Source organism: Protomyctophum bolini, assembly GCF_963924005.1.
Source record: "Protomyctophum bolini genome assembly, chromosome: 1".
NCBI lineage: Eukaryota > Metazoa > Chordata > Actinopteri > Myctophiformes > Myctophidae > Protomyctophum > Protomyctophum bolini.
The window spans coordinates 49,333,182-49,538,181 of NC_137862.1; the positions used below are offsets into that span (position 1 = coordinate 49,333,182).

The 205,000-nt window shown below is 42.2% G+C and overlaps 16 protein-coding genes across 21 annotated transcripts in view; 13 read left to right on the forward strand and 3 right to left on the reverse strand.

Annotated features, from left to right (window-relative positions):
* Nucleotides 1–8,862: 8,862 nt before the first annotated feature.
* Nucleotides 8,863–23,269, forward strand: chrnb4 (cholinergic receptor, nicotinic, beta 4 (neuronal)). Its single transcript, XM_080765815.1, has 6 exons — nt 8,863–8,910; nt 12,676–12,821; nt 15,094–15,138; nt 15,563–15,672; nt 16,269–17,373; nt 22,948–23,269. Exons 1-6 carry the CDS (start codon nt 8,904–8,906, stop codon nt 23,110–23,112), a joined length of 1,578 nt encoding a protein of 525 aa, XP_080621941.1. The 5' UTR covers nt 8,863–8,903; the 3' UTR covers nt 23,113–23,269.
* Nucleotides 23,270–28,554: 5,285 nt separating this feature from the next.
* On the forward strand, nt 28,555–38,680 carry chrna3 (cholinergic receptor, nicotinic, alpha 3; the record flags this gene model as incomplete). Its single annotated transcript, XM_080771181.1, has 6 exons — nt 28,555–28,618; nt 29,570–29,712; nt 33,738–33,782; nt 36,292–36,401; nt 36,767–37,997; nt 38,543–38,680. 6 exons carry the CDS (start codon nt 28,555–28,557, stop codon nt 38,678–38,680), a joined length of 1,731 nt encoding a protein of 576 aa, XP_080627307.1.
* Nucleotides 38,681–52,026: 13,346 nt separating this feature from the next.
* chrna5 (cholinergic receptor, nicotinic, alpha 5) lies at nt 52,027–63,502 on the forward strand. Its single transcript, XM_080772517.1, has 8 exons — nt 52,027–52,145; nt 52,940–53,090; nt 57,705–57,856; nt 58,249–58,293; nt 59,711–59,820; nt 61,214–61,391; nt 61,577–62,302; nt 63,182–63,502. Exons 2-8 carry the CDS (start codon nt 53,003–53,005, stop codon nt 63,335–63,337), a joined length of 1,455 nt encoding a protein of 484 aa, XP_080628643.1. The 5' UTR covers nt 52,027–52,145; nt 52,940–53,002; the 3' UTR covers nt 63,338–63,502.
* Nucleotides 63,503–65,917: 2,415 nt separating this feature from the next.
* Nucleotides 65,918–67,780, reverse strand: LOC308320637 (dolichyl-diphosphooligosaccharide--protein glycosyltransferase subunit 2-like; the record flags this gene model as incomplete). The annotated part of the gene is made up of 1 exon (XM_080771200.1): nt 65,918–67,780. One exon carries the CDS (start codon nt 67,778–67,780, stop codon nt 65,918–65,920), a length of 1,863 nt encoding a protein of 620 aa, XP_080627326.1.
* A 129-nt stretch (nt 67,781–67,909) lies between these two features.
* Nucleotides 67,910–78,283, forward strand: LOC308320640 (UDP-glucuronosyltransferase 2C1-like; the record flags this gene model as incomplete). Its single annotated transcript, XM_080771210.1, has 7 exons — nt 67,910–67,930; nt 68,736–68,992; nt 69,086–69,120; nt 70,056–71,551; nt 73,946–74,077; nt 75,282–75,384; nt 78,117–78,283. 7 exons carry the CDS (start codon nt 67,910–67,912, stop codon nt 78,281–78,283), a joined length of 2,211 nt encoding a protein of 736 aa, XP_080627336.1.
* LOC308336298 (uncharacterized protein) lies at nt 77,962–103,258 on the forward strand. 2 transcript variants are annotated; one of them, XM_080793634.1, is made up of 15 exons: nt 77,963–78,367; nt 81,912–82,109; nt 83,174–83,420; nt 84,019–84,155; nt 85,181–85,439; nt 86,324–86,464; nt 88,201–88,224; nt 88,693–88,734; nt 89,930–89,973; nt 90,551–90,635; nt 91,313–91,456; nt 91,576–91,674; nt 92,071–92,154; nt 93,120–93,240; nt 102,932–103,258. In XM_080793634.1, exons 1-15 carry the CDS (start codon nt 78,309–78,311, stop codon nt 102,976–102,978), a joined length of 1,731 nt encoding a protein of 576 aa, XP_080649760.1. In that variant the 5' UTR covers nt 77,963–78,308; the 3' UTR covers nt 102,979–103,258. The 2 variants fall into 2 exon arrangements, with proteins under 2 accessions (XP_080649761.1, XP_080649760.1); XM_080793635.1 differs by lacking the exon at nt 88,201–88,224 and having other exon boundaries at nt 77,962–78,367.
* On the reverse strand, nt 94,849–106,613 carry LOC308334477 (uncharacterized protein). 2 transcript variants are annotated; one of them, XM_080791258.1, is made up of 3 exons: nt 106,456–106,613; nt 100,160–102,572; nt 94,849–97,199 (listed from the first exon to the last, which is right to left on the reverse strand). In XM_080791258.1, the coding sequence occupies exons 2-3, from the start codon at nt 100,253–100,255 to the stop codon at nt 96,438–96,440; spliced, it is 858 nt and encodes a 285-aa protein (XP_080647384.1). In that variant the 5' UTR covers nt 100,256–102,572; nt 106,456–106,613; the 3' UTR covers nt 94,849–96,437. The 2 variants fall into 2 exon arrangements, with proteins under 2 accessions (XP_080647384.1, XP_080647383.1); XM_080791257.1 differs by having other exon boundaries at nt 94,849–102,572; nt 106,456–106,610.
* Nucleotides 106,614–108,248: 1,635 nt separating this feature from the next.
* Nucleotides 108,249–109,190, forward strand: LOC308320647 (myeloid-associated differentiation marker-like protein 2; the record flags this gene model as incomplete). The annotated part of the gene is made up of 1 exon (XM_080771226.1): nt 108,249–109,190. One exon carries the CDS (start codon nt 108,249–108,251, stop codon nt 109,188–109,190), a length of 942 nt encoding a protein of 313 aa, XP_080627352.1.
* A 3,442-nt stretch (nt 109,191–112,632) lies between these two features.
* Nucleotides 112,633–120,181, forward strand: LOC308336772 (rho GTPase-activating protein 11A-like). Its single transcript, XM_080794318.1, has 8 exons — nt 112,633–112,696; nt 112,965–113,071; nt 117,924–117,991; nt 118,101–118,197; nt 118,444–118,703; nt 118,846–118,997; nt 119,496–119,747; nt 120,142–120,181. Exons 4-7 carry the CDS (start codon nt 118,123–118,125, stop codon nt 119,702–119,704), a joined length of 696 nt encoding a protein of 231 aa, XP_080650444.1. The 5' UTR covers nt 112,633–112,696; nt 112,965–113,071; nt 117,924–117,991; nt 118,101–118,122; the 3' UTR covers nt 119,705–119,747; nt 120,142–120,181.
* Nucleotides 120,182–124,941: 4,760 nt separating this feature from the next.
* katnb1 (katanin p80 (WD repeat containing) subunit B 1) lies at nt 124,942–143,807 on the forward strand. Of its 2 annotated transcripts, none has more exons than XM_080792404.1 (20): nt 124,942–125,045; nt 126,070–126,169; nt 126,285–126,415; nt 128,663–128,780; nt 129,306–129,406; nt 132,990–133,031; nt 133,930–134,013; nt 134,868–134,983; nt 135,070–135,141; nt 135,636–135,786; nt 136,543–136,730; nt 137,115–137,263; nt 138,185–138,235; nt 138,386–138,450; nt 139,171–139,413; nt 139,877–140,020; nt 140,735–140,811; nt 140,913–140,987; nt 142,299–142,415; nt 142,862–143,807. In XM_080792404.1, exons 2-20 carry the CDS (start codon nt 126,115–126,117, stop codon nt 142,995–142,997), a joined length of 2,115 nt encoding a protein of 704 aa, XP_080648530.1. In that variant the 5' UTR covers nt 124,942–125,045; nt 126,070–126,114; the 3' UTR covers nt 142,998–143,807. The 2 variants fall into 2 exon arrangements, with proteins under 2 accessions (XP_080648530.1, XP_080648531.1); XM_080792405.1 differs by having other exon boundaries at nt 137,118–137,263.
* A 1,055-nt stretch (nt 143,808–144,862) lies between these two features.
* Nucleotides 144,863–146,425, forward strand: LOC308320652 (uncharacterized protein; the record flags this gene model as incomplete). Its single annotated transcript, XM_080771244.1, has 1 exon — nt 144,863–146,425. One exon carries the CDS (start codon nt 144,863–144,865, stop codon nt 146,423–146,425), a length of 1,563 nt encoding a protein of 520 aa, XP_080627370.1.
* Nucleotides 146,426–147,452: 1,027 nt separating this feature from the next.
* Nucleotides 147,453–153,431, forward strand: cog8 (component of oligomeric golgi complex 8). Its single transcript, XM_080792593.1, has 5 exons — nt 147,453–147,982; nt 149,263–149,470; nt 149,929–150,762; nt 151,253–151,421; nt 151,922–153,431. Exons 1-5 carry the CDS (start codon nt 147,648–147,650, stop codon nt 152,299–152,301), a joined length of 1,926 nt encoding a protein of 641 aa, XP_080648719.1. The 5' UTR covers nt 147,453–147,647; the 3' UTR covers nt 152,302–153,431.
* Nucleotides 153,432–153,565: 134 nt separating this feature from the next.
* Nucleotides 153,566–159,250, reverse strand: nob1 (NIN1 (RPN12) binding protein 1 homolog). The gene is made up of 9 exons (XM_080793941.1): nt 159,172–159,250; nt 157,479–157,611; nt 156,973–157,106; nt 156,358–156,426; nt 156,049–156,189; nt 155,421–155,720; nt 155,162–155,259; nt 154,613–154,757; nt 153,566–154,229 (listed from the first exon to the last, which is right to left on the reverse strand). The coding sequence occupies exons 1-9, from the start codon at nt 159,238–159,240 to the stop codon at nt 153,960–153,962; spliced, it is 1,359 nt and encodes a 452-aa protein (XP_080650067.1). The 5' UTR covers nt 159,241–159,250; the 3' UTR covers nt 153,566–153,959.
* A 656-nt stretch (nt 159,251–159,906) lies between these two features.
* wdr59 (WD repeat domain 59) lies at nt 159,907–180,364 on the forward strand (the record flags this gene model as incomplete). Of its 3 annotated transcripts, XM_080791635.1 has the most annotated exons (27): nt 159,907–159,963; nt 161,272–161,321; nt 162,181–162,316; nt 162,563–162,648; nt 163,168–163,248; nt 163,391–163,428; nt 163,570–163,658; nt 164,281–164,397; nt 164,707–164,784; nt 164,899–165,055; nt 165,316–165,395; nt 165,515–165,632; nt 165,916–166,046; nt 166,492–166,656; nt 167,234–167,329; nt 168,279–168,383; nt 169,046–169,167; nt 170,073–170,226; nt 171,016–171,072; nt 171,611–171,732; nt 173,960–174,041; nt 174,395–174,507; nt 176,092–176,242; nt 176,752–176,821; nt 177,636–177,765; nt 178,270–178,412; nt 179,516–180,364. In XM_080791635.1, the coding sequence occupies exons 1-27, from the start codon at nt 159,910–159,912 to the stop codon at nt 179,749–179,751; spliced, it is 2,961 nt and encodes a 986-aa protein (XP_080647761.1). In that variant the 5' UTR covers nt 159,907–159,909. The 3 variants fall into 3 exon arrangements, with proteins under 3 accessions (XP_080647761.1, XP_080647762.1, XP_080647763.1); XM_080791636.1 differs by lacking the exon at nt 171,016–171,072; XM_080791637.1 differs by lacking the exons at nt 170,073–170,226; nt 171,016–171,072; nt 171,611–171,732; ... (5 more) ...; nt 178,270–178,412; nt 179,516–180,364 and having other exon boundaries at nt 169,046–169,171.
* Nucleotides 180,365–186,380: 6,016 nt separating this feature from the next.
* LOC308309417 (MOB kinase activator 3B) lies at nt 186,381–199,971 on the forward strand. Its single transcript, XM_080755249.1, has 4 exons — nt 186,381–186,521; nt 188,151–189,018; nt 193,861–194,063; nt 197,877–199,971. The coding sequence occupies exons 2-4, from the start codon at nt 188,601–188,603 to the stop codon at nt 197,904–197,906; spliced, it is 651 nt and encodes a 216-aa protein (XP_080611375.1). The 5' UTR covers nt 186,381–186,521; nt 188,151–188,600; the 3' UTR covers nt 197,907–199,971.
* A 3,539-nt stretch (nt 199,972–203,510) lies between these two features.
* The window catches only part of epb41l4a (erythrocyte membrane protein band 4.1 like 4A), a 40,969-nt gene continuing 39,479 nt past the window's right edge, over nt 203,511–205,000 (forward strand). Inside the window, exon 1 of the mRNA XM_080792301.1 lies at nt 203,511–204,530. Coding sequence (XP_080648427.1) covers nt 204,252–204,530 — 279 coding nt within the window. The 5' untranslated portion in view covers nt 203,511–204,251. The remainder of the gene's footprint in view (nt 204,531–205,000) is intronic.

A 205,000-nucleotide genomic window follows, 5' to 3' on the forward strand; every position in this document is an offset into this window, starting at 1 on the left:
GTTGGATTCTGTGAGTTTGACAAAGTCAAAAAACATGCACACTATAGTCACTACACAAAACAGAACACTGTCATTGTTGGCAACCTCTATGTCCATTACCATATTTCTTTACCCTGATTAAGCCAATGCTTTTGAAATATTGTTCTTCAATAACCTTTAAAATACATTTATAATTTTTCATTGGACCTATTATGCTGCTGCTCTTTCATTCCTCTAGAGGAGAGAATGTAACCCCTTTGGTTGTCAAAATGTTGCTTGTGTATTTGGCTGCAGACCCTCATCTGAAAGGATGTTGTGCCACAGATCCCCAGAAGAGAAGATTTGTGCAAACAGAAATGGGTTAAAGTGGTTCAACTGAAGTGACGCTATTAATGTTGCTGGGGAGTGGGGACCCCTTGGAAACCCTTCAAGGACCCCTGGGGATCCCCGGACCCCACTTTGAGATCCATTACTCTAACAGCATATATACGTCATAAACAATCTGACTGGTGTTATTGACGTACATCCACATACATGTCACCTATACCTGTGTGCAATATTACCTCTCAACATTTGGAGTAGTACATATATTGAAAGCACAGTGGGTAGAAATTGAGGGAAAATAATCAAACAGAAAACCCCCTAAAATAAATTAAAAAAAAAAAAAACAGGGAAATAAAAATAAATGACTATAAATTGTTACGGGAAATGAAATCAAAGGGAAAAGGGAGATAATCCTGTATCCTGTCACAGCCAATCAGCCATGCAGGTGGCACTCTGGAACAGACTCTTAACAGACGGGGCCTAGCTGTCTCGGCATTGAAAGACAGAGTTTAGAGGCGAGTGTCACACATGCGGGGCCATGTATATGACAAACTGACGACGGGCGCACTGACAGTGATGAGGTGTGTGCGGCACACTGAAGACAGGTGATTTCTCTGTATGCCAGGGAGGGATGCCTGATAGAAGAGAGATGGCTAATCAAAGAATTGCTGCTGCTTCAGTACCATGTTGCACCACTGCAGACCTGCCTGACTGTGAGGGGGGTATATATCAAGCGGGCAGTTCATTACCTGGAGTGCTGCTTGGCTCTCCCGTAGCAGAAAGTCTCAACCTCATGTGAAGATATCGATTTTTCCTACCGTCCACTAGTGGCTTCTAGGAGGGCGACCATCTCATTGCTCCACATGTAATGTTTCAGTGTGTTGCCATAATCTATGGATACGTGCTTGCATGTGCATCATATGTGTGCCTGCCTGCCTGCATGGCTGTGTATCCGCGCGCGTGTGTGTGTGTGTCTGTTTCTGTGTGTGTGTGTGTGTGTGTGTGTGTGTGTGTGTGTGTGTGTGTGTGTGTGTGTGTGTGTGTGTGTGTGTGTGTGTGTGTGTGCGCGTGTGTGTGCGCGTGCGTGAGTGTGTGTTTTGAATTCTGCCCCCAGTCTCAGTGCCTGAACCTTATAGCCTCCAACAAGCGATAGTATCATTAGTCTGTGCTAATGCTCCATTACGCACTAATTAAGCAGCGCCAACCCCCAACTGGTAGTGGTATGTAATGGAATTACAATATAAAAAGCTGTTGTATATGCAGGGGACGTGACACAAACTGCAGTAGTTCATGCAGAGGGAGTGAAAATGATTGAATGGTCAGACCCTGGGGGACACCTAGGTCCAAACCTATAACCTCCTGCCTGTGCTCTGCTGTGCCATTCCTCACAGCCCAGGGAGAGACTACTGTGCGGCACTGCCTCACAATGGGCTCTATGCACACACAACTTTGGCCCCTTCTTTCTATACACAGGTGTTACCACTGATACTAATGAAGGCTCTGTTCCATTCTGGTCAAACAGAGTCAGGGTGCTGCTATTGTGCACTGTCACTAAAAACTCTGCTACACCATTGGGTCTCAAAGTGTCCTTGAATGTGTTCCAAATGGCCACTTACGGCCCGAGTCTGTTACTCTGAGAGTGTAGGCCTACATACAAATTGAACCAAATGGACCCGTAAGGCTGGGTTCCCATGAGGTGGTTCCCATAGTTTCATTTGAATGGCCCGGCACCATATTTGAACGGGAAGACTCACTCCCAATCTTCCGCAAGTTCCGCCAGCGTCTGACAAACCCACCTATTCAGAGTCCATCTTAGCCCATAGCACTTGCCGTAGCATTTTCCCTAGCCTCAGCGACCAGTTACAGGTGTATGCAAAGGCTATAAACCTATTAGTTTAACATTTTATGTAGACATATTTCTATAGTGTAAATACGCATAGTTTCATTATATAGATATTTCACTATATGTTCTTAGTTTACGTATGATCCATGATGTCTATTTTGATGTATTTGATGTATTACCATGTTTTTGTTCTTGCATAAATCGCTCTGTGTTAAGAGCGCCTGCCAGATGCCTAAATTGTAATTGTAAATTGAAACATAAAGTTGTTTCCCGTTCAAATCTACTGCAGAGCCAATCAAATGAAGACTATAGGACACTGAAAACTATGCTACTTCCTGGAAACCTTGGACTACAGTTATATAGAGACGATTGATATATAATCCTTTGTGCATTAAGCAATCTTCTGTATCAAAGGAAAGTGTTCCAGTGGCTTACATAGATTCCATCACGTACATTCTGGCATTGAATAAGACAATCATAAATGTCTCAGTGTGTAAATTAATATTGCCCACCACTGACGTTTTTTATAGATACTCCCAACCTTGGAAAGTAGTTTACGTAAAGTAATCAATCAACACAAGGCTTGTTTTTTGCAACAGGGAATTTAAATCTAAATATACGATATTCTTTATATTTCACTGGTTTTTCAAGATCCAAAATGTGTGTGTGTGTGTGTGGGGGGGCAGACAGGGCAGACAGGGCATTCTTGCGCCTGTCTGTGTGTCCAATTATACAGGCCTACTGTACGTGTCGTGTGCAATGTATGTGAGTGTAATTAGAAAAAAAAAACAGAACGATCCTCCGTGTTAACACAGCTGTGAAATTGATCCCATTTGTCACTGCCCAGGGTTTCTTTCATTTTTTTTTTTTACATAGGCACTATTTACTGACATGCATCCCCACAATCATGGCTGACTGGAATCAATTATTTCTGCCCCAGATGAGATCTTAATGTGCTTGGAAAGGTGTGCCTAAAAGCCTCTTAGACTATGGGGTCGATTGATGCAAGGACACGAGAGAGTCAAATGATGTCTATCTGTAAATCTCTTGGGGAGATTTACTTGGGTAAAAAAGGACAGGCAGGCAACAAAACAAAATACAAAACTACTCAAGAGAAAACAAAGAAAGAGATCATAGATAGATAGCTATCCTCAGCTGCATAAACGGCACATTTTGGATTTAAAGAGAAGTGACAAGTGAGTCATTCAATTCCTGCACCTTATTGGTTACAAGACATGCTGAAAACATTTCAGAAAAAAAGAAGAAAAAGGTATAGTGCATTAATAAACCTTCGCATCGTGGCTAAGAGCCTCGTCCTTTTCAACACTATTAGGCTGCCGGCCGTGGTCAGCACCTCATCAACACAGATGTGCTCTCCCTCCTTTGTGTTGGCGCTTTGTGTGGCGCTTGGCCAATAAGGGACCACCTATAGCAATGACAAATGTCCAAACATAAATTGATGTACGATGACAAGAGTGCCCCTCATTTCACACAGGTGTGATTTCTCATGTAAGGACAGCCCACCCTCACACTGTTCCCCCATTTTGCAAGCTCTTACCACTTGAAAACTACTTTTTATTTTCAACTTTCTTTCTTTCGTTGTTTTTGTTCTTTATATTATTGCAAAAGTGTCTTGTGTGTATGATAGATTATGATATCAAATTGAGTATGTACACAGCTGCCTTCTACTGTATGTAAGTCTGTGAGTCTGTCTGAGTCTGTTGTTTATGTTTGTGAGAAAACCTCAAAATAAATGATAAAAAAAAAGCAGCCGCAGGAGTGCTACTGTATACCGTACCCCCTCACGTACTCACCTAGGAGAATGAATATTGATGAAAAAGGAACCTGTCACGTTATTCATATAAATAATAAGGTGACTGAGGTAGGGGAATAAAATAAATAGACCTATTTTTCTTGCGCTCCTCAACCCACACCCCCCAGTCAAAGCAACTACCTGCGGCTATGTAAGAGTAAGCTATATGTATGCGTATCACAATTGGGAATATATACATTGTTTTGTATAATGCTGCTACCGGCTGTGTACTGTATGTGACACCCTTGAATGTAAAAAGAACATTCAGAGATAGGACAGAGAGAATTTCAGTCTGGGCTTTGTCTTTAATTGGAGACAATTATAATAAAGCATAATACACATCTTAATTCGCATTGATAGTTTGTGTCTCGAGTGCCTGAAAGTTGTATGCAGTATGTGATCATCATGAAAGAACACTGCCAGGCATATAGCTCTTCCTGTGTACGTTTTAAATCAGGCATACCTGGATAGAGCCTCTCTGTCACAATGGCTATTGGCTACACAAACGGACAGGTTTTTAGACATTTTCAGGTTTTCCACATAATTGTCTCAATACTACTACTCGATCATCTTGAAGCGATGATTGTATTGATGGTTGTATTTTGTCTCCCTGCTCTTCTATTGAGACATTTAGGTCATTAGATGTCTCCTGTGTCTAGGTGAGACATTTGAAACAATCTTGTTTCTGGTTGGACTGCACAAACTCTGACCGAGTGGTCAAGATTCAATTTATCCCCTGAGCAAGCAAGCAGGCAGGCCCTATTAGCTCAATGGTAAACAATGTTATTGCACTTGCGCATGGAGACCCGGGTTCCAATCCAGGGTAGAAGACAGGAATGTTATGGAATGTTTATGTTACAATGTTGTGACGAAAATGTGGCACCTATAGACAACATTAAAAGGTAGCCGCAGTTCACTGACCAGTTCTTAAACATCTTTCATCTTACTATGTCTAGTCACAGAAAAACGCTCATTGTCTGGTTTCCTCCATACACTGGGGATTGTAGGCAAATTAATATTCGTTTCATCAGACCTTATTGTCTGATAGTCGTTCAGGTGCCTTTTGGTTCACCTTTTTAGTGAGGAATGGCTTCTGCCTGGCAACTCTACCATGAAGGCTTGATTAGTGTTGCACTGATGGTTGTCCTTCTGAAAGGTTATCCCATCTCTACAAAGGTACTCTGGGTCTTATTCATCTCTACAAAGGTACTCTGGGTCTTATTCAAGTGAGCATTGGGTTCTTGGTTACCTTCATCCCCGATTAAGGTCTATTCATAGTCTGAATTTTCGGTGGTGAGGTGAGGTGAGCTGAAATAACGTTGAGCGGTGGTGAGTAAAAACAGAGAGAAGGGCTGGAGCGGTGGCGGTGGTTTGCTCTTCACCGCGGCTCGTGACGTCATGTTGTAGTTCGGTGGTCACCTAACCACCGAAAACCCAGACTATGTATGAGCCTTTACTGTCTAGCTGGGTGGCCAGGTCTATAAGAAGACTATTGTTCCAAACTTCTTCCATTTGAGAATGATGGAAGGCAAAAGGGCCTTATTCTGTGTGGAGTTTGCATGTTCTCCCCGTGTCCCCCTGGTCAGCCGGGGCGCCTGATGGAGGGGAATAACGTGGTCCTTCCACGTGCTACGCCCTACAGGGGAAACCCCCCCCCCCCCCCTGTCAGGTGATAAGAAGCGGCCTGTTCACATCTCATGCCGGCTTGCGTTTGAGATGCATCTGACACACGCAGATGTGTGACCGGGGCTTTAGGCATAGGCGGACTGAGGGCTGGGTGTTATTACTATCAATTTCATGATTACTTCAAACTTTTGCCTCTACTGCCATCCATCCATCCATCCATCCATCCATCCATCCATCAATAAACATAATTGTATATACTGAACACCTAAACCTGCTGAAAAGACACAGAATAGAGTGGATACTGTAGTTCAGACATGTGACAATAACTTGGACTGAGTGACAGACTGAGTGACAGCTATAATTAGGGATGGAATCGTTGGCTCTAAACCAAACACCCAAACGAATCCCCTTGCTCTGCACTGCAGTAAGAAATCATATTGCTGAGATAGAATATTTCACCAATTGCATTTTGTAATATAACGAAGAAGGGACGCGGAGTCATGGAGCCATTTGCGGAATTAACTGGCTCATGGCTCTTTCCTGAGACATTCTTCACAACTCATGATTGTAAAAGTTTTATTGCAGCAGATGTGTGATCAGACAAGAGAAATGTTCTCTCCCTGCTCTTTTATTGACACACCTATAGACCCAGGGGGGCAGTCAGACAGATATTTTGTGAAGCCACTAAGGAAATGAAAGTTCATATAATGGCCTGTTGTGGCGCTGTCATTGGGCTCAAAAAAAACCCATAGCCCCATAGAAGTCCATGTATTTGGGCCCAACTTCACCTAGACTGTATTACCTTAATAAACATGGTCATGAATACTTTTTGCTTCCAGTCACTAGTTTAAAGTCTCATTTCTAATGTCATAATATTCTTTTTGGAAAATTATGGTTCCATTTATAAAAAAAATGACCATAAAGTCGCGCATGTTCTGAGGGGCGTAGCTACCGTTACAGTCTATGAACGGGATCCCCCACCCACTCAAGTCAAAATAAAAACCAACGAAGAAGAAGGGGGGGAGTCCCGCCTCGTTGTCTGGGCCAGCCAATGGGCCAGCTGGGCCCAAACGGATCTAGAAAGATGGCGACTTCCAGTGCAAGGACTGACAGGCTTCATTCTACGTTCATGTTAGACCCGCGGAACGCTTTGTCCATATTTTTTACAGTCTATGCTATAGACACAGGATCTGACACATTTGACAGGGCATCTTTTAGTTTTTAGTTGATTTAGTTGACTCTAATAGGGTGTTAAGTACTTTCTCCACCACTGGTTCTGTGTAAAAAAAAAAAAAGAAAGAAAGAAAGAAAGAAAAAGAAGCAATGCTGGCAGTAATGCCAGCTCTTTGTTATCTCGTTGCTGTTGGATCTCAGTATAAAAGTGGCTAATGAGTACAAAGTCTGTGAGTCTGTATCTTTCTCAAGGAACATTTCCATAGGAAATGTGTCAGTGCTGCCAGTGAGGGATTGAAACGGGGCCCATTCAGTTACGGCACGGTGACTCTAATCACCCAGAACCTCCTCCTGACTCTTACTGATAGAGTGAAGACTTGTGGGCAAAACGGAGGCTGGTGAGGTTAAAGCTGCAATCCAGAACTATTGTTTAATGAATACAACATATACTGCTAACTTACTGCTTATCATTTAAAAAAAAAATCACACCCATGTGAAGTGACTGGGGCGCTCTTATCATTATACATCATCCCGGGCCAATCAGAATTTGCGTCCTCACCTTCATCATCAATGTTTGTGTTACGCACTGCAGTTTGTGTTTACACAAACACTCAAAAGTGTCTATTCATTGTCAATGGCATTTAATGTTTGTGTTAGGACAAAATGTGTTCATACATGAGGCATAATAATGATGGTTTAAGCAGTAGTGGTGACATCTATGTGTGCATGTGTACATCTGCGGTGCTGAGATTGCACTTCCATGAGATGGACTATAGTCTTCACCCCACTAAATCGCACTGCTGTCTGTGTCTGCACAATAATTCACCGCCACTCACACAGTCATCTATATATCCGTTTTGTTGGACTGGAGGACCAGAAAATGCCACTATAGGGCGGCACAGCTATACTGTACATGTTTATGTGAACTCAGGTGTTATGGTGTTTTGCTGATGTGTGGTGTTTGCTATGCATTGCAGGGTTAGATTTATAAGCTCATGTTGGTATAGACAACCATGCACTTTAATTCAACCTATAATGTACAAAATATTTTCAGGAATTGTCAATAAATTAAAAAGAAATGCATAATACTGAAAATAGCCGAGAGAGAGAGAGAGAGAGAGAGAGAGAGAGAGAGTGTGTGTGTGTGTGTTCGTTCTGATGGGGGTCCACAACCATTATTACAATTAAGGACTCTCTCTCTCTCTCTCTCTCTCTCTCTCCCCCCCCCCCCCCCCCCCCCCCCCCCAGCGGAAGCAGGTGCTACACATGCTAGTTGCTGTGAAAACAATGTGGTAGCTGGTAGTGATTAGGTCATTAGCCCAGGGCCAAATTAGCCGTTGGACCAGTGGGGCCATGGCCCAGGGGCCCTTGGCTCTCAGGGTCCCTTAGGGGAAATTGGACCGCTCTGTACTGGGTTTGAGGCCCTGGAAAGGGCTCCTGGAGACCTTCATTGGCCATTGATTTTGTTAAATTTAGGTTAAAAAAATGATAAAAACATGAATATTCCACGTTCATGGGTGCTAGAAAATGCCCAGAAAATGTATTGCCTATTGCCTGCATTAGCCTATTTATGTACAACGTACTTCTGAGATACTTTTTGGTGAAATGGTGATGAGTCTGATGTCTGATAGCCTACAGTAAGAGTCTAGACGTTGAAGTAGACTTTACCTATTGTCAACTCAAGTTGTAAAACTTTTATTTGGCATTATTCTAGTGCGCATTTCGCATTAAATCATTAACCATTGCAACCATTACATTACGGCCCATGACATTGATGAGTTGACTCCCATCTCGTATCGTTTTCTTCATTTGGAATAAATCGGAATCAATCTACCGCAGAGATTGACAAACAGCGTCCCCTGGAGTCACCGTATGCGATAGGTCACCAATTACATTGTAACAGTGTATAATGTTGATTGAATCGGGAGAGACGCTCCACGGTAGAATGTGTTTCGGAGTCTCAGCCCCGGTGGTAATTAACTGCGCGCGTATGTGGCTCACTGTCGGACCCGATCTGTGCTCCTCTGCTCCAGAAGAGCGCACATTTTTATTCTTTTGAGTGTTTACCAGTGAAAACTAATTTGGACCAAATGTGCCGAAAAAATGAGTCGGAGTCTTCCCATCCTCGCTTACTTTATCACTTTCATGCACTGTAAGTATATTAATAATATTATTTCTGAATGTTGTGTAGTGTATAGCTTATATACAGCATCTTTTTATAAATGATTTGCAAGACCACATGCAGTTATTTCGGTGCATGTCTTGTTGACTAATAATTATATAAGTCACACTTGAATCTTCAGGCAGTCAGTCTAATGTTTTTCATCGTGGTGAAAGTTAGCCTATAGCCTGTATGTAGAATAAGGTTCAAAGACGCTTATAAGGTATACTGCTGTGCTGTTTTAGATAACAATAATAACATCACGCTTTAATGTCGGTGGAACTAGTAGCTCTGTAGCTTATTCAGTTAGATCCATGGTTAACTTAAAGTTCAAATGAGGTAATCCGATTTTTGTACAGACGATTCAGTGAATTCATGCAGTCTTGTTGCCATACGTATAGCAAGCATCGCTGTTATACATGTAGGCCTACTCAAAGTAGAATACCCCCCAGGCAGGGAATGATCCTAATATAGGCTACTGCACGAGGGAAAGTTGGATATGTTACCCACCATGTATCATGACATGAACAGTTCTACTGAGTCTGCAAAAAAGGTTTTCCAAGGGAAATCACATCATCAGTTACTGTAGGAATAAAAGATTGCACCTTGTGGTAGGCCTATATGTATTAGGCCCAATGCCATGGGCATGGTACCTAATATTCTGTAAACTAATTTTATAAGCACTATTAACAAGTATAAATCAAAGTAATTATTGCATTTAAACACACTATAATTCAAGGCTGACATGGCACTTCTTGTGATCTGGGATTTTATTTCTACACTCAGATGACTGCATGCTAGAAAATGAGAAAAGGAAGAAAATAATTAAAGCTCTGTCTTCACACTAACATTTGGGTTTCACACACACACACACACACACACACACACACACACACACACACACACACACACACACACACACACACACAGGAGAAACGGAATAAACATTATTGTAACATCACAGGTTTTTACAGGTGTAAAGAGAGGAGTGAAATTTGTACACACTTTATGCATCCTTGGGCACATATAGTACCGTACTTTGCTTGCGTGTGTCTGTCTGTATGCACTAAAGTACAGCACCAATTCTAGACACATGCACAGACTGAGCAGTGGACTGTCACAGCAGACAGATGATCAGTCAGTAGATACAGTATAGTTGGAGTGGCTTTGGGAGTAGAGTGGGGTCGAGTGATACGACTTCAAATCAATATCACGATTAATGAACGATTAAAAACAAGTGAATCTCGACACGTTATGAGCTTGCGGACCAGCTATACTTCCACTATTTCCCCCATGACACCATTGTACGACAAAGTATAATACAGGGTGGTTACACAGACTAATTTGTTAATTAATAAATCCATTCGATTTTTTTGTCGATTCGTTGAAATGAATAAAAAATAGAACCCTGAGGTTATTAGTTGTCGGTTTCAATATATTTTCGGCTAATTGGCCAGCTCTAGTTTGGGGTGAGGCAGAGCATGTCTCCCAGGGCTTTAACAACATGTCATCTGTTGAAGGCATAGCCTTGGAGGTCCCATTGTGTCACATGGACTGGAGCAGGGGTGGGCAACTTTGACGATGGAGAGGGCCACTATATTTTCCACACTCACTCCAGAGGGCCACATTGCATATTAGCCTAGTAATGTCATAGCACTGCGACACGTTTTGAGCTTGTAGATCAGCTATTTTTTGCTAACCCTAACCCTGAATACGTTTTTTTTAATTGGAATCCTGAAAAGTAACATTTGTATTTAATTTCAAATGCAATTTAGTTATAGTTATGTTAACTTTATGAACTAAATACCGAATACATTGGACATAATTTTTTTTTTAATACTAGTCATCAAGCTACATATATAAACTTACCGGTAAGTAATTAAAGCAGGTCATGTTTGCATGTTTGGAATTGTAACAGCTGAAATCAATAATATATCAGTATTCTGATATAAACCTGCGGACCGCATTAAGTGATGGTATGGGGGCCGCATGTGGCCCCCGGGCCGCCAGTTGCCCATGCATGTATGGACTGGAGCATCAGCCAAATGGCTTAGAGATTTACAAAAATATTATAATATATTATAATATCAATCATATTAAGCCTATATGAAGCCATCCAGAGTCCTGGTGAGTCATAAAACCTGTCTTATACAAGAGCCAGCAACCTGAGCATGATACTAGTTTGACAGAGAGTGGGTTGTTGTAGAGAGTGTCAGATCATAAGGTTAAATCAGGTGAGTGTGACGAATAGCCCAGGTTTGGTAATAACCACACATATTAAGTTCACTGAATGTTGAGCTCACTATAGCTCTCTCTCTCTCTTGCATTCTCCCATCAATATGTGCCCCACCTCTTTGGAGTGATTTTCTCGACTATACACTCAGCGAGGTGACTGTGACACTGTGACTGAGTCTGCAGTGTCAGGGCATCAGTTATTTCCTGGGAAGAGGTATAGTGCAACCTCTATCCATCCTGCTTTGAATGGGTAGTGTTCACCATCGCTTTTAATCAGCCTTCTCTTCACTCTGACCACGGGCACCATTTATCAACAAGGGGCGTGGGCGGACTTCATGCGCTGGGACTCACTCAGGGCTTGTTTTCATCTCAGAGAAACAACTGGTAATGTGGCTGCATAGGCAGCGGTGCAGGCAACAGAAGATTCATTAACATGCTGTGTGGAATTATTACCCTCAACCCCGTCTGAAGTTAATTATTCATTGAAATGTAGCTCAGAGGTCCTCGTAACATTTGCGTCTACCTCAATGTTGACGACGTAGCAGCCCCAGGGCCCCTGGTTGGTTCCTTGGAGGACTGGGTAACTACATGATGCTGTGTGTATACACGGTGAGACCTTCAGGTAAAGGTCCTACAGGGAGAGTACTGTATAGGACAGTGTTGTCGTTTGTTCAGTTCATACAGTATGTGCTATAAAGTATGACACATAAGCAGCAAGCACAGGGCCAGATGGCGGTTTACTGCATCAACAACAGGTCCCTGTGCAGGGCCATAAAACATGCTCCATGAAACCACATCAAAATAGACGAGGGGAAATCGCAGTGGCACAGGGAAATGGGAACAAGTGGCATAAGCTGCAAATCCCATTTTATCACTTTGATGCAAATTGCACAATGGGACGTTGGCATCTGTTTCATGTGCTGTATCTTGTCCATGGATAACATGGTTAATACCCGAACCAAGTGTATGTTATCATCATAGGTCAGACTGCCCTTTGTTGCATGTCACATTTGCTTGCTTTAAGTTAACCATGTGAAAATAATAATAACTTAAAATAGGAACAAGAAGTAGAAAAAAAGAAAAAAAATGCTTGTCCACTGTTTGACAAGCAATAGTTTGACCTCCTACGTTTTGAGTTCAAAATGTTGCTAAATAATCAATTAAATGAATGCTTAATTATTATTATGGTAGTTGGGGGTTAGGCGTCTTGCGCAAAGGACACTTCAAACACTCATGTTTGACACATTGCTGGCCAGGCCTGGAATCGAACATCAAATACTCTCCCTGGCTGTGACGGCTTGAATTCATGGAGGATTTGTGTGCCTTAACAGACCTTAAATAGAATATGATTGAATCTACAATCACATGTATGATGAGGAGTGGTGTGTCCAGGTGAAGTAGCTTTGCAAACTTATCTACATTTACAACCATTTGCGTTTTAAAGTTTATTATTTTTTATTGTCAACCCTAAAATAGGGAGTCGGGACACACGGTTATAATAATCCTTCCTTCCACCACCAGGTACCAGCTGTGCAGATTCGGAGGAACGTCTCATGAACTGGCTGCTGGGAAAGGATCGCTACAACAAGCTGATTCGCCCAGCCATCAACAGGACAGAGAGGGTCACTGTCAAACTCCAGGTGTCTCTGGCACAGCTCATTAGTGTGGTGAGCTATATAGTACTGACTGTATATACCCAATGCCACAATACTAAGCCAGACGTGATACTGGAGTGTGTGTGCGTGTGTGTGCATGTGTGCGTGTGTGCATGTGTGCGTGTGTGCGTGCGTGCGTCCTCCAAAAGACCCACAATAAGAAAGAGAAGGGGAAAAATAAATACATGGTCAAAGAAAGAGACAAAGGGCTCCATTTTCATCACCACTAAACCCCTTATCCCTAAACTTCTTTGCCTTTTTTTTTGTTTTACTATTTTGCAAAACATTTCTGAATAGTTGAAATGGCCAGTCTACAAGCTCACAACGTGTCAATGTAGATTGGCTAGTTGAACTATTCAAAAATGTTTTTCAAAATAGTAATAAAGGCCAAGAAGTTTAGGGATAAGGGGTTTAGCGGTGGACGAAAATGGAGCCCAAAGAGTGAGGATCCCCTCTGAGACTTGAGAAGCCGGTTAATTCCATAGCTTTAGCTGCTGCTATGTCAGGGCCCTGGATGGATGGATGGACGGCTAAAGTAAAGGACAGGTCTGTCGGGCTGTGATCTCTGCCTCTGATTGAAACTTCAGCACATTGGATTAAAAGGGGCCGTAAACCTGCTGTTGCCGCCGACAGGCTGGCAGTGCATCGGGAGGCAGTCTTTAGATTTACTGTCGGGAGTCATCCCCATGCTGCCTGCAGTACAATCCAACTAAAGGCTCATTCACAACCTCCATTTATGAGCTCCTACTGTCGTCCTCGCGGTAATTGGCATTTGGTATCATGTTATTATTGAACCTCTATGTCATGTAGCCGTATAATGAGAATGCCATCAGCAAACAACAAGTAGGATATTGTTTTTGTTTATTTTATGAATAGAGCTGGACGTGTTCAAGGCAGCGAAAGAAAAGTGAGGCATTAAAATATAATAAAAAAATAATGTCCTACAGTAGTCACAATGAGTATTGTTTATTGCATAATTAATATGATTTTAGGATATTGATTTTTGTTTAGTTTTTTCTTTTCTTTTTACTAGCATAAGTTATCCTTGATGTTCAGGTTCGGCTTGTTTTCCGCATGCTTCCTTCTTAAACTATAGGCAACTAACAATCTTCAAAACCCTAGAAAATGTAAATGAGAAATTGCAGACTTGTGTGATGTCTGCAAACAATCCACAATCACTAGAACGAGCTGACAGGGAATCAGCACAGCGCCTTTGATGGCAAGAATCACAGACTTCACCTTCTCCCTTTTAAAAAGATATCTGTCATAATATTTGAACTTGAATACTGTACTCAAGTACCGTATACTTTACTTGATTATTACCTTTAATGACTTTTTCTCCACTAATTTAAAAGGCAAATATTGTACTTTTCACTCCACTACATTATGTAAAGTGTAATTCATTTCCAAGTCCATCCATCTTCAATCGGCACATGTGACTTATTCATTGGAATGCCTTCTAAGGGCAGCATTCAATTTCATTGGTTCTCGTACCCGCCTTCAATCGCTTATCCATCTGCTGAACCACAAAATAGTTTTAATAGTCAGTTCAATAGTCTAGTCACACAGTCAAGTGTCACTTATTTTTAGTCACTCTACTTTTTCTAAGTATTTATTAGTATTTGGGTGCACAAATGGAGACAGGTGAATTCCATATAAATGCATTAATTTGAAATATTTCAGTGAAAATACTGACCAGAATTTTAAAACTTGTAACCAACGCCTCCACCTACTACACAAGCTCAACTCCTTTAGAGTGAGCAAACATACTGTATCATGGAAACAGTCTATAAGAACCTGATAGAGGTAATCTTGACTTTTAATTAACATGGCAATGTGGTTTGGCAATCTTAATGTGAAAGGAAGAAGCAAGCTGCAGCGAATAGTGAACATAGCCTCAACAATCATTGGGAAGAGACAGAAACAATTAAGTTGTATCTACAAGGAAGAAAGCTGTCAAGATAGCAAATGACCCCTCTCATCCACTCTGCAGGGAGTTTGAACTACTTCCCTGGTAGACGGTACAAAGTACCAAAAGCTAACTGTAACATCTTAAGAAATTCCTTAATTCCTAATGCCATTAAGGCACTAAATGTCTCGCTAGATTTGTTTTTAATGTATTTGCCACTGTTGTCCTGCATTTTTGCCATGAAGATAATTGTGTAAGTGTTGTTGCTGTTGTTGTTGCTGTTTGTTGTTACTGTTGTTTGAGACCGAAGACAAATGTACACATTGTGGACAATAAATTAAACTAACTAACTAGCATTACTGTTTCTGTTCCCAGAATGAAAGGGAGCAGATTATGACCACCAATGTCTGGCTCACTCAGGTAAGACTTGAAATATCTCAAGGTCTGTCAAGATTAATCACCAATTACATTTCTCACACCTTCTTCCATCTCTTGTTAAATGTCCCCCTGAACTTGAATTATACCATGTCCATGCTTTCTCTCTCTGTGGAACAAACCACTTCCATAATTGTGGGCTGAACATCCTTCATTGGAGTGAAGCAAATGTGATCATGAAGCATGTGATTGTTAGTGAGACCGCTCTGCGACACTGTGTAAAACCTTATACTTATACTATACCGAAAATAGCAGATCTACAAGCTCTTAGAGAGCTCTTAACTCGTTGTGAGCTTGTACTGTAGATCTGCTATTTCCCGGCAAGCGACACTGTTGTTGTGTGTATGAGGGACTATACATTACGCATAATGGTCATAAGTGAGAACTCAGACAATCTCTGTCTCTACAGCATTGGGTGGATTACAGACTTTCATGGGACCCATCAAAATATGAAGGCATCGACAAACTACGGATTCCTTCCAGACATATCTGGCTGCCTGATATTGTTCTGTACAACAAGTAAGGAAATAGAATACTACTAATATTGAACTTTCTAGGAATGTGTCCACCCCTAATCTATATACCTCTCTCCCAGAAACCAGAATTAAGATTATAATTTGTGATGCTGTTGATAGACAACTGAGAGCTTCTCCATAGACAATAACTTTTACTTTTTATTATTATGATTTTAAGATGTCTGAATTATTATTTATTCTCTAAGTTTTGTTTCCAGTTGTGAACCAGAAATGACTTCTCTCACAATCACTGTTAGCATCTTTCACAAGTCATTTTTGTGGTTTCGTGGTTCGCAAACCGCTTCTTACATCTGACAAAAATGCACGCACGCACGCACACACAGTCACACACAGTCACACACACACTCTGTGGTGAGTCTGTGATGTTTTATTGCTTTGTTGGAGCATTTTTCATCTTCACAACCATCGATTGGACTTCTCAAATGATACAAATAACCAAGGAGTGGGAGTCCATCAATTCAGGGCTGCTTTCATTTTAAGTGTGTCAGCTCCTTGGCTTTGGTACTGTACATGTACAGTAGGTTTTGTTTGTGAACGACTTCAAGGCCTCTTTCCCCCACTTATCCCTCTGCCCCACAGTGCTGACGGCACCTACGAGGTCACGGTCTTCACCAACGCCATCGTTCAGTTCAACGGCAGCATCTTCTGGCTCCCGCCGGCCATCTACAAGAGTGCGTGCAAAATCGAAGTCAAGCACTTCCCCTTCGACCAGCAGAACTGCACGCTCAAGTTCCGCTCGTGGACCTACGACCACACGGAGATCGACCTGGTGCTCAAGTCCTCGGTGGCCAGCATGGACGACTTCACGCCCAGCGGAGAGTGGGACATCCTGGCGCTGCCGGGCAGGCGGACGGTCAGCCCCCTGGACCCCACCTACGTGGACCTCACCTATGACTTCATCATCAAGAGGAAGCCCCTGTTCTACACCATCAACCTCATCATCCCCTGCGTGCTGATCACCTCCCTGGCCATCCTGGTCTTCTACCTGCCCTCGGACTGCGGCGAGAAGATGACCCTGTGCATCTCCGTGCTGCTGGCCCTCACCGTGTTCCTGCTGCTCATCTCCAAGATCGTCCCTCCCACGTCCCTCGACGTGCCGCTCATCGGCAAGTACCTGATGTTCACCATGGTGCTGGTGACCTTCTCCATCATCACCAGCGTGTGCGTGCTCAACGTGCACCACCGCTCCCCGAGCACGCACACCATGCCCGCCTGGGTGAAGCTGGTGTTCCTGGTCAAGCTGCCCGCGCTGCTCTTCATGCGGCGCCCTCAGAACACCTCGGCCCGCCAGAGGCTGCGTCGGCAGCGCTGCCTGCGCGCCAGGCGGGCCATCCTGGGCCTGGGAGGGGGCGGGGGCTGCTACCCGGGCTGCGGCGGCGGCCCCTCCAAATCGCCTTCCTCCACCGCCCTGCTCTTTTCGGACACGACGACGACGTTCTCCACCCTGGGACACTTTTACAACAAGAGCGCCGCATGCACGCCTCCGCCGGGCTACGGCGGCCACGGGAGCAGGAAGGGGGACGTGCGCTCCACGGAGTACCTCCCCTGCAACAGCGGCTTTCTTTCTAGCCAGGACCTGCGGCAGAGGAGCACCTGCTCGGACTGGCCCGCCGACGTCCAGGAGGCGGTGGACGGAGTGCGATATGTGGCCGATCACATGATGGGAGACGACGACGATCAGAGTGTATGTATATATATATATATATATAATGTCTACTATAAATCTGTCTACGGCAGCAATTCGCAGCCTGAAATGATACGTTAAAAGGTATTCTATTATGATACACTTGAGTCAAAAAGTCCTTTTGCGCATCTACTTTAATGGAGCAAGTCTGGAGCAAGGCAGTCAACATGAGGGGCAAAAAAAAGGAATCCCCTTTTGTGTCTTAAGTGAATTACTTTTTCACCCATTTCATTATGATACACTTAAAACACTATGACAGCACAGCACAGATAGGGCTAGGTTTTATCTAAAGATTGCAGAGCACTTTATAGCAATTCCTCTTCTCAATGAATGTTGTGGCTCACAACATGAAAGAAGATCCACACACTCTAGCTCAATCAAAGGAACCCATCTTCAACCTATCTTCATATAATTGGTTCTCTCCCCCATCGATGTTGTCATTGGCAGGCAGGTAGTCCACAAATGAGACACAGAGTGAGTAGACAGAGATTGTGCCAATCTAGATCTATCTTATAATGAGCATTAGTGAGGCCAATTATATGAAGATAAGTTTGAAATTGGGTGAAGTCCTCCTTTACGTGTCATTTATTGGCACATCCACAATTAAGTGATTCTCATTTTCAGACTTCAAGTCTGCACTTAATCACACGGGAGCTACAGTGTGTGCTGTGTGGACCTTCTTTAATCATTTCATAACTATCTTATGTTTGTCCAGTACCTGCTTTAACCACTGAATCCATATATACTTCCTAATACGCCTGGGTGTCCCCCAGCGGTCTATACTTGTCCCCCTACTTTCCCCCCCTGGCTGTACACCAGATCTCTTTGCTGATAACATCAGTGTGGCAACACATTATGAGTTTGTAATCCAATCGTCTGTAATCCACGTAACTCGAGAACCGTTCGCCCCACCGACTTCAAATTCGACACACAGGGAGTGCGGCGCCTGTTGTCGGTCGGACTCACAGTTGTCCAGAACCGCCACAAAAGGCCTCTGTCCAGGCTCTGGTCCTGATCACCCCTATATCTCCATGAATGGAGCTGGCCTGTTCTGACATCCTTCTGACATCTGATATAGACTCATAGACGCATAGACATATTTGGGCTTGCCTGACAAAAATAACTCCATAAATGGGCATAAAACCCCATAATAACTGGGTGGGGCATTCATTTACAACTTGCATCGTTCCAAGTAGACCAGTACCCAACGGGCACCGCTCTAGTTATGCCAACGCCCAGAATAGGGTTTGTGTGTGACATTTATACGGTTACAGCCATTCACACATGGCAGCTGACACAGGGTTAATATCCTGGCTGAAGCGTGGAGGTCGTTGAACTCCTTCACCTTACATGACCATTTTATTTACGGGGATTATACATTTCACACCAGCGTCATCCCAGTCCACAAGTAGTCTATGTGTTTGTCCTTTAGGCTACAATCAGCCCTAACACTGTACAGCTGCGGCCACAGTGAATTTATGTGTAGCTGAAGTCAGTTGATGTAGGACAGTGCTGACCTGCCTCTGTTTGGTAAACAGGAGCAGGGAGTGTTGGTGTCGGGGTGGACCAACACTCAACGCAGGCCTTGACCCCCTCTGAAGCAGGACGGAAAACACTTAACCTGCCCGGACAGTGGTTGTGTGACCCAACAAATTAACAAAAGGAATTTGGTAATCAATCACTTCCTTGGCCAAATCAATGCAATTTGGAAGTGACCAGGCTTGAGAAATGACCCCTCCTTTACAGAACTGCCAAGGACAGCATGGAGGAGGGGGTTAAAAAGGGTCAATAGCTTTTTCGGTGAATGTTTGAGTAATCTTATAGTCTGGTCCTCCCTGGAATGTAACCTATTTAACCGTGCAGCCATTTTTCAACAAACCATATTCTGTTGTAGCCCAAGAATTAACTTACAGAGAATGTAGACCCTACTGCTTGAGCAATTTTGTTTTAATGCAATAACGGAGATGGAGATGTACATGAGTTGCAAACCAATGCAGTCGAAAGTCAATTGTATTGCACAGCACAGCAGCGTAGGGCTGTAAATATAGACGGAGCAGGCGGTGTGGACTGTGGGTGCCCTGGGGCCCATTGGGTGGGTGGGGGCCCATGGGGTCCAAAATCTGGAGGTCAACATTGACAAGCTGAGTGCATCTGCAAGCCAAGCAAGCAGCCATCGTGCCTTTCGGACATAAAAGCGGCAGTAAAGACAAGAACACGAGGATAAGGTATACCAAAGCTCCCGAAATTAGATTCCTTTTCTTGTCACCAGCAGCGACCCCTTAGCAGCAATGCAGCAGTAGGGCTGGCATCAGCATCTCTGCCCGCAGTGGGGAGACAACAAAAAGATGTCGCAGGTAGCATTAAGGCTGTACATTATTACAACGTTAGTCCTAACTAAGTTTGTATTCATTATCATGGTGGACGCATTGATTATATGTTACGCAAAAATGCACCACCCCCATGAAACAGACTTCCAATCACATGCCCAGAAGTGCTTTGGTAGTAAATGTAAATGTATGTTTTCTCCATGCCAATAAAGCTCTGTTGAATTGAATTGGGAGGGGGTTGTGGGGGGTGGGGGGCATTCTTGCCCAAGAGGTGTGACTGGTATAGAGCGTCGCAGTTCCTCCCCCTTTCAGAACGACGAGTGGCCCGGGAAATGATTCTCCATTAATTTTCTCCATAGGCTTTTCAAAACGTATTTATTTAAAGACCTTTTAAGCGTCGTACGAAGCCAACTCTTGTCGTGACAAATCATGACAACACACACAATATTTTGGACCAAACAAATAATTACAAAGAAGAAAAACAACAAAAAAAGTGTGTTTGTTGTCATGATTGGTCACGACAAGAGTTGGCTTTGTCCGCGGCGTAAATGTCTTTAAATAAATACTTTCTGAAAAGTCTATGTGGAAAATGAACAGGGATTTATTTTCCAGGTCTCTCGAGGGGGCGGGACTGCGACGCTCTATAGGAAGCAGCCACAGCAGGGGGCCTTGCTTATTTAAGTTGGTACAATTCGGACCTACATACCCGTAGATTTGCTGATTCCAGGCTGGTAAACAACCGTACTCGCCCGTAAAATTTACTGGATTTACATGGCCTCTACATTTAGTATATCTGCCCGTTTATCCTTGTTTTCTGCGCAGTGCTGTATGTCCAGCTTTGAGGGTTTGTGTGAATACAAACATTGTCCTAGTACAAACATTGTATGCCATTGACAATGAATGGCCAGTTTTGAGTGTTTGTGCAAACACAAACATTGTGTAAAAACAAGCATTGAAGACAAAAGTGAGGACGCAAATTGTGATTGGCCGGAATGAGATGATGTACTATTATGATAATCACACGGGTATGATTTTGAGTATATACAGGTTTAATGTTTGTCTTTAGTTCAATGAAGGGACATTTTATGTCATAATGTGCCTCATTGCGTCACCATCACATCACCTAATCAACATGAGTTAGACTTTAATATATTAGCGCCCTCACTTGACAGTTATCTCATTAGTTGACTTATTGATTTGATTGACTGTCTGTTTACATTGCTGTGTCAGAGCGCTGTCCATGGTGCTGATAGATAGTTTTCCTTTGTGTGTGTGTGTGTGTGTGTGTGTGTGTGTGTGTGTGTGTGTGTGCATGTGCGTGTGCATGTGTGCGTGTGCGTGTGTGAGTGTGTGTTCATGCGTGCATTCGAGGATCAAGGTGTCTTTATTGTTGCATCTTGTGTAAGGAGCGAATCTTAGCCAATCAGGATGGAATATGAAAAATCACACCAGTCTTATCATCTTACAACATCAATTACAACATAATGTTTGTTTAAGCAACGGGGGCTAGTCCTCAACACAAACATTACATTTCTCTTCATTGTTTATGGCGTTTCCTTAAACAAGCATCGTTGATAGCTGTATATAGGAGGGGCTAGCGCCCCTCAAAGATCTGACAGATCCGTCTTGATCACATAGAGATACAGTAATGATGTCTGTATAGTATAGGAGAGATATGAAAAGAAAAGAAAAACTGTTTTGCAAATATTGGCCTGCTGGTGGTGCTATAACGCAGAGGTTCTGCTCTGGCCTCCAGGGAGTTTGCGTGCAAAGTTTCACACCATTCAGTCCAGTTTACACTAGTATACCTGTAGATAAGCACATGAATCGACCTGTTATAGCGCCACCTTGAGGCAGATTTGAAAAATGTAGGATGGCATTTCTTATTCGGCCTAGTGGGAGGAATGTGCGTTCCAAGTTTCACAGACGCCTGCGTTCATGATTTGAGTCATTGTGTTTAAAAAATGGGCCACTCCTGCTAACTTTGGATTGGAAATCAATCTTATATTAGGCAATCAGGATGTAATGTGAAAAATCGGACAGATCCTTCTTGATCACATGACTATATAGAAAAAATGTGTACCGATTTGTGTGATGTTTGGACTATATCCGTAAATCTGTACGTATGTCACACTTTTTTTTATTTCAATAGAGAAAAAAACGAGTCCACTACTCTATTTGGCATAGAGCAGCGCAAAAGTCGATCACTCTCTGCTGATTTCTGATCGTCTGCACCTTTGTTAAATTGGCGTACACACACACACACACACACACACACACACACACACACACACTCCTCCTCTCTCTCTCTCTCTCTCTCTCTCTCTCTCTGTCGCTCTAATTAATTGGTCTCATGTCACGCAGCTGCGTCTAGATTCTCCCGGTGGATCCTGCCGGGAGCTGCCTATGCCATAGAAAGCATATAGGTGGACTCCAGTATACTGAACAGGTGGCCCTAGCTCCTTCCACTGCCACAGTCCTACTTTAACTGCCAGGCAGTGGGAGGCCTCCCTACCTATAAAGGCTAAGCCCCTCCCACTGGAACACACCACCCTGAATTGATTCCACAATTACACCAGTAACTTCTTCATGTCCAGGGACAAGTTGACAACACATATTATTCATCACATATTATTATGCATCACTTCAATTCAACCAATTATCCACATCATATAATATAAGATAATTCTTATTCTCTATATATACACAAAACACTGTTGGCATGTCCCCTACCCAAACCCACAGTTGGTAGGTGCTCCCTACAATGGAGCTACCAATCAGTCATCAATCATTATAAATACACAGTCCAAAATAATATAATTCTCTGCAACATACACAATAAATAATAATTCTAACTTTAACCCATTTGTGTCTCAACCTTCCTGTTAAATTACGGGGAAGAAATAACCAGAACTTAATACAGGTTCCTCATCAGTGGCAGGGTGAACTGCCACACTGTATTTTCACTATTTTAGAAAGAATATATATATTTTATAAATATGCGGTTAAATCGATTAGTTGTATTAATATAACTGTTGCACCCTTAAACCTGAACTGATATGAACTGTACTGTGTATATAAATGAGTTCATTAAACCTGAACTGATATGAACTGTACTGTGTATATAAATGTGTTCATTAAACCTGAACTGATATGAACTGCACTGTGTGTGTGTGTGTGTGTGTGTGTGTGTGTGTGCGTGTGTGCGTGCGTGCGTGCGTGCGTGCGTGCATTTGTACATTTGCAGGTGATTGAGGACTGGAAGTATGTGGCCATGGTGGTGGACAGGATGTTCCTGTGGATCTTTGTGATCGTGTGTGTGACGGGAACGCTGGGCCTCTTCCTGCAGCCGCTGTTCCAGAGTTCCCTTGTCCCCATCCAACAGCCCAGCTCAGAAACACCTCACATCTGACCTGTTCTGACCTGTTCCATACAGTCACATTATCAACCACCCAACAGCCCAGCTCAGAAACACCTCGCATCTGACCTGTTCTGACCTGTTCTGACCTGTTCCATACAGTCACATTATCAACCACCCAACAGCCCAGCTCAGAAACACCTCGCATCTGACCTGTTCCACATACAGTCACATTATCAACCACCCAACAGCCCAGCTCAGAAACACCTCGCATCTGACCTGTTCCACATACAGTCACATTATCAACCACCCAACAGCCCAGCTCAGAAACACCTCGCATCTGACCTGTTCTGACCTGTTCCATACAGTCACATTATCAACCACCCAACAGCCCAGCTCAGAAACACCTCGCATCTGACCTGTTCCACATACAGTCACATTATCAACCATCCAACAGCCCAGCTCAGAAACACCCCTCCCTAAGGTGTCAGACAAGTTGTCGGGCAAGCTAATACAAATCATATTTATTTTCATTCTGCGGCTGTGCAACTTTGCAAGCACCTGTCCGCCGCTCCCGTCCGCAACAAAAAAAAATAAGTCCCATTAGTCCTGCAATTTTATCGTTTCGTATCGCTAAACCAGCAATATTTCCATTGTGGACTGATCACAGTCACAGATAGAGCAACAAGGGGTTTAGAAGCGAAAGAGTCCGTTGTGGAGAAAAGTCCACACATGCACTTCTCACATGAGTGATTATAGCCTACTAATGATTGACAGGTGCTGCCACTTTGGGAGCGTGGCTGAGGATGTCTGTTGGAGAGAGCGTGAGACAGACTCCACGGTGCTTGTACAGTCCAGCGCAGTAGGGAAATTATACATTCTCATCAGACATTCATATTTTGCTAAAGTGTAGGCTATTATAGGCTATAGCTATAAGCTCATGCGGGATTCGCTGGGGCCCGCTGGTTTTATCTGTCGTGAGTGACTGTGTAAAAAATCGTCCATCGATCATCTTGGGGGCCCGGGCCCCCAAGAGGCCCGGGCACCTATATGGCCCTATCTTGCGCCATACCTTACCCCTTATCCCTACATTTTAAAATGTTTTTCAAGATAGGGCCCCTAGTATCTGATCTGTTCCATACATTCACATTATCCCCTTCCAACAACCCATGCAGCTCACAAACACCTGATCTGCAACCAGCCGGACTGGAGAGGACTAATTCTCCCAAAAGCAGATTAGCAATTCAAATGTTTGGTATAGTATCTGGCAGACTTGCATAAAACATTAGTTGTAGATGTATTTTCGGATTTGTTATGCCGGTTGGAATGAATTGTCATACTGGGGCATTATAGATGGTGTGAGGTAAATGGACTTGCATTTATATAGTGCTGTTATTAAATGTCTTCTTTACAATGTGCGTTACAATCACACATTCACATAACAACGGCAGAAGAAATCATGCCATGTACCACCCTGCTTGTCGGGATGGTACCTACAATGCATTGTGAGCTTGAAGATCAGCTACTGTATATTTGCTGAAGAGATTTGGTGTAAAGCACCAAAACATATCGTACTAAGTATAGACCCCTGGGGTACACCGGTCAAAAGAAGTAGGGTTTAAGTGTTTGAAAGTAACTCAGAAAGGACTCACAACTGTTTGGCTGTTCAGGTCTACTATCTAGATACAAATCAATGGAATAAAAAAATAATCCTATAGTTATTAGATGCTTTTGGAAAACCGAGCACAAAGTCTTGGAACCCAGTGACCAATCCTGTACAATATAGGCCTTATTAGCCTACATTACATGTCTCTGCAGCTCCTGAAGTTGTGAGGAAGTGAAGTGTAACATCTGCATATGGGACTTCAGTTGGCATCGGCGTGCTGAATAGCTCTCAGCAGCAAAGTTCGGAAACTTATCTTTGGTCCATTATTTCTCCACTTTAATGATATCAATTGGTATTGTATATTATAATCGTAATCGGTGATTAGTCACCTTTACAACAAAGTATAGCTTGTAAGGATCGGGCGTTCATGGGATGAGCTGCACCTCTAAACGTGTGTGTAGCGCTTCCAAAACAATTGCCAAACGGCAATTGTTGTGACTAATCAACTATTCAAATGGTATAAAATACAGTACCGATTGGGATTAGTAAATTATGGACCAAAGTTAAATTTTTTGCAACTTTTGTTGCTTCGTTTTTTCCCTTCCACTGAGATGAAGAGAGGCACATATCTGGACTTCATCTGTCTGTGTCTAAACTAAAGTATTGTATCCATTTGTAACGTGGAGGCATATTTATACTCTGTCATGACAAAGTATGAATCACCCTGCGGCGCACAGCAAGTCGGTTGCACCGACATGAAGGTCATTTGTATCTTGATAATTGCCACTGTCCGGCGGAAACCTTGTATGTCCAAAACCATTGCTTTTCATTGGTTCAATATTTATAAAATCCACAGACACACCAAAACAATTTAACTATGAACTTAAAAACATTGCTTTTGTGTGACACTGTAGCATGACAGTGTAGGTGTAGGGCATTAATTCACAAAGAAAAACATACATTGACATAAACGAGATACAAGGTTTCTGCCCGACAGTAACGTGATGTTATGACTCCTCCTTTGTAGTCCCAGCCAGTATAGTATCACCATGTGGTTGAAATGTGATAGTGGTATTATTACCAAAAATGTGTAAATGTATGAAATCGCCAATCTGTGTCATCTTCTGCTCGAGTAAAATGTATTAACGCTCCAATAAAAGTCTTAAAAGCCGTGGGGACTTGCCAAAAGTCATTTGTAAATCTATAATGTTCATGTTGATAATAATGTGTCTCCAAGTCAATACGATGTGCTAATTGGAGTGTTTAATCATATGGCTAGGACAGATATTCAGCTGAAAGTGTGATTGAGTGACCAAGCAGAAAGTATCTTGTGAATTTTACAGGGCATGCAGTAAACTGTTCCTAATCGAAAAGGTTGCTTTGCATATTATTTAGTTGCAGTAAATGTGCAGTGTTATAGGCAACCACAAGTTTTGAAAATAGCCCACAGCAAAAATATCCACTTTCAACAACAGCAATATGGCAGAATAGTGCGAGAATATTTCAACACATACTTGTAGACAGTGGTTGTCAAACTTTTTCATGTCAATGGCCCCCACATTATGTATTTGGCTGCAGACCCCCATCTGAAAATATGTTGTGCCAGGGACACCCATACAAGATCTGTGCATGTTAAAATGTTTCCCCCAAAAGATCTTTTGAAAACTAGCAGATCTACAAGCGCACAACGCGTCAAGATGTGATGTGTTGTGAGCTTGTATGTAGATTGTTGCTTGTTATTTCCAAATAGCCGCAATGCATGGCTAAAGAGGTTAAACCTGGGGGGGTCCCGGACCCTACTTTGAGAACCACTGTGTAGTAGGCTATACTGCTTTATTTGTTCAGTATTGTTGACAATATTCTGAGGGGGAAAAGGCACTTGATTCAAGAACAATTTCTGGTAAATGTATTTGCACTGAAAAATGTATTTGCGGTCGAAACACAGCCGCAAGCCATACAACAGCTTGTAGTCCAAAGTGTTGTATCAAACCATGTGACTTCCATTGGAAATGCATGGGGCGGCCATGACACTTACATCTTGCTTACGTCTAGCATGCATCAATGTTGTATGCTAGATCGAAAGGTGTGAGTGAGGCCTTGCATCAGTCAATAAATCTCATGCATCAGCTATACATCAATATGTTGTGCACGTGTGAGTGAGTCAGGCCTAAGAGTCCAGAATTCAAAATGTATTCTACAAATGTATTGGCGTCAAAATGTAGCCTAGTTAAAGTACCAAAAGTAAGTAAGTATACTCATTATGCAGAATGTCTCATTTCAAGTTGTATACAATATTAAAAATCTTTTGAAAATAACGGATCTCACAATGCGCGTTGCATCGTGACACATTGCGAGCTTGTAGATCTGCTATTTTCAAATGGCCAATGTAGGCCTATATAGGCTGAAGAAGTGGTAGTACTGTTTATTTTTGTAATAATCAAAATATGCAAAGTAACTACCGGTAATAACTATGACGTTTTCAAATAAATGTACTGGAGTAAAAGTACAACATTTGCCTCTGAGATGTACTGAATAAGTAAGTACTGGAAATTGGAAATACTTAAGTAAAGTAAAAAGAAATACATACAAAAAAATTACTTAAGTAAGTGTACTTTGCTACTTAGTACATAGGCTATGATAGTTTCATATATAGTGCCATCTACTGGTGATATAGTATCTGTACAGTATGCACGTATAGCGTTCACAGACGCACGGACCCTTCAGTCAATTCAGGCAGTCGGAGGAGGCGCACGTACATGTGCACGCACACGCAAACACAGACTTCAGTGGACCGTCACATACTGCTCAATAAACAGTGCTGAGTTAGCTCGTTATATACAGATTCTGCAGACTGTTGCTTATTTTGTGAGAGCTTGATTTCAATCCAGAGATAGCCTATCAGCATGATCATCCATAGCGATGCCAGGATTTGTTTTATCTCATATAAAGTCTCCAGACGTACAAAAGCTCTAATAGCTTAAACATCGATTTCTCAGACAGTGTCGCAGCCTATAGTTGAGAAAGTTACCCCACACTGCACCCCACGTGCCAATGCAATTCAGCAAAGCTCGGGGAATTAACATCGAGAACTAGGATTGTATTTAGCAATTAGCACAGTCCTCATTATAGAAATGCATACAAAATTTATCAAATTGAACCAATCGATTGAATTCGATTTTTTCTTCTTCTCCACAGTCTGATAGAAAGAATGAAAGAGTGTCGAAAAGTATATGCACAAAAACGTGCTAATCTGATTTATGAGGAAAGGAAAGCATATAAATATTCAGCTGAATAGAATTGTGTTGCATTAAGTAATTAAGCACGTTCATTCAAGACAATTAGGCAGGCTGCCTATTGCCGGAGCTGTCCATGGTGCTGACTTTGAAAAATGTGGCGGTATCTCTGCTTTCTCAGTATTTCTTGTTAAACGAAGGATCAATACTTGCACCAAGCCAGTATAATAGCTAGGCTGACATTGTACAAATGGAACCAAATGGACCCGCAGGTTCCATTTGTACAATGTCAGAGTAAGAATTCTGCAGTCTAGCCTCGAACTCGGCTATTAGGCTATTATCCACCCTATTAACTTATTTGAAATGTTCAAACACTGTCCCACACACATGTGATGGATTGATGGTCATGTTTTTTTGTACATGGAGTTAGCACCCTCCCTCCCTCTCTAGCTCACGGACTCCCCCGCACACAATGTGCGTCTCTCTCTCTCTCTCTCTCTCTCTCTCTCTCTCTCTCTCTCTCTCCAGTCCTCCCCCAGCAGATGTGAACTGTCCCCATCACTTTCTCCTCGTCTGTTTGTGCTGCTTTACGCGACGCTACTGTAACTGTATAGCCCAGCGGATTAATTTTGAATTTGTCATTTGGATTCTTTAGCCATGACGAAAGATCCATTTGTCTTCGTTTTCATCACCTGTTCCTTTCTTCTCTTTCTTCTGTCGGGTGAGTATAGAGTAGAGCCTTTGTAGTTTACCCGGAGATCTTGATACTTGTTGCGTTACATGTGTCTGCTGCTATTGCTGCATGCTCAATATGGTATCCTTGTGCACGTTGAATTAATAATACAATACTTCTATAATTCTAACAGCTGAAGAGATTGTTTGTTACCTTTATGAGACAGTGAGTGGACTATTAAAATGAGTATGTTTCCATAGTATCCCATCTTATCAGCTATATCACGGTTTAATCGATGACATTTCGCAGCTGTCTCATGTGTGCGTTATCTATGAACGCCCTGCACGTCACTGTGGCCTTTGATTTAAATCCATTAATGTCCCATTCACATCTCCTATTTATGTAATATGCTCCTGTGATTGCTTCCTAGAGTCATGAGTGAATCTGACCTTCAAAGGAAATCCAAACCATGTATACATAACCAATATTTGAGGAGAAAACCAATGTGTTATTGAAATAGACACTTAATGCATTATATAGCCTCTGCCTAAGACAATGCTATAGGAATGAGTCATTGTGAGTGAGTCATTGTATCATTAATGTTTCTGCTGAAACAACTGCAATTTCCCTCTCTGGATAAATAATATATCTATATATCAGTGGAGAATCACTCAGTCAGTCAATCAATCAATCAATCAATCAATCAATCAATCAATCAATCAATCAATCAAATACATGAATCAATCGGGCGGCATTGGCTCAGGGCTAGAGTGGCCGGTAGAACAGCCAGATGGATGGCAAACGTGAGGTTCCCAGTTCAATCCGGGGCTCCCCCGAAGTTAGTGTCGAAGTGTCCTTTATCAGTATACATTTGTTTTGCATCCATTATCATTACTAAACAATCAGTCAGTCAGTCAGTATTGGGGCAAACATTGCAGTGGTAGAGTTAGAGTACATCCTCGTCCTTGACCCTGTTTTTGGCCCACTGCTCCGGTTCAGGTGGTACCGGCGGCTCGGAGGCAGAACACAAGCTGTTCTCTGTGATATTCTCCAGCTACAACCAGTACATACGGCCCGTGGAGAACGTATCAGATCCGGTGATTGTACAGTTCGAGGTGTCCATGTCACAACTGGTCAAAGTGGTAAGTATAGTGACTCATGTATATACAGTACTGTATGTGGCCGTATGTCCCCTCACTCTCTCTCTCTCTCTCTCTCACTCTCTGCTGTGATTGGTGTCTTCTGTGACATGCATCACTTCCACTGTTCCACTGCTCCAGTGCACTGTATATGCATCACGCATCATTGTTGCTGTTGGGTGGAAACCATGGCTATGTCCAAAACTGTTACTCCCAAATAGCAGATCTATACATGTTCAAGACGCCTTGAGCTTGTAGATCTGCAATTTTTGCTATACTTTTGTGTGACACTGCATGCAGCATGCAGACAAAGACAGTATGGCGTTAATTTAAGAAACATAGAAAGCTAAAGTATGGCGATAAGAGCTTTCTGCCCGACGTCAACAATGTCCTGTACAGTTCTAACTCCACCACAGTGGAACATATTTATTGATATTTCATGTCCTCAGCTGGTAAGACAAGGCATTGCATGAATAAAGCATTGAATGGGGAGGCCCTATATGCATTGCTGCGTGTGAACATGCCATTGATTCATTGTGATTAATGTCCGCAAGGAAGGAATACACATGGATGTACAGTACATGGAGCACAGAGTTGCTCAAAACCGTAACCTTCCCCTTATGATATTTAGTTTAGTGACACAACTAACACAGTTTGTGTTTGCTTGAGATTTTTTCCCCCAATTTCCATACGGCTAAGAGAAGAAGAACAATAGGAACCTTGATAAATGCTTTTATGATCATCAATGAGATAAAATAGTGAAAAGAATGCCACTCGTCTGAAAGTAGACGACTTGGGTGGGAAGTGCACGGGAACATCAACTACGAATTAAATCTTTAAAATGTTCCTCATTTTGCTGGGGACCCCCTTGAATCCCACCAAGGACCCCTGGGGGTTTCCCGGACCCCACTTTGACAAGCAATTCTCAAGCCAAAAATGAAGGTACTGTATACAGGAGATGGATGAGTGGTTGTCAGGGCCAATTGAGATGCCTTGGATTGTCCCAGCCCTGGAACAAAGGCCCACTTCCAAAATGTCAGCCAGGGGGGAAACTGATGAGTGATGGCCTGTCACTGTGTGTTTTTACGAGGAATTGTTGGTACTCTTTAAGATCCAATATAGTGCCAATGCAGAGTGGCTCCCAGTTTTCTAAACCTGAGCCATAATCTATGGAAACCGGAGGACATAAAAGGGCAGTGTGACATGCAATTGGTCATAAAAAAAAGATGGGAAATTTCAGCTCCATACTCTTTAATCTTTCGTACTACTATACTATTCCGTACTGTTGCCCACTCCTGTTTGGAAAAACATGTTATATAGAGCAGCGGTTCCCAATCTTTTTCAGTTTGAGATACAAAACAGTACGCCCTATTAAAAAAATAATGGTCCATGAATGGACCAGCGCTACATCCCTACCTGCTTTCTTTGTACGATTTAAGGCTGTTTCTATTATTATGAAGAAAACAAGATGTTAAGAAGGGGGGGAGTGGAAAGGGGGCAGGGAATGGCTGTGAGCCAGGCCTATAGGGGATATTGCAGTGTGCTGCTGGCTCCCCAACGTGTTTGTAAGTGGCATGTTTAGACATTACATTCCTTAAACATGAGGTCACATGTTCAATGCAGCGCAGCAGTCATATCTTGTCCATCCATGCTTTTCAAAAGTGCCCTCAAAAGGGGCAAAATGAAGGGCCTGTTCAAGGGCCACCATTCCTGACTGCCCCCTGCATTCTTCTGACCCTTTTGGTAATGTGTAGTTGTGTACATGAGTGTGTCCCAGGGCTGCAGTGTGTAAAATACAGCAAAGGAAGTGATAGGAATGGTGTATATGCACACAGAATAACTCTTCCTACTTCAGGGCCGCTTACCTACTTCCTTCACAGGTGTTACTGATTATACTAATTAAAGGCTCTGTAGGTGAGAAGGTACCTCTTGTCTTCACATACTGTACTCTACAGGTTGTGTATTCAGATTTTCAGAACATAATATTTAGCGAGGAGTCATAAGGAGAGATTAATAACAACTATTAAATATGATGTTGTTTTTTGCTGCTCTTCCGCTCAGTGTAATAGTCGAATAAAATGTCAGAACAACATTAAAGTGGTGTAACTGTATTCTGCTCAAGGAAGAGCAGATACGAATTTACTGCTATTATTATAATTACGTGAAATCTTATTTCCTCTTCAGTTCAGTGCACTGTTTCACCGCCGCTGGCACAAAACATTAAGAATGAGTGCAGCGATACATTTCTAGAAAAGAAAAGAAAAGAAAAGAAAAGAAAAGAAAAGAAAAGAAAAGAAAAGAAAAGAAAAGAAAAGAAAAGATTTTAAAGGGGGGAAGAACCCTGTCTGGGCATCACTGCTTCCTTGGACGTTGGTGAAGATGCCACTGACAGATGTTTGGCCCGGGATGCCAGCCAGGCTCTGTCCCAATGCGAGATCACTGCAGTCCTCTAGCTGTCCTCCTCCAGTGATTGCGACACTTGCCTTGTGAGCACTGTTGTTCTTTTTGGCCTCATGCCACAACATTGTTATGTCTTCTGCAATGCGTTGCCCTGAACCAATACGCCACTACAGTGCACATATATATTTACAACACAAGCCAATTTCTCCCTCTCCACATTTGTCATTTTTGAGCGGTGCCTAACCATAGCAATGTGTGTGTGTGTGTGTGTGTGTGTGTGTGTGTGTGTGTGTGTGTGTGTGTGTGTGTGTGTGTGTATAGTATGTAAAAGATTCCGGCTCGCCCCCCTGGGCGTGTTGCTGGGGTGTTGCGGGGACCCCCCGGGGGCCCCCACACGCACAGTTGCACCGCTCACTTCACACAAGTGTGATTGTGTTTGATATTCTACTACCAGACCGCCAAAAATTATAGATTTAGAGACTATAGGGATCCCTCAACTACTGTACTACCTTCGATTTCACAATCTGTGAAGTTACATTAGTCTTGGATTTGTACTGTATAGGGTATTACAGTATATAAATGGCTTAATTCTGGGAGTTTTTTCCGAACCAATTAGGGGTCAAAATGGAAGAGGATACATGCACAGTCTGTAATTCCACACAGATTCCTCCGCCACGCCATGATTTATGGTGAAAACATGTAGGGCTCTGCCGCTATACGTGTCTTTTCACATACATACAAAAATCACCCGTACAGAGAAGCACAGAACAATGTTTACGTATTCTGTGTGGATCATATTGCATAGACTTTCATACCTATACGGCCCCCACATACGCCCAGGTCCACATGAATGGCTCTGGGTCATGAGATTGGTTCAATCACGGTCCAAGTAGCCCAGAGCAGGCCTATATCCTCCTCACAACCCTTCCCCTCGCACCCAGCTCAATAGAGCGTCGCAGTCCCGCCTCCTACCAGGGCCCAGGAAATGATTCTCCGTTCATTTTCCTCATAGACATTTCAAAAAGTATTTATTTAAAGACGTTTACACCGCGGACAAAGCCAACTCTTGTCGTGACAAATCATGACAACAAACACAATCTTTTGGGCAGAACAAATAATTAGAAAGAGGAAAAAAACGGCAGGTTACAGCACTTTTTTGTTGTTTTTCTTCTTTGTAATTATTTTTTTGGTCCAAAATATTGTGTTTGTTGTCATGAGTTGTCACGACTCCAGTTGGCTTTGTCCGCGGCGTAACCGGGAAAAATGCATTGGGAATCATTTCCTGGGCCTGGCGTCGTCATGAAAGGGGGTGGGACTGCGACGCTCTATTACGGGGTTGTGTCAAAGTTGAGACTGACTGACTGACTGACGGCTGTAATCCAGTGTGTGAGTCCCCATGGCCCACTTGGTTCCAGCTCTTATATGGCCAGGAGGGCTCAGGTGTTCACTGAATGCTATTCTCCAGGAACAGTACAGTTTCAATACAACTACAACTTCACGTAAATAATAGTATGGCTGAGATGAGCCCCTGCTCTCAAAATGTATTAATTTATTATACTTAAGCTCATGCTCTATTTCTTTAAAATCCCATTTTACTTTATCGGATCAATTCTTATTTGTTTTTGCAGGATGAAGTCAACCAGATCATGGAGACAAATCTGTGGCTGAGACATGTGAGTTCTCCATCGCCGTAGCCTGTCTGTTTACTTTAAATGGACCTTGAGCAAGGTCACCAACTACTGGCACCTCTGTCATATATGACAGTACTGTAGGTAGGCCAACAATTTATTTACAGGTCTAGATTGAATCACTGATTCACTTCAATTTCTGAAGAAGGAGCTTTCAAAAGGATTGATCACCCTTGCCCCAGTCAGCAAAGAGTTTTTATGAAGATGCACACACTACTATACACTGTAAATGGTAAATGGTGCATTTATATAGCGCCTTTATCCAAGGCGCTTTACATAGATTGTGCATTACGTTCACCCATTCATACACCGATGGCAGCGGAAACCATGCAAGGCACCAACTAGCACATCAGGAGCAATTAGGGGTTCAGTGTCTTGCTCAAGGACACTTCGACAGTAATTACTCTGGGGGAGCCCGGGTTCGAACTGGCAACCTTGCGGTTCCCATCCAGGCACTCTACCCCTGAGCCACCGCCGCCCCCTGTATAATGTATATTGAATTGTTAACTTTTTAAAGATAAATATATATGTATACTTTATCTAAGTGCGTATGACTGTATATGAGTAGAATAGAGGATGTGCATGTAGGCTACTTCAATGAAGAGTACTTGAGCAGTACTATGAACAGTACTTTCTAGTTAGCTCTGTATATAGCACATACAGTACTGTACATCTCTTTTCCTTCTAATTACTACATTTACAACCTTGCACTTTGTAAGTGTCTGCTAATGCCTTAACTGTAAACTTACACAGGAAACGTACAGCAAACGTTTTATTACACCGAGCTCATCTTGCCAAATAAATCTTCTGAATGAACACGTGGAAATAACAAAACAAAATATCCGTTTAAAACAATTAAAACCGGGGAAATCGTCTGTGTCATTTTTGTTTTTTTTGCCATGGCTATTCAAAAATGGCAGATCTACAAGCTCATAGCATGTCACTTATGCCACGCTGCAAGCTTGTCTTCTGAAAGTGTGATTTAGAAGGCATTTTGTAGAATCGGCCTCAAGCTTCATTGGGTTAAACATCCATGAGAACATCATCAGATCTGTGATCCAAAGTGTCAAACGTCGCCCCAGAGGTCCAGGTTGGCCTTGAATGATGTCCGTTTGTATTTTAGAACCATATTACACAGCTTGGTGGTTTTGTTACTGTACGTGCCGGCTGATCCCACATACTGTAGTGGCAATACAGTGCATGGTGCATGATGCCTGGTGCATGATGGCACAATGAGGGAAATGATGCAGTACAGTACAGGTCCTCCCTCTGGTACAACAACCACTGAGCAAATTCTCATATCTGCGCTGGGTTTAGCATTATGTCTATGCTTGTGCTCACCAGCTGTTTATAAAACCATAATAAGACCTGCGTGAGGCCGATTCTGCAAATGCCTTCTTATAAAATCAGTAGTTCTCACACTTTTTTTCCTGCCAAGGACGGCCCCACCAAAATGATATTTGGCTGCCGACCCCCAGCTGAAACTGTTTTGTGTGTAAAAAGTTTTATTTATTTATTTTTGAATCTGAAATAGCAGACGTACACAAGCTTGCTGCACACTGTGAGCTTGTATATCTGCTATTTTTGAGAAGCACTGTTCTAAATCCTAAGAGTTTTCTGCCTGGGGAAAAAAAAAGCTATACAGTATATAGCTAAAATCTAAAATGACACAGATGCTTGCCCAGTTTTAATATCGGAACATTTAATGGCCGAGCATGGAGATCTGCAGATGGCAATGGTAAATGGTGCATTTATATAGCGCTTTTATACAAAGCACTTTACATAGATAGTGCATTACATTCACCCATTCACACACACACACACACTTTCATACACTGATGGCAGAGGAAACTATGCAAGGCACCAACCTGCATATCGTGAGCAATTTGGGGTTCAGAGTCTTACTCAAGGACACTAATTCGACACTAACTCTGGGGAGGGCGGGATCGAACTGCATGGGAACATCGCGGTTTCTATCCGGCCACTCTACCAGCCACTCTACCGCTGAACCACCGCCGCCCCCCTGTTGGTCAGTGTGGGTTCAAACCACTTAGTGTAGGTCATAATAGAGCAGCATGGCCTCTAGGACTTTTAGACGTGTTCATTCATAAATGTATAATGTGAGCTTTTGATATATAGATAAAACAGTTGCATGAGTCATGACAGGTTAAGATAAATAATTATCATTACCAATAAAATATGTATCATTAACACACTCTCAGAATAGTTAAGATCAGTGCAGTGAGCCAGTCAGGGCATATCACTCAAAATTATCTCCATCTAATACAATACATGTTGTAGATACCAAGTCACAAACTTGATTGTTGAACATGTTAATTAAGTTATATTAAAATAATGATGATGGCTTTATTTATGACCAGAATGCAACATAACTAATATACCGCTAAAACGGAATGCTATATACTCTCATTGGTCATTGCAGGGTTTGCACAATGTTGACGCCTGACGGTAAAACTTTCTTTCTCTCTTACAGATTTGGAATGACTACAAGCTCAGGTGGGATCCCAAGCATTTTGGCGGTGTAGAATTTATCCGTGTGCCGTCGAGCAGGATTTGGAAGCCAGATATTGTTCTTTACAACAAGTGAGTTCTAGAGGGAACTCATTTCCTGTCACGATTACTTTATTGATTGCTACGGTTTCATAAATCATATTATGCACACAGTGTGCACAGAGTATATCATACCACATTGTATACATGGGCTTATTTTAGATTGGGTTGTGCTGTTCTTTAATGGCGTGTAAAAGAGCAGACTGCAATGATGCTGCAGGCCATAATATGTCTGGTTAATGGCCCTGTGACACACTAGTCAATATTGTCTAAAGCCTTCCAATGTAAACTTCATTGACTCATCTGTTTCGCCACCAACTTCTACTGTGTCTCTGTCTGCCACTCTATCTATTTTCCTCCGGCCGTGTCTCCATCTGCCTCTCTTTCTCATTCCACAGTGCAGTCGGAGACTTCCAGGTGGACGACAAAACGAAGGCTCTACTTCGCTACAACGGCGACGTCACCTGGATCCCTCCCGCCATATTCAAAAGCTCCTGCAAGATCGACGTCACCTACTTCCCCTTCGACTACCAAAACTGCACCATGAAGTTCGGCTCCTGGACCTACGACAAGGCCAAGATCGACCTCGTGCTCATCGGCTCGAGCATCAACCTCCGGGACTTCTGGGAGAGCGGCGAGTGGGTGATCATCAACGCCCCGGGATACAAGCACGACATCAAGTACAACTGCTGCGAGGAGATCTACACGGACATCACCTACTCCCTGTACATCCGCCGCCTCCCCCTCTTCTACACCATCAACATGATCATCCCCTGCCTCCTCATCTCCTTCCTCACCGTGCTGGTGTTCTACCTGCCCTCCGACTGCGGCGAGAAGATCACCCTGTGCATCTCCGTCCTGCTCTCCCTGACCGTCTTCCTGCTCGTCATCACGGAGACCATCCCGTCGACCTCGCTGGTCATCCCGCTGATCGGAGAGTACCTCCTCTTCACCATGATCTTTGTCACCCTCTCCATCGTCATCACCATCTTTGTGCTGAACGTGCACTATCGCACGCCGAAGACGCACACCATGCCGTGCTGGGTGCGCAGCGTCTTCCTGGGGCTGCTGCCCAAGGTGATGTTCATGACCAGGCCAGAGAGGGAACCGGAGAAGGAGAACGCAGCGTCCGGGTCTGATCGGCTGCTGCCGCCCAGACCCTGTGCCGTCCACTCCTCCTCTGGTACTTTACCGCAGAAGCACAAGCCTCAGGGCCTCGCCGCCTGCAGTGCAGTGTCCAGCCTGGCCCATCGCCAGCGGCTCGAGCTCAGCACGGAGCTCTCGAACCTCAACAATCTGAGCGGGGGGGACCCCCAAAACACTCTGGCCCCCGGGACCCTGTGCAGGGAGGGCCACTGCACCTGCTGCTGGCACCAGAAGTCTACGAAGCTACCGTCGGACTCTGGGGGAGGGAGCTGTGGGCTGATGGGCAGCCTCGGGGTCCTTAGCCGAGGCGGGGCTGCCGGGGTCGCGGGACACGGAGGAGCTGAAGGAAGCCCGTGCTCCAGCTCTGAGTCTCTGGATGTAGGACTCCTGTCCCTGTCGCATCTCTCCCCGGAGATCAGGGACGCCATTGAGAGTGTCAGATACATCGCTGAGAACATGAGGCTACAGAATGAAGCCAAGGAGGTGAGTCTATTCTATAGCCATTTACCATATTCTAACATGGTGGCCATTGGAGGGAGGTTGAACAGGGAAGGAATCTTAAATATGTTAGCGAGACATGAAAACCTGGAGATTGGACGATAATTATTTGGGTCATTTTGATCTTGTCCTTTGTGCAGGGGAACCACATGAGACGTTTTCCAGGCTCTGGGTATGGGTATGACACCAGATGAAATGGACAAATAAAACATACAATAACGTCTTAGCTTACAATGTTTGTTATGATGGTTGGTGCTACAGTATCTGTTTTATTCCTGTATAATTATTTTTTATATTGATTATGTAACGTTTTCTAGTTTTGTGTATTTATATTATTGTCTTGGATCCCAGGAAGACTATAGCTGTTGTTTAGGCGTCAGTTAATGGGGGTTCCGTACCGTATGAATAAACTATAGAGCAATAGTACAGTCTGCGTTTTGCAGCCTATACAAAACCTCAGCGGGCACCTGCTGTACATCAGACAATGTCAATGTTTACAAGGCAAATGAAAATGTATTTTCACTCCCCAGGTTCAAGACGACTGGAAGTACGTTGCTATGGTGATCGATAGGATCTTCCTGTGGGTTTTCATCCTGGTGTGTATCCTCGGAACAGCTGGACTCTTCCTGCAGCCTCTGTTACTCTTTGACGACATACTAAGTTACTAAGAGACTGAGTCCAGACTGTTGAAGTACACGATAACACATCAAAATCCTTGCCATTGGGCAGAAACCATGTATCTCCATATTTCAACTTTATATGTTGTTCTTTTTGTACATTAATGCCCTACTTTGTGTTACTAAAGTGTCAAGTAGCAAAAATAGCAGATCTACAAGCTCACAATGGGTCGCAATGTAATGCACTTAGAGCTGGTAGAACAGATTTAATTTGCTGTTATTTCTTTACGTGAAAGTTAAAGTGGCTACATCTGTGGTTTTGATAAATGTTTAACCAATGAAAAGTAGGCCTATTAACAAGAGCTAAATAATAACTATGGGCCTCAAATGGCCAACCTATATGCATTGGAACTCCCTTTTTTCCCATTTCCTGAAAAGTAGCCTAACTGTTATGGACATACATGGTTTCCACCCGACAGCGATCCCTGTTGCCTCTGGACAGTATCTATACATTTTGATGGACTGTATATTTTCAAACGTTTCCATGTCAAGAACCCCCGAATCGATGCGTATTTGGCCGTGGACCCTAATCAGATTTTGTGCCCCATAAAGATCTTTTTTAGGTAGCTTTGTGTGTCCGTGGGTGGCTGGCTGGGTGGGTCTGTCCGAGCACGGAAATAGAGTTTGGTGGGTTTTCACAACCAAGTTGTTGCGCAGTCTAACACACACACACACACACACACACACACACACACACTAACTGTAAATATGATGATTTCGGGTGTGACAGTACAGTACAGTAGAGAGACCCTCTGGGGACCACCACACGGTATAACTCAAGTCATTTCTCAACCGTTTTGGACGTGGGGCGGCTCGCCGGAACCGGCCCGGCCCCCATAAAAGGAACACTTGGGTTCATGCAATCTGAGTACCAATTGGCAAAACATAGGAAAAACAGCGCCCTCTAGTCACAGTCTGGCTTGAGAGACTATGGGTTCATGTGGTTAAGCTGCTCAAGTATCTTCTGTAAACTACAGGATTAATTATGTTTGCCTTGAGGAAAGTCTGATTGGAGTAAGAAAATGTGAACTGTAATTCCAATCCAGGTAAAGGCCTATATGCAAATAAAGAAAAATTACACTGATGCAATGGAGCCAGTTTCTACTATAGGCTACTGTATACAGTATCCAGTCAGTGAAAGCCAGTAATTATTGTATTCATTAAAGCAACATTTTGTGATGTAAACACAACAGCATTGGTTACATGTTATTGAATATAATTTGTAAATATATGTACATGAATGGTTCAACATAAAAGTGAAATTACATTTAATATGTAAAATACAATGATTGATGACTTCATTGGAGTAAATGTTAATTTTGTCCATTATCAATAAAATGTTTAAGACTTTTAAGACTTAAATTTAAGTCTTTGAAGACTTAAATTGGAAGGGTTTAATGACACAGTCCAGTTCCAGTCTTAGAGCGAGGTCCAGCAGGTTGCCACGCTTTGCTCTCAAGCTTGTTTCTTACAATAAATAGACATAAATAGACATAAACCTGTGATTTGTCTTTTCTTTTCTTTAAACCCATTTAGACCTGACGCCGATTCTAAAAACACAAGTGGTGGGAAAAAGTACTAAATTGTTTTACCTAAGTAAAAGTATAAATAGTTCAGTTCAGTTTATTTTGGTCATAGAATGAACATTGAATGCATTGATTTCATTTGATCATCATCATTTTGCAAAAAGAGAGAGAGAGAGAGAGAGAGAGAGAGAGAGAGAGTGAGTATGTGGGTGTGTTCCAGTCCCTGCCCTTCATTCCCTCTGCACATCCCTACCTTTTCTCTCTCTACCCTTTCTCTCTCGAAGGCAATGGATTGGACTTGCTTTTATGGGTGTCGCAAAGCTGGTTGTTAAAAAAAGCCTGCCCGCACATCACTACCGCACACATCTGCACTTGCAATATGAACACGTTTTATGAATTCATTAAGACGCTTCAGCTCAGGATATACTCATGTGATATTACAGATGACCTGTACAACATACAGAATCTGAGATCACAAACCCCCAAAACAGAGTATGAGATAAAGACATTACACGAACAACATAACAACTTTCAATGTATGCCATATACCACGTAGATATTACACCTGTGCTCGCTGCCTTACACTGCAGGCTACCAATAGACTCCAGAATAGTTTTTTTAAATTGTATTAATTACTTATAAATCCCTCTTTGGGCTGGGTCCATTATATTTAACAGAGTTACTCCACCCTAAGGTTTACACACGACAACTTAGGTCTTCAGATAAAGGCCTTCTTATCATCCCTGCTACCAAGAGGAGAACAAAAGGTGATGGAGCCTTCTCATCGATAGCACCTACACTCTGGAACGAGTTACCTCTCGATTTAAAAAATGCAAGAGTCAGTCGACACTTTTAAAAAGCTGCTAAAAACACACTTGTATCAACCTGCTCCCTATATAAAACTGGACTGAGTGCAAACACTCATTGTCAGTTCATAAGTGTGTTGTCGTGGATGTCACCTGCTCGTGCATACCTGCGCCTGTTTAGACTATCTTCCTGATTCCTGCCTGCAACTCCTGTGTGAGATTTGACTCTTTCTTCATTAAATACTTTGCGATGAGCCCTTGTTTGTTGTGACTTTGCATTTGGGTTCAACTCACACTGTCTGCATGCCATCCATGACAGTATTTCTTTGGAACTATACATAATGTTACTTATGTTAAATTCTGATGATTCAATAAAGTAAAATAAATATGAAAAGCAGTTAATTAAAACACATTTAACTATTAAAGTTGTACTATAGTTGCATCTGTGGTGGACTATACTTTACAGATGCCATGCAAGCAATACTCCATAGTGTTTAAAGGGTGACACCATGTGGCCACTTTGTGATACCACATGTGAAAATCTCCCAAACAAGTGTGTGTGTGTGTGTGTGTGTGTGTGCGTGTGTGTGTGTGTGTGTGTGTGTGTGTGTGTGTGTGTGTGTGTGTGTGTGTGTGTGTGTGTTGTGTGTTGTGTGTGTGTTGTGTGTGCTGTGTGTGTTGTGTACTGTACTGTACTGTACTGTACTGTACTGTACTGTACTGTACTGTACTGTACTGTACTGTACTGTACTGTACTGTACTGTACTGCCCATGGACACGCCTGAAGTCCAGTACTGATTTTGCTTTTAATTTCTTTCTTGATCATTTTCTTCCTGTGGTAAACAAACATGCCCCCCTTAAGAAGGTCCGAATTAAGACCAGGTCAAATCCCTGGTAAAACTGGCCATTATCAATGGCATTTAATGTTCGTTAGGACAATGTTTGTGTTTATACACGCACCCTCAAAGCTGGACATATAGGAGGGGCTAGCGCCCCTCAAAATTAAAATGAGTTGTCCGGCCCGGAACTCTCCTTTAAGGGTAAGAGAGACAGTCCATTTGGACCCCTGCATGGTGGCGGTCGATCCCCTGGGCCCTGACCAGAGAAAACGGTGATCTATATGAATTCCTACTTCCTCAGTGTTTCACCGTTATTGAAGAGGGGGAGGCTGGAGCAAAGCAGCGGGAGGATATACCGTAGACATGATTAAAGAAAGCCGCTGTGGGCTCTGTGTATTACACCGTTAATACTTCCTCGTTGGCTGTCGGAGCTCGCCTCAGCTTATTGGATAACGATCACTACAGAAGGGGCGGTGATGAAGGACCTCATTAGAGCGGTCTCTGGTCTTCGTCTCCCCAGTGCAGGCGGCCTCCAGGCCAATAATAAAAAATACAATATCCTGCCCATCTCACTACATGTGTACACTGTGGCCATGGTGGAAAAAGTACTCAACTGTTTTACTTAAGTTAAAGTATCAATCAACACTGCAGAATACTCCGTTACAAGTAAAAGTCCGGAATTAAAATGTACTAAAAGTACAAAAGTATTGGCATCAATTGTACTCATTATGCAGGACAAATTTTCAAATGTATAAAAATCTTTTGAAAATGTTCAAAATATACAAAGTAACTATAGTAACTAAAGTTTTCAAAGAAATGTAGTGGAGTAAAAGCACAATATTTGCCTCTGAGATGTAGTGGAGTAAGAGGTAAAAGTACTGGAAATTAGAAATAGTTAGACCTGGAGGCGTGGTCAATGCTCTTTGGCCACTCAGAATAGCCAAAGAGCATTGATCACGCCTCCAGGTCTTTAGTTTACTCAAGTTAGGGAATAAGACCTGGTACTTAAGACACGCAAAATACTAGGTCTTCATCAGGCAAATCAGTCTTCATTGCCTGATGAAGACCTAGTGGGTAGAAATGTTGAATGTTTTGCCTTTAATAAAGTGAGTCTCTTGGAGCTCTAGAAACAAGTGTGCGGATGTTTGCTTTGATGCCTCGAGTCGACATCCAGCACCTATAGCCTAAATACAGGCAAGAGATGTGCACACAATCTTCTCTGTGAACTTGTAGAAACATAATTGGCACCTTAGCAGTTACAGTAAAACCACCTCAGGTGAAACCACACCAGCTACACAAGGGAAGGTAATCTAAAAACAAAAATCTAAAATGACACCGATGCTTTCCCGGTTTGAATGAGTTAACACTGAGGATTTTACGGTGTAGATAGAATGGTGTGTATAGAGAGTAAAACAAATGGTATATGGATTATGAATTTGAGGTCCATGACAGCCTGGCTCCAGCCCCTGAATCGCTAGCCACGCCTATTAAAAAAGATGTTCTCCTGGCGAAGTGAAACTAAATGAAAATTCTGGCTCAGTGTCAGGCTATAGGTCCATGACCAAAATGCATAGCAAACCGGGGGTCCTTGAAATTAAAAAGGTTGAGAATCACTGAACAGACTAATCACTGAACTATTCACTGAACCAACTAATCACTGAACCAGTGTCCAGGCCCAACTTCTTAGAGCTAGTGTCGTGACATGCAGGCACTCCGTGTGCAATATCTTCAAATAGCTCAGAATAAAGATGCAAAGCTCACACTGCAGTGTCTGTTGTCAGTGCAGACAGAGTACAAACCACAAAGAGAATGTATATATACTAGAATTTCGTGCGCGCTTCGCGCGCACTCATCCCAGAGCTACTTCGCCACGCACTATGGGAAGAAATAAATGGCGGGAGTTGACTCCACATGTAGTAACGGATGGGTTATTGGAAATGTACCATTGTTTTGTCCTGAATATTTCCACAGCCTAATTACTAAAGGATTGTGACTGGGACAGACATACAGTCTGACATACAATAGGCTACACGTGTGCACAGAGAATAAACAATGACCTATATGGCCAGATTTCTTAAATTAACATAGTTGGATTTTAACAGAAAGACAATGCCATAAATCAGTCAAAGTAAGTGACAGACTCAACAGTAGCACACAGCATGCAAGGCAGCGATGCATGCGTGCCAACATGTTTGTCCAGCTGAGATTTAGTGTCTCCATCTCTCTGTGGAAGAGGTTGCACATGACCTGTACGGCCACACTGAGGTGCTCCAACACAAACACAGACACAAAACAACACCACGCTGTTTGTCCAGTTGACCCAAATCAACACCAATACCTAGCCTGTTTGTCCAAAACACACTATCTGCTCGCCACGTTTCTACTTCGCCACAACCTAATGTTAGTAACAAATGTAGGGGAGAGCCGCCAAGGTTGTAACGCTTCACGGTTGTAACATGGACGTTATCTCTTGATTGGTCAACGCCACCATGACGCCATCGCGTCAGTATGTGTACAGCAAGGAAGTTTGAAGTGTTTACCTTCAAAATGCGTATAATTTTACACCTGGAGTATATGTGTGCTACAATTTTTGTCTTTGGTGTTGGTGAATAAAAATCCACATGGATGTGTTCATGCTTATGTTCTTCATTAGTTTGCATCGTGTTTAGACGGAATTCACATTCATTCTGGTCTGTAAGCAACTGCAAAGAAAACTTGCAAAAGCGGGTCATTTGTAACATGTGTTACAAATGGTCCGCTTCCATTCAATGCCATTATATGTAATATTTACATATTTGACATATTGGCCAATATTATATGTTCTAAAATTGTATTGTATTGTGTAGTGTATTCTAAAAGTAGTTTAGGGTTGTATAACATTGTACAACTCAATCAATCAAACGTTTGTTTAATCAATGTATTGCCCCATTGAAAAAAAAGAAAAGCCCAAACTGGTACACCCGATACTATTTAATATTTCCCTTATGTTTGATACATTTTCTTATCACATCCATGGTATGAAAACAATGCTAAGGAGTTGCTTCAATGAAATATAATTGCTTTAAGCTGAAAACGGGTTATTAGTTATTATGTGTAGTGTAGTGTAGTCAACATGTTAAGGCTCGCTATAATGACGCCCAGCTGTTATGTAATCACGCATCTATAAATTCTAAGCGTGTGAGCCGGGAGTGTGTGTGTGTGTGTGTGTGTGTGTGTGTATATACATTCCGTCGGTAATTCCCTGTAGGCTTCACGTGAATAATGTTGTGTGCGCGCGTGCGGAGAAATAGTTATTTAATGAATCGCATGTTGGTGTGTGTGTGTGTGTGTGTGGGGGGGGCCTTACAGGCGTGCATGTGCGTGTGTGTGCGCGTGCAGGCGTATGTATACATTAGGGCTGTCACGATTCGCCTAGTCCACGATTCAATTCAATTTTCGATTTGCAGCTCACGATTCGATTCGATGTTGGATTCGCTATCACGATTCGCCTAGTCCACGATTCAATTCAATTTTCGATTTGAAGCTCACGATTTGCTTCGATGTTCGATTAAATTTTTTCAATCTATTTTTTTAAAACCTTCTTTTTCAGCATTGAGGGCTATATTCATTATAATTTAGGCCAATATCTTGGTTTGTAAAGAAAAACACTTGTTTCCCAATAAGTCACATTTATTTTCTATAAATAACAAATCAGAATGAGAATAATAAAAGGTTTAACAACTTTGGGTTTTATGCCCTAACATTTTTTAAATGTTTCTTGAAGATGAGATGACTTGTAACATTCTTGTTAAGCTCTAAGTAAGTAAAAGAAAAAAAAAAAAAAAAGTCAAATAGTATATAGACCCATCTGTTGTTAGTTCAAGTATTAAATACTAATTTAAGTGTTCAATTTCACTTATACACTACCTGGTTATAAATAGCTGCAGTAGGCTACACCATTTTATGCAGTATTTTATACTATTTCTATTTAGTGTACATTTAGTGGATGTGGCTTACATCCGGTCTAAAGCCCACCCACTGTATGCGCTGATTTCCATACACAATCCGTATCCTCCCCTCACCGGATGTTGAATTAACAGTACTAACGGCCATATATTTGACGATCTTTTAGACAAAACGATTTTAACGGGCAACGTTTCACATGTATTATTAGTTTGATACATTTTAGGAGTGAAAACATGTGTGACCTGCATGGCATTTTGTAACGTGGTTCTGCTGTTCTGCAACTCTCATTAAATATTGAAAGCCAGCGTTTTCCACCACTGATAGTGGTCGCATGTCTGCAGCTATGCAGACCGCAACTCCGTGCGTTAATTGTTTTGCACGGGGCGAATTAGCTGAGAGCTTTTCTCTATAAGAATATAGTTGGCTGTGTTGTTGTCTTTGTACCATCGTCGTTGGACAGATCGATTTCTTTGTGATGTCTGCTCGTTTTCTTTTCCACACTTATTTCCGTGTATCATCGTCGTCGCTGTCTACAACAGCACTGGCCATGGTGAAACGCAACAGCCGTCTCGTTCTCTCACTTGTCAACTCCTCTCTGTGTGTGTGTGTGTGTGTGTGTGTGTGACTGACTGTGTGTGTGTGTGGCACTGCTCCGATACAGCTGGATTTTCGTCTCTTTTTTTTCTCCATGCATTCGCATGGGCGGAATGGCCCGGCCGCTCGCGGAAGTAAATTGGCTGTGTGGCGAAAATAGGCAAAGTGATCGGTGTAAGGGTGATATGTTGGCACAATCCGATTAATGTCAAAGAACAATGTTGATGTAACTAAGGGAATCGTCGAGTCATATTTTTTGTAAATAAAGAGATTTAGATGGAATAAGCGAAATAGCGATCGTATAATCTCTCCTGTTCCTTCTGTCTGTCATCAATGTCCTGCGCGAGGGTCGCCTGCAGACCCAGCTCCCAGCGAGTGCTGCTGCTGCAAGCAGTGAGTGTAGAGTAGGCGTGGCGCAGCATTAGAAGGGCGCAGCAAATACGACATTGAGGGGTAGAAACCATCCCGGGCGCGTGGTTCATGTAACATGTGTGTCACTGTGAAAGACTGGCCCCATTAAGTGAACGTAGTTGGCAACAGAGCTGGTGACGTAAGAGGCAGGGTGTTGCCAGGTTTGCGAATTGTAAGCGAGTTGTAGTGTATGTAAGTAGCGTGGTTTAAAGGGCTTGTTTGTGGGCTGGTTGGGCTTGTTTCTGACCGTGTTGGGGCAGCAGTGATTCCGTGTTCCGTGTAGGAATGTTTCATAAAAGTAATATTTAATAGAGTAAATAAGACACTTGAACGGCTAAAAAATAGCCTATGTCAGTTCGGGGAGCGTTCCGAATTTATTTTGCATATAGAGATGTGTGGTGAAAGTGTGGTTCGGTCGGAGATAGAGCAGAAAGAATGAGTATGGGTACACCTTTTCACTTGTATAGTAGATTCTCCCCATTCCCCATTGGTTTTACTCTCTACACACCAATCTATCTACATTGTAAAATCCTTTTTTTTTGGTGAACTGTCATGTCGGTTCATTGTCATTGTTAATGTAAAATGAAAGTAAAAGTGTCCTGTAAGTCCATATGGGCTGGGCTTCCTTGGAAGCATGACACAAAGACAATATCAATCATCAAAATCAATCATATATGCCTGTCTGTCATGGATCAGAGTTGCTGAGAGGTTACCTTGCAATTTAACAGGTACCTTTGGGAAAATCTGCCAAAGTAAACAACCAAACTGTCTGTAGCCTACTCACAAATACATTCTTGTTTAACACTTGCATATGAAGGACTCCCAAAATGTATATGTATTTGTCCACAGACCCCCATCTGACCCCCAGAAGAGTAGATTATAGTAGTAGTAAATCACATTTTGTTTAAAGCGTGTTGCAAAGCTCGCAGAAGTATAAAATAGGGTTAAAGTGGTTAAACTGATTTTGAGGCTATATTGACTCTTTTTTTCTGGGACCCCCTGAAACCCCTTCAAGGACCCCTGGGAGTACCCAGACCTCACTTTGAGAACCACTGTGTTAATGTAAACAGCCACATTGTCTGCACTCACAAATAATATAATGGCATGGCTCCCTTCTGGATCCCAGGTTCATGTAACCAGTCTGTGAGGCTATGACTTATCTACGATGTATCAGTCTATATTTGGGCAAAGTTTCAGCCTGATCCAAACTGCTATTCACTTCCATTATAAGATTTAAAAACTCACAGACTCACACACAGACCCTCTCACGGCCAGCTCGGCCCCTACAGGAGCCAGGTAGTAAAAATGTAATTAGCAACAACCCTGACGTTAATTAACTTAACACCTTAATGTGTTGTCATGTTTAGTTGTGTGTACTTTTCACTTTAAGTGAATGCTGGCAGACACACACACAGACAGACAGATAGCACTATAGTAGCTTCCCGTCACATCAGATGAGATAAGATAGCCGCAAGGCTAATTAATTGAATTAAAGCCCACGCAGAACTCATACCAGGGATGACCAGACCAGAACACGTATACACAGTCAAATCCTCAATGTTAATTGAAGCCAAATGGACATTATAGCCTATACAAACCAACCAAGTAAACGTGAGGATTGTAGAAATGTCAAACGGTCATTTCAGTGTCCATTATAATCCATCACAATTCACAAAATCCACATGGCAAGACATGCCGGGCGGCCCGGGCCCCCAACCAGTTCCTTGTAGCCTACATAATACAGGCTCTGCAATCCTTAGATTCACTTGACCGATCCAGTGGAATCCGAAGTCCAAATCTGTTCTCTAGTAGTAGTAGTAGTGAACAAGGGGACCCCATATCTTTTTAAAATTTCTCTTTGTTTTTCCTTTAAGAGAGTAGGCTAGATAATCTTTTCCGAAGATAAGCCTAAGAGATTGCTATTTTACTGTAAACATAAACAATATATAATATCATGGCCTTTGAGGATTGGAAGTCTAAGGTTGTGGTTTTCACATTCTCACATTTTATTCCATTGACATTACACGACTTTAGCAGCATTTCAGAGTAGGGTTTGAATGATTATGGATTGTGATGGTAGGATTATAGTGAACAAAATAATCATGGTTACACAATTATTATGATTATTACGTACGTAAGTAAGTAAGTAAGTAGGTAGTAAGTAAGTAACTTAAAGTAAGTAAGTACATTACATTTTTCTCACAGAGAAAACTCACAAAGTGCTTTGCATGCAGAGAATAAAAACAAGCTAAAATAATAATGTTTTTTAATATAGTTACTGCCTTTCAAAACACTAATAATTCTGTAGTCAAAAATACAGTAGCAATTTTATACCCCTTTTATAAAAATTAAGAAAAGGTATATTTATTTGGGGGAAATAGACGTCCCTGCACAGGTGCACACGCACAAGTATGTTGAGCTTCTATGGTTCATGAGTTGTGATGATTTAAACCGTGGTTAATAGTACTGTTAATACTACAGTAGTCCCATCCCTATATTTCAGAGTCACGCAGAAGAAGGCATATTGTATGGCTGCTAATGGGGCTCTAAAACAAATTATATAGAGATGATGTTACAAATTGTGATAGTTTCCCTGTAACTTTGTTTAGGCCATGGAACAATAATTCAGTCAGCTCTTCAAATTGCATTTCATGCGATGACTAACACAGCAGCACCACAGTCGACGTTGTCACTTATTTAGATCTATCTATATTTTTAGCAGTGCAGCAGTCTTATACTCTCCTCCTTGTTAGACAGAAACCAGTATTTATCAGAAGCAATTTATTAAGACATTTCATACACGTCTACAGTACTGCAGGGTTGAAAGTCATTGTCCTTGTTCTCCTGTGTAAGTACTATATGGATAACTGGCAGTAGCCTATAACTTGGGTTTTTAACGTATTGAACAATTTAACAGAATTGACTGCATTTATCTTCTCCCGGTTAAAAGTACTGTAGGCCTAACTTACCAAAATTGTCCATAGGCCAAAACACAGGTAACATCATTAGCCACTGAGGTTATTATGGAAAGTTGGAAACATGTCTACAATATATTCAGTGTTTCTGTACATGATATAGGCTTAGGCTACAAGTTGGTAACAGGTTAGAGCTGTTTTAGCTGAGTGACACTACAACAAATTGTTGATGGTGCTGTCCAAGGCTAATGCATTAAACTAAATTGTATCCAAATTATTAAATTGAAGGTTTTTCTAATTATAGCGTAGATTTAGCTCATTCCAAAAAAAAGACCAATAAAGGACAAAACAAACGTGGTTAACATTATTATGTTCACTCACTTTTAACAGGGTGTCCAAATTCATGCAACGACTGGTAAGTAATTTATTTGATTATCTGAATGTCTGTTCACAGGTTGAGAAAAAGTCTGTAGGCGTACTGTGTATGTGTCATTTCACGTAGGAGGTGGCAAAACTGTTACCACCTAAAAATAGATGATCGTGTAGAACCACTAGTTTTCAAAATTCCAAGCAAACGTTTTTCCTTGGCCTCTATAGGGAGTGTGCATACAAAGTTGTACACAGATCCGTGCAGTTAGAGGTAAAAACACTTATCAGCCGGTTATAGCGCCACAATGAGACTGAGTTGAAAATATTCAAGTGGCATTTCTTCCTCTGCCTAGTGGGAACGTGCGTGCAAAATGTCACTGAAATCACACAATTATGATTTGCGGCATTTTGTTTGAAACTGAGCACTCCTGCAAACTTTGGAAGCCAATTATTAGCCAATCAGGATGGAGTCTGAAAAATCTGAAAGACCGGTTTCGTTGAATGGCTCTAGAGAGGCTCTAGAGAGAATTTGTGAAGTTTGGACAAAATCTGCTGTCCAAAAATGTGTAAATGTAAACACTAGGGGGTGCCAATTCCCACCCCCTGCATGGGGCTACTGTCATTTTATCAATCATGCAGTATTGCAGTAGGCTTATGCTGAAACAGGTCAATGATGAGAATGCATATTTGTAACATTACATTGTTTATGTTTCAGTCAACCGGTCAATGATGAGAAATGCAGACAGAGAAGACGGCAGGCCAGAGAGGTGTGTGTGTGTGTGTGTGTGTGTGTGTGTGTGTGGTTTTTGATGGGTGCTAGTCCCTCCAACGCCAGGCTGTGTGTGTGTGCCGCCTGTGACGTCATGTGTGTGATCATGCATGTCTCCGTTGCTGTGACCAATGACTTCAATTCATCATCATGCATGATTGTCATGATAAAAGGCGAATATAACATTACTATTACTGTATATAAGAGGGCAACTGAATGGATTGTGCAGAATTCCACTGATTGTGGTATGGATTTACAGCGCACGCACACACGCACACGCACACACACACACACACACACACACACACACACACACACACACACACACACAGGCAAACAGATATACCTGCAGGCAAACAGATATCCAGCCGACTTCCCACTACTGCACACATGAACTGCCTGTTCAGCTGACACACATGTCAAGTGTCAAGTTTGAGGTCAACCGGGCACATGCAGGCGCCAGAGTTATGCCCGGGGCAGACGCACTGTACGTAGACAGACAGTAATTAATGTACAGTACAGAAACACATCTTATAGTGAGCAAATAAAATACAAACAAATAAATATGTTATTTGCACTATTCCCCAAAAACATTCATATCGAACAAATTAAAAGCAATGACATACAAGTACAGAACAAATGAAATGATTAATAACAAAAGCAAGTACGGTATGTAGAAGTACATAAAATAAATCCTTCCCGTGCATTTGGCTATAGCAGCAATAGGCTAATTGGGAGGTCCAAGCCAAGGATGCTGTCACCATGGAGACATACAGCACACACATGCACGCACGCACGCACGCACGCACGCACGCACACACACACGCACGCAACAAGCACAACAGTGTTGCCCTCAGGTTTGAACAACGGAGAATAATATTTAGACGGATGGTATAGGACTGCTCCATTCACAGGAGGCAGGCAGCAGAGCAGGGCTGTTCCAAGGCTGAGAGAGAGGCTGCGAATCGATGCTTGCAGCAGCCTCCCTGGGGGGAACGCCCCCTGTCACTGATTACTGATCACACTCCTCTGGGACTGGGAGAGCTGTGGGGGTGTGTGTTGGGGGAGGGGGGTGGTGGTGGTGGTGGTGGTGGGAGGGGGGTCTTTCAGAAGTAGGAGGAGGGGACATGCAGCCTGCTGCCCATTCTGAAGGCGGCGGGGGACAGAGATCGACATCTGTGTGAGGCGTGGAGGAGAGGAGACCTGCGTATAGAATGGAGGACTATAGCCGGGCTGTACCAGCCACCCAGGATCGTGTGTGAACGGCAGCCACACAGAGGAGGTATTTATGTCCACAATATGCTACAGTACGTGCATGTTTATATGTACAATAATGTGCCATGTATGCATTCTTTCATTATAATAATGTTGCATAGCAAAGGTCTATATGGTGAAAATATGTGCTAGTGCTACAGGTATTTTGTCTTTATGACTTTGTCACTCAATAGTCGTATGGAGAATAATTTGACCGCACAGCATGTCTGCAAAGTCTATCTATGGGTTAACTATATTGGTGCTGTTTTGAGGATTGCTCGACCACTTTCTGATATATATTTGTCCATTATCGAGATATATTGGCCCATTCATGATTGTTATTGAATTCTGAGGTCTCTCAAAACATACTGCATCTAAATGACATGAAACTCCTTCAAAAATGCTATTCTCGTGTTGTTGTTGTTAGATTGAGGCTAGATTGAATAATAATAAAATGCTATTTTGATGTGGGTGGTCCAACTCTGATTTCATAATTTAGGTCAATGTTTGAGGTTTTGAGTGACTGAAATCCTAACAAAGTGAGAGTGACAAAGGACCCACATGTTCAAAAGCCTGGACTGCTCCTAAATAACCATACATTGCCGATAACAGGAGTTACCAATCTTTTGGAAAGATGCCCTGATTTATTTGTATTTGTTTACATACATTTATTCTATATTAGGCTAATGTTAACATTATCATAAAAACATAGTGTTTTGCAAATTATTTGGGGGCTCACTTATACAACATCCTCACGGGGCCACATGTTGGGAATCAATCGCTGCCCTCTAATTACAAAATTGCATGTCCATTGTTGTGCAGGCTCCATGTCTGTGATGCCTGAGCGACGACCAGCTGTGTACATCTGCTGCCATCTCTGATACCATGCTGGGAGCGGGAGGGTCTTCCTGCTCTCTGGTCCCATTGTTGCTGCTGCTGCTGCTGCTATGCTGCCACCTGTTCCACTCACTGCGTAAGTTATATATCCCAGTGGTTCTCATTCTGTGCTGCCTGTCTCTCCCCACATGGCTATTCCTGGGGGGGTTGGGTCCCCAGATGATTTGCTTAATGTGCAACATTGTTTTCTCACTCAACAGTAAGCAAAACAACATACTGTACAGTATATGTGTATTACAGCTGGGTATATCTGCACATTTCTAAATGACAATTTAAGGTACCTTTTTAATACATCTAAAATGAAGAGTAAGACTATTACTGCGTCAAAAGTAATCGACAAACGAGACTATAAAAGCAGGTCATTTTTCCACACTAGTCGAACCCAGTCAAACTAAATGTAATGCCTCAACTCCTACAATTCCAAGTGCTTGTAAGTGTGTGGGGGGGGTCCCCACTCCTAGTTCAAATTATGATTATTTTGGGGGTCCCGGCCTGAAAAGGTTGAGAACCAACCACTGCCCTGTCAAAAGACACCACTTCACCTCAGTGGTGAGTTGTATATTTGTAACACAAGAGAGCGTACAAACATACATTTGAACACTATATTTAACACTGGAGGATGTTACACAGCACTCTCAGTGATTGTGTTGATGTACTCCAGAGAGGATTGATGTGAGGGAAAGAGCATGGGAGGACTATCAATATTGCCAGTCGACTATCAATATTATCAATCACTGACATTTGGAACCTAGCTGGAGCCCCTGGATAGCAGTCTTTAATGTCTTTCAGGCCAAGGACCCCACATTAGCCGAGACTGAGATGAAGCAGGGACCCCCCACTTATGGTTTTCTCTCGTTCTCTCTCCCATGCAACTTGAAGATGCTTGGAACCATTAAGAGATATAAATATAAATGTTAAATGCTGTAAAAAACATTTACAGCAGTCGGCCTGTAATCATGACACCAGTGTACTGTACATCCCAGTAATACATAAAAGGGGCCAGCGTGAGTGAGCAGGAGTCATTATTCTCATTATTATTAGGACACAACAGAACGCACTGCATGGCCTAGGGCATGGTTATGTAACTAGACTGACCCAGTGCATGTCAGCGCTCATTACGCACTGACAAAAAGCTTTATTAATGACTGTGGAACTTCCATTCTTGCCAATAAATCTCTGCTAACTAGATTAATTGGCCATTACAGTAGATGAATGTTTCAGCCGTTACAATGGAGTATAGCGTTTGTTGGAGAGCCTGCAGTCTCTTTAACCAGTTATTGTAAGCCCTATTAAAAAAAAATGAAACAAAAAATAAAAACAATAATGCAGTACATCTACAGGGTCTGAGCATGCAGAGCTGCTATTTTTAAAGTAAATAAATACATGAGTAAATATTTTGCTTACAATGACATGCCAAAAATTGGGACGGCAGACTGAAAGTGGTTAATTAATAGAAGAAGAATAACAGAGTACTTGAGCCTTTGTAATATTATAGTTTTTTGTCTTCTTTTAAGTGAGTGGCATACTCAAAAAATGCCTGTCTGAAACTCTGAAAATCAATTAGACGTTTCAATGGCCCGTGCAGTGATGTAAATGTCCCAAGGACATTTTATGAGTCCCACTTCAACGACGTTAGGAGTCATATTTTGCTTTTTTTTTTTTTTTACAAATTGCAGCATTTAACTCTCATTTCATTTTATATGGTTATAATGTGGTTATATTCATGTAGAAAACAGAAGAAGACAGTACAGTAGTACTGTAGTGTGCATCCCGTGGATGCAGAGATCGTTGTTTTAAAACTGCGTTTTGGGATGCAAAATGCACCCTATTTTAATCTCTGCCCGTGTTTGAGTTCACCTACTTTTTGGGGGCCCATCATCCCTATACAATACCCTTATGGCCGCCCCACAAAACCACAACCATTTATAAATGTATGCTCAGTCTGAACATTTGTTTGTTTATTATTCTGCTGCTTAATTTAGAACAATAAATACCTTACTGAATACCAAATAATGAATTTGACAAGCTGGACTGTTAGAATGTGATTATTAGCCTAGCCGAGGAGAAAAGAAAATAGAAGTAGGATTGTAGCCTTAAAATAAGCTTATCAGCACAGATAATTCTTGACAACCGAATCTCGGGCCGAATCGACACCGGGAACCATGCACTCCCTCAAGTCCTCCGTGCACGCCGGGTTTGAAGTTGGACAGTTCTCAATATGTGTGATCTACAGACACACAGGCACAAACACGCATTCATCAGATACTGTATATGGCGATTTTGACTTTTGAGGTCATAATGTTTGTGTTATGACTTTGTAGATTGGCTATTTCTGCTATTTTTGAAAGGTACGGATCACAGGTCACACTTCAGGGGGGAAACAAAACAGTGGTTCTCAAACTATTTGCTCCATCAAGTTCCCTTAACCACTTGGACACCAGCGTCCCTATTCTGGGGGAACATTCGTCAAAAACAGCCGATTTTGAAGCTCACAACGTGTCGCAACGCGGTAGCCTACGTTGTGAGTTAAGGGTGTAAGACGGTCTGCATCTAGTAAAAATGGAACCGAGTTGCACTGCACTTGGTGCACTCTTTTCCCCATCCATCTTCAAGCGCTTATCCGTAGTCGGGTCGTGGGGGCAACAGCTCCACCTCGGTTCCCCCCTTTCAGAAATGTTGCTTTCAGCGGCCCCCCAATGTTCTCTGAACAGCGCCTGGGAGATTGTAGCACCCCCATTGAAAAACGTTAACCTTTAGCATTAAAGAGCCACACAGCAAAACCTTGCAGTACGGTATTCTGCTTTCTAGGAAAGGCAGAATGTTGCTGAGAGCAGGAGAGAATCTGTGGAGATGATGAATCTTCTAATCATAGCGGTATTGACCGCAGGGGGCTAGAGCATGGTCCATATCGATCTGCCTGGGGTGACACCGTGGTATCAGCGGTCGTTGCCTCTGTCATCCCCTTTTAGGTGGATTTACAACCACATTCCGCAAATCATAAAATAAGCTCATAACCATCCTGGAGAGTGACTTAAAGACGGGGGATATAAGAAATGGTGTCACAGTCACATTTAACAATGCGATCAATATTTCTCATTTCCCCAAGTCTGCATATGAAGTGCGCCTCAGCAAAAGAAGAATGCAAGCTGCCTGCACTGGTTTACTGTAGTGTACTGTACACATTGCAGTACTGTGTCGGTTACAGTATAAGTTCTTCACTCTGCATTTAAGACCTATAGTAGTCAACTCAACAGTTGTGTGCTATGTCGTTTGTTATGTGCTGTATTGAGAATGACGGTTTTATTCACGAGTCAAGAACAGTACCGTAGAAGGGTTAGAAGTATTATTGAAATTAATAAGAATGGACTAGGGGAAGTTACCTATAGGTTCCGGGAGGGTTGCCGAGTGACCCTATAGTCTTTGGCCAGGAGGTCATTTGTAAAGTCGGCACGGCCGTGAACCTGAGAAATTCAATCAACCTTAATTTATTTTCTCATTGGATACGTCGATGTACATTGACGATTGGACCCTAATTTTAATTAGACAAATGAAATGAAAATGTTGTAAAAAGTGAAATGAATCAGACAATGAGAACGCGGCCATCAACATTGGTTAAAACAATTCCTAGTGGAAACAATTTCATTGAAAGCATTAGGCCTCCTTATTGTCCTCCCTGGCTATATATAGGGTCACAGCGAGTCAAACCTTTCTGCATCATAAGTGGTGCAGCAATGAATGACTTCACAGCAGACTTCAAAAATGAGATCCTCGTTGCAATAGCACAATGTGCTATTTAAAATGCATTATGCCCTTTACCAAAGTAACATGGTTATATGTGATAATAGTCTTGAATATCTACAGGATCCACATGGGATTAATGTTGCTGGCCTGTGATGTGATGTCAGTCATCTATGTCATGATGACCTGCATTTGTTATGTATAAGTCCACATTTGGGCAAGGTTTCAGCCTGATTAGAGCCCCATTGACTTCCATTATGTTTAAAAATATATATATAAAAATATATACACCAAACCAATCGTTTGCATACAAGCAGTGTGCCAAAGAAATGTGGTGTTGATCAGTCCAGCGGAGATGGCCTCATAGACAGTAATGGCTGGGTACTGAAAATAGTCACATTACATCAATTCCTGCCAGCGACAGACAGTGATTGCATGCATGATTACACTCAAGACTCAAGTCATATTTAATCTTCTTTCTGAGAAGACAGATATGACTCAATTACTGAGCAAATTAGACCAAAATTGAAAAGATGCCAGTACCATTCCATTGTACTGTACAAACAAGGAGTTTCACTGACAGAGCATTCAGACTATCTCTCCAGTTCTTATATTATTTTGTTTTGCCTTTATTTATTTATTTTTTATGGAGCGACAGACAGTAGCCTGACAGGAAATGGGGAGAGATGGGGGATGACATGCAGTAAAGGCCGTCGGGATCTGGAGTCGAACCCGCGGCACACTGCCAGACTGGATTACCAGCCAAGCTGCCTGGAGCGCTGAGCCACATCCCAGGCCTGATTTATACTTTTAAAGTATAGATTATTGTTGTCATATTGGATGGCTCGGCCGGGCCAAGCTACCGGCCCGGGCCGCTAAGCTCGTGCTGCTCCAAATTTGACAGAATCTAAATTTCTCTATATTTAACGCCAGTCTTTCCACACCTCTACAGGGATTCCCAAACTGTCATCCTATGCAAAGTCAGAAGACAAGCTGTTCAAGTACCTATTCAAAAACTACCAGAAATGGGTCCGGCCAGTAGAATACCTCAACGGGACAATCCAGGTGAAATTTGGGCTCGCCATCTCCCAGCTAGTCGATGTGGTAAGTTTGAAAGGAGTATTTGTGTGACATACACAAATGTAAATTTGTGAACTTAAAGTAATGTTCTATATTATTCAGAGCACACATGCACGACAGATTGCATGATTAATGGTTGTATGGTGACTAGTCTCCTACTTTAAAAACGGAACCCTCAATTGCTTCAGTAGAGGTTTTATTGGTACAAAACTATCTATACTGGACATATGTTTCTGTGCAGACTTAGACTAGTTAGTGTAACAGTAAAATAACTAACACAGTAAAGTTAACTCACATTTGTAACTATGGGTTAATTATTTTTTCAAGTGCATTAATGTGAAGAGTGAAGACACCTAAAAGCATACTTTGAATTAAGGTTACACTAAACTTATTAAACGTATTTCTTTATATACTAGGATGAGAAAAAGCAGCTCATGACAACCAACGTGTGGATGAAACAGGCAAGTACAACTCTTGCAAAAAATTGTACATCATCATCCATCCACACATGTGTACATTACTGCTGACACTGACAGTCAAATTACAGAGAACAAAATGACTGTTAAGACTGTTTAGGAAAAGCCTGTCAATGATGTTTCAAGGTCAGCTAACCAGTGATTGGTTATTTCCACAATTTAAAAAAATCACACTCATGTGAAGTGAGGGACGCTCACCTCAAATTTGGTGCACACAAACACACAAAGCTGGGCATAGGAGGGACTATAGCGCCCCTCAAAAAGTATAAGAGTCATCAAATATGGCAGTAATTATCTAAGTAATGTGTCGTATCTGCTCTGTGCACCTTTTGTTTACAAAGCCTTGAAAGCCAAATGTTCAGTGCCAAAAACACAACTAAATCGTTAATCACAATTACTTGTAAAGCAGTTCATGATCGCTACTGACAGCCTTACTCGCAACCCTGCCCACCGCCCCACGCATCTACATCCACCTGTTGTTGCATAACTCCCCCTGTCATTTTTATTAATGGCCTTGGATGCCTGCTGTTCTGTGCGGGTGGTGCAGCCAAGAGAATTACCACTCCACACCGTGTTCTGCCGGTCAGGTCAGGCACTCCCTTCAACAGTGATAAATGACAATAGGCCTTAATGCAAATGAGGAGAGGGAAGGGCAGTGGATGCCATGGTTACGGCTGTCAGGGATTGGCTTGCTAGGGTGTTGTTGGGACAAGGTTGGTGGAGAAGTGGTTTTCAAAGCAGGGTCCGGGGACCCCCTAAGGTCCTCGAGGGGCAAAGCAAAATGTGTTCATGTACAGCAGTGGTTAATATTATACAGTATAGGCATTAAAACGTTACGAAAGATTTTGAATATTTCTTAAACATTAATATAATACTATAGAAGTAAAATGAGAATAGTATCAATTATTCCCTTTCCTGCTTTGGGGTTTGTGCTAATCCTTGCTGAACAAGGTAATATGTTGGGGCAGGCTTATCACTGCGTAGAATAGATATTAGTCTGGAACTTCGGTGTGGAAGATTTATTTCCAAGGGGCGGCTGCAAAGAGATTCCAACGTCACTTTGAATAGTGGGCTCTGATTGGTCACCCATATGGGCATATGGGGTGAGCGGAATGTAATTCAAACTGAAGAGTGCCAGACCAATCTCGCCAGAGATTATTATAAAAATAATATGTGGCAGATTAGTCTGGTTTCCAGGCTAGATTGGCATGAGGCATATATACATTGAATTGGTGGTGAATTGACCATTTTTGGTGTTTAGTACCAGAATTTATGGAACATGAACCAGACACGTACTGTACAGAGGTGAATAGTCCAGTCTTTTTCTTTTTTTTTTTTACCTGCATTACACTTCTATTTCATTTTTTATCTTTTTGTGTACTCTTTGCTCTCCACTGTCTAGGAATGGGTTGACAAGAAGCTGAGGTGGTCCCCAGATGACTACCTGGGCATCACTTCTATCCGAGTCCCCTCGGACACTATCTGGATCCCTGACATCGTGCTGTACGATAAGTATGTTACATGAGCTGATAATGATGAGAAAACCAACACATATGTACAGTAAAGCATGATATTCATGATGCAATATCATCATATCATATCCGAGTCACCGGATAGGAAGGACGAGTGAACAACAAAGAAACCTCAATAAATATGATCACAGCATTAGACTCTAAGGATTAGAGGACCCATACCAGCATCAGTGGGTCAATGCACAGCTTCGCCTATATAATAACTTGCATTAACAGATGTTAACCCATTCTGACCTGAGATCAGATTCATACGAGGTTTCCACTGGACACACAATGGTCTGATTAACCCATTCTGACCTGAGATCAGATTCTAAAAATGTCAGTCGTTCTTCGATTTTTCAAAAAATAGCAGACCTACAAGCTCGTAGCGCGCCACTCGGTGGTGCGCTATGAGCTTGTAGATCTGCTATTTTTAAATAGCTAAAGCATAACATGATGCCAACACCAAAACGGGTTCCCGTTCAGAATGGGTTAAAGGGTTTCTTTTCAAATATCCAAACAATCAGTCAATGTTGGCTAAATATAATTGCAGTTAATTAATGGTCATGTTAATAAATACATCTTTTCTCTATAGTGACTTGTTCATTTTCCATATCGGTCCACACAAACCACTGAGTGCTTTGGCAAATGGCCGGCAGTAATGTCAAGTACACCACGATTTGAAGACAGTATGGTCCATAAGAGCACAGTTGCGCACAAGACACACACAGACACATGCAGAAGTTTGCTTGAGTTCTAAACACAATTATGCCAAAAGTATGGATTCAAGATGATGCCACATGTAATTGAAAAAAAAAAAAACTAAAAACAATTACATGTGGCTGTCTAATAACAGCATGGTTAGGATATCACACCATGCAATCTTTTATCTTACAGTATGTATCTATATGATATGCCCAGATATGACTCCAAATCTGGCCCCGATTGGCCCAGCAGTTTGAGAGATCAGCGCCGCCATATATAAATTAATTTGGGGGTTCTTGGTATATGAAAAAGTTTGACCACTGTCTTAAAGCAAGTAACTCCTTCAGTTAAAGTTAATTGCCTTGCGATTCCCCTGGTTTGCGGAAGTAATTTCTCTATGGAGAATAACATGGGCTCATCTTACAATCGTTTCATATAAGCGTTTGTCCAAAAATAAACAAGCTGTCTCAGCGTTATTGTCAGGGAGGTGTCTCTGTATCGTTTGCAACAGTCAGTCACTCACTCATATATGATACAGTCTGCTTCTAGCGAAAATGTAACTAATTCAGTAGCAGTAACATTAGCGTTTTCTCTCAGTCAGTTGATTCTTAATATCCATATGAGTGAAACGCCGGAGTCCTAAATGGGTTATACTGTATATATATATCTTCTTTTTTCTTCTCATATAGTTCTGATGGCCATTTTGAGGGTACTGTCACCAAGGCTGTGGTGAGATATGACGGTACCATATCATGGAAACCACCGGCCAATTTCAAGTCAGCCTGCACCATTGATGTCACCTTCTTCCCATTTGACCTCCAGAACTGCTCAATGAAGTTTGGCTCCTGGACCTACGATGGCTCACAGGTTCTGTTAATTATTTTTGTAATAACTTTATATATATTTTTTAGATTAGACCGATTGAGACTATTCGAGATAGTTGAGACATTTTCCTGATAGTTCATGAACAAAGAATAGTAATTCATAATCTGTCAAAAACCACAATACATAATGGTCTTCTGGTGGATGACGTTCTGTTCTCTGCGCGACAGGTGGACATCCTCTTGGAAGACTTCCACGTGGACAGGAGGGACTATTTCGACAGCGGCGAATGGGAGATCATGAAGGCCACGGGCAGCCGTGGCGTGAGGACGGACGAGAGCTCCTTCTATCCCACCATCACCTATTCCTTCATCATCCGCAGGCTGCCCCTCTTCTACACCCTGTTCCTCATCATCCCGTGCATTGGCCTGTCCTTCCTCACCATCCTAGTCTTCTATTTGCCCTCCAACGGCGGCGAGAAGATCTCGCTGTGCACCTCCGTGCTGGTGTCGCTCACCGTCTTCCTCCTGGTCATCGAGGAGATCATACCCTCGTCGTCCAAGGTCATCCCGCTCATCGGGGAGTACCTGGTCTTCACCATGATCTTCGTCACCCTCTCCATCGTCATCACGGTCTTTGCGATCAACATCCACCACCGCTCCTCTGCCACGCACCACGACATGGCCCCGTGGGTGAGGAGGATCTTCCTGCACCTGCTGCCCAAGCTGCTGTGCATGCGCAGCCACGTGGACCGCTACAGGTACGCCACCCGCGAAGCTGCTGAGGTGGGCAAAGGGGGAACGACGGGGGTCTTCGTGAGATCGGGTGGCGGTGCTAAAAGCTTACCGCCGGAATCCACCCCGCCGCCTCCCTCCACTCGGCACAACCTACAGGCAGCACTGGACTCTATTCGCTACATCACTATGCATGTGGTCAAGGAGAACGAGGTCAGAGAGGTAAGGATCGTGGACTTCATGTTGGCCTGCATCCAGTGCTTGATATGCCAGTATGCAATATTTCTATTATATTTGTCCTGCTGTCATCAATGCAAGGGGAATTGTTTAATTTCAATCCCCAGTTGATTCGTTTTTTGTGCGTGTGTGTCAGATGCTATGGAATGAACATCCCCACTGGGCTACCTATGGAGTCTTGCTGTCCAAATATGGACTTCCACACGGCTCCAGACTGGCCTCTAACATAATGTTGCATTCTCCCTCTACACAGCATGGTTAGGCCACCCGGCCTGGCGGATATATATGCGCTACACTGAACACCCCTTTCTAGTTCATAACTAAAAACAAATGCTCAAATGTTTTGAAATGTTTTGAGGTGCAGTTTTTTATATCAATCCTGGGAAAAAGCTCAACACAAATTATTACATTAGTATTTTTGAGGGGTGCTAGCCACTCCAATTATGTGACTTCGTGTGTGTGTGTGTGTGTGTGTGTGTGTGTGTGTGTGTGTGTGTGTGTGTGTGTGTGTGTGACACTGCTCAACAGTGCCATCCAGCTGTATTGGCGTGATACTTCTGTGCACTCGCGAACAGACACACACACACGCGCGCGCGCCAGGGTGGAGTACAGTACAGTACAGTCGAGTGTCCACCAGAAATGTATTTATATAGTCAATAAGACAATAAAGTTAATAGGCCTACAGTTAAATAAATATAAATATTAATGCTGTTAGGAAACTGCAGCATCCGTTTTGGAACGATCTTTCCATGTTGTTTTCTGAACTGAACTCTTGACAACGGGTCTTACAGAGAATTACTTTATAACCATTGATTGAATTCTCTGCACCGAGACCGATTGTGTTCTTTTGTTTTCTTTTCACAGGTGGTGCAAGACTGGAAGTTTGTGGCCCGGGTTCTGGATCGAGTGTTCCTGTGGGCCTTCCTTCTCGTTTCAATCCTGGGCTCTGCGCTGCTGTTCATTCCTGTCATCTACAAGTGGGCCAGCATCATTGTCCCCGTTCATTTTCGGGGGACTTAAGCCCAAACCACACCAACGGGTTGGGTGGGGACACAAACCACACCAATGCAACTCATTGATGGTTGACCTTAAAAACTGATTTGTCCCGACCCGACTCATCGTTACGAAAAGGAATATGAAGACGGGAGGAGAGGAACAGTTGAACTCATTATGCTGAAACATATTTTCCGGCCCTCGAAATAAATAATTGATAATTTCCTATGCATTTTTATTCACATAACACAAAATAATAAATGTCATGACATTCATATCGCTCAGATTCTCTTGTTATTACTGTATTGTGTATTGTTACCCATTCCCGATAATAATGATATATTAAGGGGTGGATAAACATGTTTGCTGTGTCACAATATGTTGGAAAGATACCAGGCACTCAGGCAGGTGGGATGCCAATTTCAGACAATCAGGAGAGATTAGCCATTGATCAAGTTCAGTTGTATATACTGTAGTGTTCCAGTCCTGTCTGCTACTTCTTCATGTCATCTGTCAGCTGGTATAAATGCACGACTTGCACGTACGTGTATGCTTGGTATCAATGCCGGGGTATAACTAGATTTTGATGGTGACGTAATACAGATAAGTTTCAGATTACATACATGTATACACATACAGATTGTGGCAGCAATCAGGCCAACACCCTGTGGAAAAAGATATACTACAAAGACGCTGGCGATGGATTGGCCACACCCTTCGCAAGCCTGCCTCTCTAGTTATCACAAGATACGCCCTGTTCTGGAACCCACAGGGGAAAAGGAAAAGGGGCAGACCGAGAAACACCTGGCGGCGTGACCTAGACACATATGTGAAGAGATCATCTGGCCATAGGGTGCAGCTGGAGAGAATGGCCCAGGACCAAGATGCCTGGAGAGCTCATGTTCGTGGCCTATATGCCCAAGGTTGGGCGATAGGCGTAAGTAAGTGAGTAATACATACAGACATTACCTTTAATTCACCAGACACTGAAACATATCCTAATTAAGTCACCATCGACAGCCAGTTATAACCCGAAATTTAAACATATCTTAATTATACGTCGCCATCAACATCAGTATATACTGTATACCTACCAAGCATATAAAAAAGCCAGCTGACTACAGTATAGTACTTTCAACTTACAAACATGTATACATAGTATACACGTTACCCGTTACCCAACCAATATTGAAACATATCATAATTACGTCACCATTGACAGCCAGTTATAACCCGACTTTAGTATTGAGATTTGAAAGTTCGTAGCGATAGACGGATAGACAGTACGTGCGCGCTCTGCTTGCGCACTAGTATTTATTTATTTATGGCCTACCTGCGTGCAACGTGCAAGTAGGCACTCAGAGTGCAATTCTAGTTTATCCTGTATCCTGTGTGAGTTCTCTCTCCTGATTGGAAAATGGATTCTCTGCTTACTAAAACAGCTGGAGAGACGCCTGTTACTGAACAAACACTAAATCAATGATTACTGTAACCAGGGCTGGATTAGCACCTCTGAGGGCCCCTGGGCACTGAAGCTCGAAGGGCCCCCCTGCACATGCACGTGCAAATCTTTGTGTGCGCGCACGCAAAATCTTGGGGTTTAGGGGCATTTTGGGGGCGTTTTTATGCCGTTATAATTGGCCTATTCATGGTCGCCTACCCCACCCCAGAGTGACAGTCAGGCAGTAACAAGCACATTATTTTTATTTGACCCACTTAGTAAGCAAATGGGTGCGAGAATCTGACAGTGCCAGTGTATAAGTATTTCAGTGTTACCTTTTTTTTTCAGCTGCATTCTCGCCAACAATAAAAAAAAATAGACACAATTTTTTTTTATTCAGATTAGTGGGGGAAATATATGTGGGCCCCAAGGGCCACGTGCCCATATGGTAGATCCGGCCCTGTATTTAACAAGTCTTTGGCACTGTCTTTTAAAGCAATCTGAGAAACCCATTGGCAAAGAAAAGAAAAATGTTTTCCTTTCAATTTGCCTCTGGGGACTCGTTGTAATGGGAGTTGCCGGCAGATTTATCACTTTATCGCTTTATCACTATGAAGTGGCTGCAACGCAAACCAGCCTGTAGTCATGCCCCGGTTGTTTGCAACGCCTCCGTACACGGCCCCCAAAGAGGGGTCTAAAAAGCCCCGTAACTCTGAAACTACGGGCGCTGTAGATGATAGAGGATGAAATTTGTGATTTTTCACCCACTGACGATCAACATATTACCGTTTCTGGTGAAAGATAAACATTGTGAGCTAATGCTAACATTACCCGTTTCTTCTAATATCCCTCCGTTAGGCCGGTAGACCGGAGGTAAATAACTAAAATGTCGTCAAATCCATTGGCAGGGTTTAACTATATCAGACCACGAGGTGGAGGTCAAAGAGTTTAAATGTGGTAAAAAAAAAAAAAGTGATTTCTTTATGGATGTTTTTGGGTAGAAATTTTGATTTATTGAAGAGGTGAGGTTTGAAACCACACCGTGGGACTCTGTTTTTACTTTCGAGTTTTGCAAGAGTGATTGATTCAACAAATGGGTTCATTCAGATCAGAGAATGAGGTTTAGTGTTTTAGCAAAACTGTAGATTAATTTACTGCTAGTAGTCCTATTGCTTGACTGCTTTCTGGAAAAGCACACGGTTCCCGGCAATACAGGTTAGACTGCCTATAATGGCTAGACCCAGGAGGGTCTGGAACATGTTGAGGTACATCCAATACATGTACATTAGGCCCAGCATGGCTGAATGTAATATATGGAACAGAACAGAGCTCGGAGAGAAGCTGAAGTTGGAAACGTTGACCCCGAGTTTAAACCACAGAACGAGCAGCAGTAGAAATGGAGAGAGGGTGAGAGCAGTGAAGGTGTCGGACATCATCCTAGGAGCCTTCTTCTCCGGCTCCCTGAACAGATGTCGGATTTCTGGTTTGGGCATGTAAAGGGTCTTTGGCTGCGTGGTGGTAGGGGCCTCCTCTCTGGGAAACTTCAGATCAACATCTGCCACATTCCACAAAATGGGATTCTCCAGGGTCGTGTCCCCAACAATGAGATGGAGAGAGTAGGTGCCAGACTCCAAACCAGCTATGTCCAGCTCAAGTTTGTAAAGTTTCTTACTGTCTGGCACAGCCACAAACACAACCTCTTGGTCGGTTTTCGGATTATGCAACATCACAAAGGTCTGGTGAGGCATGAGCTTGACTCCTGCGTTAACATCAGTCAGCTGGAAGGTCATGGCAAACTTTTGGCAGCTGTCCGCTTTCACAGAGATCTTGGCTTTATTAGGATAGTCCACCTTGGTAGTCTTTGTACCAATGCTCCGGTCCTTATCCACCACAGAAAGATCAACATTGTTAATGGCCACCTTGGTGGACACCTTTACTTTCAGCTCAACGCGATTGGCAACCATCCTGTCATCTCCAGTCACAGCGACAGTGAGCTGGTAGTATCCACTGGCCGGTTGGCTCGACATGAAGTTCATTTCAAAAGCACCATCTCTGAGGGTGAAAGGTGTTTGGCTGATTATGACACTCTTGGAGGCCACGGCATGAGCGGATTCCGCCTGCACATTGGCTGAGGCCAGGGGCTGAGAACGGACATTGGTAACAAGGAGCTGCAATGTTGGTTGGCTGTGGGAGACTGCAGCCAGGCCCTGCACAGTGACAATAACTGGAACATGGAAGCGGTTGTTAGAGAGGACGGCGGCAGCACTCGCCACACTGAAAGCCTCGGCCAGAGAGTCCCAGGACTTCTTCCTAAAGATCGAGTTGACCAGCCGGACAACCTGGTCTTCCTTTAGAGGGGGCTCTATATCCACATGGTCTGACAGTGAATAAGCACCCGTCACAAACAGGGCGGTTGCCTCCAGTCCCTCTTCAAACTGGAGGTAGACGCCACCCAGGTCGTCCAAACGAGCCGTCAGATCCTCGACCCCCTTCAGTATTCCTCCAAGCTCTGCATCCTGCTGTGAGAGGCGGGCTGCTGTTTGCAGGGCTATTATTCTGTCCATTACATTGTCCTCGTTGAGGCAGCCTGCCAAGGCACCAACTGCTTCCTGAGAGGCCAGAGGAAGTCCCAGGGAGCTGAGCGCACTCACAGCGCGGTGGATCCGAGTCACTGTCGAGTCACCGCTAACTGCTGCCAAGAGGATGTCGTGGCTGTCATCGGACACGGGGATCTCACATCCCGACAGGGCTCGACTGGCCTCGGCAGTGAAGAAGAGAGAATCGAGACTCAACGGGTCGAGCTGGGATTTAAGGAACTGGCATGCCTCACTTTGATTAGGAACAGAGACTCCGAGTTTGGTTAGACCAACAATAGAGTAGTACGCTGATTCTAGGTCTGTGAAAGGTTGACTCAGTAGGTTTTGCAGTCTCCCCACGTCAGACAGTGACAGATAATGAGCTGGTGAGAGAGCCTTGGCTCCAACTGTCAGGGTGAGAAGACATAAGCCTAAAACTCTATAAAGCACCATTGCTGTATTGTAGACACAAGCTGGGTCATCAGGAACAACACCAGACTGCTACTGAAGGCCGCTTTTAAGCTGAGCGACACACTGACGCCCGCATCATCACTATGACGTCACTGTGATACCAGCTACAGAATGCCCAAATGTGGCAGCTGGGCAATTAACCAAACCAATAGAACCAATAACCAACGTATAATTGAATAATCGAGAAGAAAGGTTTATTTTTGAGGGGTGCTAGCCCCTCCTATATACAGCTTTTGTCCCCACACGCCTCATATTTGCCATTGAGAAATTAGGTCATATGTGCCTCAAATATGACGTACATTTGTGGCAACACAAACATTAAATGCCATCGACAATGAAGGGAAGATTTACATCATTATGTAAATTTGAGTAAAAGTATAGACATCAAATTGTACCAAAAGTAAAAAGTACTCATTATGCTGCTGCAGAATGTTTCTGTAAAATCTACAATCTACAATTTTCAAATAAATGTAGTTGGAGTAAAAGTAGCCTACAATAGCTCTGAGATGTAGTGGAGTAGAAGTATTTTATACTCAAGTAAAGTACAAATACCACCAAATTATAATTAAGTACAGTACTTAAGTAAATGTACTTTGTTACTTTTCAACACTGCATTTCAGGTGGGGTACAATATAGAATATATGAAATGAATGCAAGAGCATATCTTCAGCAGCAGTGTCCAATGTGCAAAATAAGTAGAAGGCATACACATAATACATACAGTAAGCTGCTCAGCCCATGACCTAAAGGACCTGTCCCATCTGGTGTAAACATCAGTGGTTCTCAAAGAGGGGTCCGGGGACCCCCAGGGGTAGCCTGGCTAATAAGCCAGACCGTATCAGCCGTTGGCAAAAAGAAAGTTGCCTGGCTGAATGGACAAGACAATGGGAAACTGGAGCACTGCTCCTGGCCATGTTCCTGTTGCCATTGTCATTAGAATGCCAGAGTGAAAGCCCCACAGGATCTGACAACGCTGCCACCACGTGGAAGCTCACAACTCCATGACCTGGAGAGTCCTGTGACAGAGTCTACTACTCCTTACTGCGATTGGTCTTTGCATCCATCATTCTTCTTCAGCTCATCCCCCCCTCACTCTGCAGTCGACACTCGGAACTGCTCTCTTAGCCTGGTTAACCACTCCCCCTTGTCCCCTTGTCAATCCATGCTCACAGAATGGAATGGAATGTTTCCAAGGTGGAGTGGTTAAACAGGCTACTGCTGTTGCACTCTTTCGCCGTCTATATTTTGTATAGGCTGAAACTTTGGTCTGTGCCTCACTGCCTCCAGAATTAACCAAGCACATCTTGTTACAGACTATATAGGTAAGTGGGGTACACAGCAGAGGCTTAAACTGTTGTTATTAATATTACTACCGTATAGTGATCATAGTGATCTGATCATTTATTTTTTCGTATAAACTTTTTGGGGTCCCTGTGACATCATGTGTGTCAATACATGATCTTATGCAAGACTCAAAGCTTGAAATTGTCAGTGCAACCACAGAACAAGGCTGTTTTCAGTGAGTTTGTACATTAATGAACAAGACATATTTTAGTGATTGGTTTTAGGGAAAGAAAGTCTGTTTGCAGTGGGCGTATGCAAAACAACATGTCACATACAATAATTTGGTTCTCTTCTGTGTAAATTGCAGAACACAACAGGGAGTCAGGGACACATCTGTAGTTGTCAAGTTAGGACATGCTTCACTCCGCCCTCGCTGAAGGCAGGGCCAGAGTTAATGTTTTAGCCCTTTCTTTCTATTCTGTCTGTGGGTATGTGCCTGGTTAGTCTGTGCATTATTAACCATATTAACTTAAACTACTACACTGATCAGCATTGCCCACTTTATATTTTGGCCTACAAGTCTGGAACACTAATAGGCCATATTGTTCCCATATATGCCATGCCCATTATTGCCCACATTACAATACATTACACTACTCCTGTACAGTTTGTCAAAAGCACAAGTTATATTTGTGTTTCTTTTTTTGTCTTTTTTTTAATCTAATGATTTTTGTGGAAACAATGTTCTCGAACAAAACATGTCAACATGTCAAACATGACTTTGTTTCCTAACAGAGCTATTTTCTTGATTTATCTGAACCCCCAATACAGAAATTCCATTGAAATATGCAGTGGGCACTCATGGCAGGACTAACTTCTGGATTGACCAACATGCTACTACATGCAGCTTGTAAGAGGAAATTGTTTTTTCCATTTGCTCCCATCATATTGTTTTTTACCTTCACGCACCCAGTTGCCTATGGTGGGAAAGTCCTGGTTTTTCCGCATGATGGCAGCCACTGGGTGAACATGAAGGTGCTTGTTAAGGAGTTGCATTCAAGGGGCCACAGTGTGACAGTATTGCGAGCGTCAGACAGCTGGTACATCAGCGAGACCTCTCCCTTCTACAATTCAATCACCGTGGATGCCGCTGGGGGTGCCGACGAGGATTTATTTCGTTCCTTCATCTCCAAAGTTATCCATATAAACAGAGGGGCTAGGCCAGCGTGGACGCGATTTGCTTTGGACATGGAGTTAAAGGAAACGTTTTCGGAAATGCACAGGAAAGTCTGTGAGATGGTGGTGAAAATGTTAGAGAGTAAGGAGTTTGTGCAGTCTCTTAGAGACGTTAAATACGACGTCGTTTTGACCGACCCTGTCAATGGGGGAGGAGTGATCCTGGCACACTTCTTAAAATTGCCACTAGTGTTCAACGCTAGATGGACTGTTCATGGTGAAGCCCATTTTGCGATCGCCCCATCCCCACTTTCATATGTTCCATTTCCAGTTTCAGAATTAACAGATAACATGACTTTTTTAGAACGAGTAAAAAATGTCTTTGTTTATGCTATGAGAATGTATTTATACAAACAGGTAGTGGGGGCCCATTATTCTACATTATGTGGCCGCTACTTTGGTCCCGATGTAGACTACTTTTCCCTGTTTCAAGCAGCAGACTTGTGGCTGATGAGAGTTGACTTTGTGTTTGAGTTCCCTCGCCCCACCATGCCTAATGTTGTCTATATAGGTGGGTTCCAGTGTAAACCTGCTAAACCACTTCCTCAAGACATGGAGGACTTTGTCCAGAGTTCTGGGGAACATGGAGTCATCATCATGTCTTTGGGGACTCTAGTTGAAGAACTTCCCCATGACTTAGCAGATGAGATAGCTGCAGCTTTTGCCCAGCTACCTCAGAAAGTAATCTGGAGGTATAAAGGTGACAGGCCAGCTACTCTGGGCAACAACACTTTATTGGTTGACTGGATGCCACAGAATGACCTGTTAGGACATGCAAAGACCAAAGTGTTTATATCACATGGGGGAACAAATGGTATTTATGAAGCTATATATCATGGCACTCCAATTGTAGGCGTTCCGATTGTGTTTGACCAAGCAGACAACCTCTCCAGGATGAAAGCAAAGGGCGTGGCAAAGGTTGTGGATGTTTCCATGTTAGATCAGAACCTTTTTGTGAATATCCTGCAGGAGGTTCTCCATGAGCCTTCCTACAGTACGAACATGCAGAGACTCTCCAGGCTGCACAGAGACACACCAATGAAGCCGCTGGACAGCGCCCTCTTCTGGATAGAGTTTGTTATAAGACACAAAGGAGCTGCTCACCTCCGCACAGACTCGCACAAAATGCCCTGGTACTCTTACCACTCTGTTGATGTCATGTTGTTTTTACTAACAGTGGCACTTCTTAATGTGATTATATTTGCTGTTTTTATCAAGTGTGTATGTTTCAGGGTATGTTATAGAAGAAAGATTAAGTCGGACTAAATGTGGGATGTTTCAAGGCTGCAAGTGGCCATAGATTGTTGTGTAGAGCCCTAGCATTTGTACTTCTTTGAAGATATTTGATTTGATTTGATATATTCAAGATACAGTTCAAAAAGAGCAGTACAGAATTTTCAGGATTGCACAAAAAGTTAATTCCTTTGTGGTGCAAATAAATAAATACAGCATATGGTATAGGAAGAACATGCGTTGACTAAAATCACAATAATGGATATTACAACGACACCATCATAGATCACTAAACAAAACAATAAATACATAATAAATAGATAAATACAGCACTATTCTAGCTTGCCCATCAGCCAGTTTTTCAACATATTTAAAAAAATGTTCAAGGACTGGGCAAATTTAATTTCCCTTGGGATTTTGTTCCAGTCCTCCACCCCCATATATTTAAATGAGCTTCTGCCTACCTTATTTCTTAGGTTTGGTAGTTTAAGATCAGCTACACTCGCCCTTGTATTCAAGCTATGGGACTCGTTGACATGCAGGAAGTAACCTTTAAAATATGCCATTATGTGAGTGTGACTGTCTAAAACCCGACTGTAAGTTATATAAAATGTCAAACTGATTTCCATAGTTTGAAATCTGTTCGTGGATAACTCTTTAAAATATTTTGCTAAGAATGCTTGAAATAGATACTGGCCGGTAATTACTTACATCATCCCTCCTGTCTTTTTTATGTAGGGCAGTAACTGTGGCCTTTCTATATTCATGAGGCACCTTTGCTTGGGAGATTGAAAGATTTATAATGTGTGTTACATATGAAGCTATCACCTCAGCTCCATCCCGCAAAAAGGTGGCAGGGACAGCATCTAGGCCTGTTGCTTTGGCAGCATCTAATCCTGCACTTGCTGTTGTAACTTATTTTCCCTGCTGGCAACAGTTAATCCATCCGTCACTCTGACCATTTAGTGCGAGGCATTGATCAGTCTACTGCTCAGACTGAAGACATTTTGTGAGAGAGAAGCATGAGGCAGGCGGGGCACTGTCTGCACCAGGCACCCAGAACTGGTGGGGAGAAAGCTGACACTCTGGGAGACAACCCAAGTTAAACAACTGCATTGCATTTCAAATTAAATAATTTTATATTTTACTCGAAATGTCGAATTTTGAGGTTAAGGTTTTCTTTTCATCTCAGCTTAAAGCTGACATAGTCACATCACAGCTTTTTAATTCAAGCGTAGCCGTTAGTTCATTGCGGCACGGAGGGCAGATGGTTTATATGCGTGAAAACTTCTCCCACCTCCCCGGCCTCCTCCCTGTAGTTCTTAGTCCAGGGGTTATGGGATATTATTGTATTGTTTGAATCATGTGTGTGTTTCATTGTGTTGAATCATGTGTTGATGTGTCATTACTGTGTATTGGTCATGGATTATTGTATCTTTGGCTCTGCTCTGGGGGGTTGTTGATATCAGAGCTGTGTCTTGGTGCACAGATAATCGGAGATATCAAATGTGATATCAGACCCGTGTCTCGGTATGCAGATCATCTGATATCACATGAGCAGAGCCACACCGCCATACTAACATGCAATAGCGTTGCAATAAATGGTCTATGGTCAATCTGAGCTGAAGTGTCTCAATGAATTGTTGTAATGTGTTTTCAACTAAACTTCACTCCTCTCAAATAAGCTGCATTCCATCATTCCTTACTGGGTCTGTAGAGTGTCAAGTTGGCCTGTTATAAGTTTGTAAACAAAAGAACATGTTCTGTGCAGTGAGAGAGAGAAAGAATAGGCCTACATAGAGATATCCTTTGCCACCATGCTAGTCGTGATCCAAAACAGCCACCCTGTCACAACAACTCACAACAAACCTCAACAACCACAACACAACACATAACCTACAGTCCTACCCTACAGTCTTCAATTGAACATTTACATTTGGAATTGATGGCTGTTAGCCTGTTATAAAGCCCATGACCTCTAGCTCGAACCAAAAGGAAATAGCAACTTCACTCATAGGATTATTGAGTCATCAAGAGCCATATACACACAGCCATATACTGCTCCCTGTTACGACTCACACACCTACAACGGCAGATACAACAAAACACAACATGCAAACTGTAGATTCACATCAGCATTCAATTCCAGAACCAGAAACAGTTACTGAACATGTTTCATTGCCACCTAGTCATCATGGGTCCCAAAATAGTACAACAGCACTAGAATACGCACAGCATACAACACAAGCAGCAGCAAAGAAGCAAAAAATAAAAATAAAAAATAAAGTTCCAACCTTGAGCCGTCTTCTACTTCAGCAGTTGTGATGTCAGGGTCAAACAGTGGAACCCATGGATAGAGGCTGCTGTCTCTCTAGTTCATGATGATCCCTCCAGCGGCAGCTCCAGACAGCCATCTCCATCCTCCATACACCTGGCTGGCTGGCCAGTACTTTCCTCCCTGTATCAATGGCACTGACCAGCCTCATTCTCCTGGCTGCCATCTTCTCACTCTGCCTTGGATGTTTAGTACTGCACATAGCATTCTGGAGTAGTGCAGTGGTCAGGGATTTAGGGCAGGCCCTAGGCCTAGGGCCCAGTATTCACAGCATGTCACAGGAGAACGGACTCAGGGCTGAGAAGAAGCTGAGCTTGGGGTTTTTGGGATCATCTCCTGGACCTGTGGAGAATGTTGAGACACCATAAGCTTAGAGTAAGGTAGAAAGAAAGAAAGTGAGCCGACTAAGAGCCACATACTGTAACCACCAGGGGTGCTCAAAACAAACAAAAGGTAGATAGAGTGCAGTTAGACCACAATTCCCCTAAAAATATATATAATTTATATATTAAAAAAAAGCCAATTGAATTAAGTTGACTTGATTGATTGATATCAAAATGGGCCTGTTAGCTCAAACCCACAATGCAATACTTTTGTTGTCAAGAGTGTTTTGCACAAGTAGTAGCATTACAAAGTTATCTACAAGAAAACCTAGCCCTACAAGTCAGAACCCAATGGTACTGAAGTTTCTGACATTTTTTAGACCCGCGGTTCGGCACGAATCGATTGGGCTGACCCAGGGGGTTCCGAGAGGGGCTAAAGAAAACCCTAAATAGGTAGCATTTCCCATTCCAAGTGTGTTTGCCAAACACACTTGGAATGGGAAATGCAACCTATTTGCATATAAGCCAAACACTGTTTGGCTTATATGCAACACCATCGCCGCTATTCCAAAGCCCACAATAAGGTAGGCTACATTTAAAAACTATTTTCAGCAAATAGTTGCTTGAGCCCCTATATATACAGGTTTAATGTTTGTTTTTAGTTCAATGTTTGTTTTAAAAACACCATTGACAATGAAGGGAAAATGTACGTCATCTTGTCCTGTCCCTAACACAAAACATTAAATCCCATTAACAATAAAGATAATTTAATGTTTGTTTTGACACCGTTTGTTTTGCTGGAGAAGCTTCCCAAAACTCCGGTAATATGCTCGAACTTACGTTCGGGTTACGTCAAGTCACTGGAAACAACCAGCAGACGAATGTCGGGGTCACCAATGTAGGAATTAGCAAGTAAGACGAATTGCTACTTCTATCTTTAAGTCAGAATGTGCAGAACGGCGGCACGTCTGTTTATTTCACACTCTTCAATCATACTAGTGACAACACACACACCCCCACGGAGGAGGCCCCACCTCCTTGTTTACCCCGAAACCCCCGCCCACTCTCTTAGGGTGAATTATGTCCCTATAAAGTCACTACAGCATCGCCTAATCATATAGCATCATGGCTAACAGGGCTTGGGCACTACCCCTTCTCTATATCCTTTGATAAAGGCATATTAAAAACATGACTTGTACACACAATAAAAATATAAACTTCACGGAATATATACCACTTCGAATTATAACAATCGGGGTTATCGGGCCATTGCGCTGGCAGATGGATGCTGTCTTGGGGAACATGGTTACTCAATACCGCCCTCATCTGGCAGAGTCATGTTAATAGAGTAGGCCTACTCTGGCAAACAAGTACTGTCCCTAAAAATAAAATCATGATTCTGTAATTCTGTGTTTTGAATGATGATGTTTGCATTATCATTAAATAAATCTTAAAAAACAGAAGACCACCCATAGGCTACACTACAGCATGCAAATGAAACACCCTGCCAAGAACAGAGGTGCACTGCACACCACATATGAATGAAAGGACCTATAACATAAAATTTGTGGGTGTTTTTTGAGCTCTCCTGTGTATTTTCTATACAATTATGCAAATATGCAATTTTGAACAATCAGGATTTGTCTTCATATATGGGATTTTATGGAAACAGCTCAACTGATAATTTGGTCGTATTTGTGATGTCACCCTACTTTGTATACTTCCTCCCTCTCTTCAGTTCCAAATTTGCATTTCCACTTTGTTTACAATGTCCGCAAATATTGATTCTCCAAGCTGGCATGGAATGGGAACAAGCCATGGGTTTATCTAGAATTGATTTGCATAATGATTCGGGGGGGGGGGGGTAGTAGAACTATAGTATTATACATTACTGAACAGACAAATGTATGACCGTATAAACCAGATAAAGTGGGTGAAAAGCTATGTCATTCTGCCCAATGAATTTGGATTTACGGTTAATGACTTCAGGGAAAGAAACATGTCCTCATTCTTTGGGAATGGCTGCTTAACGCTAGAACCACTGCTGGCGTGGGCTCATCATACGGATTTATTTTTCATATCAGACCTGTCAAGGAATAGAACAAATAAAAGAAAAATATATGTTTTAATGTGTCAAAAGAAAAGAAAAAGAAAAACATGTAATGTGTGTCAAAACAGAAAAGTACAAAACAATGCAATATGGAACAAAAGCTGTACACTGCACACATCTGTCAGGTTTGTCATGTTGCTGTTTGTGCTATATTTATGAGTGTTTGGGGGTCTTGTGAGGAGGCGAAGCAGAATGCACAATCTGTGTGTCTTTGTTGGCAAGAAGACCTCAGTGACTTCATTGCGTGGGAGCCAATAATCTCAAGTGGGAGAAGAGAAGAAACGGCACAGCAGGGAAAACTTTTATTTGAGCCATGAAGCGATGCGAGCTATATCTATAATAAAACTTTGTGTGTATATCACTCTGTCTGCAAGTGTGTCCAGGGGTCACCAACAGATATACAGTATAACAGAAACATGTTGCAAAATGTAAAATAATTCAAATACAACCCCAAACACTTTAGTTCATATTCAATTCTGACTCGACACAACCACTTACAATGAATGTAGATGCCCAAAAGACTTAAACATAATGTCACATGACCACGACCAAAGGTCAAGCAATGTAGATAACTTGTTCAATAAAAGTTGTTATACTTTATAATCATCTGGACCTAATTTTATTATATTTCATTCAAGTCCCTTTGCCAGAGAGGGAGAGAGAGAGCTAATAACTCCTCCTACACCAGCTGCTCTGCATTGCGTTGTACGGTAATGGGAGCATTCCTTATTCATAAACTACTCATCATGGTCCAAACAGTAACTGAATACACCCAGCTTATTAGCAGCCTTCACCCTCTTCTTTGCTCAGGCCGACCAGCATCACACCTGCACAGCTGCATACAGTATATGCTTGCATGGAGCCACTGCTTTTTGGTTTTTAACACAACATACTGTTTTGATATCGTTGATACGTTGCATTCTCTACAGTATGGGAAGTTTTGATCCAAACTCCATATATTGATAGTAAACAAATTTAACAAGCAGACACATACTTACACAGGCACATATTTCCACCGTAGGGTGTGACTGTTTTCCAACAGTGAGGATGCCATGCCAGGAACAGGAGGATGGGCTGGCCTCCACCCAGCCACACACTGCTGCATGTTGTTGAGTGAGGGTTAGAATCATAATATGCTTAACACCAGTTTATAGAGACCATAACTTGCACATCCTGAGATAAGTTTCTGTCCACAAAGCAGTAATACTTCCAAGGTCATGCAGGACCGGCCATTTCCTCCATCTCAGTGGGTCGAGCATGTCACTATAACTCTACTGTTTGCACTTACTGAACAGGTGCTTCTTATGCCAACATGATTTGTTTTATTGTTTAAGCTGAGAAAAATGTTGAATGGAAACTCCCTCCTCACACCATATGGCATCTTGGTTGGTACGGGCAATGTGAATGCCCAAGTGATCATCAATAAATACATTTAACATAATCTGTCCCTCCCCTCTCTGTCTCGCCTAACACGCGTGTACGTAGTGAGGAAATTATTTTTCTCCCCTTTTTGTAATCGGAGATCTGTCAACCCCCCTGGGACAGTCATGGGATCCCTGAGGTCTCCTGCTGATGATCACACAACACTGACAACAGAGAGAGGGAGGAGGGCTAAATAGGCAGGCAGGTTCTCAATCGTTTCCTCAATGAAAAACACATGTGAGAGAGAGAGAGAGAGAGAGAGAGAGAGGGAGGGAGGGGAGTGAGTGCTTTAGGACTACATGGTGCAGTGAGAGGTAGAGATAGAGACAAAGAAGGAAGAAGAAAAAGTGGGACCATTTATGTTCTCACTGTCAGAAGAAAGGAAGCAGGACATCCTTCTTGTTTGTAGAGAATATACAACCAAGAGTGACAGCAAAGAGCTCTCCCACAAAAAGGAGTCCCTTGATTCCCCTTTGATAGAAGGAGAAGAAGTGGGTCAGTGGAGCGTGGTGGAGTCAGTCAGCCCCAAACACATAATCTGACCCCTGTCAGTCTACTGAGAGAGCCATGGCCAACTCCATTACGAGGAGAAGTTCCACCAAGCAGGGCTTGGAGGACCTCATCAGGTGAGTTGTAACACAATGAGCTGCTTCATGCTCTGAGTCTGAACCTAATAGCCACGTTGTACAAGTTAAAGTTCACTTTGTGTTTCCAATTTAATACTATAAGAGCAAATTTGAATTTGTAAGTGCTTTTCATCAAACAGAAAAGTTCCAAAGTACCTCAGTCACCACATCTTCACCAGGACATATGAAATCATTGAATAACTAATATTGAGAAGTTTGTATTGTTTGTCAAGAGAAACTATGTACAGTAAAAGAAAATGTTGCAGTTGATGCCAGTAAACAAAATTTATGTTTATGCAAAAGACAGATATATCATTAGGATATAGCTGGAAATGTTTGGTGTGAGTAGAAGTGCCATTGTGGGGTAAATGGGCACCTTGTGTGTTTCATATTCATGTTCTGAATTAGACTTGTTGAATCAGAATAAAAAAATGCTGAATACGCTGCGCAATTTCTAACTTCTAAATGAAGTCTGACATAGTTTCACGCAAGGTGTTTTCATTAGCACTTTGTTATAATAAATTGTATTGGACATAGCCTGTCGGATCATATGCTAAATAATAATTCCTTACAATAAATGTTTGGTCTTGGCTTCTAAAAGTTATTAATATATTTTATTAACAAAGATATTATTAATTTATCATGTTAACAATTTCAACCTTCTGCAATAAGATGCTGTCTGTACAGTCGAATCAAAACATATGGCAACAAAAAATATGTGACTGTTGTTCTGGAACTATAAGCATTTTTTAATTTGTTGTGAAGTCAAAGAAGTCGTCCGCAGTTTAGTGTCATATGGTGCGTGCGTCAGGGGAGATTCTTTAGTGCTGCATTTCTGTATGACATCACTGAGAATGACATCGAGGTCTGGCTACTGGCTTCAATGGCATTTTTTAGTGTTGAAACTTCCCTAATGGTAATGACATCATCTCCTACCCCTGCTGTCGACGCACACACACACACACACACACACACACACACACACACACTTCCCGCGTTTTACTGTGTGCTGAAACAGTGGAAAGTGTGATGAAACGCCACACTTTTTGGGCCCTGACCTGGGCAGCCCTCAGGATCGGCAAGCTCACATTTCAGCCAACCCAATATCTCATCCCAGGTGATCTCATCTCATACAAAGAAGTACTTTAGTATGGAGTACACGATTCAGAATTATTATTGTCAGGTATGTCTGCACAATGTGCACATGAGGATTGATTTTCGTTTCCTTCTGTTTGGCTGTTGCATTGCACTGAACATTATTGATGTTTTGGTAATGTCGCATGACAAGACCTATGCATGGGGTAGGGCCTTGCTTTCATTAAGAGGAGAAATGCAGTGGAGTACTGTAGATGGTTCTCATATACCAATATACCGTACTGTATATAAATTCTGAATTTGGTCAAACTGTGAATGCAGGCAGCATGACATCAGCAGGACAGCTGTTAGTTCCAAAGTGAACATGCCAAAAAGAAAAGGAGGGTGGGAAACAAATGCACATTTGTGCAGATGTGAAACAAAGACGTCTATAGAACCATGTGCTTCTCTGCATGGAGACGCATGGGAACAGTATGGCTCCAATGTGGATCTGGGACTTCAGGTGGTGTGAGGTCAATCATCTCTAGGCTTTCTCTATGTCTATGATGTATGGATTTGGGCCAGTCTTCAGCTAAGAGCGCCTTTGACCGATCCGTCCAGCTGTTTGCGAGACTAGAAAAACACACGAGCAGACATTTTTAAAATTGCCAAAAAGACCGCAATGATAAACAAATGTCAACATACAGTCAAGTGTTTTCAAGGATCGTGTTCAGCCGATCTGACCTCCTGTTGAGGACAGTCTAACTTTATACTTTAAGTAATATTGACTTTATTCAGCGTGAGGCCTTAATTCCCCCGTCATTGCTCTGCCTCTGAAAGAGGCCATGTTTTGTTGAAGTTTCTCTACTTACACAGAGTAATTAATCTCTTAAGGGATATGACACCTCAGAAACTGCTCTTGGACCAGAATAATTGTTTTTCTTTTCTCCATCATGTTCTCATGCTTTGCTCACTTGTATTATCTGAACATGATGATAAAACAGTGCATACTGAAACGGTCTAGTCACAGCGTTGGTGATAAAACAGTGCATACTGAAACGGTCCAGTCACAGTGTTGGTGATAAAACAGTGCATAATGAAACGGTCCAGTCACAGTGTTGGTGATAAAACAGTGCATACTGAAATGGTCCAGTCACAGCGTTGGTGATAAAACAGTGCATACTGAAACGGTCCAGTCACAGCGTTGGTGATAAAACAGTGCATACTGAAACGGTCCAGTCACAGTGTTGGTGATAAAACGGTGTATAGTGAAACGGTCCAGTCACAGCGTTGGTGATAAAACAGTGCATAGTGAAACGGTCCAGTCACAGCGTTGGTGATAAAACAGTGTATAGTAGAACAGTCCAGTCACAGTGTTGGTGAGCACGATGAAGAATTTTAGGTTACATGCCGCCATTTCGACATTCCCCCATTCCGACATACCGCCATTTTGACATACCCCCATTCCGACATACCACCATATCGTTTCTACCAATTCAGGAATTGTTTACTAATGAATTACATTGTTTCGGTACTTTGGTGTTTAAACTTTTAGCATTCCTACTTTCTCTAGTGTAAACTCTAAAACGACTATCCTCTCTCAATTCAATGCAATATTTAAAGATGAAGTAAAACTGAAATGCACTAAATCGCGGCGAGTTGGTAAACTGGCGAGTTCTCCGTCCGGATACCCTGTATGACCAGCGTCTCTTACATGCAGTAAGTTGCAGGAAAGGTTTCATTTGTATTGCAAACTAAACTTTCCTTACAGAAAACACAAGATCTGAATTGAATTGTGAGTAGGAGGCCAAAGCAGGACGCTCCCCATTCCTCCCCTGGCCCTGCAGGCCGCACCCCTCTCTCCAGAATCCCCTTTTCCTTTGCCCTTGTTGACATTTTCTCTAAACAGACTTTCAAATTCAATCCTAAAAACAGAGTAATGAGAGCTGTGTAGTTTTCCTTTCTGGGGGTTGGAGTGGGGGTGGTTTGGGGGGGGGTTACTGTTTTTTTTTTTCTTTTCTTTTTTGAGTTTCTCTTGTCTTGTTTAAAAAAAATCATGATTCTGTAATTCATTGTTGTAAATGATGATGTCTGCATTATCAATAAATACATCTTTAAAATCTTTAGCATTTTCCCCAAGGACTATTTTTTTGGGGGTTCAAAATGCATTAAAACACAATGGCACCATAGCTTTCTCTCCCAACCAGTGTTCCCTTGGGAATAAAATTCCTCTAATCTGGTGTACAGGTGATGACATGCACATTACATGCATAATAGAATTACAAATTCTTTCTTTCTTTATAATGGGAGAATTGGCACTCAAAGCCTAAACTGGTGACCACCAGGTGGCGCTGAAAGATTTTAAATGACCCCTATGAAATTCTCAGGACTGAAATCAGTCCCCAGGACTGAGAACTTTAAGCCCTGCCTGGTCCTGTTCTCATTCTCTCTGTGCCCTTCATCCACACAGGGTGACGGCCCAGCGCAGTCAGGAGGATGCTGAGGAGCTGGCAAAGGAGCAAAGGAGACGAGCCAGGGAGAAACAGACAGGACAGGGTCCTACGAGGGGTCCCATGATGCCCACAACCCTCACGCAACATAATGGCCTCCCGTCGCAGGAAGCCACGACCCTCACACAACACAATAGCCTCCTGTCGCAGGAAGCCACGTAAGTTTAAGCAATAACTGTGTGTGTGTGTGTGTGTGTGTGTGTGTGTGTGTGTGTGTGTGTGTGCGCGCGTGCGTGTTTGTGCGCGTGCACGATGGTTGTTTTTTAAACCAAACCCGCGATACATAAATAACCACATGTGAGAGAAACTTGGGCTACATACTTGGAATCAGAATCATAACTACTTTATTGCAAAACCAATGTTTCAGTATAATTAACCATAGCCCTAATTATTTCCAGCATGAGGCTGCTAGGTTGACTGTTAAAAGCCTCGCAATGATGTCATTCTATATACACCAGTTGACTTGTTCTGTTCAAAATAAATGCAGGGAGACGTTCCCGATGTGATGTCACCGCTGATGATCAGAAATGTTTGATTCCGCCTGTCTACAGGCTACAGTATTAATTAATAAAATGTCTGTAAGACTTACTTAGGGTATGAAACTGGTGATTACAATACAGAACAGATACTATACTGAGATTATCATCAGATTGAACTTTGGTTTTGTTTGGTTTTGCTTGGCAATGTCCTGGTGCGTCCCATTGACAAATGTCCCTGCTGGTCCACACAGACAGTCATGACGGTACTAATTGGACTAAACCCCATATGGTTGACCGGAGTCCCTCAAGGCTCTATACTGGTGAATTTTCAGTTTTCTGTTATTGTCCATCTGCTATTTTCTGTGCTGGGGTTTAAGTGGTTAAGTTCATGCAAAGACAATCTTATCGGACCCCTCCCACATTCTGCATTCTGAATATCAGCTCCTTCGGCGGTCGGCGGCCAATTACATATAATTTTTGTTGTCCTTGACATGAAATATTGACAACAACTGTTTTTCAGAAAGTTGTCATGATTTAGAAGATTTCTTTTTTAATTTCGACGTCAGGCCTAATGCAGCTGCAGGGTCAATAGGTCCTACTCAGACAGGGGTCAAAGGTCCCACTCAAACGGATATACAGACGGACGGATGGACGGACACACATAGCTGTTCATAGGAGACGGTGTGCCACCACTCAAGAAGTAAGTAGTAAAACAAAGTGCCCGTGCCCTCTGTTTCCTCCAGGTGTGACACAGAGTTGAAGGCCAGCCAACAGCCGGCTGCCGTGGAGGAAGATGAGGGCTTCAGCGACTGGACACGTAATAACCAGCGCCCCCTGGAGGAGCAGGAGGACTGGAGGACTGAAAAGGCCACGCCCCCGGCACCCAAACAAGATTCCAGGCCGTCGGAGGAGGAGGAGGAGGAGAAGGAAGCTGTGGGAGAAGGAAGCGACCTCTCCTGTGAAGCTTCAAGAACACACCAGGACGAAAAGGTCATCCAACAATAAATCCTCAGTGTTAAAACTGCAGTTCAGTATTAGAAGTTTAATTGGAACCAGCTGGTCTCCTGAATGAGAGACCACATTTCTACCACTGAGCTAATACAGAACGACATCAGTAGGTGTCCTACTCGACTCAAGGATCTAAATCTGTCAATGGAACAGTAGGGAGACCAATGGCTTCGTTGTGGGTCGCGATGTGCCTTTTCAAACATGGATAGTTATGTTTGGGAGATTTACATCAAGCACTAAGATTAAAGACTAAATGTTTTTTCAAAATAATCTATGTTCCACATCCATGGTTCTCAATGTGGAGTCTGGGGACTCCCTTGAGGGGTTCCAGGCCATCCTCGTATACAGCTTAAAAATCACTTCAACCCTTTACATCGACTCTTTGAAAATAGACCGTCTACAAGCTCACAACGCATCGCAATGCGACACATTGTGAGCTTTAACAACTCAAATATATATTGGGGGCTCTGGCACTAAATGTTTTGCAATGGGGGGGCTTCCATTGCAAAATACATTTTTGGGTTGTTGACTTGAAAAAGTTTGAAAACCACTACTTTAATATTTTGGCTTCTTCTTCCAGATATGCGTCAATAAAAAGGAAGTGAAGATGTCGTACAGCTCCACAGTATTCATGCCACAGGATGCCAGGCCCTGGCACACCAATGGCCACACAGCAGACAGAACCTCCTACCAGAACCTTCTAACAATAAAACCATGGTAAGAACACATGCAGCTTAACCACATGAACCCTATAGCATCTATATTCTGGGGCATTTCACAATATCCAAACATTCTGAGAAATAGGCAAACAGTCAACAAACATGAACGTGTCATCAAAAGATGTATTGTGGGCTTGTAGGGCTATTTTTGGTGTTCCAAACTCCAGAAAAAGAATTGCCTGCAGAGAATTTCTTGACAGAAAGTAGCTCATAACATGTCTACGGTGGATTTTTATGAAACAAAAGCTCGGCAGATTGAAAGCGGATAATTCAAGTTTGGCCTAGAGCTGCAATGTTGGTGAGTTTAACCTTGTTTAATACAAGCAGAAATTGGATGAATGGGGAGTCAATGGAGGGTATTGCAACTCTAGATTCATCCCATTATTTAAAAAAATCTAGAGTTGCAATTTGCGGCTAATTCTAACCTAGTTTCACACATTTGGTTCATGCTCTCGTCCCGAGATAACTAATACGTCCAGAGAGAACTAATAAATTAATTAGCCGTAGAAGGAAGCACAGTTGCTGGCAGAATTTTAATCCGTGGCCTCTCTGTTAGAGCAGGGGTTTCCAGACATTTTTAACTCAAATGTTGATTGGTTCTTTTCTCTAAAGGCTCATACATAGTCTGGATTTACGGTGGTGGGGTGACCACCGAACTACAACATGACGCCACGAGCCGCGGTGAAGAGCAAACCACTGCCACCGTTCCAGCCCTTCTCTCTGTTTTTACTCACCACCAGAGCGGTGGTCACCTCACCACCGAAAATCCAGACTATGAATAGGCCTTAAATCTTGCACATTTCTGAAAACTTTGGATGTTTTCTTTTAAATGTGTTACATTTTTGGGAAGGTTTTAAAGGTTTTTGTAGGAAAACAAAAAACACTATTTACTTGCAACCCATAAAAACAGGTTTGCCACGTAAAATGGCTTGTGGAGCTATATGTTGGGGAAAACCAGGAAAGGTCCTGGGTTGAAGCCTATTGGCAATTTTCAATTACAATATCTCCCTCTCGCTGCTTCAGTGGGCTGGCTGAACAAAAAGTGCAGGGCTATGGAGTGGAGGCAGAAGCTTTGACAGAAAGAGAGAGACTGGACGAGGGCCGACGGTGTCACATGGCCAAGCGGGAGCAGGCTCTGGAGGAGCAGGCTCTGGAGGAGCTGGGGTGCCGAGTGGAAAAGGAGGAGGAGGAGGAGCAGGGAACGGGAGACCTAAACCACAGACAGGAGGAGAGATGCAGTGTCAATAAGCTGGAGGAGGAGCACAATCCCATCCCAGAGAAGGTGGGCGACAGGTTTAATATAAAAACACTCCTGCTGCTACTACGACTACCATCTATAATATATCTTCTATACTACAACTCCTGTTCCTTACTATAACGATTGCGTAATTTGTGTAAGTGGTAGACTGTTACTCCTTTCATAGCTCTGGTCCATAGCTCTAATGCGTTGCATTTAGAGCTATGTTACGCTCAACTTCCACCGCTCGCATGAATGCAGACCAGCCTCTCCTCTTTAGCGTAAATAAAAAGAACATTTTTGCTACTCACCAAAACAAAGGCGGGTTGTGTCATTAGAAAGCCTACTTTCCTTAGTGGACGCACTCTGAGCCCCCCACCACACGTATAAACTGTAACTTTTTGGCCAGAAAGGGATTTTTTTTCACCAGAGGAAAAATATTCTCTATGAGGCAATTATCTGGGCAATATCGGTAGAAGGCACAGTGGAGTAACTAAAAGTATAATTTTTTCGGTAGAAACAAAATAACCCTTTTGGCCGAAAAGTACGTGTGGTGGGGGGCTAAGAGTGCGTCCACTAAGGTAAGTAGGCTTTCTAATGACACGACCCGCCTTTGTTTTGGTGAGTAGCAAAAACGCTCTTTTTATTTACGCTAAAGAGGAGAGGCTGGTCTGCATTCATGCAAGTTGAGAGTAACATAGCTCTAAATGAAACGCATTAGAGCTATATGGACCAGAGCTACTCCTTTCATGACAAATTGTTATATACCGCTATAACTGTAGCCAGTTGGATATTAGATTCCATGTGTACACACTCGGAGGTAAATGAACTCTGGCGTGTTTTAGAGCCAGTTGTATCCATGTAGTGTCTGGGGTACTGCTGTAGTTTTGAACACTGAATCTATTAGTGATGTTCCACTCTACCCATAGGAGGACAGAGAGAGGGTGAACCCGGAGCGGAGGGGGACGCAGGGGGTGAATCAGGAGAAACGCTCAGCAACACTCTGCACTACTAGCAATGAAGAGGAGCAATCGATAAACCCTTTTAGTCCCATGAGTCCAACATTTAAGGTAATCTTAGTTAGAAATAAATAAATAAATCCAAGGATCTTTTATACATGATGTACCTAAGAGTTCTTTACACACATGCTGTGTGTGTGTGTGTGTGTGTGTGTGTGTGTGTGTGTGTGTGTGTGTGTGTGTGACCGTGACCGTTAACCTGGTCGATGCCAAATTTTGCACACACACTCCCTGGATGCCAACGATGAACATCTGCCCCAAAAAATGTAATATTACTCCTCCAGATTTTTCCATCCTAACATTGGCTTTCGAAGTTTGCAGGATTGGCCCGTTTTGAACAAAAAGCCTCAAATCATGAAAGCAGCATGCAATTTATATATCCCACCCTTTTCACATTGGCCTATATTATAGCACTACCAACAGGTGAATTTTTGCAAAACACATTTTTGGAACCAAATGCCTCAAATCATCCAATTGCCATCAAAGGCGTAAGAACAAATAAATAAATAATAATAATAATAGCTCAGATTTATATAGCGCTTTTCTGAATACCCAAAGCGCTTTACAGGGAACACTAAGAACAGACTTTATTAAGAGAAAAAAGACAAAATAAAACATAACAGATACAGGGTTAAAAAGATAAAAGGATAAACGAGATGTCAACTGGGGAAAGCTATTTTGAAGAGGTGGGTTTTGAGTGAGGTTTTGAAAGAGGGGAGAGAGGGGGCAGCTCTGAGGTGGTTGGGGAGTTCATTCCAGAGTTTGGGGGCCGAAACGTAGAAGGCCCTGTCACCCCAGGTGCGGTACTTGGCCTTGCGGACCTTCAGGAGGTTGGCTTCACTGGACCTGAGGGAACGGGGGGGTGGCACCCTTTTCACATTGGCCTATTATAGCACCACAACCTGACCTGGCCTGGTGGAGACCTGTGGGGAACTTTTTCTAGTTATATTATGAGATTGTGTTCTTGTGTTCAAAGTTTAAAAAAAGTCATGGGATCCTCTGAGAAACATGAATGTGTCAGCAAGCAAGCTTCACAGCAATCTGCCTGTTATATTTTGAGATTGTAGTGTGTGGAAGTGGAACATTTGGCCTATAGGTGGTGCTAGATGAGAGGCCATGGGGTCAACTCAATACTATTGGTATAGGATTCATCCTGCCGGCGTGGAGCATGACAATCCATTACAGCACATCTCACTCATCTTTCTAAACTATAAATATAATAAAACAATTACAATTTAGGAATAATAGCAGACGCTCAGAATCCAGAGTGATCGATGAGCGATGAGTGATATTTAATGTAAGCAAGGTAAACACAAGGTAATGCATCAAATGCATAGAGACTGTGTAGAATCTCAAAACCTATGTAAACTATACAAAATATAGGATGCCGGCCGGGTCAACAAACCAACAGAAGTATACAAATGTCAGTGGGCTGAAATCAGTAGAGTATATCTCCGCCAAAACTATGCAAATGTTATTTCAACCTGACCTTTGACCAGTTTGACTCAAAGGTGAATCATGTCTTTTTTGGCCAGTATACATTCCCACAAAGTAGCATGAAAGTCCACCCATCCAGGGTTTTGACCTTTACATTGATTGCCAGCCTCTACTCCTGTTCATTCTCACCATTAAGTTTAATGAAAATCTGACCAACTGCTTTTTTTGGTTTTGCCTAAAGCTAAACAAACAAAAATGGTATGTTGGTGCAGGTAAATTACAACAATGTAGTTCTGTCAGTCATGTTCAGATGTCTTGTCTCTTTCATGCTCCACATGCCACCCCGCTAGAAACTTCTCATTCAGTTCTATCCAGTAAGTTGCACGCATGTGTCATCAGTTATGCTCCTGTGCTGCGCTTGTACTGTGTTATATACTGTATGAGTGTTATGTGAGTTATGAGCTGGCAACTTACTTTGAGTTGCCAAACTGTCTGCAGGAGTCGTCCATTGCAAACAATGTGGTGTTGTGGATTATAGTGGTGTTTTGTTATACAGCCAACAAACGCTCTAATCCAGACAAGCCAGCTTTTGCTGTGCATGATGCCATTGTGCCAATAGTGTCTGCATTGCTTAAGTGAGAAGGCCAAACCATTTTCGGCTCTACACGCCAGGTATTGCCTGTGCTACATTGGTACTGTGCTAATCCAGGTTATAACCTGTGTCGCATGCATTTTCTTCTCTCTTTGCGATTTTAATGAAGCAGAAATGTCTGAGAATAATCTGTTACAAAAGACATTCTTTAGTTCATGTATTTAATGTTCTGCCTTCCTGTGTTATGCAGAATGAGATGGAGGCCAGAGTCACAGCTGAGAGCACATGCACGGTGAGTGTACACTGTTAATGTAATGTGTACTAATGGAAGGGTCCTTTTAGTTCTAGTACAGTAATAGTCTCTGAGTTACAAATGGATAAATGAGAGAAATTAGCTGCATAGCATTTTATGCACACATTGCACATGAAAACGACCTGCAGTCCTGTATAGAGAGTATGCACATGCATGATTTTCCCATCAGGACACGCCCCCCTCATCTAGACCTAGTGGCAAAACATTGAGCAGCATGGAGTGTTGGAGTTTGGAAGCACTCGTTGGAAATCACTCAACCGTCCTGCGTAGTGCGTACCACCTGTTTCTAAATGTGACACAATGCAGGAGTCAGCGAAATGTTGCGTTATTGAAAACGAGCACTTCCAAACTCTGACACCACTGAAAAATAATCAAATGCAGGGCATTTCTTGACAGAAAGTTCCTCATAACGTTTCTATGGTGGATTTTTATGAAACAAAAACTTTGCAGATAGAGCATAATTCAAGCTTTTCGTACAGCTGCAATGTTGGTGAGTTTAACACTGTTTAATGCAATCAGACAGGACTTTTCTGTTTGGATGAATGGGCTGTCAAGGCCAGAAAGTAGTTTTTTGCCGCTCAGTGGGCGTTCCCGCATAACTTCCAGGTGCGAGGATGTCACGTACATACCCTCTATTCTGTACAGTCAGTGAAATATTCATTGAGGTATGCTCTATAAATTCTGCAACAACATACTGTGGTCTGATTTCATATTCCTGAATTCAATTCACATTTCAACCTTTTAATCAGTGAGAGCTCCTGCCTCCTGGAACTATAGATACAGTAAATATATATATTTTGTTGGTCCCTGGTGCATTAAACTTTAAAATCCACAGAGGCACAAACTAGCAGGTGACACAATTACCACTAGATGGAGTTGTTTTACAGTTTTGAATAATGCATAGTGTTTCAAGGTTGGCGCTTTACTGTTTTGTGTCATTAACCACCACCAAAACTATACTTCTTGAGCAGTGTCCCCCAGGGATCTGTACTTGGCCCGTCCATTTTCCCTCTACACCAAATATCTTTTTACCAAAGGTTCACATATTATGCCATATGCCAGAATGTACGTGTTCATGTCATTAATCGAATGGCTCCCTAGTCTAGACCAGTGATTCTCAATAAAAAAAAGGACCCCAGTTTTAATTGTATATCCAATCTTGGTTCATATTTAGATCACTGAGAGAACAGAGTGTCTGAGTCGCTCTCTGAAGAACGGGTGAGGCCAATGTTTTATTTTTTACTTTGATGTCCATTGTCCACTGATAATATTTGCTCTTGTGCAGTGGCAAAGCAATGCTTGAATAACTTCTTGTTACTATTGTCTAGATAATGAATGAGTGAACAGTGAGACTTCTGCAGTGGCTTAATGTTCCATTTAAGTTGAACCTTGAACCTTATTATATTCATTTATTTAATGTATTTCATTATCTGCTCAAACCCCAAAATAGATAAGAGTATAACTTAGGGCTTCATTTTACTTCTAGTGATTTTTACTAGTTGACTAGTTGGACTACCTATTATGTAATAGTCTTTTCTTTTTTCTTTTCTTTTTTAATAATAGTTGTACATTTATAAACTGTGTACATTGGTGACTATAACTATAATCTAGCTGATCTTGAGGCCTACAAAAACTTCTTATCAACTATAGTCAACTAGTACCAATTAAGAAGGTACAGGTAGGCTAGTCGATTTACTAGTCGACTAGTTGAAAAGTCAACTAGTTGCTTAAAGCCCTACTATATAACTAGTCATATTCCTTGACCAACAACAATTGTATCCCGTTCTTTGTAAAGCACCGACGGTGTGAAGAAGACACCAACCCCTTTGACTGTTGCCAAGATTGACAACAGGCTGGAGCAGTACACGCATGCTGTCAAGGTAAGTACTGTACCACAACCTCTGGAGACAAATGCAAGATGAGGTTTAATAACCGCGTGGATCCCATGTGGATGTCGGAACTGCATGTGGCCAGTCGGTCATCTATCATGGCTCGGCAAGGTTTCAGCCTCATCTGACCGCCAATATGAAATTCAAGTTCAATATCGTCACCTTCTTAAACTAATGGCCAAAGTCATTTTTTGAGGGAAATATTTTTTTGGGCTGGATTTTCGGTGGTGAGGTGAGCACTGGAGCTGAAATAACGTTGAGCGGTGGCGAGTAAAAACTGAGAGAAGGACTGGGGCGGTCGTTTGCTCTTCACCGCGGCTCGTGACGTCATGTTGTAGTTCGGTGGTCACCTCACCACCTCTCCAGACTATGAATGAGCCTTTAGTCGGCTCCTCATGTCAGTGGCCACCTCTGGTAAAATCGCCCAAGTGGCTTATCTCAAGAGTGCACTTAGGCAACATGGGCAATATTCTTGGCCTAAGTCACATGGTTTTGTGACTTAGGCAAATATATATATATTTTTTTTATTAATATTAATACTTTAATAGTCATAAATTGGTATAAAGTTTTTGGTGAAAGAAATATCATTTATATCCTATAATATTATTATGATAGCCTGTCATCTTGTAATACTTTTCCTACCAATACTGTGTCTCTTTCTTGTACAGGTCTCTTCTGAGGATGCCACTGCGGCCAGGCAGCTGTTGACGGACCTCCCCGTTCCTACGGAGCCTGTAGCCTCCAAAAAGCACCTTTTTGAGGCTGGTGACGCCTGGAACCAACACTCCATGAAAGTCCCTCTGGCATTAAAGGTTAGGTTAACAACATCTAGCTGTGCTGTCATTCAGCACAGCTGAATGACAGCACACTACTAGCCAGATGTTTTGACACACTGATGACGTAACAATTCTTTGCCTCGTATTTGTCTCAGGACGCAGAAGGTATCAATGTAGGTGTGGCTGAGCTCATCAACCAATGGGTGAAAGGGGGCTCGGATGGCACCAGAAGCAGTTCTCCCTCCAAACCAGCTGTGAGTTATTGATATTATGGTATTTCTTTAAGTGAGGCGTTACTGTACTTGTTAACAGTATCTTCATCTAGGGGGAATAAAAAGCATAACCAGGTGCTCACAGGAGATATAAAAAGGTAACGATCAGAGTGAAATGGAGGAAAAGCCTTTATTTAATAATAGGCAATATTACCAACATGTTTCGACCTCGGAAGGTGTTCATCAGGCCAAAAAAAAAGGATATTCATCTGATTGACAGATGAAATAGTACTCAATAAGCTTTGTTATCAGACCTTTTCGGGTATCGGGTTTGGAGCTCCATCCTTACTGACAAACCATTCACCGCATGTCGTAGTATAATGTAGTCTGATTTCACTAGGTTGACGGTGATTGCTAATTGTGTTGTCATGGTTGCAGGAAATAAAACCAGGTGATGTGCTGTGCAAGAAAAATCTATGGGAGAACCTTGGTGATGCAGTCTGCTCTGGAAGAGCAGGGAAGGTATGCAATATGCATTATCTAATTAATAACAAGTAATGGTAAAATAAACTAGGATATTTAACAATTCACTTGATGAAATTTGATATAGAAAGTCACCGTCTTTTTGGAACTGCCATAGAATACAAATGTATATGTTTAAGTTTAAAGAATACTGTATGATCTCCCTTCTCCTCACAAGTGTGTCTTACCTCTTGTCTTGAGGTATGGATTCTGTGTTTATTTTACATACTGTAGATTTTTGTGCCACTTGAAATAATCCCTGTTTGAATGTGCAGCAGGTACAGTATAGTTGCAGCTTGACACATGAATAGTGAAATATATTTAGCTTCATGTAATGCTGTTGTTGGGCAGGACAAGTAGTAATGTCTCTACTGGTTGACAAGGAGTAGTGCCTCAAACTGCTATTTATCTTCCCATGCCTTATTTTGCTCTCCAAAGCAGGAGAAGGAAGTTTCTCACTGCACCCATTAAATCCTGAGGCCAATTCAACAAATGCCTTCTAAATCAGTAGTTCTCAACTTCTCAACACTTTATATGTAAAAAAAAATGCAGATGTACATGCTCACAGCGTGGCACAAAGTGACATGCTGTGAACTTGTATAGATTCTTTCAGAGTGAACGTTTTAACTCATATCTTTGCTTCTGGGAGGGGTCCCTGGAACAACATATTTTCAGATGGGGGTCGGCGGCCAACAATTGCATATCATTTTGGGGGTTCTTGACATGAAAACAAATTAGCACCATGCACTTCACTGCCTCCCTCCAAGTTTCATAAAGGTCCACCTTGATTCTGTCTTTACGATTGATTTTGATACTGCAGCCAGGGTAATATACATTAAGGTCAGATGCATGCAAACTCAAAAGACTTTTAGCGAATGTTGTCTGTAATTTGGGGAACGTACTTCTGGTACTATACTGTACATATGGTTAATTGTTAAAATAATATATAACATTCCTATTTTTAGGGGAGCTCCTCTGGAAAACAATACAAATTTCTGGTGACCGGCCATGGAAAATATGAAAAGGTTGCTGCTGCTGCTGCTGCTGATAATGGCTACAATGAATGCAGTCAATATAATCAGCCTGGTAAGAAACCTCTCAAACATACAGTGTTAGTCGGTATGAAATGTCCCGTTTACTAGCTGCTTGCTATTGGTAAGTCTGAATTATGGTTTACTTATATTCATACATTTATTAAATACTTAATATATTACATTTTCCATGACTTAATTGGGTAGATAAAGCTACAATACTGTTGTAGCTTTATCTACCCATGCTAGCAAAGTTTTTGAGGTGCAAATGGCCAATTGATTTAAGGCGCATATATACCACAGTGCGTACTCTGATCGATTCCCGGGCAGGGTGTACCTTTGTTGCATGTGACTCGTGAGATATCCCTGTTTCCCGTCTTTCTAACCTGCAAACAGACATTGAGTGAATTCAAATATTTTGCTGACTATAACCTCTCTTAGTGTTGCTTAATGCTGGGGGTTCCTGGTGGCTCAGATAGTGTGTGAGGCTGACTATAACCTCTCTTATTGTTGCTAAATGCTGGGGCTCAGATAGTGTGTGAGGACCTAATCCAATAATTCTATATGGAGAAATAAGGGACGGCCATCTCAGGGGCCAAGATTTACAGGGAAGGTAGGGAGTGTTGACATCCATAGGTTATATATAAATGCAACCAGATCTAATCGATCAGAACACAATGTTCCATACCGTGGAATATCAGTCTTGGGAGATGTTTGGAGAATGAAGACATGTGACACTGTTGCTTTGGGACCTAAAGCAACAGTGTCACATGTCTTCATGTATGACCTAAAGTTTAGGTCATACATGGGCAACTGGTGGCCCGGGAGCCACATGCGGCCCCCACCTTCACTTAATGTGGCCCTCAAGTTAATATCACAGTATTGATATGATTTCAGCTGTTACAATTCCAAACATGCAAACATGACCCGCTTTTAATTAATTCAGTTAGCTTAATGAGTAGTATTAGAATGTTATTGTACATAACTGTAATTAAAGGCATTTGAAAGGCATTTTGAAAAGTTAAAAAACCAGGATAAAAATAAATAAAGCTGATCTACAAGCTCAAAACTCGTCGCAATGCATTTTGAGCTTGTAAATCGGCTATTTTTGCTATATTTGACAATTTGACAGTTATATGCAATGTGACCCTCTGGAGTGACTGTGGAAATACAGTCATCAAAGTTGCTCACCCCTGCTTTAGGAGAAGGAGTACACTGTATATTCTGTCTGAAACTGACTGATGGATGTCTGACATGAGCATATATTGTTCAGTAGCGTTAAGGCTCACACATACTCGTTATCACCTAAAAATCACACCCGTGTGAAGTGATGGGCGCTAATATATTAGAGTCTTATCGCATGTTGATTAGGTGATGTGAAGTCGATGTAAAACAAATGGTGCCAACACAAACATTAAACGCCATTAACAATAAAGGGACAATATGACGTAAATGACACATTATGACGTAAAATGTCCCTTCATTGTCAATGGTGTTTACAACACAAACTTTGAACTAAAGACAAACCGGAGTATGCATCCCGCTTTAATTATTTTCAGGCCTTGAGTTGTGAGTGACTGATATGACAGGTCTTGAGCAAGTGATTATGGTAGCTAGATTAAATAAAGAAAATCATACATAAATAATGACAAGTGAGACATGAGGCTTTCCGTTCAACTTTATGCAATCGTAACAATCACACAATGGTCACATGTATTTTTTTTTTAAACCCAAACACGGATGCAATAATTCCTTATAAGTCATTATTGGTGTCTGGTTACAATGACCACTCTAAACATCATCTCAGAAATAAACAAACAAGTATAAAAAAAACTGCATGTTGTAGCAGTACAATAAACCTTATAAGCCATGAAATAATGGAGACCACTTACTAAATTACATTCTTCTCTTCACTTTTCAAACAATCTCACCATTCAGGGGGTCATTCTGAGCCTTCTTTTATCATTCAGTTCTTCGGCCATACGATTATCAAAACTATTCCATTCCAGGGTGGGAAATATCTACCAGTAACTGTTGTAATGAGTGAACTTATAATGACAAATCTACTGATCATTAGTTACACTCTATCAGCCACTTTGAATAGTATCGACTATCCAACCATTATTGGTACAGTTTGAGTTTAGGTCCTCTTTTATTCCAGAGATCTAGTCAGAAAGTTGGTCTGGTCAATAAGGAAATAAAATGGCTGGTTCCTTTTTGAGAGCAAACTTTCCCTCCCTGGACCAGATTCCACATAACTCCACATAACTCCCATACCATATCGCTCTGTTCTTGCACTCACCATCACCATCTTCTGTCCCCTCTACATTTCTGCACATTGACCTCTGTCCTTCTGCCCTTATTCCAGGAATGTAAAAGCCCTATTTATCACACAGAGATTACAACAAAAGGTTACCCTTCCAGCAGTTGGCACTAAAAGCAAGCATCTTTTTAGAAAAAATAGAAAAAAATAAATGTAGCCTGACAAATGAAGTGATTTCACATTGAAATTAATATCTACATGCATTCAGACAAAACGATTTACAAGAAAGAAAGATCAACCCAAATATTGTGAAGATTCATGCTCTAGACTAGAGTCTAGCTTGTCTCTTGAGTAAAATTATAAATATATATTCTATGAAAAAATATTTCTATGAAAATATATTTAGTAAAGAAATAAATGAATTGTTTGTTACCATTGATTTTATTTACTATAGTAAGTGTATATGGAATAAAATGTGCTTGCCATTTTCCAACAAAAAATATATAATGCAGTATCAGTAAAAAGTTGAATGAGTTACAGTACTAAAATGAACGAGTAGCTCAATCACTCATTATTTTCAGATGACATAATCTAGCTTTATGTCTGACTGTTCTACATAGCCTACTGTGCTTAAGGTTTTTTTTCTGAATATGAATGCTGTACCTTTATTAATCGCACATGTTAATACATTTCTATTACATGCCTCTGTGTTGGTGTGATTCTTACTTTGATTCTGGTGTTGTACATATTTTGCTAATATTAAATTGAGCTATTCCATACAGACACCTGCACTATCATTATGCTTTCTTAGTGAGACCAGATTCTCAGCCTCAGTCTCTTTTACTCTCTAAAAATGTCTCTTCTATTCCTCACAGAGATCTGTGGAGACACATATTTCGCATTGCAATTCTTACAGGAGAAAAATCAATCACATATTACCAGTAAATACTCAAGACATGCATATAGCGTCCTAGCGACGTCAAAACAAGTCAAGCTTCTGGCATCTTCAATGCACCAAATCCCTTTGCCTTTCTGTTAAAGTCCTTCCGTTCGTCCTCCTGGGATTTGCGATTCAGCAGCCCTCTTTCAAACACGGAGGCTATTTTAGTCAGGGGCTTCTCTGCCGCCTCTTTCAGCTTCCTTGCATCAAAGCGGGGGCTGTACAGCAGAATTGGAAGCCGATTCACAAAGGATGGGACCTCCACCTGGGTGTCTTTCGATGCCTTCTTTTGGTCTGGATCCTTTTTGTCACCTTTGATCTGCTGCATAATCTTATCCTTGGTGGAGAACATCTGAAAGAGCATGGCGTCCCACATCTTCATCGCTATGGGGTTGGCCTTTTGATCGTGCACCTCCAGGCCAGCAGCAGACTGAGCTTCTGGCGCCACATCATTAACAGCTTGCACCATGGTTCCACCGGAATCTGCCTGAGGTTGGCTCTCTTGTCCTGGAAACATCGGCTCGTCTGGCTCCACCACACAGTGTTTTTTGAGTCGTGTCCATCCGCTAAGCCTGGCCTTGAGGCCTTTCGGTTTCTGCGCCGCTTTGGATTCGGAGGCCGCGACGTTCTTGTCAGCAGTTGAAGATGCAGGTGATGTCACTGACTTCATAGAGGTCGTGTCTGGAGGGGCTTCCGTCAGGGCAGCTGTAGATTTGGTCTTCAGAACGTCCTTCACTTTTAGTCCACTTTTTGGCTGAGATGGCAGTGACATTCCTCTGTTTGTAGATGGATCTTTGACTGAGACCGAGGCCTGCGGCAAAGAGGCAGGAGTGGTAGAATCAGTCACAGCGGCTTTGGTTATGGACGCTTGCATGTCAGTATTTGTTGCTGGGTTTGCTGGGGTTACAGGTTCTAATGCTGGCTCAGTAAGGCTCTGAGCGTTAATATGTGTGTTAGACTGGGCAGGATCAGGGGAAGGCTTTACGGAGTCTTTAGTTTCTATTATTGGTGTCATAGAAGTTTTACTTTCAATAGCAGGTAGGTCAGTCTGCATAGGAGAAGTCTGCATTTTTACAGCTTTGGATTCTACAATCTGTGAGGAAGGTTTTCCTTCCATGAGGAGGGGTGATGCTGGGGAAGGTATAATCTGTTTCTGGGCGTGATGTACATCTAAAGCAAGACTATTAGTTGGGATTGTAGTGGTTTTAGTTAAGGATGCTTTCATGCTGGCATCTGTTTTTTGACAAGAAATGCCCTTTGCAGTTGGCACTGGAAGAGGTTGGACAGTAGCGGCTGGCATATTAGTTGGAAGAGATTGGGGGGGCGAGTTAACGAGATCTCTGTTTTTTATAGCAACTGTAGGGGGTTTAGTCTCCGTTACAGGATAGTTACGAGCCATAGGCTCCGGAGACCGTAGGAAAGGGGAGTCTCTCCTCCTAGGTACAGGTATAAAATAGTGTTTTTGTGTGGTAGTAGGACTTGCCAGGGCTCTGGCTTGCCCAGGAGGACCTAGTTTTTGTGTAGTAGTAGGACTTGCCAGGGCTCTGGCTTGTCCAGGAGGACCTAAATCGCTCCTGGGGTTATTCAGAGTAGGATGTGTAAGGGGCTGTGTGTTTGCAGCTTGTACATTAAATATTAACGAGTCTTTTGTCTCCATTACAGAGTGAGTGACGTGTCTCATGTCGACATGAGGGTTTGCCAATCCATTGGCAGAGGTATGATCATTGGCTGCGGATGTAGTGATTTGGCTTGGCAATGAAGTGGGTTGTGTCTGGATACTACAAGTGGTAGCTGGAACATAACCCGGGGCAGGGGAAGTTATTTTGTCAACCACAGGCTTCACAAAGTGCTTAGCTTCTAATGGATGCTTTAGTGAAGGTCTAATGTCTACAGCAGACTGGGAAAAACAGAACTGCTCGTTTATGGTGGTTGTACATGACACTTTAGGCTCGGGTGTTCTACAACTGTTGTGCCCGACAAGTGGGCCGATGAGTGGTTTCGCCTCTGTTCTGCAGTTTGACATGGGTCTCGTTGGACTGGTACAGCTACCAGGGGCAAACGTTGCAGCTGAACTTTGTGGTGTTACATACCTCATGGTAGGGCTCGACGGGATGATAGGTTTACCGAGCGGAATCGTTTCAATGGCAGTTTTGCTGCTCATTCCTGTTTGTGTGTTAAATACTACAGTGGATGCAGTTTCTACAACAGCCTTGTTGATGAGGTGCAGCGTGTCAGTGGGTGCAATAGTGTGAAGCTGGTTGCTGCTTAAACTGCCTTTGTTAGGCTGCGGTTTTTCACTGTTCAATTTAAGTTTCTCTGCACTTCCTGGCTGTCCAGGTGAGATGGTCTCTATGGCAGAGTTCTCTGTACTTGCCATTCCTATGGCGGTTTCGTCTGACAGTTTGGGTTGACTGCCGAGCATGTTCAGCAGAGGTGTGTTTTCATTTGACGGATTGGATCCTAGTTCAACAGTCGGTTTGCTGTAAATGTTTTCTGATATAATGGGTGTACTGGGAGGAGTTTTAATTGGCAACCGACCTGCATTTCCTGTGGCATGATGTTCTTGTTGTTCATTTTTAAGCACCCCCTGGCTATCTACTTTGGTTTCATTCACCGTGTTACTGAGGGGCCTAGTTGTCATGTTTGCTTGACCGGACTGTAAAGGCACTTTCAATGGTATAGTTTCAGCAGTAGGCTTCGCGGATATGGTTCCTATTATTTGCGTACGTGGCTGAATTTCTCCACTGTCTGTTTTGGGCTTGAGTACCTCCATCTCTAAAGGAAATTTGACGTCTGTAATATTGGGCAATTGGGTTACCGTAAAAGGTTGACTGAGGAGTGCAGGGGACTGTATGCAAGGCATGTCTGGTGAGATATAATTTACAGCCAATGCATTGGACATGCTCGGCGTCTGAGATGGCCTGGTGAGAAAATCTGGTCCAGGCAAGTATTTGCTGGGGATTTTATTTTCTGTTGGAGACTGTATGTGAGTTATAGTCTTTAAGGCTGGTTTTCTTTGTTGCGCAAAGTCTGTCTTTTGCTTTATTGTGAATGCAGCACCCACATCGGTAGGGGAATGCTGAGCTATAAGGATGGATCTCACCATGGAGTTGCTTGGTGGATTAAAACATACATCTGAGAACTGGGGTTCAGCATGTGCGTTGCCTACACTAGAAGACGTGCAGAGCAAACCGCTCTCGTTGTTTGTCTCACTGGGTAGAGCACTAGCAACCTCTACTGCCTTGCTGTTTAGTGCATCCTCTAGACCTGCAGTCTTGGGGTGCTGTTGGAACAATCGGTTCAGGATATCAATGGTTGCCTTCTCTGAGAGTGAGGGATATATTGGTTTTATGGGTGGCTGTTCTACTGCAGGGTTTGGGAGGTGTTTAGGCTCATTAAATGGTGTGGCATCACACTGAACATGTAGGACGTTGTCTGCTGGATTAAGCTCACTGGGAGTTTCATAACCTCGTAGGCCTACAGGGGGAATTGGTTGGTGAGTTGAATCAACTGGTAAGGGTTGTGGTGGGGCATTTATAGTGTTGAAATGATTATGTTGAACAGTTTGAGGGCTAATAATTTTGGATGATTTCTCCACATTGACAGTATTCTGTATTCTTACATCTATTGCCTTTGCACTACTCTGGATATCTAACGTCCCTGGGAGAGTTGGAGAGTTTGGCAGACTAGTGCTATCATTCAGGCAAGAGGGAGTTATATTTGATGATTCTGCTATCTGATATGGTGCCGCACCTTGTGTGTGTACCTCACCTGCTTTACGTATTGGTATTGGAGCCTCTGAATATGAGGCTTTTGGTGCGGATACATCGCCTGTGGGTTGTTGCATAGTTTTCTGTGCCAAACCATGAGCAAGTTCAGGTTTTACTATGTCCACTATTATAGGCATATTATTCATTTGTATTCCATTACAGGGTGCTTCAGATGCGGCCCCTTCCGACTTCATCTTCAAACACTCAGCAGTCTCTTCCTTTGGAGATTCAGAGTCTCTTGTGACTAAAATTTCCGTGGTGGAATCCTCCACTGAAGACGTTTCAGATTGGTGTCCATTAAGGGGTTTGGATGTCGTCACTTGAGCGTTTGAGACAGAATATCCATCTAGCGCAACATCAGACTGCACATTGGTTGAAGTCTGTTCATTAGCCTTGGAGCCTGCAGGACTGTAACAATTTGACATAGTCCTAATCCCACCGTAGGCAACATACTCGGCAGGTGTTAGTCCATAATATGACCGCACTTTTTGTTTTGAGCCCCCTAATGACAGCTGAGATCCCAGTAGTGATGTTAAAGATTGCCGTGCCCCAAGCATAGGAGAGCATGGTGGGTGACTCGGTGCTAAACTAACCGGTATAGTAGGGGGATTGGAACCCATGTTTTGCATCGTAGGGGGAATTAATGGAGTCATTTGTGAATGTACAGCTCCCTCAAGCATAGGAGAGCATGGTGGGTGACTCGGTGCTAAAGTAATCGGTATGGAAGGGGGATAGGAACCCATGTTTTGCATCGTAGGGGGCATTAATGGAGTAATTTGTGAATGTACAGCTCTATCAAGCATAGGAGAGCATGGTGGGTGACTCTGTGCTAAAATAACTGGTATGGAAGGGAGATTGGAACCCATGTTTTGCATCGTTGGGGGCATTAATGGAGTCACTTGTGAATCTACAGCTCCCTCTGAAACTGAGATGGCCTGCTGTGTGGCTTCTGTTTGTGCAATTTTTACACTAACGATTCCTGAACTTGTTCTGTTTCTTTCGTTGTAATGACTTGTTCGGTCCTGGGAAACCTTGTTGAGGATCACGTCATTGAATCCAGTCTGTTTCAGTTCTGGCACTACAGTGGGAGGCTTACTCATACTGGCAGTATGCATTGGTGAATTGTACGATTCCTTGTTTACAGCAGCAGGCTGCAGATTCTGGGTTGAAGTGAAAGCAGGACTCGCAGCAAATAAGAGTGGGTTTGGTTTTGATATTTCAATGAATGGTGTGGACGCCCGGGAGGGCGTCCAGGAGGGTGTCTTAGGTCTCCCCGAAGGGGTCTTTGACACGGGGACCTTATGTGGGGAAAAGGTTTCAGATTTCAACATAGTTACAGCATTCTTTTCTCTGTGAATGGTAGATAATGATATTCCCTGGTATGACACATTCAGTCCTGTTAAGTCCTGAATGGAAGGGGGTCTGGAGAGCTCATAAAACGTGGCTTTGGATGTGTAGATCTTTGTCTGAGGGGAATCAAACCTTTTCTCTTGGACTGCATGGACCAGTGATATGTCTGACCTGACCATCGCAGGGGCCATCTGGCTGGCGAGGGAACCGCCATCATTGGTATGCAAGCTGGTCAACGACATTTGGCTCCTGGCCTTGTCCTTAATGTCAGAGTATGTCTGCCTCTGGCTGGTAATAACGGGTTGTCTTTGAGGTACTGAAGTCGATAGCAGGACGGGAACCGGCGGAAGGTTGGCGGCGACTCGAGGAAGTGCCAGGCTTGCGCCACCACTGGTAGATGAGGAAAGAGCCATGCCTGAACCTCCATTGGGGGCAGCTGGAGACAGCTTCAGGCTGTGAGTTGATATTTTAGGGCTGGACTGTGGCACAGGTTGTGGGACCAGAGGCGCGTTGAGTACGACAGACCCACAATAAGGTGTTGTGGCTGAATACAATGGAGATGGACGCAACACCGCGGGCGGTGGCATCATCAATGGCATTGCCTCGTCGAATAAAAACGAGGAGCACTCGTAGAGCGGAGCCACCTGCTCTTCGTATATATTGTTGGGCAGTGTGTAAGACTGCAGGGGGAAGCTTCCGGTCTGGCTGAGGGGGCTGCGCCGGAGGTGAAGGAAGGGAGACGACCGGTGGCTGTAGCAGGGCGCAAATGGGAGACCGGAGTCTGAAGCATCGTCACCCACATAGATTGTTTCAGGTGTCATGGATCGCGGAGTGGACTGATCGCTGTGCTCAAGGTCTGTGCTCGCTTCGTTAACGGGGGACAAGCAGGAGCGAAAGGGGATCGGCGTCTGAATGGGGCCTTTTTTCTTAGATCTCTTCTTCTTGAGCTTCTGTAGCCTGGCATTGTCTTTACCCGGTTTGGGCAGTAATGGAGGAGGGTATTGCTCAGGATTGTCATCCTCCAAGCCATTAACGTAGCCCACTTCCATCAGCATCTCGAGACCCTGAAAGAAACGGAGAGAGAAATCTCATTAGTGTACTCCTGTTCATGTTTAACCGATAAGATCTGATGAAACCCGAGTGGGGCACACATACAGTAATTAAAATAATATTTAATTTATTTTATATTTTTCCTACATTTGTGTTTGATATCGTACATTGCAAGATTTTTCTCCAATAGTTGAAAACCTCTTTTAAATACGGTCACTGGCAATCTATCTTGTGTGTGTGTGTGTGTGTGTGTGTGTGTGTGTGTGTGTGTGTGTGTGTGGGGGGGGGGGGTTATGTTATGTATAATGTTTACTTTCTGTATGGGTCATTTAAATTCTATGAAAATATTGACATGAGCTCTTTTGCTTTACAGCAGGACGGTTCCATGAAGATATTGTGAACGACACATTGGATCCTTGAAAAACTTGGATAACGGCAGGATATCTTAATTGCTTCACAACATTTACTGGCTAAGTGTATAGACTGGTTGTGTAGACTATAGTTATTTTCTCTATATGCAAATACTGTTAATATTCATAATCATTGCAGAATAACTCAACACATAGCGTAGAAGACTGTATGTACTATTCTGTGTAAATGTTGGACCAAAAACTGTTAATTTTCTAATTTCTTGTCTCCTTTTACTATGTTATTTTGTTGTATCATCTCCTTTTACTATAATAAAAGTTAATGAAAGGGATGTGTTTGATAATTTCATAGTACAATGGTTACAAATACAGTTGCCAGTTTGTGTATGCTTAGACTGTGTTCACTAAACCTCACAGCTTAATGCCTATATCCTTTATTTAACTGACAGACACTAATGGCTCTGGGAAACCTAACCATGTGCCAGCTTTAGAAAGGCTCTCATGGCTGTGTAATATGGGCTCATTAGCAGGTTTCAAAACCTTGATCCATGGTGAGGCCTTAAAGATGTCGTATACAGTAGCTTTGTGAAACGCCACAGCCCAAAATAGAAAACTAGGCTAGACAAGTTGTTGTTTTTCTCTTTAGTTCTTTTTTCTGAATTGGATATGGAAATAAACCTTATAATTTTTATTTGACTGCATGTATGAAGGGCATGTGAAGTGAGATTATGTCAAAGCTCATTTTAGTCATGCAAAATAATGTAATAATTAATCTACATTGAAAATGTTTTGTACAATTGAAATCGTTTCCATTAGTGCACTGCAGTGGGTGACGGACACATTTCTATGGGTTCATTATTATTTTTTGTTTCCTACATTTTGTTTTTTAATTATTTCAAAATATTTTCAAATAACATTGCCCAAAAAGTTACATTATTCATGACTTTTCAGTAATTTCATGAATAAATCAAAGAAATCAAAGAAATTCCATAAATTATTAACAACAAAATGTTTAAGAAGTAGTGAAAATATATACCCAGTGAGACAAATATCTCATTTGGGCAGGCTAAAATGTTTTGGGAACCCACTGATCCAGTGTGTGTGCATGTTCACATCACCATATGAGATTAATTGTTTTCCTTCTCTTAAACTTTCTCTTCATGTGTATTCTCTCTTTCTCTCTGTGGAGAGACGCTATAGTGCGACAATGTCTAATTTTAGACTAAGAGAAAAAGGATCATGACACCAAACACCTGCTTGTTGCAGTTAAGACCTGCCCAGTCTGGGCAGTCAATCAACCTCGCTCTGTGCTGGATGCGATAAAAATAAGTGTCGCCCGAGTCAGGGCAAAAGGGTTGCTATATTGCATTTACACCAGGCACGACAAGTGACATTTGCGTTTGAGTGTGACAGCAGCAACTGTGTTGTCTCCACCAGGCCTGGCGTGGGGAGAGCATGTTTTGCACTCCGTGTCTGTGTGTGAGTGTGTACAGCAAATCTCCGGCACCGCTAACCCGGTTGATGCCAAATTTTGCACACACACTCCCTGGATGCCAACATGAACCTCTGCCCCAAATTTTCCAGAACGGCCTGTTATAGCGCCACCAGGAGGCCGACTTTTGTAAAACACATTTTTTTATATTACTCCTCCAGATTCTGTCCAAAAATCCCACAAATCGTTGCACAGTATCTCTATAGTCATGTGTTCAAGACTGATCTGTCCGATATTTCATATTCCATCCTAATTGGCTAGCATTGGCTTTAAAGATTTGCAGGATTGGCCCGTTTTTTACAAAAAGCCTCAAATCATGAACACAGCGTGCAAGTTACGTGAAATATTTCACAGACTTTCCTGTATACTAGGCTGAGGAATATATCCCACCATTTTCATATTGGCCTGTTATAGCGCCACCAACAGGTGGATTTTTGCAAAACACATTTTTGGAACAAAATACCTCAAATCATCCAATTGCCATCCAAGGCGTAAAGGCCTATTTATAGTCTGGATTTTCGGTGGTGAGCTGACCACCGCAAAATAATGTTGAGCGGTGGTGAGTAAAAACAGAGAGGAGGGCTGGAGCGGTGGCGGTGGTTTGCTCTTCACCGCGGCTCGTGACGTCATGTTGTAGTTCGTTGGTCACCTCACCACCGAAAATCCAGACTATGTATGAGCCTTAATAAGAAATGTCACCCTTTTCACATTGGCCTATTGTAGCACCACCAGGAGGCCACAACCTGACCTGCCCTGGTGGAGACCTGTGACCTGAGGGGCACTTTATCTATAGTTATTCTTCCCTTCATAAAGTTATTCTTTACTTCAGCTGCTAGTGACTTTGAGATGCACTTTAGATGTGAGCTGTACAAGGGGAGCAGCTTATAGATGGCTGTCAAAAAGAAAGTCTTGCCTTCAATAACAAAATGACCCATCACAAATTATCTTGCACTTTATATTGTGCCCATGCAGATCTCTCAGAAGGAGAAGATTGTAGACCAGGCCACCAGGGTCCCAAAAAGGAACAGGAGCACATGTTTGATGATATTCATCAGGTGCAACGACTAACATTTCGATGCAAAGCTATTCTTCAGTCCAAAACGGAGGTCTTTGTCGTAACACTCAAGGACAATGGAGATCATTAAACAGCACTTTTACGACTACAGAGACTAAAGACAGCCAGCCTCGACATATGAGAGGTCACCCTTTTAAGGCACCAAGGTATCTGGGCCACTTCCACCGGAGCAGCTCAAAAGAGGAAAGGGTAAGATTAGCGTTGCAATAAAGATGTGTCAATGACCTCAGCTAATTCTAGCTATAGTTGATCAACATGGAGAACAAGCTGTTAATTCACCAATAAGTTGATTCACTCAAACACATTATAAAGTCATGTGGCACATGACTCTCATGTGAATGTAGAAGTCTACCCTATTTCCCCCATGAAATATAAAGCCATGGGTCTAGTCTAGTTGGTTCACATTAATACAAACATATAACATATTGATATTGTTACATGGGTAACGTAAATAAACTGAATAATCAATATGCTGCTATACTGTACAAGGGCTCATAATATAATCCTCTAGTGTAGCCTATATACAGGATCTTTTCATTCATCCATAAATCCATCCATCCATCTGAAGATCTGACAAGATCTGACATCACCCCAGAGTCTCAGGGGATTGTTGACGTCAACCAACTCTGTTTTCACATTCTCAGCCAAATACTCTACTAGTCGCAAATAACTACAGACATTCACCAAAGGAGGGTTGTTGAAAATGCGATTCCTTCATAAATGCATCCGTCATTGCTAAATATTGTGCAGAAATGCCCCTTGCAGCTGTAATGCACTGTCCACATGCATGCACACTGAAATGGATCATGCTTTAAAGATGTCAGATCATGCTTTTCCTATGTAACATTCCTCTGCACATTTTGCAGAGCACTCATCATCAGCGCCATGCCAATGGATCCAGAACAAACAGGCCAGCCGGCACAGCCGTGCCCAAAACAGACAGTGAGTTTGATTGTGTTTACCTTTGTTGTGACAGAGTGGTGTATGATGGAGGGAGGGGAAGCTGCTTGCTGCTTGTTAATCCCAGCTCAGAGACAGTATGTCACAGGGGCCGTCTCATCCTGAAGTGAACCAGCTGAGCCTGCCTTGGGGAGCGGGCACCGCGGTGTCCATGACCACTCCAAAAATAAAAACCCCTGCTGCCTTCTCTTCATGTTTCCACTGCGACAGCGCTCTGGAACTATATGACAGGTTCACACATAAAGGGAGTTTCCAGGTCACCTGAGAGACCGCGAGAGAGAAAGAGAGAGAGATCTACTTCCTCTATACCTTGTTGTTGCAACCTCTACACTAGGAAGCTATAATATTTGAAGTTTGCTTTCATGCATTTATCCCCAAAAAAAAGCCACTGCATGAATACTGTACTGTTACAGTTGCAGCTAGTAGTCTTCCTCCATCACTTTACCCTGCATTATTGCTATACAAAGGTACAGCCTTTGCAGAAATCACCCTTACCTTTAACCCAACTTAACCCAACCTATCCTGCTGCAATAGATGGAGATGACTACGGCATTGACTACGACATGACTACGGCAGTTGAATCAAATTATTATAGGGCGAAACTGTACTGTCAACTAGATACCTGACTGTTCCATGAATGTATCTTTTGATGCTCATTGCTCGAGAAAAGATGATTTAAATTTTTACATTTGCTGACATTTCATCAAAGTGTGTTGCAGCTATAAGGCATTACAAGTATGCATGAGATGTAACATAAATACATTTGGGCTTTAGCTGTATACTGTATTTAAAAAAAGATATACTTCATAGCCATGTTTCACAATAGACAATAAGTAAGCCTTGTCGAGCAATGAGGCCCGAGCCATGAGGCCCATTGGGCAGGAGCCTATCTCCTGTTTCTGTAGCGTGAGGCAGCTTTGATGCACAAGTACGCCCCCTGGACATGACGCTAGTATGTCGCAGGGACTTACCAATCCAACCCTTGATGCTGACTCAGTGCCAAGCAGTGAGGCATTGGGTCTCATTTTTAAAGTCTTTGGTATGACCCGATAGACAGGTAAACAGGCCCAGAAATATTATTAAAGAATTATGGTTTGGATTTTAAAATGTATTTTCACAAATATTTGTAACTATATTCAAGGCACTCAACATAGTCATACAAATTATGTTCTCAACAATTTATCTTTAGGCTATTTTGCAATATATGGGATCTATGTCTTGTCACCAGCTCAGTGGCCTTGTAGAGTGTCCGCCCTGAGTCTGGGAAGTCGGGGTTCGATCCCCGGCCAGGTCATACCAAAGACTGTATAAATGGGACCCAGCATCAAGGGTTGGATTGGGGGTAAGTCCCTGCGACATACTAGCGTCATGTCATGCCTTTGTGTCGAAGTGTCCTTGAGCATGACACCCCCAAATGATCCAGATTATCAGGTTGATGCATTAGTAGCTTAAATGGTTGCCTTCACCATCAGTGTGTGAATGTGAATGTGATTGTGAATGTGTGAATGTATAAGCTCATTGCAAAGAACTTTCAATAAAGGCGCTATAGAAATGCTAGAACATTTACATTTACAAATTTACATTTACAGATGAGAGATACAGTAGGCCGGGCTATGCTCCCTGACAAGATAATACGCTCATGGCCAGTGCCTCTAACCTCTTAGATAATGTCCGTTCAATGTCTGAATATCATGCAAAGCATAAAGGGCAGTAAGAGAGCATATAAATTCAGAAGCCACCTGGGGAAGCTACATAACAACGGCAAGGAGCACACACTCTCTCACCTTCAAAGAAGATGGACACTATTAAGCAGACTCTGTCTGAGGCAGAGTGTACTCCATCCACTCTGATATCTCCCCGAGGGATCCTGCACATTCTTGAGATCGTCTTCGGTACTATTGCGTTCTCCGTGAGTGCCTACACAGGTTCAATCAGCAGCTACTGGGTCTCCACCTACAGCTACTGGATCTACTCCAAGTTCACCTGGATCTTCTGTCCCTTCGTGACCCTCATCATCACCATCATTGAACTGGTCAAACTCGACATCCCTCTCAATATGTTTTGCATGGACTGGCCAGACTTCGCCACTGGCGTGGCTATGAGCTCCACCCTCATGACCTTGTCCGTCGCCATCATGTACGCCAACTTCTACCCTTGCGCCACGTGCATCAAAGCCTGGGTGGTGACCCTATTCGCTTTCCTGTGTGGTGTGGCCTATCTTGTCGAGGTGCTGTGGGATAGAATCTGCAAAAAGAAAAAGGGGAACTATCTGGCTGTTTTGCCTGGATTCTGGAAGGTTTTGGAAGCCTTTGTAAGCTGCATAATTTTCATGTCACTACCACTCACTGCATATTTCGATAACGGATGGCTAATCATGTGCGTTATTGCATACATTCTTCCTTTCCCCTTCATCCTGCTGATCATTGTTGTTAACCTCCTGAAGAAGCTGAAGAAGTGCTTACCCTTTAACCTGGACCGTGCTGTGTTCATATTTCTGATCGTCTGTGTAGTTCTATATGTTTTTGCAGCTATTGTGTTGTCTATTTATACCTTCAGGGGCCATCCTCGATATGAGTGTCGACGAGGCTATAACTGGGTGGACACTCCAAGAGACAACTTGTACTGTATCTATCACTTTCGGTTGGTGGTTGCAATATTCACTTATATTAACCTTATTCTGTTTACAGTGGATCTTGTTTTTACCCTGGTTGGAATATGTGGCTTCAAACGCGGATAACACCTGTACATTTTTGTTTTAACACCCTTTATGTCTGTGTGTTGTTCGAAAATATTGAACCAATGGAATGTAGTAAAAAAAGCTATGGACAAAACCTCTTAACAACATTGGACCCTCAAACTGTCTGCTGCTAAAGCAATGAACTCCACCACCATCTCATGCAAGTAATAATTGACAATATATAAACTCAACACCAACTTTGATGAGGCAGTATTGCTGGCATGCTGTTACAATCGTGATGTGTTCATAAGACATTCAAACACAGGGTGACTTTATTTCATTTATTTTCCTAATTTTACTTCCATTGTTTTCTATAACCGTTTTGTTTTAGTTTTTTAACAATTACTTACTTAATGAATTACTACAGCAGTAACCAATACTGTATAAATTTCTTTCAAAATAAGAATAAACTATATTTTCATCCTTCCATGTCAGTAAAATGAGCCTTGAGCAAACTTTCTTTGGACATTGGAAGCAAGTGTGAGAGCAAAGGTCCACAAAAATTACAATTCTTATTTACACAATTTAGGGTTTATCATTATAATTTAGCAAACTGACAGTCACGTGGTTAGCGCGTTTCCCAGGGCTTATTGGGTTAGTTTAGATGCAAAGTATGACACACAGAGGCACAGTGTTTGTCAGTTTGTCAGGGTTAAACTCTGGAAGTTGAGTTCAATCCTTTTCTGTGAGAAAGCTTTTGGGAAACTGAGAGCTGATCATAAATATTTCTAGACTAAGCTCAAAGTCAAATGTCTGTCTTTGGTCATTTTGAAAGCAGGGGATAAAAATGAAGACATTGGAATGGAACTGTTTAAAGTGCATTACAGATTTCCACTGAATCAAGATTAGCCCTGCTAAAGGGGAATGTTTTGACAGGTCTGTGGTCTCAGCAACCGTTTAGTCATTTTAAGTAAGCAGTTATGTTATTTTTCATCTATCAATCAGAGCCAGACTCACTGAAAAGAAAAATAGTACATTACCAGCTAGTCTTTCTAATGTTGTCTGTATGCAATGTCAGTTTTGAGGCCAGTCACAATTTAATAATAATCCTGTATTCTTGTCCAAGTTTACCATTAGCATTCACTTTCACTTGATGATTGTGATAGAATAATGTACCATATAAATAAGATACCCAGTAGTGTCCCCTGGTGGTGGATGTAGTGAATAACTACATTCGGTAGTCAAATTTACTTGCATGAAATAAAATGTAATATAATGTGAGTCTGTGACACGTCACACATCCCATGTGTACAGGTTCTTTGGTCAAGTTAGCATGTACTTTTATGCTCACAATAAAGGCACATAATCTGGCTTTTGTAAAATATAATGTGTGTATTTAAATGCACATTGAAGAGTTGAATGAATATAACTTAACATTTCTATCTATTATATTACATTTGCCTATACATTTACATTATTACGTTATATTATATTTGCCTATTATAGTGGCACCCTCATTTGATTTGGAGCCCTGATTACCCTAGGTTGAAATGAAAGCCTGGGTATCGAGGCTAGTCCCAGGTTGAATGCTTCTGTTGCTTTCAGTGTAATGTACCAACCTCACACAGACATTCCTTGTATACAGTATGTTCATAGCTGCTGCCAATTAAAACAATTGTGATTCACAATGCAGGACTGGATTTTCCTCATCTGTATCATTGTGTGGACCAACAATTTGTTCACAATCTATCTCTTCCTTTGCTAAACCATCTCACCTGAATTCCTTAAATCAAAATGACAATGAGTGAATGCTTTTTCCTTCAATATTTACTTCAGGTGTCAAAGACGTAGTGTACAGTACACTGTTGTAGCTGACACTGACATCAATCCTGAACTTCACAGTTCAGCTTCAAAGTTTCATTTGAAATTGTATTTGTAACATCTATATAGTCTAATGATTAGACTATATGGAATGTTACAAATGAAATTTCAAATGAAGTGGATTAGACTCTAATCCACTAGTCTACTATTTCACTATCATGGGAATACGGTTACAGTTGTTTTGTACAAACCTCAAGCCTGTGTTTTTCATAGCTTAGTTATATTTAAACTAAAAGAAGAAAATATAGACATGAAGCTTGATATATCAAATAAAATATATTATTTATTATTATAAAATCAAACTTAAATATAACATATAGGATGAAGCACGTTTGATGTATAACACAATATGAAACATACTTCTCAACAATCTCTTTAAAATACAAATACAAAATAACAAAAAATTAAACCTTTAATGTAAGAAAAATAAGCACTATTATTTACAACTGTTACAGATTATTAAACAAAAGAGAAATAATACTCAGTGTAGCATACTATCATTTCAAAGTAACAACTATTTACAAGAATAACTATGTATACACAGAGAGAGAGAGAGAGAGAGAGAGAGAGAGAGAGAGAGAGAGATGGGGGGGGGGGGAGTGATGGGTGGGATAGATTGAGGTGGGAGGAGTGTGTCGTCCTGCTGGGATGGATCAGGGACCTGTGTGAGAAAAAGAAGTGAAACTTTAGGTCATTTACTTGATACATTTAATTGCAGGAAATTGCTCCTGCATTGTTGTTGTTGTTTATAATTGTTTCTTATAGACTTTTTTTTTATGTCTTGCAGTTTAACCACATGAACCCTAATGCCCCTATTCTTTCTGGGATGAACATTCAGCACAAATAGCAGATCTACAAGCTCACAATGAGTCTCGATTAGTGATGAGAGATTAATCGGTAAACACATCGGTATCGGCCGATTTTAGTTGTTTTTAGATTAATCTGCATCGGTTCGATTAATCAATCAGCCACGATTAATTAATCGGTCTGATTAATCGGCCTGTCTTTACAGATAAACAAGCCCAAAGTAACAGCTTGAACAGATCTACAAGCTCACAATATTTAATATAAAGGTATTTAAGTTAAATCTGACTTCCCTAAGCCTGCAGTGCAGATACCCTGTTACATGCATTTTTCAGAATGGACAATATTGTTATAATTTTTGAATACAGAATGAGATCATATCGACATCGGTAATCGGCCATAACAGCAATTAATTATATTGGATATCGATATCGGCCAAAATGTCTCATCGGAACATCCCTTGTCTCGATGCAAGGCGCTGTGAGCTTGTAGATTGGCTTTTTTGGTAAAGAAATGTAGTGTAGGGCGAAAAAGGAGGACCTAGTATGGAGGCCTGGGGCACCTTGGTCGTCTAAGTATAAATGGTTTGTTGAATGGGAGCGTAGCCTAGTTTAGCTCAACTCTTGGATGATCAAGCATCAGATCCTCTTAATAGTAAAGAACTTCTTCATACTGTAGATGGATGGATGGTCTAACTAAACTAAACTAAACAATGTATTATGATGTATTTATTAAGTGGCTAAATTCTCTATTAGTAAAGATGTACTGGTATTTACTTACTTGGCACACGTTGGCAGTCAACCTTCATCCTTGCCTTGGTCCAGGTATCTTGGTGCTGATGGAGGCAGAAGATTGTCTCTGCACATGGAGAAGAAACACATGTTAGTGAAAATCAACATACATATCTTGCTAATTATAACCAAATGTACATAGTAAGTTACATCTTGCCATGTAGTTACTAATTAGTAACATAATGCATATTACGTATTACAACAATGTAAGTCACAAAATGATCTCAACATTAATTTTATAACTAAAACTCAACATTTGAGTTGTATCCTTGCAGATATAATACATAATTATAATGGATTAAGTATCAATTGTATGTTTTATATGAGACCATGTTGCCATGTCATTATCTTCACTCAGAACCGGTAACCAACTCACCTTCCTATGGACCACCCTGGGGGCATCGATGAGGATGGTGCTCATCCTCCTGGGGGGGCTGTCAGCTTCGACCTCCTGTGTGAGAAAAGGTAGTGATTTGTAATGTTAGTGGATGTTAGTGGTGGCAAATGTACATGCATAACAAATCACTGGTTATTGGTTAATCACTTCAATTCAACTGTTCCACTGTTTCATGTCTCTGCTTGCAGTTTAACCACTGACATGAGCCCTAGTGTTTGGGGCAGAAAATAGCAGTTCTACATGCTCACAACATGCTGTGTTGTGAACTTGTAGATCTGTTCTTTTTAGCAAAGAGATTTAGTGCAGAGGGAAATTAGGAGCGGCCAAGTATAGACCCCTAACTCCTTGTATACTATGTAGTAAAGTTGTACTCACTCTTAGGCGTTTGGCTGGTGGTGGCACTGGCATTTCACCGTGGTTTTCCTCCTGGTCTTCATTTGAGTCCTTGGGTGGTGGTTTCCTCTTGTTTCCCTTGCTCTGAGATTGTAGTTTCTTCTGGAGGAAGGCTTGCATGGTCCTGCAAAAAGTGTGAGATGGGAATAAGGAGAGTAAGCATTAACTCAGACAATAAACAAAGTCACATAAATAGAGCACAGGGAGAACAATGTGGTGCCTCAAAGAAACTAAGATTCAAGGTAAACAATGAACCTAGCATGTCTAAACAACATACTATCTAAACATTTGTGGTCAAGCAAAACGAATCAATTAAAGTAACAAAACCATTAAAACCAGTGACCAAGATGTATCTATACATACTTGAACTGAGCAGATCCAGTTCCTCGCTTCTTTTTGGCCACGGTGACCCTCTTCCTGGGGGTGACCTGCCTTGGTGGAGGACACACAGGGGAGTCAGTTTCCGTGTCAGAATCGTCAGTCAAACACGGAAACCAACTCACCTGTGGCTCTTTGGGTGCTTCTCCCTGTGAAGCCTTCACTAGCACCCCTTTCAGTATCACCCTGGAATTCTTGGGGTCATCGATGCATTTCCAGGTCCAGTTGTCTAGGTCCAGGTCCTGTGTGAGGAAATGTAGACAATTGTAACTTCAGCAAATTTCCTTCAATAAATCTAAATTCATGAAATTGAAGTAGTTAGTAGTGAAGTAATTCGTATTAATAATAGTGTTTTTTGTAACGTTTCTTCCTACAGACAAACTCATGGAAGCTTTCTTTATCAAATAATCTTTAAAAAATAGCCGATCTACAAGCTCACAATGCATCGCATCGGTTATTTTCTAATAGACACAGTAAAACAATAGGGCTTATAAGTGGTTAATGCATGTTTTGAATAATAATCTACAGAGTAGTAAGTTTGAAGTTTTCAAAAAATTGTAGTGGAGTTGCCTGAGAGATGTAGTGGAGTGTATAGTATAAACTATAAAGTATTGAATTGACATATTCAAGGAAAGTAAACATAAAAATTGTACTTAAATAAATAAATCAACTTAGTTACTTTAGTTTCCACCACTGGTAGTAAGGAAGGATGTACTTACTCGAAAGAGCTCAGTCCTAACCCTCTTCAGAACCACCCCCACCCTGCGGTTGTTGGGGTCCTGGATCAAGGTAGAAGTCAAGGTGAAGTTGTCATCTGTAGAATCCTGTGGGAGAAAATGTAGAGATTAGTAAATTAAGCAAATTTCCTTCATTCATTGAACTGCAGGAACTAGAACGGCATTTCATTTTTTTTAACAATTGATTTGAAAATGAATTTCAGAAATGAAACATATCCAGGAGCCACTGCTCCTTCACGTGTAAAAGGTAGTACAAATGCCTCTGGTCGTCTCCCTATAGCCTGGCTAATAAGCCAGACTAATATCGCACAACTCGCCGGCAGGCAATTTCTTTTTGCCGACGGCTGATTCGGTCTGGCTTATTAGCCAGGCTAGTCTCCCTAGGGTGACCAGAGGCCTTGGAATGCCTTGGGAACTCCCAGGATGAAGTGGGAAGTGTTGTCCAGGAATGGGAAGTCTGGAACGCTCTGCTGGAACTGTTGACCCCTCAATCCGACTCCAGATAGGCAGTTGAGGATGGATGAACAATTATACAGTTAGTTATTTACATAAAAAATCCTCAGCGTTCAATTGTAACAGTTTACATCAACTGTTCATCTATAAATGTCTCTGTAAGTGTGTATGAACGTTTGTAATCCACGTAACTCAAGAAATGTTCGCCCCACCGACTTTTGACACCTGTTTGGTGTCAAAAATTTGACACGTGCACGCCCGGGCCTTGAGTCGGTGGGATACATACACCGTTGTTCAGAACCAGCACAAAAGTCTATGTCCGGTCTCTGGATAGGGCCACTGCCCACAGTGCCCAGGCTATGAATGGACAGGGCCCAAATTAGCCAATTGATCACACCTGATCACCCCTAGATCTCCATATATGGAGCTGGCCTGTTCTGACATCACAATGTTGTTAACCGATGTAAAAGCTCACACATTGTGAGCATGCATGTAGATCTGCTATTTTCTAAAAACTATTGAAACATTTTGAACAATTTGGAATATTATACATTTCAAGTTCAACAACACAAATCTTGTATGGGGGTACTTCCTTGGCACAATATATGTTCAGATCATAACCAAACCCAAACCTGGGGTAGTTGGCATTAAAAAGTTTTGGAACCATAAGAACCACTGATTTAAACAGTGAAACAGCCATATGGATTAACTGTAACCGTTTACATTTAGCCTCAGGTGCATAATATTTGAACCAGTGCAGTTGGCTAAATTTGCACAATATCAGAGTTATGCTGAACACTATCTGACAACAACCGTTTGAAAGAGGCAGTAGCCAGTAGGCCTGGCTATAGGTATAAAATTGAACTTCTTACAATTTGCAGACGGTCATATAATATGACCGTCAACAAATATGTCGACAAATATGACTCATATTTGTCCACAACGAGTGAAAGCGAAGAGTAAATATCAAACCTTGTCAACGAATGAGCGTGATTATGAATCCGAACCACTCCGAACCGCTCTAGGGATAGACCGTTGCCGTTTCGTGTAGCATTAGCCCCGGAACCTCACCCACCGCGACGTTCCATCCGAAACGTAGCCTCGGTCCCAGCTGGCTTACTTATCTGCGAAGGAACGAAACGGGGCTCGGTGGGATCCATAATAACACCACGCGTCAACGACATTTAGAGCAGAGCAGAGCAAACAAACAAGGCTATTTACTGCTAACGTTTCAAATTAACTATAGCGTTTTTGGCACGTCAAACAAACCTGCCTGTAAACAATTCCGTCACTAAATAACATTATTACGATCGTTGACCGTTGACAGTGCATACTATTGTATTAATAAACACGTCTACATACCGTCTCCATCTTCTTCATAACGTTCGTTTGGTAGAACTTGAAGTAACTGTCCGCTTGTGTTGGGTCCTCTCAATAAACGTCCAGTTGACAGTTGTTGGCAAAAACTTGGCAGTGTGTGAGTGAAAGCGAATGAAGAGATGAGCATTTTGAAAAAATAATCCGACGTCATCTGATACACCTGTTATCTGGTTGGCTGATTTCGCGACAGCACGGCCCTCTGTGATTGGCCATTCAGTCAAATCAGCAGTAAACGGCCCCGCCCATTGTCGTGAGCCGGCGTATGACAACGTGTTTGTTGATGTGCACGTGTACAGTACACCGTGTGCACTAACTAACTGATTTTTAGCAAAACCTCTCACATCAACTGGACAACTCTTTGGAGCAGACGCAGAGCAGAGGAGCAGAGAAGTTTATTTGATCACAGTTACAAAACAGCTTATTTGTTAACACATTAATAATAATAACTATTATATAGGACCTGTATACTATACTTACAGTTATGTGTATGAGTATTTTGGACCGTGGTGTTGTAGCTGAGCATCAGCTCAATACTTATGGTATTATAACGCCTGATTGCCGCAAAACAAAGGGAAGGAAGATGTCAACATGGACTTGGAGCAAGGTGAGTGTACAAACCTAGAACGCATTATTTGGAATGTTTCATTTTGTTCCTCGTAGAGGAGATCTTGAAAAAACAAGAAGGTGGCCGCACACACCGGTATTCCACACACCAATAGCCAGAATGCCAATATTTATTAGGACAGTAAGACGGAAATGAATCCAACGTTTCGACGGTTAATCATCCTGATGAAGGCTTAACCATCGAAACGACGGTACAACGTTTCTTTATACACAGTATTTCATTTAAGCCTTCATCAGGAAATCATCCCTGATGAAGTTTAACCGTCGAAACGTTGTCAACGTTTCGACGGTTAATCATCCCTGATGAAGGCTTAACCATCGAAACGACGGTACAACGTTTCTTTGTACACAGTATTTCATTTAAGCCTTCACGTTTAACCGTTGAAACGTTGTCAACGTTTCGAGCCTTCATCAGGGATGATTCCCTAAATATTGGCACTCTGGCTATTGGTGTGTGCGGCCACCTTCTTGTTTTTTTCAAAATCTCCTCTACAGTTTTCTGTGTGCCGGCACCGCCACAAGGACTTTGGTGTGCGTAGGCCTATAGCTTCTTTGTACACAGTATTTAATTTTGTTCCTCAACCATCCCTTTAGTAATGCGGGAGTTGGCGAAAAGTTCTGGGAACTTAGATGAATTGTGTCAGACCTGGGTCTCTGAATTTATCATCTGCCATATGATATGTGCACAGTGCATTACCATGGTAATGCACTGTGCACATATCATATGTGCACAGTGCAATTCATATTGAATTGAATGAATGAATCCATTCATTCAATTCATCCTTGGATCACCGCATTGGATCTAATCTTTTGCAAATCTTTGGGGTTTTTAGCAGCCAGGGTTAATTTGTTAGCCATGTAATTTTACTCGCTAATTGATGAAAAATTACCACAAGATTGTCCATTTGTTTTGTGAAATCTTAAATGTTGCTTTACTATACTTTTCCTCCCTCAGGTGAAGGTTTTCGGAGCACCGCTGAAGAGCCTACAGTGTCATCATACTGACCACGGGGATGTGCCACGGTGAGTGTCCAAGTGGAAAACCAGCAAAATGTCAGTTAAATATTACTGTTCAAATGGTGTTTATTTTTAATTGTTTTGCTAATTTCATTTCATGTGTCTGCTTTCTCAGGTTTCTGGTGGATGCATGCACCATGCTGCTGGAGCACACTGGCATTGAGGGCCTGTTCAGAATAACAGGTTCCATTACTAGACAAAAAGCACTCAGGGTGAGTAATGGCTCTAGTTGACTTTGCTGTCATTGCTTAAGCCTAATAGGCAAACAGAAATTAATTTGTATTCATATGTAGGGTACCATTGTTTAATGCTAAAAACACAATTAAATCATTAATCACAATTATTTATATAATTATGACAATTAACCAACAATAAGATGTCATGATTGTGAGAGCCCATACTGACAGCGCCTGAAGTATAAATGAAGTCTAAACACAACTTTTGCATTGTTTCTTCAGGTCCAGCTGGATGCGGGCAAGGAAGAGTGTCTGTCCACAGCAAATCCCCATATTGTGGCCGGCCTGGTGAAGCAGTTCTTCAGAGAGCTGCCCGAACCCATCTTGCCCACCAGGCTGCACGATGCCTTTCTGAAGGCCCAGGAGCTGACCAGTGAGGCGGACAGAACCGCCGCCACACTGCTGCTGTCTTGCAAACTGCCTGACAGAAACATCAGCGTGCTGCGCTACCTTTTTGACTTCCTCCACCGTGTGTCCAAGAGGTAAGTGTGTTCACCAGCTTTTTCAACCAACTTCCAGATTTATGCTCATGTGTTTTCTACTATGTGATCAATGCACCGCCAAATACAAGGATTCCGATTGTAATTGTACTGTGATTGTGATTGCTGTTTGTTTCTACCCTAGGAGTGCAGAGAACAAGATGGACAGCAATAACCTGTCGGTGGTCTTGACCCCTAACCTCCTTCCATCTGGAGCGGGAACTGAGAACTTGGAAACCAACCTCAAGCTGCAGAGAGCAGTCATTCAGTGCTTCATAGAGAATGCTCAGGACTTCGGTAAGACACAGTTCATTTCTAATTTATGACAGTTAACCACTTAACCCATTCTGGGTGGGAACCCCTTTTGGTGTTAGCATTATGTTGTGCTTTAGCTATTGAAAAATAGCAGATCTACAAGCTCATAGCGCGCCACCGAGTGGCGCACTACGAGCTTGTAGGTCTGCTATTTTTGAAAACTGTCAGGATTTAGAATCTGATCTCAGGTCAAAACATCACCTGTTATTTGTTTAGAATAAACTAATTGCCTCCACCAGGGGGAGAGATTAGACTTTTAGTCATCAGGCAGGGGCTCTGTACTGGACTGGAACGAATATGTTTACCCACAAAAACACATTTTCATTCTATAGAAAGAGAAGCATTTGGTAAAGTAAAGTTATAGTGCATATTTGAATTTTTTACATGATACATCCCTAACACATTTGATTACTAACAGTTAGTACTTAGTTTGATAATATGTGCTGATCAACTAATCAATAACCTCCTTTGTGCTCTTAGGTGTGTTACCACAGTGCCTCTTGGAGAACGTTCCAGTCATGTTTGGCGGTGAGACCAGCGATCCACTGCCTCCTCAAGACAGAGAGGAGAACACCCTACGACAGAGAGCAAATAAGAAACTTCAAAGATTTGCAACTTGGATTCACCGTTGCAAATCATTCAGATTCAAGAAGCGCACAGGTTGCTATGTGCTTCCTGAATACGACTAAGACTTCAGCCAGGCTTTCCTGGGTAAGGGAAGCGAGTCCAAGAGTGAGTATCCATACTCAAGAACTAAATCGTCTTTGATAGAATTAGAAGAGTGGTTCTCAAACCTTTCTTGTCAAGGATCCTTGATGAATATGTATTTGGCCACGGACATCCATCTGTGCTGTTCAAATGTTTAAAAGATATTCAAAATGTTTCACCTTTTCCAGATTTCTTTTGGAAATGGGAAATCTACATTGTGACGCGTTGTTGTATTGCGACCTTGTAGATTTGGATATTATCAATAGCCAATGTATTAGTGGTTGAACAGATTTTTATGCTATATTAACAAATTTGTTATCCCCGGACCCCACTTTTAGAACTACTGAATTAGATGTTCAACATAATGCTGAAAATGATCCTAGGCTGACGGTACTTACTGTCACAATCATCTCTGTAGGCTCAAAGTACTTCAGTACATCTGAAGAGAACCTGCTGACACCCTGCGGACCTCATGGATCGGTGAGACATCCGGTGGAGCCCAGGAGTTCAGCGAGGGATCCTTGGCAGACTCCCCCATGCCGTAGCTACTACTACACCTCTGAGCCTGCCATCATAGTATCTACTCTGTTGGGGGAAAGATGTGCTGTGCCTCCAACGCACCGAGTCTGGAGATTGAGGCACACCTAGAACGGTCCCACTCTGCTGAGGATCAAGACGGCCTTGACAGAACCTGGCGTGACCTGCGAGCTGTCACACAGGACCACCATGGCCACTGTTTGAGAAACATATCGAACCCTCTGAGAACATCTTAATGCCACAGCCAGAGACTCGAGTTCAGCGAACTCAGTCAGTAGACACATAGACGTCCACTGTCCCTACACTGACTGCACTGACTCAAAATTGATTAGAAATGGACTGATTTCACATGACGATAGGAATTTGATGGATGCGTGCAACATCTAACCATTGTGGGCACCTCAATGTTAAATTGCCATTTTTTTTGCAAAATGTAAAAATATAAAGAATTAGGAAAATAATATGTGAAGTAATGTAAATTATATGATGATCTGAACAGACTTGAACATTTAAGGCCTAAAAATACACTTGCAACAAATTGCTACAAAACCTGTGATCAGCCAGTCATTAGGGGCATAGTTGAAGGATACATTTAGGTCTGCTAATGATGTACCATGCATGTTCAAATCCTATATACTGTACTTTACGTATTACTTCAGACCATTTTCCAAAGGCTTTATTTTTTACATTTAGAAAAAATAAATAGCTGATTTAACATTGAGGTGCCCACAATGGTTAGATGTTGCACGCATCCATCAAATTCCTATCGTCATGTGAAATCAGTCCATTTCTAATCAGTTTTGAGTCAGTGCAGTCAGTGTAGGGACAGTGGACGTCTATGTGTCTACTGACTGAGTTCGCTGAACTCGAGTCTCTGGCTGTGGCATTAAGATGTTCTCAGGTGGTGGATTTAACAGCTTTGGACAAAACTTCTTAACAACATTGGACCCTCAAACTGTCTGCTAAAGCAATGAACTCAACACCAACTTTGATGAGGCAGTATTGCTGGCATGCTCTGTTACAATCGTGACGTGTTTATAAGACAATCAAACACAGGGTGACTTTAATTCATTTATTTTCCGAATTTTACTTTCATTGTTTTCTATAACCGTTTAGTTTTAGTTTTTTAACAATTACTTGATGAAATTATAATTCCTCAATAACAATTAGGATACATCTTTCAAGAGCTTCAAAAATAATATACAGCCGTAACCAACACTGTACAATAACAATAATGTACCATATAAATAAGATACCCAGTAGTTTCCCCTGGTGGTGGATGTAGTGAATAACTACATTCGGTAGTCAAATTTACTTGCATGAAATAAAATGTAATATAATGTGAGTCTGTGACACATGATCACATCCCATGTGTACAGGTTATTTGGGGTACTTTGGTCAAGTTAGCATGTACTTTTATGCTCACAATAAAGGCACATAATCTGTGGCTTTTGTAAAATATAATACTGTGTTTATTTAAATGTACATTGAAGAGTTGAATGAATATAACTTAACATTTGTATATATTATATTACATTTGCCTATACATTTATTTTATGTTATATTATATTATTTGCCTATTATTATAGTGGCACCCTCATTTGGAGCCCTGATGGTTCCAGGTTGAATGCTTCTGTTGCTTTCAGTGTAATGTACCAACCTCACAGACATTCCTTGTATACAGTATGTTCATAGCTGCTGCCAATTAAAACAATTGTGATTCACAATGCAGGACTGGATTTTCCTCATCTGTATCATTGTGTGGACCAACAGTTTGTTCACAATTTATCTCTTCCTTTGCTAAACCATCTCACCTGAATTCCTTAAATCAAAATGACAATGAGTGAATCCTTTTGCCTTCAGTCTCCTTCTTTAGAATATAGTAACTAATTTATATTCTTAAACAGGCCAGATTTGAGACTATATTATAGTTGAATAGTCCAAATATGAATACAGTGGACAGTAACAAAGTTGATGTATTGTAAATAATGTACAGTTGTCTTCGAGCAACTTTCCAATGCCTTTGAACGTTGCAGTTATTAATCCTCAATTAAAAAAATATTCGCAAGGGCTGTAATATTTTAATTAATTTAGTTTATGCCTCATGTAAAGCACTCAATTGGCCTTTGTGTATTAAATACTAGAACTACTAGGGAGTAAAGAGCATTGTATTGTACATGGCAGATTGTAACATTAACTAGAGGCCATTTGACTACCAATCTACAGTACTACAATGGATGACAAAATGTATATTCAAATGGCAGTTGAAATACTGGGCACACTGATAGCTAATGCAAATTTCCACATACTGTACACTCATTTGGTTCGCATATAATATTATGCCTCTATATACAATAAGTCACAGTAACAAAAAGCCTAATTCATGTTGTATGGCAGTGTCACTCGCCAAAAATATCATGACAATTTGTTTTAGTTGAAGATCGGATGTTGTCATCCCCCTTTCAGTCCTGACAGCCTGTAGGGGGTTACAGAACTCATTTCAGTCTTCGTCGTGTCGTGTCATTGCTTTTGCTTTTCAATCATTGGAGAAGAAGTGTTTACCAGGGTGAAATCCAACGACCAGGTCTGGCTTGGCTGCCGCCTCGTTCTCAACTAGCTCCTCCCAGAACTGATGGTAGAGACCCTTGTAGGCACTGATGTAGACGTTGTGTTTGGGCCCAGACTCCTGAAGTGGAGGCCTCATGATGGGGCCTTGCACAATTTCTGGTCCTATCATAACCACCACCAGACCCTTGTGTCCAGGGAACATATGGTTCAGTTCATCGTAGTCCGTCAAATTGGCTCCGAAAGTCTCACTCTGGCCTGCTCCCACGAGGTGAATTGTCAGGGGTCCGGAGTAAGGGTCGAGGCCAAACAGTCTCATCCCTGCAAAGCAGGTAGGATTAATAAAGACCCCGCGTGCGGCCACCCCACCCCAACATGCACAATTTACAATTTTTTGACATTTAGCAGACGCTCGATCTTAATCCAGAGCGATTTACAAGAACAAAAAGCATGGCAATACATCACATACATAAAAAGTAGTTATCATGAAACATGCGTAAACTACGAACGTAACAGTGGAATATCTATATAATGAAACTATACATATAAACTATACATACTATACTATTCATATATACTATAAAGTGCTATGACTATACATAAAATGCAATTCTAGTGCTGTCTACGTAACCTGCATGGACTACTGTACACAATAGGATAAACTACACGATGAACATGTACAGTAGTAGACTTAGAGTAATATACTCTAAGGTAGTAGAGTGGAAATGGCTCCATATACCTATCCTCTAGCGCCTAGTGCCACCATCAGGCCAAAATACAAATTTCACCCAAGATAAAATACAACAGTCCTGAAAATCCACCTTTCAGCCCAAGGGAGAGGAAATGATCATCATCAAACATATACAGTGAGGGGAAAAGGCTGCCCCCCCCCCCAACCTTTTCCCCTCACTGTATATGTGTATGATTCAGATTTTACGGGGGCCAGTTTCGAATTGCAGCCGTCCGTAGGTGCCCTTTGAGAGCGGTTTTGAAGGAGTCAAGGGATTCGCATGTCTTAATAACTGTTGGTAGGGCATTCCACATTTTGGTGGCATAGGAGTGAAAATAATTAATCCTTTGTGCTGAATCTGGGTTGTACATGGTTTGTTGCACTCCCTTTGGTTTAGACTCAGAGTTTAGAGTTTTTTAACATTAAGGACGTATTTAGACAGGTACATGGGTATCTTGGTGGTGTATCGAGTCTTGTGGACCAGACCCATTGCAAGATGCTGTACTCTGTCCTCGACCCTAAGCTCGAGGGGGGTGAGCCTGACAAACTGGTCAGGCTCCTACTTGGCCTCACCCGACCAAGTAGGAGCCTATGACCAGTTTGTTTTGGGAGGTCCTGGAGCCTTGTTTTAAGGGCCTTTGAGGTGCTGTGGTACCAGGAGGTGCATGCATAGTCGAAGAAACCTTGTAGGCCTACGAGGGCTCCTGTTAGGGTCTTCAAGGTGTTTTTGTTGACCAGTGAAGAGATCCTGTAAACTTAAAGGAATCTTGTTCTGTGATTTATTTTTTTGATTACGTTGGTGGCCATTTTTGGCATTTTATCACTGGAAAGATTAGACAGTATCCAGGATGGAACCTATGTAGGTAATTTCATCTTTAATGTATCTTAAATTCCCATTGACAATATGTGGACGAGCACATTGGCTATTATTTTCAGTCAGTCAGTTTGTGTGTGTGTGTGTGTGTGTGTGTGTGTGTGAGAGACAGTGTGTGTGTGTGTGTGTGTGTGTGTGTGTGTGTGTGTGTGCGCGCGCGCGTGTGTGTGTGCGTGTGACTGTGTGCGTGCGTGCGCGCGCGTGTATGTTGCTAGGTTCCACTGGTGTTACCCATAGAGTATTGTTACCAAGTAAACGCTTCACAACCACAGACACAAGTGGCAACAAGATTTCACCTTCAAAATAAAAGTGACATAAGCGCTCTAAAAAAACCACATTAGCGATATAAATTACGAAATATATATTATTATTATATAATTTAAACTCAATTTAAAGGATACATGATTTAGTTTACGGGCAAAAATTTATACCGGCGGTAATAAATGCAATGAAGTTTTGAACAAGATCTTAATGTTAAGTGCGTGACCGGGAAGTTATTGTGTGTGTGTGTGGTGCACGTTGACATTCAGACACAGCGGTGTTGTTGTGACTGACAGCAATAATCTGTGTTTAGTGTTTACTGTTCCACACACACATAAATGCATCAACAATGCAGGTACGGATCAACGTTATTATTACTTTACGTTTTCTTCCCTCCGACAAGCATTAATCCTGTTAAATATATAGTCTCTATTTAACTATTTTATTTACGGTATTTAAAATAGATGTCGTCAATGTTTGCTACGTTCCAGCTAACATTCAGGCCATTTGATCAGATTTAGCCTCTCAGACTCCCAAAGTGACCAAATATTTTGTTGTCGTTGAATAAGATTTTGTCCAATGCTGTATTGATGTTGCATGGTACCATGGGGAGAGATAACAGGGCAAACGTTGATCAAAATAACTATTCTACATTCTCTAATAACAATTATTGTGTAGACTTCTTGTAAATTAACTTAGAAATGCAGATATTTAACAACAATTAATGTAACTCTTGATGGTGTAAAATGCCACATGGACCTGTAAGGCACGGGTCCATTTGGTTTCATTTTACACACTCAAGAGTTAAAGATCTTTAAGGTTCATTTGGTTACCAACTCTCCATCATATTACTGGGGACCACCTGAACCCCATCAAGGACAACTGGTGGACGTGGTGGTCCCCCGGTCCAAAGCCACTGCCCTAATTAGCTCTGCATGGTCCATAGCTCTAATGCGTTATGCCCGCCCCTAATGTGATTCATTCTTAAACAGCTGTCAACAATAATGGCAGCTGATCAGTACCCAGCCTGCTGGGACCTTACTGCTCGATTATTTAGTGTAATAATAATAATGTTATTTCTCTGATATCACAAGCCACTCATTCCAAACATAATACATAGCTAGATTGTCTTTCATGCAGTAAAATTGTTTTTGCTAAATATGTTTGTTAAATTTGTTAAAGGGACACTTTACCCTTTTTGCTTGTGATGGGTTTCACAAGCAGGTGAAGTTTATTGAGTTAATTAGGTCCCAGAGTATCTAATGGGAAATGTGGTTGTTTGTTGCTCTCAGTCATGTGTAAGACTTGATTTAGCATGGATTATTAATGCTCATAGTCTCCTGCTGCCTCATGGATGATGATCAATGATTGTCCCATAGATGCTATAGTGAAAAAGGAATAGCAGCCTCCAAAGTGTCCCCATCATGGCTGCAGTTGCTTCTTCTTCTTCCACCACAACCAAAATGTCCTGGCGATTACGTAAGTTATCATCCATCCATGAACTATTCCACTTCCAGTATGGGTGTGCAGTTGTGCACTATAGAGACTCTGAGATATAAATATGTTTATTGTTTTGTTTTGATATTTTTTGCAGAAGAGTTTGTGGCTCATTCCAGCAATGTGTCCTGTCTGGTCCTGGGGAAAAGCTCAGGCCGCCTGCTGGCTACTGGTGGAGAGGATGGAAAAGTCAACATCTTCTCTGTCAGCAAACCCAACTGTGTCATGGTCAGTGCTGTTTTGTCGACTAAAATTAAGACGAAATGTGTTCGTCGACTGGCTTTTTTCACTGACAAACTAAATTAAAACTGAATGAAAACTAAGCCATGATGACTGAAACTAAGACTAAATGTATTGACAATTTCGTCAACAGATAAAAACTAGACTAAAAGGTTAGGAAGGGACTAGTGGACAAGTGGTCATTTTACACTTACATTTTACACATAGCATGCTGAAAATGGCAATCAACTAGCAAATGTAAAAACAGTCATTAGGACGGCATCAAGGCCTGCCAAAATACATTTTAGTCGACTAAAATGTTATGATATTTAGTCGATTAAAACTAGACATTTCAGGTGACTAAAATGTGACTAAGACTAATCAAGAGACTATGACTAAAACTAAAATCAACATTTGCTGCCAAAAACAACACTGGTTATGGTATGCATGGTTCAATTGGTATTGCATTTTATGTATTACATTTATTTTCACCCAGGCACTATGCTTTATTTTACCCAGGCACTAAAAACAAACATTCAGAGCCACCTCAGTTGCTGTAGAATTCTGTATGTGAATTCCACAGCATACTTAAGCTTATACTTTCCAGATGAATTGACCCAAAAGATGCCCTTTATGACCATTTCTATCACACTGTGCTGCACCTCATGAAATTAGTGTTTCTCATTATCAAATTTCACATGTCAGACAACAAGCAATAACATTAACATATACGTATTTCATGTTTACTCAAAATGATTAATTATATACATATATTTTTTGTTGTGCGAGTTGACATAACATAAAGTAGAAGTCAAGGGCATGTGAATAAGCAGGTCAGACCTGCACTTTAACTGGTTTTGAATTTTAGTGTATTGACTTGAGGAGAGGAAGTTCCTTGTCAGCTAATATGACAGGGACATTTTTGGGAACACGGTTAAAATCTGTTGCTGCCATACTGTACACATGCACCCACTTCAACAACAAGGGCCAGGACTATGGAGAATATGGCTTTTATAATTTGTGAATCTGGATCCTGAGTGTGCTGGCTCAGGGATGACCACATATTTAGGTGGCCCAGGCAGGCAAGTTCCACGTCTCCTGGAACGTGTGGGCGGTGTTCCTTCATTTCTTACCCCTGGGCACCAGCGTCATGGCACTATCCTATGCTCCCAGATCTGGTTGCAGGTGTCTTGAACAATGGTGGCCACTGTGGAAATCCCCAAACGAAAACTAGTGTCGGTCGACACAAACTTGTCCACTATTTCATGTACTGTACACTGTACAGCAGTCTACTGAAGAAACGGTTTACCAGAGCAAAAGGGAGACTAATAATAGCTTTAAATGATCACATAACGCCTGAGATCATTTGTACCCAATTTGATGTAAATAATCATGTTTCTGTAACATTGCCCCCCCACTATAGATCTAAAAAAATCTATTTTTGCTCAGTTTTTAGAGGCCCTTGGTGTTTGTGTGTGTGTGTGTGTGTGTGTGTTACAAATGTGGCGTCAATCAGACAATGCATTCATGATTTATACATTGTGTAGTGAGTTTTGGCCAAAATGTGTATGGGATGTAACGAAGATTGCTCGGCAGACAAAGTGTGTTTTGAAGATGGAAAAATGGCAGACATGATCCGAGGAATCCATGGATGTTTTTGATTGTACAAGGTATGGTTCAAGAGTTATACTGTATGCCAAAATCTAAAGTGGCCTTCTAGAACGCCACTATGCACGATCTTGGAGAAGAGTGTCTCTCTTGGCATGTTGGCAGCGTGTATGAAAAAATGTTTGCTTATCAGTCCAGACTCTTGGTGCTTCTCAGACGCACACAAGGCAAAAAACACAATTTCCACCTTCTGGCCTAGCTACGATATTACAAATGTTTATATCCTACCCTGATAAAGATAACATGCAGTATATGGTACATTGGAGAAGTAAAGTATATTGCTCGGTATATCATGTTTGATTGGCTTGTGAAATTTAGCACACATACATGGCTGACTGCATCATCAATTGCTGCAGGTGTGAATGCTTTGCATGTAGAACATTTTAACCATGGTATCTGTGCCTCATTTCCACATCACACTTGTGTGAAAAGGGTTTAAAGGTGAAATGCGGAAGAAAATGCTCGACATTGCTCATATGGCTGAAAAGGAGACTTGAAAATGAAATGTTATAAAATGCTCACAAAATAATTCTGAATTTGTTTGCAGTTCAATCACTTCTAATTGTCTTTTCTGGAAATCCTTCTCAGAGTTTGACAGGTCACAGTAACCCAGTGGAGTGTGTGCAGTTCAAAGGTTCCGAGGAGCAGGTCGTAGCAGGGTCACAGTCAGGATCCCTGCGCGTTTGGGACTTGGAGGCCGCTAAAAGTGAGACGTGTGTGTGTGTGTGTGTGTTAAATAATATAGGTAGTTAAACTACTAGTCGACTAGTAAAATGACTAGAAGTGAATGCCCTAGTGTGTGGTATGATAAGACTGTTGAAATAGAAAGCTTGTAGTACTAGTAGTCGTGGTTGTTGAGATCAGCCCCCCTTTTAGAAACTAGCTCCTTGCCACTCTACACACCCTACACACTTCCACTCGGTTTGATCATAGATATATAAATCATAAAGACGGCACTGGGGGAAGGGAGGGGAGGGGAATCCCAGTGCCCTCTCTATTATTTATATATCTATGCTCAAACCGAGTGGAAGTGTGTAGGGCGAGTGGTGAGGAGCTAGTTTCAAAAGGCACAGCAGTACAAGGTTTAAGGGTCCTGGTAGGATAGAAAACCAGAAGTAGTACCTTGGGTCCTTGTAGATTTGAAAACCAGCAGTACAAGGCATACTGGTAGATAGTGGTAGGACAGAAAACTAGCTGAACATGTTTCACTCTTTGTTCTTATTTTCTTCAGTCTTACGGACTCTGGCAGGACACAAGGCCAACATATCCAGCCTGGATTTCCATCCCTTTGGGGATTACTTGGCGTCAGGGTCCATGGACACAAATATCAAGGTTTGTGTGTGTGTGTGTGTGTGTGTGTGTGTGTGTGTGTGTGTGTGTGTGTGTGTGTGTGTGTGTGTGTGTGTGTGTGTGTGTGTGTCTCGGAGTTGGTGCCTTTTAGAAATATTACTGTACTTTCAGAACTTAATTTAGAAACAATCGCTGGGTCTTTGCTGAATGGAGTTGCATAAAATATAACTCGAGGTCAGTTCCATGCTGCTGTTATGATTTTCCCCTCCACAATATGGCTGCTGTGTCTACCGTTTTACACGTCTATGGTCTGAGCCTGAGCCTGAGTTTAGTTCATGGGGCAATTGGGAGACCAACAGGTCAGCTGACCTGTGGGATCTCGAAGTAGAAGGGGTTGTAGCAACCCATTAAGAACTTTGTAAATCAAGAAAATCCTAAGGGACTGATCGTTATTTATCCACCAGGGGGGGGTGGTGCAGATGTGATTTCATTTTTTTATTTTACCTCATCCCCCCCCCAGCCTCCAAATATTTTTTCGGGACCCCCCCTCAGGTACTGGAAGAATATATATGACCTCCCCCCCCCCCCCCCCCCCCCCCCCCACACCATAGACCATATTTATTTTATATTCACACCAACAGTATAGCAGCATAAAGTAAACGCTGATCGTTTATTAGGCGGCGGCCGTCTGGGGTTCATTTGGTTCCATATCCGTCATTACATTATGGTCAACACTCAACACTGATGATATGCCATTGCATTCTTCCAACTAAAGATTTAAATATGAATCTGGCAGCTTCGAAAATAGCATACGCAGACCTACAAGCTCACAACAACACGCTGATGACGCGACGCAAATGTATGAGCTTAGATTGGCTATTTTTAAGGTGAGCCTCGTGCGTAAAGTCATTCTAGCCAAGCTGCCAAGGCAGTGGGCACCCCTCGCCTCTGTGCCCAAGCCCAGGATGATGAAAATGAATGAATGCTAAATAAATATGTCACGCAGTCGCATACCATAATACTACAGCGTCATACTCCACAGAGAAAAGCACAATTTGCGCAACACCAACGTTCAACTGCCTGCTCGGCTCATTTAGCCAGCCAGGCACCACCAAATAGTATAACTCTTTCTTTAATCTATTACAACCACATACGCAGACAAAAGTACATGGCACCGCGGACAAAACACAAGTAGGCTACTAAACTTGTGGCTCATTTCCATCCGTCACACAGTCAGGGACCCTGCTGAGGATTTGGTCCACTGTTTACCCTCCTACTGCATATATCAGCGCTGCATGCAGATCGGCTATTTTTCCGTTTGTGAGGACGCACACATGAGTGCGCGTTATTACGCGGCGGAGCCGCGGAGATTTTATTTATTTATAATGCGTGTGAAATCAAATGGCATGTGTGGCGTCACTGGCGTGGTGCGTGGTAAAGGGTTAAATTGCGTGACTGTCACACTCAAAGGGTGAGACATGGCAGCCCTGGCTACTGTGACGCACACACCAACAATCCACCATTGCAATGCGAGTGCGCAAAGATGCACATGATATGATAGCTGCATGCTTTTAGACCAGCCCTACCGTATTCTGAATGAGAATCTGTCTCGCCTGCATGCCACCATGTTGACGATGCGTTGTCCAAAGACGGTAGAGTCTCTTCCATCAAAATGTTCCATGCCCATCAACATAAAGGCCTCAAGGTGTTCCTGTGATGTTTTGCTACTTTCTATGTTCGTTCACAATCAATTTCAGTCACAAACAGTAACTTGTGAGAAGTTTATATCGTAACATCATCCACGACCTCAGCCCCATTATTATTATTGTTGCAGCGGTGCTGTCAGCCTGCTCCTCGCCTTCCTCCTCTCTGACCGACAACACTCGCTCTTTACAGCGGCCTGCTGCTGCTGGCCCACAATTCAAACATCGCGGTTCATAGCTTGAAACATTTTTCGCTTTTTCTACTGGAAATGTTATGAACGCAGAATCAATCTGTCCCGCGCTGTTTTGAAGTGGGTACACGTCAGACGTAAACTACATCAGCGGCCGGGGGAGGGACCTTTGCTGGTAGAACAGAATCAGATCTACAAGCTAACAACGTGTCACCAAGCAACACGTTGTTAGCTTGTAGATCTGTTCTATTTGCATGCGCAGTTGCGCACACATGGAAGATACCAAGTACACTCGCCACACAGGGTAAACTTTATCTAATTTAACATTTGTCAAGTTGGTCACGGGGCCAAAAGCGGTTGACAGAAACTGGTCGACATGTTCTGTTGCCCCAACAGCGGCAGAAACAAGGCCTTTTAACCAGGCTACTTGCACACACTACAACTCGCTTACAATTCGCAAACCTGGCAACACTGCCGTCTCTTACCAGCCCCGCCCCCACACTAGCTTGACAATGTCATCTCGCGCAGCACAGAATCTGATCTCGCGCAGGACATTGATGACAGACAGAAGGAACAGGAGAAATTATACGATCGCTATTTCGCTTATTCCATCTAAATCTCTTTATTTACAACATAAATGACTCGACGATTCCCTTAGTTACATCAACATTGTTCATTGTCATTAATCGGATTGTGCCAAAATATCACCCTTACACCGATCACTTTGCCTATTTTCGCCACACAGCCAACTGCCCCCCCCCCCCCCCCCCCCCCCCCACACACACACACACACACACACACACACACACACACCAACATGCGATTCATTAAATAACTATTTCTCCGCACGCGCGCACACAACATTATTCACGTGAAGCCCAGTGGCGGAACAACATTGGGCCGGACCGGGGGGTGAGACAGCACGACCGGGCCTCACCGAACCCCCCCAACGGGGAGAAAAAACATTTACGCTAACAGTTGCTGCTAATTTGAGCAGGCGTGCATGAACGAGAGAGGAGTTATGTGTGTGAGGAGCTGATCACAGTCACAGATAGAGAGGGAAAGTGTTATATTTTGCCTATTATTTCTGCTATATATTATTGATCGCGTCTGTGTCTGTGACATTGCGCAGCAGTGCACACACACGAGAGAGAGAGAGAGAGAGAGAGAGAGAGAGAGACGTCGAGAGAGAGAGGTGCTGCGTGCTCAAAAAAAAAATAGGCTACTACTCATTAAACTACACTTTATGAAATCATTGTTGCAGCCTACACACATATATTCTGGCCCATTCAGAACACATTTCCCAAATCTCTGATTTATCCACACATCGCTCTCTGTGTGTGTGTGTGTGTGTGTGTGTGTGTGTGTGTGTGTGTGTCGCGTCGCCCTCCAGCTGCAATTGCGAGTGTGCGCCGTGTGCAGGGCACACTACTGAGTTTAAAAACACAGCTGAAACATGCAACGACACTGGGATGAGCCCGGCGAAGCCGGGCGAAATTCTAGTATAGATATATATGAGTGAAACACTATGAAAAACAAAATAATCAAAACATTTTTTAAATACAAAATTCAGCAAAATAAAGTTGTACATCCTCCCCCAAGCCAAAATAAAAATAAACATATCCCCCCCTCAGGCTCAAAAAATAGTTTAATGACCCCCCCCCTTTTTTGCACCATACCAACCTTTGATAAATAACGATCAGTCCCTAACATTGTCTTCTTTTTTTTCAGATGTGGGATTTACGGAGGAAAGGATGTGTGTTTAGGTATAAGGTAAGCTGTGTGTGTGTGTGTGTGTGTGTGTGTCGCCATGTGTAGTGAATTGAAGGATTTCATGTGCATAGATGACCAAATATAAAATGCTAAGTAACCGAGGACTACTGACAACCTCCAGACATTCAGGTGTCACGAAGTGCCTCCTTAGCCTTGTGATCTGATTTGGTACAGCATTTGTAGTCAATAGCTAGGCTTCCTGTTATCCACTTTAGCGATTGCCAAAGGTCTACAGCTAGTTTAGTCAGCTGCTGCTGGTGGGTGTGCGTGAAGTTTGTCTCCCTGGGTTGCTTGCTCGCACTCTCGTGGTTAAATGCATACTGCAAAGTTTGTGTGAGTCAAAGGTTTGGGGTGTATACTTTATAATATACAGTATACACAGTATTCAAGCTTCTTAATTCAGCATGCGGGAGAAAAAAAAGAAAACATGAACATACTGTATGAACAGGATCATTCTGCTTTGATGCCCTTACTTCATGGAACACTCTACATTGAAACACAAAAAATGAATACCCCAATATCCTAGGGACAATTTAATAACCTGCTTTTAAATCTCTCCTCAATATGTGATTGTTTTTAATTTGTGCTTTTGTTCACTGCTTGTGTTTTGTAGATTAGTTTTTATGTTTTATATCCGTCTTCATTTTTGATTTTGTGCATGTGATCTCGGCAGCACTGAAAATGAGGGTGAACCTCATTTGCTTTTTCGAGAATAAATAAAGGTTTCAATCAATTATGCCCCCCATCCAGCTTCCCAGTTCCCACCCCCCCCCCAAGGCCCATCCAAACAGAGGCCCATTCGTGTCAGTTCCCATTGGGTTAAATCACAGGCTTGTGCCACACAGTCATGGAGGATAAAGCCAGAACAACTTGAATGCGTTTCTATTGTTTTCCGCAGGGTCACACCCAGGTAGTGAGATGCGTGGCTTTCAGCCCAGATGGAAAATGGCTGGCATCTGCTAGTGATGACAGCACCATTAAGGTACCACACCTATACACCAAAGACTATTAATATGACGATGATTTATTATGAATAACTATGCGTTTTGATTAACATGGCTCACTAACCACCAAGCGGTCTTATCCCAAGGCTAAAATTTAACTTGGATAGGATGTTATTTAGACAGATGCCATGTTAATTTATTGACCTGGCATCCTGTAGTTTGTATAGTGTAAATGTACAGATTATTGTTTTTCCTGATATTATACTTTTAGACTGACGCAAGGTTCGTTTACCTATGGTCCTCGATTACAAAGGCACTACACTGTCTCTCTGCATTGTATGTACCTTATTGTAAGTCGCTCTGGATAAAGCGCGCCTGCTAAATACCTAAAATGTAGCATTTTATAGTCTTTTATTAGCCACAATTAACTTACTGTCTGCAAGTTGCAACCATCTCCATTGACCGCCCATTCATGAAACACAATCCTATCTCATTGTATTAAACAACAAAACTCACCAATATTGCAACTCTACGGACAGCTCGCGTTATCCTTTGTCTCTGTCAAGACTTTGTCCATCGTTGTCATGTTAATGAGCAACTTTATGTCAAACTCTGTGCAGTCATATTTGTCAATGTAAATCACTCAACATCAACATGGATTGATTTGACTGCAATATCGGTGAGTTGAAGTTGTTTTAATACAATCAGAAAGGGCTTTTCTGTTTCATGAATAGACAGTCAATGAAGCTTGTTGTAACTTAGAAGCATCTGCAAGTTTCAACCAACATTTTAATTTGCGTTTTAGCCTCTATCTTAATTGACCAAGTAAGTACAGTACAATTTATTTGTCAACAGCACCAATGTCTTCTATTTCTTTCACAATGTCTCTTAGCTTTGGGACCTAACTGCGGGGAAGGTGATCACAGAGTTCACAGCTCACAGTGGACCTGTGAACATTGTTCAGTTCCACCCTACAGAATACCTGTTGGCATCGGGCAGCTCGGACAGGTACAACAGACACCCACATCTGTATTTTAAGGCCATATAGTTTGCATTTTATTTAAAATGGTTACTGTTGTGTTCGTATATTACAGGACAATCAAGATGTGGGACTTAGAGAAGTTCAGCATGATCGGCTCTTCAGAGGGGGAGACGGGGCCTGTCAGGTGTGTATGGTGCCAGTCAGAGTGATAGGTACCGGTATATGAATTGTTTGGTTCAACCCACTTTGGTAATGGGGTGATTGTAAGGAGGAGTACAGCCTCTAGCTATTCTTGCAGCTTTTTTTCTTTTTTTTTCACTTAATTTTTATTGAAGGAAGAATAGACACAAACAAAAACTCAACTAACAAGACAATACGGGAAAGAAAAAGAAAAGAAAAAGGACAAAAAGTAAAAGAAAAAAGGCTGCATTTTTCATATTACAATAAACATTCAATGAAATTCTATTGCAATATCGCTAGGCTGAGAGAAGAGATTCCACTTTTCACCACCGCCATTAGTGTATGACTGTGTGTGTGAATGGGTGAGTCTATGTAAAGGTGTGTGAATGGGTGAATGTAATGCACAATCTATGTAAAGCGCCTTGGATAAAGGCGCTCATATAAATGCACCGTTTCCCATTTGACCATTTTCTTCATCTAATGTCTCCGTGCTTGCAGGTGTCTTGTGTTCAACCCAGACGGCTCCTGCCTGTACAGTGGGAGTGTGGACTCGCTGCATGTGTACGGTTGGGAGCCAGACTGCTGCTTTGATGTGGTGCCAGTGGGCTGGGGCAAGGTGGCCGACTTGTCCATCTGCAACAACCAGCTGGTATGTACTGTAGTTGTAGGCTCATCGCCAGTCCTAAAAACACTACTGTTGTTAACACTTTTAGTGCCGGAAGTGCATCAAAATAGGAGCTCTGGGGTGCCGGAGTTGTCTGATCGCTTTTACTCTGAAAGCCATGAACCGGAAACATTTTCCTAAAAAAGTTGACCTAACATCCTGGTCATTTTAATTTATACGATATATGATCCAAAAAGCGTTCATATTTTGCGGGAGAGACGGATGAGGAGCAGAAATGAAGCGCCAGCATATCGATACATTCATCACCACGGAGGGCGCCCTGGATTAGGAGATACGAGTCATTCTTTCCGCCGCGCTAACATGCGAGTCAATGACAAGCTAATAATTGCACAGAGTGTTAGCATACGGCAAGCGAAAAGACAAAAAAAGAAATAGGAAAAATTCTGAATATTCTTATCTCGCCCTGTATCATTGAGGATGCGCTATGACGTACAGACACGTTCAAGGCTACAATCGTTTCGAATCCTTATGACGGCATGAGGCGTAAAAATTGTGTTAATGGGAATTTAGTCTGTGATTCAGCCTGTAAAGAAAAATCACTCCAGTGTGAACTGAGCGGCACAACTATACTTTTATTGTGACACCTACTGTACTGTACGGCACAGTTTTATTGTTGGTTATACTTGTATTGTTTTAGTGGTCAGTGTGACTGGGCCTGTAGGCTGCTCAACAGTGCCACTTTAAGAAAGTGACTTTACACCTCTGTATTATTATTCTCAGATCGGCGTGTCTCACCAGCTGACCAGTGTGTCCTCCTATGTGGTCGACCTGACCAGAGTAAAGAAGTCTGGATGCTCTGAGACCAAAGGCCATGTCCAGGACAACCAGCCGATCACAGAGCCCTCCCCCAAAGGCTCCACGCTGAGGCGCAGCTACGAGAGGCCCACCACCACATGCAGCAGTCAGAGGTCAGAGGTCATGAAGTAGAGAAACTTCCTTACGTAAACTGTGTTCTTAACACCCTGAGCCGTTTACGTCACATTTGACCTAATTTCTCCTTTCATTGTCAAATATGAGACGTGTGGGGACAAGAAAGATGGCGTCAATTTTCCCTTCAACGTCAATGGCGTTTAATGTTTGTGTTGCGGACATTTTGTGGGGACAAAAGCTGTATATAGGAGGAGCCCCTCAAAAACTAAACGTTCCAAAAAGACGCCATTAGGCCGGGTTTGTTCCATAAATACGGTGACCTAAAAGTCAAATTGTGCAGCTGGAATACGGTGACTTAAAAGTCAAATTGTGCAGCTGGAATACTAAGTGAGTTACTGGCAACCTCTGTGCTGTGCCATCAGCAGGGTGAAGGCGCGCCAGGAGCGATGGAGCCCAGAAGGCGAGCACCGCAGCCCCAGCAGCGAGGACGAAAAGGAGGAGAAGGAGTCCACTGCTGAGATTCAGAATGCAGAGGACTACAAGGAGATCTTCCAGCCCAAGGCAGCCATCTGTATGTCTGCTCAATGTGTAAACCAAAAAATATCCCCTGTGTTAAATTTTGCTCTCAGGCCTATTTGAGGGCGGTAATCTGCAGCAATTCGGTATTTTAGTCCGTCATTTTGTAGTCCTGCGCTACGTCCGGGCCCAAGTGGCACCAGCTCCCATCCGCTTCTCATTGTAAATAGCAATATCTAAACGTGTGAATCTTTTTACAATAACGTTATTTTTCAGAAAGGAAGCCATTGAGGGTTAAAATGGGTTATAATGCTTCCAACTCGAGTAGAATTATTAATGTTCTGTACAAGTGTCCATGACAAAGAAAATATATGATGTGGAGACAATAAAGACTATTATTATCATTATTATTGAAGATGGCAACAGTCCATTTTCTCAGTGGGCATATTTAGAATGTGCGCAGGGTTGAGTAAGTTGAATCTAGTTTGCATCTCTAATGCAGGATTTAGTTGACACAATGAAATAAAATGTTGATAGTATTCAGTGTGGGGCAGACCGACGGCCTGTCAGATTTGGGAGACCAGTAGCTTTGTTGTTGCAAGGAAAGCGATAAAATGGTTCTAGTCTCAGATCAGTTGAAACACCGCTCCGACGGAGGGACACAGTATAACTCTATGGGGACACAAAAGCGACACAAACGGTAGGACCCGGAAACAAACCGTAGGACCCGGAAGTATCTAGAGTTTCACGCTAACAGAATCTCCCATTCGCTAAGATTCCGAAGTATTGTGAGCCAAAAAGGTATGTGGTATTTCGGATGTGTCAGCAATTACATTATCTCCCTGAAAGAGGCCTGAGGGTTTAACAGTCGGTGCTTATGGGTCAACTTGACACTCTTGTTAATTGTTAATTGAACACTCCAGCATGTGGTACTGTTGTGTTGACTTTGTTCCCTCTCCTCTCCTCTTCCTGTCAGCTCGCACCCCTCCCAAGTTCAGCGAGCCTTTCCCTGCTCCGCTCGAGGAAGGTGAGTGAACCAAAGCTGTGTCTCATCTGCAATCTGTGCTCCGTAGGAGACGAGCTCCTTCATTTAGGTCCTGCAACTATCGATTCACTTTGAATAATCCAGAAGTGCATTTTTTTTTAGATGTTTACATTTGTATTTTTCTCTATACAGATAGGTATGTGGTGAGAGCCAGCCAAGTGACAGATGTTATGACACCAATGCCCGACAAACAGCAGGTGGGTGTATTGGTACACATTCTTATTTACAGTATAATGTGGCCAGGTTTTAATGGTACATGTATTCACACTCATTGAGTGCATGCCTTAACCTGCATTTAGTCCCAACTCTCTCCTTGAAATGTGACACTTTCCCATTTCTACATTGTTTGGGAGCATTGTGGTTTCAGTATGTTATACCTGATATCCTATGTCAAATATGCTAATGCTATAAAGACATCAAGTTTGATACCTTTTTTTTTCCTTTTTTTTTTTTTTCTCCTTGTCTCCCACAAGTCAAGATACATGGAAAGCCATGAGTTTCTTGATCTGTTACAGCCCTGCTATATAGAGACCTTTTTGGGAATTTCTGGTTGTGCACTATTGCCTATTGTCGGACGCCACTACTGTATAAAGTATTGGAGTATAAAAATAAATTGCACCACTCAGTTCACACAGGTGTGATTTATTTTTAAGACCGACAAAATAGAAATCACCTACAGTCAATACAACAACAACAAAGCAAATAAAAACAAACGGACAAGAGAGTAAGAGAAAAGGAAGAAAACTATAACATAGTTTAGCATTTTTTTACGCTTGCGTTGTCGCGCCCCTCTTGAACGAACCTGTAGTAGACCTGTCGTTGATCCAGGCAACAACGTGTGCGTTCCTCGCTTCCCGTTTGCGAGGCCCTTAAGACGTTCTATTCTAAAGCCTGCTGCTCAATGCCTCTCTCCACAGCCTGGCCATCTGAGGGACATCCCAATGGCGACGTCCACTCCTGTCCAGCGGGTTGAACCCACGGTGGTCTCCTCGGCGCCGCGGCCCATCCCCGCGGCGCGACCTCCTCCCCCGGTCTCCGTCTTTCCTGCTCCCCGCTCGGAACCCCCCCAGGCCTCCCTCGCCAAGCCCAAAGCACAGCCCAATCTGATCCCGGCTGCCAGGAGCAAGCCCATAGGGCTCAACGTGGCCGATTTCTTACCAGTGAGTAAATACTCTGAACATGCCGATTGTACCATTGATCAGAATTGACCTTATTGTCGCATCACAAGGTTTACAGTTGTAAAACAGTGGGTGAAATTTGTTTTTGTGCAAGCGCCATCGTTTATTGAGGGGGCGCTAGCCCCTCCTATATACAGCTTTTGTCCCCACGCGTCTCGATATTTGCCATTGACAATGAAAGGAGAAATTGGGTCAAATGTCTGCCAAAAATGTTTAACCAAATGTATCCAACCAATCGCATGAATTCAGTTCATGAGATGATGTATGATGATGTATAATGATAAGAGCGTCACACTCACTTCACACGGGTGTGATTTTGTTATTCCCATAAGAGAAAGGGTAATGACCAGTACACACTCTCTTAAAGCTTTGTCTCCTACTTCCACATTGTATGAAGGGGTCTCTCTCTCTCTCTCTCTCTCTCTCTCTCTCTCTCTCTCTGCAGTCCTCACGTGGTCCCACAGGCCTGAGTGATGAGGAGGTCCTTTCTCAGATGACTAAAGGTCACGACACCATGCGTGTGATGTTGGCCAACAGGATCAAGAACTTGGAGACGGTGAGAGCTGCGTGGGCCAGCGGAGACGTGAAGGTAAATGGTCTACTAGACAATTTACGATCTGAGGTAGATTCTTAAATTATTCAACATGGTTTTTCAAACACTTTATTTAAAAAAAAAACAATAGATGTACAAGCTCGCAACGTGGCACACTCGCTCTGAGCTTGCAGATCTGAATGGCCAACGCTAAAATCTAAAGTGACACTTTAATGGGCTAGTCCAGCAGTCAACGGGTGGGAAATTTGGTATATACCGTAGTCTTTTATATTGGCCTAAAATATTGTCTATAGTATATACATATATTCATGAATCCACTTGCTGACCGGCTGTTAGTATTGGGCAATTTGTTTTATAGGGGTTTCATGTGATCCTACCATTAACATCCTATGGCAGACTAGGCCAGAGACCACCACCGTTGAATAGAGATAGTTACGTTATGGCCTTCCTGAGTGTTTTGGAAATATAACAATGTGTTAATTTCCAAAACGCTCAGGGAAATAACCAGTAAGACGCGTTAACGCGGGGAGCGAACGCAGCTGTTGTGGCAGTCTGACAGACAGACAGACTGACACAGTTAGTGCTCATTGCGTTCGCAATAATGAATGAATGACATTAGGAAATATACAATAGGCATTATTAGGCAACATTACATGAGGAACATTGGGCACTGGCAGCATTGTTGTTGCGATTATGCTATTGTTTCAAAGTTTGTTGTTGCTATTATTTGCCCACTTTTTTGTTTTCCAGGTGGCTATGGATACCGCTGTAGCCATTGGTGACATGTGCATCATTGTGGACGTGCTCAACATTTTAAATCTTAAACCGTGAGTGGGCATGACGTGTGCAGACACACACACACACACACACACACACACACACACACACACACGCGCGCTATAGCTACTATAATCTCTCTGTCTTTTAGGGCACTATGGAAACTGGACCTATGTACCTCCATCCTGCCACAGATCGAAAAGCTGCTGCACAGCAAATATGAGAGGTGAGCAAAGACGGGACGGTTATGCAATTGTCGCCTGGAGGCCACTTAAATAAATATACTCTACAAGACAAACAGGCCCATTGCATTCCAAAAAGAACAGAATGTGTCATATATATATCTCTGCTATCGGAAGAAACTCAAATGTTAATTATTCAGGAAATTAAGAACTTTTTGAAAACTAAGCAATACTGCCTCATCAAAGTTGGTGTTGTGACTTTATATATTGTCAATGACTTGCATGAGAGGGGGAGAGGTGGTGGAGTTAGCTGCTTTAGCAGACCGTTTGAGGATCCAATGGAGTTAAGAGGTTTTGTCCCAACTTACGTTCTTTCCATTGGTTCAATATTTTTCCAAAGGGTGTTCAATAGCACTGCTTTATGCAAAACAATATCTAAAACCCCAAAAACGGAGTTATGAGGTTTCCTCCCAACAGCAGTTGAAGTTTGAAGATATATACAGTCAGAATTTCATTGGTTCCAAACCGACAGCAATAACAAAAATGACCCTTGTTGGTCAGCTGTTTGTTTGGGTTAGCTGTTGACCCCAGGGAGAAGTGTGGTGTTTTCAATTTCAAGAATAGCAGAGATGGTACAAGACAACTGGTGCACAAAATGAAATAACAGTACTGGGAAATTATTTTGAAATGAACTTCTTCCATTGTTGGCTAAAGGCTCATTCATAGTCTGGATTTTCGGTGGTGAGGTGGCCACCGGAGCTGAAATAACGTTGATCGGTGGTGAGTAAAAACAGAAGGGTTGGGACAGTGGCGGTGGTTTGCTTTTCACCGTGGCTCGTGACGTCATGTTGTAGTTCGGTAAGCCTCCGAAAATCCAGACTATGTATGCCTTAACACTACTCTAAAGTGATTGATGGCTAGCATAATTGGCCTGTTCAAAGTCCAAGATTTATAACCAACTGTCAGCCACCCGGATGTATCCAAAAGTTGTCTCCTAAAAACATGAAAGTGTGTGGATGAAAACACCTGTGTGGGGTCAGTGGGGATCCAGCAGGAACAGTCGTGCATTCACTGGTTCCATTTTCTAAAGAGTAGATGGAAAGAAACTGTCTCTATACAGCAGCAGTGTTTTTTGCCAAAGGCACACAAAAAATGGCTGCTGGAAACTTTACTTTGTATTCAATTATTTTATTTGACTGTACCCTTTCTTAATCTTGAAACAGAAGTAGAGTTTTAGTTTTGTTGACCGGTATACATTTTGCTCTCTTATGAACTGAAAAGAAAATGGTGAACTTAACTAACAATGGCATTTATTATTGTGGTCTTTCTAACCCTGTTTTGATGTTTATCTCTAGTTATATCCAGACAGGATACATGTCTCTGAAGCTGATCTTGAAGCGTTTCTGGCCCCTCATCTCAGACACACTCAAAGCACCACCATCTGTCGGAGTGGACATCACACGAGAAGAGAGGTGATTATCTCCAGCTTGGCACTCCTCTAAACATACCTCCGTTCTCTAAAACTGTTATAAAAACAATATCCTTGTGTAGACCTTTCCTTAACAATGGTAGAATTTTTATTTGATTGTTGCTGGCAAAGAAGACTTATTTGTTTGGATGCTTGATAAACGACACCAGTGCATTTGGAGGCTTAACATAGGCTTCGGCCTGGCAGAGACAATACAGAGATAAATAATGAGGAATAGCAGATTGGCGTGTGACCAGCAGTGCAGCAAAGTCTCGTAGAGTCGCTAGTCTTTGTGACTTGGAGTGAAGGTTCCTCATTAATAATCTAGTGTTTTAAACTTATTAATGTATTGCATTTTGCACCACGTTCAGAATCGCAGTAGTTTTATTTTAAATCAGGAAAATGACAAATGTATTAAAACATGTTTTGTTTGTTCTTTGGTTTCTTCAGGCACGAGAAATGCAAGGCCTGCCATAAGCAGCTCAAGAATCTAAGCAACGTGGTGAAGAACAAGGCTGACCAGGTGGGGCGACACGGCAGTACCTTCAAAGAGCTCCAGCTCCTCCTGGCTCCGGTGGACTACTGACACCATCCAGTTTGGGATGCTGGTCATGGACCAGCCAATTGTGAGATGTTGGTAGCCGGGGAGCCAGCCCCGGCTCTGCCGGAGGTCTGCTCTGCCGGAAATATTGCGCAAAGGAAGTTAGGATAATTTTTGTATACCACACCATAGACAAAGTATGATGACATTTTGCCTTATATTGGTTAAGTAGCATGTGGCATGTCAAACTAGGTGGTTTTCATGATTCTGAATCCATTCCAAGCATTAGTCTTGTCAAGGAGTGTTTTTCGTGCAAGACTAATACTTGGAATGGATACAGAATCATGAAAACCCCCTAGTTTGACACGTCACATGCTACTTAAAGTATGATGACATTTTGCCTGATATTGGTTGTCTATGGTGTGGTATACAAAGATGTCCATAACTTTTGTTCCGCAATGTTTCCGGCAGGGCAGACCTCTCATTCTGTGGAGCTTAATGACCACGTGAATAGAGAAAACGCAGATAAACAGTATGTCACGACATCGGGTTAATCCTTAACCTGTGAACTCCCACAGATGTAGTGTTGTGCCTGACTCCTTAAACTGAGCAATCAATCATTTGAAACACGCATTAGGGTGGATATTATGGGCCAAACGTTGAGATGAATCCATACAATGAATACATCCAAATTCTTCTTCCGGATCCTCACGCGAGGCCTTCAAGCCAACAAGCTGCCTGATTTGTACACTTTGACCCTTACACTGTGTGGTCAATAGGATGTTATTTTTCTTCACTGCAGATTATTTTTATTTATATATATACTGTATGTCTTAAATAAATAAATTATCACCACTATGCTTAACAATGCTCTTTATTCATGTATTGTCTCCGCTAGGCCGAAGGCACTGAGGACGAGAGCACACTTTTCTAGTTATTCCTAACCCCCCAGATAGAAAATTAAATTCATTCCCTACCCAAAGTTTTTACATTGTCCTGACAATATTTGAAATGCCATTAGGTCAGGAGGCCGATAGCCTGGAACTCACCTATGCTTTGTATGGCATAGGCAGCTCCCGGCAGGATCCGCCGGGAGAAACTATGCGCAGCTGTGCGACATGAGACTAATTACTTAAGAGCGACAGAGAAAGAGGTACATGTGTGCGTGTGTATGTCAATTTTACAAAGGTGCAGACGATCAGAAATCAGCAGAGAGTGAGCAATGTTTGCTACTCTATGCCGAATTGAAGTGGACTCAGACCCAGACTTTTTTTTTTTCCTCCCTGGAAATAAAAACGTCTGGGTTTCCGAGGCTAGGAGGCCGATGAGGGGGCTAGGGGCCTCTATTTGAAACATCAGTGATGGAAATGCAATCATAGCCTTTGTTTTGGTTCTCATTTAAATGACTACAAACTGATACCAAAGCTTAAAAGAGCATGTTCAACCATAGCTCATTATAGGTGGATGCCATTAATGTCTACTTAAAGTCCAAGGCCACTTTTGTAGAGGTTTGGGTTGCCATGATGCAACTCCAAATGTGGACAAGAAATAAATAAATAAAAATTGCTCCAGTGATTAGAAATTGATCGTCTATAGACTATATATGTCTATAGACGATATGATGTTAATGACATCATCGGTTTCTTTCAATGACGACATTGATGGTAATTTCAAACCAGATTTAAGACGTCAAGAAGAGACGTGATGTCAGAGCTGATGTCAGTCTGTTTTGATTACATTATCCTTCCTGGGTGCACGGGCTACCCGTGTCGTGGGTCCTAGACACTCCAGCAGAGAGACGCAAGACAAGAGGGCAAGTCCCTGAAATAGATGTGGCACCCTGCAGTTCCCCCCCCCAGCCGATGACCAGTCAGCTATACTACAGCTGAATGAAAGCAGGTTCACACAGGATGTCAGCCTGTCCTAATGTCCTCGGGGAGTTAAAGCCCTGTGACCCGGCAGAGGAAATCCAGAAGCTACGACAAACTGAGATCAGACAAATGATGAAGCGTTTCCCCAATAATCAGCGTATTATTCAGGAGCAAGGTGATGGCCAAGTTACTTTTTATAGGGCAACTGTTCAGGCCACTGATCCTGACTGGCCTTTTGACCTGAAAGAAATTGACATCGTGGTGAGCTTCCCAGTGAATTATCCTCAGGAGATTTTCACATTAGACATACCAACTGACCAGGATCTGCCATCAGTAATGGGAAGGCATGTACAACGGGCATCGCTGGAGTGGCTTCAAGCCAAGCAGGCAACCAATCGGTTGATGGGAAAGGTGGAACTACTGCTCCGGCCATTTCTTCGCTGGCTGGACCGTAGCTTGGAGAGACTCTACACAGAGGGAGCTAGACAGTTGAAAAAAGACGTAGAGTTAGAGAGAGCTGGATTGCAGTTTGTGCCGTACCAGGAGCTCCAGGCAACGGTGTGCAAGTGCAATGAACCGCTGCACCCCGTCTCCCACATTGCTGTCCACGAAGACGAGGGCGAGAAGACGGAAGGAAACGGGACAGCAGCAGATCAGGGGAGACCAGGCTGTGATGATGAGCAACAGGAGGAAAGGGACAAGGCTTATCTACTCGCGGAGAACATTAGGATCGGCGATCCCCGCAAAGGCACGGAGGTAAAGCTACTGGGCCTGAGGCTGGGAGAGGGCACAGCTACCGTAGTGGCCAGACACATCACCGTTTGTCTGCAGTGCAATAGGTGTAAGGTGAGGGCAGACCTGACCCTGAGTGGGAGGACGCCTTGCGTGGCTCAGTGTGAGAACTGCAGCACTGGCATTAATGCCACGTTCAGGCCCAGCATGCTCCACCACTACAGTGACGTCCTGGGCTACCTGGACCTGAACAATGTCACTCCTGTTGACCTCGTGCTTCGGGAATGTGAGCTCACAGCTGGATGCCTGGGCTGCTCTCAGGATGTCCCTGTACAGAGCCTCTGCTACGGTCGGGCTAAGGATTTTAATTGTGAGCACTGCCACAGCAAACTCAGTATCCTCATTGACAGCACAAGATTCCAGTACATTCAGCTGCATTCTTCTAACACAGCGGGCTCGAGTGGTTCAGGTCTGAACTATCGGAGAAACATAAGAGACCCTGCTGTGCAAAAAGGAAAGCCACTGCCAGAAAATGGAACCTGCATGCATTATAAACAAAGCCGCCGCTGGCTAAGGTTTCCTTGCTGTGGCCGGGCCTATCCATGCGACGTGTGCCATGATAAGGACCAGGACCACCTCATGGAACTAGCCACCAGGATGATCTGTGGCCACTGTGCCAAAGAGCAGCCATACACCAATGGAAAGCCTTGCATCGGCTGTGCAGGCATGATGACAAGAGGAAGTCGCTCCAACCACTGGGAGGGTGGGTTGGGCTGCAGAAACAAAGTGAGAATGAACAGGAACGATGGAAAAAAATATGCTAACACTAACAAGACGGTGTCACGGAAAGTAGCCAGTGAAAAGAAATAGTCCACAACGGAAAACAGATTTTAACCAGTAACGTGTTCCTTGGAGCACAGGTGGGTCTATGCCAGGTTTGATTGATTGAACATTTTATTCACAGGTAGGTTATTGTGGCCTCCTATAACCGGCCAATGAGAAAAGGGGGGCTTTTCTTCTGTGGCCTATTCTATTGGAACTGTGCGTGCAATATTTCGCGGAAACTACACACTAAGTTCATGATTTGAGGCATTTTGTTCAGAATGGACCAATCCTGCAAACTTTGGAAGCCAATCTTAGCCAATCAGGATGTAATATGGAAAATCTGATCCGTGTTGAACACATGAATTCTATAGGGTAACCCGGTCAAGTTGGCAAGCCACCACGTACATGTGGGCACCAAGGGATGAGTGGGCACTAGGGATATGTGGGCACTTAAGATAACTGGGCACCTTAACAGTTATAACTACTATCACAATTTAGACAACTTGGAGTCGTCACACGAAATGTGTGTAACATTAATGGCTCTGCCTCTAAATGTGTTGGGGTTGGTAGTTGGTAGGCTACATAGCCTTTTCACCAGAATCACACACACACACACACACACACACACACACACACACACACACACACACACACACACTGTAAGTACATTTTGAATTCCGGACTTGAACAGAGTATTGCAACACAACATTGCAGTATTGATACCAAAAAAACGCCTAAAAATTAAAACCTGTGATGTGAAAATTAAATACGTTGAGATGGTACACCATGTGAGAGTGAGATATAGGAATGAGAGGCAGTCCAGGGCCTCTAAGTATTCTCCTTTAAGTCTATTTTTACACCAGAGGCAAAACTTCCAGAATGTAGGAAGAACAGTCTTGAATTTTCTCCACTCCACTGATCTTTATCCAAAAGTGTAGGGAAAGTATACCCATCGCCTGTGGAGGGCAGCATTACACTTAGACTCGCCTGTGTACAGCCAGCCTGCCCGAAGCCAAACGAAAAAGAAGAAGACCCCGGAAAGGGAAGTACCGGTAGGTTGTTTCATGTTGTGTTATGTTAATATCCCTGGTTAATATTCGCGTTGTTGTCGTCAGTCATGGAAAATATGAAATATGTTTAACTTCCATAACATACGCGTTTATTTAGTGAGGTGCTCGTGCTTTCGCTGACGTAGAGGAAAGTTCCACCTCGGTGTGTGTGGACTGTGATATTTTAGTTCTGGTTCTGTATAAAGTAAAGTGTAAACATGGAAGCGGCTGTAGTAGACGTGGAGGATGAGAGCATCCTGGCGTCCATCTTCAAGGACAGCTTCCCGGAGAAGTGGAGGAACAACCCGGACTTCGCGGCCTACCTGTCCGAGCTGAGCTCGTACGGCGTGGAGAAGCTGAGCCGCGAGCCGGAGAGGCTGTCCGAGGAGCGGGCTCTCATCCTGCTGCAGACCCGGGAGCTGGCCTTCGCCAACTACAAGACGTTCATCCGCACGGCCGACTGCACCCAGGAGATCTACCGGGACTTCGGCCGCGTGGAGAGCAGCGTCTCCACGCTGCTGGACAAGCTGCCCACCTTCGGGGAGAAATGCAGGTCAGTATAGGTGGCGGTGCCAGAGATATAAGAGTAGTTAGTGGTGGAAGAATAATAATAATGGCTCTGGATGGCTCTCTAACGCTGTGGACATTAGTGGACCTAACCTAACTCCGCCAGATGGGGGCGCTATTGGTTCACAAGTAGTCTGGTTAATATGGACCAGAGCTATAATGATATTGCATTTTATTTATAAAACTCTTTACATTCTCACGAATCTCAAAGTGCTACAAAGATTAAAAGAATGGCAAAAAGATCAAATGGAATACAATAAAAGAAGCGTAAGCAACATCATAAGCAGTAACACATGTTTATTTAGGGGAATACTTACTTTAAAAGGTTGGTCTCACTAGCTGTGTTGTAGAATGTAGACTCATCTTAAGTAGTATCAATACTACAATGTAGATACTCTATACTCCTATTGTACTTAAGTAAAAGTACAAAAGTTTTGGTATATACTTAAAAGTTCCTAAAGTAAAAAGTACTCATTGTGCAGCACAACGGCGTCAACTCCGCGGGTGCGCAGGAGCCGAAGCACCCGCTGGCAAAATAATAAGCCAATAATAATAAGTTGCGGGGCGGGTGGGCACCTTAAAATATATAGGCTACTCTAAGGTGGGCACCCACTGTCGTTAGGGGAACCTTCCGCCACTGGTGCAGCATGTCCCAATATATGCCTGAAACAAAGGGAGTCTACCAACGCAAAGCAAAGTTCTTTGTTTACCCAGGGAAGTGGACTAAGCCAAGGACTTTTACAGCTACACCCTGCTCATAGAACATTTCATGGTAGGAGTTCAATGCCTTGCTCAAGGGCACTTCAGCGGTGGTAATTTTAACGTGCCGGTCCGGGAATGCGAACTGGCGACCTTCCGGTATCAAGACCGCTCCGCTAATCGTTCGGCCACCGCTGCCCAAGCCTCAAGCCTGGAACGGCTGATCCGGTGCTTCACACCTTGTGGTCTTCAGAGTCTTCTTTCATGACTGATGAAGACCGGAAGGTCAAAACGTTAGTCGTTCTGTATATTTAGCACCTAATAAAAGGCTCTAAATGTCTGTGCTGCTCCAGTATCCTCTTCTATAATATATGCCTCCGAGATGTAGTGGAGTAGAAGTAACAGTACAGTACACACAGTAAAAACCCTACTCGGTGTGTAAAATTATTTGTATACTACTCACTCAAGAAATGGATAAATGACCGCTGGGTATTTGAGTGTGTATGAACAGGGACAATTTAACGGTTGTCATGTGGTGTGTCTGCCATGATCATCATCATCATCCAGGGGGTTCATGACGGAGGCAGAAGAGATCGGGGCCAAGCGTCGCATGAACAGCCTCACGTTGAATCGTCACACGGAGATCCTGGAGATTCTGGAGATCCCTCAGCTCATGGACACCTGCGTCCGCAACGGATACTACGAGGAGGCCCTGGAGCTGGCCGCGTACGTCAAGAGGCTGGAGAAGAAGCATTCATCGCTGCCAGTGATCCAGGTAACGTTGCAAGCCGTGTCCTCTTTATAAATATCTGTGACTGAATTTGACTGAGGGACTGCCATGTCATGTCATTATGAAAGCAGGTAATCAATAATCATAGCTAAAAACATAGCTTTTTCAGAAAACTGTCAGGATATATTAGACATTAGCAGATCTACAAGCTCATAGTGCGGCACCGAGTGCCGTGCTATTAGCTTGTAGTTCTGCTATTTATTTTAAATCTTTTTAGAGTTTTTAACTTTTAACTCAAATCTTTGTTTCTGGGAGGGGTCCCTGTGGAACAACATATTTTCAAATGGGGTCGGCGGCCAAATACATATATTTTCGGGTGAAAAGGTTGAGCACCACTGACATAGAAACAGGGTTCTTCAGAAAACTGTCAGGACTTTAGAAGGCATTTGTAGAACCGTCCTCGGGTTCTAAATGGGATGATAATAACTCTTTCCGTTCCTCAGGGAATCGTCCAGGAGGTGCGGCAGTCCGCTCAGCTCATGCTGAACCAGCTGCTGCAGCAGCTCCGCAGCAACTCCCAGCTCCCCGCCTGCCTCCGCGTGATTGGCTACCTCCGCAGGATGGACGTGTTCACGGAGGCGGAGCTGCGGGTGAAGTTCCTGCAGGCGCGCGGCAGCTGGCTGAACTCCATCCTCGCCGCCATCCCCGCCGACGACCCCTACTTCCACATCACCAAGACCATCGAGGCGTGCCGAGTCCACCTGTTTGACATCATCACCCAGTACCGCGCCATCTTCTCCGACGAGGACCCCATGATGCCTCCTCCTCCTTCTTCTTCGGGAGGACAGACGATCAACGAGAGTGCCATCTTCTATGGCTGGGTGGTGCGGAAGGTGGCCGAGTTCCTGCAGACCCTGGAGAGGGACCTCCAGCGCGGGGTGGGCGGACGGCTCGACTCCCTGCTGGGTCAGTGCATGTACTTTGGCCTGTCCTTCAGCAGGGTGGGGGCGGACTTCCGCGGCCAGCTGCCGCCCATGTTCCAGAGGGTGGCGGCGGACACCTTCCGCAAAGCGGTGCTGGAGGCGGTCGACAAGTTCCAGGAGGACATGAACATGTACACGCTGATTTCCCTGCCTTCGATGCTGGGCGGCACCATCCCGGTGGTAGTGCCCAGCACGCAGCCTGGCTCCCTGCAACCCCCCATGGCTCTCCTGGACTTCCAGCCCCTGGCCTGCTTCCTCAACAACATCCTGACGGCCTTCAATGACCTGCGGCTCTGTTGCCCCATTGGGCTGGCCCAGGAGGTCACCAAATACCTCGAGGATGCACTTGTGAAGGTAGTGTGTCGTGGCCTGAACAGTTCTCTGAAAAACCGTATGTTTCTGTATCAGTGGTTCTCAATATTTCATGTCAAGGACCACAGAAATGATATGTAATTGGCCACCGACCTCCGTTTGAAAATATGTTGTTCTAGGGACCCCCCCCCCCCCAGAAGCAAAGATTTGAGATAAAAAATGTTCGCTCTGAAAGAATATATTCAGATTTGTGCCACATTTTCACGATTAAAAAAAAATAGCAGACCTACAAGCTCGTAGCGCGGCACTCAGTGCAGTGCTATGAGCTTGTAGATCTGCTATTTTTCAATAGCGAAAGTATGACAATGCTTAAAACACCAAAAGTGGTTCCCGCCCAGAATGGGTTAAAGTGGTCTCCCCATATATGGGCATGTTGCATTTGTACAATATGCTGCTTTATAATGTATGTGTGTTTCTATATTCCAGTACTATATGGCACCAATGATTTTATTAATCTCCGTTTTCCGTCCAGGTGACCAAGCTGATCCTGGTGTTCCACAGAGCAGAAGAGTCTGCCTTCAGCAGCAGGGAGAAGGAGCTGTTTGTCCAGTTCTGCTGTTCTTTTGCAGAGGACCTGGTTCCTTTCCTTAACCGCTGTTTGCAAGTCTTGTTCCCCCCAGCCCAGTTAGCTCTCATTCTGGGTAAGTATTTAATCTGCCTGTACACTTGAGGCGAAATCCTTTGTGTATGATTCGTAGTTATTAAGTACACGTGCTTAAGACTTAAATGAGTACCTGTTCATACAACTTGTTTTGTACAACTTAACCCATTCTGGGAGGGAACCTTTTTTGGTGTTTTAAACACGTTATAATTTAGCTATTGGAAAATAGCAGATCTACAAGCTCATAGCGCGCCACTGTCTGCTATTTTTGAAACATCGTAAAAATGTGGCACAAATCTTTGGATATATATTCTTTCAAAGTGAATGTTTTTAACTCAGGTCTAAATGGAATATATTTCTCCTTTAGTATAGAGAGCCGGTTCAGGTTCATTGTTAATCCATGGCTTCTGGTTGGGATAGGAGCGAACGGAACAAATAAATCAAATTACTTTTGGTTTTTTTTGCAAACATACTTTGTAAATGGACTCCCACTGTGTTATGTTTGAATGTAACTATATTCTATCCCTCTCATGCTTATAGGTGTTCCTCCAACACAACTCCACAAATACGGCAACCTGGGTCGTGTTGACGTGGACGCAGTCCTGGAGCCTTTGGAGTTTGTGTTGCCCGAGCGGGAGGTGGTGGTGGAACCAGAGGTGGACATCAGCGCCGACCTCAGTAGCCTGAGCATCCCCGAGTCTGTCATAAGTGACATCCTCGGCACTGCAGATGAACCTCAACCCACTGAACCTTCAATGGATTCTTTGTTGTCTCAGGAGGAGTCCAAACCTGCAGACCCGTTGCCTGCTGAATCGGCTCAGAGCTTCTCTGACCCCGAGTTGGACGCTATACTAAATAATTACCCAAGTCCTGAAGTACTAGAAATGGAGGCCACAGAAGACGAGTTTACATTGGAGTAATGGTCACACATCTTTTTATATTTGATCAGTTTGCCCAGTTGACTGTTTTCTTAGGCACAAGGGACTCTAATAAATAATACACTTTAGTTGTACAGCACTTTTCTACAGATTTTCAAAGTGCGTTACAAAATAAAATATATAGCAATATTCTTCATAAATCACTGTCATTTATTTGGAAGTAGGTTAAGGTATATTGGTGAAAACTAATTGAATTAAGCTGCAATCCATAAGAATTATGTTCTACTTGGGATTCAAACTGAAGCAGGCCCTAACACTTCTACTGCTAAGACGGAAAGACAAACTGACTTGAATTATTTTGAACCAGTTTGGTCCGACCTACACAATCCCATGATCTAAATTTCAATAGAAGAGCAGGGAGACCACCTCCAACAACAAAGCAATTGTGATGACGTGCTAGTTATTGTATTTAGTACTGTTCGATAACAGGTTAAATGTTTTATTCACACGCAAATGGATTGTAGCTTTAAGGAATTCAGATATACATATAAATGGGTTTTATTTAGTTCTGAAAATCAGATAAACAGTCTCATGTCATTATTCTAGGACTTGTTTGATACTGTAAAATGGGTGAAAGGGCCTTTGTGTGGAGTCTGCATGTTCTCCCTGTGTCCCCCAGGTACCCGGCTCACAAAAACATGCAGTAATCCTGGTCTCTAAACTACCTCCTCCTGGCCAGTCGGGGCGCCTGAAGGAGGGGAAAGGAACTGGTCAGAATAACGTTCCTTCCATGTGCTACGTCCGGCCGGGCAAACTCCCCCGTCAGGTGAAGAAGCAGCTTGGACTCCTCATGCATAGAAGGAAGCAGGTCAGTCCGCTGCCCCTCCAGGTTGGCAGAGTTAGTGTAGTACCCAGGATTACATTAGATAATTGACACTGAAAAAATGGGTTGCAAAATCGTGGGATAAAAAAAAAGATACTGTAAAACGGGTGAACAGCAGCTCCTGTCATTGAATAAAAATATTTAATATCAGTAATATAAAGCAGGTCACAAGTGAGTCTTTTTTTGTGCGTGTAAAAACTGTTCAGAAACAATGAGTAGGCTTTAATATTACTAAAACATGATAAAATGTGTAACTGTCCCAAGAAAGTCCCAACCGTTCAGTTGTATTTTGGGTAGTATTTGTTTTAATTATTTTGCAACTGCAATTTGGAAAGCGTTTACAATGCATAGTTTACAAAGTAGTTCAGGAGAACCCCTGATAGAGCCTGTTACATGGACAAGCAAATCCACAACACATTTGCACAGGGTTTAACAATAGCTTTAATTTAACATTAGTTCACTTCACCTTTTGAAAAGTCACTTAACAAAATACCGTTTTCAGTCTCTTATAACATGGGTGCCAGTTGTCCTTGAGGCAAGCTAATTCATGCCGCAAAAAAATAATAATCAAGAGGCCAAAATATGTATTTGGGACCTTTTTCAAATATGACAATTTGGTCACTGAAAATATATTTTCTTCCATACAGAAGTATACAAAATATATTTGGCCTGTGGTGGATAGTATGATTATTTTTGATTAATGATTTATTTATTCTTGCCGGATGGGATACAGCCTGCATCTTAGCTTTAGCCTACATTCCTTTTGCCCAGCTCTGTTCCTTATTGTTGCCGCATAACGTTTCCTGTATCAATGTCTTCATCTCTTTTTGACAAACTTCTTATGGGCGGCGTTGGGGTTCACCCTTCGCCGGCCACCTCCGCCATGGCCGTCCCGTATTTCTAGGTTGGCGGCACGGCTGTAGATGTCGTTCTCGCAGAACGGCGAGCCAGTGGCCATGTAGTCCTGGCTTAAAACTTCGGTCTTCTTTTGGGCCTTACGACCTGTCCTCTGCTGGGGGAAGCGCTGGTCCTCCACCACATGGGGGTTGTTGGTGTGCTTCCCACCTTTAGGCATGGGCAGAGCGAACTGCAAGGGAGATGAAAAGTTGGCTCAGTTGTGAGATTTTAACGGTCGGGTTAACTCATCCGAGTGATACTCTATACAAACATGATTTGTTCCCAGCAAGTCGAAAGTTTGAATCTGGTCATTTTATTGGTCTGAACTTGTTTCTAAACTGGTAAATATATATTGAGTGCACTGTCAAGCTGGTGTATATATAAAAAAAAAGGCGATTGCATGTAGAACTACACATTTCGGAGATATGTTGTCCCATTTTATTCAAAAAGGAGAGCTCACAAGTTGCAACTCTTGGAAGGTTCTGTTGAGCGCTCCTTTTGAGCTGCGGCCCCAAAGATATGCATATGTGCACAAATTACAAAATGTGTATTTATTTATTTTTTTCATCTTACCCTCAATCCCTTCCGGCTCATGACTTTGGGGTTTTTGGAGAAATGCATAAATATGCTACCGTCCTCATTGATGGTCACTGCAATCTTCTTTAATGTCTTGTTGCCACAGTGAGGGCAGAATATCTTTTCCATATTTGTTGTGGTCCTGAAATTAAAATGTATTTCAGTTAATTTGTCACAATAGTTAAACGGTGCAAACAGATATTAGGGGGCTCTCAACATCTTATGTACATAAAAGGTATGTCCAAAGTTAAAAACTAAAGTTTTAAATAAATGTAACTAGGGTATAGGTATTATTCACAACAAGTAATAGTGCAGTGGAGTCATAATTGGACCAGAGGTAGTATATACATTATAGACTACTAGATAATGTATGACAATATACAGCTTGCACAAATAAGCAATGATACAGTCACTACCTAGAGGTGGAAGTAAGATGGAATAAACAAAACCAATGCAATTATAATAAAGGCCAAACACTTTGTTGAATTAACACTAGATACCCGTTCAAATCACACTTAATAGCGATACTGGATTAAATGTTCTCACTTATAACAAGCGTGGCAGCGCAGGATGTGGTTTCTTGCATGCTTTATGAGCATTCCGTTGATTGAAAGGACATGCAGTCCAATCTGAATGAGAACGTTCTGGAAAGAAAACACACTTTGTCAATAAATAAATAAAAGTGTGTGAAAAGGAGCTCACCCTGAAGTTGAATATACATGTTGCACTGTGCAAGTGATATGGTTTTCTTGAATGAACAGAATCATTTTCATGAAACATGGATTTCACCACCTATTCGTTTTACCTGCATGGCAAAGTCAGTAGTCAGGCAGCCCACTTTGACATCAGCTGGAGCTGTCCCAACACCCGACTCACTCTTCACTTGCTTGATGTTACTGGGAGTGATCCATCCACCTCCTCCATCATCTTCATCGTCGTCATCCTCCTCCTCCTCCTCCTCTTCCTCCTCACCACCACTCACTTCATCTGAAAATTCCTCAGGGTTCTCTCTATATGTGTCTTTTTCTGCATGGATGTCTTCCGTCTGGGACAACGTCTCGATCTCTGTTCCACTGTTGTCCAATAGAGAAATACCGTCCACATTCTACGAGCAAAAACAGATTACAACTTAAAATGGCAGTTCACGCTAAATATTAAATCAAGTCATTTAGACAGTGGGTCTGGAGAGAGAAAAACACACAGACCAACTGTCTTATAGCCAGTTAGGCTCCTACAGAGCAACGGGGTAAATAAAAATAAAGAAAGCAACATAAATATAGTTTTACTCTTATCAGGAGTGCTATTATCCCAAGGAAGCACATTTCCAGTTCCACCACTTGATTAAAATACCGTAGTTCTATTATCACGTAACAGTTAAAGTGATCCTCACAATTAATTTTACTCAGCGGTTCATGTACCAGTAGTTAACTCACCAGCAAGTCCAACAGATCAGCCTCGATGGAGGGCAGTGGGCTCCTCCAGAACTGGAAGCTGTTAAACTCTGGAATCTCAGAGGAATACTGTGTCTGGACGACTGCCGGGGTCTGTCGTCCACTCGATTCCCCATCTGACTTCTAAAGAGGGCCATCGACCAAATTACAAATGCCCTTGACATTTCTTTCAACATGTGATCATGACTGAGTATGAATACGCGGAAATTATTTTATCGTACAAGATGTCTAAACATAGTGATATACTAAAGATGCCATCGCTACCGATACCAAAGCTGAGCAAAAACTAACCTTGGGGAAGTGGAATCCTGCAATATTTACTGGAGCCTCCGGATGTCGCAGTGTGGTCTGAACCCGAACCTAAGATAAAAACGGTCAGTGTTTCTTACTACAGAAAGTAACAGGAGTAGTGTCGTTATAAAAGTAAATGAAACTCCTGCAATATAGTACTGTATGTGCCTTCATGGAAGCTGAGTCTGAGCTCCAGAACAGCAAGTGTGTACACAGAAAGGCACATTATAAATTATATATTACAGCAGAGATTAAAATAGGGTGCATTTTGCATCCCAAAACGACCTCTGCATCCACGGGATGCAGTACTGTACTACTGTACTGTTTTTTTATTCTAGTTTATTTTGCTAGCTTTAGTTATAATAATCATTTCTTCTTCCGTTTTCTACATGGATACAACCACATTATAACCATATAAAATGAAATGGGAGTTAAATGCTGCAATTTGTAAAAAATGTCCCTGGGACTTATCTTCTAAAAGACCGTCCCGGGACTCATTACATTGAAAACCTATTTACATCACTGATACAGTCATGCTGTGTGTGTGTGCAAAAAGGCCAATATAACCAAGTCTGCTATCCATCTATACCCATTGTTGACATGGCTCATGTTTACCTTGACGTCCGGCTCTTTTTTCAGATGGTCTGCACCAACATGCTCCAGCTCCAGTTGATAGGTCAGGGCGATCACCTTTATATCCGTGGCTGAGAGACTGGGGTAGTCGCCTGTCTTCTTGGAGAACTCGGTCACTGAAAACAGAGGGCAGATATAAAGTGCTGTGGTGATCTGCAATCTGAAAAGATGAAGGTGTAATATAATTCTAGTGAAACTAGCAGATCTACAAGCACACAATGCGTAGATTCTTTTTTATCATGGTATTTCTTAGAATTGTAGTTTTAAAATGTGTCAAATTATTTTAATGTCTAATTAAAATGTTAAACTTAAATGCAGGAACTAGAGTCGTGACTCGTGAGTGACCCATAAAATTGGTCCGGACTGTGACCCACAAATGGGTGCGTCCCGACCGTTTTGCGAAACAGTGATTTAAATGAATCGCATTGACCTTATTAATGTCAAGTGGATGATGTGACATGCATAGATATGTCTATGGTGACATGTACCCAGTCTGATGTATTCAGGGTTAGGCTCTTTGAGGTGGAGCTGGTATGGGAGGACTGCCAGACTCCTTTTGGTGGCTTTGTCTCGAATCTCATCCACCACGTCTCTCAGCGTGTAGATATTCTGTCCGATGTCCTGCGATTGCAACAAACACAAATTACACAATGATTAGTGTCTCACCAGCAGTGTTGTTTTTGTCGACTAAAACTAAGACGGAAAATGTTCGTTTTCCTTTGCTGAGGAAAACTAAATGGAAACTGAGCTATGATGACTAAGACGAAATGTATTGACAATTTCGTCAACAGATAAAAACTAGACTAAAATGTTAGAAAGGGACTAGAAAGGGACTAGTGGACAAGAGGTCCAGTATAAGTCATTTTACACTTGGTTGCATGCTGAAAATAGCAGATCTACAAGCTCACAATGTGTCGCATGACGCGTTGGGAGCTTGTAGATCTGCTATTTTCAGGATATGTATTGATGCCATTACGATGGCATCAAGGCCCTCCAAGACACATTTTAGTCGACTAAATCAACTGTAGATTTAGTCGACTAAGATCTGACATTTAGAGAGAATAAGAGATCCTTGTTGAGGGGGGGTTCTAGGTGGGCCCAAATAGTGGGCTTGATAGTTAACCATTTATAAATTGAACCAAATGGGTTAAATCCATTGTTTGATTGAATGCTTTATTATGTCAAGGACCCCCAAATGGACATTAATTATCCTGCGGACCCTCCCATTTGAAAACATATGCCAGGGACACCCATACAGAAGATTTTTACGGCTCTAGCACTGATTCTAAACCCGTTTAATTTCAAGGACCCCCCAGTTTGACATGCATTTGTCTATGGAGTGGACCCCCATTTAATGGCATTTCTATCTCTGGGACCCCCAATTTATATTGTAAAAATCACTGTTTTTTTTTTAAAGTACATTTTATTCAAAGAGTATGACATATGCAATTTTCACAGAAAGAGAATACGACTCTTGGTTTTTTTACATTTTCTCCCACAACTCCTTTCCCAATCCTCCCCACCCACCCACCATCTTTCCCCACGAGGCCAGACAATACAAACAACATACAAACACAGGTATAAAACCTTTTTACAGTCTATGTATAAAACCAATAGGTTGAGTACAAAACAATACACACAACATACAGTACAGGTATAAAACCAATAGATAGATAAGATACTAAGATACAAAGAAAGGGATCACATGGTTATGATTAATAAACAACTTCAATGGGGGGTAAAATAAGATTGTAAAATCACTGTCAATTTAACTCAGAGTGTACAAATGGAACCAAATGGTGGGGGAAGGGGCTTGTTTCCATTGTGGTCCATTTTGGTTCCACTGATGGGAGACAGGCTCTCTCAGAATTTAAATGAAAACACTGAGCATGTTACTGTGTGTAGATTGGGATCCCACAGATTAAATGAAATTATATAAAAACTCGTGTATCAAATGGGACGCCTCCGTGGCCTTAAATGCGCAATCAAAGTGGGAACAGTGAAAATAAACAACACAACAGACATGATGCGCTACGGAGGTCCCTGCAGGCAACACAGTAATGAATGAATGACGACGTAGCAAAACCACAACGTACGTGACGTACGTTAATGTTTGGACTCGTTATGACGCTGACATTCTTGTGAATACAAGAATAAAGAGGTGAATAAATAAAAGCTGACCTGCAGAGGTGCTTTCTTCAGAAACGCAGCAGCGTCAGCGACAACATGTTCAACCAGGGCAGCCGCCATGATGCATCCAGGAGGAGTGGTGGAGGAGAACCAGGGTTGCCAGGTTCTAGGCAAACAAGCCCAAATATGTCAAGTGTAAATATAATACTTTATGGTGTCGTCCACAGTTAACAGTTTTTGTATTGAGTTGTGCTTGAAATGTACTGTAACTAATTATCCAATCTGTAAAATAAATTCATCAATCAATCAATCAAAGCGTTGTGAGCTTTTAGATCAGCTATTTTCCAAATATATTGAAAGAATAAAATAAAATAAGAAGAATAGTGGAATATCTGGAAGATGTTTTTTTATTTGTATTTCTTTTTTATGATGATGATGATGATGATTATTATTATTTTGTATTTATTTATTTACCACAAATCTGGTACTGGGGATCCTTGCCCCCCTTGGGGTAAGGACAAATAATAATAATTTGGGGGTCTTTGACATAAGAATATTTGGTTTAAATAATAATTTAAACATGTGGAAACAAGCCCAAATAAACAACTTGGCCCCCCCAAAAAGCAGCAACCCGCAAATACAACAACAAATTATTTGACAAGCAACTTTACAGAAAACAAGCTTATAATAATAAGCAGACATGGAAACCCTGAGGAGAACCACTCCCACCAGCCAATCAGAGGAGAGCCAAGTGGTCACGTGATGTTTTGTTGTCATGAGGAAAGGAAGATGGCTGCCCGCTGGAGCAGTGAGAATGTGGTGGTTGAATTTAGAGATGCACAGGTTGGTATTCAACTATTCATTGGCAATAACACCGACTTAATATCAATGCGCTGTGTGTTCTAAATCCTGCTTCAGCCGGACAACGTTTTTATTCTACTGCAGCCTAAGATACAAGGTTTCTTTGACTATGCATGCACCTCTTGGTACCACAGCACCTCAAAGGCCCTTAAAACTATAGGCTCCAGACTTCCCAAAACAAACTGGTCAGGCTCCTACTTGTCCTCACCCCCCGAACTTACCTCACCCCTGCCCACTTTGACAGGCTGGAATGGCTTAGGGTCGACGACAGAGTACAGCATCTTGCAATGGGTCTGGTCCAAGATTCGATACACCACCAAGATACCCATGTACCTGTCTAAATACTTCCTTGCTTCCTTTATGATGAATTCCTGTTCTGTTCCTTAACTGTATAGAAGTGTCTATTTGTACGTCTCTAAATGTTTTGATGAATTGAACAATGTGGACCCTGTTGTAAACAAGTGTAATGCTTAATTGAGTCGGCCACTCACAGTTAACAGTCTTTGTATTGAGTTTGTGCTTGAAATGTTCTGTAATTCTGCAAACTGTTAATAAATATTTCAATCAATCAAAAAACCTTAATGTTAACGAAGTCCACACCAATCAACACAAGAGGGAGTGCAACAAACCATGTACAACCCAGATTCGGCACAAACGAGGGACTAAAGTATTTTCGCTCCTATGCCACCAAAATGTGGAACGCCCTACCAACAGTCATTAAGACATGTGAATCCCTTGACTCCTTCAAAACCGCTCTCAAAGGGCACCTACGGACGGCTGCAATTCTTTGGCTATATAGAAGTGTCTATTTGTACGTCTCTAAATGTTTTGATGAATTGAACAAGGTGGACCCTCTTGTAAACAAGTGTAATGCTTTATTGGGTCGTCCACTCACAGTTAACAGTCTTTTGTATTGAGTTGTGCTCGAAATGTACTGTAATTCTGCAAACTGTTAATACATATTTCAATCTATCAAAACTCTCGTAGATGTATTTTTCGATTCGAAAAATACATCTACGAGAGTCTTAAATCTTAGGCTAATTCTACTGCAGTGTGGACATCATTAGTTTCTCTAGAAAAGCCCCCCCCAGCCCAGCATAAGACAAGAGTTACTTTAATGTTCACGTCCGTCTCATCAACGTTAATATTTCACTCACTACGTGTAACTAACAAATGTATTTCCACTCAATAATTATGTGCAGTCTCTTTTGTTTATATATATATAAACTACCCTACCATGTCGGCACTTCTATGTCAACATAAATTGTTCCTATTTCATACTTTTCTCAGGCAACAGCTATGTCTGTGGATTGCTTGGGGCGCCATGCCGTCCTGTCTGGGTATGTTATCATCTCTTTTCACTTGCAAGTGATTTCTGCCCTCGCATTACAGAATCACTATAGAAATGTCTACATATGGAAGAAATGTGTTTAATAAAACACAATTAACTGCTATATTAACTTAGTAACTAAGCAGTCACATGTTATTCTTCCTTGATTTTACAGAGTATAGAGATTGACTACTATACAATCAAATAAATCTGTATACTATATAATTTCAGGGAGGGTCCGAGGGAGGGAAATACTAACTTAACTGTTAACTACAAGTTCTTAGTTACTACATTAACACTTTTTGCCGGGGCGAGTTGGTAAAGGGGCGAGTCGTCTGGTATTCCTGTTTTCCTCGAAAGTCACTCTCACATTTTGTTCATATTCAGATCGTCTGGATTTCTGGAGTGTTTTGTGTGCTGAACTTAGAGCACCCTTTGTTTGTTGTTGCTTAATTGTTACATTATCACATTGTTATGTGAAATGTATATTAACACACTTTATCAAGATAAAGCATATTAGATCAAACCATGTTTGGCACAAAAGGTGTACCATCTTCTATGATTAATTTGTCCATTCTACATAGAATCTAATGATGTGACAGTGACTTTTTCCAGTATACCAAATTTGTTTATTGTATTTCATCATCAACTCATCAAACTTTTAGTACTCCTAGCAGCATTATCTATCTATTTTAGTATCTATATACTGCTTTTCAATTGCACCATGAGCATCATCCCCATAGCCTTGAATGTAATCAGAATCACACCTGCAGTTGACCTTCATAGACGCGTGATAGCAAATGAAGAAGCTAAGTAGAGAGTAGAGAAATATACAGTACGTATCTGCATGTGTGGTATTGTCATTGCAGGCGAAGGTTTCTTTACATTGTAAATCTGGAGACTCCCTCTGAAGCCCCTCGTAAAATTGGACGTCAGAGCAAATGGGATGTGGGCACAGTGCAGTGGAATCCTCACAAGTCTGAGTCACACCTCTTTGCTGCTTCAGTAAGTCTCCGTTTAATTTTTTGAAGACAAAACACTTCCTAGAACCAAACAAAAGCGAAACCTTGAAGTGTTTCAAAATTCGCATTAGTTGGTCCGAAATGGTGCGGGAATGTGGGATTCCTGGTAGCACCCTGACCTCAGATCCCAGCTAGTGGAAGTTGTTATAGTCGACCCCAAACTGTCGATGCCATTTTATGTGGCCAGGCATCCTCATCTAAAACTCAAGACAAAACCCTTTGTTTACAGAGCAACCAGCGTGTTGATCTTTATACGTGGAGGGATGGCGTTGGGGAGGCTCATACGTCCCTGCAGGGCCACACGCGAGTCATCAGGTAATTCTAATTATGATGTTACTGCAGCTTAAACATGTTTTGCTAACACACAGAAGCAGTGACAGTTTAACAACAAAATGTACTCCTCAGAATGCAAAACACATTTCAGAAATTTCACAGATAACATTATCAAATAAAAGGTCTGTTTTCTTTTATAAATGTTAACGGTTTACTAGGACAACACCACACGGTCAAAGCGCTGTAGAATACAAACAAAGTGAGAACTTTCAAAACAGTGAATCACTACACTGCATTCTATTTATGTGATTAATTACCAATCATGAGTCGCTCTGGATAGTTAGCTCTTTGCTAAAGGCCTAAATAAATTGTAATTGTAACTTTTATTTGCCACATGGTTACAATTCAGCCGGTAGCAGTAATAATGGGCAGTGTACTGTACACCAAGCTTTACCGTAATACAAATAATTAAACATGTTTAATAAAGCTTTTCATTCATTCGGAAAAACGATGAGATGCTGTATAATGCTGAATCGATGTAAACTCTGTCTGCCCTCTCAGTGATCTCGACTGGTCGTGGTTTGAACCAGAGTTCCTGGTCACAAGTTCTGTGGACACTTATATCTACATCTGGGACACCAGGTAAGATCTCAGAGCAACGAGGATGACTTTAGAAGAGGGTAAAACTAAACACATTGTTTGCATAGTGTCCTAATCTTTTTCACAGTTTATTATTCATTCAATGTGGAAGGGGCTTTAAATCTGCCCATGTTTGATCTCACAGAGACACACGGAAACCAACGGTAGCTCTGTCTGCAGTCGGTAAGAACAGCATATCAGCTTTGAGTTGTTCAGTGGCTACATGGTCTCACCTGGTATTCATTTCAAATCCTTCAAATTTTATATTTTCTTCTCCATCATCGCCCTCTTCTATAGTATGTTGTTGCTATTTTGTTTTTGCAGCCGGGGCATCACAAGTCAAATGGAACAAGAAGAATAATTATCTCCTCGCCTCCAGTCATGATGGCGATGTACGGATCTGGGATAAAAGGGTGAGTGTCACACTGGCTTATGGCAAGTTTAAACTGGCATATGACCAGCCAGGCTGATTTAGAGAGATAGTATACTCTTATATCCAATGTATCTTACAACCCATTTAGACCTGAGGACGATTCTACAAATGCCTTTTAAATCCTAACAGTTTTCTTGAAAAACCCTATGTCAGTGGTTCTCAAACGTGTTCATGTCAAGGACCTCCAAAAATATATTTAATTGGCCGCCGACCCTCATCCGAAAATATGTTGTTCCAGAGGGACCCCGCAGAAGCACATATTTGAGTTAAAAATTAAATTAAAAAAATTGAGTTTTAAAAAATTGCAGACCTACAAGCTTGTAGCGCGGCACTTGGTGCTGCGCTATGAGCTTGTACATTTGCTATTTTTCAATATCTAAAATCTGACATAATGTTAAAACACCAAAAGGGGTTCCCACCCAGAATGGGTTAAAACATTGTATCTAACTATTTGTTGCAAAAAACGAAAAACAAACGGGAAGATACAGGACGCTGAGGTATAGTGCATGAAAGACATGCTACACATGGCTGCATCCCAAATCGATGTCGGTTGGAGGGTTGGTGCATTTTTAACCTATGCTTTCTATTTGGTAAAAAAACAGAAACCTAACACAGCAGTAGAGTATGTAGCAGCCCACCTATCCAAGATCCATGGTCTGGACTGGCACCCAGACAGCGAATACATCCTGGCTACATCCAGTCAGGACAACTCTGTCAGGGTAAGACCAAACATGATTCCTGGACTACTACAACAGCACATTCATCCACACTTAGGGCTGCAAACCTAATTGTCTATAAATCAAACACTTCTTGGTATGCAACCAAATTATACGTTTGTATTTTAATTGATTTCGGACAAAATTATGTATTTCTTTAAATTTTATTTCTTTAAATGATTTTGGCAAATATTTATTAAGATTATAGCGTGTTTTTTTTTGTTCGGCAAGGCAATAGGTATCCCCAGAGGATACCTTTTGCCTTACCATGCACTATATTTACTGAATTATGTGTTCAATCTGTCTGTGTAGTTTTGGGACTATAGACAACCCAGGAAATACCTCAACATCTTGTCCTGTCAGGTGCCAGTGTGGAAGGCCAGATACACGGTAAATGTTCCCTAGGTGTTTATACACTATACTGTCTGTACCTCTGCTTCGGTAGGCGGTACATGCATTGGTTGTGTGTGTTTCATGTCTCTCTCTGTATGAAACCTGTTACAGCCCTTCTCCAATGGTCTGGTGACAGTGATGGTTCCTCAGCTACGGAGAGAGAACAGCCTGCTGCTGTGGAGCACCTTGGACCTCAACAATCCTGTCCACGCCTTCGTCGGCCATGACGATGTGGTCCTGGAGTACCGCTGGCGACCCCAGAAAGAAGGTGTGTCATCTAAGTCCCATCTAGTGTCAGAAAGATAATGTAGGACATCTTGTTTGGAGGTGTGGCCTTTTCATGGCATGTAAACGGAATGATGTCTTTACAATCTAAGCTTCTGACTTCCTGACAGCACACGAAAACCAGCTATATCCAGCAAGAAACACCATCGTGCTTACAATGATAAAAACAGCACTTTTTTCCTCTGATCATAACAGACATATTATCAATGGTTTTCACTGCTTTTATCCATAAAATAAATACAGGCTCTAAGGACTACCAGTTAGTTACATGGTCCAGGGACCAGACGCTGAGAATATGGCGAGTGGATCCACAGCTGCAGAAGGTAAGTCATATAATAACAATTGATCCTATCCATGAACTAGAAATGAATGAAACACCCTCATAATCCCTTTCCCAAGATGGCATGTTTGTTCACGTCGTTGATGTGTGCACGTTGTCCAGCTCTGCTCTAACGACGTGGTTGAAGAGTTGGAGGGAATGTCTCCGGCGGAGAAGACCATGTCCTCCCAGGAGCCAGAGCCCCAACACACGTCCAACCTGTCAGTGGATGACCTGCAGGGTGAGACCCCCCCCCCCCCCCCCCTCTCGGCGTGTAGCCCTACCAGCCCTACTCGCAGTGGGTATTGTGTCGTCCCCCCTCTCGGCGTGTAGCCCTACTCGCAGTGGGTATTGTCGCCAGTTTGGGAAACGTCTTGAATTTGTGTTTGGTAAAAGGGCAGGCTTATATTATCCAGGTATCTGTCTTAGCTGTTATCCATGAATTGGTAACTGCTTATAATAATGTCGTCATGATGTTGCCATATTGTCACGTACTGCGGTGTGGTTTTGTTTTCCTGTCTCAGACCAGGATGGGGTTCATGCAGCTATGAGTTCCAGTTCCAGCCGGCACGATGCCTCAGGGGCAGGTCTGCCCCAGACCCTGCAGCAGGAGTTCTCCCTGGTCAACCTGCAAATCAGGAACGTCAATGTGGAGGTGAGAAGACCACGGCCTCCCATGCTGGAAACATTGGCACCCCTTGTTCCCTTACTGAGCTATGTGGGTGGCTGGCTGGGTCTGAGCATGAAAACAGCACGGTTGTTTTTCACCACCTGTGCGCAACCTAACACACACACAAACACACACGCACATATTAACTGTATATATGATGATTTCGGGTGTGCCAGTACAGTACAGTGACAGTACAGTAGAGGGACCCCCACACGGTAACTGTAATTTCTTAACTGTTTCGGACGCGGGGCGGCTCGTCGGAACCGGGCCGGCACTGGCAGGTGCGACCCTGTGGGTCTGGAACTCCCCCCTCTTCCCCCGGGGACCCCCACACGAAGTTGCACCACTCACTTCACACGGGTGTCATTTTCTCACTGTAACATGTACTGTAACATATAAATCAATATATTTTCTACATGTGTGACTCCAGATGGATGCTGAAAAAAGGAGCTGTGTCGTGTCGGCCCACTTCGTAAGCCATCAGGTGCGAATGGTGGTGAAGTTCCCCGCCCACTACCCCAACAATGCTGCCCCCACCTTCCAGTTTGTCTCTCCCACCACCATACCGTCTGCCATGAGGACAAAGATACAGAAGGTAAGCTGTTAGCATATTTAATACATTCATACTAGGGGTGTAACGATACATTATTAACAGCGATACGATATGTATCACGATACATGGTTGACGATACGATACATGGACGGTATTGGTTCATTATGGCCCCTCTTTTTCATTTTTCTTCAAAAAACTGCTAAATACCATGCACAAAAAATGTAGTATTGACACACCCGATTATTTGCATTGCAAAACGAAACGATACATAGTCAATGTTGCTGTTTACATTTAGATATACTTCGATTCTTAAAATCATACACATACATACCTAATTGCTGAACAATACAGTTCATAATCAGCGTCACATGTCACCACCTCTCTCCTGTACGGTCCTACCCCACATTTACATTTTATTGGCTGACACAATTTATGAATGTTTTAAGTTGTATCATACAGGGGACTGCATCACGGTGTGATATTCATTTACCTTAGATAAATATCCAGACCTTTATGTGAAACGTAGTTTTTCTACATTTTCAGTATTGATACTTTTACGTTAAGTAAAAATGATGTACAGTAGTAGTAGTACTTCTTCCACCACTGATCATTTTTGCAGATCCTGACGGACACGTCACTTCAGAAGGTGAAACGGAACCAGAACTGTTTGGAGCCGTGTGTGAGACAGCTGGTGTCCTGTCTGGAGTCTGACATGGTGGGACTCTGACACGCACGCACGCACGCACGCACGCACGCACGCATGTACTCAAGTACTGTACTTGATTAAGCATTATGTTATACTTTAGCTATTGAAAAATAGCAGATCTACAAGCTCATAGCGCTACGCACTACGAGCTTGTAGATCTGCTATTTTTTTTTAATCGTGAAAATGTGGCGCAGATTTTTGAGGGGGGGGGGGGGGGGGGGGCGGGAAGAACATATTTTTAGATGGGGGTTGGCGACCAATTTCATATATTTTATGTTTGAGAATGACATAAAAACCTAGGTTTTTCAGAAAAGTGTCATTATTTAGAAGACATGGGTGTCTTCTAAATGGGTGCAATCTTAAGTTACTTTTACTTTGCTGGACTATTTCCAAGTTTCTATACTCTTACTATTCCACTACATCTCAGAGACAAACATTGTACTTTTACTCCCAATACAATTATTTGAAAACTTAGTTAGTTACTTTGTAGGTTTGGATTAAAACTTAAAAAAAATAGCTTGTCTATTTTCAAAATATAATTGAAAAACTGTTAATACTACAAAAAAAATGAAAATACAGTGCAAATCTCTCTACGTCTGGGATAAACTCTGACTAGCTGGCAGAGATAAAATAATGTGTATGTTTGCTAATATCAATCTCTATCTAATATGTTAAGAATGTTTGTGAACAGAAATTAAAACTAGACTGACACTAAGACATTCCAGGTGACTAAAATGTTAAACTAAATGAAAACTATTCAAGAGACTATGACTAAAACTAAAATCAAAATGTGCTGCCAAAAACAACACAACAGTGTACACGAGTCACGAGGAAATGTGTTTAAAATAAATAATTGCTATATACGCAGCAGGATATGCGGATGTGTGAACAACTCAGGATTGAGTTGTATCCTTCCCTTCAGTCCCTAAATTTTCTTTTTCTCTCTTTCACGATACAGGAAGACAAAGACGGGCCTGCGGTGGGTCCCTTGTTCCTGTCCAACCCTGTAACACCAGCCCTGCCAACGTTCTCCCGCGTCATCAACACCTACGGCTCCTACCAGGTACAACAGACCTACCATGTTGCTACAGCTTGTGTGTCACTTAGGGCTCCTACCAGGTACAACGGGCCTCCATGTTGCTACAGCTTGTGTGTCACTTAGGGCTCCTACCAGGTACAACGGACCTACCATGTTGCTACAGCTTGTGTGTCACTTAGGGCTCCTACCAGGTACAACGGACCTACCATGTTGCTACAGCTTGTGTGTCACTTAGGGCTCCTACCAGGTACAACGGACCTCCATGTTGCTACAGCTTGTGTGTCACTTAGGGCTCCTACCAGGTACAACGGACCTACCATGTTGCTACAGCTTGTGTGTCACTTACAGCTCCTACCAGGTACAATGGACCTCCATGTTGCTACAGCTTGTGTGTCACTTACAGCTCCTACCAGGTACAATGGACCTCCATGTTGCTGCAGCTTGTGTGTCACTTCCTGAATCTCTTAACCCAATTCAGGGCGGAAAGCCCTTCTATACTTTAGCTATTTTTGAAAAATGTGAAAGTGAAAATGTGTCAAAATCTTTTAATATATATTCGAGTACTAAAGATGTAGTACTTGTGCTCTTACTCAGTCTGAAAAAAAGGTATCGAGACAACTCTACTCCACGTGTCCAACTTAGCTTTTATTATCCATTGTCCATGTTTGTTTTATTGTTCCCACCAGGATGCCAACATTCCCTTTCCTCGGACATCAGGGGCCCGCTTCTGTGGTACCGGCTGCCTGGTGTACTTCGCCAGGCCCATCACCATGCACCGCTCTGTCCCAACCACAGAGCCCACACCCAGGTGAAAACTGATTCTTTCCCACCCTAAAACCTGATCATCAGGTCTTATTGTTATATAAGGAGGAAGAATCTTTTTCAAAAAAGTGTACAGTATTTGTTCAAATGTCGTTCTTATGTGTGCACGCCCACCAGTTCATTAAGTATGCCTGGTTTGCCTGGTGGGTGGTGATCCACCTGAACTGAAGCCACACCCACAGAGGTTGTTGTTATCGCACCATAGAGTTAGATCTTCTATCTCCCTCCTATAGTCTCTCTCATCACCGTCGGTTATTAGTCCGATCACTGTGGTATCATCCGCAAATTTAACTATGCTGTTATTCCCACATCTGGCGACACAATCAAATGTAAACAAACTGTACAACAGAGGACTGAGGCAGCAGCCTTGGGGCGCACCGGTTCTGGTGAGAATTGTGGATGAGCATCTCTCTCCTATGCGTACACACTGGGGCCTGCCTGTCAGAAAATCAAATATCCATCTGTAATTGGCTATTTGATAAAATGTTAGGAAGGGACTAGTTGACAAGAGATCCACTATAAATCATTTTACACTGATTGCATGCTGAAAATAGCAAATCTACAAGCTCACAACGCGTCGCGCTGCGATGCATTGTGAGCTTGTAGATCGGCTATTTTCAGCAAGTGTAAAATCAGCCATTACGACAGCATCAAGGCCTGCCTAAATACATTTCAGTCGACTAAATCGGCTGTAGATTTAGTCGACTAAAATCTTGTGACATTTATTCGACTAAAACTAGACTAACACCAAAACGTGATTCCAGGTGACTGAAATGTGACTAGAACTAAATGAAAACTATTCAAGAGACTATGACAACACTGGTGACTTTGTGTGTGTGTGTGTGTGTGTGTGTGTGTGTGTGTGTGTGTGTGTGTGTGTGTGGTGTCCAGGTCCCTGTCTGCCCTGTCTGCCTACCACAGTGGCGTACTGACTCCTATGAAGATGAGAACAGAGTCTCAGACCACCCTGAGGCTGTACAGTGGCAGCCCCACCCGCTCTGACAAGGACACAGTCTCCATCTCCTCCTTCTACTACAAGGAACGGGTGAGAAACACGCACACACACACACACACACACACACACACACACACACACACACACACACACACACACACACACACACACACTATTTCTACACAAAGTAAGTGAAGTGGGTGATTTCTACATTTTGTGGACAAATGAAAAGGTTATAATAGGTCCACACCGCCGTCAGTTAATGCAATTGTATTTGTTAATATTTTCTCCGAAGTCATTGAAGATGTCGCCGAATCTAACCGAATAACTAAAGCTAATGTTTTGCTAAAGATAATTGCATGGTGAATAAGTTGTTGGTTTTAATGGATGTTTGAATTTGATTTGTAAATCAATAATGCATTAAAACACAATGATGAAGCGATGTTAACCCATTTCGACCAGTATAACATAATGCTTAAAACACCAAAAGTGGTTCCCGCCCCAACGAAATGGGTTAACAAGAATAATGGCACAATTACTACCTATCCCGAGCAAGACTGTAGTGAAATGAATGGAATGCAATGGCATCCTCAAAAATCAAACGAACCTTTTTTGGAAAATGGCCGACCGTAATCAATGTCAAGGATATGGTTAGTTACGGTATGTTGATGCCATGCCATTGTTTTTGTATTCACAGAGCAGTTTGTGTATTTAAATTCCCCATCTTTGTGTCTTAACTATCTTACTGAATAGGTCTCCTTTTTGTGTTGTTTCCTGTTTGTCATTTTGTGGTGACCGCCCACCCAATCACATGTCTTGTTCCCTCCCCTACGACGCTGTTGGTCACCTCCTCCCTCCCGTCTCTCCTCCTCCAATCAGAAGCCACTAATGTCTGCCTATCGCCGCTGGTCTGTGCAGACCATTCATGACTTCCCGGTATTGATCGATCTCTCTCTCTCTCTCTCTCTCTCTCTCTCTCTCTCTCTCTCTCTCTCTCTCTCTATCCACATCTCTCACATTCAACCTCTCCCATCCAACTATTGTTCTCCGTGTCTCATCTGGGTAGTTGTGACTTTTCCACATTCCACATTCTTTCCTTCCTGCCTGCATGTAACTGCGCTGCAGTAACTCCAGCGCACGCTGTCGCCTGAACCATCCGATACATTCCATTTTTCTTCTCGTCTTCTCAGTGAACCACTGTTAACGGTCAACTAACTATAACTATCGCGCAAAAAACACATAAAGGGGCTCTTTTGGGCTTGTAAGTGCAGTGGGACGTTCAATTCAACTCCTGTCTTTTGTTTTTCATCGACTGTTTTATTTGACCTCCGTCGGGTCTGCAGGCAAGACGCTGGTTAATTCATGCACAGGCAACAATTTGTCATCCAGACCACATTTAATTATGTGGTGCTTCGTCCCTCCGGGTCCAACCCCCCTCCCCCACACCTCTGCCCTCCTCCTCTCTGCCCTCCAGAAATCACGGCGCTATAAGACTAAGGGGACAGACAACAGGCCCATCAAGCTGGCTGGGAAAGTCATCATCCAGGAGATTTCATGTCTACTGCCTGTCCACAAAGCACTGGGAGAGAGCTATATGTGAGTGGTGGCTTCACGGCACACTTCAAAACCTACTTTTGAACACATGTTGATTGTCACTGATAGAGTTGGTTGTGCTGAAGGCAATGCTGACGGCATTTTTGCCGTCAGCAAAATTTGCAAATTTGTCAGCAAATTTGACTTGCTCATAATTCCTTTATCACGAAACCCAGAGACTCATTTATTGACAAGACAATGAAAACATTTCCCATGATATGGAGGGTGTTCAAGGTTGTACTTTATTGTTCCATCTTGTGGACAGGTACATAAGAGTAAAACTTTATTGTTACATCTTGTGTACAGGTACATAAGAGTAAAACTTTATTGTCAACATCTTGTGTACAGGTACATAAGAGGAAAACTTTATTGTTACACCTTGTGTACAGGTACATAAGAGGAAAACTTTATTGTTACATCTTGTGTACAGGTACATAAGAGTAAAACTTATTTTAGTTTGGCTTGCTTGAAGCTTCAGACAATGCAGCAGCAAATATATAATATAACGTCAAACCGCAAAATCACAGCAAACAAAAGGATAGAATATAGAGTGCAAAAAAAGAGGGAAAAAATGTACATGTGCATGTTTTCCCTGTAGTAGCAATGATAGGTGAACTCTGTATGAACAACTTCACAGTAGGCTTATGTTCCATAAAATACAACAAAAAAAGCTTAGAAAGGTGCAATTCGAGCTTCATAGTGCGAGAAGAGGACAAATGTGCAGGTTGGGGCTAGCGTTTTCTTTTCCCCTGATTCGCTCTGTTTCTTATCATTTCGTTCATGTATCTGATTGTTCGGGGAAAGAAGCTTTTTTGCTGTCTATTTCCAGTGGCTTTGAGACTGCGAAACTTGTTAGCTGTGAATTCTACCAAACCATCCACAGACCAGCTCAGTGGCCTTGTGGTTAGAGTGTCCGCCCTGAGACTGGGAGGTCGGGGTTCAATCCCCGGCCGGGTCATACCAAAGACTCTAAAAATGGGACCCAGTGCCTCCCTGCTTGACACTCAGCATCAAGGGTTGGATTGTGGGTAAGTCCCTGCGACATACTAGCGTCATGTCCAGGGGGTGTACTTGTACATCAAGCTGCCTCACGCTACAGAAACAAGAGATAGGCCCTATGTATGTATGTACTCGGCAAGGCTACTTATCCAAGTTATCCACAGACCACAGCTACTTTGTTTGTCAAGTTCAGCACTGGTCAGAAGCCATATCTTCTCTAGGGATAATGTGGTAGCTCGTTCAGCACTGGTCAGAAGCCATATCTTCTCTAGGGTTAATATGGTAGCTCAACACCCTCTGAGTCCTTTTATTACTCCCTGGATACATACCTCATCAATATGAATAGTTTCATTTTACACAAGTTGAAGAAAGCCATAGAGAGGATCCTGGTGGCGCTATAACAGGTCGTTCTGGAAAGTTTGGGGCAGAGGTTCATCGTTGGCATCCAGGGAGTGTGTGTGCAAAATTTGCCATCGACTGGGTTTTAATGGTGCCGGAGATTAGCTGTACACAGACGGACGGACGGACACACACACACGCACGCACGCACGCACGCACGCACGCACACACACACACACACACACACACACACACGGACGGACGGACACATACTCTCTCCCCTAACCCTTCGACCTGGTGGAGAACAAAAAGTTCCAGAGTGTGGAACGTTTCTAGAAACCTCAGGAAACGGGACGAAGATACTGTATATGTCGAGATAGGAAAACATTTATTTCAGCCAAAAGATGAATCAGTATGCCTGTACCTTTTACCATTTAATTATCATTAAATTTAGAAAAAGGAAAAAAAACAGTCCAATCCAACCTTTTTCAAGTTTAGAGTTACCACGTACGAAGATGTGTCTCTTGCTGCACCCAGAGACTTCAAATATGTAAAGTGTCACTTCTGTATCTGTTCTCATCATCTATCATCATGAAACGGATTTGTGTTTCCAGAAGGTCAAACAAGTGAAAACAAACATTCGTGGTACCTACACTGCAATACAAGTTTGGAGAAAAAAAACGAGGTTATTATAATTCGGCGTTGCTCAAAGTCATTGTGGATGTTCTGTAACGTGCGTCGATGCTCCCAAATAGAAATGAGACGGTTTTGACATGTCTGCTGGACGCTAGCCGTTGTAAACAATGGGTGCGTCTGATATGACAACAGGAACGTCTCTGACGCTTTTCATTTAGTGTGTCTGTTAATGCTCATTTTCTGTCTTTGTCTTTAGTCTGAACGTGAACGACATCCAGGATACGTGTCAAAAGAACGCGGCGGCATCTCTCACCGTGGGCCGCAGGGACGTGGCCAAGGTCTGACACGCCACAACATTTCAGCTATACACGCACGGACACATCCTCAGTTTAACTTTAAATTCAATTTAATGTCAAGTGTACATCAGCGTTACAAATTGATGAATTAACACTTGAGGAGTTTATTGTTTTCATGATACTACAGAGCCTGGCCAAGTGTTCATTTTAACTTGTGTATAACTTTTTAAATGTTTTGATTCATTTATATGTATCTAGTCGTGGTAGTGAATTAAGTTTAAGAACCCAAACCATTTAATACTCATTAAACTAGATGCATGCCTACATAAAGTATGTACATGTCTGCATGTTGTGTTCATTACATCGGTGCCTTTCTCACACCTTTCCGTTTTTAGGTTTGGGCCCTGGCAGCTGCAGCTACCAGTCTAGACCTGAGTCCAGACTCGGACCCGGACACAGACACTCCCTGGGCCCGACACCCCTTTGGGCGCTCTCTGCTTGAGACTCTGTGAGTAGCAGCCCGTTCAGTTCTTTACAAAATAATGGGCTGTATTTTGCATGTCTTAAGTACCAGGTCTTATTCCCTAACTTGAGTAAACTAAAGACCTGGAGGCGTGATCAATGCTCTTTGGCCACTCAGAATAGCCAAATGGCATTGATCACGCCTCCAGGTCTTTAGTTTACTCAAGTTAGGGAATAAGACCTGGTACTTAAGACATGCAAAATACAGCCCAATGCCTTCTAAATCCTGCCAGTTTTCTGAAAAGAACCCATGTTTCTAATGTCAGTCGTTCTCAAACATGTTCATGTCAAGGACCCCCAAAAATGTATGTAAATGGCCGCCGACCCCCATCTGAAAATATGTTGTTCCAGGCACCCCCCCCCCCCCCCCCTAGAAGCAAAGATTTGAGTGAAAAAACTTTCGCTCTGAAAGAATATTCAAAGATTTGCGCCACATTTTCACGATTTAAAAAAAATAGCATATCTACAAGCTCGTAGCACGGCACTCAGTGCCGAGATATGAGCATGTAGATCTGCTATTTTTCAATAGCTAAAGTAATGCTTAAAACACCTAAAGGGGTTCCCGCCCCGAGAATGGGTTAATTCATGGACAATACTTCAACAGCATGAAGCCAATGGTAAGCCAACAGTAAGTACACAGCCTTCAGTGCCATGAACAATCTCCAAAATATCATAAGATCACATCATAAAGCAAACGCATTCTATCACATGTGCAAAAACATACTGCACAACGAAATGCTGGTATGTTGCACAACAAGACAAGATACTCTTTTCTCATCCGACCCTCGACTCATCCCCCTTAGTGGCCTTCTGCCTTGAGTGCGCTTTTTATTCCTAGCTCCCTGTATAAATAAAATATGGGAGGATGGGTCATTCTCCATGTGAAGTAAGTAAAACCATCACTCAACCAGGGGAAAATGGTCAAAGCCTAACCACTCTTTCTCTCTTACACTGTACTGATGTTTTTATTCGTTGCTTGGACCCAGTGTTTTATACAACTAACTACTGTACATATATTCACTGACTTAGATTCCTCATTCTTAATTCATGCTACTTTTTACATCTCACACCTTGTAGGGTTGGGCGATATGTTGATTAAATATCGTATTGGTTATTTATTTTCTTTATATACGGCACTTTACTGTCCAATATTATTGTGTGTGGGTGTGTGTATGACTGTTAGAGTGTGTGTGTGTGTGTGTGTGTGTGTGTGTGTGTGTGTGTGTGTGTGTGTGTGTGTGTGTGTGTGTGTGTGTATATGTACGCGTACGCTCACATAATGTTTGCATTTTATTATTATCCTGTCTGTGTGTGATCTCCTACAATTATAGCATTTATCTACCGTTTTTTATTTACTGAGTTGGCAACACATATTGTAATGTTCGATTGTTTGTCTTTTTGCTTTCTTTATGTCCTTGTCTATTTCTGTTCATGAAAAATGAATAAAATTTAAGTTGAAAAAAATATATCGTATTGAAACAAGCCAATAGGCTTTCTTCTAGAACTGTACTTTCCTGTGCTTTTTTCTGCAAAATGTTAATATAGTATTCGATCAATGTCTCTCTCTCAGTTTGGACCACTACAGCCAGATGAGTGACGTGCAGACCCTGGCCATGTTGTGTTGTGTGTTCAAGGCCCAGGGCTCACCTCAGGACTACTACTCCCTGTATGGACACCATCCCCCACGGCCTTCACCGTTTCCCTCGCATCACTCACGCTACGTACGTAGTGTTGCCAAGTCTGCTTATTTATCGCAACGTTTGGCTTGTTTTTAGTTGAGAGTATAAAAATACAGAGTTGTGGGTTGCGTTTTTTTGGGGGGGCTTATCTTAAAAACGAAAAGAATAGGTTTGGTGTCTACTTATTAAGCACCCGGCTCCTGTATGTGTGTAATGTTAATAATAAATAAACAAAACATCCATTATGGACCTACATAGTAATTATAATGATATATGCATCTAATTTTTTTTTGGCTTGTTTTTTTAGGTGCATTGTGGCTTATTTCTCTAGCGAGATTTGGCTTGGTTTTTTTTTTACTTGTTTTTGGAGGTCGATTGGTGGCTTATTGCTCCCACGAGACGTCATACGTCTTACTCGTATGTCCACTTTCCACGACATGTAGTCCCTACTTTGGACATCATTATAGACAAAAATGTTGATCAAAAATGATCCACAACACAATCTCACACCCCGGCTGTGACCGTAATCATCTTCGGCTTGTTTCTTTCAGCCCAGCCTCACGTCCAGTTCTGTGACCTCGGGTTCCTATTCCAGCACCACAGACTCATCCTGGAATATCGGTAAGATAGCACCAGCTCACACTAAAAGAAAATCATTTGACATGCAGCCTAAATGTACGTATTGAAAAGATGTCTCCGGCTGATAAGCCAGCCCTCCTCCATCCTCCGGATGAGGGCTTGTTGATAGGCAATTTTTTTCCGCTGAATGTTTGCCCCCAGAATAGGGACACTGACGTTCATGTGGTTAATAGATTAACATTACTGCCACTAAGGAAAGCTCACCGGGCAAAGGAAATGGTATAGTCCCGCTGGGACTCCCTGACAGTGTGGTGAGTTAACTAAGAACAACGGAGGTCTGTTGCTGGCTTTCAGTATGCAGCCACTCGGTCCAAGGTCGCTGTTTACACCACTCTGTGTTTTGGTCCCTTCACGCCCTGATGAACTGCAGACAGTGTCTCCTCAATGGTGAATTCTCCCCCGTTTGGTTTCCCCATGTGGGAGACCAGGGTTTAGAGTTACAGCTGCAATTACCATTCTCTGTCGGGGGAGTACAGTACATACACACTTTGTATCTTTAATCTAGTCTTGTTAATCTTGTTTTGGCTGCGGTTGTGATTGTCCTTTTATGCATATACATTGAGATTAGATCATGCGTCCTTTCTCGTATAATTCCTGGAGGGAGGGAAGCTCACTGCTCACAATGTTCCGGGGGCTGTCCGCAGCGCCACCTGCTGTTGCTTTCTCTGTTCGCAGGGCTGTGCAACTAAATGGGAAACCTCCATGATTGGCATCCCCAAATGTACAGTATGTGTGGGGTGTTTTGTTTCATTTCATTTCACACATCTTACACAAACGACTGTTTTTTCTTCAACAGGTCGAGAGTCTCGAGACGTGGAGCACGTGCCCCCCTGGGGAGATTCCTCTCCTGACGACTATCGCTATGCCAACCAAATGTACACCGATCCAAGAGAACGAGAGCGGGAACAGCATGACATGAACAAGAGGTGACATTGAATGTGTGCTACGCAGTAAACAGTTAGGGATAGTTCAGGTGTTTTGAACTTAAGCTGTATGTGGCTGTATGTGGTTTCAACTGTATTCATTGATTGCCCGAGTCCCATGGTGGGAGTTCTGCTCTGGTTTTTGGTCAATATTAAGTAGTTCCGGTCATTTTGTGGGGTGCACAGGGGGCCACGCAGTAAAAGTAAATGAATTCACAAAACTAACGTCATTTGTATTGACCTATTTCTAAAATATTAGCGCAACTTTCGTTCACCCCTCTATCACATATTTTTTGGGCGTAGTGATATGGACACAAAAAACATAGTTCCGTGTGATAGAGGGGTCAAAAATGGTTACCAAAAAGGTTACAAATGTGTTGGTTCACTTGACATAGACCAGCCTGCCATTTCACAAAATGACAGCCCTGCAACCTGGTCTGTTACATTATGCCCACATACTGTAGTCTCTTGTCCCATTATCATTTTGTTTTGTTTTGTTGGCACCAGGCTGTTGGACCCCGCAAACACATTACAGTTTGATGACTTTAAAAAGTGCTATGGAGAGATCCTCCACCGTTGGGGACTCAAGGACAAGAGGGCAGATGTGCTGAAGTTCGCCTCCTGCCCTCCTGAACCCCACAAGGGCGTCGGTAAGTTTACGGAGATTCTCATGGATAATATGTACCATCATGTTGTACTTTAATACCTGCTTTTACCATCATTGCACCGTCTAACATTGGTTCTCAATAGAGCGACGCCATGCCCAGGAAATAATTCCCAATGCATTTTTCCCATAGACATTTCAAAAAGTATTTATTTAAAGACCTTACAAAGCCAACTCGAGTTGTGACAAATCATGACAACAAACACAATATTTTGGACCAAAATTTTAATTACAAAGAATAAAAACACCAAAAAAGTTTTTTTCTTCTTTCTAATTCTTTGTTTGGCCCAAAACATTGTGTTTATTGTCGTGATGTGTTACAACTCGAGTTGGCTTTGTCCGCAGCGTCTTTAAATAAATACTTTTTGAAAAGTCTATGAGGAAATTGAACAGGGAATTATTTTCCGGGTCTCTCGAGGGGGCGGGACTGCGACACTCTATTGGTTCTCACAACCAGGGCCCCCAAATTTATATGTATTTTTCAGCAAAGCGGCCCCCCTATCTGAAAATGTGTTTTGCCATGGACCCCCATAAGACTTAAAAATAGCAGATCTACACGTTGCATAGTGACTCGTTATATGAACTTATTTAGCTGGAGATCCCTTGGGAACCTCCTCAATGACCCCGCTTTCACATAACTGTAGATACCATAAGGTTTTATTCAACTAAATCTACAGTTGAATTCGTCGACTAAAATGTATTTTGGCCGGCCGTGATGGCATTGAAATGCCTGATTTATACTCGGCTGTGTGCCTGAAAATAGCAGATCTACAAGCTCACAACGTGTCAGCTATTTTTGGACAGTGACACCTGCATACAACCAAGCACCAAGGATCGAACTGGGAACCATCCAGCAGCGCACCAGACTTCAAAAAAAAAGAAAAAAAAAACCCACTCATCATAGCTTAGTTTTTATTTAGTTTTGGTCAGTGAAAAAGGTAGCCGACAAAAAAATTTTGTCACAGTTTTAGTCGATGTATCACGTTGTCTTAGAGTTCGGGCTGTACTGCTGTCACTGTCGCAGCCAGACGCGGGGCGGGTGGAACCCAGTGTGACCAGTCTGTATCATTTTGTATCACGTTGTCTTAGAGTTCGGGCTGTACTGCTGTCACTGTCGCAGCCAGGCGCGGGGGACCCAGTGTGCGGTGTGCAAGCGTCTGACCTTCCAGTGTGCCATCTGCCACGTGGCCGTGCGCGGCTCCTCCAACTTCTGCCTGAGCTGTGGCCACGGGGGCCACACCAGCCACATGATGGAGTGGTTCCGCTGTCAGGACCAGTGTCCGGCGGGCTGCGGCTGCCAATGTCTTCACCAGAACACATTCTGAATGATGCCCAACAACGCCCACCTCATGCAACCAGGCCGTTTGATTTAATATTGTGCAAATGTAGGAAAGAGTTCTTTTGTAAAATAAGGATGGATGGACAAAGTCTAAAGCAGTTCAGAAAAAAAGCAACACACACACACACACACACAAACACACACACACACACACACACACACACACACACACACACACACACACACACGTAATTGATCCATGAGCATGCATGCACACACTCCAACGAGCAGAAGGATACCCTTCTGTCAAGGTGGGTGTTTTGACCGATGTGTCAGCCTCCAATGCACTCTAATGTAAGCATGCAATGTGAAGACTGAAGAGCGGAACATTTCAGTACTGGAGTCTCTACATCTGAAGAAGGACTCTGAAAGCCTCTGAAAGAAGGACTGCATTACTACATGCAAGTACCGTGCATCTTTTAAGTCTCTACATGGCCTCTGAAAGAAGGACTGCATTACTACCTGCAAGTACCTTGCATCTTTTAATGCAAGATAATTCACTTTTACAAACATGCATACGTTCTTACTTACAGGGCGGTATTTTTTGAATGTGAGACCATTCAAAACTGTTTGTTGACATACTGTATATATTAAAAAGTTTCAAAATATATATATATATTTCAATTTGTGTCCCTTCTAGATGACCTTTAAAAAGGTTAACATTGCAAAAAAATATCATTGCCTCTAATTAAGCATGCATCTTGTCATACCTATTCTTCAAAAATAATACGTTTCAAAAGTAGGGATGTCCCGATACACTTTTTTCGTTTCCGATCCGATCCCGATACCACAATGTCTGTGTTAGCCGATACAGATACCGGTGTTGTGATCTTGTCTGTGTTTATAGCTATCTAGCTATATATCTCGTGTTGTGTTTATAGCAGACTCCTCACTCAACTGTGCACTTGCAGTTTGGGCAACTCCAAAGCTCCACATGCCCCAACATTTTATTTACCTGCCATAGTGTCAACCCCTTATGACCCAATAAGACAAATAAGGACCGATACTTTTCCGATACCGATACAGTATCGGGACAATTATTATTATTTTATTACTATTAAAAAGTATGCTTCTATATTGATGTCCTTTCTGATACCTACTCCTCAGCTTTCCTGCTGTCTGTCTCCCTCTCTCTTTTTACCTTGAAAGTATCGCCAACAGGTGCAATTTATTATCCCTACAGGCATACAATGCAGACCACTTTTACAGAATATGACGTTTCAAATGAGAATAGCCATAATCATAGTATTATTTAGTAGAACTGGACTTTTTATAGTACGCTACTTTATGTTTGAATTTCAAACCTGTGTCATAAGCCCTTATGTTAAATGCATTATGTATGAATAATCAAATATTCCATTACAAGCACAGCAGTAATAAGGTAAGCCGAAACCAGGCGCACAACACATGGCCACAGACGACTGGGACCATTCACGTCCATCTGGGGCCCAAATCCTGGCTGAAATTAGGGTAAGTAGCCTACAATGTTCCAGTCTAGTCCCATGGAAAAAGGCTCATTTATTTTTGGGGAGTCATGTAAGGAGTCATGACTGACGATATCTTTTGTCAGCGACATGTTTTAGCAGGACACTAACAGTACGTTTTAACACATTCATTATGTTAATTATTAATTAATTAATTATTAACCCTTTCAAAATGGCGACCCAGGGTGCCCACTTTTTGTAATTTTTTAAAGAAAACCCCCCCCCCCCAAAAAATTTAATTACCGCACTACATCTGGTAATTCATAGTACGTCTGTGGACGTCTTGGGCACAATGTGTTTTAACAGCGGAAGACCAACGGCGAGCGTTGCTTGAATTTCATTGGCTATCGCCCACTATCACCGGGCGACGTCTCTATCGCCAGTAGTTGCCGGGTCCCATTGACAAATAATGCACTTCTGGAAAATTCGTCTGGCTGTCGCCCGCTGTTAAAACGTACTGTTAATACTTGTTTATACTTTTTTTTTTTTTTTTTTACAAAATCATAATTCACTCTTTAAGGCCTATAGCCACAGTTTCAAATGGATTGTTTTTTTTACATCAGCAGATCCAACATCAGGTCATCTTGTCTGAGTTGTTGTCTCTCCTGGTTTCTCACAGTCAGGGACAGGGTTGGGCCTCCTCCAGCTCTCTCTGAGCCAGGACCACGCAGACCTCGTAAACCCTGAAGGAGGCGAAGGCTGCAGCCACTAGGCAGGACGCTCCCAGGATCAACCACCAGTTAAAGAAGCCAAACGAGGCTCCCTGCGGAGGAGCAACACAGTCGGACTTGTGTACACACACAGACATAATGGCTACTCGGCATAAACCACAGCTAGTAGTTTGATTTATGCTTAATAAAGGTATGGTGTACTTCCCTGCCATGATATGCAATACAGTTGCGTGTCACAGGATTTAAGAGCTGATAACTCAAAATGAATGAAATCTTTCGCGGAATAACAACTCTACAAAACTAGAAGTGGAATATCACTTTAAAGGGGAATTTCTCCCTAACCCTTTTTTTTTTACAAAAGTAAGTTGATAATTATGTATATTGACCAAAAATATATATATTAAAACAATAATAAAGATATAGGGCGCTGGTCCTGGAGCTGCTCCTTCAGCTGCTCCTGGAGGGGGTCTAACGCTAGAACTCCTATTCAATCGCGCAATTGGTTTTTGTTTTTTGTTTAAAAAAAAAAGGGTTAGGGAGAAATTCCCCTTTAACGAAAAACGTTGTTTTCCCTCTCAATAGTAACTGTTGTTGATGTGACCTTTGAACAAGACAGGGGCAGCTCCAGTGTGTAAAGTTCCGGTTACCTTCACAATGGAGAAGAGTCCAAAACACACCAGTAAAATCATGGAGATGATCTGGACACAGATTGGAGGGCTAGAGTCATCAGCCATGGTTGGTCAGTGTGTCGGTCAATCAATGTCCAGTCTCTATTTCTCTTCCTATACCTTTCCACTTTCCTGTGTGTCTTTCTAAATAACAAAATGACTGATGTCTTTCTAACTAACTGTCGTGACTGTTTCGATTGTCTCCTAATCTAACCGTTCATGTTGTGGCCTGTACAGCCTGCAGATGTCGAAGGGTTGTAGTTAGTTGAAAATGGATTACGGTCACAGAAGCAAGGTTACACTCCTTCGTTAAAGCATTACAGCTAATGGTGATGACAAGTTGTATGGGTTGTAAATTAGGGTGTACCTGGATGCAGATGTTGAAAGGTCACAGAGGATTATACTGTAGCAGTACTGTACCAGTTGTACATTTGAAGGCTGTTGTTTTTCAGGGTTAGTTTTTACAGCGTTACTGTTTCAGATTAGAGATGGAGTGTGTCATCATAGGCATTACAGTGCATAGTCTTTCTTACAGATTTTGGTTGCAGTCATTTAAGGTTACAGTCATTTAAGGTTAATGTATTAGAAGGGCTAAAGTTATATGGTAGATGGTTATCATCATTGGACAGATTTGGTACCTGAAGAGCTCATGAAAATGAAGAGCTAAAATTGCTTATAGGCATTTTAGAGTAAATGCAGAGTCGGAGTGACACCGTACCGATACGTTTTGACTGTTACTAATAGTTGGTCTCCCTGCCATTTTTGGATACTTGGTCATCTTTGGCGAGAGACGCTGTGGTATACAAATCTGTTTTTCAAATTTTGCACTACCTGCTGTCGACTATCATTTTAACTGCTTGTCAAAAATACAGTCACTGAAGATGGTCTCTTATTTCACACAGTTACAGTCCGACCTTTCAAATGATTTGCACTCTTAGTCATTCAGGCTCTCTGGACAAGCCCCTTGTCTGCAAAAAAAAGAAGGGGGGGGGGGTTAAATTCTGTTTTCCATCTACAATTACTGTATTTATTGATTTCAGCCATTATACATCTGAACTGTCCCAGCCTTCAGTGTAATTGATTGGCGAATATCATTCACACTCACAATGGCTTTTAAGAAGCTTAATATTATGTGAGTAACAAATTGTTAACAGTTCATTCCTATCATGTTTTTGTTTTCTAATATATTGTAAATAAATGTAAAGGGAAAAACGGGTGTTATTAACAAATAGTGAATTAGAAATATATTGCCATGATTTCTATTCAATGTTGCTACATTATTCATTATTCATTCATTACACTTTCACTGTGTAGAGTTAAACCTATTGAACTGCTCATGTAAAAAAAAGCAAAGAAAATGTGTTAATGAATAAATAACAAGTTGCTACTATACCGCACCTAGCTCCAACATTACTTCATACAGGTATATCCATATAGTGCTTGGTGGTGCAAATAGTAATGTCACTGGATGAATAATCCTTTGTAAAATGAAAAGTTGAAAAAAGGTGCAAAAGAGGACATTTTGAAATAGAAACCAAATATCTATTCTGATTTCGTCTGTGCAAGAAGTAAACGGCCACAAACAACCGAGGCAGGTTAGGAGTAGTCTTTGAGGTGAACTGTGTTCACTTTAATAGGGTTTATATAGAGTTTGTGTTGAGAGCATCTAATCCACAGTAAATCTAAATACTCTGCTGAGAAACCCCGTCTTACCTGGTGATTTAATCAATTAACCTCTTGGCTAAGAACACTGCACTGTCAGTGCATACAATGGGACCTCACTTTTGGCTTATTCTACAGACAGACACATTTCTCAAAATATGACAAACTATATTCAACAAAGTTTGGGAAGGGAAAAGTAGCTAGATAATGGGTAGAGTGGGTATAGTTACTACATTTCCATCCTGGCCTGCACCTCATTCATGTTAAAGATCAGGCAGTTCTACATTTGCTTCAGTGACAGATCCACTTTATTCTAATCTGTTCTAAGTGTGATGAGAATTCAAGAACGTTGGTGGATTAGCAATGAGGGGTGGGTGGGTGGAATGAAAACGTGGGTATCGGGTGGGTGGAATGAAAGTGTGTGTGTGTGTGTGTGTGTGTGTGTGTGTGTGTGTGTGTGTGTGCCTGTCTACACATTACACACAACCAAAAGTGGTTATGTGTTTGTGTTGTTTATCTAATATCCAGGCAATCAGAGAGTGCAGTCTGAGTCGCTATAGCCTAAGAAGCTCAATGAAAAGTAATCCATTCAGAAGGGGGGGGGGGGGGGGTTTCTCCTCATGTCATGCTATTTATTACTTTATCAATTATGCTACAATAGTTATAGTTTATAGTGTCAGATATCACTCAACTATAAAACATAAAATCCTTTCCAACATGCAGCTTCCTTGGTGTAAAATAAATGGGCAAAAGTTAAAAGTACACATTCAATCTGTTATTTTGCACACTTTGATTAAAAAAAAAAACAATATTCAATATCATCACAAAATATAAAACACTATACACGTAACATTATCAAACCAAGCTGTATGGTTGATTGATTGATTTTAATACTTTATTAGTCAGAAATGTAAACCGCATGAGTTACAGTCAGACACCTGAGCTAAAAGGATAACACAAAAAAGTCATGGGGACTATAGTTGTTTCCATTGTGGTCCGATTAATAAATAAGTAATACCGGTACGGTACAGTTCATTGGTCCAGGCAGCAGCAGCCTACAATTCACAATTTAGGCATTTAGCAGACACTCTTAATCCAGAGCGATTTACAATAAGCAAGAACAAAAAGTATGGCAATACATCACATACATAAAAAGTAGTTATCATCTATATAATGAAACTATACATACTGTATATATATATATATATATATATATATATATATATATATATATATATATATATATATATATATATATATATATATATATATATATATATAATAACAGTGCTATGACTACAGTCTGTCTACGTCACATGCTATAAGTCTGTATAAAATGTTATCTAACTCTACAGGCTAAGTAATACAATAAGTATATCTGCAGTTGGAGTGCATTTCAAACAAATCCTGGGAAGAGAGCATAAAGTCCAAACTACTTTATGAACGTTTGTGCGATTTCATACATTCTCCAGGAGATGGTGCTATTGACGATGACAAACATACACCATTGCCTGCCCAGTGCCTAATCGCAGTAGTAAACAAACCCGCGTTCTAGAGCGAAAATGTACGATTAAACTAGTTAACATCCAAAAGTATTCCAACGAGGAAGACTATACGTATTTAAGGATAACTAGAACACTACACTGTGTGTATTTGTAGGAAATAGTCTGTTTACATACATCGTTATTCATTGTCTGGAAGGGTAAAGATCCGAGGTGGCTTCACGGCACAGTCAAATCGGGATATTTCCGTTCTGCAAGTTAATATTTTTTTTAATCTTAGTAACAAAATGCTAGACAGGTGGAGGTGGGTGATACGGCAATAATTACTATTAAAGTAATTCATAATTCATAATTTTACGATCAATTGAGTACAAAATAATTACCCCAAATGGAAACAACAAGCCAATATAGGCTTTCTTAAATCCTCTAGCAGACCTTGTAATTTGGAACTGTACTTTCAATCAATCACTAAGTTCGCCAATTAAAATAGTTTAACAGGTCAAACCACCCCAAGTTTGACTGGTTTTTATACAAGTCTGGTTGACATTTCCAACCGCGGCTAACATGTTTCTCTCATTGCATCACAAACATCCCGAACATCCCGTTACATAGAACGCATCATCCCCCCCCCCCCTACATAGAAGAGTCAGTCTGGAGGAATGTTGTATCTTCGAACTGTACTTGTCGACGCAGGTCTGCGACTGAGTGTGTGTAGTAGCTTACTGTGTGTGTGCGTCGCGCACTGGATGTGTTTTTATTGCTTCTTGAGGTAAGCACAGTATTGAATTATTGACATTGTATGTATTTATACTCACAGAGTTTATACTCTGGCGGTTTTAAGCCCATGCGGTCTACTCTACACGGCGCCTGTTTCAATCGTACGTGACTTACTTTTTTCGTGTCGCATAGATTAACCTGAGAATAAACTGCATCTGGACGTAATTGTGACGTTGCTTTTGTTGTTTGCTGCTTGTTTTGTTGGATTGGAAACATTAATTGAGCCTTTAGTGCTTATAGTATGGGCGACCATTTACATAATTAAAAACAGGCTTTTACTTTTACTTTTACTTTCCACTTCAGGTTCTATATCCTATTCATATTCCATTCTCTTTGTGGCAAGTGTATGGCTATGATTTAAAGATCGGGGACGGACGGGGTTGCCGGGGGTTCTGTTCTAAACGAAACATCGTATTCGGCCACGCGTCAGAATTAAATGTCCACCAAAATCACAGGTAATAACGCATACTGTACCAAGGTTAAACTTCCATAGGGGGTTAAACTTGTGTTCAATGTGTTGAAAGAAGTCTTGTGACTAAAGTTGCTTAACTCTGGTGTAAAACGGCATCTGCATCATTGCATGTGCTCAGTAAATGTTCCCTGGATTAAACAGATTAAAGTAGAAATATGTGCTCATCAGAGCACAGGTCTGCGCCAGGCCAAGTCAGTTACTATGGGTCGGCAACAATACAATGATGAAAACTTGAAAAGCTAATAGCCTAAACCAACAGACATTTTCTACATCCATGTAATTGATCCACAAAGTGATTGTAAACACAGGTCTGATCTCTGATTTAATGTTACAGTATCAAGCAACCAAAAGGCTTACAGGATATGTGTGCTCTGTATTCATTGGAGCCAGATTCATGTTGATAACCAACATCATTAACATCAATTCCCTGACAGACAGACTGTGGATTGAAGGCACAGTTTTAAGCAAAATACTGGGTTTTGCAAAGAAAACGCAAAATGAATGAATCCACAAATTTTGATTGTATGAGCTACGGTCCTTCAACAGTTGATGGTGTGTGTGATGTTTTGACATAAATATCCAAAGATTTGCTTTGCTATAATCAACATCCTGGTGGCGCTATAACAGGCCAATGTGAGGAAATGTTTGTTTCGAGCCGATTGGTCCAATGGTGCCGGAGATTAGCTGCACACAGACAGACGGGTGAAAACATAGTCTCTCTCGGCCACACGTTGGGCCTGGCGGAGACAACCAAAACTAGTCATAACTGAACTATACATTGTTTCTATTTCTAAATCTCAATCCTGTACAGACCTGAATTCTGAAAGAGGATTAGGTTTTGTTTTCAATCAGAACAGTGTGGAAACCTCACAACATTAGGCCTGCACACGCACGTGTGCACACATACAGTACACACACACACACACTCTCACTCACTCAGTATGTCACAATAATACACACACTGTACAAATGCACATATATAAATAGACACAGACACTCATTGTTCATATGCTTCACTAATACTCAACACTTTGCACAATCTGGCAACACTACCAGATTGTGCAACATCCAGCATAAAATATTGATATCAAATTATTCTATCAGGCTGCAGGCTAAATGTTTTATGATTGTATATTTGTGTCTCAACAGGACAAAGCAGCATGTGAAGTTCCAAAAGGAGAAACGCAACGGAAAGAAAGAAAGTCAGAAGCTTTTGGACTATTGGCCAGTTGGAATATTTGTTCAGAGCTTAGAATCCCAGTGTTTGAGTGACCTTGATGACCATTGGTCATTGAGGTGAAGCTGACTGCATTATTATCTGGAGTGAATTACATTAATTGAAAACATAGAATCAAGTGAAATGTCCAGATGATCTTTACAAGCAATTGCAACACCGTCTAGAGACCACAATGCCAATGGCTACATTATTCTTGTACTAAATAATGAGAATGGGATAGGACGTGGACCCAATTTCTTCACTTTGAATATTATGGATGTTTCCCCCACAATATTGCCTTGATTTATGTATAGGTGGGCCGTCTGAAACGTATTTTCCACGAATATACTTATAATCGTTCCCGTCGACCACAGACCTACACCATGTCCGTCCACCTAAAACAAGTCTTCCACAAGGACAGAACCTTCCGGCCCAAGAAGAAGTTTGAGCCGGGCACGCAGCGCTTCGACCTCTACAAGATGGCCCAGGCCTCGCTAAGCTCCGGCGTGGACCTGCGGGCCGCGGTGCGCCTGCCGCACGGCGAGGACCTGAACGAGTGGGTGGCGGTCCACGTGGTGGACTTCTTCAACCGCATCAACCTGATCTACGGGACGGTGTGCGAGTTCTGCACGGCGGAGTCGTGTCCCGTCATGTCCGGAGGCCCCAAGTACGAGTACCGCTGGCAGGACGACCGGCGGTACAAGAGGCCGACGGCGCTGCCCGCTCCCCAGTACATGAGCCTGCTGATGGACTGGATCGAGATGCAGATCAACAACGAGGACATCTTCCCCACCAGCATCGGTGAGTTTAGTTAGTTGGGGGGGCCGAGTGGAATGGCAAAGAGAGTGGCGACGCGCTTTGATCTCGCCGCAAAGCAGGGTGCCTATGGGCTATACAGTTCCAAACATTGGAACTATCCCATTGAGATAGAATGAGCACTTTCGCATTCCATTGTTACAATGGGAGTCAACGCTAGTGTCGCCGCTCTCTTACTATATTACTCTGGTTGGGGGGAGCCTTGTGGCCAGAAGGGTGTGCCACCAGTGTTGATTCCGTCGACTAAAACTAAGACGAAAACTGTTCGTCTACTACCTTTTTTCCACTGACGAAAACTAAATGGAAACTAAATGAAAACTAAGCTATGGTGACTAAGACTAAATAAAATATACTGACAATTTCGTCAACAAATAAAAACTAGACAAAAATGTTAGGAAGGGACGAGTGGACAAGAGATCCAGTATAAGTCATTTTACACTGTCGCAGCGCGACGCGCTGTGAGCTTGTAGATCGGCTATTTTCAGTAAGTATAAAATCAGCCATTACGACGGCATCAAGGCCCGACAAAATACATTTTAGTCGAGTAAATCACCTGTAGATTTAGTCGACTAAAACATTATGATATTTAGTCGACTAAAACTAGACTAACACTAAAACATTCCGGGTGACTAAAACGATGTGAAAACTATTCAAGAGACTATGGGCTAGATTTTGAAGGTGCGTTTTACCTATTACAGTAATATGAGCTGGGGGCGTGAGGTATGTCATATTGCAATTTTAAGCATGTTAAGAAGCGCTTTCGACACCCCGTGGAGTGCGCAAAACGGCCTTGAATTAGTCATGGGAGTGTTTAAGGCGTGTTTGAGAGTTACCCAATCAACATGTCCGTACTATTTTCTTTACCAGTCAGCTGATGTCACATACGGAATGCGCACTTTGGGGATCGTTATTATTACATTTCTTCAGGCTGGCACCATAGAAGACATGACATATGACTTTGTCACATTTGGGTTAATTATTCCTATTGCACTGCATGCTGTCACCTTTATGCCTCAAAATAAGTTGTTTCTATTGAGAAACACCAGTAAAATTATATTTTAATTTAAATTATAATTATATTATATTTGAAATGAGTAATGAGTTGAATGCCTGGTGCGTATGCCCGTGATGCGGTATGGTCCCGTGATGGTATGGTCTTCGCTCGTAGCATTTTATTGAAGAAGACTTGAATCGAGTGTGATACAGCGTATGAAAGCAAACTTCCCAAGGATTATGGATATGTTTTTTTTTTTTTTTAAGGTTGAGAAATGAAAGAATTATGGCCGTTTCTAATCTCAACATTTTAATAAAAAGACGCAATAAAAAGACGCTGTTGCCATGTCTCAGAGAAACAAGTAAATAGGTCTATAAAAATAATCCCAAAATAAGCGCATATAACAGGGGTCTGTAACCTATTTTAAATGAAGTGCCATGTTTTTATTTTCTAGATAGTGAGTCTGCTATATCCAGATTAATTTTAATGACACCACATTAAAATAAAAAACATATTTTGATTGTCCACAAATATTCCATCTTTTTAAATATTTTCTTGCACATTGTTATAATGATCATTATATATCCGCCTGCAGTCAGAGTTCATAGTTTTAATGAATGAATGTGATTCATTGTGAGCTGGTAGATCTGCTATTTTCAAAAGTAAAATTTTAATTACATTTTTGTATTAGCCGTCCTTAGTTGGGCAAATGCATTCATCTGGGGATCCTTGACATGGGAATGTGCTGTGTGAGGATCACTGGTTTAAACAACATTAGGAGAAACCTTTAGAAACAAGAAAAGCAACCACAACTACCAATATTTAGGCTACAAGCAACTTTACAGAAAAAGAAGCCGCTTATAATAAACAGACTTGGCAACACTCCAGCAGCGTCCCAGAGCCGCTCAAGTGTAAAATCAAACAGTGCTTTATCTTCTTTTTGCGTTTATGAGGTGCCTAGACCCACGTCTAATCGTTATGCGCAGGTCAAGGGGCTTAATAGCAAATTGCGCAAAGCGAAAATAATTAACATATGGACACTCCCACAATGCTAAAATATTCAGCAACGTCGTATTCCATATGTGTGTGCGTTCAACACGGGACGATAAGGCTTTCATAATACGATTGTGCGCAGAGCGAGGCCAATTTATGTATTACCACATGGTAAAACGCACCTTCAAAATCTAGCCCTCTATGACTAAAACTAAAATACAAATTTGCTGCCAAAAACAACACTGTGCCACTTGGATTCCCTGTGTTGTATGGGAGGGAGCACAACGTCAAGCAAGTGTCTCTCAGTAACTGCTGTACTGGCAATGTGCTCTTGAGCAAGGCAATTTTAGCCCTAATAGCCCTAAGACTAGAGTGGAGACGAGAGGCTCAACAGCAGAGGTGTGTTATAGGGTGTGTGTGCGTGCATGCGTGCAACGTAATATAAAAATAGAGCATTCACGTGTCTTGAGTTCTACTGTTGACTGTCCACAAGGCCTTCACCATGACAGCCAATATGTGCAGCTAAATATGTAGTGTGCTAGTATTGCATTTTATGCTGAGGAAAAGAAAAAAACACAGCCCCCTCACGCATTAGAAAGACAATACTAGTCACTTACGTGTTTTCAGTGAAGTTAAAAATGGAGTTTGAAGTTACAATGGGTTTATGGTATAGGATGGGGGGATGTTTCTGATGAAATGCATAATCAAATATCAACATTTTGATTCAAGCAATTTACAAACTGTCTAGTCACTAGACACTCTAGTGTCTGCGGTACACACAAAATCCCGACCTAGAAGCGTTTCAAAGTGAAAAACCCCTTTAAGCAGCACTGGGCGAGTGAAAAGACAGGGTTGTAAAAATACCTGCCGGTGATAAAAAGGATAGTTGAGAAGAGTAGGGGAGAGGAGAGGAATGAAGTCAGTTGGAAGAAAAAAGAGCTCGAGGAGGTGAGAAAGGTATCGATGTCTTCAAACTCGTCAATTATGTAGTGACACTGACATCCGATACACACCAACACATAATGTAGACAGTGGACACACACACACACACACACACACACACACACACACACACACACACACACACACACACATAGTGTACATGTGCTAATGCCAAAATGTGTTGACAAACGACCAAGGCAACGTGGAATTTAAATATTACAGAACTTAAACTTGGCTTAAAACTAGTTGTTTGTCTACTGTCTGTACACAGGAGAATGCGCACACACACTCACTCACTCACTCACTCACTCACTCACTCACTCACTCACTCACTCACTCACTCTTTCTCTCTCGCACCTGGGATGTACCTAAATACCCAAGAAAGTCTGCTCATTTTCTCTCTCTCTCTCTCTCTCTCTCTCTCTCTCTCTCTCTCTCTCCATCTGTTCCACTTCCTTCATCTTCGCCTCGTCACTAAAATGCATGTTAGAATGTCGCCTGTGTAAAGATGTTATCTTTGACCCAATAAAGAGCAACATTTTTGGCAAGTTTCTGACAGTGTGCGGGACCCTTTCTTTGTTTTTCAAAGATAACCTTTTAAAGTATGCTTTATTGCCCTACGCACCTGTCACTAGCCTTCTGAGGTGTGCATCGTCCTTTTGCTAAAAAAGCCTGTGTAAAGATGCCAGCTTGTAGATTCCCGAGCCATCTGTAATAAAGCCTCAGAAGTGCACATGAACCTGTGAGGACAGGATCAGCTACACTGAATTTGCCAACGTGAATATAGCTAGCTGTTGTTCTTTGTATTGCCGACAGGCTTTGAGAGAGACTGGCTACATTTGCTTGCTAGTTAACTGTAGCTTAAGCTAAATTAAGGTCACCTCAATAGCGAGAGACTGAGGTTTATCCATCGTCAAGCATGCACTGGACATCAGCCGGGGTTAGTTGTCTAATCCTGCTCCTATGGAGAACTAGGCCAGCCACCAGAGAGCCCTGACTCACAAGCCCCCTCAGCCATAGCTTAGTCTCTCGCTCTCTCTCTCTCTGTGTGTGTGTGTGTGTGTGTGTGTGTGTGTGTGTGTGTGTGTGTGTGTGTGTGTGTGTGTGTGTGTGTGTGTGTGTGTGTGTGTGTGTGTGTGTGTGTGTGCGCGCGTGTGCGTGTGCGTGTGCACTCAGAAACACTGTCGGCCACAGAATACTGTCCTATGGCATTTCTGCTCAGTTCCATATATTTGATAGTAATTGCCAACTATATGAGATCTATAGAACTGATGGCTATGAAAACTATACATTTTATTATGCTACAAATATGTGCAATGAAAAATGTATTTATTTGTATCTCTTCATTTATGTTCAGTTTTATAGAGAAAAGGAGAATAAATGTTAAACTATTAAATTCAAAATAGCAGAGAAAGGATTCACCCATTTTTCTTTCTTTTGTGTTAAACCGCCACTCTGCCACACAGTGGGACAAATGTTACTCAGACGTTATCTTTAGATTGTATTTATGGGAGTTGAGAGCAATACTTTGCCCATCAAATTAGTTTTGACGTAAACACACAGGATTTGGTCTCAGAATCCTCCACAAGTCTCTTTTGTGCATTGAATTCCTATAGTTAGAAGTCTGTTTTCTCCTCCTTCCGTGCTTCTTTACTGTTTGATTTCCTCTGTTTTCTCCCTCTCCAGCGTCTCTCTCCTCTGTGTGCATAGGCCCCAATCCTTCATTCCCAGTTACTATTCGTCCTCTTTATCTCCCACTATCTTAATCCTTTGCTCCTTCACGCGCTCTGCTAACCTTCACTCGTGCCCTCTCTTCCTCTCACTCTTTCCAACTTTAGCCTTTGCATTCGTCCGTAATCTAATTTTGTCTCTCTCTGTCTCTTTGTCTTTCCCACCAGGTACACCGTTCCCAAAGAACTTTGTGTCGGTGTGTAAGAAGATCTTGTGTCGCCTGTTCAGGGTGTTTGTCCACGTCTACATCCACCATTTTGACAGAGTCCTTCAGATGGGAGCTGAGGCTCACATCAACACCTGCTACAAACACTTCTACTACTTTGGCACTGAGCTCAACCTGCTAGACCGCAAAGAACTGGAACCTCTGGTGAGTCTAATAATACATACATATATATAATATATCCTCTGGTGAGCCAAAAAAGTTAATTCTTGTAAATGCATTCTGAAACTTTATCATATAAAATAATTACATACCTCTGGTGAGTAAATAAAGATTTAAAATAACAATCCAGCTCTACAGGTCAATTCAATCGTTACTCTTGTAGTGTAGTGTAGTGTTAAGTGTGTAGTTATTTACACTAATTGAGAAGGTAGGGGTTTGAACCAAATCTAATCGAGGGCTGTTTGAGGCTGTATGAAAAAGCTCAGCGTTCTCCCTGAATGACAATATTTGTGGATATTTCACTTGTGATATCTCACTAAATTCACTCTCCACTTCAAATTGGGTCCTGAATTTGACCCTGTTGTAACAGGGTAGCCTACCTAGCTACGTCCTCATCAATATTATTTGCTGTTTAAAGCGCTGGCGCCAGTCGCGCTAGAATTAATCATACCTCCCGTTGTTGTCGATCGCCTCGGGAGTGTTTGGCTACATCAAGCTACTTCAGCTACATCCGGGACAGTGTCTGGTGCGTCGCTAAATGTGCTCCGCTGCTATAAATCGCTGGGTGCTCTGATTTATTGGGTTAAATAACCCTGGGCGTTCGGGGTGTTATAAGTGCAAAGGAAGAGGGGGCTACTATAGTTTCATAGGGAGAAAAAAAAATCTGGATCTGTTTCTACTTCATTAAAATGGACTTATGGTTATGGTTTAGAACATTCAAACGCCACACCCCTGCAATACGAGTTTGAACACGTCAAACCCTTGTCGACGCTCTGAAATAGAACTGTGCTCTGATTCTGAAAGACGCGTCAACAGGTTTAGACGCGTCCACTTGATGCCTGCAGTGCGGATACAGCCATTTAAAATGTGTGTTTGATGAAGCTTTCAGTGTCTCGGGGCCATCACTGTCTCACTAGGGAACTTAAGAACGACACAAGGCTGCGGTTGCAGTGTTGTTTTCGCACGACTAAAACAAGGCGAAAAATGTTCGTCGACTACCTTTTTTCACTGACAAAAACGAAATGAAAACTAAGCTACGATGACTACAACTAAGACAAAATATATCGACAATTTCGTCAACAGATAGACTAAAATGTTAGGAAGGGACTAGTGATAGAGATCCAGTATAAGTCATGTTACACTTGGTTGCATGCTGAAAATAGCCGATCTACAAGCTCACAACTCGTCGCGTTGTGAGCTTATAGATCGTTTAGTTGACTAAATAAACTGTAGATTTAGTCAAATAAACATTGATGACTAAAATTTGACTAACACTAAAACATTCCAGGTGACTAATGACTATGACTATGACTATGACTACAACTAAAATCAAACACTGGGCTGTTGATGGGACAGACTGGCTATGGGGGGAACAGACTGGCTACTAACTTCCAGGTCAAACCTGCCTGCCCACATTTTGTAGTTCATGTGATACATTCTGATTGTAAAACTTGTTTGCATAGTTGTAGCACGTAGACCTGTGTAAGGTAAGGATGGGTGTGTATGTGTGTGTGATGTAGGGAGGACTGTGTGTGTGTGTGTGTGTGTGTGTGTGTGTGTGTGTGTGTGTGTGCGCGCGCGCGCTTAATACCTAAATTCCCTCTAACTCTTGTCTAACTCATCTCTTCATCTACTCTGTCACAAAGCAGTGTAGCTGTATTTATTATTATATTATTATTAAGTCACTCAGTTTATCAGAAAAAAACTGTTTTCTGAAAAACGTATCAGTGGTGCATGATCAGTGGTTCATGTCAAGGACCTCCAGAATTATCTGTAATTAGCCGCCGACCCCCATCTGAAAATATGTAGTTCCAGGGACGCCCCCAGAAGCAAAGATTTGAGTTAAAAACGTGCGCTATGAAAGAATATAATATTCAAAGATTTGTGCCGCATTTTTACGATTTCTTTAAAAATAGCAGACCTACAAGCTCATAGATCTGCTATTTTTCAATAGCTAAAGTATAACAAAATGCTTAACACGCCAAAAGGGGTTCCCGCCTTGAATGGGTTTAAAAGCCCAGCTTGATTTGGTACACAGTTCATCCCACAATCTGCCTCTATGAGGTTATGACATACCGTTGTGTGCAGTGCATGCTCATATTTTGGCCCTTGGGCCAAAATATTGGCCCAAACTATTTTTACCTTTTTGTCCTTTGGGTGCCACTAGGACAAAAAGGTAAAAATAGTTGAGTTGCATCTGGCCTAAAGGTGGTGCCAGAGGAAAGGCCATTGAGTCACCAGAATACGTAATGGCTTTCCGCTGGAGAGCATGAAGGTTTACAGCAAATTCCATGTAAATCCAGTTCCAAGTACGTTTTTTGAGATGAGTTATTTTAGAAGAAGAGAGTAAATAACAGAAGGATGGACACTGGACAGAGAGGGGGAAACATAATGGAGTCATTGTTGGGCCAACAACAACAACATGAGTATGATCATAAGAGTTACTCATGACCAGTTACACAGTTCACTGTTCTAGTATTTCAATCCCGAGTGTTCATTTAATATTGAATGTGTAAAAGTCTACTCACAAGGGTACATCTTTTATTGAACTACATTCAGGATTTTTCTGTACTCAACAATAACCATGATCAGCATTCTGTAACTATATTGAAATTACATGATAACAGGTAGTTTAATAATTAATTGTGATACCTTTTTTGCCTATATATATTTTGCCTATTTTACCTATATATTGAGACATATTACAAAGCAATTAATAGTAATGTCTAGTCTTCTATGGTTATGTAGTATGATATTTGACGGAATCTGTGAGTAGACACAGTGACACACACACATGAACAAACACCGATAATATGGTCTGGCGTAAATAAATAGGAGAAAGAAAACCTCTCTGTTTCTGGCCTTTGTGGTTTAATGCCTAATCCAGATTAGAGAGATCTCTACTGTGGAAATCTATAAATCAGGAGTATAGTTTGCACGGAAAACCTTTACTCTAATCTGTAAATCTTTATCTGTAGCCAGAGGGGTGGGATGGGATGGGTTGGGTTGGGTTGGGTGGGGCTGGGAAGAAAAGTGGGCATGTTCAGAAAGCTGTGGTGGGTGTGAAACCCCAGGCCAGCTGGGGGTAATCAGTGAGAACTTCATGGGAACTGTAGAAGACTCCCGTGCTGATGTATTATACTAGACGTTAAGGGTCCGCACGTCTAGAGTTCAGTACGTAATAAAACATGAACAGCCATTAAGGTGCCTTGAGAAGAAGGCACTTTTGCTGGGTAGCTCCAACATGTAGCAACTTGTTGTCACCTATAGTGTAAATAACACCATTTATAATGAACTTGCTTCTCACTCACACATTGTGGTCATCGCACTTTCTGTTAATGTCATTCACTAGCAAAATATTAACCTGAGTTACGTATATACTGTATCTGCTGCTGTTTTCTACTGATGGAATGTATGTTCCACAGTATCCACTATCCCAGCAAACACGGTCAGGACCTGGACGAATTAGTGACGTCTCTATTTGGGCCAGATCAAATCAAACCAAGACTATTCAGATCTGGCCCAGATTATCACCTGCTTTCAACCAACATAAATTCTGCCCACTAACATGGACTTCCCTGGTTGAATCAGAGAGTCCGATTGAGGCCAGATGAACTTAAGTCATATATCATAACTAGTCAGATCTGACCCAGAATAAGCTATATTATTTCAACTGGTGATCATCCCCATATGGGCTGTGATCTGGCCTAGTCACCAGCGTCACCGGAGGACGTCATCATGACGTCATTTGGCTTGCTGGGGTATTGATATACTTTGCTGTCTCCCTCTCCTATTTAGAAAGAGATGACCCTTCGGATTTGCCACTGAGGAAGCTGATGGCTGGTGTCAGGATCAGGATGGAGATTGTGTCCGTGATGACCTCATTCACAGGTGGTTACCATGGCAAGGACCGGGCCCGTTAAAGCGAAGCAGGCTCTCACTTTAATGTAGGCAATGTCACACCTTCATCAGTGATGGAAAATGTTGAGCATTTTAAACTTGGTTGTATTGGGAACATCGCCACAAGAATTCAAATAGACTCCTTCTGAATATACATTTTAATTCTCCGGTAGAATTCTTAATGGGTCTCATTCTAAGGTTCCAATTATCATCGAATTGTCTAGAATTCTCACACTTCTAGTAGGTAGGACTATCATTGACTTCCCTTTCAAGACTGTTCTAAAAAAAAGAAAAATCGAAACAGCCTACACGTTTAAATGAAACGGCATAATGAAATGAAACACTGCGATTTGAAAGTTTTAAATTTAAACCATTTCAATTTGCACTGTACACTTTCTGCGTCGGCGAGGAGCCACACTAGCACGTCTAAAGCTATATCAGATGAGGCCAACGAGCTATTCTGCTTTACATCCTTGTATAGCCACAATGTGAACATTTAGGATGTCTATGTTGATCCATGCAGGGAGGTGAAATTAATCATTTTAATTGTGTATACAGTAGCACACACAGCCACACACCTCCATTCCCATGGAGTTCAGAGCACAGTCTGACCAGATAAATGCTGCTCAAGGGCATTTTTTGCTGGACTGGACACACTTGGACACACTTCCTGTCGCGGAGGGTTGAATCGGTGGCTTTTGGAACACTGTTGTCGACTGTTGAACCGTCAAGCCACAAAAAGCATCTATTTTCTTTTCTCATAAAATATAGGACACTTTGGTAAGGAGAAGGATTCAATGGCTGTTGAATAACGGGAATAAGTTGGAAAAATATATATTTAAAAAGAATCAACAACTGCTGTTTGATGTATATTATGTTATATGTATGCTACACTGAAATGTTCTACAAGGTACTATGTGTTAATGTTGCCACTAATGATCATTTTTTTTATATTATTTGATTAGTCTATGGTGTATGCATTTTTTATTATTATTTTTATTATTATTAGATTAGTCTATGCAATTAATTGACATAAACTTATAGTAAAATAAGTTAGTACAATATGAACCCAAATGTTATCTGAACCCAAATGGATATCTAGTCAAAAACATAACCTTTTACTTCATAATATGGAATTATAATGAGAATTCACATAATGGTGAAGTTGTAAAAGAAATTTTGAAACATATGCATGCTACATCACAATCACAAACATAGTTATTTGATTACTAAAATGTATTACAATCTATTTGGCCAAATATGACTCAAAATACCAAATTTGGTGGAAATGTCTACTGTGCTTGTGACTTTTTAGCGTATAACTCAACTTGTGATTGACTTGCTGATAACCCTATTTAGAACATTCATCCAAAGTCTTGATCAATGGTGAAAATGTTAACCAAATCTCAATAGACAAACACCTGCTTGTTTTTATTTGTTAGCCAGTGAAATGAGTAAAAACGCAATTCAGCATTTAATCATTTAATCATTATGGCACAGTAATCAGCAAACCTTTCATACAGGTAGTTTATGCTTGTAAAATAAATATGGCATACATTTGTATGAGAGGTACAGTATTTTCATTGACTGAGCTTGCAGCATAGTTTCCGTCGATTGCCTAATCAATTATCTGATTATTAATCACACTGCAGTTTGGTATTGAACATGAAAAGTATGTTTGTATGTTTTTATACTCAGGTACATGTAGATCTGAATCTGAATGGTTTTATTCCCATTTAAAATACATACAGTATAGGCCTCTCTGACCGATCACAATAAAGAACTGAATCTGAATCGCAGCACAGTGGTCTGGTCGTGACACTTGACAGTCCGTGAGGATGAAATCATATCACAATCGAATATTAAGCAGCCTTAATTAACAAGCAAAAAGATCATCAGGTTGGACTATTGACTTGCACAAAATCTTCAAATTTCACCCACTTCTTTACACCTGTAAACCTGTGATGTGACAATAAAATGTATTCTGATTCTTGCTGCTGCGTCTTCGCAAATGTTATAAGGTCTACTGTGTGCGGCACTTTTTGATGTTCGCTTTCATGTCGTCCTCATATCATTTATTTTAACGTCTTGGGACGCGTCCTATATGAGAAGTTATCACTTGTTTTTGTAGCCAAGAGTCAGGCGTTTGGACAACATGGCCATTCCATCTGTGCTGGTTTGTTGGGCGATGACTGCCAGTAATGGTGAGGATGTCTGCCCCCTCCAGGACAGCTGGTGTTGGAGACATCCAGAATGACAGTCATTTTACACTTTGTTGCATGCTGAAAATAGCCGATCTACAAGCCCACAACGCGTCACGCTATTTTCAGCAAGTGAAAAGAAAGTCATTACGACGGCATCAAGGCCCGCCAAAATACATTCTGTTCGACTAAACTAAATCAACTGTAGATTTAGTCTTGAGTATCGGAGTAGGAGCAAAATATCCCAATCCTGCTTGACTCCAGTCTCAACCCTGAAGGGTTCCGTTTCATCTCCATGGCCACTAAATACTGGGGATGACATTCAGTCGGTATCCAGATGTATTTTGTCAGGATAGCCATTTTTGGCTGACAGTTCAAAGAGTGGAGGTATATTATGAAGACTATGAATCATGGCAGGTTTTTTTTCTTCTTTCTGTGGGGGCGAAATTCACTCTGACACTCAGAGGAGAATGTTTTCTGGCAGGGGGGGATGAGTTCACAAGAACCTGAGTTTGAGTTTTCCCAGGAGGGCAATATGATGTTCATTTCTGCAGGTGGTCCTTCCTACAGAACTTCTGATGGCATACCATCAGATCACGGTGTCACGGTGCCCGACCCACGGTTGAGGACCCCCCCCGAGGGGTCGCGACCCACGGGTTGAGGACCACCCCCGAGGGGTCGCGACCCACAGGTTGAGAACCCCTGCCTTATGACATGCTGTACCGCTCTCTGACCAAAAATTAATATAAATATAGCGGTAGTTATATTACTTGTGGATTGTTAAGGGTGTTGGTCAGATGGTTATAAGGGCAACCCTCCCATCTCGGGAGTGTTGTCCTTCAGGAAAGAAGCATCTATTGCCCATTGAGCTAGCCTAACTATGTAGGGCAGAGGTTTTCAACCAGTGATCCGGGGACCACCAGTGGTCCTTGAGGGGGTTCCAGGTGGTCCCCACTCCCCAGCTAAATGAAGAGTTGGTAACAAAATGAACCATTTGGTTTCATTTTACACTCTCAAGAGTTACATCTGCATTACTAAGTTAATTTACAAGAGTTTACACAATTAGAGAATGTCAAATAATAATTATTTTTGATCAACGTTTGTCATCTCTCCTAATGGTACCAACATCGATACAGCATGGAATTGTGGACAAAATCATATCCAACGACAGCAAAGTATTCTTTAATTTTAGGTCTGAGAGGCTAGATCTAATATAGACATCAGGGTATAGACATATTTGTGGCACTCTGTCTTGTATGTATTATGTATTATTGAAATTGTGCTGAGAAAAAATATGATGTTTCTAGTACTATACTAACCTAGCATCACCAGACTTTATATTTCTACCAAAGAAATATGTAAATCTGCTCCCATAACACTAGGTGGCGCACTTTAACCGTATACATTGTTTTATATTTAATTGTGATGAAAATATGGCCTGCCCTAATTAAGGCTAGGCCAAAACACGTGTTTACGACCTAACTAAGCAAGTGGAGGCTGTGACACTGAGAGGGATTGACATTCAATTAATTTAGTTACATTATTTTCATGTTCTCCTATAGATCATGCAAACAGGCAACTTGTAGTAGATTCATTTTTGTAACGTGTCGTAAATTTCGTAATAGACTGTCACAATTCACAATATACTGTAGATATCATATCAATAACTTTCTTGAACTCATAGGTAACTTAATTAATTTAATTGGAACCTTGCACTTAAAATAGTCATATCAAATATTAATATATGCAAATATAATGCCAAACCCTTTTGCACTTAAGGGGGGAGAGGGAGAGGGAGAGAGAGAGAGAGAGAGAGAGAGAGAGAGAGAGAGAGAGAGAGAGAGAGTTTGGCCAGTCCAGATGGGCGGAGTCATGCTTGGTTTGAACTGAGATCGAGAGGTGAGAGAGGGGGAGAGAGAGAGAGAGAGAGAGAGATGAGCACACCGCTACTTAGCAACGAGGCTGTTTCTTTTTTTTCTTTTTTTTTCTAACAACACAAGGGGACCTCTCCGCTTTCTCTACTGCTTCCATGGTGGGAATTTACGCACAAACGCTACTTTGTATCATGTGTATATTCGCAACACTTGTTTCGTAGGACGAGGAGGACGAGGATGCTTGACTGAGCGCCGCAGCCAACAATTTAACAAAACTCACAAAGTTTATAATAATTTGTTTTTATTTTGGGGTCGAGTACCAGCCAGTCACCGCGGTGGTAAGTAGACGGTTGGAGGTATTTAAAGAATGTCTCTGTAATGTTGGTTTAGAATCTTAATGACACGTTAGTGTTGCCGAGGCTGGAATTATTCCCCGATCGAGGTGTGTGTGTGTGCGTGTGTGTGTGCGTGTGCGTGTCGCGCGCGTGCGTGTGTGAAAGATGTCAAATAGACAGATATAGGGATTAGGGACAGGGTCAAAGATGATACATTGGTAGAGCATGGCACCAGCCGCGCCACCATGTCCATTCATAAAGGACCTGCAAATGAAAGATTATTGTCTTAAGTACATTTTCCCTATATAAGTACCATGAGATAACATTTGACATAGAGCTATTTATTGGAGCTAGCAGTTAGGCTATAATAAATAGCCTAATATTGAACTAAGTGCTGCTTAACTTCTCCTACAGCAGTGGTTCCCAGGGGATCCTCATTCCCACTCAGACTTCTGAAGTGGACTAATTTCGCAATGCCCCCTGTATAGTATAGTATAGTATATAGTAGTAAGTATAGTATAGTGATTACAGAAATGTCTATATAAATTGGTGTGTGTGTGTGGGGGGGGGGTTAAGAGTTATCTCACTATTCTACTGAATTATAATTGGGTTTTTTTAGCGATGCACCGAATATTCGGCAGAAAATGGCTAAAAATGCATTTTCGGCCTATTCGGTTTCGGCCTGAATAGGCAGAAAATATATCACCGAATAGTGTATGCAATTATACATTCAAAAGATCTGAATAAATGTTTTATGGACGCATAATAGTGATTATTATTTAAGTTAAGTTTGGCCATAACCATTTATTTTGCCATAAATCAGGTAGCTTTAAGGTACGGCCATGACAGCAATGGTACGAAAAAACATATACAATATTAATTTTCGGTATTCGGTTTTCGGCCAACTGTTTCCTATATTCGGTATTCGGTTTCGGCCAAGAATGTCCCTTTCGGTGCATCCCTAGTTTTTTTAATCATCAATCTTTTAACCCTTTTGTAAGAATGGTAATTTTGGTAATTTCTCTCTCTTCCTTTCGCAGAGAGCCACCGATGATGGGAGGATCAGGACAACAGAGTAGGACGTGAACTTCTTACTTCTTAGAGGTGATTGACCTCTCAGAACGGATCTGGTTTTCAGGACAGACGTCCATGCATCAGGAAACCTCGTGTGAAATGGACATCGCTGATGGTAGACTGGAATGACCGTGCTGACCTCTTCTCAGATGGATGTTTTTTTTTTTACATTTCAATTCAGAGAATCCATTGCATCGCTGCATTGCAGATCTACTGAATTATGATGCGAGTGTTGCATTGCTGTAGCCTATTTGCTCCTCGGATGCATTCGACATGCGGCATGTGAACTAAATGGTCACCGTTACAAATCACTGTTCTTCTGGACTCCGTGAAAACTGGACCACTTCTGAATTTGTCATCCACCTGCTGTAGGTGGCTGTCATTTTCTTCCATTTTACTACTGACTTTGAAGCATCGCAGCTGGAAATTGTATTTAAATGGATTCTTGCATTTGAGCCACAAAACGTGTGGTTGACTTTGATCAAACGCTGTTTTATCTCCGGGACATGTTTTATTTGGCTTTGTGTCTGTGAGAGCTGGCTGTGTAGAACTCTTAAGAGTTACTGCTTTCCGGGTTGTCATTTGGCTTGACCTTGCGTCCCCAAACCTCATTTCCTGTGGCCGTCATGAGGTGTTGCCTTTCCTGAAAAACTCACATCTGTGCGCAAACAGTACCCGATGACCCTTCTCCGAATCCCAATCACTTGATTCACTGAGTCCAGTTCTGCTCCTCCAGCTGCCTCTGTGACTATTGGAGCAGAACCATATTGACAGGCTCCATGGTTTCACATGAACCACATGGCACAGGAACATCTCAGTCTCCCACACAGTGCCTCCTTGGGGACAGCCAAGACAAGATTGTGGATTATTACAGATTACTCTGATCATAATATCTTCAGTGTTGGATTATATACATTTGTGGAGATTTTTGGGGTATTTCTTTTAACCTGGTGGCTTGATCCTGCTGCTACCATGAGCTGCTTCTGTGGACCTCAGGAAGATTTCTACTGTGAAGTTTTGCTTTTGGACGAAACCAAAATCACCCTCACCAAACAGCAGGGCATCAAGGTAGGATTTATAGCACCCTCTCTCTACTCTACCCTCTCCTTTCCTCTCAGCTGTACCTTTGCACTCCTTCGGGGGGGAACGGAATCTGCTAAACAACGTCATTGATTGATGACTATTTCCCCATAAAGGCCAACATGATGCCTCAGAACTTAATGTGGGTCAGGTAATGCTTCTGAAAATGTACTCATTTAACTCTTTCAGTTACTTCAGATTGTGCCATGGTAGGCAGTATAGGTAGTTCCCAGGAAGTGATACTCACTGGGAGGTACAAAAATAATTCCCAACCAAATACATATTTTCACTCGGCTGTGAACCGGTCCAGTGAGAGTTGTAAAGTAAATGTGAGTGGGAATATTGTATTTGATCTTGGCGTTCAGACTCAGCTACTGTAAACAGTTCTTCTCCATGCTCGGCACGTTAGCAGACAACCATTTAAGCCATTTAGACCGGGAACAATACGTTGTTCTACC

Excerpts from the sequence above, each read along its gene's own strand:
- chrnb4 (XM_080765815.1), top strand. Across the intron at positions 15,673-16,268 it reads GATATTGTTCTGTACAACAA|TGCTGACGGCACCTACGAGG; the intron begins GTAAGGAAATAG and ends TCTGCCCCACAG. Across the intron at positions 17,374-22,947 it reads GAGACGACGACGATCAGAGT|GTGATTGAGGACTGGAAGTA; the intron begins GTATGTATATAT and ends GTACATTTGCAG.
- chrna5 (XM_080772517.1), top strand. The coding sequence starts at position 53,003 with ATGCTGGGAGCGGGAGGGTCTTCCTGCTCTCTGGTCCCATTGTTGCTG. Across the intron at positions 53,091-57,704 it reads CCACCTGTTCCACTCACTGC|GGATTCCCAAACTGTCATCC; the intron begins GTAAGTTATATA and ends ACACCTCTACAG. Across the intron at positions 59,821-61,213 it reads GACATCGTGCTGTACGATAA|TTCTGATGGCCATTTTGAGG; the intron begins GTATGTTACATG and ends CTTCTCATATAG.
- LOC308336298 (XM_080793634.1), top strand. The coding sequence starts at position 78,309 with ATGGCCAACTCCATTACGAGGAGAAGTTCCACCAAGCAGGGCTTGGAG. Across the intron at positions 88,735-89,929 it reads CAGCTGAGAGCACATGCACG|ATCACTGAGAGAACAGAGTG; the intron begins GTGAGTGTACAC and ends GTTCATATTTAG. Across the intron at positions 92,155-93,119 it reads GCTCTGGAAGAGCAGGGAAG|GGGAGCTCCTCTGGAAAACA; the intron begins GTATGCAATATG and ends TCCTATTTTTAG.
- LOC308334477 (XM_080791257.1), bottom strand. The coding sequence starts at position 102,563 with ATGCTGATGGAAGTGGGCTACGTTAATGGCTTGGAGGATGACAATCCT.
- LOC308336772 (XM_080794318.1), top strand. The coding sequence starts at position 118,123 with ATGCTGCTGGAGCACACTGGCATTGAGGGCCTGTTCAGAATAACAGGT. Across the intron at positions 118,704-118,845 it reads CTCCACCGTGTGTCCAAGAG|GAGTGCAGAGAACAAGATGG; the intron begins GTAAGTGTGTTC and ends TTTCTACCCTAG. Across the intron at positions 118,998-119,495 it reads AGAGAATGCTCAGGACTTCG|GTGTGTTACCACAGTGCCTC; the intron begins GTAAGACACAGT and ends TTGTGCTCTTAG.
- katnb1 (XM_080792404.1), top strand. The coding sequence starts at position 126,115 with ATGGCTGCAGTTGCTTCTTCTTCTTCCACCACAACCAAAATGTCCTGG. Across the intron at positions 128,781-129,305 it reads GGACTTGGAGGCCGCTAAAA|TCTTACGGACTCTGGCAGGA; the intron begins GTGAGACGTGTG and ends TATTTTCTTCAG. Across the intron at positions 138,236-138,385 it reads CCCTGCTCCGCTCGAGGAAG|ATAGGTATGTGGTGAGAGCC; the intron begins GTGAGTGAACCA and ends TTCTCTATACAG.
- cog8 (XM_080792593.1), top strand. The coding sequence starts at position 147,648 with ATGGAAGCGGCTGTAGTAGACGTGGAGGATGAGAGCATCCTGGCGTCC. Across the intron at positions 149,471-149,928 it reads CATCGCTGCCAGTGATCCAG|GGAATCGTCCAGGAGGTGCG; the intron begins GTAACGTTGCAA and ends TCCGTTCCTCAG. Across the intron at positions 150,763-151,252 it reads TCGAGGATGCACTTGTGAAG|GTGACCAAGCTGATCCTGGT; the intron begins GTAGTGTGTCGT and ends TTTTCCGTCCAG.
- nob1 (XM_080793941.1), bottom strand. The coding sequence starts at position 159,240 with ATGGCGGCTGCCCTGGTTGAACATGTTGTCGCTGACGCTGCTGCGTTT. Across the intron at positions 156,427-156,972 it reads AAAAAGAGCCGGACGTCAAG|GTTCGGGTTCAGACCACACT; the intron begins GTAAACATGAGC and ends TTTTTATCTTAG. Across the intron at positions 156,190-156,357 it reads CAGGATTCCACTTCCCCAAG|AAGTCAGATGGGGAATCGAG; the intron begins GTTAGTTTTTGC and ends GGCCCTCTTTAG.
- LOC308309417 (XM_080755249.1), top strand. The coding sequence starts at position 188,601 with ATGTCCGTCCACCTAAAACAAGTCTTCCACAAGGACAGAACCTTCCGG. Across the intron at positions 189,019-193,860 it reads CATCTTCCCCACCAGCATCG|GTACACCGTTCCCAAAGAAC; the intron begins GTGAGTTTAGTT and ends CTTTCCCACCAG. Across the intron at positions 194,064-197,876 it reads GCAAAGAACTGGAACCTCTG|AAAGAGATGACCCTTCGGAT; the intron begins GTGAGTCTAATA and ends TCTCCTATTTAG.